Source organism: Hirundo rustica, chromosome 4 (assembly GCF_015227805.2).
Source record: "Hirundo rustica isolate bHirRus1 chromosome 4, bHirRus1.pri.v3, whole genome shotgun sequence".
NCBI lineage: Eukaryota > Metazoa > Chordata > Aves > Passeriformes > Hirundinidae > Hirundo > Hirundo rustica.
Window position 1 is genome coordinate 67,830,865 of NC_053453.1, and position 243,793 is coordinate 68,074,657.

The following is a 243,793-nucleotide window of genomic DNA, read 5'->3' on the forward strand; positions in this document are numbered from 1 at the left end:
GCCAGAGGCAAGTGGCACATGTTGCAACTAGAAAAAATCTGGTTTTTGATTGGGAAAAATTCTTCCCTGTGTGGTGGTGCAGCAGAGCTACAAGAGCCTAGGGAAGATGAGGGATAGCCACGCTTGGAAAACATGTCCAAGCTTGACTGGATAAGGCCTTGTGGGATCTCATCTAGCTTTGGAATTAGCCCTGCTGTGAGCAAGGGGTTGGACTATGGACTTCCAGAGGTGCTTCACCACCTGAATTATTCAGTCAAAACAGTGTTAAAGTCTCAAAGTTCACGCAGGCTGTTCCAACTCCTCCAGCGCCATTTTCCACCCCGTGTTGCTGCTCCAGGTGTTGTTTGGTCAGTGTGTGCATCTTGTGATACCATGAGGAAAAGAAAACTTGCCTAGTCCCCCTGGCTACTCCTGACTAAAAGGTTGTTTTTCCTAAACAGTAAACTGGGAAATTAAAAAAACAGCTCAATTTTGTACATTTCCTTATCACCCCCCACCCCCTGTTTCCCTCACCCCAAATCTCTTGAACACTCTTTTCAGTCAGCCTCAAGTTTCCTAAAAGGACGTTCTACCCTGAGCTAATATCATGCCTGTGAAAAGTTCAGGCTGATTATTTTTCCTCTAGAGAGGGAGTCAAAATTGGGCTTATAATGGAGGTCTTGTTTCAAACAACGATGAAAGAATTTAGCATTTCTGACATCAGTGGGGTGGCACAGGCGTGGAGTCGCATGCGAGCGGGTGGGGGGAGCTGGGCTCCTCTCTGCTCCACTGGTTTTGTGAAGGACTCTTTCACCGGTGGAGGTTTATCCAAACCCACCTAAACACATGTACATATTTATTTACTGAAGCAAACCAGGCTACAAATAGGACCAAAAGCCGCATTTAAATGTCCCTACAAGCAGCCCTCCATGCCAAAATCTTTCTTCAGCCCTGCTTAAGAAAAAGCCTGGGAGAGTTTATTTTCCTCAGGCTTTACAACTCATTGTTTTCCACAAAAGCACCCCTCTGCTTTTCCAAGAGTAGGGATCATTCTGTGGCTAGAGCATATGACTAGGACTTGGGGTTTTCTTCCCAGCTGTTGCACAGACTTCTTGTGTGTCCTTGAGTAAATCTGATTAATCTTGCTGCACATCTGTAAAATGGATGCACTGCTCTTTCTCCTCATTCACAGAAGCGGCTGCGAGCCTTTTAGACCTCTACAAGTCGACTGAAATAGAAATGGAAATAAACAGGCATGAAATTTTGTGTACAAGTGCTTATCGAGGAAACAGTGGATTTCTTTTATGTCTTTGACCGAGCTTATTAATTCTGTACAAGGCTGGGTGCAACATTTGTGTCTAGAAAGCTTATGAGCTGTTCCTTCCAAACCAAGGGAGATGTTTCTTCGAGTCAGCTTTATTTTTAAAAAAAAAAAGAAAATGAGAACACTAAAGGTTAGTTTTTTAAATGAAGAAGAGAAATGCTCATTTTGTCAGTATTATGTATTATTTTTAAAGGGGGAAGTAGATCTTCCCAGGCAGCTATAACCACAGGCTTTATGGGGAAAGCAATGCCATTGTGGCTGAGTGCAGGCACACTGAGGGCTGGGAAGTGACTGCAGACAGGAACATCCAGTTCCATCCCTGCATGCTGGTTCAGTGGGCAGACAGGCAGGATTTTCTCATGAGGTGGTGGAGTCCCCACCCCTGGAGGTGTCCAGGAAATGTCAGGACATGGCACTCAGTGTTCTGGGCCGGGTGTCAAGGCGGTGAAAGAGGCCAAACGTTGGAGCTGCTGATCTCGGAGGTCTTTTCCGACCCTAATGGTCCTGTGATTTGTTTTATCCTCAGGGTCAGTGTGCAGCCCTGTAACTCATCATCCATGTCTGAACCCTGCTGTGAGGAGAGACAATTGCCACCTTCCTGTGGTTGTCTGTCACACTCACCATCCCTGTCCCTTGAGTACTTCACAAATATTGACAGAAATATCTCCAGGAAAAGGCATCCACCACCACAGGCATTTTCTGCCTCAGAGCTGAAGTTTCAAAGGTGTCTCCAGACATGTGGTATCCTTTTAGAGTTAAACCTGGCTTGAATTGGAAGGAGCTACATATGTAGAAAAAGCCATATAGGATCAGTATATTCAACCCTCTGCGCTTTAAAGAGTGTAAAAACAACAATTCATTACGGGCCAGAGTTTTTCAACTTCCTGGTCAACTTCTGTGCCTCACTTCCAGCTGTTTATAATGTGGTACCTCAGAGGGAATTGGTTTTCTGTGAGCTGAATATTCACAGCTGAAACCAAATTTTTCTGACAATGGGGCTCCTTTCAATTAATTCAAGATTAGGTTTTGAAAACAGTATGCAGAATTTGACTGAAATATCAATAAAGATTTAAAATTCTGCAATCCTAATTTTCAATTTGTTTTCCCTTCGAATTCTTTAATAATAATTTCATCAGGTGTCATGTGGCTGAAAACATTATTAAAAAATGGGAACAGCTCCACAGAATCATGAGATTTTTTTAAAAAAAGCTTTTAAAATTAATTTTTGAGAACTATAAACCACTTACAAAACTGCAAGTCTTAATTTTTTCATATTTGTGCCAGTAAATTTGCATTAATTTTGTCAAACTGATCTGCACCCTGTACTTTAAAACAAGAAATATTGCCAGTGCCAAAAGTTCAGGTTGCAAGTATTTACGGGAGTGGCTGAAAAATGAGATTTAGGAAGTAGTTCAAGTTGTGTTCACATTTTTCAGTTTTCATTCATCTCCTGTTACATTTCTAAGCTTTCTCATCAACAGCAAGCACAGATGATTCACTAAAAGAATATGAGTAAGTACTTCTCCAGGAGCTGGAAATTTAAACAGAAGAGTATCATGGAGTCATGATAAATCCCATGCATTGGCAAAATTAATTCACTGCAATGTGTACCTGTCTGTTTTTAAAAAATTAACTCGGTACTGCACAGAGATGATCCTGCTCCTGCTGACAGTGATTACAGCATTGTGCAGGAGCAAGATGGGAACGTGGAGAAAGGCATGGAGCTGTGTCAGGGGAGGGTCAGGGTGGATATCTGGAAAAGGTTCTTCCCCCAGAGGATGCTGGGGCACTGCCCAGGCTCCCCAGGGAATGGTCACAGCCCCAAGGCTGCCACAGCTCCAGGAGAGTTTGGACAAAATTCTCAGGGATGCACAGGGTGGGATTGTCGGGGTGCCTGTGCAGGGCCAGGAGGACTTGATGATCCTTGTAGGTATTTTCCAACCCAGGCTATTCTGTTATTCTATGATTTCAGGTATGGTTTTCTGACAAAAATCCCAGTTGAAATGTGTGTGTCATGGGTTGGATTCTGATTCCAGACTCAGGAGGTGATTTGTGTGCTTTGCATTCCACAGGCTTCTTGTGTGAGCCTGGGCTGTCAGCCCTCTCAGGTGGTACCTTCCTTCCTGTTTTGCCTATGGTGACAGCCACCTCTGGTCTCACAGCAGGTTTTGAGGATCATGGCAGCTCCTTTCTGAGCCATTCCTAGCTTTTTAATGTCCTCAGGAAGAGCCCAAACAGTAGCACCATGTACTCCTGTCACACTGCCACTGGTGCTGTCAGACCCTGCCAATGCCAGGCATTGCTGATGTGTGAGCCCAGATGCACAAAGCTCGCCACAGCAGCACATCCTCCACCCAGGTGGAGCCCCAGGGAGCCCGTTTGGGTGCTCTAACACTCCTAGGGCCTTTTTCCAGCATCAGAGGCTGAAACATTTTAGACTTCTCCTCATTTTGACAGCCAGCAATGGCCAGGCCTGGAATCTGTTCGTTTCTTTATCAAGCAAGCTAGTAAACGGTGCTGCACTGCTAAATCTGTCTTACTCGGTATCTTATGATTATATCAGCCTGTCTTAACCCAGCCAAGTTTATTTACATGAAATAATGGAATGAGTTTTGCAAATTCCCCCCCCTCCTTTTTTTTTTTTTTATATTTTAAGTGACTGTCTAGCCAAGTTCATTTCCTCTCCTGTCTGAGCTCCTCTCTGAAATATATTATCCCACTTATTAGAAGCCAATAGCGCTGTGCTTTGCTTTTCTTCTACCCTCTCAGAAGAAGGAGCATGCAAGGGATGCTTGGATTAAGTGAGTGGGGCACCCCAGAGCTGGGATTCCTTCTGAATGAGCTCACATCCTCTCTCCGTATGATAAGAGGAATGCCGTTTGCATCCCGGAGCTTGCTGCATAAACACACACACACACTCGGATGGGGGAGCATTTAGCCTTAGCAGAAGCCGGGATATCCAAAAGGTCTCAGGGACCGGGGATTCATCTGCCAGCCTTCTGCCGGGACAGAGCGCGGCCACTTCTTGGTGGCCATGGTCCCTCATTCCCGGTGAAATCCATCCCTCCCGGGAGGGGGAGGGCAGGGGGGGAGAGGAGATGACAGATCCCTGTTTGCATTCCTCACAGGGAGCAGCTGCAATTGTCTTACTACAGTATGTCAACATGAAATTATGACAAATCAGGCCGGGATGGACGGGCAGATGAAAACAATAAGGAGGGAAGCAAAGCAGAGGGAAGCTGGAAAGAATGAACGACACCTAAAACTCAAGAGGCCTTTACCATCCTGCTGGGGAGTACCTTTGGAAGTGTAATAGGACTGAAAAAGTCTGTGGGTGTGCCTGAGCATATGCCGAATTTTCAGGTTTGTTTAAATCTGCCTCTAAAATGCTGCCTTTTTTTTTTTTTTTTTTTTTTTTTTTTTAACATTCCATAGGAGGAGCCTTTCAAAAATTAACCTGAGAGCAGCTGGAAAAGGTTAGTCTGACACCTCCTCCTGTGAATGGGACACAGTAAGCATCCCCACAGTGCCCGCTTAGCACCCAACACTCTTACACGCTGTGATGCCAGGCTTTGACCTTGGCAGAGGTAAGGAAACCTCTCTGGCCTCCAGTTATACAGTTCCCTTTTATTTCTTTACTTTTTCATTTAAACTAGTGCTGTTTGGTAGCAAAGGGAGAACTACCAAGAGCAAAGCTTCAGCTTCCTGTCTCCTTTCTATCTAATGGAAGCCCTTGAAATGGGATGCAATGAATGTTTCCTTTATTAAAAACTGAGCCTTCTCCAACCCACACAGTTTCACAACATTTGATAGAATGCACATTTTTCCAGTTTCTTTTTTCTTTTTTTTTAACAATGTCCAACAATTAAAAATAAATCACTGAAGGGGCCATATTCAACATTAATGTAACTGGGAGCAGTTCCCTCTGGTCCCAATTGCATTTACTTTCACCAGAGCTGAATCTGCCAGCTTGTGGACATCTCATTTAGGTGATTAGATTTAGATTTAGATTTAGATTTAGATTTAGATTTAGATTTAGATTTAGATTTAGATTTAGATTTAGGATTGTCACCAGTGTCTGCTGAGAGTGGCTTATAAAATTCCTCAAGTTTGTGGATCTATCAATTTAGTGTTGTGCTGCAAAAGAAAGAAGGGAAAAGGCAGTGAACACAGGATGGATTTTCCCCTAAAAGATGGCTTTCTTTCCCTCCATCCAGGTTGTGCTGCCTCTCTGCCTGTTGCAGCTGGCTGGCACCTCTGAGGAGGCTGCCACGTCACACCTTGCTGGAGTCGGGGAGAATGTGGTGGGTTTGCTCTGGAGGGTGGAGGGTGCATGAAAATATTTTCTGTGGTTTCAGTTTGCATGTCTGCATGGAAAAGTCTAGGGAAATGTAATAGGTATGAATCCAGGAGGATCCACAGAAGTATGTGAGGACTGATTTCAAGGAGACGAATGAAAACCCCCAAAACCTTGTCAGAGGAACATATATTCCCAATAAGCTTTCAAAATCTGCAATAATTTTTTTTCTCTTAAATTCCACAGGAGTTTTCCATAGGTTTGGTTCAAACCTCCCCTTTCCTAAGCTCTAAGCCTTACATTTAAATGAACTGAGAAACCTTTGCTCTGTACTCACTCATTGCATCTCTCATCACTTTTCGAAAGTGGTACTTTTCTAAGTGCTCTGAAACCCTTTTGTGCTTGCACTGCTCTTCTGAGACAGTGGGAAGTCCCCAGGCTTTGAGTCTGAGTGAAAGAGCTGCCTTTCCCCTTGTAATCATAAGAACTTCAAGTAATGTGATGAATATATCCTGCAAGATCACATCCTTCCGGCTGGGTTTGCTCCCATCAGGAACAGTGTCCTGAAGTAACTGTTCTGCAGATCCACGGCATCCATCTTCTCCTGGAGATCAGCACAGGAAGCACAGGGAGCTGCTGGAGCCAGGCCAGAGCAGGGACACCAAGGGCAGCACAGGGATGGAGCAGCTCTGCTGGGAGGAAAGGCTGAGGGAATTGGGATGGTTCAGCCTGGAGAGGAGAAGGCTTTGGGGTGACTTCACTGTGGCCTTGCAGTGCCTGAAGGGAGCCCACAGGAAAGATGGAGAGAGACTCTTGGCAAGGGCCTGGAGTGCCAGGACAAGGGGCAATGGCTTCACACTGACAGAGAGCAGGTTTAGATTGGATATAAGGAAGAGATTGTTCCCTGTGAGGGTGGTGAGGCCCTGGCACAGGTTTTCCAGAGCAGCTGTGGCTGCCCCATCCTTAGAAGTGTCCAAAGCCAGGTTGGATGGGCTCTGAGCAACCTGGGAGAGTGGAAGGTGTCCCTGCCCGTGGCAGGGGGTTGGAATGAGATGATCTTTTAAAGTCCCTTCCAACCCAGGCCTTCCTATGATTCTTTCTCCCTGGCCTGAATGAGACAGAAGCAGAAATGTGTGCTGGGAAGTTCAGCTGAAACACTGGAAGAGTTGCAAGCCCTGAAAGGCAGGAGCTATGAAGTGATCACATACAGCCTATCTAGAAAGCACTTTACAAAAAAGGATCCAGGTTCAACATCACGTTTAAAAGGTCAAGTCTCCTTAGTCTGACCTCATGTCCTGTCTGCTTGGCTATCACAAGGCACCAAAATCCGAAGTTTTTTTGCACGTCGCCTCCCTAAACTGTTCCCGTATTTTACCATGATGATTTAACGTAAAAATACACAAGAGTAAAGACATACCCCTTACCCTGCCTTGTACCCTAATTCTTGAACTTTTTCCCCCCGTATGCTCTTGTTCCAGGATTGGGAATCTCCTTTGGTCAGTGGGGCTCAGCACCAGCAGGCAGAGCCATGGTACTTTTGCCACGAATTTGTTCTGCACATGAGTGATGAATCCGGTGCTCCAAGGTGGTGTAGGAAAGGAACAAGTGCACTGTGCATGAGAGGCAGTCACAGGGCAGAGCCTTTGTGTGCCCACCTGAACCCCCCGTTGGTGCTGAATGAGGCAAATGGGTGCTCACAAAGAATAGAGAACAAGCAGAATTGAAATCTCAAACCCAACCTCCAAAGTACACCCTTGGCACAGTCCCGTGACGCCGAGTGTGGATCCATCAGTGGAATCACCCCCTCCTGGCAGTTGGGAACTGAAGCACAGAAGCACTGAGTGACTTATCAGTCACAGGAAACCTTGAGTACCCAGGAGCTCTCCCTTTTATAGAAGTCTCTGTCTGGTGCTTTACCATAAAACCAAGGCTCTTCTCAGAACAGCTTTCCCAGGGCCTACCACTATGTGTTGCTGCTTTTACTGTAACAGAGTTGGTTTAAAAATGACAATTTAAAAATAATGACGTTTTTCTCCTGAAAGTGTGACAGCAGCAGAGGGGAAGCCCTGCACATGTGTAGGTGAAGAAATGAGAATGTGCAATCAGAGAATAGGTGTTTATTCTCCCACACTTTCTGTTTTGCTTAACAGTCCTAACCCCCCTTTACTTGCAAGCACTGAGTGCATCAGTGCCTTTTACTTTCAGTTTGAATCACAAGTAATTTCAATCTGATTACGATCTCACAAGGCACCTACCCACTGCATTCCACACCTTTATGAGCAAATTCCTAGTTCCTAACGATCCCAGAATCATAGAATATACTGAATTGGAAGGTACCTACAAGGATCATCAGGCCCAGCTCTTGGCCCTGCACAGCACCAACTCCAAGAATTATCCAGTGCCTAAGAGTGCTCCTGGAGCTGTGGCAGCCTTGGGGCTGTGACCATTCCCTGGGGAGCCTGTTCAGTGCTCAGCACCCTCTGGAGGAAGAACTATTTCCTGATATCCACCCTGACCCTCCCCTGACACAGCTCCAGCCGTTCCCTGGGTCCTGTCCCTGGTCACACAGAGCAGAGCTCAGTACCCACCCCTCCTCTTCCCCTGGTGAGGAAGTTGTAGCTTCATGCCAGCTTCAATGAGACACAGCCCCAGTCTTCTCTTTTTATTCCTCGCTCTGTCCCCATAACTAACTCTGACTTTTTGTTCCAGTCTTTATCTTGTCTGGTTGACTCCTGCTGCCTCTTTCTTGGTCTCCTGACCACTGCTCTCTGTTTCTTTCCATGCTGCAGTGGCAGCCAGACCTCTGAGCTGCCCCGGGAAACAGCCCTCGGTTTTCCTTGGCACTGCTCAGGTTGGTCAGCAGAGGAAGCCCTGGGGAAAGCTGGGGTTTGTTCCTGTTTCCCTGGTGAGACTTGAGGAGGACCTTCTGTTCTCTTTGTGTCCCAGGTTCCTGGTGAGGCCTTTGAGGATTTGAATTTGGACTCTGAAGTGTCACATCAGAAATCACCACAGAGATACTTTTTTTTCCAGGCATGGTCGAGACAATCTTCCTTTTCACCTCTTTGTTCTTATAATCAACTAAACTGTTTTTTGCTAATGTCTAGGGAAAACCCAAACCAATACTTTAACATCAGAATATTCTTTTTTGCTATGGATAAAGGTCTTGCACAGGTAACACATCAACCTAGTAATGTGGGAAAGTGATAATTCACTGAAAGCAAGGTCTTATCTGCTGGGAGCACTTAACAAGAAGTCACTTTTCTGACTGCAGAGAAAGTGTGTATCTTCTGTCTGCCCCCAGATGCTCAGAGCACTTTTAATGCCGTATTTCCACAGAGTAAGATCTCTTCTGGTCACCTGTGGCAGCCTCCTGTCCCCATCATGAGGGGACAGTGCCAGCATGCATCCAGGAGGGCTGAAAGAAGAAGTCAATTGTACAATTACAGATTTGAGAAGATCAATATCTTCTATTTGGAATGTTTTTAATCTTTAATTCTTTCCAAGCTCTAAAAGCTTGATCAGGAACAATGACATAATTTCTTCCAGTTCTTATTGTCCCTGTGGCCACCTGACTATTTGCTCTTTCTTGCTTGCAGCTGCATCTCTCCTACTTCTGTGGAGGAAACAGCTGCTGCTTCTCTTTTCTTGGGCCAGGATGCTGATACTTTGTGTCTCATTTGGTACACCCTGAAATCAGTTTGTTTGACACTCTAAGGAGGGTCTATCACCTTTGACAAGAGCAGAGCTGAGCCTTCCTTCCTTCCTTCCTTCCTTCCTTCCTTCCTTCCTTCCTTCCTTCCTTCCTTCCTTCCTTCCTTCCTTCCTTCCTTCCTTCCTTCCTTCCTTCCTTCCTCCCCAGCAAGCAATAGCATTCCTACTACAAAGAGCAATAAACATTAAAAAAAAAAAGAAAAAGAAAAAAAAAAAAAAAAAGGAGATGTGGAAGAAATGTGCTTCAGTAAAAGAAAAGCAGAAAAGCTTCTTGTTTTCCCAAAAAGTAGCAAAAATACCTCATTTCTTCAAAATCCTCCCATTTCTGCCACAGAGACTCTCAGTCCCTATGTGCACTGCAGGGCACACACCGAGAGTTTTGGGAGAAAGTTTTTTGTTTTGTTTTGTTTTTTTTCCTCTCTCATTCAACAGTGTTACATGATAGATTGGGTCAGCTCCTTTGGGTTTTCCATGGCCTTCTTTCTAATCATAAGTCCTTTGAGAAAAGTGGAAGAGGGGCCAGTCCCTTCTCAGAAGTTATGGGAAATGGAGACTGATTAAATCACAGGCTTTGCCCTGTCAGTAAAAATGTAAAAATGTCAAACATGAAAAAAACGTATTTCCATATTGGGTGATGTGTGGGGTTTTTTCTCAGCTATAATTGCTCTAGCAGTATAAGAAAGCAACACAAGGTTTAGATTAGTCAAGCACATTTTTGCACTGTGTATATAATAACAAAAACCCCAGACCTGCCAACCCACCCCCAGGCGCTGAATTTTTGGTAGACTTTATAGTAAAGTTCCTTCCACAGTCCTTAGGGGGTTCTTCAAGGGTGAACTGATGAAGACATGCCTCTGGTACCATTTGCATTTTTACATCTTGAGCTCCACTGCCATCTCCTCTGTCTGAAATTTGTTCCATTAATGCTCCACTCAGTGGGAGCAAGGACAGCTCCAGTTCTCCCTGCCCTGGAGTAGCCCAGCTCCTCTCTGTCGTGGCAGTATTTCTTGTTGGTGGAATGCCACAGCAACAACCTGAGCCCACTGCCCTCCCTGCCACACAACCCAGGTTACAGAGTGGAACCAATCCCAGTTGCCTTCATGCATGGCTTCTTTACTTCAGATCAGAGAAGGACCATGAACAGGCCATGGCAATGTCTCTTCTCCGCCTTTGTTCTTCAAAAAATCCAAAGTCAGTTCCTAAATGGTTGTTGAGGTGAGCTGATAACCCAGTGTGAGAAGTGGATGATGCCCCATCCTCGAGCAGGTAGTAAGAATTCAGCTCTGGCAGGAGAGCTTTCATTTTGGTGGCCATAGAAGATGGCCAAATCCCCAGTTTGGATGGGTTGTTTAGATTTTAGAGGGGGTAAAGATAGGAGAGATAAATCTTATTAAGTGTGAGTTGGAAGGTGTCAGACCTTGCCAGGGGTAAAGAGCTACTTCATAAGCATAAGGAGGGCAGATTCTGGAGCGGAAGGGGGGGTGAGGGTGGGCTGGGATGAAGAGGCTTCAACCAGCTAGAAGAGCATTTTCCATATGTCAGAGCAGAGGCTGCCAGCTTTGCTCCTGCTGAATGCTACCTTTCCCCATGATTAGTCCCATTGATTTTCTCAGCTCTGCTCACAGGGAGCTAGACCAGACCTCGCGCTCCAGCCCCAGGAAAGGAGCCACCCACTGCTGAGCTACCGCTGGGACAGACCTGTCTCCTTGCTGCTCTGGGAAGGGAGCAAAGCGTGACGGGTCTGGAGCTGGCACAGCACATGCTTCTCGCTGCCAGATGCCTTGGGAAAGGAAATGAAGGATCCATCAAGTTCTCCCTTCTTCCCACTTGGGCTAAGGAAAGGGCATAGTCCGCACAGGGCTATTATTCCCCTGTGTGTGAGAAGCAAGACACGGGACACGTTATGGCCCCTTACTCCTTGCATTGGCATGCTGGCCGTGATCTGGCCCAAAGTGAGGTGCTACTCTGCATGAAAAAGGGGCAGTGCCTGGCTCTCAGTGGCCAGAAGGTTTTACATGGCCCAAAGCATGAGGTCAGTGCAAGCCCCTTGAAGAAAGGTGTAGTGACAATGCACCCAGTGCATTTACTGGTAAACACAAAAGCCATTTACAAGAATAGGGAAAAAAACCAAAAAAGAAAAAGAAAAAGGCATGTATTTATTCTCAGGGCAGAACGAGTGTATGTGCCATCAAGCACCCACTGAAAGGCAAAGGGTTGGTCTGCCACAATGCACCATTTGCTGGAAGTTTCAGCCCCTCTATGATATTATGGCTGGTGCCTCAGAGACTTTGCTTTGCCTACCAGTGTAATTGGCATGGCCTGGATACTTTTGATAGGGTTTTAGGTGCTCCCCAGCAAATCTGATTGATTCTGTGGGACCTGTGGGTGTGCAAAGCCCCCATATTCCTCACTGACCTGCCCCTCTGGCTTGCTTGTCATGCGATTTACGCTAACTAGCACTGTCCTTGTAACGCTAAGGTAAGAAGTGAAACCCCTTTCTTTCCCCCCTAATTGTTCCACTGATTTTACAGTTACCAAGCTGTAAAGCACCTCATCACTCTTGTTAATTCTTTCTTCCTTTTGAGCTGCCAGTTAGTAATCAATTATTACCCTTGTCATTCATGCTGCAGCACAGCAGCTGGTCACAAGAAGCCTCTGTTTCATTGGGCTGGAGCCAATCAAGTCTCTCCAGCTGTCCCTTGCTGCTCTGAATCATAATGTACAGTACTTGTTGCTTTACAACTTCCTTTACCAGACTGCTTTAAAAAAAATAAAAAAAAAAAAAAAGGGAAAAAAGAAAAAGAAAAAAAAAAAGTTTTTGCTCCCAGTTCTACCCTTGTGGCACATCTGGCTGCTGGAGTTTAAAATAAACTCCCCGGCGCTGTGTTTTTATGAGGGGTGGGGGAAATACCCTGCTAACGCTAGCACAACAGATATTTTTTGCCATATTCTCTGTTTTATGCAATGACTGCATTGATATAAAGACTGCTGATAGATCAAAGGTTTCACTGGTAAAACGATATGAAAGGCAGAGACATTAACATCCATCAAGGTCCTGTTAGGATTTGCAGAACAGGGGTTCTGGGCCTCCCAAGTGAAACCTAGCAGGAAGGTCTGCGAGCCTGCATAGCAAATGAAAAGAAAACAAGAGAGGGCACACAGAATATTGGAGGAGGTAGTGACCCACAAAATAGTAGCAATTCGAGCTGCAAGGCACCCTGATTGAATTGCAGTGGAGGCAAACACTCCCAGGCTTGCCGGTCTTGTTCCGAGGCGATGTGCTCTGAGCTATCAGCTGGGCTCTGAGTGGCAAACAACAGTACCACCAGCTTGCCTGGCTGTCTTTGTTCCAAGCTCCCACTGCTTGCTGTGGAGATAAGAAACCTTGTGAAAATAGCCAGGATGAGAAGTACCGGGGAGAAGCGGCTGGTTTTGGGGAATCGAGATTATCATCCTGTAACTCACCTTCCTCTCTGTGCAATTTAATCAAAAGGAAGAAACCTATTTCAGGAGTCTGCTGCTGATGTGGGAATTTTGATTGGCTTCAGCCAATAGTCACAAGAATAATAGTTTGGGACACATCTTTCCCAGTTATTTCTTGTCTTCCCTCATCTGTCCCAGTTTCATGGGAGCACTAAGCAACAAATAAGGCATGGTCTAGCCCCCACTAATTACCACCTGTTTTAAGATTTTGCCCCCCTGATGCTTAGAAGCACAATTAGTGTTAACTATGTGATGTACACCAGTGGCATTATGTAAAAGTGTGTAGGTATTATTGCTGCTGCAGCTGAAACAAATAAACTCCACTCTGCCAAACTGAGCACAAAAAGGGTTTTACAAGGGCACTGTGCAAATCATAGCAGCCAGTGAATGTTTGCTATGGGTTTGGTAAGAGTTTTCATGAAAACCGTGAGTTGTAGAGGGGTAAAAAGCAATTCAATGCAATCACCTGTATTCTATGTGACAACTCCTACTGCTTTGGCTTCGCAGCTCTTTGTGCCAAAGCGCCTGGGTGGTGACGGTGCCACAGTGCTCTTCATACAGACACAGGAGTCTTGGACAGGCCAGCATCATGGGATGCAGTGCTGTGCAGGTGTATCGCACTGAGATAAGAGAACACGGGTATCAGGTCAGGTGTAGATCCTAAGGAAACGTAAAACACAATCACAGAATCATTTGCTTTTGAAAAGATCTTCAGGATCATGGAGTCCAACTGTCTGATCACCACTGTGTCAACCAGACCTGAGCACTCAGTGCCACAGCCTGTCATGTCCTCAACACCTCCAGGGATAGTGACTCCACCACCTCCCTGGGCAGCCCCTTCCAAAGTTTAGCAACTCTCTTAGCAATTCTTTCTGATGTACAACCTGAACCTCCTCTGGTGCAGTTTGAGGCCATTTCCCCTTGTCCTGCTGCTGGAGTCCTAGGAGCAGAGCCTGGCCCCCACCTGGCTGGACCCTCCTGTCAGGAAGTTGTAGAGAGTGGAAGGTCTCCCCTAAACCTCCTTTTTTCTGCCCGAAACACCCCCAGCCCCCTCAGCTGCTCCACATATGACTAATTCTCTAGAAAAAGAGTAATTTCAGCCTCCCCTTCAGTTCTAGCAACTCTGCTCAGTGGAGTGAATGTCTCTGATGTGAAGATTGTACTGGCTGAGCACTGTGACAGGTAGGCTGCTTTGGGACCCCCAAGAGCCCCCCAGGCTGCTTTGATGATGTCCATATGGCCCAGCCCAGTGCTGTATAGAAGGCCCTTTTGAAAGACAGGGTGTTTTGTCATTGTGCACTTGCAGGGTGGGATTAGCTCTTGGTCAGGGGCCAGCAGCCGGGTGTGCTCTGCTGGTGTCATCCTGGTTTGCCATCAGTGCCCTGCTTGGACACGGAGTCTGCTGGGGTGTGGTGCTGTTCGACACACTCGCAGCTGTGACTGGCTCTTGAGGAAAAGACAAGCTCAGGAGTCCTCCACAAAAGAGCAAAAGTTTCCAGAGAAAGGGCATCTTTCAGAGAAAGTGGCCTTTTCCATGGGTATATTTGGGAATCTGATGCCATGTGATCCTGTAGGCACAGAGCTGACACAGATATGCCCTGACTGTTGACTCTGAGGTTTCCCAAGTTTTCTGGCTGCCCAGCACATTCTCTCTAATAGAATTAGTCCTTAAAACCAGAGAGGAGAAGCACGCGATGAGAAAAGAGGGACAGCTGTGTGGTTCTGGTGTTCCATATTGTCCTGGAAGAACTGCTGGTCAGATTCAGATCCCATAACCTCCATCACTGAGGACATGGCAAGTTTGCATGGAACGTTTGATTGATCTCTGTGCTGTAAAAAAGGAAGTATTTTGAAACAGACTAATCTTAAAAGTATATTTTTGAGTTATTCGAACTTTGAGGAATGAGAAAAAAGCATTTGCTTTTTATATGCTTCTCTAAATGACAAAAAGAAAACTCTTTTTAAAGGAAAAAAATAGCATATGTTCCAGTAGAGAAGGTGTTTGATCTTATTAAAACACTCCAAGACTCTTTTTTTTTTTTTTTTTTAATCCATCCCTTTGCATTGTATTTAATATTTTCCCATTGCAGAGTGCTTGTGTCCCTATACATTATTTAATGGTCACGTGAAATGAGCAGTCGTGGTGAATCCCATCTTGCTACACAGCATAAACTTTCACAGTGAAATGTGAAAAGTATTTAATAAAAATAATAGAATATGCATCTAAATATATCATAGGTACATTGGAATTATATGAACTAACGTTAGCATGCCAACTGGAATAAAAATACTGGGTGTTTCTTAGGTTGCAGACAGGAAGAGAATAAAAGGGTAAGGCACCTTTTACACTTCACCTCCTGCACAGATCTGGTGGAGAAAACGGTAAAATTTCTTTGTCTTCTCTGTCCCAAAAGATGAGCTTCAGGTCTAGTTCATTATCTTAATACTATGGGATCCACAGCAGACTAGGACCATTGGATCAGGCATTCTTTCCTCTTTGGAATATCTCTACCCCAAGCTACCTGGTACCAGCAAAGTCACAGCTGGAGGAAAAGCCTTCCAAGAGCCAAGGAAGAAGTTGATATGATTTGCAGAAAAATCTTATACAATTTCACTTTTCTCTGGAAATTCAAGTCAGGATTCAGCTCACCTACCGTCAAGTGTCCAGGTGAGACTAAACACTGGGGCTACGGACGCCTAAAGGAAATAGTGGGAATGACAGTGGTCTTGCCTGTCTTTGTGCATCTTCATGAGCTTGCTGTGTAGGCTTCCCTTGGAGCCACCAAAACACAGAATCACAGAGTGGTTTGGGTTGGAAAGGATTCTAAAGATCATCCCATTCCAATCCCCTGCCATGGGCAGGGTCACCAGTCAATGGACACAAACATGGACTCCTAGTTTGGGTGTTCTGATCTCTCTTAGATGTCCTTGCTCTGAAAGGAAAAACTGTCTCCATTGCTCAGCTCATCTGAAATTATGAATTTCTGTTTGGAGTTTAACGCTACAATGAATCTTGCTTTAGGATTTGTGACATCAGGTCACAAAGGCCAGTGTTGTGTCATCACACCTTGTTGGTTCAAGCTGTTGAGAGGTCAGTCCTGCACCAGCAGGGTTTATGCTGTGTAAGGTGTTGTGCATTGCTGCTGTCCAGCTTTGTGCTAGATCATGCACCTGTGATGGCTCCGCAACAATACTCAAGACAAGAAGCTTCTTAAAGCAGTGATCCCGTCAGAAATGGCAACAGTAAACCTGAGCTTGGGGTTTTATTGTTGTTTTTTGAAGCAACTCTGTGGTTCTAAAGTTACAGCTCAACTTTTGCTGTTCGTGTGGCACTTACTTTGCAAGTACCAGGTGCATCTGCCTTTAAAGAAAGACAGATTTTTGTGAGATTCCTGAATATAAACCCAGAGTTTTATTCTGTTCAGTGTGATTCCTATACCAATACCTTTTCCTTTCTTCAGCTAATACCCATACTATTTTTCTTCTAAATCTCAATTTCCAGGAATTTTGCCCTCCCCTCTCCTCAGGAATCAGAGGTTTGTGGTTAATAGCTTCCTGGATACACAGCCTGCCTTACACACTTTGCAATTAAAGAAAACACCCCACTGAAATACAAATCAAGTCTGATAAAACCACAAAGGAAAATACAGAATAGGGCTCTACCCAGATGTGAGATACTGGACTAATTTCTCATCTTCACTGGACTTTGTGCTGTGGAAATGAGAATGCTGGTGATCATGGGAAAAGTGCTACTGGCTTTTCTCGTCATAATAAGCTGGTCTTTTCAATATAGTCTGGTGGCTCATTCACTTTATAGCTACAGTTTTCTATTCAGTTTGATCAGCCACTTGGAATTCCCAAGTGTCAGCTGCACAGTTTCAAAACTGCTTTCCAAAGGATAATTATGCAGACCTATTTTTAGTTTCCTAAGTACCTGCTTTTAGAAGCAGAATTGTGGATTTAGGCACCCATCTTAGAAGTGTAGCCCGCAGCAATGCATTGCTACCCAGACTCCTGACTTGGGGGCTGAGCTAGGAGGATGACACTATGTTTGTCCTGTGTCAGTGTCTCTCCTTGGCTTGCCTACTGCCAAGGACTTTTACATAAACAAACGTCTCCACAAGAACTGGGATGAGGCAATATCAGCTCTCAAAGCAATGGTTGTAGTTTGGTGAGAAATTTACCCCACCGCCTTCAATCTTCCATCTTGCTTTGGGCTGTTTTCACCTCCAGGTTTACTGGGCAAGCCATACTTATTAGAAGCATTTTGGATTTACCAGATTCCCCTGTATTAGCTGCAAATGCCACCTACAAGGAACAGAGAGCAGCCCATTGCAGGAAACCCACATCTGGCTCTTGATTAGAGCTTTGGAGCATTTTGAAACTCCTAGAAAAAAGAGGATTCCAGTATCAGAGCATCCCTGACTCTGTTCATGACCTTAGTTGTCCTCTAGGATTTTCTCCAGACTGCAATGACCCATTTTCATGGGACCACTTTGCAGAATGAGCTCTCACTGAGATTTTCCTCAGCTGCAGAAATCTCCAGGTCATCCACCCAAGGTCATGTCATATCTTGAAGCTTATCTAGCACAGTTAAGCTTTAGGTCTGCTGAACACAAGTGAGGCTCTCTGAAGTTACTTAACACCTTTTCTGTACCCAACTCCATTCACTGGGGCATTTTTTCTCCCTCTTTATCCAGGCACCCACGACTGCCACTTCTGATATGTGGTTACTCAGTGAGATTTCTAGAGGAAAGCCTTCATTTCACTAGTCCTGGGAGCATCTTCACCTATAATGCTCCCTTTAGGGGTATCCCCATTTTTTGACTGGTCCCATTATAGAACCAGTAGCTGCCCAGGCAGCATTTGGTTTGACAGATATTTAAAATCACCTAGCACTGATGCCTAAAGAAGCAGCCCCACTCTTGCTCTGTGTCTGCTGGCCACTCTTTTCTCTGGTCTGGATTAATAGGGAAAGAAACTGACTTGAACACTTTAAAGAAAAATAGTATTTTTTTCAGTTCCCCAGGACATTTCACCTGACTGCAGAAAAACCCATGCTAGCAGAAGGGAGGAGTGGTACAGGAGATTAGACCTGCTGCTTTCAGTGTTGTCAGCCTGAAGGACTTGTAAAACTGCAACTTTAAGGAAAATATTTGAATAAGGTAATGCAAATTATTGGAAAATCATTATTGTAAAATACTGCAACTACTACTACTTTGCATCTCCTGGCTATCCTGACTTTCTGTATGCAGAGCTTTTTGTTGGGATAATTCCTTTGCTTTTCTGGACCACTAAGATATTTGTAGGTGTTGATCACATTGTTCTTAGCTGCAAGATTGGAGGCTGCACAGATTTGTGCTGTGAATAAGAGGAGTTTATTTTGTGCTCAATAATTTCTAGTGCAGATTTGAGGGGTTCCATACAAGAGTCTTGCAGCTGATGAATAACATAAGGACAAGTAAGATTTTCCTTTCCTTCCAGACTGGAAATCTCTTCTCTCTGCAAACGTGTCTTGATCTTTCAGCCAAATAGCTCTTATTATTAATAAAGACCATCAGAGATTTTAATCTAAACCCCAAACATATATCCTCATTAAGAAGAAATTCTTCCCTCTGAGGGTGGTGAGGCCCTGGCACAGGTTACCCGGAGAAGCTGTGGATGTCCCATCCATGGAAATGTCTAAGGCAGGCTTGGATGGGGCTCTGAGCGAGCTGGGATAGTGGAAAGTGTCCCTGCTCATGGCAGGGGGTGGGACCGGATGATCTTTAAGGTCCCTTCCAACCCCAGGCATTCAGTGATTCTGTGATTGGACCTCCACAGTGCTGTTATGTGCAGAGCCACCCCTTCCCCTGGGGGACATTTAAGTCAATTCAGAAAAGGTGTGAAAGTCTTGTCCTCCAAAACTGCAGCTGGCACTCAAGTGACACCTATAACTGGATTATATATTTTTATTTTGTTTACTTATTTTTCATCCTCTATTTGTTGGAAATTACAAGAGTTGAAGATGTGGTCAAAACGTCAATACAGTGGTGGTGCCCTTTCTGTCCTGGTGGAATTCCCAGGTTTCTGGTTCCCTACTGGAAGAGTTTGTAAATGGCACAAATTCTCACGTTGCCTGGTTATTTCAAATGTGGTGTTGCTTTGGAGTGTTTTTCCTATGGCATCCCCTAATTTGGACCCTGCAGAACCAGATGTTTCCTTTTATGTTGCTACCGATCACAGGAAAGAAAAAACCAAAACTAATGTGCAAAAAATTTGGCAAGTGACAGCTTGAGTGCAGAATTTTGTAATGCTGAGCCTGTGAGCCTCATACTCAACTAGTTCCAAAACAGGATGTTGCAGTGCATGTCTAATATCCCTTTTCTACCACACCCCAGAGCAATTTCTGTTGCTATCTGAGCTATGAATTGCATTAAAAAGCTGCAATCAAATCTCACAAAGAAAGATTATATCTACTCCAACAAGCAGCAGGCACAGGTTTCATCCATCTTGCTGGAATAGATGAACACAAAGGTGTTGCACTTTGAGACACTGCAGTGAGAACCCCCCTTGCCCCCCAGTGCCCTGACAGTTGTGTTACTACAGCGACAGAAACAATCATCCTGTTTGTTAGTCATATCCAAAACCCAGACTTGCAGAGCAGAGTTATCCTTTCCCATTGCTGCTGCCATCATCTAAATAGATCCAGGAAAAAAAAAATATATATATCAGGTCTTAATCTGCTCAGTCATATGGCAATCCACACCATCCTTGATTATCAGCTCCTCTTCCCCAGCAGTAAATATGCCGTAGTTCATTCCACAACAATCTCAGTTTCAGGATATGGTTATTAGCAAAGTTTTGAGGGGTTTATTAACATTGTCTCTTGAGATGTCACAATTTGTGTAGCTTGGGGAAAAGGACTTAAAAAAACCTCCGTAGTTTGCACTTTTTCTAACAACAGGCTGCTATTTATTATTGGCAAGAACAGAGCACGGGCTTTAGAATTTAAGCAAAAAAGACCTCTGGCAATGAGGAAATGAGCCTAGACATTTTTCATGAATGGGTTAGAGCTGCTTAACTCTGACTGGCTTGTTTTCTTTTCTTCCTATTCACATCACTCAAGTCCCACCTTCCTGCCTTAAAAGGCATCTCGTTCCCTGGCAGCAAGACAAGTATCTGTTTGATGTCAGCACCCTTTTATTTGCTTAAAAGCATCTTTTTTTCAAGGCAGTAAATTGAAAATGACTACCGCGTCGAGAACTAGCCAATTTCCAGCACTCTCTGCAGAACTGCTCTGCTTTCACATTTGAGAGTTATCATTAATTTTCTAATGAATAATGAGATCAGAGAGCTTGCATGCTGTATTATGTGTAGGAAAATGCTTATGTAAATCAGTATAGCTGTGGTAGCTTCCCAGGGGAACTTTAAAGCTTATCATATCATTAAATCTGATAACAATTCATTTTTTCTTAAATGTAATGCAAGAGGGGAAAAAAAAGTCTATTGACTGCCTGTTTGTAATAATATGTTTATAATATGAAAGAGAAAGGAAGGCTGCAAGATCATATATGAGAAAATGAAATGAGAAATTCCTTATTCTTTGCAAGCTGCACCCTGTGTGGAGGAAAAAAAAAGCACTCGCTGTATTTACATAGCTGAACCTTGTGAAGTATGTTGATTGTAATGAGAACATTGTCATCGTTCCATATGGATTTCACTTTTCCAGGCTCCCCACAACAGATCCCAAAGCTTTTCTAGCACTACACTTCCAGAGACCTTAGGGGCACCATCCTCATGTTCCCCTTCTTCTTCCTTCCCATGTGAATAGTGAGCTCAATGAAATTTTAACCTGTTTTTGGCAGTTTAGTGACAGGAGTGCTTATGAGTAATACTGTGGCTAAAGACATCAGGATACCATTTTTTCCAGCAGGACAGACAGCTGCTCCATGGATTCTAGTCACCATGTTTACCACCTAGAAAACTTTTAATTAGTCTTCCTGTTTCCTTCCTCCCCTGCTTTGTGCTGAATATAAACAGCATTTGATTTGCCAGGACTGTGCAAGCTGCAGCGTGTATTGTGGAAGCATCACCAGTGCCCCCACAAAGCCAAAAGTCTCAGTGTCCCTTTTATTTCCTTAGGATGAACTCAGACAGAAATATGCCTGTTCTCTTGCCCAGGTGTAGAGTGGGTTTAGATTGGATATGAGGAAGAAATTGTTCTCTGTGAGGGTGCTGAGGCCCTGACACAGGTTTCTCAGAGAATCTGTGGCCGCCCCATCCCTGGAAGTGTTCCAGGCCAGGTTGGAAGGGGCTTATAATAACCTGGGACAGTGGAAGGTGTGCCTGTCCGTGGCAGGGGGTCGGAACTGAATGAGCTTTTAAGGTCCCTTCCAAGCCCAGCCATTCTGTGATTCTATGATGAGTAAAGTTCCTGCATCTCCTCCCACCCCCTGTTCCAAAGGCCATGGCTGAGCCTTAGGAGGTGAGATATGTTCTTACCACTGTGTCCATGTGGGGTAAGCAGGCACGACTGACTGAATAATAACTAATAACATTTTGCTTTTTGGAGCTCTTTCCCCCCTGAGTCTTAAAGTATTTTGAAAAAAAACCCAAATTCCTGCTTCCTACTAATGCAAAGATGGATTAAGGAGAAGGTGTTCCCCATTAATCCAGCCTGATGTGACACATCCTTTTGCTTCACAAGGTAGTGGATTGTGACCTCCACCATCCGTCTGTGAGAAGTGAGTACCACTGAGACTTGGGGGAACACAGGTGTGCTGATAGGAAGCCAGGAGCTTCCTCTTTTTAACCCAGAACGTCCCCTCTGCCACGTTAAATATTAGCTACACGTCTTTCCACATTTGTCGGAAAGGGAGAAAAGAATGCATCTGTTCCTCAGGGATGATGAACTGAAATTGGCCCCGATTCAGGGGAAAAAAGTCTATTCAGCACAGCACTTAAACTGAGACATAAGTGCCAGCCTGAATAGGGACAGAGTTAAGCCTCTGTTTAAACGCTCTCCTGAGCGGGGGTCATTAGCACCAGCTCTCTCCCTGCGCAAAGCATTATTCCTCATGGAAGCAGCCAGCATTCAGATGGGCATCCAAACTTTGGGGGGGCTTGCTTTATCTCAACCATTTTCTGCGGCTCCTCGCAAGCCAGTTGGCTGCTGCACGCTTGGGGATCCGAAGAGAAGGCTCCCAGCAATGTGCCAGCAGAGCCATTCAAGCCTTGAGGCTGATTTGGAGGGCAGTGGCACGAGATGGGGATTCCATGTGAGGCAGGTGGGGACACCCTTGGAACTCCGGGAGTAATGAACTCCTTTTTCTGTTGGATACATGCTCAAATTCTTATCGAATGGCAATACTGAGAAGAACTGTGGAGCAACACAAGCATTCTGGCAGATTAAAAAATATATCTGATCTTCTGCGATCAGCAAAAATATTTGAATATTGCCTGTCAAAGTGTGAATAAAATTGATTTATCCATACAAACAGTTTTACCAAATATATGGATTAATTAAAGTAACTTTTCGAACACTTTTCCCCTCCCCAGTCGAAAATTTTTGATGCATTCTTCAGACATGGAGCCTTCCTGAGTTCAGCTATTGGAACACCACCTGGATCCTCAGGGATAAATTATCGCTGTAACTCACAGGTAGATTTTTTTTATTTTCCAATGTTCTTGGGAGGACTTGTTATGAGTTTGAAAAGTATTTTGGTTGTTGTTTTGTGCAGTCAAAGGCAAAATATACATAAGAACTGTTGGACTCAGCTGCCTCTGTCACACAAGGTGGCTGAAGGTTTGTAGTTATGTGACAGAAGGGCAGGAAGAACGAGCCTGCAAATGAAACATTTCTGAATTAAATTTAGATGTATGTTCTTTGTGCTAAAGCATTTGAATTAGGCAAAAGAAATACAGAATACACGAAGAAAATAAAGTGAAACATTTTCTTGATATTTGGATTTCAGCTATGTGTCAATTGCTATGGAATATAATACTCCATTGCTAGGAATTAAGGTCATCTTAATGGCCATTAAGGGGATTTCCCCTGGGGTCAGGGATGGCCACTTGTCAGGATAAGGTTTTACACATGGATTTGACAAAGGTATTCAAAGTAGTGACTGATATGTAATCAGTTTGCCTTCACATTGCAAATTAAAGTTTTCCAAGGACCTTGGGATAAGAGTTATTTTTACAGCAGTGAAAATAGGAAGAAAATTGAACCCTGCATTGCAAACACCTGTAATGTGGTATGACTGGACAACAGCTCTTCAAACCCTTCCCTCAGCCTCAGATTTCTGAATTTAACATTAAAGCTTACCTGAAGGTATCTGGTTCTGCTCTTAAGCTCATGTGGACCAGCCCCTTGATCTGGAAACAGTCCCACTACACATCACCCTGTGGAGAAAGGTGTTCCTCTTTGTTGGAAGTATATTCCTGGCTTCTGTGGTGATTCATCAGTGCCAGGAAACTGCATCCTCCATGAGCTTACAAGACTATTCAGTTTTGCAAGGTACAAAGCTCTGTCATAGGATTGTGAGAATGATTTTGTTTTGATGGCTGAAATGGGCCAATGCCGTAGAGTTATGATGTTGTTCTTTCTGACATACTCTTCTTATTTCAAGGAATCTCTACTTCTAAATCATGCTGCGTTCCCAAGAAATAGTCATGAGTTTCACCCAAGCATTTGAATTCACTAAAAATGTTACATCCTTGACATTCCACTTCAATGGTGTTATGAACCAGCTGATGTGTAAATGAAGGGTAGCTCTAATTGCTGGGAGATGATCAGAAAGGACTGGCATTTAACAAATGACAACAGTTTCAGTCAGCTTCCTGTGAGTCAATCTAACAGTGACATTCATTCATAAAGCTGGACAGTCACCCTCAGGGACAAGGCTGAGAAATCCTTGTGAGATCCCACCTACAGAGCTGCATCCAGCCCTGGGCCAGCACAGGAAGCACAGGGAGCTGCTGGAGCCAGGCCAGAGCAGGGACACCAAGGGCAGCACAGGGATGGAGCAGCTCTGCTGGGAGGAGAGGCTGAGGGAATTGGGATGGTTCAGCCAGGAGAGGAGAAGGCTTTGGGGTGACCTCACTGTGGCCTTGCAGTGCCTGAAGGGAGCCCACAGGAAAGATGGAGAGAGACTCTTGACAAGGGCCCGGAGTGACAGGACAAGGGGCAATGGCTTCACACTGACAGAGAGGAGGTTTAGATTGGATATGAGGAAGAAATTGTTCCCTGTGAGGGTGGTGAGGCCCTGGCACAGGTTTTCCAGAGCAGCTGTGGCTGCCCCATCCCTGGAAGGCCAGGCTGGCTGAGCTCTGAGCAAGCTGAGAGAGTGGAAGGTGTCCCTGTACATGGCAGTGGGGTTGGAACTGGATGAGCTTCCAACCCAAACCCTTCTTTGATTTTGTGATTCCATGATCTATGAATGTGGGCATGGCGTGAGAAGGTCTAATTTGGGCTCTGCGATTTGGGCATTTTTATAGGAAAGATGTGAAACTGTTTCTCCCATGTCCAGTGGGAATATTCCAGCAGCCCAGAGCTGAATCTCTGCCAGTCTTCCCGCTCCAAATTGCTCCTGCTGACCAATTCCCAACTATCTCCAGGCAGAGGGGGCCCCAGTCAGTGGGAATGGCAGGGGAGCAGGAGCACTGGAACAGAGGCAGCAGCCAGCTGTGCATGAGAGCGGGAGAGCAGTGAGCTGGAGAATTGGGATCAGAAGACCCTGAGAGGGAGTGGGGCCCTCCCTGCAGCTGGCAGGGCACCAGCCATAGCTGTAGCACAAGAACACAGGGCGCTAGCCTGCAGGCAAGACGCTGGGATGGAAGCATCCCAACAGGATATCTCTTTTATGGCTCTTGTATGGGCTGCCCACAGGGGCCAGGCTAGGAAGTGCTGCTTTGTTCCTTCTCTGAAACCACTGCAAACATTGTTCCCAGGGTAGTTGCAGAACTTTGTTCTGGCTTCTCTAGCACAGTTACTGGTGGTTGATTCATCGAAAGCTGCGAGTGCTGGTGCAAACCTGGTGAGAGCTGCAGTCTCTAAAGAGCTGCTGAGTCCCTTGGTGTGCCTCAGTTCCATGTATCTCCCCACATTAGCACACAGTGGCAAAGGGCTGCTATGCCCTAATGTGGGGAATGAATATCAGTGTGTATGAGAATGACAGAGGTTGCATGGACACTGCTTCCAGTTCCAAGGGTTTCCCAAATCCTGCGCTGCTCGAAGTTTGGGTTCTTATTTCCATTTTTAACTCTTTTGCAGTAGTAGTCTTCACTCGGTCTGTTTTCAAGCATTTCTCTGCAGCTGAAGGACAGAATATTACTATCATGGAATATGAAAGCTGCAATTCACACTGGTCTGCAACAATCAGGTAAAAGACCTTCAGATAAAAATTCAGTAAACACTACACTGATTTACAAGTATACGATGGGAAGGAACAGTATTTAATGTTTGGATATAAATCAAGGACCTCTACATACAGGTGTTACGTAGATTCCCTCCAGCAGGTATTCCTTCTTCTAGTCTTAAAGATTGATAGAAACCAAAGGCAGCTGACTTTTCAACTGAAGAGTATGGTCATTGCCCACGCTGTCTCCTTCTGGGATTTTCCAGGCTCAGTGGGCAGGATGTACCCCAGTTGTTTGCCTCTAACATCACATTTGGAGCAACACTCAAGCAGCTGTCTGGAGCTGGGAGTTAAGAGACACTGGGATGTTGGGATGGGGGCTAGGAATAAAAGTCTAATTTTCCCTGTGTGAAAAACACAGGAGTTATCTAATCCCAGCTCTGGCTGCCCCCACAGCAACTCCAGTAACACAAATAGATGTGGGGTATTGCATTACATCATCAGGACAAACCCTAATGGGTTTATTTATGGGCCAGGCAAAGCGAGATGGAGTGAGATTCTGATCTCTGCTTACCTGGTGTAAAGTGGGAGTAACTGCAGAGATAAACTGACATAACAAAGATTAGAGCCTGGCCTCTTTGTCTGCAGCTGGTTTTAGAAGCAGCTGGCTTTTAGAAATTATGGACGTCACATAAATCACTGTAACAAAGTGGCTCTGGACTCCAGCCTCCAGCAGCTTCTGACCATCTATCTCTGTAAAAGCCATGGTTCTCCATGCAGCTGGTTTGTGTCCAGAGGCTTTCAGCTGAGCAGAGTGGACAATCCTCCATCTCCCACAGCCTCAAGGAAGCAATGAGATTTGTGTAGCGCAGGCAATCAGAAGAAGGCAGCTCGTGAGATGCCATCTGAGCAGAGATGAGGCTCCAATAACGGAAGTCTGCTGAGCACAGGGCAGTCATATCATCTGCTGAGCTCTGGAGGGAGAAGGGTGTTGGACAGTAAGTGGCCCTGACAGCAAAGTAGATCTTCCAGTGAGATATGGCCTGGTACTGACTGCTGGTACAGCTCTCTGAATATAGCCAAGGCAGAGGAGGTAAAAACTTGTGAATAGATAAATCTCGCTGTCCCTAAATACCTTGAGAGGAGGAATGTTGAGTGTTTGTTGTTCTCTTATATTAAATGTGGCTTTCATTTTAAAAGGCTCTGATATTCTACATACAAAATAACCTGAGGCTGCACTGATTTTTGGGTGTGCTCATCCCATAATAATGATAGTGGGGTTGTGTCCTCTGTTTTTTGTGTTCCAGGGCTGTGGGGCAGTGCATTTCACTTAATAATGAGTTACCTGTCCAGGAAGAGTAAGATATGAAGGTATTTATATTGAGGTTACACTGAACAGAAGGCAATTTTTGTGCCCTGAAGCTGCTGTAAAGTTCAGCTCATCCAAGGGTAAATATAGGCTTCATTTTTAGTAGTATGTTTGAGGAGTAGCTTGACTAATAAGGGTTTGTGTATTTTTAATGTTAGAATTGCTAAAAGATGATGTCTACCTTGGGCCAGATAATTTTCAAACAATACAAATTGCTTTAGTCCCATTAGCAGCAGTTTGCACTGGCTAAAGATCTTACACCTTTACTGATCTTAAACTGCAGAAACTTCCACGTCGATGTTACTGAACTGCATGCAGCTTTCGCCTCCAAAATGCAAATTTTGTTGTCTTCTCCAGAGTCTCACACAGGACTATCGTCAGTGCAAACAATGTATTTAATGTGTCTTAATCAATGTTACAATTCCTGGTATCTGTTGTAACGTTTATACTTGGGAAGACCAAGTCTGAGTTACTCAAAGGACAGCTGAGACAATTCGGTTATGTTTAGTGGTACCAAAGTGGGCAAAAGGTCCTGCCAGCCAAAACCCCCCACCCCTAAAGCATGTTACAGGCAGCTGAGCAGACACAGCCTTATAAAGACAAGTTCATTACTTCAGTATTTATTGGTGTTCCTGTTTGGAAATGCCTCAGTTTGAGCCAGGGGAGGCCCAGGCTGGACATCAGGAAAATTTTCTTTCTGGAAAGGGTGGTAGGCATAGGAACAGGCTGCCCAGGGAGCTGATGGAGTCACAGTCCTTTGTGCAGAAAACATCTGGAAGTGGCACTCAAAGCCGTAGTTAATTGACAAGGTGGTGATCTGTCAAAGACTGGACTCCATCTCTGAGGTTGTTTCCAGCCTAAACGATTCTGTGATTCTGTGTGGCTCTGTGAAGGTGTCAGCATTTGCAGAAATAAAGGCCCAAGTTCTGCTTGTGTGAGTTTGTCAGCAGCCTGCGTTTCGTAGGTCGCAGAGAGGTTCTCTATCAGGATGGACTGAAAACAGACCTGCAAAGAAACTTGCTCCACCTTCCTGATTTGCAACTACATTTCACTGCACTTGTCTGTTGTTTTTGGAAGTGTCTTTTTCAAATATTGGGATATCCTGGGATCATTCTATTCATTAACCAGCTAGAACTGAGCAGGAGGGGGGTGGTTGCTCTGCCTAAAGCACAGTTGGGGCTTTTTGTCATGTAGGAGTACCTGGCAGCTTTGCAAAGGACAACAAATGATTCCTTCCTAATGTGAGAGCAGCAGGAGCCAGGCGTGCTGGTGGAAGGCAGGGCCGCTGCATCAGAGGGAAGAAGTTGCTGACACCCAAAGAAATTAAGAGGGTGTGATAGGAAAGAAAAATATTTTGAAAAATTTTGTTTGCAAGTGGGGGCTGAATAGCTCTGAGAAAACTGGGGCTTCAAACATTTTTCCTCTTTTCTAAGAAAATCATTTCCAAAGGGTGGAGCTATAAAATACCTTGATGTTATAGTTAATATTTCAGTAAAATATTGTTGTTAAGACAGAGGTCTCTGCACATGGAACCTCTCCTGACTCCCTATCCCTTGTGGAAGTTCTCTCACTTCTCCATTAAAGGGACCAAAATTTGGCCTAGAGTAGATTCCAGCCATAGCCTGAGCTTTTAAATGTTTCCAATTTCATGTGAGAGAGCTGCAATTATTCTTAGAGGGCCAGTGACCACAAAATTCCCTGTGGAGAGCAGGAAGAGCATGTGAAGGCTCCCCTGAAAGGGTTGTTTTGTGAAGTGTATGATGTCTGTTTGACATCACAGTTGCTCTCCTGGCTTTTCTGGCTGGTGCTGCTTTCCCCCTTCCTGAGAGACTGGGCACGGTGCTCAGGATGCTCCAATTGATGGGCAGAAAGCTCCCAGCAAGAAGGCACTAGGAGGGTCACTGTGTGGGAAAAGGGGCTCCTGTTTTGGAGAGGGATGTACGAGGGGCACGCCATGGCTCCCAAAGCAGGCTTCTGTGTTGAGCTTTCACTTCTGCAGTTTCAGCTCCCCCCAGATCCCTGCCTGCAAACAGCCTGGTGGGATGGGAAGCTCTGTAAGGCAGGAGATGTGTCCCACTATGCATCTGGCACCAGGAAACCCTTAGTTTCTAGGCATTGTTGTAAGGCAGGTAGTAACTAAGGGTTGATTATGTTTGAGAGCAGCAGCTTGGCAGACTGCAGAATGAAGTACAGATAAAGTGACCTTGTGATTTTGAAAGCGAGACCCATTATTTGTTTTGAAACATATTGCCTCGGTGACCCTGCAAGTTCCGCAGACGTGTCCTGTCTGGAAATGCCATAACAGGTTGTTCACTATATTTTCAACTGAGTTTTGTTGAAATAAGGAGTATCAATCAAAGGCCAGAAGGCCACATTCCTTTGGCGTTGTTGATTTCACTGGTATCTTTTGTCTGAAAGCCTGTGCTGACAGGGCATCAGGGGAGAACTCCTGGGGAGAGTGGGGATGAGTGAGGGCAGCCACATGGATCTGCATCCCTGTCAAACTTGTGTCAGCAGAGGTCAAGTTCTCAAGCTCCAGAGAGGACCCTCCAGCACCCAGGGATTAGTCAAGGGGAGAGCCAGACACCCTTCAGAGCACAGAATCAACATTATCTAGAGCGTGACAGGGACAAGTGGAATATAATACATGGGGGTGTGCAAGGGAGGTGCTGTTCACATCTCCAGAAAATGGCAGGGACACAACTCTCTCCCTGCCCGGAGTCCTCACCTTTTGTCACAGGAAATGTTCGAAATGAGATTTGTGTGTAGGGACAGTCAGACCGTGGTGCTGAGGTCAAGTGTATGTGTTGGTCTTGGCTCATTGCAGCTTTTTTTCAGGCTTAGGATTTGAGTTCACATGAAATACAGCTCACCTACATGTAGTGAGACAGAGCTGGGTGATTTTTCTTTGGTGGCAGATGGGAACTTTGGTGGCAAATGGGAACTTTGCTGAGAAGAATGCTGGTTTTATTGTCTAGAAACTGTTCACAAATTTGGTATTAATTGAAAAGTTGTTTGGATAAAAAATGTATCAAGGTATACTGACAAAACTGAAGGGAAAAAAAAAAAAAAAGTGTCCCTTTTTTATCTCTTAGCATCAAGGATGTGGGATAGACAAGTTTCATCCTCTCTTTTTCCTGAGGTGACATGATCTTACCTTTCCATCATGTTTGGGCTATTTTGGTTGGTGATGTTCACGGCCTCTCCTACGGGAGTCATCCAGTTCTTCATGGAATATTCAAATATTTACCAAGCAGGGGCAGGGACGGAGGGCTGGAAATGAGAAAAAGTGATGGCCAGTCTGGCCACAAGACACTTACCAAAGAGGAGCATCTGAGTCACAGGATCTAATCTCTTGCATAATTTTTCAGGCAAAGGAAACTCAGGTCAGCCAAAGGGGTTGAGAGCAGCTCTGATTTTTCCTCTCCTGCTGAAAGCACTGAGGTGGTGAAGTCACTTCACTGTCACGAGTCTCCTAAGGCAAAAGGAATGGTCTCCCAGAACTGGGAAAGAGGGGAATAACTACCTTCTCTCTGTGATCAGTGGTTTTCACTAATAATTTTATCTATTTTTGTCTTTGTTTTTGTTTTTGGTTTTGGGGGTTTTTTTGGGGGGGTGTGGTTGTTTTTTGTTAAGTTTGGTTTGGTTTGGTTTGGTTTGGTCTGGTTTGGTTTGGTTTGGCTTGGTTTGACTTGGTTTGGTTTGGTTTGGTTTGGCTTGGTTTGGTTTGGTTTGGCTTGGTTTGGTTTGGCTTGGTTTGCTTTGGTTTGGCTTGGTTTGGTTTGGTTTGGCTTGGTTTGGTTTGGTTTGGTTTGGTTTGGTTTGGTTGGGTTGGGTTGGGTTTGGTTTGGTTTGGTTTGGTTTGGTTTGGTTTGGTTTGGTTTGGTTTGGTTTGGTTTGGTTTGGCTTGGTTTGACTTGGTTTGGTTTGGTTTGGTTTGGCTTGGTTTGGTTTGGTTTGGCTTGGTTTGGTTTGAACTGAAGAGAGGACCTTCTGTTTAAAGCCTGGAACGCTTTATTTCAATGCAAGTTGAAATGTTTTTGTTGTAGTTTTGAAGTGAGAAAAAAGCAACTCCCTGTACTAAAATTGATCCACTTCTTGATTTGCTTGGGATTAATGGCAGAAACTTAAAGTCACCATTTGTCAAGAGGGTCACCTGACTTCCTCAGTCTGCAGACACCTGTGGAAGTGCTTCAGCTGAAATGGAAGTGGGTAGCTCAGGAAAAGAGGCACTGCCAGGAAAAAGTGGGATTTCATGGTTTCCTGGGAGGGGAGAAGAACAGCTCAAGAGCCCTGCTCAGTCTTGCCCTAGGGTCTGTCTTGCTGCAGTGGGCTCCATCCAGGACCTTAGAAACCATTAACCATTCCCAAGGTTTTGTCATAACTGGCATTTCCATTAAAGAATATGGGTTTAGAGTATTGGTAATCATGATTATTTTGTGTAAAATAAATCTTTAGTACTCTTATCACTCCTGAGTGGTGGAGGTGATGGCAAAGTCACCTGGAGGTATTAAAGGAATGACTGGATGTGGCACACAGTGCTCTGGTCTGGATGACAACGTGGGCATTGATCAAAGGCTGGACTTGCTGATCTTGGAGGTCTTTTCCAACCTAATTTTCACACTTCTGATTTTAAAATATTAACTGAGGGAGGGAGAATTTTAAAAAGTTCTTCCTCATATCCAGATGGAACTTCACGCACATCAGTTCCTGCCCATTCCTTTTGTCCTAGCGGTTGGCACCACCAAGAAAAGTCTGGATTTGAGGAACTGACAAAAGAATTTTTGCTTTTCATAACTGAAATGCATCCACACTCATGCACGATGTATTGGCTGAGGCTGGAAGCAGCAGCCCCAGCAGATCCCTGGAGTTGAGTTCCACAGGGCTAGAGGGACCCAGGCCAAGGATCAGACTGGCTGGGAAGAACACAGACACATGGCAGCCACTGCTGCTTGATGATTTATGGCCGTCTTCTGCTCAGTGGTGTCTGTGTGCACGCTCAGCCCGTGGCAGAAGTGAGGAAAACGAGGTTCTGTGAAACCTCAGAAGAGAGTGGCAGAACTTAAGGGCTTTTCAGCTCATGCTGGCTGGGCAGTAGGAGCATATGCACCTACCCAGCTAGCTTGGTTCAGCTGGGGTGCTTTAATCTGGTGTTGTTTGAGCCCTTCAGTCCCATCCTTGAATTATGTGAAGGAAGCAACAATGTGTAACAAGTGCTGGCAGTCATACTGGGTTTGTATGAACATCAAGGTTAGCATTTCCAAAGCATGCAGGTGACTTTTGAAACCAAATTCAATTTACAGTTAGACTTTGTGGCTCCAAAGTGCCTTCATTATTTTGGGAAATTAGATTTTGGGCCAAGATTAAAAAAAAAAAAAAAAAAATCAATCAGGATTGCTAACAATGGGACACAAGTTCCTGAGTTAATTGGGTAGCTTTGAAAGAATTACTCACTTATTTCCTTCTCTGAAGGAACTGAAAGAGTGACAAATCTGTTTTCCAGAGAAAAAGAGTTTCAATTGCAGGACACAGTTTAAGGTGCACATTATAAGCAAAGATGGGATAACACAGGTAGCTTTCAAGAGGATAACCAACAACACATGATTGAGAGGTAGTCTCCAGATCTGCCCTCCCTCCTTCATGTAGTGCTCTTAGGAAGTCAGGCATTGCCTGCGAGGTGGAGAAACCCCCTTCCAGAGGCACTGAACCCTTGAGCTGGGTTTCTGCTGGCCCTCTGCCCCTGCAGGTACTTTGTGCCACATGGGTGGGGCTGCAAGGTTTAAAAGTGCTCAGCTCCTCGGAGGTGGAAACAGCACATGTAGGGCACACGATAATCAAGACGATAATCTGGAAGGGTATTTACAAGGACCATAATGGAAACAGGTTTCCATGACCTCCTCCTCCTTTACTGCTGAGCCCTTGGCTTGACCAGGCTCAGCCTCCCACCGCTGCATCGCTGGGAACATCGTGCTCAGCCTGGCAGGGAGCCCGGGGCTTCCAGAGGAGGGGGAAGGTTTTGGCTACGGCTTGTAGTGGCAAATCAGCTGCAGAAGAGGGAGCCCATGTCTTCTCCAGCCTGGCACCTCCAGTTTCCTCTTTTCTCTCCAGTCATTTTCACACCTGCACAGGAGGAAACTGAGAAGGAGGGGGAAAAAATGGAGCGGGTTAAGGAACACGAGTGTGGACATCACTGCCTAGCCCAGACACCTCTCAGAGCCTCCCCACGGGGCCAGGCCCCTCGCCTCCAAAGGCCAGAGGCTGCAAGAGGAGGAAAGTTCCCTTTGGGCAACCACAAGAAGTACCAGCTGAAAGCCTTGTGACTGCCAACTGTACAGGTGCTTCTACTCCGGGCATGCTCCTCGCAGGGTGTCAGAATGACAGGAATGTTTCCTCTGCAGCACGCAGACGTGAGCTGGCTTGCATGGGACACGGTTCAGCAGGAGGCACCTCAAACACCCTGAACACCAAAACAAGCAACACTCAGGCAGAATCGCGCCGATTATGCCCTTCACATGCACACTTCATAACCATCACCCCTTTTACTTCCCACTCCAGTTCATCCCGACCAAAACAAAAGGCAAGGGAGATACCGTTAATGAGGTGCAGGGGATGGACGCTATCACGCTTTGCACATCTGTGATGAGCGGGTTTAGCAGAGCTCCCGGAGAAAACATAAGGGGTTGCATTGGCCAGCTTCAGAAAATGCCTGACCTTCCAAAAAAACCCAAAAGCGTTATTCCCTGTGAATACTATGGTATGTATTGCCCCTCCAGCCCGCACCAGGAAGGGATCTGTGGCAGGGATATACTTCAAGGAGACTGTGGTTTATATTACAGCTGCTAAGATAACCGTGAGCTTTCAAAAGGAATCCCAGCTAGCGCAGCTTGTTTTACAATACCAGACTCCAAGCGGGGGGAGTGGAAAGTAAGTTTGTTTTCCACGCTGCCCCTTTATCTTGATGTCAAATATATCCCCTGGGAAAGGAAAACATTTAAGCAGCAGATCCCATGGACACACACACACAAACACACACACACACACTCATGTGCCTTTCCCCCCATTGAGCCGCAGCCATGTCCGGAGCATGGCACTGTTCAGTGCGTGGGTGCTGCTGGACAGCTGGAGTTTTGGCAGGGAAAGCCCAGGAAAAAGGTGCTTCAGGTGTGATAATCAACAGTCACAGGCGCTGGTGCCAGCGTGTGATCTCTGGTCAAACCCTCAAGCCACCTGCTGCAGGTGGAGCTGCGATCTCTTTGAGAGCACCTCCGTGTGAGGGGATAATTACAACTGGACAGGAACCATTTATTTGTGTGGACAAAAGCATAATGAAATCCAGTCATAAAGCTCCACAGATAGCTCATGTTTGAAATAAGAGGCACATTTTTAACAAGGAGGGACAGGAACTGTCAGCATGGCTTCTCAGGGGAGCATTGAGGGGGGTCTTCATTGCCTCTTTGGAGTACTGTAAATGTTTTGATCTAAGTCAGAACTCTGGCCTTAATACTGACATTATTGCCTGGATTCTGAAGTCTTAGATGATCATAATGAAACTTCCCGGTCTGAAAATCTGTTACAAGGCACTGCTATGTGTAAGAAGTGTACGTGGATGCAAGCCCTTCCATTATTAGTATTATTGCTATTGCTATTGCTATTGTTTGTTATGGTTATTGTTATTCCTGGAGAGGGACTCTTCATCTAGAACTGTAATGACAGGACAAGGGAGAATGGCTTCAAGCAGAAATAGAATAGGTTAAGATAAGATATTAGAAAGAAATTCTTCCCTGTGGGGGTGGGAAGACACTGAAACAGGTTCTCCAGAGAAGCTGTGGCTGCCCCATTCCTGGCAGTGTCCAAGGCCAGGTTGGATGGGCTCTGAGCACCCTGGGATAGTGGAAGATGTTCCTGCCCATGGCAGGGGGTTGGAATGAGATTATTTTTAAGGTCCCTTCCAACCCAAACCATTCCATGATTCTATGATTATTCCCCAGCCTGACTGATGAAGATCTGTGTCTCCAGAGCTCTGGATAACAACTCTGCTGGTGGCCATGGTGTTTGCACCAGAAACATGGCACAAATGCAAAGCGAATGTCATACTTTGGGCTAAATTAGTAAAAAGACAACCACAGAATAAGAATAAATGTTGCAGCTGCAATGTGGAAGCCAAATTTGCTTACTGGCAAGTGAGGCAGGACTGAATCAGTGTTCCTAAAGCATATGAGGATGCTTGGGGACACACCTTCTCACCCACAAAAATAAATGAATAAACTGGGATTCTTCTTAAGACAGGATCAGAGAAGCAGCCAAGGTATTTATATAAACATGTACTCCTTTCCAGTGCTAGTTAGCTAGAAAATGATACCAAAATGAAATAGGGAGCTCACTGAACATACCCATGCTCCGGAGGAACAGCAAGTTCAAACCTATATTTGGGTTTCACAGAAGGCTGTTGTTTTGTTATGAGGTTCAAGCTCATTTCCACTGTGAAAATTCTTCACCCATGCTTTGTTCTACATTGATGTGTGACTCTGTTACCAGCCCCTGTGGCTTGGGGCCACCACTGCTCACACCACATCTTACTGCTGAGCCTCTGCAGCTGTCCTATTTTCTGAGTGCAAAGACTGAACCTAAGAAGTGGTTTCTCTCTTGTTTGACACATGCTTTACACTGGTGATGCTCCTTGCCTTTCTTACAGAGGAGGAAAATCTTGGCAACAGCTTGAGGAATTGGAAGGAATGTTCTTTTGAGAGTCCTAACTGCTTAAACTGCAGTAATTTCAATAGGCAGAGCCCTGGTGTCACTACAGGGAGCTGAAAGCTGTGCCACCAAGTGCGGTGTTTTCCAGCCCTTGCCTTTGTGTCTTCTGCATCCACCATGAAGTTTATGGTGTAGGCATTCTCCTCAGAGGAGGTCTCTTCTGGGAGACCTCCTAGCTTTCTCTTCCTTCACAGGAGCTTTCAGTGTGTGGCTGTCAGGGACTGTCACCTGAGGATGCAATTCCCAGCAACAAGGCTAAAAGCCTTGTGGTCATGATACAAGACCAGAAGATGCTATTGTGATCATCTCTGTGGTGTGCTGTAATATAACCCGTCAAAATAAACTGTGGAAAGGGTTTGATTGAAGGTAGCATGTTTCTAACAAAGTTATTTTATTTCCTTTCTATTTTCAATGGCATTGCCTATTTCAACTAGTTCCCTCTCTCCTCAGTTATTCATCCTCTCTTCTAGTGTGGACAGACTCACAACTCATACTACAGCATCAGTTTTCCTCCTCAGCCCCCTTGGGCACTCCTGAAATGCAACAAAACCCAAATCAACTCATTAGACTTCTCCCATGCTAAGTATTTTGCTATTTTTTGAAACATCTTCTGGAAATGGAACTGGTATCAGGGGAGTTTTTTACAGCCAAAGAGATTAAAATTACAACAAGGTAAATAAATCTCAACAGATTTCAGTGGGTTTTCTGTCTAGTCAAACCCATTCAATTTTCAGCAAAATTGAAGATTTGATCGATGGATTTTTATTATTTCTCTGGATAAGCACATGACAGACTAAAATCCAGAGACATCTCCTGCAACCTCTCGTCCTCTGATTTTGAAATGTCCCCTGGCTACTTGCCATCTGAAGTGCAGGGTGTCACTATGCTCCGTGTGTCAGCTGAGGTTTGGGATGACTGTGGCCAGCACCAGATGTTTCTTGCATGTTCACAAGTGCCAGGAGGTCTCTTTCCTGCCATTTACCAACAGTTTATATTCACAGGATACTCGTTCCTCCTCAGAGAACTCTGGCGTATTGTCCTGATGATACATTTTGAAAAGGAGTTCACTGTTGCTCTTTTGAACTTCCTCCTTCTTGTCCTTTGTTAATGGATTTCATTCCTCCCCAGAAGTTATTCATCCCTGAATGCCTGAATTAGCTGGAAAGGTTTTTTCTATAACCGGTGGTCACTGAGAATTTTTGTCAATGAGCATTAAGAGACATGAATGTATTGAGAAAGACATGAAAATCATCTCTGTGGGTAATATCATTTTATGTCTCTGATTTCATGTCTTTGATAGTTGGTCAAGCACTTTATACTGAAGAACTTTGCACCATTGTACTTGTGAAGGGATTTTCTTCCTTGGCCTAGCTAGTTAGTGCATTTTGTGTTTGGTTTTTTAAATACTTTAAGATTTTAGTAATTTTAACATCTAGTTGTTCATTCATATCTGCATCCCAGGACGCATCCTAAGATTTCAGAAAACCTCTTTTTCAACACACCTTAATTCTGACCTTAATACCTTTATTTTGAAACACAGTTGCTAAGTGAGAACTATATTTAAAAAACTTCTGTAACAGGATTTAAACATTTTATTCATGCATTAATGTAGGCAGCTTAAAAATTACAGTCTTATGATTTACTTTGGTGAAATATCTATCTGGAGTCACTGGTCTTGTGATTTATCTACTCTCACTATTTGTACTGGATTTAAAAGGGAGCGCCTCATTCTTAAACTAATTGCCTGTCATTTATTCCAGGGGAAATACTTTTATAAGGGGCTAAAGGCCAACTTTGCAAAGGCATGTAGGCACCTTAGGATGATGACAGGCACCAGGAAAGCACCGAGGCCGCTGAGGTGCTCCTGAAAAATTCTGTGTGTGTTTGGCTGTGCCTTAGGTGCCCACATACCTTCAACCTGTTCCTAAGACTTTTTCTCTCCAGAAGAGAGGTTTTCAGAGGAGCTGTGACACAGAGGATCCCAGAGAGAGGCATGGGGAACACATAAGCTGCTCTCCTTTCTCTCATCCCAGGCTGTGATTAAACTGAGCTGGGTGGAAAATGCTAGGAAGCCTCTGAAATGTCATTTGTAGGAAACACAACTTGAATCCTGGGCTTTAAATCATGTCGCAGCACAGCCACTGTGCTAAGAATTATTCTCTGAGGAGCTGGATGGTCTCACATCCATGTGGAACACACAGCACTGCAATGAGAGGTGCAGTGAACATCCAAGGCTTGCAGGCTGACCCCACCCCACCTGGAGACACTTCTCCTTGGAGGTTCCACGATGGTGCCAGAGGGTTACTCACTGCACCAGAGCTGGTGAACGGCTGTTTCTGACCCCACCAGTGGGATGTGACATTTGAGGTTCCCCACCAAGTGCAAAGTCACTGCTTGCAGCAAAATTCAAATGCTTGCTGGAGAGAACAAAGGGAAAATATGTTTGTATGCACATCCTGTCTCACTTGTTCCCTGCCTTCCTGCTCAGTCACATAGCACTGCTCTAAGCAAGGTTTCTTGTCCTGGTCATATTCCTCTTTGCTTTCTCTCTTGTTTCTGTGTGGATTCCTTTCTCTTCTTGCAAGGACTTCTTTCCTTGTTTCATCATATGTCCTCTTTGGGTCCTCCTTTCCTTCTTCTCCCTCGGTAATTAGCTTCAATCTGTGTGCTGCTGCTGTACAATGCCTTAACTTTCCTCACTTCATCCTTCATCCCATTTCTCATTTCTATGGTTTTCTTGTGTTCCTTCCCCTCTCCCCTCCCCAACTTTCCTCAGGTTCCTCCAGATTTTTAGCTTTTTTTTTTTTTTTTTTTCTTCTTACCCTCTGCCTCTCTTTAAAAATTTAATTGGCATGCTTTCTTCAAGCTGTCTTAGAAAGCCTTATTTTTTTTCTTCTCTCTTTTCAGCTTCTTTCCTGAATTGCAGTCACACCAGTTCTGCTTTCCTGACTGCAGAGTCACAGCAGCTGTGGTGCAGCAGAGCATCTGAAAAGAAAATGCTAATGGGGGTTTTTATAGTGTACAGTAAAAGGCTCTGATTAAAAAAAAAATACAAATGTACACCTCAATGCCACCTCTATCTCAGACTATTGCTTCTTGAGACTTTCCTTCTAGAGCAAGCAATATCAAAGCAGAATCCATGACTTCATGTGCCATCTCCCCGCCTGTCATAACCACAGGCAGAGCCAGATTAGTAATTTTCTTTAGAGGGAAGCAAAGAAGATGTATCTGTATTATGGCATCTCCCCTGTGCCTGATAACAAGATCATAAAGAGTGTGGAAGGCAGTTTTATGGATGTCCTTCCAATATGTCAAGTACTGATTGCATATAGAAGCATCTCTTTAGACATCTTCAGATCCAATTGGTTCTGCAAACATTTCTGCATGAGAGTTCCTTAAAATCGACATGGGAATTTGCTCCAGCCATATTAATGTCCCCCTCAGTTCAGCTTTCTGTGAGCATTCATAGTTTATTTATCACCAACAACCGGTCTGTACACATTTCAGCCTTGGATGGGTCAGTATTTCCACATATGGATACTGCAGTTCATGATCATCCACTCAGGACAAGGAACATGTCCTAGACTCAGCTGCGGCAAAGCAAATTACTTCCTCTAGAAAAGAGAAATCTGTTTAAAATAATGCAATATTACGTAAATTATGAAAAAAATCTCCTCATAGATTAATATTTTTGTAGAGTAGTGAGAATCTGATCACATGCTGGCAGAAATTCTGTAAGAGGTAAAATACATTAAAGTAAATGGTTTCTCACAAATCACTTACCCATAGAGCTACTTAAAAAGAGATCTTTGTAATCTAAGACAACCCTCAAGGCTTAGCCCATCATCTCCTCTGGTTTGATCCGTGTTAAAGAGGAGTCCTAGTGGGGTCTTCTAGGGCACCACAGATCTTCCATCTGCTGCCAGCCCTATCCCACCCCCATGTCTCTCATGCCCACTGTGATTTTAACCTGCTCTTCTCTCATGCTCGGTGCTCCCAGAGTTGAGGAGGATTTGGTGGGCTGTGACAAATGGAAAACTGGAGCCAAGCCCCAGAAACAGAAACAGAGAGTCAGAGTGACTGAACTGGCGGGACACGAACGATGGGAAGGGATCTGTGCTGGCCTGCTCCGTCCCATGGACTGAATACAGGAACACCACCTCCCTTTGTGCGCGGCTCTGGGAGGCCAAGGTGGAAAAGGCTCTAATGGAATTCCTGCAGGGACAGTTTTCACTGGCTCAGTGGGAGCTGTTTGCACACAGACGCCACGGAGTAAGCTGCTAGGTGTTTATTAACTCAGCCTGCGAGAGGAGGGGAAGGGCAGAGGGAAACTGCTAAGGGGAAAATGCCGGTTAAAAAGACAGACCACCACCCCCTGCTGTCCGCCGGAGCTCAGGGAGCTGGGGCCGAGCGAGGTCCTTGTAACCTGCCTGGTAAGTTTTAAAGGATGTTTTCCCTCTCTCTAACTGGCTGGTGCCTACGTGTGTTAGGAAACAGCAATTAAAATATTCATCCGAGGGCTTAACCCTTGCCCGTTTGTGTGTTTCACGCCCCGTTTAGTGGCAGGCCCCTTGCCGGGGCTCAGGGGCGGTGAGGGCGGCACTGTGGGGCCTTGCCGGACACCTCGCCCGCCCTGAGGGGCGGCCTTCCTCCGGCGCCACGCCGGGCAGCGAGCCTGTGGGACGAACGGAGCCCCCGGGCCGTCCTTTAGGCCGCTCCGTGTTCTTTGTCAGGGCCAAACAAGCTCCATATCATTACGCTGGCATTCGCTTGCCCAGTCTCATTATTAGGTGCGTTAGCTGTGGGAACTAAGTGCATGACAAAAAAAAAAAAAAAGTGGAATTGGCTCACACAAAAAAAAAGGCTTTCCCAGCCCAGGCTAACAACTTGTGCCTATTAACTAAAAACGATCATTAGAAAATTCCCTGCAGACTTAAAGCTTCAGCAGAAGCTCGTTTCACGTATGCACTTGCCTCGTTACATGAACACATAACCAGCCTTAAAGAAACATACCCTCCCACACTTGGATCGGGATTGGGAAGGGTTTCCAGGCAGGCACTGCACTGCCTCTAAAACAATCCTTTCTCTGCTTCTTCCAGCAATACTGCTTAAAAAATACTGTGCCGGTAGGAGGTAATAAATCTATAGCCTTAGAAGGGGAAGGATATTCTCGGACAACCATGTCAGGTTGGGGTGGTCACTGAAAAAAGGAAACAAGTGGTTGCATATGAAAGGAAAACAATTGTAAAGTGGTAAAACAATTAAATTACAAACAATTCCATGGGTGAAGGTATGGATCTTAACGTCTTTGAAATGGGTCTTAATGTCTCTACCAACTCAAGTTTGTTTCAGAACCCGGACAGTTTGACTCCTGAAGCAGTCAAATGGGGCCGCACAAGCCTGAGTTTCTGAGCTTTGGGGTAAAGTGGCAGGTTCAAGGTGGGATATGTGGCAGGAGGTTCAGAAAGGATGTACCTTCCTAGTGCCTCAGCCGGTGGGGAAAGGGAGAGGGCAACGTGCAGCCGGGAGTTCAGGATAAAAGGAGGCTGCGCCCACCGAAACCTCAAGAGAGAAAACCCCACGGGTGTGTGCCCCACTGGACTCTCTCCCTTTATTCAAATAAAGTTGCAGGACTGCTCTGTCTCCTTTATGGACACTGGCTTTTCATAGCGTGATTTTCCGTACACATGGAACTTTATTTTTTTATATTATAGTGACCTTTTATACAGGTCAAACCACAGGAAAAAATCATTGGACATCAGGTCTCCATGAATTGCATGAAGATAGTTCTCTATAAACAACAAACTATCTTTGTGGACATTCATGGAATCTTCCCCAGCAGCTTTACTGGAATTGCAACAAACCACGAGGCAACAGGTAGATCCATGGGGATCCCTAGGCTGCTCAGGAGCCATGGGGAATATCCTATTGGGTGGGAATGTAAGACATGTCAACTCAGATGTCCTAGTTACTCTGACTTTTGGTGGTCGTTGTGCTTTTGGCACTGGGAAAGCTGGTCCCTGGAACTTGTTGGTTGGCTGGCTTTTCTTGGATTTTTGTGGGTCCCACTTCCAGTGGTCCATGGCTTTCAAAGGCAAAAAATATTCCCCAGTTAAGCATAGAATCTGCTACTTAGTCAGCAGCTCAATTCACAGGCTTTTGATGAAAAGTTTCCTCCCAGAAGATGTTTTCTTTCTTAGTATTTTGTAATGCTAAGAAATTTTTTAGGTTGTATGATAGTCTTTCTAGGAAATGATGAATTTTCCAGTTTCTCATGTGAAGATAAGCAGGAAACATCTCTGGAGATTACAAGGGGCAATATTTTTCTGACAGCAAAAACAAATGCACAAGCCTTTCCACCCTTTATGAATGCACAGGGGTTCTCTTCTGGTTACCATGCATCAGAAGCAGGTCCCTAAATTCAGTTGATTTAAACCAGTGATAAATAGCCATGGCTTAGCTATTCCCTCTCCTGAGTGCCCACCACTGGTGTGATGGAGCAGGCAGCTATGGCTGGGAGTTGAATGATGCTCTCCATGGGAAGGTAATCTGGGAACCAGCAGGGTGGGCAGGGTGGTGTCTCACCAACCAGGGTCCGGCCCTGCAGCACCTGAATATGCAAGAATGTCACAGGACCTGAGTGCCAGTGAGCAGGAGCAGCCGTGTGGTCAGTGATGGCCAGGGATATTTGGAGAAATGAGGCAAGACCCTGGTGTGGATCAGTGAGGCGCGTGGCCAGGCACAGGCGCAGCTGCTTTGTAGCTCGTGCAAACACCAAGGCTGAGGGCCTTAAGGGTGGCTCCCAAGGGAAGAGAAGAGTCTCCCAGTGAGGCTCTTCCCAGCTCTTTCCCAGCAGTCAGATCCGAGGTCACACAGCTGCACCACAGCTGGGCTGGGGCACAGGCAGCTGAACCCCAGGGGTGTGCATTGGGGTCCAGCAGGCAGCTGGATGGGTGCAGAGGTGACACTGTTCTGCTGCTCCCACAGCCCTTCACTGGAAATGGTGGAACGGACACAAGGAACACACTCTGTCTCCCAGGCAGCTTCAGCAATGCTTCGCTTGCCCGTTGTTGGTCCTCTCGGGCCAAGGCTTTACGATGGAAGCAGCCACCCCTGTAGACGCTCTGGGCTGAGCAAGCCCTTGGCTTCCTGCGCTGGCATTCTTTCCTGGTGCTCCGTTTGCCCACCCAGGCTGCAAAAAATCTACCTCACAAGGATGCCCCATCCATATGGCAGCCTAAGGTCATGCTCGTGTGTGGCTGTGCAACCCAAATGTGGCGATGCCAAAAGCAGACTCTGTGATCTGCTTCCCTTTGGCTCATCCCTACCCCCTGAGGAGATCAATCATGGCATGCACCTGGAATAGATGCAGATTTAGGGAACTGCTTGACCAACAGGCTTGCATGGGTCTCAATCAAACACTTCAGCAGTTTTTGCTCTAATCCCGCTTCTCTTCAGTGCTCCTGAATGATGGCCACGATGCCAACAAGTGCAGTCTTAGCAGAAGGTTTATCTCCTACCATTTCCCCCTTGAGGGCACTTTTCTCCCAGATAAAAGTGTCTTTGGATCTGTCAGGCTGAAAGAAGAACTCCATAGTGCTCTGACTCCTCACGGAACAGATGGCGGGGAATGAGCAGCCCATTCAACACGTTAGAGGCTGGGATATTTAAGCAGCTCCTCTGCTGCTTCCATATGAGATATCAGATCACAAACTACACATTCTTGTCTCTCCCAGCAAAGCAGCAGAGCCAAACTCCTGCTCAGAGCAGTGCTCAGCTTTGAGAAAAGTTACTGAGCAAGTTTTTGAGCATTTTTGGGTTTCTCACTGTTCCTGGACTCCAGCATAGATGGGTGTTTGGTAGATTAAGGACCACACGGATTAATTTCAATCAACCTGATGAACAGAGTTGTCTGGCACTGACAAAACAAGATAACATCCAAAACTGACCAGAACTTAGGAGACCAAGTGACACAGACAGAACCCAATCAGACCTGCTTACCTGTCTCCTCCTTCTCCTCATGCTAGCAGCTTCCTACAAAAGAAATCTAATATTTTGAAAGAAAGTACCAGAAGCTAGGATATGTGTACCATAAGGCCTTTCTCAGATGCCAAAGCAAGCAACTTGTGGAGTTTTAAAAAAGGAAAAAAGTCTGCTAGAATAAACCTGCATTGCACTGTTCTTCGATTCTGATTGTTGCAAGAATCTTTTGGGTCTGCTGACATTAAAAATTATTATCTGTTAAGACATGTCGATTTCAGATGCTGACAGCTTTTCAAAGCCCTTTTTTTTTTTTTTTTCCTGAGAAAGATATTTTCCCATCTCAGTCTGGGAAAAAGTGAATTTCTAGAAGTTTCAGATCCCAAACATGTAATTTTGTAAGAAGTTTTTGCATAAAAGAAATTCCTTCATGAATGAAAAAAACAGGATGAACTGTTTTTGCTGTGGCAATAACAAAAACTAGCCATGACACAAAGTATTTCAGAATGCAGACATTTTCAGGTGTATTGCCTTCTTTTTACCAACCTTCTACTAGCACAGTGTAATACACACAAATCTTCCTGCGGGACTTGTTTTTGAGCACAGGATGATCTGAAGAGTCCTGCTGCCTGTCCTTGGCTATGTTTTGCCTTCTCAGCATCAGCGCCTGAGGAAAATGAAAGGTGTTCTTATTTTTGTCAAGTTCCACCAGTTCTAGCAGATCCCAGCCAGTAATTTGGGAGTTCCTCAGAATTTTACAACATCAAGTTCTTTATATGAGGAAGGTGAATGAAATCAGAGCCAGAGGAGTGAGTTTACATGGGTTTATTGTAGATGTTATAAAAAGCTTTAGGCATCCCTCCCTCTGAGCACTTGCTCATACATCAGGTACTCCCAAATCATGGGATGCCCTTGATGCCAAATCATTTTGGATGCTGCATTAATTTCAGGATACAAAAAGTTTGTGGAGTTTCTACACCAAACTGTTTTGACCATTTCTTTGGGTTTTTGGTTGTTTGGGGTTTTTCTGTATGAGCGAACTAGAAAATTAAATAACTGATTGCTTTTTTTTTTCCCCCCCAAAGAAAAATAATGTTTTCTGTATTATTCTGCATAATTACAGAAAATAGTCTGTAAGAATAATTTCTTGAGCTACCCCTCTTGTTCTGAGCTCAAGAGAGACCTGCTGACAGAGGCAGCTCTGTCAGATGGAGAAAGCTGCTTCCAGGATGTCATTAAAAAAACATGATTTGAGTGTTATATTCAGTAAGATTAACTGAGATAAAAGAAAGACTTTAATTGATGAACCTTCATTCAATTGACTTGCAAATGGTGATCATGGAACTTCATGAATTTTCAGCTTTTGTTGAATAATACTTTTCTCAGTGGCGTCAGTTTTTTCTTCGGTGTGGAACGGAATTCTTGTTTCCTGACTAGCCCTGGAAATTATCTCATTGACCTATTTAAAATTTATTTGTGCTACTGTTGTGATCCATACACATATCTCAGTGGTCAACAGAAATATTTTGCCGCAAATATTTGAACTTCCAGCCAATTTACTGGAAAAAATGTCATCGGAGCTAATGTCCCTGTTCCCTGAGGAATGTAAATTCTGCAGTTAGGTTTCTAAAGCAAATCACAAATGTTCATTCCAGCTGCTTCACGGAACTGTTCTGCAGGATTTGGGTAGAATTTACCCTGAAGCAGAAAACCTTTTCCATAAGAAGTTCACTGGGCTGTTTGCTGTGAAGAGCAAGGGTGAGCAGGATGGAGAAGTGGGACTGATGTGCTGGAAACAGTGAATAAGAATTTGCTGAAAAATTACCGCAATTTTCCTGGAGCCACAGCTATCATGGAATCACAGAATGGCTTTGGTTGGACGGGACCTTAAGGATCATCTAGTTCCCACCTTGCTCAGAGCCCCATCCAACCTGGCCTTGGACACTGCCGGGGATGGAGCAGCCACAGCTTCTCTGGGAATTGACTCTCAAATGCCAATTGCAATAGGTATTGATCAATAAATAAAAGTGACATTAATTGCTGTTAATATTAGTCTGACTAATATAATTACGCAGGTTCTGATTTTTTTTCTTTTCTGTCCTTTTGGGGTTTTTTTAATTGTTTTTCATGATGTGAGCCACTGACTTTGCCTCCAGTTCAAAACTTGATCTAATTCCAGGAATGCCTGAAAACATTCACTATATCTTTTCTGCTGGGAAAAAAAAAAAACCAAAAAACTCTCGACTTACTGTTAACTCTCTGCTCCAAAAATAAAATGTACAGTACGTAACAAATTTGGTCTGACAGCATTTTCCCAGCTGGAAGGATGGAACTTCTTAATTGGTGTATAAATAAATAGTGGTTTGATCCTGCTCTTAAATATGTATTAAAAAAAGAATTTGGCCTTGCCTCTAGTCTGCATAGGAACAGATCTTTCTTTCTAACAGAATCAGTAAAGGACTCATCAATGAGCCCAATTTAAAAGCTAAATCTAAAGTCTAAACACACTGAAATAAATTAAAGTCCTGCTGCTTCTGTTGAGGAAGGCGCATGAAGCTCTCTGTGTCTCTTGACATATGGTTTCCATACCACTTTAGTTCATAAACCAACATTTCTAATTATTTCAAAGTTTGACATGAGAACCTCTAGTGTTGTTGAACCATCAAATAAATAGCTGCTTAGCAAGAAGATGCTCCTATGAATTGAGGTTTACCTTGTGTTTTCAGAGTAAAGGAAGTGATAATTTAGATAGGCAGTTCACCCAGAATAATTGTGTAGTTTTCATTTTTGCTACCTGGCAATAAATTGAAACTAAATGCAGACACCAATCTGCAAATCCAGAAACTGGAATAGGGACGAGCACATTGGTCCAAACCCATGAAATGTGTTTATTTGCTCCTCAGGTGCAACATGAGGCACCCTGAGGCTCTGAAATACTCATTTCTAGTGCACCTGAACACTCCAGGTGCATTGTTTGGTTGAAGTTCCCTTGGCACTGGAGTTTTTACAGTAGGAGACATGCAGCAAACATCTACATCCTGAAGCTCCTCACCCCAGCTCGGGTCACCTCTGAGTCCAAACCAGAAGGATCCTCAGAAGCCTGGGAGCCTGACCTTTCTAGGATGTGTCTTCTTTTTCCTCATAGTCCAATAATTAATGATTCATCTCAAGAAAGGAGAAGTTCTATTTGGGGAAAAGTGAGAGAAATCCAAAACACATCTCCTAGCTCATGAAAAAGGACAGCCCCACCAAAACCAGCCAGTAAACCTCTTGTTTCCTGGCCCCCTCTGTGTGCAGCACACAGACCAGAGGCTTTGAAAAGCTCTCCCTGCCAGAATATGAGATAAACGTGTCATTAGGGAACTCCCTTTTTCTGTTTCTGGGGTGCTGGCACACCTTTGATTAAAATATTTAAGTTTAAAGCACAATGCACCCGTCTGGGCGTGTAATATTTGTACGGAGCTTAAGATGGTCCTGCCGTAACACTTCTGTCTCCCCCATTGTGCAAAGCTGGACCAAAATCTCATGAGAATGAGCTTACTCATGAGATATCTGCTAATTCTGGCTTCTAGTTATGCTGTAAATAGTATGAGAACTGCCTTTCTAGCAGTTTTAGGGAATTTGGCTCCCAGCCATTGCTAGAAAAGCCCAAGCTGTGACCTAAGTGAAAAGCAAGGGGGAAATAAAAATGCTCCAGATTTCCAGAAAGCTCTTTATTAGTGCCAAAGCTTGTCTTCTCCTCTGCGTTCTTCCACTCAGGTTTGCAAGGACATGATTTTGTGAGGTCAGGGACCTTGCAAAAGGTACAGTGCTCTGTAATTAGATACTTTGATGGCTGGATACAGCTGTTCTGTGGAGTTTTTGAGGAATAGAAAGCTATGCCAAAAGCTGCATGGCAAACTCAGGACTGTGTCTACAGCTCTTGAGCAACGGAGACTCCTGATGCCATTGCTTCTTTCTCCTCTGCCTCCTTCAGAGGTGCTGGGACGGTGCTCTTTTCCCTACCCTGTGAGTACTCTGGCCTGTCAGTCTCGTGCCCTGGCTCCCAGGTCTCATTTTCACTGCTGGGTCCAGAAACCCATGGCTCTGCCTCATAGCAAAGCCCTTGGGCAGTTCTGTGTGCAAAGAGTGTCTCAAAAAGAGGCTGGGCCTTGGCAGACAGGTGGCTTTTTTAGTTTCAAGAAAACCTCTGTGCAAATAATCCAGGTACCCCAGAAAGCGATCTCTGCTTTCAAAACTAAAGGCAAAAGTCATGTGCTCTACAGGCCTAAACTTGAGTACTGAATTCTATCTCATATGCAAATTATTCTTAGCCCTGGTATCAAAAGTACTAGTGAGCATGTACTTACAAACACTCATTAGCTTTAATTACACTGAGTACACTTGGGAAGGGGGCTTGGGTTACCTGACTTAGTGCACTACTAAAAGTTTCTAAGGTTGACAGTGTCACACAGAAATTATTGCAGGTATCAGAGATGAAACGTGGCATCATAGAAACTTAGAATATTCTGAGTTTGAATATTCTGAGGGACACACCAAGATCATCCAGTCCAACTCCTGGCCCTGTAGGGACAGCCCAACAATCCCACCCTGTGCATCACTGAGTGCTGTCCAAACATTCCTGGAGCTGTGACAGCCTTGGGGCTGTGACCATTCCCTGGGGAGCCTGGGCAGTGCCCAGCACCCTCTGGGGAAGAACTTTTTCCTGATATTCACCCTGACACAGCTCCAGCCGTTCCCTCAGGTCCTGTCCCTGGTCACACAGAGCAGAGCTCAGGGCCTGCCCCTCCTCTTCCCCTCATGAGGAAGTTGCAGAACTGCTGTGAGCTCTGACCTCAGTCTGCTCTTCTCCAGCTGAACAGCACATATAACACAGCCTTGTTTGCAGTATTAATAGCCAAGTGATTGTGTTTTCATAATGACTCTATGGTCACTTCCAAATATTTTTCAACAGATATTGAAAGCACAACAGGTGATTTAAAATAGCCAGGAAGATATTGGTCCCTTCAGTAATTAATTAAGATAGCAGTGATTAGCACAGAAAACATCTTGTTGAAAGCCTTCATCACACTGAAAAGATAGTTGGTTCTCTGGGAAACCTGTGCCAGGGCCTCCCCACCCTCACAGAGAACAATTTTTTTCCTCATATCCCATCTAAACCATCTCTCTGTCAGTGTGAAGCCATTGCCCCTTGTCCTGTCACTCCAGGCCCTTGTCAAGAGTCTCTCTCCATCTTTCCTGTGGGCTCCCTTCAGGCTCTGCAAGGCCACAGTGAGGTCACCCCAAAGCCTTCTCCTCTCCAGGCTGAACCATCCCAATTCCCTCAGCCTTTCCTCCCAGCAGAGCTGCTCCATCCCTGTGCTGCCCTTGGTGTCCCTGCTCTGGCCTGGCTCCAGCAGCTCCCTGTGCTTCCTGTGCTGGCCCAGGGCTGGATGCAGCCCTGCAGGGGGGTCTCAGCAGAGCGGGGCAGAGGGGCAGAATGCCTTCCCTCACCCTGGTTCTATAACTGTATCTGATTCAAACATCATTTATTAGTTTGGGGCATTTGCTCCTGCTGGTTTGAAAATTAATTTGTTCCCAATTCTAGGATAAAACCATGTCAACTGTCATTTGTAATTTACTGTTTGTGAGTGTGAATATTTTGCCCCCTTCCACCTGATACAATATCCAAAACCCCAGCTCTTTTGCCTGGTTAAGTGCCTAATTGTCAGTATTTTCAATGGGGTTTAGATGCCTGTGCCCTTTGGGACTGATTCAGTCATCTTCTAAAATTTGGTAATGAAATAAATATTCTGATTGGCCTCATGCAATGGTGAGGGTCTGAGCACATGGGACTTGAGACTGGTTGTACAGGAGCCTTTGTAAAACAAGGACTTTCAACTGCATTTATAGGGAACACCTGTGGAAACCTCTGAGTACATAACACACAACCTCCAAACAATTTTCCAGTGGCTTGTGTTAAGGAATGTTATGTACTGATATTTCTCACTGTATTTACTTTTCAAGTTCTTCATGTTGTAGCAAGTAGCATACACACACACACTCACAAGGTCTTTGCAAACATCTGTGGGGACACCAAATATCCAAATTGTAGCCACAACAAATTCTTTATAAAGAGCCAAGAAGATGAAACCGTTTTTCATAAAACCTTTGTTAAATGGGGAAAATATCAGCAGTCACTGAAGCCCTTTTAGTCAGCATGTATCCCCAGAAGGGCTGCATCATATGAAGAGTTTCAGTGCCCACCAGGACATCCTCTAGAGGACCAGAAGCTCCTCCTCCTTCTTTGCAGACTCTTGTGAGCAAAAAGTGTGGCAAAATTGAGTAATGTGTAGTTATTTGCACGGGCAGCCATCAGACATCAGCTGCATTCAGGAATGTTTATGAATTCCATTGCTGCAGTATCTCCTAGCATCCCCCAGCAGTTTTATGCATTGCTTCTTCCTTAAGCTCCATGTAACAGGGATCTATCCATCCCATCTTCCAGGTCCAGCTCCTGAGCACGGCTGGGACAGTTCATAATGCCAATGCTCTGCAAGAGCATAAAGGGGCAGAGGGACATCTAGTGGGATGTCATCTCTACTCTCTTTGCAGGCCACCAGAAATCTCACAGGGTTCACCTCACCTGTGATGCATTTTCAGGGCAGCACCCAGATCCTTCACTTTACGAGGCTGCAGGGGCTGGACTGTGATTCAGGCTGTGGATCTTGTGTTTATACTTTCTGAAGATTCACAGCCTGGTGTGAGTAAAGGCAAAAGCAGTGACTAATCTGATTTCGTCAGAGAGCTCACCTTGACAGACTTTCAGCAGCAGTGAGGCTGAAGGCATTTTGAAGGTTATCTTCATAAAAAAAGGACTGGCAACTTACACTGGAAAAACCAAAAGTGTGATTAGCAACTTCTTTCTTGACACTGCTGATGGCCGAGTGATTACAATGCATTTTATTGCCCTTTTCAGCTGGTGTAGAACAAGAGTTTCATCCACTGAAGGCAAAAGGCTATGGAGATTTACATTAGCCAGGGGTCTGTGACTAAACTGTTGTGTCCATGCATCCAGTTTGCAAGCTCTTCCTTCCCTGTAACTATCCTCAAGCTGTTTGTGCCAAAAGAGCAGGATTTCTCGCTGGCCAGCATATGAACCCCTTCTAGTCACTGAACTTGTCTTTGAGGCATCATGGAAACTGGCTTTTTAGGGAAGCAATATTTGAACCAGAGGAGACACCAGCCAGGTTGAAGGTACAGCATGGTTCTGAAAGCCCAGGAAATGTTCACCATCCTACAGGGACCATCATTTGTTTACATGGCAGAAGGACACCAAGGATGGGCAAGGTGTGTGTGTATGTTATGGAATCACAGAATCATGGAATTGGGTTGGAAGTGATCTTAGGGATCAGGCAATTCCAACCCCCTGCCATGGCCAGGGACACCTTCCACTATCCCAGCCTGCTCAGAGCCCCACCCAGCCTGGCCTTGGACACTTCCAGGGATGGGGCAGCTGCAGCTCCTCCAGGCAGCTTGGGCCAGGGCCTCCCCACCATCACAGGAAAGAATTTCTTCCCAATATCCCATCTAAACCTATTCTCTGTCAGTTTAAATCCATTACACCTTGTCCTGTCACTTCATGCCCACGCAAGAAGTCTCTTCCCACCTTTCTTGCAGAATCCCTTGCCATGTGGCAACAAAATGACATAAAAATTTCCAGTGCCCTGTTCAGTTCTGAATGAACAGCTCTTGCACAGCAATGGGGCAATGGATGTTTCTGGATGCTCCTCATGCAGAGACACAGAAGGGGATTGGAAGATGCTCTGCCCTGCTTTTGCCCTGACCCTGCTGCCCCTTCTTAAATGACTGAAGAACCTGACAAGACACAGGGTAACCAAACAAATAAATGCTTGCAGGATTAGCTCTTTACTTTCTCCGGGCGTCATTATTGGAACTTACACTTTCCACCAGAATCTGTTTCATCAGTATTTGCACATATGATGTTTGGTGTGGTCAGAGATGATGTAGAATCCAGAGGTAGGGTGAAGTATTTCTGCATATTCCTTATAGAGGAATATTAAAAGTGGCCTGCAAAAAAACTGAGCATCCTTTGCTTTGCATCGTGCTTAGTCAAAGACCTGACCAAAAAATGCTAAAATTTAGATGTATTTTCCTTTCAGTCGGATTATCCTTTGAAACTGTGAGCAAACCCTGCCTGACAACACAAAGGAATTTTCCCATGGATCAGCTAAAGCTGACTCACATGAAAGACTTGCCCAAAGTGGTCATGCCCTCTGAGCAAATACCACAGGCATGAGGATCTCTGCTCTTGGCCTAACAGCACTGTTAGGATTCCAGGGACCCAGCCTCAGAAGGCAGCTTTTATTGGAGGAGGAGAGGTCTCCTACCTGTGACCCAGCCAATCTGCTCTGCTAATTATCTCTGTTGCTAACTTGCAGTAGAGGTGAATGTTTTGCTCTGTCACTGCACCATTGCGAGAAATTTCCTGCCTGGCCCCCAAAGTTCACCAAATAGCACTGGCTGTTTGCTTAAGCAGGTACAGCACGCAGCAAAAGGCACTGCTGTGACTCAAAGGAAGAAAGAAATAAAATCATCTGATCATGAAAGCTTTCAGCACCAGGTTTAAGTGCTGGAGTGAAAACCTAACGGAAGCTGTGCACCCTTCTAAGATAAATATTTCCTCTGCTGGAGTTGCTGAGTCTATCACTGATCAACAACCAGGAAGGCTTTGCTTACTCATCCCAGCCACGTGTTTCTGGAGTGGTTTTCTGCTCTTTTAATATTACCAAGGAGTGCATCCTCTAGCTGCTCTGGCTTGTTATAAAGGCAAGTGCATGCTGAGCGAAGTAGCAGAACAGCCCACAAAGCACTGATGGAAATAGAGACAGAATTTTGTACCACTCAGAGAGATGCAGAGAGTTAAAGCTTCAGGCCAACGTGTTGCTGAAATTTTAAATCTAAAAGGATTTTGAACTAACCTTTGCATTTTCTCCCTGAACTTTTTGTTTACTCTCTGCTCTTTTGCTCAGTGAAAGGGAAGCAGGCAAAACAACGTCACTTGCTGCTTCCAACTGGCTTCCGCTTTGTTTCTAATGCTCTTCTGAAATAGTTCTGTTGTACAACTCATAGTGTTTCAAGAAGATATTTTATTAATTGGGTACCTGTCCCTCACTTTCCATTTTCTTACCACTGGTTGCCTTCAAATAATATTTGGGCTTAAGTTGTCATTTTCCCTTTGTATTTAATCTGGTCCATTTCTGTGTTTGAATTTGGGTTTTCAGTAAGCTCAAATGTGATCTATGCCGAAAGAGAGGCAAAGTATCTTCTCACATTCCTAAAATATGTGGCACTGGGATTACAATCTCAAAATTATGTGGCAGCTTCTTTAAAACAGGAAAACTCCAGTGGGTTTCACTCGGCTGTATGTAAAAGCCAATAGTACACTTGGTGGTAGTCCCTGTGTTATTTGTTTGAAATTATGTTCCATTTCATACTCTCTCCACATTCTCTGTTTCAAATATCCAGCAGATTTTTGTATTGACAAATGTGTGACTTTTACAGGAAGCTGTTGTGGAGAAAACCTGTGTTTCTTCTGTATGGGCTGAACATAGTTGTAGCTTCTGATCCTGGGGAGGGCTGCTTGAATTTGGGATTATCCTATTAGATGGATGCTTCTTATAAAGCTCCCAGCAGCCAGATAGCATATCTGTGTTACTACCACACAGTTCCAGAGCCAACATTCCCCTCAGAATGAAGGAGATGAATCCTGAGTGTCATTATTTGTTTTGAGTGTGCAGTGGGCTTAGGTTGTAGCTGAGCTTCCACAGTGGCTGCAGCTAATCTGAACCAGGGCTGCCTTACCCCTTCTCACTCCTTTCCTGTAACCCACATGGTAAATCCATCCTGCTAAACCTGCAGCAAACCCTTCTAAAAAAGCAATCAAAGAGTTTTCTGTCATCTTAGCAAGATGTTCTGTGTGGTTTCTTGTTGTTCCAGAAGCAACTACTGATGGGAGGTGGCCAGATAACAGAAACTGTACCAGAGAACTGTGACAGGGTTTGAATAGGGGAGCACTGTTTCTTGGAAACTGCTGGAAACCCTCATCTGCCTTTCCTTTGGGCTGAAACTGTGAGTGTCCTGTTGCCCTCCTCTGCACCTCCTCTTTGTTTTCCCCTTGTTGTGATTTATTGGGTTGGGTTTTGTGGCTGCTTCTTGGCTGAGTGCAGCTAAGGTATGTAAATTGCTTTTTAACAGCTAATATGCACCCACACTCCTGAAAAGAAAAGGAAAAAAAAGGCAAAATAATATTGTCAGCAGTGAGTTATAGGAGATCAAGAAAGCATCCAGAGGTGAAAGTCAGTGGCTGGCTGGTCAAGTCTTGCATACTGTCCCAGCTGTGTTCAGAATAATTTGAGTGGAGAGCAAGTTTGGTAGCTTCACATTGGGATTTTAAAGGAAAGGACTGCCTCTGTGGCTGCAGTACATGCTATGTAAACTGGACTTCTCTGAACCAAGCATATTTTCTTTTTATAGAAATTTCAAACCCTAAATACAGTGCTTCATCCTCCAGCGACGTCTTACTACTTGTCCTGACTTGGTCCACTTTAAATAAAGGACAATGACCACAGCTCTGCTGAGACCCCCCTGCAGGGCTGCATCCAGCCCTGGGCCAGCACAGGAAGCACAGGGAGCTGCTGGAGCCAGGCCAGAGCAGGGACACCAAGGGCAGCACAGGGATGGAGCAGCTCTGCTGGGAGGAAAGGCTGAGGGAATTGGGATGGTTCAGCCTGGAGAGGAGAAGGCTTTGGGGTGACCTCACTGTGGCTTTTCAGTGCCTGAAGGAGCCCACAGGAAAGATGGAGAGACTCTTGACAAGGGCCTGGAGTGACAGGACAAGGGGCAATGGCTCCAAAGTGACAGAGAGGAGGTTTAGATTGGATATGAGGAAAAAAATTGTTCTCTTTGAGGGTGGTGAGGTCCTGGCACAGGTTTCCCAGAGAAGCTGTGGCTGCCCCATCCCTAGCAGTGTCCAAGGCCAGGCTGGATGGGGCTCTGAGCACCTGGGATAGTGGAAGGTGTCCCTGCCCATGGCAGGGGGTTGGAATGAGATGATCTTTAAGGTTCCTTTCAACCTATGCCATTCCATTATTTTGTACTATCTACAACCTTCTGGAAAGGCACAGCTAGTGGGGTCAAATTTATTCTTGTTTTCAGAGATTTTCTTATGGCTTTTCTACACCTTGTGACTCTTGATGGAGAATGAAAGTTGCCCAGGGCTAGGACTGCATCCTCCAGCATGTCTATGAAGGCCCCAGGGTGTTTTTACAGTTGCTAAGATATTACAAATAAACACAGTGAGGGAGACCCACCTTGCCATTCAGACTGTGAGCTGCAGAAAGCCACCAACCTCCCCAAAGCTCTTCTGGTAAAGGAATGCCAAATCAAAAGCAAACAAATATGGATAATCGTTCTGCTGGCTAAGATATGTTACCAAAATACCAAAAATTGTCAAACCTCATACCGAGGTGATTCATCCAGGCACCCAAAAAGCACTTACAAGAAACCACCTGACTAATCATGCTGGAACTCAGGGACAGTCCTGTGCAGTCAACACATGTAATTAACATTTCACAAAAACCAACCCTTGTGCTCTCAAGGTAAATAATATCTGCTGTGCTAATGCTATTATTGAGCTAATGCTATAAATTGTTTGGAATAACAAACTTCTCCTTCTTGGGCTCCTTTTCCTACTCATGTATTCTTTGCCAAACACCTGGCAAAATAGTTACACAAGCAACAAAAAGCCCCAAGCAGCAGAAACCAGAAAGTAGAAGGCCCAAATTGCCCCCTGCCCATGCTGATTTTTGTGTGATAGCATTTCATGTGAGGGGGCATCAGCCATGCTATACACACAAAGGCAAAAGCAGACCCTGCCTTTTGAGCTGAAATGTAGTGATATAACCGAGATTAGTGGGTTGGGAATCTGAGCAGGGGAGGCTGATGAGCCTCCATGGAGCTGTAAGTGATGTCCCTGGAAGGGAGGTGAAAGGCTGTGACCCCATCCCTCATGGTGAGGAAGTGCTTCTCCTGTGAGCTGAAATACGGCTTTGAAAGCGCCAAGATGCTCCCACTTTGGTGGGGAGAAAATCAGGTCTAAATTTGAATGTGTTTGATGATACTCTAAGACACATAAAGCTACGAGGTAATTATTACAGGAAACTCCTATTTCAGTTGTTTTAGCAAAATTTCAGCACCTCAGTACATTTGAAGGCTTGGAACAAAGCAACTGGGTTTCAACTTTCACAGTTTACCTAACATGGCATTGATGGTGAACCGTATGGTGATGCAAAGGACAGAGCTATATTTGTTTAAGGAACCTTCAGGCCGAATTTCCAGCTTTGTGAGTGCTGAGAGAGAGGAAAGAGGGAAGTTCAGAGGAAAACAAATGCTTCCTGAACTTTGAGTTTCTTTGCTTTTATGTATCACCAGATTGTTCTGTGATGTGACCAGCCGTCCTTTATAAACTTTGCTTTATCTCTGTGACATTTTGCGTCTAGGAAATGATTAAGCTGTCATATTTGGGGACTGAAAAGAGCAAAGGGCTGCAAGAGTTTGTTCTACCTGTCAAGTTACCCAGTTACAGCTGAGTCTCTTTGCAGACGTGCATTTCTACTGGCCTACACACACACACACCATGAGCTGGCCCTCTCCCGCTCCTCATGCTGTGGGAGCTGTAGATATCCAAAAAATGTATATAAATCTATATGGATGAAAAATGTGCCACCTGATGAGGAGGCTTGTGGGACTCAGCAAAGCTCCCTATTACTTATTAGCTAGCTAGTGGTCTGGCCTGCCTGTCCCTGTCCTTGGCAATAAAGCGAAGATGAAAGGTAGCCGCTGACTTGGAGCCTTGCCTGAAAGTACAGTAGCTATCTCAGCCCTCGCCTTATCAAAGGCTGGGACAGCAATAACCGTGCTGAGGGAGCAGCAAGGACGTGGTAGGCTGGGCTGACAAACAGTTACACCTCGTGGGCAAACAGCAGTTCCACATCCCTGCGGGCACCCAAACAGAACAGGCAGCTGAGGAGGGGCTGCAGCAGATGGCGCCCAACCATGGTTCCAGCCCCTTCTCCAGGACAGGCTGAGCAGGGCAGTGCCTCTCCAGCCAGGGCACCAAGGGCTACCTGAAGGCTCCTAGGCAGAGTGTGTGCCTCAATCCACCAGAAGAAGCTCAGCTGTCACCAACCCAGCTCTGCCAGACTGGGAAAATCATTCTGAGACCAAGAGTCTCACTGATCAGTCCTCACTCAGGCTGAAAGTGAATGGCAGTGAGGACAGTCCTCTTTATGGGTGTTAAAACAGTAATCTCTAGTGGTGACAGAAAGTTGGGACTTGGGAACCGGCACATTTGTGTTTTAGCAGAGGTGACCATTTCAAACTTCAAGCTTCCTCAAGCACAATGTTGAAGCCATAGGGTTTCTAGATGATTCTGGTGGAGAACTCCCACACACAGAATTGACTTGAGTCAATAACTTGGACAAAGAAACAGTGCCTCTCTTGAGAAGAAACAGAGGTATTGAATCACTGCATCTTTTGTTGGCTGCATGAAATGGGGTTTTTCCAGCTCACCAAATTTGTCCATACATGTCTCCAAAGAACTGGGGCTACACGTACCTTACAAATTGTCTTACTCAATACAGCAAATGTGGCTTCAGATTGTGCTCTGTCATGGAATTACTCAGTGAAGGCCAGAAAGACACTCTTATTTTGGGTAGGTAAGTCAACCAAATCCTTGGACTCGGGAGTGCAGTGTTAGTGCTGAAGTTCCTCTCCACAGATCCAGTTTTCAGTTAGAGGAAGGAAGAGATCCACAAAGAAGATGCTGAAGACGCAACATACAAACCAGAAGATATTGAACTGGCAATAGTAGCATGAAAATATATTTGCCCTCGTCACAAGGACTTCATTGGGAGAGGATACAAAATCCCACACGGTCCTAAATACCAAGTTTTGTGGCAAACTTACCTTTCCACAGCAAAGTGACAATGTGCTGGATAAATGTACGTAGGAAGGGCATGGAAATGCTGGAGCAAGTCCAGAGAAGGCCACAAAATTGATAAATGGACTGGAGCACCCTTCCTGTGGAGATAGGCTTGGAGACTAGGGGCTGTTCGGCTTGGAGAGGAGAAGGTTGTATGGAGACCTCAGAGCACCTTCTGGTATCTGAAGGAACTATAGGGAAGTGGGAGAGGGACTTTTCATCAGGAACTGCAGTGACAGGACAAGGGGGAATGGATTTGAACTGACAGAGGGGAGGTTTAGTTTGGATATTGGGAAGAATTTGTTCCCTGTGAGGGTGGTGAGTTCCTGGCACAGGTTGCCCAGAGCAGCTGTGGCTGCCCCATCCCTAGAAGTGTCCAAGGCCACGTTGGATAGGGCTTGGAGCAACCTGGGATAGTGGCAGGTGTCCCTGCCCATAGCAGGGAGCTGGAATGAGATGATCTTTAAGGTCCCTTCCAACTCATACTGTTCTGTGATTCTATGCCAAAAGTAGCTTGACAAGTTTTAAGGAACTTTTAATGCATTAATTGAATATAAAATTCCTGGTGAGCAATTTTCCAAGTCTGTGAGTGAAGCTTGAGGTAGCAAAAACTGGGGGTAGCAGATTGCAAGAGGCCTCTAAAAAACAAACAAACTAAAAACCCACAAACAAAAACAAATGAACAAACAAAAACCAACAAAAAACCCACCCCGAACCAAAACCTTTAATGCATTTTCTAAATGTGTTTCAGTCTCACCTAATACAGCCTATCTGTATTACACAGCTGATATTTCTGGCAGCCTTAAGAGTTGCTGGATCCAGGCTCCACAGCATTATGTAATTTGCTTCACTTTAATCCTGATAAGAAAATTCTTGGAAGTCACTTAAAAACAGTAACTATGGTGCTGATGTGTTTCATTTTGCTGCAATGAAGCAGAGTCCTGAAGGCAGCCAACATGATGGGAGAGATGGTGCCCAGTGAGAGATCCTTCCCATGTGTTTTCACATTCCTTAGGGTAGACTAAGTTTTGAAAACTTAAGCTTGGAGCCTTCTTTTTACTCATATCTGTCATGCTAGTGGTCAGAATTAATATTAAAGATCAAAGTTTCAAATCACATGTTTAAACTGAAAAAGTCATATACCTGCTGAGATTTTTTTCCCTAGGTTAAAAAAAGCTAAATAAGCCACTTTCTGTTGTGTTTTTAGTGTGAGTTCAGTTGTTCCATTTGTCTTAATTTCCTTTGATACTGCTAACTCATTTCATCTTTCAAAAATTATCACCTTGTGATAGTTGTAACTTTTAGGACCTACTTCTTTTTGACAATTTTGAACATTTTGATAAGCTTTCTCCAAACCTTTGCAGCCACTCCTTGAACACCTTCACTGAAATCCTTTTTGCAGCTCCTCTACTCTGGATTCATCGCTATTGGACTGAGTGACCTGAGCTGCGTGCAGCATGCAAGAGTGCCTGCTATGGAAAAATACGATCTCTTATTTACAACCAGTGGCATATCAGTTTAATATAAATAATCTCTAAAGGCATGGCCACAGACTCCACACTGAATTAATGCATCATTTAGTGCAGCAAATGGAGAAAGGATAGGAGCAATACAAGCTGGGCCCAAGCCAGCCTCATCTCCTGTGGGTAAAATTAAAACAGAGGTGCTTGACTGTGCTTCCCATGGATCAATGGCAAGTGTTTTTCTATTTCTGAAAACAGTTTTGCCCCTAGTGAACACCTTAAAACAAACTAAATGAAAAACCTCTCCAAGATTTTCTTTTCCCTCTCTTCAGCAGCAGAAAGATTGAGAGCCCTCTCGTGGGAGGGGCAGGAGCTGCTGGTTAAAACTGAGAGCAGAGCCCAGCCACCAGTCCCTCATCGTGACTGAGACGGATAATTAGTCAGGTAACAATTCCCCTGTTGAAAAGCCTGTGAGGCTGGGATCAAACCAACTCAGCACTGCAGGCAACTGTCATGAGATAAAAAGATAAGATGAATGAGTTTGTATTGCACTTGGAATGCACTGAGCCCAATATAGATGTAAAATATTATTACTAAATGCGCTGAGGGCTCTATTGTAAGGAGACTTCCTGCAAAAGCAACTCAATGGATAAACTCCAGAGACCTGGACGGATCACAGAGATAAATCACGTCAGGAAAGCAGTACTGGTTCCTGGGCTGCACCCTGCTCTCCTGTAACAATGTCCCCTGGGCAAGGTTTATACCTGTGTGCCGTGGCCATAGCAACACCAGTGATGACAAATACAAGAGCTCCCTTGTGCCAGGTCGGTGAAGCTTGGAGAAGCAGTCTCTGGGTTTCCATCGTAGCAGGGTGCCACGCTGTGATCTTCTGGCAGTGCCAGAGAGCTCTGGGATGAGAGAGATGCTGGACCCATCAGGACTCCAAACATTCAGCCGCACAGCAGAAGGAGATACATATGTCACCAAAACATTCCAGAGCCCTTTGGTGGCTTATTTCTTGCGTGGTGCCCTCCTGCCCCTTGGAGGCCTCCTTCCTCTGGTCACCAAGGTGCAGCAGGTGCTGGAGCAGATCCATGGATCCAGGATCCAACCTGCTCCGAGGCTGAACACCCACTCATGGGCAGTGTGCTACGCCCAGCACTTTGCTGGCTGAGTTGCTGTGTGTACAAACTTTCCCAGGATCATCCGGACAGCTTTTCTCATCGCCTCAAGCACAAAGCTTGTAAGTGGGAACAGCGCCACTAGGACAAATTTCTGCTCGGGTGACTTACTCACGTCTAGCGCTGCAGTTGTCTGTTCTGACAGAGCCACTACAGGTTCTCTCCCAAAGCAAGTTTAGCTGATGATTCAGACATGTAAAGGCAGAAGCAAAAGGATTATTTACGGATGATGCTGGGATCAATCACAAATCCAAAGCGCAATTCAGAATTCAGCCTTGTTAAGGAATGAGTCCAGAGCAGGGACACTAAGAGAATCAGAGGGATGGAGCAGGTGTGCTGGGAGGAAAGGCTGAGAGAACTGGGATTGTTCAGCCTCAGGGTGACCCAGCTGTGGCTTCCCCGAAGGAAACCTACTGGAAAGATGGAGAGAGACGCTTGACAAGGGCCTGGAATGGCAGGACAAGGGGGGAATGGTTTTCACGCTGAGAAAGAGGAGGTTTAGATTGGATATTAGGAAGAAATTGTTCCCTGTCAAGGTGGAGAAGCCCTGGCACAGGTTGCCCAGAGAAGGTGTGGCTGCCCCATGCCTGGAAGTGTTCAGGGCTGGGTTGGACAGGGCTTGGAGCAAGCTGGAATAGTGGCAGGTGTCCCTGCCCATGGCAGGGGGTTGGAACTGGATGATCTTTTACGGTCCCTTCCAACCCAGCCCATTTCATGATGCTATAATTCTTTTACATTGTGCTTTTAGAGTTCGCTTTCTTTCACATCATGAGAAGTTCTCACCAGAATATCTGACACCTCATACTTCTCTTCTGAGATGCAGAGTCAAAAAGAAAGGCTGGCTGGCAGCTACCATAAAGTCACTGGGGTGGTTTCTTAATGCCAGGCAGGCTCCTTTGTAACCCTTTGACACATCCTGTTGCTGTGGTGCTGCAAATGAGTACCAGGCTAATTGAGAACACAGGCCTAAAAATAGATGTGTCTGGGAAGTGATGATTTTCCCACAGAAACATCAGGTTTTCATAAAAAAACTCTAAAAACATGGAAGTTTTAAGTATAATGCAGAAAGTTTTTGGGTTACCAAGCTTAGGTTTTATGTTCTTCTTTTTGACCAACACTGAAGATTTTTGCTGGGATTTCTTTTTAACAAGAAAAATATTGGTTCCCCAAAGAAAACCACAGCTACTGGCAAAATAATTTTTAAAATTCATTAAGATGTTAGGCTCAGTTTACTTTTTCCCCTGTTAATCTGCTTTCCTCCTTCTTTCATTTTTCTGTTTTCTGCCTTTTCCTTGTCATGTGCAGTCCACCAATGGTAACCAGTCCTACTTGGGGAAACCAGTGCTTTCATCTTCATCAGTTCTTCCCTCACTGGTTTTTCTCTTCATCCTTATTTGTTACTGTTCTTTTTCTGTCCGTTTATCTTTATGAGAATTTATCTTTCCTTTATCTTTTCCATATCTTATTCATCCCCTCCCTTTTTTGTCCAGCAGTTAGATATCTCTAATAATCTTTGTTCCTTCCTGCTTCCATCTTAAATTCTTTCTGGCACCTTTAATACCTGTGCTTTCATTTCTTTGTTTTCTCTCTGGTTATTAATGTATGTGGGCAGTCTTTCCCACCTGTATCTCTGAATAGCACACACGCCATAAGGCTTTAAAAAAATTAGCAGTTCTTAATCACAATACTACAAGAGCTCAAAAAGTAAATATTATTCTATTAATTTTATATGTGGGAAAAACTAAAGGCAGAAATATTGATTAATTCTTCAATAGATCTGATGTTTCTTTCATCCTATTCTGTGGTCAGGACTTCTGCAGGCTTCAACCCTACTTTATTCTTCATCTTCCATCACTTGAAACTTGTCCCATAAACTTTTTCATGTGGAGATCACCAGGCAGCAGCAGCAGCAGAAGCATTTGGCCTGAGGGGAGCTGGGTAAGAAAGCACCACTTGGAGCATCTGAGATCACTGCTCATGGCTATGCAGTGAGAAATACGGAAAAAAATAGTTGTGAAGATCAAGGAAACTTCATTTCATAGAACTGCAGATTCACAGGATGGGTCAGGTTGGAAGGTACCACAGAGGGTCATTTGGTCCCACATCCCTGCTCCAGCAGGGCCATCCCAAAGCACAGGGCACGGGATTGTGTCCAGATGATTCTGGAATATCCCCAGTGAGGAGACTCCACACCCTCTCTGGTCTCTGTTCAGTCCTTGGTCACTGCCCAGAGAAGTTCTGCCTCCTGTCCAGGTGGAACCTCCTGGGCTCAGCTCCTGCCCGTTCCTCTGGTGCCATTGCTGGGCCCCCCGGAGCAGAGCCTGGGCCCTGCTCTGAGCCCTCCCTGCTCACAGGGACACCCAGGGATGAGGGCCCCTCTCAGCTGGGGCTCCTCTCCAGGCTGGACAGCCCCAGCTCCCTCAGCCTTTCCCTGTCACAGCTGCTCCAGGCCCTGAATCATCTCTGCAGCCTCCGCTGGCCCCGCTCCAGGAGCTCCCTGTCCCTCCTGTGCTGAGGAGCCCAGAGCTGGACACAGCTCTCCAGATGTGCCTCCCAGGGCTGGGCACAGGGGCAGGATCACTCCCTGAGCTGCTGGCACTGCTCTTCCCAGTGCACCCCAGGATCCCTTTGGCCTTCCTGTCCCCCAGGCACTGCTGGCTCATGGAGAGCCTGTTGTCCACCAGGTCCTTCTCAGCAGAGCTGCTGGCCAGGAGGTCACCCCCATGCTGTGCTGGTGCATGGGGCTATTCTTTCCCATGGGCAGAAGGCTGCATTTGCCCTTGCTGAACTTCAGATACAGTCCTTGGAGACATGGAAAGACACAGGTTATACAGGTTCAAATATGCATGTCACCGTACCTGCAGAAAACTTCATAAATGGCAGGATGAGCTGGGCTGCTGGGACAATAAGCAGTCTGCCCCTGAGAGGAGAATAAAAGAATGGGTTAACTGACACAGAACATTTTCATTTGGATTGCTGAATGGTTGGAAACTGAGTTTCAGATTCACTGACCTGGGTGTTTTTCACATGAGTTTGCATTTCTGAGTGAAAGCTGACATAATGGTAGCAGGGCTGTGAGAAGAGAGGAGAAACTTGCCCCTGCTCCAGGGTGGGAAGAGTTAGCACTTGAAGACTTCAAATTACTTACATGTGCACGGTGTGTGTCAGTGGAGGATTTTTTAAATCATAAAATTAAAGTATGTGTTTAGGTCCAGTCTGTTGGGGCTTGCAAGTACAACAGATCTAGGAAGTTCTGTTTCTGCAGATGAGAGAAATCGGGTAGAACTTGGAATGCACTTCCAAGCAAAGTTTACTAACTTTGAGAGGCCTCTGCGATTCTATTTTGTGTTAGGAACATGTGTTAATTATAGATCTTCTATTTCTAGTGCAAGCTCCCTTCTCAGCACCCCAAAATGAGTTCAGTATAGTTTCTAGGAAAAGAGATAGACTAAGCACAGTCCAGATCAAGCATTGCATGGGTTTTGTGCTTTTTCTCATCTTTTCTGGGAAGCTCAGACATTTCCAGAAGAGGTGGGTGGGAGACAGTAACATTCTTCAGGCTGTTCAGTCCCGAACTTGCAGGGCATGAGCTTGGGCTCAGCAATCTGTCCAAAGCACCTGGGCCATGTTTGTGGAGGCCCCAGAGAGCAGAGTGAACATCCAGAGTGAGCTCTCCTTGAGGTGAGCACGGTGTCCATCCCATAAATCCCACAGCAGATCCCCTAAACACGGTTCTCCTGGGGGTCATCTGGACATGTTGGCTCTGCCATGGCTTTGTTCTGTGCCACCCATCCTGCTTGGGGCTCAGCCATGTCAGCTCCCATCTGCTGCACAGGTTTGGGCTTGAGTGGATCACCAGGAGAAGGAGGCAGAGCTGGAAGAGGCTGGGCTGGTGACTCAGTGGCAGAATTCTTCCCTCTGAGTCAGGGCTGAGTCAAGGGGTGCTAAGGGGGACTGTACTGCCCCGGCTGCTGGGTTTGGGACACAACTGAGAACCCAAACTCCCAACCACTGATCTCTTCAGGAACATCCGTGGTCCTTCCTCAGCAGCAGTGGCATTTACCCACTATCTTGACCACATTCCAGTGCGAGAAATGTATTTCACTCACCTCCAGCTCCCTCTGTTACCCCAGTGAAACACTTCATTCTTCACTACTGCAGCACAATGCATCAGTAAGGATATGCAGTATTTCATGTGGCCTTTTGGCTTTAACATTGGTCAAAATGGCATGCACACACATTGCAAAACTTTTTTTTTCTCCATATGCCTCTTTTATGCATATCAAGGGATATCCTGTTCATCCTGCTTACAAATGCACAGTGCTTCCACAGCTGTTGATCAAGAATCTGCATAGGTAAAGAGGGCATCATATGTCTCACAGCCTAGTTTATCTCAGGGCAGATAATACAAGGGGGTTGCTATTGATTTAATAATGCAAAGTTCTTTTACACCATCAGTTCTCAGTGAAGTGCGAGTATTAGTGTCACTGAGGCAACAACCTTCAGCACAGATGGCTTCTCCTGGTCTCAGAAGGTCCAAACTCTTCACCATGTCCTCTCGCTATTCCATCCACAGCAACGGTGATTTTTGAAGGCAAGCAACTCTGCAAAGTTTGTGCTTGAGCTCACTTTGGAGTCACAGAATATCCATAACTGGAAGGGACTCCCAAGGATCGTTCAGTCCAGCTCTTGGCCCTGTAGGGACAGCCCAACAATCCCACCCTGTGCATCCCTGAGTGCTGTCCAAACTCTCCTGGACCTCTGGCAGCCTTGGGGCTGTGACCATTCCCTGGGGAGCCTGGGCAGTGCTCAGCACCCTCTGGGGAAGAACCTTTTCCTGATATTCACCCTGACACAGCTCCAGCCGTTCCCTCAGGTCCTGTCCCTGGTCACACAGAGCAGAGCTCAGTACCCGCCCCTCCTCTTCCCCTGTGAGGAAGCTGCAGAACTGCTGTGAGCTCTGACCTCAGTCTGCTCTTCTCCAGCTGAACAGACCAAGTGCCCTCAGCTGCTCCTTGAGTGGCTTCACCTCCAGACCCTTCAGCACCTTTGTAGCCCTCTCTTGGACACTCTCTAATAACTCTATATTTTTCTTATATTGAAGTGCCCCAAACGGCCCCAGGACTTGTTTTGTCCCCACTTTGCTCACTTGCCATGGCTGACATGCCTCAGTTCATGCTTCCCAGCGATGGAGGCTGTGTGCTAGCATTGAGACACACATGCTGTCCAATACTTGCTTTGTTTGATATGTGATGACAGCTCTTTATAGGTGTCTGAGAAAAACAAATGAATGAAGAAGCAGTTCCTGGTGTCCTCTGCCAGCTGTTGACAATTCCAAATAATTTGCTTTTCCTGAAAGAGACCTGATGCCTCTTGTGGATGATGTGGCGTGTAGGTGTTGTGTCAATCAGTAAAAATTAAAAGTTGCTGAAGGGCAGGAACAGCAGCTGTGAGATTTCTTACTGCTTTTCATTCACAGGGAAATGGTATCAGACTCTGCTTAGTGGGTTGTGTGATTTACTGTCACATTTATCTCACACGCTTCAGCAAGGACTTGCACAAGCAGATTGATTTTAGACCCCAGCTTTTAAAGGTGGAAGACAAATGGTTCATTCATGAAAATTTACTTTTCAAACCTTGTTTAGCATCTAAGCTTTTTCCAGAGAAGCTGGTATGGACCCCTTTACATGCAGGAAGCATTGTACACCAACCATGGGCTGTGCCAGGTGCCTCTACAGAAATGGCTCTTGGAAAACACCTCTGGTGCTAAGTGAGCAAGGAGAGAGCAAAGGGACATTGCCCAACTTCAGCGTTCCTGGGTCAGACACATCAGCAATGCCCTTGTGCCTGAAAACAACCAAACAGATATAATTAGGTATTACTAGGATAAAGCAAAGGAAAGAAAAAAGAGATAGAATTTATTTTTTGTTTGAAATCTCTTTACCATGACATTTGATTAAATTGTTTCTATTGAAATTGTTCATTGGCAGGAGAAGCTGTTTTGGACAGAGCATATCTCACAGAAGAGTGGATTCACTGAGGAAGATCTTGCTGCAGAATGTTTAGACATTTCACTGGGAAGCAGAAATGCCTGTGACAAAAGGATAGATGTTAACCCAGTGCTACACACAAGGAAGCCTGGAGGTGACACTCCGATGTGTCTGGCATTGCCCTGCTGCTTTGTCTTTACAGTAAGTTCTCTAAAGCCTCCATGTGTCACCAGCCTAATGAGAATCCACAACCGGCACAGGGTGGAGGTCGGGCACATGAAGCACCCAGAATTACACTCTCATAATATGGCATATCCATTTTGTTTCATATTTAATTTATTGGGCAATGTAGCTGAGGTTTTGGCTTTCAGTCAAAAACAAGGATTTTCCCAAGGAGAGAAATTGGATGAGGAATCAAAGAAACTCCACCAAGTGACTAAAACACCTCCCAAGCACCATTTTCCACTATTCATATTTGGAAGAATTAAATGCGGTTTTAGTGCAAGGAATAACTGTACGCTAGCCCTAGGGTTATGAACTGGATAAGCTATTAGGAATTTTCCATTTCTGACTGACTGTGATCTCACATCAGTGTAACTCTGCTCACTTCAGTGGAATTACTTCAGAATTGCTCTGATGGGAAAGCAGAACGAGGTCCTGTGATTCTAGAACTATTTCTACTAAGCTGTTCGCATATGCCTGAGAGAAGCAGCTTTTAAGAAAGTATACTGGAATTTAGAGCCCGTTTTTCATCAGTTCAGTTAATCAGTTTACTTTGGTCTACTGATCACTTCTGCTGCTTTGCATGTGATTGTCCTTATAACGGAGGTCAGTTTTATAGGGAAGGAAAATGTGTCCCGATGGTATCATTAGAGGAAACAGACAAGTTGGGAAGTTGGGAACTTGCAAAGATTTTTCCTTTTCATCTTTCTGAAGACAAATTTTAACAGTAATTAAGGATTTATTATTCTATGTTATAGTTTATAGGAAACTACAGGTGGTTGTTGTAAGATCCTAAGATCTTGATTTCTTTTGCTTCCGTCAATAGGAAATTACTGCTGACCTGGCCAACAGGTCCTTGAAGGTTGGTAGAAATACCACAAGATCCTCATTTACAGCATCACACATAGTTCCCATCCCACTAGAATCATAGGAACATAGAATATCCTGAATTGGAAGGGACTCACAAGGACCATTGAGTCCAACCCCCTGAGAATGAGAATAGCAAAGTGCCAGTGCTTTATGGAGGAGCACCTTGAGTTCCCTGTCCTGGAACAGGATCACAAAATGCAGAGCTGTTCAACAGGGAAGTGGATTTCAGTGCTTACTTGGCTGCACTGTGAGTCCAAGGAGACTGGGCCAAAAGCGTTGGAAGGGATGAAGGTCCTTCACACCACCTCCATCCTGCGTGGAATATCCAGCATATACATGAATAGCAGGATAAATTCAGAAGGTGACCGAATAATTGAGGTTCACAGATATCTTTGAAGTCCAAAGCCCCACACAGAGCCAAGATAATTTCTGTCATAATAAATAAATAAATAAATAAATAAATAACATTAAAATAAAATAAAATAAAATAAAATAAAATAAAATAAAATAAAAATTAAAAAAATTCAGGGTCTTCTCTAGCTAAGTTCTGAACACCCCAATATTGATATGTATTGATATGTCTATTTCAAACTGATAGAGAGCAGGTTTAAATTGGATATGGGGAAGAAATTTCTCCCTGTGAGGGTGGTGAGGCCCTGGCACAGGTTGCCCAGAGAAGCTGTGGCTGCTCCATCCCTGGCAGTGTCCAAGGCCAGGCTGGATGGGCTCTGAGCAACCTGGGCTTGTGGAAGGTGTCCCTGCCCATGGCAGGGGGGTGGCAAATGTATGAGCTTTAAGGTCCCTTCCAATCCAGGCTATTCCGTGCTTCTCCAATATGCCTGTAGGCACAGGACCAGTCATCTACAATGCATCAAAATAGAGATGGGTTTGAGGGCTGGGATCAGATGTATTTCGGGGTTGGAGTAAGACTTCAAGTGGATTTAAGCTTCATGGATTTCAGAGAGGAATAGTTTAACCAACGTAATTCCATAGGGCTGAATGCAGCAGTTATCAATTTCCTCAGAGGAAAAAAAGTAGCTTCTGCAATCTTTTGATTAACTGAGCATAAAATGAGCCTTCCTCCCCTTACTGTTTTAATTAGATATGAATGAACCAGTTCAAACGACATAAAAATTTGACTTCTGACTCCTCTGCATGTAAATTAACCACTGGGCCACAGTTTTATTTTTTTCCCTGAGAAAACAAACTTTCCCAGAAGGGGGTGGGGGGTGTAATTTAGAAGTAATCCCACTGTGTCTTCCTCCATCCCAGAGCTTTCTTACACATGGCTGTTCAAATAACAGGAGGACTAAAGTCAGGTTAGATGGGGCTCTGAGCAACCTGGTCCAGGGGAAGGTGTCCCTGCCCATGGCAGGGGGTTGGAATGAGATATCTTTAAGGTTCCATTCCAAACCGGGCCATTCCATGATGTTGTGATTGAATAACCAGGAGCCGTGACCCTTAGCTGGTTGGTCAGCAAGTGCTGGCAGATGTCGATGCATGGGTGGTCGAGATTACAGCTGCAAAGGGAAGGTGAGCAAGTTTACAGGCGTGGGCTGTTTGCCAGCCTAGAGGCAATGCAGGGTGTTTTGGGGGGGTCGGTGTAGGGGAAAGCCGCGGCTCGGGCGGCTGCGGTAGCGCGGGCACCGCTGCCCTCTGCTGGGTACCGTCCCGCCGGGCGCCGCCTCCCGCAGCATCCTCACGAACGGCAGGAACCGGCACCCTCCCTGCTCCCTGAGCTCGGCCCCAGCCTCAACCAGCCGGGCACCGCTTTGTGTGCCTCCAGTCCAGGGGCAGAGCAGCGGAGGAACACCTCCTGCCGGGATGGAAGGGCTAATCCAGAGGGTTGAGCGTGAGCTTCCATCACAGCCGGTTCCAGTCAGCTGTGTCCCGCTGTTACCCCCGAGCACCCTCTGGGATGGCAACGCCCTTTTGCTTCTTCCTCATGGAGTGAAGAAGGCGTGGATGTGTGCATTTGCTGGGGAGGTGCAGTTGCACTGCAAGCTTTTCCATCCCATGGCTATCCTTCCCAGAACTCTGTCTCAGATGGAAGTGACCTGGGGCTTCTCAACAACAGCAGCTGAACGTGAGCCAGCTGTGCCCAGGTGGGCAAGAAGGCCCCTGGGCTGGGTCAGCCATGGTGTGGCCAGCAGTGACTGTCCCCCTGCCACGGGCACTGGTGAGGCCTCAAATCTCAAATCCTGTCTCCTGTTCTGGGCCCCTCATGACAGGGATATTGAGGGGCTGGAGGGTGTCCAGAGAAGGGAATGGAGGTGGGAAAAGGTCTGGAGAGTCAGTTATTATGAGCAGGAGCTGGAGGGGCTCAGCCTGAAGAAAAGGGGACTCAGGAGGACCTTCTGGCTCTGCACAACTCCCTGACAGCAGGGGGTGGCCAGGGGCGACTGGGCTCTGCTCCCAGGGAACAAAGGACAGGACAAGGGCAAATGGTTTCAAACTGTGCCAGGGGAGGTTCAGGCTGGATATCAGGAAAAGATTTCTTCACTGAGAGGGGTGTCAAGCGTTGGAACAGGCTGCCCAGGGAGGTGGTGGGGTCACCATCCCTGGAGGTGTTGAAGACTCAGAGCTCTGATCTGGTTGGCATGGTAGTGATTGGTCACAGGTTGTACTCAATGATCTTGGGAGATCTTTTCCAGCCTAGATGATTCTGTGATTCTGTGAACACCCTCTCTGTCTCGCTGCCTCTTGCAGTGAGAATAGGTACCCATGAAACCAGCCCCTCTGCATTTTTGCTGGCTATAGAAAACTCTGTGTGGACCTATTTCTCCTTTGACAAATTCCAAAGAAAGCCTCACCTGTGAGCTTTAAAATCATGCAAAATTCATAATCGAAGGACAGTTTTCAAAGCCTCAGCCTTTTAGGTAAACCTGTCCAAGCCTGTTCACTTAATTAATGAACAAAGATGCAGGAGATGCAGAGCCGTGAAATGAAATGTGAAAACTAAATTCAGCCTAGCTGGGGAGTCAAATATGTAGAGGGAACTGAAAGTTGCTGTGCAAGGGGTAGTTCTGAGAGTGTACAGGAGTCTGATAGAGATCAGAGTTGGACTGCTGTTGAAATTGGTTTCATCTGTATCTGTAAAGAGGTGTGTTGGGGATTAAAGAGTACTGAAAGGCTCTTTTGGTACAGAAAGGAAATAGAGGGGCAGATTGAGCTGAAACTCCTGCAAGAAATTGCTAGCTGACAGGAGTAAAAGGATCAAAATGTTGATATATATTGACATATGTACATGTACACATTGGTACATATTATACAACTGCACTGTGGTGGGGATAGACAGACAGTACAGAGGGAACTGGAAATACTGTTGAGCAAAAATAAGATTCTCAAATAAGATTCTCATGGGCAGGGACACCTTCCACTATCCCAGCTTGCTCAGAGCCCTATCCAAGCAGGCCTTGGACATTTCCACAGCTTCTCTGGAAAACCTGTGCCAGGGCCTCCCCACCCTCACAAGGGAACAATTTCTTCTTTATATCTAAACTAAACTAAACCTTCTTTGAATGAAGCCATTGCCCCTTGTCCTGTCACTCCAGATCCTTGTCAAGAGTCTCTCTCCATCTCTCCTGTGGGCTCCTTCTGGTACCGAAAGCCACAATGAGGTCACCCCAAAGCCTTCTCCTCTCCAGGCTGAACCATCCCAATCCTCTCAGCCTTTCCTCCCAGCAGAGCTGCTCCATCCCTCGTGTGGGTCTTTCATAGCCCCGAGGATGGCAGCCAGCTTATGCAGGGATCAGTTGCAGCCTTCAGAGGCATCTGAAGGCCTGCCCAGGTATTACAGCACAGCATTCACTAAAAAAAAATGTGGGATACTGCATCTCAGTTCATCCAGAGGGAAAGTAAGGCATGGAAAGGTTAGGTGACCTGCTTTGTGTTGCACAACCAGGAATGGAAATAGCTCTCAGATCTTTTAACAGCAGCCAGCCTAGGGAACCTCTGCTTGGATCTCAAGGGATTCCTTCTTCCTGGAAAGGCTTTTATTTCCAGTAAAAGCAGGGAGGCTGGGTGGGAACAACCCGAGGGATGCCTTGCATTGTTCACATGCTTGCAGCAGTGTGGAATGTGAAGGCTGAGGAGCAGGAGGCAGCAGTGCCTGGCCAGGAGAGCGGGAGCAGTTCAGGTGGCCCTGGCAGGGATTCACACAGCAAGCCAAGGGTGACTCAACAATCAGGGGGGACTCAGCCAGGCTGTGCTGGACCTTGCGGCCAACTGGTGGAGAGCAGTGCCATGTCCTAATGTCACCTCAGTGTGGCTGAGTATAGAGCAGACACGGCTGCTTAAATCTTCAATCTCCCCAAATTCATGGCAAAAATGAAATCAGGAAACCTGAAACTCAGCTCAGCAAACCAGTGACTTTTGTGCGTAGGGCAAGCCCTATATCAGCTGCATGTGAACTACAGTTTGGGGCTCAGCCACACTAAAGGCATGGGGGCAGAAAGGCTAATTAAGATGTTTAATTAAGGTTGTACTGGGTGAATACTGGGAACAAATATTAGGACATGTTTTCTGTGAGTTCAATGAGCAAAATTAAGTGTCCAAGAGATCCCTATCTGTCTTCAGTACTGTGGGTCTACAGTCATTTAACCCTATTCGGTGTCACTTTTCTTAACTACAAAATGAGAAAAATGAACCTCTTAGAAACTATTTTGAGTTGTGAAGGGTAAAACTAGGTGTGGGCCAAGGAAGTAAGCAGTGGAACTGTTAAGGAAGGGATCAGGAAATTCCTCCTAGCAGTGAGGTCTGAAAGTGTAGCTGGATCTCAAGGGAGACATGAACCCCACTTGGGTGAGTAAGGAGTGCATGGTCCTTTACTGTCCCCTTCCCGAGGGAGTGGGGCTTGTCTCTTCAATCTAAAGAAGCCTTTCCATCTCTAATTTCCCCTTCTTTTGTTTGAATAGGTTATCTGATATAATTACACAGCATTCAAGTGCAGGAGTGCAGGAAGAAGTGATAAAATCAAGAACAGCTTTAATGAGGCCAGAAAAGGAAGAAAAACTGGAGTCAACTCCGGGGAACTTCAAGGTCCTTTTGGTGCTATTCAAGCCAATAAATGGGAATACTGCTAAAACAGAAGAAGCTGGGTGGAGTCAGAAGCTTGATTTGGAACTAGCAGAACATTCAGTGGTTTCAGCAGGGAGCCTTCAAGTAAGATGGTGTCAGGAACGAACAGAGGAATTTGGGTAAGCAAACATCCAGCTGTGCACCTCTGCCTGCTGTAGAGTGATGTGTCTGTTGCAGGGGGAGGGACTGAGGGGAGAGACACAGAAAAGGAAGGATGGATGGCCACAGAGGAACGGCCACATCCACACAGAGGTCTGGCCAAGACTGATGCTGGCCAGGGAGGGTTGGGGTAGCTGAGGAACACACATTTGTACAGAAAGCATCAATTCGCTCCATTCACTTGTATTAACTTATCAGTTAAAATTAAACCTGATGCAAAGATGGGAAAGAAGGGGAATTTCATCTCCTATGAAGAGTGTATGTTAATATCCAGTTATTCCAGAGGAAGGTGAAGGATGCCATTGCCTGCTAGACAGAAATTTTGATTTACGCAGTAGTTCAAGGTCTCTGAACACAGCAATTCAATTTCCAACACAAGGTAATGCAATCAGGCCCACTTCAAGATACCCCCAAGCCTAATGGGAAAACAGCACAGCCAAACATGTTGTCACCACAACTCCTAAATTAATGGGGAGATAATTCATGTTCTCAGGTGTTCATGTGGGCAGGACTGGGGGGACACAGGGTGTCTAACACTGATGGATGTTCTTGCAGTCTATTTATGACATCATTTACTATAATTTACTAAGAGTATCTATGCGGTGTATCACAGCTGTATTCATAGCTGGGTGTTATTCTGACACAAATGGCTCCCCGAAGTCTAGATGCATTTCTCAGTCAGCTTTTAGGTGGTAATAAGGAAGCCTAGACCTTTCCTGCAGAGATAAATGCTGCAATTCCAATCTGGATGTTCCCATCGCTCTATTCCTGCCTCACACTTTTACTTGCCTTTACCAGGATAAGTAACAAGAGCAGCAGGTTAGGAGTCAGTACCAGCACCAGGACCTGAATTCTGGCTCCACAACTCCCTTCTTGAAGTGAAATCACTTCTTTGTTCCTTTCTATCTCCTTGGCTAAAACAGGAATAATTTTTGCATCAGGCTACAGAGCTTATGGTCCTTCCTGTATTTTTCCTCAGCTATTTTTATTATTCTAAATTATTGTTGCAGCTTAACCTCACAGGTGAGTTACTGTTATTTCCAGCCAGAATAAGCAAAAATAAGGAAAAAAGAAAATAAATATGTGTACCTTTTACTTCTGTAGAATATCAGGGCAAACATTTGTTTCAAAAACAAGGACAGTGTTTAATTTAGAGTGAGCACATGGACAGCAGAGTGCTGCCTAACTACCGTCAAAATAGGTGTTAAACAAAGATTTTCCTTGCCATTATTTTCCCTGTGACTAGAAAATAAGTAAAGGATAATATCCATGGAATAAACCCCAGTTATCACAGTTGTACAGTTTTCCTCTGTTCAGCAACTGCAATATTTTTGCTCAGATTTTTTTGTTGTTGTTGTTCCAATTAAAAATATTTGGAGTTTTTCTTCTATAAACCTAAGAAAGGTCTAACTAAACCACTGCCATTCCCTGCTATCCTACATAACTGGCTAGGTGTAAACTTCTTTATTAGCATTTGGTTCTGGAACTAACTTTGCAAAAAAAGCAGCCAAAGTTCTTGGAAATATTATCAAAGCTTAGGGAAAAAGGAAAGCATTTGGCTCACATCGCTGTTAGTGACAATAATCAATGCCCAGACAAGCAGAGCTTCAAAAAATATGTCAAGAACTCACTTTATATTTTAAACAGACCATGAAGACATTCAAATTCTTCATCTGGAAGAGAAAAAAGAGGAGGGGGAGATGGCGGGAGGGAGAGATTTCCTTCCACCAAGCAGCGAGAGATCACTTCACGCTTCCCTTTGGTAGGTTAGAGGGGAATTGTAAAGCCATCCCATGTGAACAGATGGAGGCAAAGGATCTCAGCTTTCACGGGAGCGGGTTAAAGATCCGACGCCTGGGACGGTGGGCGAGACAGGGCCCAGCAGCAGGGGCTTTCTGCCCCCTGACAGTCTGACGTCTCCAGGGCCCGCTGGGGTGGCAGCAATCCTTGGGGAGCACCTCGGCAGGTTCTCAGCAGCCCGGCACCAGCTAAGCTCCAGACTTGTATAGGCACTTCACATTTAGGAGCATGTCTAATCCAATCAGGGGCAGATTGGAAGCTATCCGTGTACCTCCCAGATAGCATATTCTTGTGGGCTTGAAAGCAACCCTCTCCTCCTCAGCCTTCCCCCCTGTCTCCCTATCAGTCTGTGCGAGCAGCAGCCTCCCCCCCTTGGGCACATGGAGCTAATCCTATTTACTCAGCCCATCAATTTAACAGCTTTAATATTCGGATGGGTTCGATGGATGCGGCTGAAAGGTTTGCAGCAGCCAGGGAGGGGGGAGAAGCTGTGGTGAGCAGTGGGAGGCAGCCTTCCCATGCTGCCCAAAGCAGAAAAAAGTCATTCAAAACCAGGAAGGCTGAGGCACGTCTTATGCCCACTCACACAAACACACAGAGCAGACAACATATGTGCAGCCCATGACACACCCCAGCAGTGTCACTTTGTCACGCCACAGCCCCAGGTTCTGCTGCCTCCTCATTTCTCTGCTCCCTCTCACAGAGTCGGTCCTGGGGTTGGCAGGAGTGCCGTGGTCCAGTGGGACTGAGCCTGTGTTAGCACGAGGTCTCTCTTAAACTGAAGGTGTGCATGGAAGGACAGACACAGGAACTAACACTGAAGGTGTCAAACACCCCCTAATGAGAGTGGTGACCCTGAGAGCCTCCTGCTCACATGCAGGCAGTTGTGGAGGAGCTCAGCCCTATTCCACTTTATGCTTAGCTGTTTCTCAGCTCTCTGTTTATAAATTCCTGAACTGAAATTCCACCCTTTATCTGTCCTGAGCATCCTTTAGCATCCTTCAGCTACACCTCCCATGCTCTGGCTATAGATTAGAGCAATCCTGAGGAGGCAAGTTTTTTTAGGAGGATTCAAGAATGCAATCAGTGCTCCCAGCCTCTTGTCATTGCTCCAAGTGATCGTGGACTTCAGAAAGAACCAGCACTCACCTCTGAAATCCCTGTGGCGTCTGTGTGCCCCTCCTCCAGCACTTGGGTCTTTACTAATCACTTTATTCCAAATGTGGAACTGCTCTTGGTTTGTGGTTTAACTCACGTGCATGAGTCACACCTGAATTCCTCTTCTCACTACCGAGGTTAAATAGAATTGGAGTAGCTGTTGCCTTTCAGAGTATTGCAGTCTTTGATGTGCAAAGGACATAGATCTGTCTGATATTCCGACCTGACACATTTTTTTACATTTAATCTGCTCTTTATTTATCTGTTTAGTTCTTGAACGAAATGTGGGTTTGGTTGTGGTGGGTTTTTTTGTTTGGTTTGTTTTTTGTTTTTTGGGGGGGGGGGGGTGGTTTTTTTTTTTTGTTTTATTTTCTTTTCTTTTTGTTTTTTGCTTTGAATTTTGTTTCGCTGCTTGTGCTAGAGACCATGTGTTCTAACAAAAATCAAGTTTTCCAGTGCCAGCAGGCAGCCAATTTGAGGGTTTTCTGTGAGTATCCAGACTTGGGCTCTGCCCCTAAGTCAGGCAGACACATTGCCATCATTCTGAATTAAGTCTGAAATGAAATAAAAAGAGGAAGAGCAGTGAATGTCTCCTTCAGTCATTCCTGTTCTCAAGACATAAAGGTACTCCTCTAAAAAAAATCTAAAAGTGTTTTGATCTAGTGGACAACACCCTTTTTCTCCAGGCTGAGAGCCCTTTGGGCAGTGACTTTACAATTTTAGAGGGATATTCCAATAGCACTACAGAGTAAGTCAGATGAAGTGAGGATCGTTTATTTGTCCAATTAGCACTGGGAGTTTATGGCAAAGGAGAGCACTCAGAGTGTGCACTTTCCAGCTGCTGGCATGCTGTGAGCCTGACACACCCCAAGGAATCCAGAAAAAATTCTTGAAGCATGAGAATAATTTTTCCCCTAGTTCTGCCTGCCCTTTTCCTCCAGGAGGGAATTCCCAAGTGCTGTTTAGGGCTACATCTTGATTTCCCCATTGCCTTTCTCAGCAATATATGTCATCCCTGGATTTTGATGGAAACACAGTGACTGTTGCAGCAGATCTATGTTCAGCCCAATATCCTGGGGTTTGGGTCAGGTTTTTTAATCTTACCTTCCTTATTTGTTTCTTGGCATTAATTGCTCGTACTGTCCTCCTGCTTGGTGCAGTAGGACCAAGTATTCTCTTGTTCTGAAAGCATGGGGATGGTTTTGGTAGAAGATTTCACCAGCGCAGCTTCAATTAATTGCTTCAGCCATGGTGATAATCAACCATCAGGGAGCAATTCACTGGGGAAAGGCTGAGAACCGCACTCAGAAGGTCTGAGGTGAGGAGGCAGAAGATCCAGACCTGGGGGAGAGTGATGCATCTAGCACAGCTGGATAGGAGAGGACAGATGGGACTGCATGGAAAGTGGGAGCAGGATTCAGGACTCAGGATATTCAGAATGAAGGCAATAGCAAGGATGTGGTTTCCTCAGCCAAGATAAAATGACTATCAGTTGGGAAGCCATTAAAAGTGATGGCACTCTCCTTCTTTCTTTGCACTGGCTGTTTGTGCCCACTGTGCTGTAACTGTGGGATCTCAGGCTGTGACAAGATCAGGGGAATGGGGGAGCTAAACTGGCTGAAAACAAATAATTTACTATCCCAGGGTTATCTGTCAATGGATTGGGTCCCAGATCTGACACCCGAACAGCTTTTCAAGCAAGGATGCTGGCACAGGGGAGGGGATGTCATCTGCCAGAGAGATGGGGAGATCCACATCATTTCCAGCACTCCCTCCTTGGAAGCATCAGGCCAAAACAGCTGATGGATCAGCACGAGGAGGCTGGCACCCACCCTGCTGCGGGTGCTTAAAGAGCTTTGCTTTGTAAACAAGCAAAACATACTTTAAAGACTGAGCAGGCCTGGGCAAAACTGAGTAGTCATTTCCCTCCCTCAAGTGGCTGCTCTTCAGAGACTGTGGGTTGCACAAGCCATGGAAGAGCCCACGAGGAGGTCACACAGGCAGCCTGGGCAGAAGGAGCTGCAAAAGGTGATCCACAGAGTCCAAGCTCCTCATTTCTGCTCTGAGTATTAACAGTCTGCACTCCCCAGCAGCTTCCCAACAGGGAGAAACACTAGTGCAAGCATGCATGTTCCTGACTGGATATAACTAAATTGGGCAGAGAAAAAAAGCAAAAAGGAAAAGGGATTTTTTTAAAAAAATAAATTAAAAAAAAAATCACCAGCTTTAAACAGAGTGATAGAAAGATACATCCTGGCAGGCAAGATTAGCGAGACAGATTAGCAAAGCAGAGAGATTTCATCAAAAAAGGGGAAACTCCTCAGAGTCTTATTCAGAGTCTTATTTTCCAAATACTGGCTATGTGGTTTTACTGGACGGATACCACAGGAAGTCGGCCAAATCCTCACCTGGAGAAATGGGAAAGCTCTGCTACCAATGGGGCTAAGGATTCATCCCAGCTGAGCCCCGGCCCGGTGTGCTGACGGCAAGAGACAGACTTTACTAGAGTGTTCTGCTGCTGCCACTTCTGTCTGAGCCCAGGGCCAGCCCCTGCGCAGGGAGGGGTCAGGGGGCCGTGGTCCTCTGGGGCCACACAAAGACTTCATCTGAAGTTCAACGCCAAGACATCTTCCCTAAACTGCATTCAGTCCCCCCTTGCCCTGATCAGCTGCCTTTTGTTAGACGGCTCTCCCTGGGAGGGGCACTGTCACACTGGTGGATCGCCCTCGCTTTTTCACAGAATGCCTTGTTTTTTTGCTCAGGAGCTTTGATGTGGAGAGGTAACGAGCAAATGTCCCACACACGCCCTGCCGCCCATCAGCTGCCGCTGCGCGTTTCAGCACCTTGTGGGGTTTCACCTCCTCCAACGGAGTTAATCCCTCTTCACTTCCATTTCCTTCCGCCCCGACTTCGCGCTCCTCCGTGAATTTAGTTGGAGCCAGATCACCCCCACCCCCTCGGGGCTCCCCTTCCCTGGAAGCAGGAACTGGAGTGACCCCGGCAAGCCCAAGAAGAGAGACAATCAGCGAGCCCCCGGCGGCCGCCGTGGTTCTGCTGTCGCTGTGCGCCAGCACAAGCAGCAAATTCCAAGAAGATGCGATCACCAGCAGCTCTGTGAAGACAGGAAAGTGGTTACAAATGCTCTCTGCCTCAAAGAGAGAGAGAAGAAACCACAGTCTGGCTGCAGCTGCACCTCGTGCTTTCTGATTAATCTGCTGTTTAGAAACATTCGCTGTGGTACCCGTGCATAGGTAGAGGTGAAAACAAACACACCGATGGATGGATGCAAAGGGACTGCTTCATCTCCGGCCAACACAAACAGAGCCTGCTTCCAGCGTGGATACAAAGTCCTCTCACAAAAGGGAACAGAGATAGAGGTTTCTTCCTCAGAGCTGTCTACACTGCACATTCAGGGAGAGAAAAATTTGCTAGGGCACGTGGCATGACCATCCACGTGTGGGATCTAGGGTTTTAAATGTTAAAGTCCTCAGTGCTTCAAATACAGCATCTTCTTTAAATACTGATGCTACTCAGCAGGCAAATATGTTTCATCATCATCACCCATCTTCCTCAGTGTTTTGGCCTAAATTGTCTCTCTTTTGATAACGTGCTGAATTTGCATCTGTTTGCTCAAAGAGGAGGGAGCAAATGTTCACAAGCAGTCCTATCATGATGGTAAATGGCAGAGTGAACAAAGTTAAAAGTTCTCTGAAATGTTTAGATATCAGTTCAATGGCCAGATTCTCCATACAGCCCAATGTCCATGTATGATTCAGCTGGAAATTATTGGGTCGGTTGAGGTGCAAAGAGATGTAAAAAGAAAATATTACTCATAAATCATAGAATGGTTTGGGTTGGAAGGAGCTTTAAAGATCATCTCATTCCAGCTCCCTGCCATGGGCAGGGATGCCTTCCACTATTCCAAGCTGCTCAAAGCCCCATCCAACCTGTCCTTGAACACTTATTAATACCTCCCTAGCCAGTTTGACCCAGTCTTCCATGCTGTTTTACCACCTGGAGCTATGTGTTCCCAGTACATCTCCATATCTCCCTGGTGAGTCCCTTGTTCCAGATGCTTTAGGGGAAGGCACATCCACGAGCTTCTCTCTCACACTCCATTGCTGCAAAGCTGATGGATCCTTTTCTGCCCCTGAAAAGGCCACCACAAAACACAGAATCTGGCCTCGATATTGATATCTTACATTCCTTATTTTCATTATCAAAAGGTTTTATTGAAGCCTTGAATTTGTCACAGTGGGTATCCTTTCAAAATCCGCCAAGTTTGCTGTAGAAAAAACAGATAACATTACCTTGGTATTTGCGGTATTCCTTGTGCTGCTCTTCCCACTTCAGCGGAAGACTGCTGAGGATGTTTAGGGAAAGGCTAAGATAAATGTTCCTCAATATCAAAATAAACAATAGAGGCTAATGTGCAGCTTGTATTTTTCATGCTCATATTGGATTCCAGTTTGAGATTAAAGGGAGCTGCCCCGGAGCTTTCAGGCTTTGGCTCCCAAGTCCAGAAGGATCAACGGGCAGAAATGAGGACATATTCATGACATGTGCACATGCAGATAAAAGTTTCCCTGCCTAAAGTCACTCTTTCGGCATGGAAGCATGTTGCCAACACTCAGCAAATACTAAATAATAGCAACAGTACAAGAATTCTTCCACAGGATAATTCACCAGCCACAAAAAAATACCATAACTATCCACCAGCCTCTGGTCTGGCAGGGTGAAAGGCAGAAGCTTAACTTACTGCACAAGAGGAAAAGAGAAACTCTCCAGGGCAGTCCTTTAGTGGTCCAAGAGGATCGTGGTTTTCCTGCTTTGAACTGCGTGCAAAGGAAAGAGTGAAGTCCAGAGCCAACCCACTGAGTATTCAGGCCTAGAATTTGAAAAGGCCAGATACTGAATCCTTGATGTTTAGTCCCTCATGCCAGGTTCTTGCTCCCACGCAAGCTGGCAGTGTCCAAGGCCAGGTGGGATGGGGCTCTGAGCAACTGGTCTAGTGGAAGGTGTCCCTGCCCATGGCTGGAGGTTGGAAAGAGATGATTTTTGAGGTCCCTTCCAACCCAAACCACTCTGTGATTCAATTTGTTGCATCAGGAGATGCTGAGTTTAATATAGCATCCTAGCAAAAACCACTTGGGGTGTGGCAGTCTAGGAGAACAAGATTAAGGCAAATGATAGGTATTTCAAGCCAAAATTCACCATTTCATAAGTGAACAGATGAAACATAAAATGCTCTTTGTCCTTTCAAACATATAACATGACCTGCTCTATGGCCCAGTCCTGTAACTCCCACAGGATGCAATTTGATTCCTCAATTATCCTGCTCCGATTGAAAGGGCTTCTAAGAAGCACCTGATGCGAGACACTCTTGGTACAATCTGGAGCAAAAACAAAGAAGAAAGAGCTGCACAATTCTGGAGGCAGTGGTGCAAAACACAGCCATGCAAAACAGATTCTCATTTGATCTCTTTCTCAGAAGGCATTATCTCAGAGACATCTTGGTATGTTAAGGCACTGCCTCGATGGCTTGTTTCTCCTGCAGTGCCTGAAAGACCGAGTTGCTGGAGCCTTCTTTCAGGCATGTTTCCTTCTGCTGTCAAATCTAAGTACTGGGGTTCAGTTTCAGCTGTTGCCACTGCAATGTCACCTGTGGTCCTGCAGAAAAAGCAGGAGACAACAGTGGTGGTGGTGGTGCCTCAGCTCCACAGGACCAAACACTGCCTGGTTTCTCCTCTCACTTACATGGAAATACTATGTAAGTATTGCTATGTAATACTCTGCTTTCAACAGAGTAGCCCTGTCAGCTCCAAGTCGGGTCTGTTGACCTTGCTGTGTCTGTCTTCTGCTGCTGTTGTTGCTGAGGTTACAGGATGGAGCAATGATGACCCCTATCTGTGACTTCCTCTGTTATGGTGGACCTTTGAAATGTACCTAAGGCAAGTTTTGACATGGGAAAACCTGTTGTCTCCTAAGAAACTCCAGATAGATTTAGCTGCTGAAATCACTTTAAAAATCCTTTTGCTCTTTCCCTGTGATTGTCAGGAAAATCTCCACAATACCATTGGACATGGACACTTGAAGCCCCCCATGAAATGTCAGTTCAGACCAGTGTTCCTTTGGTGGTAGCTTCTTACAGAGGCACCTAGCCTTTATTTTTCATCCCAGGCCCACTGACAGTGCATGAAAAAACCATTCCTGAACTCCCAGGTTTTCTGCTGAGACTGAGCACAGGCCTGAAGACAAAGCCCTAGGCATGCATGTTGCAGTTCTAGGTATTCTGGGTGAAAAACTCTTCCCTGGTGAGGTTGATGAGTAGGAGGATTCTGACACAACAGTTCTTGTAGGGTTTTACCTCTAAACAAATCCAAGGGAAACAGGTACAAAACCAGACTTGCTGAACTGGCACAGCCATGTGTCTAAAAGTGGGGAAGTGACACATCCTGATTGTCCAAGCCACGGAAATGGGATAAAGGGAGGGCAGGGGATTTAATATTTTCCTAGATGAGGTTGAGTCTGTCCCCTTTCTCGCCGGGCAGATTAGTTTGACGACTTTTTTCTTTTTTTTTTTTTTTTTTAACTGCTGGACCACAGTGTTACAGATAATCACAGCGTAAACAACATTCTTTTAGTGCAGCTTTTGTCTCTTTTCTGTAGAATGGAAAGTCTTGTGAAATCAGCCTCTGTCATGCCAGGCACTGAAGAAAACACGTGTTGAAAAAAGTGCCTGTTCCCAGGCTTTCAGACTAAATAACACCATACCAAAGGTGAGGGGGAAGCAGAAGCCTGGACAAGGGATTTGATGGAGTTCCTGCAGCAAGTCCATGCCCAGGGAGGAACTGACTCCAAACACCTTGCTTGTAGCAATCAGGGTGAAGCTGCTTCCCAGCCCACCTTGCACTGAGCCCGTTATGATATTCCTCCTCTTGCTACAGCACAAACCTGGTGACAGGTGACCAGACATGAGAAAATTATGGCTTCATAAATAATATGATCCAATTTCTATTTGCTGGCTGTCTGATCTCTTTTGCTTATTCAAGATTTCCGGCATTCAGGACAACCTAAGAAGAACTGCACATGCTTATTTTGATTCACTTCTGAAGTCCTGGGTGTGTTTATCCTTAACCATAATTCTTTCCCCAGCCTTGCTCTTACTTCCAGCCCTGACCTTATCGTAGGCTGTCAGAATAGTAGTTTAAAAACAAAGGTGCAGCCATTTTTCTTTTCTTTTTAATGCAGCTTGACAGGGTTAAAATGCAGAACACAGACCTTCCAATTCTCACAAAGTGCTCTGATTGCCTTGTTTGCTTTGCACTGTTTTATGCTAAAATCCATAGAGCCATTCTAATTTCAGAGGAAAAAAGGGAGCTGCCTTCCATTCCACAGCAGGAAGGGAAAAAGCACAGGTAGGCTGATATTTTTTACCAGAAGTATTTGTGTGGTTGAAGATTTTTTTACGAGAAATATTTATGCTAAAAAGTCCTTTTAGGATTTTGTGCCACTGGAGTTCTTTCGCTTACAAAGCTGAAGCTGATGCTGGGGTTCCTGTGTTGTTATTCTCAAGGATGTAATGAGGACGAGCAAAAGGAGTTTGAAGGTGACTCAGATGCCATTTTCTGTACTGTATTTATCTAGTGCCAGTCACAGACTTCATGCTCTGCTGGCTGCCTGAGGACTAGGAAGAAAACAGTCTTCACAGTTCCTATGATTTATCACCCACACTGTAAAGTTTAATTTCACTTTTGAAGTACCGGCACTGCCCTGGCTGAAAAAAAAAAAGGAGGCTGGACAAGCATGCTTATGCTTGTAGTGGTATTGGAAAATTTCTCAAGTACCTGTGGGCAGGTGTGGCTCACATACTTGGGTTAAACCAATCTCCAGATCTAGGGTCAGGAAGGAATTTTGCCCTAGGTCACATTGGCAGGGACGATTGTGTTGTTTTTGTTTCCCTTGCTTTGCAATGTGGGTTGTGGTTGGCTTCCTAGATTATCTACTGCCATCTTAAGAAATGCTAATGACCCAGGCTTTAGGTCCACAGGTGGAATTGTAGATCCAGCCCTGCAGGTCTCAGGCCTGCCTCAGAGAGTGACTGCAGCCACTTTGGGCCCCTGGACAGAGACTTCTGTACAGCAGAAGGCATCCTCAGGCCTCTCAGCATCCTTCAGATTGCCCTGTGGTCTCAAGCATCTCCATCTAATAGGATCCCTGTAAGTGTGCAATTTGGAATTCTGGGCAGGCTGGAACTCTCTCTTGGTTCTTTCCCTGTGGTGCAGCAGCTTTTCAGATTATTTTGGGTGATGGAGCACCTTGTGATGAGGACTGGGATAGGGACGCTCCCTGGAACTTGTCAGCCTGCAGGATGCTTTTGATTGCGATGCCCTGGAGTTGTGGATGTGGGTGACCTGTCCTGGGTGACACAGCACTTGGTGTGTCATTTGGTTTTCTGTGTTGCTGGAGTGGGGCATTGTTGGTACAGTTCTCTTTTTTTTTAGTGGAATTGAAAATACTAGAAGGTTTACATTTAACAATTACTGTTCCCATACCACTTTTTTGGGATGACTGGAATCAGATTAAGGGCATGGTTGCACGATCCAAGAAAGCCAGAATATGACAGCATCACTTTGGAGAGATGGCAGACTCATAGGCAGACACTCGTCCCTTTTAATGAAAGCACTTTGGCCATAATTGCACTGTTAATTCATTTCAGATATGTTGCTGCATCTGAATTTCCCCGCTAACCAGGGATTAAAACAAGAAGTTGCTTGGGGAGTGGCTTGTGTGATGTTGGTATTAATAGGATGAAAACAACCAGAAAGTTAGGGGCATTCTTCTGAGGTAGTGAAAACCCTTAATGAGGCCCTTAATTATGCAATAACTTCTTTGCAAGCGAACACATGCCTATTATCATTGTTATTGTGCTGATAGTTGATATCCCACTGACATGAACAATTTAGAGAATTCCAAGTATTATGCAGCACTCCTGCCAGCTCGGAATAGGCTGACACAGCTACAGCTACCTATTTAAGAAGATTAGCCTGATTTTATTTGCATAAGAATTTAAAGCGACAAAACCACTTGCCACACCCAGGAAACGATCATTAAAAATTAATTACTGCACATGCTTTTATTAGCTGTGTGGTTAACTTCTGAGTGCTACAGTCAATGCCAAATCCAAAGTGAGATGCCCTGGAATATCTTTCCCTAGGTTTTCCAGGTTCTTAGAACCATAGAATATGCTGAGTTGGAAGGGACTCATCAGGACCATCGAGTCCAAGAATCACATCATGTGCCTTCCTTGGATGTGCAGAAAAAAATGTTTCATTACCCAGTCTGGGAGGGAAAAAAAAAAAAAAAAAAAAAAAAGCACCTCGAGTACAATGTACGTAATTATTCTTAAGTGGGCATCCCCTAGGAATGACGACAAGCAAATCTTTGCATGCCTTCTGTTACCTGTACACAATTCCAGCAGTTCTGCATGTCTGTGTTGGCCATTACTCTGAGACATCAGGCTAAAGAAGCCGTAAAACATGGGCTTCACTCTCAGTTGAGGTTCCCCCGGTCCAGAGAGGAGTCCTCCAGGAAAGGCAAGGTATTTTATGCGGCACCTTCTGCCGAACGGAGGAGGTTGCAGAGGAGAATCCATCCCAGCAGCTCAAGCTTCAACAAGTAAGTGGAAGAGGAGAAGGAGCAAAACCCGATGCAAAAGAGAACACAGAAAACTTGCCTTTTCAAAAGCCTCAGCCAGGGGCTGTTGCTATTTTTTGTTGCTGGAGCAGCAGCCAGGTGCCGAGTGCGGCGCTTGGGGATGCGGGGAGCGGGATCCGCTCCGGCACCGCGGCCCGCGCGCGGCCCCTGCCGGCACCGCCTGCGCCCGGAGCCCGCTGGAAGGGGTCGGGAAATCTCGGAACCGAGGTACGGCCGGGCTGGGAAGAGACCTTAGACATCCAGTTTTAACCCCTTTGACGTGGGCAAGGATAGCCTCCACTATCCCAGGTTGCTCAGAGCCCCATCCAGCCTGGCCTTGGACATTTCCAGGGATGGGGCAGCCACAGCTTCTCTGGGCAACCTGTGCCAGGGCCTCAGCACCCTCACAGGAAGAATTTCTTGCTAATATCCAACCTAAACACACTCTCTGTCAGTTTGAAGCCATTCCCCTTTGTCCTGTCACTCCAGGCCTTTCTGGATAAACAGTAGTAGTGACAATCCCTTTCTAAATTGCCTGTATGGCATTTCCGTGGCTGTGTCAGAGGAACCAGGCTGAAAAGCACCTACAAATGAAATTGTACCCAAAGCAGCCCCTGATCACAGTGATGGCTCTGTCTGGCCCTATGTCTGAAATGCATCTTTGAGGTGAATTGTACCTCGGGAGTTTCCAGCCTTTCCCAGCCAGGAACTGCACACCAAAATCTCTGTGTGCCTGAAAACATCACAGCAAACCACACCTTGGAGAGCCAGGGAAGAGGTGTCCTGGAGCACAATCAGACACAAAGATACGGAAGGGATGCCTGAGGGTTCCTGTTCCATCAGGGATTGAGGCAAGTCTGGCTGGGCCTGTGACTTGTTCCCAGGGTGACCTATCCTTCCTTGCCTCTTCCCAGAGCAAGGGCTTCAGATTGTTCAGCTGTCCCTGTGCAGTCACATCCTTGCTGCTGGTCATGCTGTGAAGCCACGTGCTTGCAGGACTTGTGAACCAAAGGTTGCTTTTAGTTTGTGATCCCAGGCAGTGGCAGGGACTGGCTGTACACCAGGTACATCACCAACCTGCCCATGCATTCAGCATCTCTTCTCGACACTCCCATGGCACTTAGGGGACCTAAAAGTAATCAAGTATCTGACCTGAACTGGTATCCAGGAGAGCAGAGCACCAGCATTTGTCCAAATTCTTCAAAAACCTGTGTCTGAATGTTCAGGGAAAGTAAAACTGCTATTGTACAGAGAGAGCTTCCATCCCAAGCCCAGGAATTGGCAGGTTCATGCTAGGAACATTTGTATTTCTGTTTCCATGTCTATACCTCTTGTGTGTGGCTAAATGTTTATTTCCAAGATTGACAAATTTGTCATTTATGTGGAATCTAAATTCACTTCCTTGTCAGCTTGAATGTGTCAGTCTAGGGAATGCGAATGGGAAGACTCCAAAGTGGTAGGAAGAGTGACACTGGAAGACCATGGTGTCCTTTTATCACTGAAGCCCTCAGTGCTCTTCTTGTTAGTGGTGTGGCACAGGATTCAACATTCAGGAATTTAGGGCTCCATACTTGTCTTGCCAGAACATTCTGCCATGAATTTAAGGAAATCACTTAACATGGAATCTTGTTCTCACAACAGCTCATGGGAGTCTTGCCATGGAATTCAATCCTTTAATAAAGAAAAATGTAAAATGTCTCCTGTTTGACAGCAGAGAGGAAGCACTTTGGGGCAGGATTGTCTCTTGCTTTGATAGTTGGTGGACCTTTATTCCATCATGGAATAAGAATAAAAGCTATATAATTGAATGATAGAGAGAATTTAAGGCTCTGATTATGGGAAAAGAAAAAAATGTTTACCTTTGCAAAGACAACTGGCACACACCTTACAAGCTCTTCACAGACCATGAGCCAGAAGAGAGAAACAGAACTGCAGAGCCCTGCGACCAAGGAGCCAGATTGGTGGCAGATAGGGCAGACTGATTTAATGTTGCACAGAGGTCAAAACAGAAACTTTAGCATCAAAGAAAGGAGGAGTGCTGCGAAAGCACAGTGCTCAGAAGCAGCACTTACGAGAGGTATCATATAAACTTAACCCTGCTGTCATTATTCCTGTTGGAAAGAAAGGAGGTGAAGGCCATGACCTGTGAAGCAGAGGTCAGATGTTACAGACCATCAGACAAAGGAAGTGACAATGGGGAAAGGTTCTTCTCTGAAGCGCTACCAGATGGTGGCTAATCTCAGTCAGGGGAGAAGGCATAGCCACCAAATCTACACCGGCTCCCTGAACCTGACACTCGGGCATTATCAAGGGAAAAGACTGTTCTTCCAACTGTTACAAGACAGACTATATAGTGCAACTCATTCAGCTAATCACAGTGCTGTGCTGATTTGGGACAGAATTTTCCAGGATCAGACATACAACATTTGTATTTGCTTGTTAATTTTTTCTCCACAAAAGCTGGAATATGAAATACTCTGAAAATTTCTACCTTGGTGGAAATTTTTCCTCCTGCCCCTCTGATTGTTTGTGAAAATATCTTTGTCTTCTCATGTAGAAGAAAGCATAGTTAGATGATATGAACTGGCAGAGCTCTGGGATCTGTACTGGGGTCTGTCCTAGAGACTTCTTTTAAGATACAAATGGTCAAAACGTTGTCTTTGCATTCAGTTGCAAAACTGCTCACAGATTTACTAAAGAGTTTCTGCTAGCTGAGCTCCAGTATTTCCACATCTGACCTGGGGACAATGGAAACAACAAATGGAGATAGAGGTGAGCTCTGGAGTCCCAAAGAGGCATCGACTCGAGGCAGTAGGGCACAGACCCGAGAATGGAAACCTAAATGCTTCTTGTGGAATTCATCACTACATGGGTTGCATTTAATCTTGTCTGAGTAGCTTATGTTTTTACCATGCTTCTGTTTCTCTGCCTGGGCCAGAAGGAATAGAGGCCCCATTGTTGTGAGCAGCTGCCCTGAGAGCCGCGTGCAGAATGCAGAGCTGGGACGTTGCTGTGCCCAGAGAGAGCCTCGCATGACAATGACAGCCACTGGGTTTAGGTCCCTTCCAGCCATTTCTCTATAGACAGGAATAGTGGCAGTGTGCTCCTGTTGTCTCTGTTCTGGATACCTCAGTGGTGTGGTTTGAGTCCCTCCATCTGGCAGAGCGATCCAGAGGTCTGCAAAAATAATCCAGCCAGCAGAAAACAATTAAGGACCTTCATGAAATTCAGTGTGTGCTTAGGTGCTGAGCTGGGTCTTTCATTGCTGCTATGGTCAGACCTCCCCAGCATTATGTAGGTAAGCAGTATCACACACATTTTTTTTTTTCTCCCACAAAGAAAAGCAGTGAGAGCATCATACTTTACATGCCTGTCACTCCTTACCTTAATATCTGGTATTAACCTGATTTTACAGCAGATGTAACCAAGGTCCTCACTTCTTCTGGGCTGCTTGGAAATAGGGTGCAAAGGAACACACTTCTTCAAATGATCCACTGTGCAATGCCTGTGTCTTGGTGTCTACCAGGAGCAGCATCCTGTACGCTGCCACATGGGAAATGCATTTCTGAACCATGTAAGTGAGAGCTGCAACACAGTTCAGGGAGGTGCAGCCAGGAGGTAACAAAACCCTCCTGAGCCAACTGTGGTAGACCCCCAAGTGATCCTGCCATATCCTGGGAGATGTCTTCCCAACCATTTTCTGGGCATCACAGCCACCCTGTCATCATGCAAGGATAGGAATACAGCAGAAAATACAGGTTTAACCCATGGTACGGGCTATAAAACTGCTCTGAACTCATGCTGCTTTTGCTGTTGATACCTTTTAGAGGTTCTTCTTCATCTTTTGAGTTGACATATCAGTATTTTCCTGTGCTAAATGTGCACAGCTGGCCATGACAGGAAACATAATAAACTCTGCTTTTGAAGAGCCTTGTTCTCTCTGTTGACAAACTTGAAATGCCCTTCAAAATTTGAGTCTCTTGAAGCTGGGGCATCTTTCTGATTCCTTCTAGGTGTCTTATTATTGTGTGAGATGGACTCTGCAAGGTAAGCAATCTTTTAAATGAGAATAGGCTGTTTTCCCCTCATACTGGCAGCTGTTTATTAGAACATGGCCGGTAAGTGCTGTTATAATAGAGCTCCAGCAACAGGACAGAGTTGGCTGGAACTCAGAGCTTCAGGGAAAACTTTCAGCACAATTTCAGATTTTGTTTGACAACAGAATAGGAGATTTTGACTGAAATATTTCCGAAAATAGCAAAACCCTCACCCACTCAGACAGCTGAATGTGAAACCTCAAATTTTGATGGGGAGAAAAAAAATTATGACATTTTCCTTCCAGATTTGGATCAGTCCCAACAAAAAACTTCACTTTTTATAGAAACCTAAGAGTCATAATAAGAATGAAGCAGCACACAGATCAGAAATATAAAATAAAAGAGACTAACAAAAGTATCAGACACACACAAGGCAGAAAGTTGAAAAGAGCAGAGAAGAAAATGAGATTAAGGGGGAAGGTATAGCTTATATGTGGAAAAATGAGACCAGAGTAGAGATGGAGGCACTGATGTGAGCGGCCATGGGGCAGGGAAGAAATGCTCCCACCCCAGCCATGGAGAGCTGCAGTCATGAGCAAGGCAAGGAGTATAAGGCATGGATTCTGGAGCAAGTCTAGGAGAGGGAGACCAAGCTGATCAGAGGGATGGAGCAGCTCTGCTGTAAGGAAAGGCTGAGAGAACTGGTATTGCTCAGCCTGGAGAGGAGAAGGCTTTGGGGTGACCTCATTGTGACCTTGCAGTGCCTGAAGGGAGCCCACAGGAAAGATGGAGAGAGACTCTTGACAAGGGCCTGGAGTGACAGGACAAGGGGCAATGGCTTCACACTGACAGAGAGATGGTTTAGATTGGGTATTAGGAAAAGATTCTTCCCTGTGAGGGTGCTGAGGCCCTGGCACAGGCTGCCCAGAGAAGCTGTGGCTGCCCCATCCCTGGAAGTGTCTAAGACCAGGTTGGATGGGGCTCTGAGGAAGGTGGGATAGTGGAAGGTGTCCCTGCTCATGGCAGGGGTGGGATGAGATGATCTTCAAAGATCCCTTCCAAACCGAACCATTCTATGATTCTACTGTTCGATGATTCCACAATTTTGTGACGGCACTCTTCACCCACCAGGCCCGAGGCCTTGGGAGGTGCTAACTGGGAGCAGCAGCCATCCACTGGAGAGGCAGCAGACGTTTTGGAAGAAACCAGCGATTCCTTTGACCAAAGGAGCTGGCTGAGACCTACAAGCCAGAGGTTTTCTGGCTTCCTTTGGTGTCACTGACCCAGCTCTTGCTTCGCTGACTGCAAAACGGAGACAACAAATATCATCCCCCTGTTGTTTATCTGCTGAACCCCTTTGGAAGCGGTTCACGCTTTGCCCTGGGTTTTGCTCCCTGTCTCTCCACGCTCTGTGCCGGGGATCCCGGGGTCACAGCCGCAGGACAAAACAGCGGCAACAACAATAACTGCGCGGTCCTGGCACAGGAGGGGGGACGATTGTTTTCAGCCTTCGCAGCCCACAACTGTTGGTACAAATGACAGATACAATCAGGCCTTGGGGTTTTCCTTACATTTTTATGTCTGGGGAAGGGTGTCAGCCGCTGTTCTCAGCCACTCTGGCGAACTGAAGCTAAAGATTTGGGCAGGTGGGGGAGAGAGGGAGAGAAATGCATTGAATTGCCATCGAAAGAAACATGCATAATTCCTAGAAATGCTTTGTGTCAGCTTCAAAGATCCTACTGGGAATGCAGCTTATTCTCTGGCCAACACGTTTTCTTTGCAAAAGGCACAAGCGGTGTGCTTTGGCTGGTTTTTTTCAGTCTCCAGCAGCAGTCAGTACCTATGTTTTCTTCGACTGACATGCCTGTAAGTTCAATCAGCTGAAATGTTTTATGTGCAATAAGATAAGGGATGGGGCAAGTTCACATGGCACTCTAAGAGGACCTTGAGACAAGCTGTAGTCTCACTGATGTAACTGGGGGTTCTGTTTCAGATTTGTGCTGATCTGAAAAGGATGGAGCAGGAAAAAAGGAAATACTTAACCCTTCTGGTAGAAAACACCATGGAAAGCAGAGAAAGTAATGTAACATTCCTCTAAAGCCCCGTTGCAGAATTGTGGTTAATTGTGAATAAAGTTCTTATCCTCTCACTGCCTTTACAAGAGTATCTAAATGGTACCTCTGAAGTTTTAATGGTGTTGGACTCGACAAAAACCAAACAAATGAACCTCTGCAATAGTTAAGCACTGTTACTTAATAGAGCTTTAAATACTAACCAGCTCATAGTGTAAAAGTATCAACTTAAAACGCTTTTTTTTTTTTTTTTCCCTATGGTTAAGTCTAAGGTTTAACCTCAACCAGTGATTTTTTTTTCCTTTTGCCTAAGCCTTGATGTGTTTATGGCACACTGCTTGTGGTGACAATTCTGCTTTCAGTAGCAGTGTCTCTGCTTCAAAGTCTGTCATCTCCTTCCACTGAACTCAGCAGTTCTCTGAGCAAAATTCTGTGGATTAAAAAAAGATAAAATAAGAATGTTTTAAAAACAGCCCAACCCCAATATATTTCTGTAATTATTAAAACTTTTTAAAATAATGTATCTTTCTTGTTTTACCCTGCCATTATATGCACCAATGTCATCGCTGCACGGCTTCTGTGAACTAGACATATCACAAAGTCTAAAGCCTTTATCCACTTTCTCTGTGATGAACACTCAGTGCCTTGTTTTGGAATTTTGTTTAATTTCTTTCATTGAGGGAAGTGCTGGCACCATCTGCTGGGACTTTTGTCACTGCAACGGCTAAATACAGAATCAGAGACTCACAAAATGGGTTGGCTTGGAAGGGACTTTAAAAGACCATCTCATTCCATCCCCTGCCATGGGCAGAGACACCTTCCACTATCCAGGGTGCTCCAAACCCCATCCAACCTGGCCTTGGACAATTCCAGGGATGGGGCAGCCACAGCTTCTCTGGGCAACCTGTGCCAGGACCTCAGCACCCTCACAGGGAAGAATCTTTTCCTAATACCCAATCTAAACCATCTCTCTGTCAGTGTGAAGCCATTGCCCCTTGTCCTGTCACTCCAGGCCCTTGTCAAGAGTCTCTCTCCATCTTTCCTGTGGGCTCCCTTCAGGTACTGGAATTCCGCAGTAAGGTGACTCTCGAGCCTTCTCCTCTCCAGGCTGAACAATCCCAATTCCCTCAGCCTTTCTTCCTGTGTAAGGATCTCAGTCCTTGCATCTATAATTGTACCAAATATCCCCAGTTTGACTCACATGGCTACTTATTTTGTTATTGTTTTTACTTTTTTCACACCTGTGCTAGATTTAGATTGCGTTCACCAGAATCAGCAATTCCCTGCAGTCCTGGGTCCTGCCTGGCTTTGGGGAGGTAACTACGAAGTCTTCTGTGCAGTTTGATGGTGAGACTGAGGTTATTAATGAAGGTGATAAGACAAGGTTTTAAACTGAGAGGAGGTAAATTCAGACTAGATATAAGGAAGACAATTTTTTATGGTGAGGGTAGTGAAACACTAGAACAGGTTGAACAGAGAGGTGATGGATGCCCATCCCTGGAAATATTTAAGGGCAGGTCAGAGGAGGCTCTGAGGTCTGTTGAAGATGTCCCTGTTCACTGCAAGGGGATTGGACTAGATGACCTTTGGAGGACCCTTTCAACCCAAACAATCCTATGGCTCTGTGATTGTGTGATTCTATCGACTCGAGTCCTATTGTCCAGGCACTGTAGAAGTGGATTTTATTTGTGAAGGAGGCCACTGAGTTTAAATGGAGAAGACTGAGATGAAGAACAACCTCAAAGAAAGACTGAAGCACTTCCTTAATTTGTGTAAGATTCAGGAAACAGGGATCAATCTATGACAATATAACCAAACTCTTTTTCTATAGATCTCAGAGCAAGATTTTAACAAGATGAGAACCACAGGAACAGGGATTCAAATTGGAAAATATGTTTTTATAACATTTTCAGCTTAAATATAACCTTGTAGCTGGAAATTATTGTGGTCAATAAATCTGGGAAATACTATAGAAATTAGATTCACAAGACTGTTGGCAATGTAAAACTAGGAGAAGGTATAAAGTACCATTTACGTTTGTGTCATATCCCTCATAATTTAAAACTAGTTATTAAAAATGCATACAAGAATATGCATATTAAATATGTATACAATATATAGTATGCATAATACATTTCTGTATTACATATATAGTATATTTGTATATACTATATATGCATAATATAATCAAATCGTCAAAGCTTGAACTCCCAAACATCATAAAATGAGCATTTCTTAGTAATTTAAAAATTTTACTAGCTATTTTACTCTGTATTTTATGTCTTGTCATAAATTAAGAGTTGTTTAAACCCTTAGGATAGGTGATTCACACAGTAAACCTTAAATATATGTAAACCTGTTGTATTTTGAAGACAACTTCCCATTTGAATATCCAGCTTCATCAAGGAGAGAGAGATTTCTTTTTTTAGTATGGATCAAAAATGAAATTACCCAACTTCAGGGTTCAAAAACAGTTTTTAAGATGGTACTGTGGAAATATCACAACAAGATCAATTGAATGAGCGTCACTCTGGGATGACAAAGTCACTGACCTCTGATTGCACATGTCATCTAAACCAGATAAGCAGAAACTTTCTACTGGAAATTACAGTGTTGCAAGTCTCTCTGATGCCCTGTTCTGAGCTGAGCACTGGTGATGGCCAATCCCTGCAGAGAACTGCAATTTTGGGGCATTTTCAGGAACTCCTTAAAGGAGGTATAACAGTGGCGTGGTAGAACAAGTTATGTGAGGTCTTGTTTGTGAGCTGAATTTCATCTCCGGTATAAACATGCAGCCCCATTTGGAGAACCTGCAACTGGACAATTCCCAGTCAAGCTTTGCTTTCTTGTTGATATTGTTGGTTTTTCAACTGTTGGTTTGGCAGATTTTAAAGCACAAAAAAAACTTGATAACAGCTGATGTAACTTGGCATTAATAATTTGAAGCAGGTGCCAGACCTACCTGCACGATGAATGAGTTGCCCTGTGGGGGGCAATGGTGGCAGCACCTGCCAGTTTTTAGGAGAACAGTCTGGCATTCCATTTGCAGGCCCATTTCTTCAGTTCAGTCTGAGGCACTGCTCAGTGCTCCATCCAGCCTCATCCCCAATGGACTGTGGAGCACATTGTCCTGAGGAATCCGAGGGCTCTGGGCAGATGGAGTGGTGATGTCATCCGACTTTTCCATTTCTACTTCCTATGAACATTTGCTTTATTCTTACATGCCAGCTCTTTCTCGCCGTGGTTTAGACTAGAAACTTTTTTTTTTTTTTTTCTGGGTGTAGAGAAGGAATCACTTCTTTTTGATTTCAGACAAGATCTGGCAAGTGAGCTCTTGTTGCTAGTCAAAGAAAAAGCCTTAAAAAAATTAACACAGAATCTGTGTTTAGCAAAGTGATTTGCATAAGCTGTACACTTGGTTCTTAGAGTTGGAACAGTTCTAACCTATGACAAATTCCTCTGTCTGGGCTGTCTTCCAAAATAATTTTCATCTACCCTGGCAAAAGAACTGAAGTCTGCGTTCTGCACTAATTAAAGGCCTTCAGGAGAAGGGCCCCAGTTGAAATGCTGACACACTTTGTACACGCTTTATTTGCGAAAGGGGATACTGAGCCCATTTGATGGCGCCTCCTGCTCCGTCAGGCCGTGCAAAATTTTAAGTGGGGAGACAAAATGGGCACAGTTATGTCTTGTTAATGTTCCGAGTTACTAAAACACTGCAGTTTTCTCCGTTAAAAAGCATGATATGGAGATTTTTTGATCTCTGAATAACAGTAATAAGCAGTAAAAAGGCTAAAACCCATGGCAGTTCCTTAGTGAATATGAACTGACACTCCCAATTTTTATGAAGTACTGTGGCTTAATGCAGCTGAGTCTCTGTCTCCCTAACATCTTCATTTTGAGAACAGCAGAATATACACCCAACATCCCTTTTACATAAAACTGGGAACTGCTGAAAAGGGAAGGCAGGGAGAACAGCTGTCCCAATAACTCTGTGGGGTTCTTCCAGCAAGACTGCCACTCCACTAGGGATGCTTTCCATGCTAGATCCGTGACAGGCTTCTCAGCTTTTTAATATTCCCAAAGCAGTCAACGGAAATCAGAGTCCTTGACTGAGGAAGGCACCCAGAAAGTCTTTTTTTCTGAAGTTGTTGTCCTGAGTATTCACCACCTGTTTTCCAACACATGTGCTTGGGCTGAAGGGAGATTTTAACTGCTCTGGATGTTAACTACTTTATCCAAGTGCCCAGCAGGAGGCAAGGAAAGAAACTCCTCCTCTGTGGGGAGTCTCACCTAGCTGGAAGTGTGCTCTGAAAACATGGATTAGACTCAACTCTGCAGCTGAACTACACGGAGAACTCCTGCGGGGACTAACAGAGCTTAACCAGGGTTCAATGCACTCTCCCTGGCCACCGAGAGGAGGGAAGAACATCTATCCAGCAGCAGATGTTCGCATGCTTAGTGACCTGTGGGAAAGCACTTGGAAGAGGCAAGGGCACTTAGGCAGCTGCATGGTGTTTGTGGAATTTAAGGAATCCCAGCCCATGTCCTAGGCTTTTCTCCTTGCTCTTTTGCAATGAGTGAAAAGAAAAAAAAGGAGGAGTGACGCAGCCGGAGAGTTCCCCAGCTAGCCCCTCACTCTGGCCAGCACCAGGAGTGGCCACCCCCAAACCACAAGTGGTCTGAGAGGCGCAGAGCAGAGCTGCTCCTGCTCTCTACGGCCCTTGATGGAGTGGCACCTAAGACTGGGACAAAGAACAGGGAAGGGTTCTTCATATGGTTCCCAAGGCAGTTTATCACCCAGAGAGGGTCAGAGACGAAGAATCAAAAGCAGTGCTTTGCACAGTCTTTTAAATGGGGGAGGTAAAAGGGGTGGGTACAATTCTTCAGCCAATAGGGACGGTAAAAGGGACTTACCCAAGAGGAGGGACGTACATAACTACAACCAATAGGGGAAAGCAAGGGGAGGATACAGCTTGAGAGGACCAATAGGGCATCGAGGAACATGGAAACTTCTAGACCTGAAGGTGGGGTCGACTGTGGATTGACAACATTAGGAGGCAGGATCAGGGAGAAGTTTTAGGCAGGGTGTTGGAACATCAAGGACTGACAGAGAACTTTCCAGAATAAAGGGCAGGGATTAGGGAGGATTGACATCTAGATAGGCAGGTTCAAGGCCTGATGGACAACAGGGAGAGAGAGGAGAAACTTGGAATAAACCAACACTTGGGGAAAAACTGGAGCAAACCATCCAAAGGTAACAGAGAACACACAATAAGAAAAAACACCACCACAGAGGAGCAGGAGGGTTGCTCCCTCAGATATTCTTTCAGCATTCCTCAGGTTTCACCTTGCTTGTCTGCTGCAGCCCTCACTAAACAATTTTATTGTAAAGCAGCAATGCAGTGATTCCATAGCCTCTGAGACACATTCAGGGTTGTTGCTAGCAAATCAACTCATGAACATAATCAACATTCTTTATGAATCCTCATCCTTTCCTTAGGAGGATGAATTTCTAGCCTGTTTTCTGTGAACCTTAAATGTAAAGCTTCCACAAGTGCAAAAGCTTCAGTATTTTGCTGCCTTCTTGGGCACAGGGGACAATCCTGTCTTGTTTTTGTCCCTAAAAGTATTGACTGTGTTAGACACTGGGCACGTGCTTTTGAAAGAAAAGGGCCATGAATGCTTACATGTCCCTGTATTATCGGCCACATGCTCCATCCCTGGGAGACAAACGGGCCACTGAAATGCCGCTGGCCTGGACGTCCCACACACCAAGCAGATGCAAGCAGAATGCCATAGGGAAATAAGAAACACATTGTATGGGATTTAAAAGGCTTACAGCTATGGAATATCCCTCTGAAAGCCTAATGAACATCCCCAGAACACAGACAATCAAAGTACCAAATGCGCCCTGCATCAGGATACAAAACCACGGAACTGGAGATAATCTCAGAAGAGACCCACAAAATAAATCTACTGACAGCAGCACCTATAAATCATGCAACTCTGGCACTCGGCTTGTCAAAATGGCTCCCAGCTCAGGATTTGCTGTGGAGAGGAGGCTGTCCCCACAGATTTTTCCTTAATTTTATGCCTTCTGTTTACCTCTCAGGTGAGCTTGTGTCCTGGGGTTGGGGTTTGTCTTTGTTTTGCTTTTAGATGCTAATATGGCCCAGACTGACTGACAAAGTTAATGACTAGAAAATCAGATTTCTTACCACAAGGCTGGGGAAAAAAAAAATACAACCACTTGTTCAAGTTGAAAATACAGGCTTTTTTTAACCTGGTGACTGTTGGAGTGATTGGGATATTTGGATATAGTGAGGAGAATATCTAGGAAAAAGGAAGGGGGAAAGGGGAAAATCTCTCAGGATTAATCTTCAGGGGGTATTTTTTTGCTTGTACCTCCCTATTTATGGCACGTAGGAGTTCTTGGAAGTACATTTGCAGAGCTTCCACCAAAAGCTGAGCTGGCAAAGGTGACAAATGTGTCAAGGGCAAGGTGACAGTGGTTAACAAGATCCCTCCTTCTCAAAAAACACAGCTCTGAAACAATTCCTTCTAGAACTGTGTTAATTCCTGGCTTTTCCCAGCTGCTGTAACAAGTGGAGGAATAGCTGGTGTCGAACCTTTGTTGTGACGTGAGAAGCAGCATTAAGCAGGCCAGGCTCAGTGGCTTTCTGTCCACAAGACTAATTGTAACAGGAGCTTAGAATGTCTACTCCGTGGTTGAACCCAGTGTATGTAAATCGCCTTGGTTGTGTTACTCCTGCTTATCCCTGTGTCCCGTGCCTTGCACGGAGGAGCTCTGACACACCCTAATAAGCAGAAACTATTCCAACTCTGCTTCTCCATAGACTGCTGAAAGCTTGTAAGACTTTGGAGCACTCACAGCATAACATTTTTGTATGCAAATCCTGGAGGGTGTCTCAACTTTGGGGACAAAACTCTGGGAAAACAACACCATAAAAACAGCACAAAACCACCGACATTCCCCAGGTTGGTCCTGCATGGACAGATGATCAAGACTGCCAAGAACAAATTATGCACTTTCACAAACAAAAGAGGAAGCATGATGACAGACAGACAGAGACTAGGCTGAGACTCAGAAAACCAGGCTGAGAGACTTCAGCACTGACTCCTGTTTGCCACTGAACTGCTGCAGGACCTGGGAAACTCAAATGGCTTCTGTTTTCTTGCCTACTCATAGTATAAGCTCCATGAAAAGAAATATGGGTGAAAGAATGTGAAGGAGCAGAAAAGACAGGGGGAAAGAATGGCCTGGGGGGGGGAAGGAAAACAAACAAACAAACAAACAAAAAAACCCCACAAAACTGAGAAAAGGGAGTTAACAAATAGCAGAAGAGCACAGACAGAACATGGTCATTCCAAAATCAGCCGATGCCTGCTGTTCCCCACTGTCCAGAGAGAGATTTAAAAGAGGTTTAAACAGAGAAAGAGGTGAGCAGGGAAACCATCCTGCCTTTCACCAGCCCCCTGCTAACCTCGGTTCCCAGTTCATGAACTCCTAAAAAACATTCAGTAATCTGAACCTGTAAAACAATTGGTTTAAGGCAGTGGGAACTCTCCTTAAGGACCCAACACAACCATATCCCCAGCACACCACTCTGCCAGCATTTATTAGTCCTCCAGAGGTCACCTTTGGCCTGTGCTAATGTAATCCTGCTAAACCCTTCTGGCTGTCTGGGGCCTGGCTGTCTTCAGCAACTCACCAGTGTGAAATATTTACGGATTAAAATAAAATTAAAATGCAATTTTCAGGCATTTTGAGAGGAAGTCTTTAGTCCTACTTGTGGCTAAGCAATAGACTCTAGAAGGTTGCGAGTAACAGCTGAGAGGCTCAGAATAATGTGATAGAAGGTGAAGTCCATGGAGAGGCTCGAGCTAATGCATTTTCAAGTCAATGGAAAGATTTCTCTGTTTCTCTGAGTGTTGAATTGGTCTGTGAGGGACTGGATGAGATCCAATTGAGGCCCATAGTTACCAGAGGTTGCTACCAACCAATGACTATTCGGAGGATCACATTAAGCAAAAAGATGGTTGCAGTAACATATTTAGTGACCAATGTCTGCAGACACAAAATATTTTTCATTCCTCACAGTGGTCTGGGGTCAGAAGACCAGGGAGGAAAAGGCATGAAGGCAATAATAATGAATTTACCAGTCCACACCTGCTCCCACCAAGGGGTCTGGAGGAACAGTAGGACGTAAACCCCATTCTGTTTCCCAAAAGATCCGGGGAGCTGCAGGCTGGAGTCGCTGTGCTGGTCAGGCTGACTGCCTTTACCAGCGCTGAACTGCTGCTTTAAAATAAAAATCCAAGAACTGACCTGTAACTACCACACTGCCAAACATAACTGAGATTTCTCAGAATCTGCTCTCACTGTGAGCTTTGTGTAAAATGTTTCCCAAGATGTCTTTGTGTGGCTATTAGTTATTGCAGTTGATGTGCTGTGAAAGATTTTAAATGGCAAGTCAGAGTGTTTCCTTGAGAACTTTTCTGTTATGGACAGCTCTGAAGTTAAACTGGGAAAACAACAACAATAACAAAAAGCAATAATGAGACTGTAAAGGAATGGGAAATATTCCTGGTTTCCACTCTCACTGATAATTAGTCAGAAACAGACTTTAGGTTCAACCTGAAGGAAGACACTGGAATGGAAACTGCTTAAAACAAAGGATCAAAGGGATTCTTCAGCCATTTTAAATCTTTCAGGACAAAGCTAAACTAAACACTGTAACACTTTTTCAGAATAAATTGTCTAGGAAATAATGGAATTTTTTAATTTTGGAGAATTCTGAGCAAAGACCAGGCTAATGCTTGCTAGGAACAATTTAGGTGGTGGTGACGCTATGGTGGAGCAGGGAAATAGACCAGGAGATCTCTTCAGGTCTCCTGTAAATTTATCTTCTTGGATTCTGTGCCTACAAACAGGAGCGTTAGCCAAGAACATGCTAAACTTGGGAAGGTGTACAGAAATGTTTTAAATCCATTTATATACAAACCAAAGTTTAAGAAAATATACGTATGAGATGAAGAACTGCAAATGAAAGATGACAGAGAAATAACACGCAGGCATTTGAAATGTGGGCTGAAAATAAAACAGGATTCAGCCTGGAAAATACATACTAACATACTTGGGGAAATATAATCCTAAATAATATCCTCAGTGGGAAAGCAAAACCTGGAAATCATTTATTTTACAAAGGAATCTCTGGGCTGATTGAGGACAGTGAATCAGATAGATGTGGTTTAAGCACCACTATAACAGCTGGAGCTCAGCTGGGACTCCCAAATTCAGGTTTGCTGCTGCTGCAACCTGAGGCACACAAATAAATCCCCCAGCACTCACTATAGGAATCTACCAGCTGATTTATACCTTGACTGAAAATGTGAGTCTCTGAAGCTTCAGCTGGAGACCATCAGCTGTGCCCGGAGACACAGCCTGATGACACTCAGGCTGAACACTGTTCCCAGCGGAGCAAGGCAGCAGGCACCCTTCCACCCTTCCCAATTTACATGTAGTTACGCAGTCTGAGCAAGCTCTTGACTCCCTGACATCAGTAAAGATTAAAGTTCCTCTTGCTGGCTTCTAGGGACACAGAATTGTACCAATACTGGATATCCAAAATTTTTGGGAGTAGTTGGAAGAAAACACTAGACAAGTAAGTGGAAAAGAATTCAAGTGATGAGATAAATCACGGAAAGCAGCATGAAAAACTGGCAAAAAAACCACCCACCACACACACAGATATTGACAATAACTCTTGCAAATTATTAGACATAGTCTATTTTACCTGCCTTGGCTACTAATTCTGTTCTGTACCTGTCTGTTCAAAGGGAAATCCAAAGCCATTGAGGAAAATTCCTTCACAATAAGAGCAATCAATTCCAAGGCCCTTGAAAGGAACCTTAAAATCCGGCTAGACAGAGATGACAGAAATCCTACACCCCACTTTTTGACCCAGTTACAGCACTTTTTTACCCAATTACAGAGAAAAACAACAATCTAATTTCAGAGACTTATTTCCACAGAGTCTAGGAGCAATAATTTTGGTGTCAATGTTTTCTTTAACACAGTTTTCCATTCTGTCAGTGGCACACTCAGCAGCTCCTGCCATAAGCACAAGTCCAAGCAGCTGATGGCAGTGAAGGGAAAATCTGTGTTTGCTCCGTGGGAGATCTCTGGACTCCCACAGTAAATGTTCACACTTTAGTGCAGGAGTTCAATGTCCATTACCAGATATTAAAATAAGCTTGGTTCCCTCTGCCTCCAGTACTCACTTTGTGGTTGCTGTGTTCTTTCCTAACCATTCCAGCTGGATGTTCCTGTGGACTCCTGACTGCTCTTACCTGTCCATGTGGAGCACTACGGTGTCAGGTCTGTCATGGAGCCCTTTAGGGTGCAGAGGGTCAGTTTGTTTACTGAACTCAAGAGTCACAGGATCATAGAATAGCCTGGGTCGGAAGGGACCTAAAAACCATCTTGTGCCATGGGCAGGGACACCTTCCACTCTCCCAGGTTGCTCAGAGCCCATCCAGCCTGGCCTTGGACAGTGCCAGGGATGGGGCAGCCACAGCTGCTCTGGGCAGCCTGTGCCAGGGCCTCACCAATATGGTCAGAGGGATGGAGCAGCTCTGCTGGGAGGAAAGGCTGAGGGGATTGGGATGGTTCAGCCTGGAGAGGAGAAGGCTTTGGGGTGACCTCACTGTGGCCTTGCAGTGCCTGAAGGGAGCCCACAGGAAAGATGGAGAGAGACTCTTGACAAGGGCCTGGAGTGACAGGACAAGGGGCAATGGCTTCACACTGACAGAGAGCAGGGTTAGGTTGGGTATTAGGAAAAGATTCTTCCCTGTGAGGGTCATTCAAAACTGAATGCTGATAGAAACATGCTCAAACAGGGGCAAATACACATTCAATAGGCTGTAAGGAACAGAAAGGTGTGAGCTGTCAATCACTGGCCTTCTTTGTAACCTTAATGTTTATCTCCTGGCTGTGCCAGTATTCATAAAACAACACAGATGACTGGTCAGTGCCAGCTGCAAAGATATAAATCTTGATGAAGGGGAACAATTATTTACTGATATTTACCTCTGATATTTTAATTATGCTTTCTAGTAGATTTCTAAATGAATTCCCTTCTTGCTTTGATATTTAAAGATCTCTTGCACAAGCAGACAGCATTTTATATGTCTATTCATATGAAATCTTCTAGCCTGTAGGTATATTTCTTCATTCAGAAAGATCACATCCTGTAGAGCATATGTCTTACGAATTCATTGTTTCAGTATTTCTGGTAAAGTAGTTTCTTGGACTAGATTTTCTGTTCAAGGAGCAATCTTTGTGATTCTATGAGTCTATGAGTTGGGTACTTGGAACCCATAGCAAATCAACAGCATGGGTAAAAATGTTAATGAACAACTCATAATATTTATAACGTGAATACTTCTTTGTTATATGAAACTGCTGTTAGAATGTTTCAAAAACATTTCTGAATGTAAACATCTTTATTAATGCAATGAACATTAAAAGCAAATATATTTGTTACCTTTAAAATTAGACCCAGTGGAATTTTTGGGATACACCATATAAAATAATTTTCCATCACCTTTGAGCTGAGCTAAAGTAATGTATTTTTCTGTACATCTTTATTCCTGTTAGGGTGGATATTAGGAAAAGGGCACTGGAACAGGCTTCCCAGTGAAACGGTCACAACCCCAAGGCCATGAGAGCTCAAGGAGTGTTTGGACTTTACATGTGATCACAGAGTCCTTTTATTTACAAAAGTATTGAATACCCAAAACACAAATTCATATTCATAACCCTGGTACATCCCATTCCCCGCTTCTATGGTAATTAGCTAAAAAAGCCATTAAGTGTGCGTAGTTTCTTCTTTGAAATGGGTCGGTGGTCCTTTTCATGGGGAGGGGTCCCCAAAATGAGGAAGTAAAGAAGTCTTCCTCAATCTGACCTTTCTACCTTTTCAATGCAAATGTGATAAATGAACCCTTGGTATTACTCCCGTTTCCTGTCTTCGTGACTGTTCAATGGGTTTCTGGGCAGAGGAAGCCTACAATTGTCTTATGTTCCTAAAAGCCATTTATCAATTTCTGTATTCATTATAAACACAGCTAACCAAACATAAAGTTGACAAGTAACCCGTTATTCTAATACAGAAGAGTGATCCCAAACCCAGGTTCTCTTAGTTAATTACTAACCTTTAATTTCAGCAAAGCCTCCCTATCTACTTGAGTTAATTTCAGCAAAGCTTATCTCTAACTAAAATCTTAACCCCTCTAAAATCCTTAATTCTCTGAAGTTTATGTCTCACAGTGAGAAGGAAGAGGGCAGGCAGGAGGAGGACAGGCAGGTGGGTAAGCAGGAAGCCCAGGAGCAGGAGGAGGGCAGCGGGCATCCTGAACCCTGCTCTGCTGACTTCAGCATCCTTTCACAACGTTTGAGTAACACAAACAAACTTTGGAAGTTGTTACATGGAAGATCTTCTCTTATGCTCGAGTAAAGAAAGCAAGGTATTAGGCAGGCGTACTGAAACGCTTTCTAAAAATTCGTTTTCTCGGTCCATTTGTCACGTTGGATTAAGAACTAAAAGGGAATTAATTGATAGCTGACCAGTTTGGAGCTTTCTTGGAGGGACCTTTACAAGCTGTGTTTGAACACTAGAGGGCAACAACAGTTTGTGAAATAGAATGGACGAGTTATGAGGATTTGTGGGGATTTAAAAAGGTTTTAATTAGTTCGGTTTTTAACTTCCCAAACTGCAGCTATTTCATTGTGAAAAAGTTTTAAAGGAAAGTTTTTTGGTTTTGGAAGGATCTGGGTGGATATATCTGGGTGTGTTATATACACACATGTAGTGTTTTCACGTTCACTAAATTCCGGTCTTAGTACTCACTCTTTTTCTGTGGGAGAGAGACTAGGAGAAAAACAAAGCAGGCTCAACCTTAAAAATGAACAAATAGTTATATTAACATACACTAAAAGACTGGAAAAAGAAAGTTGGGAAAAAAAACTAAAACAAAACAGAATGAAACTCTAAAACCACTCTTCCCTCCCCTTACAAACTGTTAACTTTCCTACAAAACAACATAAAGAGATAAAACTTGTAATTTTCAGTCAGTTTTACTATCTGATAACAGTCTTTCATCAATTTTTTAGGGGAAGAGTCTCTCTTAGAGTCATGGATCCCACGGATAACCTAGAACAGTTCTCTTGTAGGTTTTTTAACTGTCACACAAACAGCTGCCTGGAGAAACCTGCCTTTGTGACCCCTCCCATTAGCAGGTTCCCAAGCTGCTTATGGGTCATGGGTCTTAGATTTTTGTATATTGGGGTGTCACCTTTTAAAGATGAATAACTCTAAAGCAAAGAATTTTTTATCTCAAGGTACAGAGATATCTTCTCACTTCTTCACTGGCGCAGAGGGCTTCTTATTTCTATCTCTGTTTAAGCATCTTATAGGATTAATATCACTTAGTCTATCACAAACACCTTTGCTCAATTCCACACACAAATCTAAACAATCATCTCTCCAAATGCATATTTTTCCCATGATTTAAAGGAATAACTAAATATAGAGTTCATTTCAATGGGCTCAAATTAGAATGGAACAACTAACTCTTTAACCCTCTGTCCTAATAGTTTTTTCACTCTCGCTCTACTGACTTCATGCTGTTTCTTCTTTATGTTCACCCTGTCCTTTCTTACTGTCTCAGAGAAGGGCCAAGCTCTGGAAGCTTCATGTTGCCAGGAAAGGGTTAAATCTGCTCAGAGTCTTTGTCTCTCTGTAGCTCTGGTGTTAGATGTTCAAGGCAATTCTGGTGAGGGAGGAAGAACTCACACAGAAACATCAGAGATTGGAGCACTCAGGCAGTCCGGAATCACAAAAAAAACCAGGCAGGATCATAAATGCCTTCTCAGCCCACCCCTCGGTGTAAATGGGGGTGGCCTCAGCCCAGATGGTGCCCATAGCTCTTACCAGGGGCCCAGCAGAGATCTCTCCCTGCTCCAGGCAAGTTTAGAGAAAGTAGTTGTCGTAAAGCAGCAATTTCTCCTTCCCCCCACCCTGGGAGCCGATGGAATCCGGCCAGGCCTCAGGCCAGCTCCCCCCAAAAATGGGGAGCAGCAGGCTCAGCTCGATGTTACCTGTCTCTCTCTGGCCAAAGGAAAGAAGGAAAATGCCCACCTGCAGGGGTTTTATATGGTACTTCCCAAAGTCGTAGCCAACAGTTTTCAGTGGTCCGAACAGATGCCAGTATTCCAACAAACCCTCTGATAGGTCCCTGTCCTTTCTAAAGCAATTCCCAGGTCCTGACCCGGAGAATCATTCTACATTCCTCTATAACTAAAAAAACCCGAACTGTACTAACCCATGCTTCCTTCTCTGCCGTGACGTTTGCTGTTGATCATGCCACCTGACACCAACGCTGAAATCTCGCCTTTCGTTCCAAAACCAGGCTTAGACTGAGTGTACACAAAATTTGAGTCACGTGAACTGGAAGCTGTGTGGCAGTAGATGCTCCCACTTCCTCTCCCTGTTGAAGGGTCAGGAGAACATAAAATCATAGAGTTGTTTTGGTTGGGAAAAAACTCAAATATCAAGACCACTGTTACTAAGCAGCTGTGCTTATTACCAGCCACATGAAGGGGACACTAGAAGTGAAGAGGGTGTGCTCTGAGGGCGCTCACATTTGCAGTGTGTAGTTTTAAGGATACCTGGGATGTATGCAGAAGAAGAACTTTAAAGATATGTATATAACCATAAACTATATTTAGATAAGGAAAATTAAATTATGCCACATGTAATACATTTTTTTCCTGTTTGTACCTAAAACCATTTGGATGCAAAGCTCTGTTACTTAAGTATTCCTTTAAAGTTACAAATAGGGTAAATAGGATTGCTAGGCAATCGTGTAACACTGGCATTTGGTGCAAATAGCCTGAAAACACCCACGTGCTGCACAGGTACTGAATTTATTAGGTGTACTTCAATTTCGCTAATCTCGTCACAGTACAGATTAAGCTCATGAAATGCTTTTTCTCCTTAAATATAAGACCTTCTTAGCTTAACTTGGATTTAAATGTTTACTCTCAGGATTTAGTAATAAATCAAAAATGACAGACTTTATAGTTCAGCGCAGACCGAGCATTCCTTCTCACCAACAAACCCATCTCCTGTCTCCTGCTTTCCCATTAGAGCCCCAAAAGGGAATCCATCCTCTTCCGAGACTTCTGTATCTACTGTTCCATTTCTGAGTTCTCCTCTCAAAAGTGAGAGATGCTCCTCAAAATTTTATTCCCTCTCCCAGTCAGACATCAGCATACATCCCATTGATCAAGTAATCCAGCCTGGTGTAATGCCTCTTCTGAAGAGATTCGTGTATTTTCTTCACTGTCAGCACAATAACTAGCAACAAGAATATCACCCCAAAAAACAAAGCTGCTACAAGGCTGCTTTTTTCCCCCAGCTGAAAGACACTTTTCCCTCTCAGAACACTTCCTGACAGGGAGCTTTCTGAGTCAGATGGGTCATAACCCTGAAGGTCGTTTTGGGAAGATGCGGGGGAATCGCTGGGCTGAACGAAACCTGGAAAAGAGGAGGTCACATGGCTGGCATCACTGGAGAAGACAACTGTTGGCTCAGGAGCCATGGCTGGAGTCCTTAGCCCTGACGGGGCGGCAGCAGATCCGGAATTTGTGGTCACCTGCTTGGTTGTAGAAGTAGAAGCAGAATTCGCGGGCTTGGACAGAAGAACAGGAGTAACAGCGATGCCGGTGGCAGGGACACCAGGTGTAGCTGCAGCAGGCAGAGAGGCAGCTGCCCTGGGGAGGGTTGTGTTTGGTTTAGCAGCCCCAGGACGCAGAGGGGCTGTAAGAGGCTCCAGCTGGGCAGGACTTGTCAGCAGAGGAGCAAGAGGAGCACTGCTGGTGTCAGGAGCGCCTGCCTGAACAGCGGTGGGGAATGGAGCAGCGGGGTTTCCAGCTGGAACAGCAGAAGGCATGTTTGGGGGCAGAGTAACTACCTCCTGCCTTGAGATGGGCTCTAAGCTCTCAGACTGTTTTGCTCTTTGAGACTCAGGAAAAACCGTATGAAGTTCCATGTTGTCCAAATGTTGGCCTATGTGGTTCAGGAGTTGGGACGCCTGATGAAAGATGGATCGCTGCACGCTGGCAGTGTGATTCTCAGGGATATCCTGGCTGTGAGAAAGAAAGGTTCCAGCATCTGAAGGCAAGGAATACTCATTTGAAGAGAAGTTCTCAGTTTTGATGGATTCATCCTCTGAGCCACGGATGTCTGGAAACAGAAATACTGGTATTTAATTATTAAATCTATTTTTGACTAACGTAGGCATACTCTATTTGTATTTCTTAGAAACATTTATGTGAGGGGGCTCTGAGAGATAATGACTAATGAAACTTCCTTTCTTTAAAACATGCACAGTGACATTTAAATTCTATGTCATAAAAGCTGTCAGCCTCAAGCCTAGTCACGTAACAGAGTTCTGTGCAGAAATACCGTACAAATAATAATCCTAAAAGCTACCTGATTTTACAGTATTTCTCCCATAGTATTTACCTGATTTACAAGTATTACAGAAAGTATTTGGCTAAGCATGAGCTCTTGGAAAGATGGGCTAATTTTCAATTCATATTATATATATAAAAAAATTTATATTTATAAAAATATAGAAATACATATAATATATTCACAATAACCATTCTGTTGCACAGAACATTCAAAAGGGAACAGGCTCTCAAGTAGTTCTCTCACTCATCTCTTTTTAATATTGAAACAAAAAAGATTTGTTAACTGCACTGGAATTGAAATGGATAACCAAAGAAATATCTTTTCCCCCTTTTAGCTTGGTTTCCCATATAACCACATACAGCTTCTCATATTGAAAGAACAAAGTTTGAAACATTTGTTGCTACCGACATTGCTCAGGTGCTACCTTTGAAAACTTACGGGGAACATTAAACAAGCTAGCACAATCTTTCCACAATTAAATGTTCACAGAAGATCAAGTCTCCAAAACGAAAAAGAAGCGTTAAATGCAATCGAGTTGTTCACTCAGTGTGCAGAACAAAAGCACAAGCATGACTGCATTTCTTGTTTCTTTGTTTGAAACCCCAATGTTCTTGTAGAGGAGAAAGAGCTGGAGGGAAGTGTAATTATAGTAATAATTTTACAGAAATGCAGTTTCATTTGTTGCGCATTGCTTTTGTGCGATTCCTGTGTGATTGTGCTTGCACAAAAATACCTGGTAACATTACACGAGTAATTTTCTGTACACCATACAAGATCCTCTTGGAAAAGTTCTCTTTTTCAGCAAAACTTTGGTCTCTCAAGCAGCCACAGAGAAACCACCTTGGCAGGACAGTGTAATTATCAGTTTCTTATCTGCGCTGTTCAAACGGGTCTGGTGCAAATCAATGTCCATCAACAAGTGTTAAAAATACCACAGCACAGGCCAGAGAGCAAGAAATTCCTGAGTGTGCAGCCCACCTGCCATAAAGCTCTGAGTTTAGAAAGTTTGCTTCTGCACTTCAGGTTCCCTAACCGAAAGCAGAAGATAATGATTATTTATTATTACTGCCAATTATTCATCAGTGTAGCACGGGTCCTTTAAACACACTGCTGGCTACAAGGGCATGGTATTTCCATTGGTTTCGTGATACTTTTCAGCATTATGTACAGGAAATTTTCCTTCTTGACTACATCTAGATGGATGCAGCTTCTTTTTGTCTTAAGCAAGGACAAATTATGAGGATTTCTGAATCTAATGTGAAGGGATAATATAAGGGTTGGGACATTATTCTAGGTAGGAAGCTGGGCCCACAAAGGAGTTCATCACACAGGATGCCCATCCATGCTCCAGAACAAAAAAGAGCAATATTTTCAAATCATAATGCTTGCCTTAGAACACTTCACTAAAAAGACGACCCCCAAACAGTTCCTGGTCACTACTGAAAGTTCACAGGTGCAAAAGGCATCTGTTGGCTCTCACTGTTATTTACCTGTAGTTATCCTGTAGCTCACAAGTCCCATTGCAGGTTTCATTGGACAAGCCTCAGTGCTAGGACAGTAAAACAAGTAGCAGTTTGGATGTGAACTTGCCCTTGCAGCATAAAAAATAATCAAATTACACTTCTTATCTCCTGCAAAAGAAAGTAAATGCCTGTTTCAGCAACAAGAACTTTTATAGCAGTATGGTAATGAGATCTAGTTCGTTAATTTTTGCTCATGTGAGTAAGAGGAAAACTACTAACACATAACCTTCCTACAGGAAAAACAACCAAGGACTGCAGAAGAATGGCCCGGGGCCAAAATATGAAAGGTCACACCTTCCTTTTCCTGTACAAATAAAGTGGGGGAAATTATGAGTCTAATCTCTCATCCTCCCCTCACCCATACCACACTGGCACCACTTCATACAATAACTTCTCGCTTACAAATCCCAATAAATCTGAAAAGCTCCTCGATATACTCATGGGGAAGAAAATTATTTAGGCATTCTTCCTTATTACATCCCAGGAATCGCTTGGCTAGTTGCTGCTTCAGGGGTGTCACCTTCAGCACGGTCATTTCTACTGCTCTACCTCCTACTGCTCCAAGAACTTCACTCAAACCAGCCGTCTCAGAGGAAGGTGAGCATTCTTGTTCTTGGCTGGAATTAAATACAGCGCAAAATGCCAGCTACTTTTAGTGCACCTAGTAAACACAGCTTACGCCCCTTCGGGGTTCGGGATTTGGGAGGTTTTAACACCTGAAACTAACGCTGTTTCTGTGATGCAACTATTTCCCTGCACACCGCGGGGTCTTGCGTTAAGACCCAACATCGACTGGCAAAAGAAGGCAGCAGCCGCAAGCTGGAACCAAGCGCAGCCTGAACGCGAGGGTGAATCCCGTGCTGAATGCGGAGAACACCAGGAGCAGAGCACGCCGCGAGCCCGAACTCCAGCACTGCTCTCCCAGGCAGCGGCGGAGGAGGAGGCCGAGGTTACCTGCGAGCCGCTGCCCCGAGCAGCAGGCGCGGACACACGCACCCGCGCTGGGGACGCGCAGCGGCTCCGCGCCGCGGACGCCGCGGGGCAGGGACAACTTTATGTCCACGATGGAATTCTCCACCTTCTCCGAGGAACACTCCTGGCTCAGCGCCGGCCCGGCCGTCACGCAGGTGACCACCAGCAGGAGAAGCGGGCAGCGGCTGCCCCCGCGGGACATGGTGACCCGGAGCGGTGCCCGCGGGGCCGCTCCGGCACGGCCGGGGATCGCGGCCGGCGGCAGCGGGGAGAACCGCGCCGAGGGACCCCCGCTGCTCCCGGGGCGGGCACGCCTTCCTGCGGCACCTTCGGGCTATCCCCGCCCGCAGAGCGGGGTCCGGAAGGCAGCGGCGGAGCCCGGCCGGGCTCGGGAGCGCGGCTCCGGGGAACCGCGGCTATCCCGGCACGTCCGGGAGGAAGGACCGTGGGAGGCGGGCCCGGGACGCCTGCTGCCCTCCTCCTGCCTCCTGCCTGCCCTCCTCCTGCGCCTGGGCTTCCTGCTTACCCACCTACCTACCTACCTGCCTGCTGCCCTCCTCCTGCTCCTGGGCTTCCTGCTTACCCACCTACCTGTCCTCCTCCTCCTGCTCCTGGGCTTCCTGCTTACCCACCTACCTGTCCTCCTCCTCCTGCTCCTGGGCTTCCTGCTTACCCACCTGCCTGTCCTCCTCCTCCTGCCTGCCCTCTCCCTTCCTTCTCACTGTGAGACATAAACTTCAGAGAATTAAGGATTTTAGAGGGGTTGAGATTTTAGTTAAGAGATAAGCTTTGCTGAAATTAACTCAAGTAGATAGGGAGGCTTTGCTGAAATTAAAGGTTAGTAATTAACTAAGAGAACCTGGGTTTGGGATCACTCTTCTGTATTAGAATAACGGGTTACTTGTCAACTTTATGTTTGGTTAGCTGTGTTTATAATGAATACAGAAATTGATAAATGGCTTTTAGGAACATAAGACAATTGTAGGCTTCCTCTGCCCAGAAACCCATTGAACAGTCACGAAGACAGGAAACAGGAGTCCTACCAAGGGTTCATTTATCGCATTTGCATTGAAAAGGTAGAAAGGTCAGATCGAGGAAGACTTCTTTATTTCCTCATTTTGGGGACCCCTCCCCATGAAAAGGACCACCGACCCATTTCAAAGAAGAAACTACGCACGCTTAATGGCTTTTTAGCTAATTACCATAGAAGCGGGGAATGGGATGTATTCATAACCAGGGTTATGAATATGAATTTGTGTTTTGGGTATTCAATGCTTTTGTAAATAAAAGGACTCTGTGATCACATGTAAACTGCGGTGTGTATTTGGGAGCTATTCCGCACACTGCCCGGCAGTAATAAACACACACTCTCTAACTCTAAACTGTTAGAGAGTTTTTGTCCGTCACAGCTGGGTATCGATACTAGATCAGTACCCATATTTTCTTTAATAAGTCAACTGCCCGCCCTTCTCCTGTGCCCTTCCTGCCTTTTTTCCTGCCTGCCATCCTTCTCCCTTGCTTCCCCCCTTCCTGCCCTCCTCCTCCTGCCTGCCCAGTGGGGCTGCGAGGGTATTCCTGCTCCCCCAGCCCCTCGCCAGCCCCAAGGGCTCTTCCTGAGCATCAGACACAAAGGCAAAACCACCTAGCGAAAAGCTCTTGGTGGTCAGGCTGATACGGCTTTACTCACAGTCAGACTTTTCCTCCATCTGAGATCTGCTTTTGGAAGCTGCAATGAAAGCAATGAAAGCATGTCCTGGACTAAATGGACATGGACATAATTCCGTGTCTGTGTAAAAGACTGCCTGTTACCTGAGTAATCCTGTTCAAATCACAGCAAAGCATAAGATGTTTGTGGAATGGGAGCAGTACAGAAAAGCCTGTCTACTGGGACCCTGGCTGGTGTCCTGGCCATTCTCCCCTCAGCTGTCTCAGTGCAATTGCTTGCTTGAGTAATGTTTTTGCTTGGACATTTTTCATTTCCTCTTTTAATTTTTTTTTCCTTACTATTTTGGGGTAGTGTTTAGGACTAAAAGTAGACCAAAGGAGTACAAAGAATAAAAGGATCATAAGACAGATGCCTTCTTTTTCAGGAAAGAGACCTTTTATTTCATTCCCTGTAAATGAAATCCATTTTCTTTTTAGAGATGTGCATTACCTGAAGAGATCCCAAAGGGCAGGTTAGTCTATATATTGCTAGATGCCAAGGCATGGGTGGCTGTCTTGTTCTTCATGCCCAGTCAGTCCCCTTTGTCAATACTGCTGGGTGTTGGCTTTTATTGGGACATGAGTATTTGTAAGAGACTCAGCCATGTGGCCATCTTGGGGCAAATAATAATGTTTGTTTGTGATCCTCGCAGTCTTGGTGGAACGCTTTCTTCTGAAATTTTCTCCTGCGCTTGTTTAAGAAAATGTTCCTTTCTAGACCAGCTTCTGTCTTTTGGTAAACTCTTTTGGTAAACTGGTGACATTATTTTCACTGTTAAAAGAAAAAGTCCTAAGAGAATGTGAACATTAAGGTGTTGCCCACTAACTGCATCACACAGCAAATGAACGGGGGGAATGAACACTAAAAGCAAACACAGATATTACCCCTGCTATGAATTAGACAAAGTTGGAGCTGCCACCTGCCTTTGCCTTCGTAGAGGTGGTGGAAGAAGCCGAGCAGAAAGAAACTGAAAAATAAGGCCGGGGTGGTCAGAACTGGAGGGTGGGAAACTGGATTTTCACCTGAACTGTTGGGATGGTGACTGTGAGAATGTGCACAGAGGCTGCTGTGGTCAGACAGGCACAGACAGGGCTGATGTGATCTGTGACAGAAGCAGGGCAGAAGAGATACTGGGGATAACACAGTTACTGGGGATAACGACTGCCCCGCTCCAGCCCCCATGGCAAATTTCTGCTCTTCCTGACTCTTCCTGGCCGGGCAGGCACTCAGTCTCCCTAATTGGTCAGGCTGTTGAGGTGCAGAGAGGCCAAGGTCCATCAAAAGCTACACAGAAACCACATCTACAGGGCTAGGAGAGAGCCAGCCTTGCCCAGCAGCTGCTGTGCTCCCTTACCACTGCAGTGGGAAGAAAGAGGCTGAGAGAGGGAGAATGGTGGGACACCGTTAGCTCTTAGATGTGGTGCTAGGTCACTAAAGGTGTTTTCTGTAGAGCATCTCTGCCCTACATGGTGAAACGCCCAGGCACAGAGAAGATGAACCTCTCTTGTAACTGTTCTAATACGCAGTGCAGCACACAGCCTACAGCTAGCAGCAGGTTCTGTTGGATTGGGATTGCCCTCCCATAGCCTGGATCTCAGCAGCAGCGCTGAGGTGCAGTCCTCACGAGACAGGAGCATCATTCTTGTGTGAGATTAAATCTAGGTGGCAATCAGCAAAGGCAGCCAAGAGAAACGGCGCTGATTTTGGTGCAGAGCTTTGGATGATGTTGGGCTTTGTGTGTGAGCAGAGAACTGGCTTGTTCAGAAACCAGCATGGACCAGTGCTGTTCTTACCTACAGACAATTCTTCTGTCACAGACAACTGCATGATGTCTTCGCTGATCTGTCAAATATGAAAGCTGTCCAGGTGAGATCTGGAAAGATAAGCTGGGTTTCTGACCGACAGACACCTCACTTTACAATTATAAAAGCCACACCAAACTTCCAGAAAGCAGAAATCTTCTCCACATTTCCTGGGAAATGTGAGGACTTTCTCCCCTGAGCAGGGACACTGCTTTGCTGTTACTTTCCTGGAGGCTAAATAAAGGAATCTGTGAATGTTATTGACCTTTCAGTGGGAAGTTACATTTGACTCCTAATACTGTTTCTTTTGCTTCCTTTAACCTTGATATCGTGCACTGTTTTCTGTTATGCTGTAATCTACCCCTAGTTGTTTTTAGTTTTGTACTGTGCAGTAAGTAATTCTGATTAAAATCTTTTGTCTATCACTTGTCTAATAAGTAATTCATTTTTATAAATAGACCTGATCTGCCATCACCAGAACTTGCAGGCCACAGTGAGTCCTTACATTTAAACTGTTGCCAAAATCTGAGCTAGGGCAGAGCTTTTCCCAAGTTCCCACCCCTCCTATGGCACTCTTCTTATGAGAGAGATGCTCCAGACCCACATCATCCTTGTGGCCTCCACGAGACCCCCCTCCTCACCAAAAACTGGGCAATGAGCTTTCTTACCCAGTTCAGGTTAGGTTATAAAGCTGACATTAGTTAATTCAGCAGAGAGGTACGGGGGTATTGCCTCACCAAACACATCAATCAGTTACCAGAATTACTGACTGTGTACACATTTTGGTAAACAAAGGAATTAGTGTTCATTGGTTTCCAGTTACATAGTTCTCTTATTAATTAGCAGTCTATCTTCTGTTGGTTAACAATTTGCTCGCTTTTCACGTTAATTAGTCCACATGCTCCCTTTGTCTCCTCTTTGGGCTTGTCAAGGAGTTTCTTGGGTCAGTGGCCTGTGGATCAGTGGTTGGAGATCCCCCCCTAGCAGAATTACCTTTTCCCACTTGGAGCTGATTTCAGCACAAATTCCTGAGCATCCCAGGGAGGGGATCACCCTTGGGAGTGAAACTTTTACTTTTTCCAGCCAACCTGTTTAAAACACATCATCAACCCAAATGTTTCCTTGTCCCACCCCGACAATCAGCAAAACCAGGTCAGTTTTGAAACAAATTGAATTTTATTCTTTGCAAAGATTCGCAAGCCACGAGATTTGTCCGAAAAGCTGTCCCAAAAGGCAGAGAGAAGGAAGAGTTAAAGCAGAGACGGGGCTCCCCCTGGAGCAGCTGAGAGAGCAATTAAAGGTGACAAAGAGAGGAAAAAATGACCCGCACCACATCCAAGAAGAGCACTAAAAACCCACAAAGGTTCTTTAACACAACCACCTCTTCTTGGGTTGAAATGTAAGTGCATCTGTGTAAACAATAAGCTCCGTTCCATGAGAATTCCTAGGAGAAAAACGTAAACAAACCGAATCTTAGCGCATACACCCAAATCACCTTCGGAAGCAAAAAAAACCAAAAATGAACTGGTAAGAAAAGTCCCAGCCCCGAGGTGTTGCACACGAGACCTGTGAAAACTGCATCAAAAGAGTGATGTGAATAAAGCCTCGGCTTTTCCCGCATGAAGAAAGCGGAGTCTCGGCCGACTTCTTACAAGAGTCGAGGGCCGAGCCCGCGGCGAGAAAGGAGGCGAGAGACGGAACGCACAAAGCCGGGAAGAGCCCGCAGCGCCAGGGAATTCAAGCGGTGAATCCACAGAGCAGCGAAAGGCTGCGGCTCCGGCGGCCGCGGGACGGCACAAAATGCACAAAGAGACAAGCGGGAGACGAGCGGGGAGCGCCCGGGGACAGAAACAAGCGGAGAAACAAGCGGAGAAACAAGCGGAGCTCCCGAGAATGCGCCGCCCGGGGGTAGGGAGCACGAACGGTAAAATGCATCGCGGCCACGGAGACGGGGGCACACACGGGAAGAGCCGCGCCCAGGAAGATGAAGATGCCCGCCGCACGGTATGAATTTGTGCGCCGCGCCCCGGAGCGTATACGCACGAAAAGTCCCCAGGCGGGGCCGCGGGGTCACGCCCAGCCTTTCGGCTTGCAAACGCGGTAAAATCCGCGCCATCTCCGCGGGCCCGTTCCCGCTGCCCAGAGAGCGGCCCCGGAGCCGCCGCCGGCCCGAGCCGTGCGGGGAGCCGAGCACACAGCCCGCGGACGGAACCCGTGCGCTCTGCAAGTGCTTCCGGCGGAACCCCGGGACCCGGGCGGCGCCGGGAGTTTTCTCCTGCAGGAAGCGCGGAGCCCCGGCCCGTTGGCAGCTCCGCTCGGGAGGTGCGAGCTCTGAGGGCGGCGGGGAGCGGAGCGCGTTTCCCCCTCACGGCTCCGATGCCGCTCCCTGCGCGGGCTCTGCCGGGCCGGGCCCTGCATCGGCGGGAGCCACGAGCGCTTTGTGCCTTTTTCACCTTCTCTCTGTTTGTTTTCGGCGTTCTCGCCCCCTTTAGAGGGCCTTTAGAGGCGTTGCTGTGTTGCTTTTCCCCCTCCGCTTCTCTCCCGCGGGTGTTCGGGGGCAGGCGCGGCTCCCACCGCCCGCGCAGTGCGGATGAAGGATCTCATCCCCGCGGCTGGGAGCACAACGCGGCGGCGTTTGTTTCTCCCTTTCCCCCGCAGCAGCTGCAGGATGGCAGCGCCCGGAGCTCTCTTTCTCTTTCCCCTCGCTCTCCTTCGCTCTCCTTTTCCCCTGCGGGCGGCACAGCCCTCCCCCGCTACAGCGCGGAGTGGGTTCTGACTACCTCTGTTTAATGAAACTTTACGCATTGTGTCTGAATGCCCTGAAAACGTCTTGATATAGGGGGCTTTTTTTAAGCGAAATTTGTTTTCTGGCTGAATTCTACTTTTAGAGATGAGAAGCCCTCTGTGCCAGTGAAGAAGTGAGAAGATATCTCTGTACCTTGAGATAAAAAAATCCTTTGCTGTAGAGTTATTCATCTTTAAAAGGTGACACCCCAATATACAAAAGTTCTAAACCCCATGACCCATAAGCAGCTTAGGAACCTGCTAATGGGAGGGGTCACAAAGGCAGGTTTCTCCGGGCAGCTGTTTGTGTGACAGTTAAAAAACCTACAAGAGAAGTGTTCTAGGTTATCCGTGGGATCCATGACTCTAAGAGAGACTCTTCCCCTAAAAAATTGATGAAAGACTGTTATCAGATAGTAAAACTGACTGAAAATTACAAGTTTTATCTCTTTATGTTGTTTTGTAGGAAAGTTAACAGTTTGTAAAGGGAGGGAAGAGTGGTTTTAGAGTTTCATTCTGTTTTGTTTTAGTTTTTTTCCCAACTTTCCATTCTTTTAGTGTATGTTAATATAACTATTTGTTCATTTTTAAGGTTGAGCCTGCTTTTTCTCCTAGTCTCTCTCCCACAGAAAAAAGTAAGTACTAAGACCAGAATTTAGTGAACATGAGGCCACTACAGTGCCTCGTGAATGCAAGGAAGCAATTCTGTTACAAAATATGAAATTTGACTCACATCCAAGAGATTCTTAGATCTGTCAAGCTTAGTGTGGAGGGAGGCAGGCGTGATCCAAAACATGGCCTCAAGGCAAGTTTTCTGAAAGCTCTAAATAACTAAATGCAGAAAATTCTCTGAAAATTCCATTATTCAGAGATCAAAGAGAAGTCAGTGTTGCTTGTGTCAAGAACTTGAATTCTTACTATATGGAGGCTGCAAATTGCTTTGTATGAATAAGACCAGCTGGTCTGCTACACTGTTTAAATCTGACAATGGTTATAAGACAACCAGTCTGGATAATCTTTTAAAAGTGAACAAAATTACAGAAGGAATATACCTAAAATTTATCAGCTTGTTTGCTGACTATGTTTTGTTTAAGCTCTTTTTATTTTCTGTTCTTGAGGGGTTTTTTTGTTGTTTGTTTTTGTTGCTGTTGTTTATTTGTTTGTTTGGGGGGGGTTTGGTTTTTTAATAGCTATTTTCAGAGGTTTCTGGTCAAGAAACATAGCAAGGAAGAACATTTTTGGGAAATGAGTTTACGCAATGATAAGTCCTAGGCCCAGCTGTAAAAATGCAGATGCAGATCTGAGGTTGACCATCATTTTCTCTCATAAGAAACTTCATGAGAAGCTTTCTATGTTGTTGGTGCCATCACAGCACCTTAATGCAGGAGAAGTGCTGAGAAAACCCCTGACTGCTCACTGTGTGTTTCTGCTGCAATAAATAATTCGTTGGAGGGAAAGGTGGTTGGTGTTAATTGATAAGGTACAGTAGAGTAGCAAAATATTCAAGAGAAATCAGCAGAGCACAGGTCATGTATTCAGCTGGAGAGGGGCATTTCACGAGGTATGTAGTGATAGGACAAAGGGGAATAGCTTTAAACTAAAAGAGAGTAGGTTTAGATAGAAATTGAGTAGAAATTGAGAAGAAATTGTTCCCTGTGAGGGTGGTGAGGCCCTGGCACAGGGTGCCCAGAGAAGCTGTGGCTGCCCCATCCCTGGCAGTGTCCCCGGTTGGATGGGCTCTGAGCAAGCTGGCATAGTGGAAGTGTTGCTGCCCATGGCCGAGGGTTGGGATGAGCTGATCCTTACCCTTCCATCCCAAACCCCTGTGGGATTATTCAGTGTGCCCGTGTCACTGGGAGCTGCCCTCCAGCCCCATCAGCAGGGCATGGCCAGCACGGTGAATGGCAGAGGTGAAGCTTTGGGGAGCCCAAGCACCATGGCTGGTCCTGTGAGGATGCGGACTTCAGTGGCCTTTCACGACATTCGAGTAACACAAACAAACTTTGGAAGTTGTTACATGGAAGATCTTCTCTTATGCTTGAGTAAAGAAAGCAAGGTATTAGGCAGGCGTACTGAAACACTTTCTAAAAATTCATTTTCTCGGTCCATTTGTCACGTTGGATTAAGAACTAAAGGGGAATTAATTGATAGCTGACCAGTTTGGAGCTTTCTTGGAGGGACCTTTACAAGCTGTGTTTGAACACTAGAGGGCAACAACAGTTTATGAAATAGAATGGACGAGTTATGAGGATTTGTGGTGATTTTAAAAGGTTTTAATTAATTTGGTTTTTTAACTTCCCAAACTGCAGCTATTTCATTGTGAAAATGTTTTAAAGCAAAGTTTTTTGGTTTTGGAAAGATCTGGGTGGAGGATTATATACACACATTTTTAAAACTTTTTACTGTATCATAGAATGTAGAAGACAACAAACCTAAGCATATTCTCTATTTTAATAACATTGAATCAAGTTGCATTATTAGTCATGTACTGGCATTTGCAGTTAACAGAGAAGGAGAGAGATTTCCCATCATCATTCTTGTGACTATGATGCCTTATTACACTCATTTTTGGAGCTTATTTATCTGCCTGGATAATGCTCTTGTATTATGAATCAAAAAGGAGGGAGACAAAGTAACTAATAAACCCATCCAATTTGTTATGCTTTCCAACGCTGAAACTTCTGTGCACTTCCATTTTTCCACTGACAATCTCCTGTGGTGCTGTGCACCACACATGGAACTGGGTCATAAATCACCACGCTGTGATGACAAGCCTCACATTGGGTTGGCTCTTTCTGAAGGTAACCAGTTTTCTGGTATGGCAGGAGGCCAAGAGCTGATTGACTTTTGTCACCTGGAGAGCGTCATAAATTCTGTAGCTGCTTGTTCTCATGTTGTTGCTTTATAGTGCTGAGCAAACATAAGGTGTGTAAATATAGACTGTCGTGAACAAAGCTGTCTTGTGGTATTGAAACAGTAAAGCAAATAGCCCAAATTTTAGAACCACTGCAAACAATCATAAATAAATCATAGATCTATTTGAGATGGATGAGAAGGGTGCAAAGTCCCTACCACAAAGGGCTGCAAACTCAGCACGGTGTGTTCTCTGCAAGTAGTGCTTCAGTTCATGTTAACTCCTGTAGGAGTAGGAAATGCTTATACTCAGGATTATTTCAAGTAAATTACTAACCAGCTAACAAAACTCAACAAATAAACAAAGAAATAAAACCACAAAAAAAAAAATTACATGAGAAGGCAGTTTCAAAACAGAATCTTGTTTTCCTGCCTCCTGTAAAACCATCTTAGTGGATTTGAATCCGATGACATGCCTTGATCCTACCATCCCACACTCGGTGCTGATAAAAACGTGGAGTTTAAAGTGCCGGTGCTGCAGTCAGCAGTTCCCACGCAGTATCCCACCATACACAGAGCTGTATTTTGTAGACTTTTTTTTTCTGTCATCCTCCTGAAAGGGGCCTAGACAGCTGTGCTCTCCCTGGGCATTACTCTCATCCTCTGACACAGGTAATATCATTGATAGTCGTGGGATAGCTGCAGCCCCTCATCCTTGAAGTCCTGCACATCCCTTGAGGAGTGTACATGCTGTTCCCAGATGCTTTCCCAGTGTTTTGATAGGTATGTCCTCTGTAAGGCTAAGATACATTGAACATTCTTCTTCCTCTTCAGAAAGCCTACACTCAATCTTGCAGTCTAAATTTGCCTTTTTTCCTTTAGGTCTCTACACTTCTTGAGGATGTCAAAGCACAAAGCATAAAACTGCTGCTCTTTGTCACCTTTGTGCTTGGTATTAAAAACAATGTGTAAAAGTATTTTTAAGTTTCAGTACAACTACACAGGATCACTGTTTCCTGTATATTGGCTCACTTAATTAAAGAAAAAAAAAAAGTCTGAGGGTCACGCATTAACTTCTCTTCTGTTTTTCTCTTACTCCTCTCCTTCCATCCTATAAAATGTCATTTTCTTAAGTGGCAAGAGTTTAAATATGCCATGTTCAAGCTGTTCTGATGCCTTTTCTTTTGGGTTCAGTTTGTTTTAATAGAAAATTCACAAAGAAAATCGAAAATTCCATCATACCAATAACAGCCAGGAGTAGTAATCAGATAATTTGTGCACTCTGTGTTTTCTCAAAGAAATTTAACAAGCTGTTAACATCCAGAACAACTGGCTAAACCATAAGGAATGTCTTGACACCTTTGCTGATTTGAACAGTCACTCTGAAGACCGCAAAGGTGTTTCATCACAATGCTGTGATGGTAAAGATGGTTATATGAGGTAAAATAATTCCTTATAAGATGCTTTGGTACCAGCTACCTCAGAGTAGCAGCTGAATTCTGGCTGAAAGTTACCAGGAACATCACCAGGGTTTCTCTGTGCTTCCACTGGCACTGAAGAAAGGATGTGATGAGTGGAGCTTAGACTTTGACACTGTGATTTTAGCAACAATTCTCTTCAGCACTTAGATGGAAAATTTGCACAAAATTTAAACATATGTTCTTGTGCTGTGAAGGTGGTGGAAACCCCCTCACTATGACACAGGTCTTCTATAGGCTTGCCTGCTGATTAATTAGCTTCTGAGCAAATTTTTCTGTTTGCTTTTATGAAAGAGCTTCTTTTCTCTACCCCCAAACCCAAGTTCCACCAACATTACTGAAATACTTGTGTGTAAGTATTTGGATCCTACAAGCAAGCGGTTTTTTGATCCTCCGAGTAAGGAGCCAGATTAGTTTGGGTCCTCTGAGTAGACTGTGAATGAGATGATCTCTTTACTACAGAGGTCATGTGTTACGTGTCTTTGTCAGTGCAGTTCCCATTGCTGTCGGTGGGAGGTCGTCAGCACATATTTATGAGTCAAGTCCTCCCACTCAGAGGCTCATTAATTGTTCAAAACAATTGCCTTAGAGGGTGACAGAACATCTCAGCCCAGAGGTAACATTTCTGAAAGGATCTGCAGAACAATTTCCTGGCAGCTTCTGGTTATTTAACTATGACAATATTGTCCTTCTTTGGTTCCAGGGCATGAAATAAGGAGTTCAAATGTTTCTCCACCATGTGATAACTCAGGCAGTACTTCAGGAAAGACTCCAGATTTGGCACACTCTGTATGCTGCCTCTACGGAGTGATCTGCTTTAGAAAGGGCAAAAAATAATTTGCTTGTGAGATGGTTTTAAACCCATGAGAACAGCTCACTCCACTGCTAAACAAGGTACACGTGTGACTTTCCTACACTGACAAAGCATAAAGCAAGGGTAGACCCCATTGAAGTGAACATTGTAAAGGATGGTAGAGTTTGGAAAGTGAAAACCTGAATGCTGAAGTGTATCCACATGCTACATCTAGCAGAGCAACTTTTCCAGAAATGTGCTGGACACTCCATCTTAGGGGTGAGTTGAAGGGTAGTTAGGTGCTGGGATGTTTTTGCAGCATCCAAAAATGGGTGTCCCTGGTGATGGTAATGAAAATGTTTTCAGGAGCATTGACAATAGCAAAAACAGCAATCAAAGAAGTGTCTGTGTGCTGCAAGCAGGTACAGTACAGGTCCCTTCCTCTTGGCTGGAGCATCCTGACTTTCTAAAGCTCCTGAATTTCTAAACCATCAGGCATTTGGAACATAGAAGAAAGTTATCCTGGGCAGCAAACAGAGTAAAAGTGGGAAGATACAGCAAGTCACCATACAAAAGAGATGCATGGAATTTATGAGAGACTAGCTTTCCAATATAACATGAATGAATTTATTTTTGCTTCTGTTCATGTGCTAATGAGACATTAACCAGAGTTTATCAATGCATGGCAAAATTCAGTTTCAGAAAAAAACATAGTAATAAAAAGTTACATGTTTAAAACTTCCAAATCTAGCTTTTCAATGCCACCAGTGCCTGCTCTTAGGGCAGTGGGGGCCGTGCTGGCTGTGGGGGCTGTGATGACTATGGGGGCTGTGAATGGTGTTAGGGCTATAGGACTGTGAATGCTATGGGGCTGTAAGGGCTGTGGGGGCTATGAGGGCTGTGGAGTTTGTGAGTGGTGTGGTATTTGTGAGAGCTGTGGTTCTGCTGGTTTTTAATCAGCTCCTTTTCCTTCCTTCTTACTTTTTGTTGTTGTTTTTAATGGCTTGGGTGGGGGGGGTTGGGTTTTATTTTTCCTCTACTTGGCATTCTTTCATCTCTTCTATAGCCTCTCTTCTCTTACTTTTTCTTTGCTTTTCATTTTCCTGCAGGGAGCCTGCAGATCTTTCTGCCCAACAGTGGGCTTACAGGGCTAAAAGTCAGCATCAGTTGTAATCAGCTCTTGGTTTAACCAAAGCTGACGTGTTTTACCCTCTTTTCTTGGAGAGGCTTTTTAGTTCTCCCATGTAGTGCCAAGGAGTGTGCTCTAGTCTCTGGGGTGCACGGGGTGAAAGCAAGAAGTGCCAGAAATGTCAGTCAGAACTTCAACAAGGCCCAGTGTCTGCAAACATTTTTGTCTCCTGTCTTTAAGTGGTTTGGGTCTGTTCTTCCCATTGTTTTGGGTTTTTTACTATGGTGACCGGAGCACCATTTCCTATATTGAATGTTTCACTGCTACAGTGTACCTTAGGTCACACGTATCCTAGCTGTTTCCTCCTGTTAAAGTGCCAGGATTCTTAAACCACAAATGAAGACAGGACTCTAAATCATAGTTCCTTTCAACACTGAGAGCTTTGGTTATCTTGAAAGGAAAAAAAGTGTTTTGGGAAAATAGCACTTTAAATGTATTATTCAAAAGAAAAGATTTCTTAATATGCTGAGATTAAACAGGGATTTTGCTCGGTGTAAGCCCTTTTCAAATTGTTGTAAAGGTATTAGATTTTTCACAATTGCAATAAGGAAAAAATTAGTAGAAGTTGCATTAACTGCAAAGCTCTGACACTGAAAAAAGCACTGGAAAGAGCTTTATGAGTCAGGGCTATTTAGACACAATTCTCTGTCTTTTTATGAAAAGATCCGTGTGACCAAATACTGTCTTTGTGGGTTTGACTGGGGAGAGAGTAGAAAGAGGAAGGATGAGGAATGGATTGGGTAGCCTCACTCTAATCACTGTTTCTTCTTGAGAGGGGAAAATATAATCTAATTATTCAAAATGAAATATTATAATCTTTCAATAACATCTTCATAGCAGCCACTACTTTTTTAATAAATATATTTGGGGACTGGGTCTCACTTTCTCTGAGTTTTCCTTTGTCGCTTATCTACATGTAGTTGCCAGCTGTATTGGAATAGTCTTTATTGAAATCTACACTGCAAGGAAATTATTCAAAGAACTAATGGAAAGGCAGTGAATGACACTTCAGCCCTACATAATTGCCTCTTCCATCCCCTCATCATGTGAAGAATGAGTTACAGGCCATAAGCCACAGAAACCTTTATATATGCAGCCAGTGCAAGCTTAAGGACCTACATGCATCCCTGCTGTAACAGGTAATGCCTTGTGATTAGTTGATTTAAAGTTTTTTTTTTTTTTTAAAAAAGGTAAGAATTTTGTTCCTTGAAGTTTACTCATGTAATATTGATCTCTAGGGCATTCACAATAACTTTTATGATACTGAAATAAACTGGATATAATCTTTCATGCTGTTTTTTCAGACCTCAAAACATTTCCTGCTGTGAAATATAAAATTTGTCAAACCTAGTATGAGTAATAGCTCTGAATTGTCAAGAGGCATCCCTCTTCCTCTGAGAAACCCTGGCTAATGAAAATGTTACCAAGAATGTGCCTTTATCTCTGTTTTTAATAATTAATTTATTCATCAATAAAGAGGGTAACGAAAACTTGGGGTTTCCTTGAAATAAGAAATTGTTCCAACATCTTGCATTTGTGTGGCCTTACCTTACAGATCACGCAGAAGGGGAGCACTTCATAAAACATCACAGACATTAAACCTAGATATTAACCATTAGAGGGCAATCTTTCCTTCTCTGAGGAACTTAACCTGCTTTTCTAGCCTATTTTGAGAACTTGACTACTCAAGCTCATAAAAACAACACCCCTGAAGAGACACCAGGCTGATGCTCCACACCCATATTCTCGAGGTGCTCAATGTCTTTGCTGAACTGCAGACTAATTTGTACATGAACATAAAAACAAAGATATCAACACCAACACAGATATAATATGAACATGGCTATAAATATGAAATACAAATAGGAAGTATAAATATGACTCCTCTTCACAAAGTCTGAATGAAGAAGGATGGGTCTCTCTGCTTGCCATAGACTGCACTCTGTGGTAGAGTATTTAAGCCCAGAAAATAGCAGCTGCAGGTGGCAAATGAGCTCTTCTCTACACACACACACACGGTGTGTCTCAACATGAGACACACAGATAAAGATTGAAAATCCTGATAGGAAAGATTGCTAATTATTGTGACACAGTGACTTACCTTTCTTGGCCATAGGCATAAATTCTAGTCACTAATCCCCGTGACTAAGAGAGTGCAAGAAAATGTACAAGGCTTTACCAGTAACTAATTTTTAAACTTCAAAGGCTGCAGTGCAAAGCAGAATTGTTAAATATTATGCATATTGCAAAACGCTGAAGGGGTTTGAAAGCGGGTTGAAAAGGAAATATTCTTAAATTGTTGTTGCTTAAAAGGCACGCACGTTATGGTTAATAGAGCCCAGATGCTGACTGGTTTTGAAAAGCTGAGCAAGCTAAAACAAAATAGTGTATTGGTGTCTGTCAGCCTGAAATGTGAGCTCTTTTAAAAGGATGTTTTCACTGTATCAACATAGCATTAAAGCACTTTACAAATTTTAGAACGGCAACTTTCTCAAATGACATTTTTATAATATGGCTTTGAAATGTAGCCACGGCTAAATATTCGTAAGGAAAGTCTTGGACTTACCCTGTGGTCTGGTGGGCAGTGCCAAATTAAAATCAGAATCCTGCATGGTTCACACTCAAAAACATGACCGCTGAAGAAGAGTATCCTCAGGCAGTGCTGTTTTCAACTCCCTGGGAGATAGGAGAGGAGAAAAGAGGTAGTAGATAGACAGCCTGACCTCGAATGCACCAGCAGCAGGAGTCCAAACGCTCCTCCAAAGTCATAAAGAAAATGCCCAAGCCTTCTAGGTCATCTTATTTCATATTTCCCTGTGGGGATATTGCTGGATTTCTGTTAGACTAGCTTGCCTGTATGGGCTGCTGAACTCAAGCCCCTTCTCCTCTGTGAAGTTTTTGTTGTAAGGATTTTTTTTCTTTTTTTTTTTTTTTTAGCCACAAAGAAATGCAGTTCTCATCCAGGCAGCCTCTTCTGGTACAGAAGATGGGAGAGAAAGGATGGGCATGGTGGGGAGGGGAGAGTTGGGGGGAATAATAAAATAGTATTGAAATGCAAGGAGAAAAAGCAACTCCATATGTGATAGAAAAGGGGATTTGATGAGCTATTTCATGGGAAAATTGCCCCAGAATTAGTGGAAATACTAATTTTTGCTGTGATTTGACTGTGGTGATAGTAATGGCAAAAACAAGTCATATTTGATGCCTGGAGAAAATCGCTGGACTAGAGAGATGACTCTCTGTTCAAGGAAATCTGCTTGTAAGGCACCTATATCCTGGGAAAAAGGTGCAGTTCATATGGTACGGGAGGAAAAGTGAGGGGAAAAATACGGATGCTAGTGATTGAACTTCAAGAAGGAAAACATAATCAGTGAGGGTGGTGATTCTGCTCTCATGAGACCCCACCTGGAGTCCTGCATCCTGCTCTGGGGCCCCCACACAGGAGGGCTGGGGACCTGCTGGATCCAGAGGCGAGCACAGGGCTGGAGCAGCTCTGCCACAAAGACAGGCTGAGAGATTTGGGGTGGTTCAGCCTGGAGAAGAGTGCCTGAAGGGGGCTGACAGATGGAGAGGGGCTCTTCACAAGGGCATTGGTGATAGGACAAGGGAGAATGGCTTCCAACTAAAAGAGGGCAAATATTAGGAAAAAATGCTTTATATTCTATGATCTGGTCCTCTATTCTTTGAAGGAGGAATGGTGCACTCTTGGAATAGGATAAACTGTGTCAGGCATTTCTATTACAATTTTTAGAACTGGCCTTGTTTTGAGGAAGAGTTGGATGAAATATTTTGCTTTATAAACTGCATGACCTAAGCAACGTGGCAGGATGATGACGATGATGTCACAAGTCAGGGTGTCCCATTTTATTCTGTGAAATCGTTTTAACAGGTATCATTGGATGGCAACATTACATCCCATTTCCCAAGCTCTTGTGCTGCAGACTTTTCTGCTGGGGGCATGAGGACTTGAGCTTGAGTTTCAGTATGAAACCCTGGCCCTTTTGAAATCAGTGAGAACTTTGCCATTGCCTTCAGAGGGACCAGCATTTCAGCACACTACGCCCATTAATTCTTGTTGAAACGTTCAGTGAGAAAGCTAATTATGATACTGGCTTCTGTGATGTGGGCAGCCACAAACTCATTTGCTGGGCATCCTTTTGCTTTTTAGGGACTTTGGTTCTGGTTCTAACAGCTTTTGCTCATTAGGGACTTTGGTTCTGGTTCTACAGAAGATCCCATTGACTCCACTCGAAGTCGGGGCACAGTTCAAAAGCAGAGTGACTTTGGCAGTTGCTGCTGGTTTCATCAGCTCCAGCTGCTGTCCCTTGCTGTCCTGGGGGCTGACACAACTGCCTGTGAAGCTGGGCCACCAACTAAACCAGGGAACTTACTCAAGTTTTAAAATAATCCCATGAAAGCTCTTGTGTCATTGAGCCACCATCCAAGCTCAGAGGTAAGGGTAAAGCTGTCCAGGTTTCTCAGCCTCAGCCGGATTTGAGCCAGCAAACAAAGGTTTGTCTTTCTAAAGGAATGAAAATAACTATGACCAACAAGGGGAGCTTCTTACGAAAATAAAAGGGACATTCCCTCTCCACTTACTTTGACTTTAAACTCAAATAAAGGAACATAATCATCTCAGAGAAATCATGTGTGTTGGAGGCTTTTTTGTGTGTGCTAATCTCGCCTCCTATTTTACTTTGTAAAAGCTTCTGCTATAGAGTTAATTCTACATGTATGAATTGCAAGTAAAGCTGACAAACATTTTGGAGATAGGCTTGGTCTTGAATCCTAAGCACTGATGGGGAAAAGGGTTCAAAAAAGGCCATTTTTTGCAGGGGGTAGTGATCAATGGCTCGGAGTCCTGATGTACCTCAGGAGCCCATATTGGTTCTTTAAATATCTTCATTAACAACGGATGAAGGGATCGAGTGCACCCTCAGCAGGTTTGCAGATGACACCAAGCTGAGGGTGCAGTGACACAGCTGAAGGATGGGCCAATCCAGAGGGACCTGGACAAGCCCCAGAAGTGGCCCATGGAAAGTGGGGTCCCAGCACAACCTGTTGGAATGAGTCCAGAGACAGACAAGAAGATGGTTGAAGGGATGGAGCATCTCTGCTGTGAGGAAAAGCTGGCAGAACTGGGATTGTTCAGCCTGGAAGCGAGAAGGCTTCAGGGTGGCTGTCCTGCTTCCACTCAGGAGGGTTAATTTTTGTGGTAGCCAGGAGAGGTCATGGCAAGGATGTGGAGGTTGTTCTATACACCTTCTGTCAGTGCTGGGGGTGAGGGGAAGAATCTCTTCTGAGGAGAAGGGGTTCCTTCCAGCTGAGGAACCCAGTTGGATAGAGAAGTGGGGAGGCCCAGGTTCTGTCTGTTGTTGGGGTTCCCACAGTGAGCAATAATGTTTCTTTTTTGTACTCCCTGTCTTTGCTATAGTGCTGTTAATGCTGTTTTCTAATCTCATCGCTGTTTACAGTGAATTGTTCTTATCCCAGCCCATGATCTTTGCCTTTTTTGTGCCTCCAATTCTCCTCTCCATCCCACTGCGAAGGGGATGGGGGGGTCTGGGGGAGTGAGTGACATCACATGATTTGGAGAGTCTTGGTGGGAGCACTAAACTGGGGAGCACCATCCCTAAACCATGACAGCGAGGTGATTGGGGCCTTCCAGGGAGGAAGCCTACAGGGAGCCTACAAGGAAAAGGAGAGGGACTATTTACAAGAACATGTAGTGATAGGACAAGAGGGAATGGCTTCAAACTGAAACAGGGCAGGTCTAGGTCAAATATCAGGGAAAAACTCTTCCCTGTGAGAGTGGTGAGGTCCTGGCACAGGTTGCCCAGGGAAGCTGTGGCTGCCCCATCCCTGGAAGTGTCCAAGGCCAGGTTGGACTTGGACTTGAGAGCGACCTGGGATAGTGAAAGGTGTTCCTGCCCATAGCAGAGGGTTTGAACTAGATGTTCTTTAAGGCCCCTTCCAATCCAAACCATTCTGTGATTCTATGATTTTATGATACTTGGGCTGGAATAGACAGAGGAGGATTCTGGGCAGGCTGTGGAAAGGCTGAGGGGGGTGAAGCCAATAACCATTAAGTGGCTCAGAGGAAATCCAAGCAGGGAAGAGTTTGGATTATAGAAAAATGGCAAAATGCAGCAGTGTGAGAGCATATACGTGTTCAAAAAAGTTCAAAATAAAACCAGTCAGCTTGGACAGCAGGGAAGATGTCTTTAAGAGTCAGAGCAACCAGGCAGGGGATCAGGCTCCCAAGGGAGACAGTCAAGACACCAGAGTGTTTCCAGCAGAAACAGATAAGATGTGAGAGGGAATGGCATGTGGAGAAAGGTGTTTTTGTCATCCAGGGGTGCAGGCTTGAGGCTTTCCTCAGCTGTGCACTGTATGGTTAAGATGCAAGGAATTCATTACAGATCTGCCATACTTCTCAAGAGGTTAATGACAGTCTGTGCAACACTACAGGGACGGGAAAAGTATAAGGAAACACTGTGAGGGGAAAAAAAACCCCAAATCAACCAAAATCTCATTTTCCTTTTTGATTCCAATTAAACAGTGAAAATAAGTATAAAAGTGCGCTCCTTCTGCCCACTCCTGCAAAACCTACTGGTGACAAACAAGGGTTGGGTGCGGGTTCTCTCTTCTCCAGGGTACATTTTTATATGGCAAGTGTTCCCATCCATTGTCCACGTGGATCTTGCTCGAGCTTGCTGATCCTCCCAACTGACAGCACAGTAACAGAGGAGACTACTTCACCCACCAGACAGTCAAGGACAAAATTTTGTAACATAGACCTGGCCTCAGGCTGATATTGCTGTTGAGCTGAGTTGTTTACATTTTCAAAATCTATTTTTGCAGTGTTGAAGGTTGGAAATATTTTTCATTAAAACAAAACCAAACCAAACCTCTGCTTTCTTCTATTTTTAACATTTTTCTGCTGTAAAAGCTGAGAGTCTGATAATATCACACGACACCAGGAGCCCTTCAGAGTCAGCCTACAATGCCCAGGCCTTTAATCTGGCCCAGATGTTATCTCCTCCTGTAATAACAAGAAAAGCTATGAAAATATATGTTGAACAGATATGAAGGTAAAAGTTAAACGTTTCGGTGAGTTTCTAATAATCCTGAAAATAATACCGATCTTGGAATGTAAGTACCTCAAATGTTGCTCTTGAGTTGTTCTGCTTCGTATCATTATTCTACTCACCAGCTGTCACGTTCTGTGAGGGAGGGAGAACGTGATGTAGACGTCTAGACTTGATGAAAACGTTTAGATGCGCTGAAATCATGAAGTAGGTTTTCTCATCTAGAGGAAATACAAGAAAGCTGCATTTGACGTTGTTTATTAGGAACAAAGAAAGAAGGTAAGGAGGGAAGTTGTTGTTTCTTTTTTTTTTTTTTTTAAAATTGAGGGTGTATTACCAAATCTTAACTTTTTACGTTAGAAAGAAAATTGTATGTTTAATTGAATGCAAGAGGGGGAAAGACTCTGTTTAAACGCAGCAGACTGGCCGCTCATATTATTGATAACACTGCTCCAAGCAGCACAACCCCAGCCCACCACACTTAGTTTAGCAAGGGGGACAACAACGCAGAGCACCCGCAAAAAAAAAAAGAAAAAAAGCGCTGGGAATTAAATCACGCATCATTACATCAGCCGGGCAGCAATTCCTGCTGATAAGGGACGCCGGCTCGCTCTGCTCTGGGAAAAGGCCGGGATTTATTGCCCTTCACTCCGCACCCCGGGGGAACGGGCCGTGACTTCATTTTGCCTGCCGCCCGGGCCCGGGCAGGGCTCCGGCCTTACCGCCCGAGCCGGGAGCAGCAGCGGGATCGCCAGCGGAGCCTTTGTGCCGCCGCTCGGACGCCGCCACAGCTCTGTGGCAGAAAGTAGTCCCGTCCTCACGGGCCAGGGCTGAACCGCATCGCAGGCGGCGGAGGGGGCGAGGGGAGGCGAAGTAGTCCCGCTGGAATGCGGCCGCCCCCCTCCTCGGCCCGTGCCTGTGCTCGGGGGGTGCCGTAACCGCGCTCACCTCCCTCCCTCAGGGAGCCCTCCCCGGGCCGCGCTCCCCGCCGGGGCTCCGCCGGCCGCCGGGGCTGTGCGCGATCCCGCCCGCGAGAGGGGAGCTGCGCGCCCCCGCCCCTCCGCTCCGGCCCTCCCCGAAGGGAGCGGTGCCGAGGGGCGGGCGCTGCGCCGGGAGCCGGCCGGGCACGCCGCGGGAGGAGGAGGAGAAGAAGGAAGAGGAGGAGGAGAAGGAGGAGGACTGTATCCCTGCGCCTGTGCGCGCCCGGCGGAGGGGTGGATGGGGGAAGGACCGCGGCGGTCGCGGTGAGGCGGCGGCGGCGGCAGCAGCGGCCGGCATGGAGGGCAGCGCCCGCTCCCGCGGCGGCACGCCGGGGCCGGTGGCCTGCTAGGGACCGGCGAGGGGGGATCTCCGCGGCCGCCCTTCCCCGCCTCCCGCTCCCCCCCTTCCCCGCCGCCTCCCCCGCCCGCCTGGAAGCATGAACTGGCAGCGGAGGTGCTGCTCCCCGCCGCCGCCTCCCCGCCGGTGAGAGCGAGGAGGGAGGGAAGATGGGGGCCGTCCTGCGCAGCCTACTCGCCTGCAGTTTTTGTTCCCTGATGCGAGGTGAGCGGGGCGGGCGGCGGCGGGAGGGGCAGGGGGAAAGTTGCCGGGTTGGTGGCGAGGGGCCATGTTTGGGCGTGCGGGAGGGGAGCGGCGAGGCCTGGCTGCCGGCGGGGCGCGGGGCCCGGCGCGGGGGCAGCGCTCTCCCTCCCTCGCTCCCGGCTCCCGAGCAACTTCCCGAACCGCGCCGGGAGCAGCCCGCCCTGCCAGCGGCCGCCGGCCGCGTCCCGAGCCGCCCCATTGTTGTTCTCAAGTTTTGTTTTTTTTTTTTCTTTTTCTTTTCTTTTCTTTTTTTTAAGGATCTCCCTTAACTATCGCACCCTCCCCGCCCCCCGTGTCTCTCCGCACCCCCAGCAGTCCGTGGGCGCCAGCGGCTCAGGGGCAGAGCTCGGCCCCGCCGGTGTCACGCTGGTCCCGCTGTGCCCATCCCCGGCTGGTCCCGTTCTCCCCCCGCGGTTCCATCCTGCGGGGTGCGGGGGGAGCGCGGAGCCCCGCGGGCTCGGCGTGCGGGAGCGGGGAGTGCCCGGGCACCGGGGAATGCCCGGGCACCGCGGCTGCACCGGCCCTGTCCTCGCAGGCAAGGGAGCGAGCGAGGGGAGCAGTGGAGGCTCAGCTCTCAGCTGGGCTGGCGCTGCGCTGGGACTTGAGGGAAGTTTGTGTTTCTCTGGTGAACCACCACGGGTGTTCATGCAGCTTTAAAGGAGCAGTCGAGTGCCTTACGAGGGGATGTTACTTGAAGTAGCTGAGAATTTTGATTCTACTTCCCGACTCCAACAACATTTCTTGTCTTGCAGGGCACAATCTGAAAGAAAACAGTTTTGGGGTTTGTTTGTTTGTTTTGGTTTGGTTTTTTATGCTGTAAGCTTAACTACAGTAACTATTATCTGTGTTCAGTCTTTCTGGGAAGAAATCGCCTGTGGTGCTTGCATACATAATTTTTCTGTTTACTCGATTTTGACTTTTTTCATACTAGATGGGCAAGAGATTGATTGCTAACAGTTAATCAACCACATTTTGATTTAGGGAGTTCATCCCCATTAGCGTGTTTTGATGAAAGTTAGTCTGAAGGTGTTGTAGGTTGAAGTAACTGCTCAGTCTCCAGTTGCTCCGTAATCTGGAAAACAAAGATTTTCATCTCATCCATGGCCTTTTTTTTTTTTTTTTTTTTTTTTTCCCTGTGCATCTGTTTGCCATATTGTATCCTGTTTGCAGAGATACAAATATACTTATTTAAATGGCTTGTGTAACTTTTCATTCTTACGTTGTGGCAGTTAAACCCCAAATTTTAAAGTTAAGTTGGCTCTGGGGTATAGGGAGAAACTGTTTCCTGATGAGTTTATTTTAATAAGTAACAATCATACTCATTCTTAATATACCATGTGTTTGGCTTTAATTTGATGTTCAGTCTAGTTCAAATGACAGCACATAAATAGTTGTATGTGATGTCACATAATATTGCTACAGTAATTTCTGTGAATCGGTATCAACACAGTGATGCGCTTTTGCAAATTTTTGTATACTTCATGCTTAATGGGATACTTTGAAGAAGCATTCAGTTTGTAAATCATATGGCTGTCATTTCTTTTCCCATCTCTCACCTCTGTCTGTTGCCAAGGTCGTTTGTATCCGAACAGCATTTCTGTTTCTTCTGTGTTCGTGGTGCCCTGCTGTTTGATTGCCTACCTGGAGTTGTAATCCTCCGTTTGTGACACAACAGTAATTTTCCTACTGGCTAATTGTTACTTTAGATAGAGATAAACAGCAGGAACAGCTGAACCGTGAAGAAACAAAAATCAAATTTTAATGCATACATCCTCCCTAATAAACAGCATCTGTGCGAGTAGAGTAGGTTCGAGTAAGATGTGTTGAGTTCAGAAGAGGTGTCAGCAGTTCCTTAATGAGGCAGAGGCAGTGCCAGCATGAGTATGAATAAGCTTATACATGAAAGTGGCGTTGTAGTTAGGAAGTTCACTGTTTGGTTTGTGAATTCAGTGCTGTGGAGGATGCCAGGCTGACAGTGCTGGAGACAGAAACTCAGCAAGTGTGGTAGTGTGTGTTTGTAGATTGCAGCATCCTCTCTGCTTCCAGAGCCAGCCTCCCGTTCTCCTAGGACCAAGGTGCACGACAACCGAACTATTACTGTGAAGAAACTGTGGTAGACGTGGTTACCAGTCTGGAAGGGAATAAAATCAGTACCCTGGAAATGCATGAGGACTTGAAAAAGTATGAGGCTGTTACAGGCTAGAAATGGATGCACAGGCAAGGCACCTGACTCAGAAATCATCCAAGGACCACAATAAACCTGATGCTACTGATGTTGTCAGGGCAAGTGTTTGAATTTCTAAGAGACAGAAGCTTTGTCATCTTGACAGCTTTTTGTGGAGGTTCTGTGGTTTGGGCTTGGGGGTTTTTTTAAATGTTATAGCTGCTGAAAGAAAGATGTTGCTGCTCTCTGTCCTCTCCTCTTGGCCAATGGCTTGATTTGGGAGTTCAGGCTTCCACCTCTCTGACCAACAGTGCTTCTTGAAGACACTCTCTTTGGGTATTCCAGAGGAGTGGAGTTAGAGCTGCTCCCTGGCAGCTTTGAGGTGTTCTTCAGGACAGCTGTGAAACCAATCAGAGAGATAATTGTTAGATAACTGACAGCTGCAAAGAGGCAAAAGCAGTGTCATCGCATCTGTCAGGGTGCTGCAGATAACTCTGAAACTGAGGTTTCAACTTTTAAAAAGTGAGGAAAAGATTTCTTCCTCCACCAGTGTTCATGGCTTGCTTTCTTCCTGAGGTAGCTCTCCAGTCACCTTGTAATTGCTGTTTTGCTTTGGCTTTAAACCCTGATCATGTGCATAAAGCTCTTGCTTGAATAGAAATCTTATAGAGGATATTTGTGCAAACCTACTGAATGTTACAGACCTCTGTGTTTAGGGTCAGATAGTAAAGAAATGAAAATGCCTTTTTGGTAATGAGTATTTTAAAACTATGCTTCCCTAGAGCTCAGAAGAGAGTTTGTTTGAATCCATTACTATTGTTGTAATGTTGTTACTGTTTCAATTGATTTTTAATCTGTTGTTTCTGTTTTCATAAACAGATCCTTGCTCTTTTGTGGTTGGTTTTTTTTTAAGGCAGACCTATTTGCATGTTGTTTAGAAGAGTTTAATGTTCGAAACTTTGCTAAGCTGTGGTGTGTTTGAAACTTTGGTGGTGTGTGCACATATTTTTCTACCAGAAGTCAGAGAAGGGGATAAGGAATAGATTTTTACTCCTGAAGCACTCAGGTTGGAGACCAAGTGTGGCGTTTCCAGGTAGAGTGATGTTTTTGCATTCAGGTGAAAGGTCTCTTCACGTAGAGACTGCACAAAACTGACAATAAGGCTTGGAAATTTTTTTTTTTTTTTAATAATCATGGTCTATTTCTGCACCCAAGCTTGAATCAACCATTTTTTAGTCATGTTTCTTCGTTGTGTGATTCTTCAGAAGTCAGTGTGCCCTTGTCTGCCATTTTCATCTTTCATCTTCTCATAGAACAGTCTAAAATTAGTGTGATCTAAGTTGTTCCAAAATCCACTATTAATTTTATAGTTCTTTCAATTGCATTTCTGTGACACAGTTCAGTTGTCATCAGATTGCTTTAAAACTGAAAAATAAGGATTTAAAAAGCTTGATGGCAATTTTTACTATGTCTTGGAGGAAAGGTAAAGTATCATTTTTGACAAGATATAGGGAAATTCTGAAGATATAGGGGAGTTCTGGTCAGAGGTATATGCAGGTAAAGGACTTCTTGTATCCTCAGCTTGAATTACATGAAGATATTCAGGTGGAAAGCTTTGTTCTTGTTTCTCAGCAATACTGGTTAGAGGGGCATGAACTGTATTTGTGTTTCCTTTTTCCCTAAAGAGCTGCTTCAATCTGCATTCCCGGAGTTCTAGGTAAGGAATTTGGCTACGAGCTGTAGAATATATAGAAGTGGTTTGTTTTGTTTCTGGTTTGGTTTTTTTTTTTTTTTTTTAATGTTTGGGCATATAGGAACCTTTTAGGCTCTGTCTTTGGGACCTGAAGATATTTGATTCCTTTGGACATCTGTAATCCACCTTTATGATGATGTCGCATTTCAAAAATGCCAGCTTCAAAGACATCTGCTGCAGTGCATATAACACGGGATTTACTTTTTAGTTTAAACCAACTAGAGTGAAGTTATTTTTTCTTCCCTCTGAGGGAGTGGGCTAGGGCAGGAGAAGAGGGAGAAACAGGGCTCAGTTTCTGATCTGTCACCATTCCTCTCCTCTGGCAGCCAGCCTGCAGATTTGAAATACTATATTCTTTGTCCCCAACACATTTAACCTCATTCATTTCCTAAGAAATGCTAAATACATGGGTTGCTTTGCTGGTGATACCTTCAACAGTTCCTTGTACTGTGGGGAGGAGTCCATGTTTCTGTTGCGTGGCTCCAGAAACGCAGTTGGAGCTAAAGCTCTGTTGCACGCTCCTGCTGCTGGCTGAGCTGCTGGCTCTGCTGTGGCTGGGAGAGCGCCCAGCTCCTGCTCCAGTTCTCCTGCTGGGAGCCCTCGTGTTTCACCCTCACCTGAGAGCTTTGGGGAGAATTTAGGTTGGTGAGGGATCCCCCTCAGGTGGACCTGTACCAGTGAGAGGTGTAAGTTGCTTAGAGAGACGTGGAGGGGGATGCAGCTGCCCTGCAGGCTTCAGGGATGCTCTGCTCATGTTCATGTTGGCACTCCCCACTTCAGGCTGAGCCCTGGAGTTTTAAATGCTGTGGCTCACCGAGGGTGACTCTTGGTCTGGGATGAGCCAGCAGCCTGTGCTTCCACTTCTTCTGTGCTGAGCACTTTGCAGTGGTGACTCTTCCCATTATTGCTGTTCAGTGACTGAGGTACATGCTGTCCTAACAGCCTTTAGTTTTCCAGCTTACAGGCAGGTGTGGCTTTAGAGTATGTGCCACTTGCAGAGTTACAGGATACACAGTGCTCCAAACAAAGAGACTGTCATTCTTTGCGGGAATTGTCCAAGGCTTGAAAGGGGAAAGCTTTGGACCTTTCAGGGATTATACATAAATGCTGGGCATTGATACCCTAAATATTAATCAACCTTTTCCAATTTATATGTTTGCCAGGCAGGCTGACACAGACAGCCTTCATTAAACTCTCCAGATATCCTTGCAATTTATAAATATTTGTCAGGACATTCACAATGTGATAGGCTTGCTATTTGCTCCACATGGACAAACTCACTCAGAACACAGTGCTTGCATGTGCAAATAGAAATGATCTTGTTGTCATTTCTGATATGTTCTCTGGTGAAATAGCCATGAAAATATGGTGGGTTTTTTGTCTCATTACTATCTTGCTACAGACCTTTCTATTTCTATGTAGTTGGCACAGTTCCCCACCAGTTTTGAAATGGAGTCAAACATCCCAGTCTATGAATAGAACACTGCTAATACCTTTGTCTGTAATACCTTATTCTTAATAGGTTTTTAAGAAATTAACCAAAGTCTAGGTTAAAAGAAGCGATGCTTTAGTTAGTAAAACTTTGTTTCCTTTGCAAAATGTTAGAAGCTACTTGGAGAAAGAAGCATGTCAGTTTAAAAGATGGAATGCCTTTTGAGCTTCAGTATTTATACGGAGAGAACAATAAGGAAATGTTTTTAATATAAGCAGACATGGAAAATGGCAACATTCATACAGATTTTTTTAGTATCTTGTTACAGGATCACATTACCTAAATAGAATTACTCCCTTGTGATATAATCAATGCGGCAATAATGGGATTATAGTTTTAATTCTGTTTATGAGGGCCATGTGTGAGTTCTTGATGTCAGATTTGAAAAGTAATCATATTTGAGACAGAAAATTTTAAGCAACTAGCTATATAATTTTGCTTAATCAAAAATTGTTTTTTCTTCTCTATGGTACCTTGATATTTTCCCCCTTATTCTTCCCCTCTCTGCCCAATCTGCTCTCAGAGGAAAAATATAGTTTGCAAGTAGTATGCTGAGGTTTTTTAACTATTTGTTCCCCTAGAAGTCCTTAATAATGAAGGTTCTCCTCTGTCCATTGTCAGAGAGTTCAACCTTCTGGAAAGTAGCTGAAATGTTTGCTGGGATTCTGGAAGTTAAGGATTTGTGGAAAGAAACAGAAATTTAAGGTGTCATAGAATTTCAGTCTTTGTCCTCTTAGTTGTTCTGTCAAAGCAGGGAATAGAACTCTGCTTATACTCATAGTATTAGCGTTAATTAAAATATTAACGCTTTGGAAACCCAAGAGTCCTCTTGTCCACACACAGAGAAAGAATATTAAGAATAATAGAGGAGTAGGAATTTGTAGACCTTGTAGTGAGTCTTACTACGTCCATTTAGAAAGTGCAGTGATGTTCTTATAACTCTGTTTATGGGTTTATTTGTTTTTCTTTTGGATTTCCAGAAATGAGCCCCATTCAGTATGAAAAAGACAAAATTGTTCACCTTTTCCAAGGGATCCTGCATATATGTGTGTGTGTGTGTGTTGTTTCATGGGGTGGTTTGTTTGTATTTTTTTCCTATGTGTCAATACATTTAATGTAAGCCTGTTGAACATTTGACATTAATATTGCTGGGATATTAAAAGTATGAGAGTTAGGAGTATGCTAGAATAGTTTTTTTTCACAAAATAAAATGTAACTGTCTAATACTTCTCAAAATTATTGAAGTAGGTGCACATCTTTCCTTACCCATTAAAAACATTCCCTAACTGTTCAGCTGAACTGAGGCCTTTTGTGCTAAATTCTATGTTCCTGCTTTACAGCAACTCCCTGATAGTGTTTAAAAAATCTAAACTAACAAAAACCCCCAGCCTCAAAACCGAATAAATAAGCTGTTTCGACTGATTTGGTTTTTACCTGGTTAGACAAACTGAAACACTTCAAGAAATATTTTTTGAGCATCTTTTAGACTGTTGCACAACCTTGGATAAATTGTTGGAAAAGTCATCTGAGAGTAGTTCACTGCCTGTGAACTTCCTGTCAGTGTGGAGAAAGGCCTTGTTTGTTGGAAGCGTGCTGCTGTTGAGGGTGTGAATTCTTTGATCCATGCTAACAGCATTTGGGGTGAGACCCTTTGGCTTGGGCTGTTCCCATGTGCTTGGGTTACGCTCCAGCGAAGGAGGTGAGTGACTGAGAGTAACACTCCCAGGCCATTCCTGACTGGATGTGCACCCTCAGATGTGAGCTGTTTGGGCTGGAACACATCATGAGCTGCAATTGCTCCGGAGCAGCAACAAACCTTGGGGCATTCCTGCCTCGGCTTGCCAGGGTGTATAAATTGTGTCTTGAGGCCTTTAGCCTTCCTAGAGTTTGGGAAATGGGCTCCTGCTGTCGCAGCAGCGCAGTGTTGTGTCTCAGTGCTCTCCTTCAGTGGATGGACTCAGCTTCAACAGCTTCCTGAGGAGCATGATGGAGGTTTTTGGTTTTATTCTCACTGTCAGAAGCACTGTAGGAAAAGGTGATGCCGGAAGGAGTGAAGGGCCGTGTTTTGTTTCAGTGTGTTCCTTGTCATAACAGTGCTTAGCTTAGACTGCAGAATACCATCCCTCTTCAGATGTGGGACTCTGGTAGAGCCAAACAAGACTTCTTTTCTGCAGGAGCAGAGGTGCTTGCTAACTAACATTTTCACTAATCAGTCTGTGTCGATTTAAACATGGGTGTTGCCAGTAGAACTGGGGAAGTATTGCCAGTGTACGTGGAACTGGTATGACTTCATCTGTGTGTTATTCTGACAACTGTTTGAGAGGCTGGAAGAGTGCTGAAGGAAGATGATGAGGACACCTGAGAAAATGAGCTGTATAATGCTGAAGCTCTGCAGACATTAACGTGAATCCCTGAAGTACGTGGTTGCACATCCCTGAGGAGCCTTCCTGCTATCCATAGCCTGCAGCTGGCCCTGGAAAGTGCCAGGTCACCTTTCTATTGCTGCTGCTCTGTAAGCAGCAGGGTCCTGGCAGAAGCTGGTAGTGTTTTATGGCAATGCTGCTGCAAGCTGATGCCTGACCAGGGAGCATCAGCTCTCTGCTCATCCTGTTGTCAGCCAGGTAGATGCAGAATATAAAGTTAGAAAAATGTCAGAGCTAAGGTGCTGTGTTCTACCCCCATGAGAGTGCAATCAAAAGAGCTTCAGAGCAGAGGAGTCCATGTTACAGAAAGGTGGACAAGAGACCTGTGTGAGTGTGCTGCCTGGCACTGAGAAGAGCCACGCTCTGCTAATCCTGCCCCTGTTGCCAGCAGGATGATTTGGCAGGTGATGCCTGCTATTCAGAAAGTGTTTTGCCTGTCATAGGCTGGAACTTCATGGTGTGCTTCAGTCATGAGTGCTTTTGCTCTAATCTAGCAGGTCTGTTGGCTTTTTATGCTTGGACCTGGTGTTTCTTTGGTGAAGTCCTGTTCTTTTTTTTTTTTTTTTTTCCCCTCCTCTCAGGTAATTTTTCACTTGTGCTTAGTAGGCCAAAGGATAACTTACTGCCTTTGTACCAGCTAGTCCTGCAGGATGTCTTGGTCTCTACAGCTAGTATCTGGCCAAAGGCCTGAAAACAGTGAAGTTTAGTGCGGAATCCAAGTGCTGTTGTTTGCCCAGCTTGGTGTCTTTGCTGTTGCACTGATACGGCTACTCACCTTCTTCACTGACCTGCTGCTCCTGTGACCTTTTGAGTTACCACCTGAACAGCCCCTGCATGGCTTTAGCCTGAAGAATATGCTTTAGGTTAGCTGAAAAGAGGAGAAAATGTCCTTTCTGCCAAGTTTGGGCTGCCTCATGCTAAATTCCTGGTTGCCTGCTGTGTCCTGCAAGTATATTTGTGAGAATAAGGAGGTTCAGAGAGAAGAGTGCTCTCTGTTCACAGTGAAAGAAGAATGGTGGGCACTAGTAAGTCAGCTCATTATTTTTATTTTTTAAAATATATGGAATTGTGTATTGCATGGAAAAAATTGGGGAGGTGCTGTGACAGAGAACTTGGTGCAAAATCCTGGCCTGTTGCTTGCTGTGCTTAAAATTCTTATGTATTTCCTGGTGATTTTATTGTTTGCTTGAGAATATAAACCATCTCTATATAAGTTTCTTGCGGCTGGCTCCCTGCTATTTGGAAAAATTTATGTTAATTTTCAAATTGTCTCCTTATTTGATACAAGTCTCCCGGGCTTTATTCCCAATGCTACCTCAATCTTTTCATTCTTGCTTCTCGAAACTGAGCAGCAAAACTCAAACATTTGCAGAAAATAAATAGACAGAATTTCTTAGAAGTATGAGCAGTGATGAAGAATTCTGAAACCCAGGGAGTGAAGGGACAGTCCTCATAACTGACTGATCCAGAATCCTTGTACCAGTCCAGAAACCTTTCCATACATTCTTGTGTTGGTTCTCTGTAGGACATCTTGGGGTTGATTATTGTATTGCATACAAGGAGTTTTGTGTATTGAATGGTTTTAGGGAGGTTGCAATTAATGTTCTTTGCTGGTTATCTATGTCGATTTCTCTGCTTTTCCTTCTCTCATGAGCTGAATGTGGGTGCGTGTCATTCTATCAAGGCATTTGGAGTCTTTGCTTACTGTGCCTCATCCAGGTCAGCATGTATTTGTTTGGTACATCCCATCACCGTGTCTCCTCTTTGCTCCAGTCCTCGTGTTTGCTGTCATGATAGCAGTGTGCTTGGCAGTATCAATTCACCTGAAATGCTCCGAGTTCTTCAGCAAGACTTTTCAAAGATGGGAGTATTCCCTTCCCAGCTCAACGACATGATCTTCCAGCGTGACAAGCTGTAGGGTTTCTTACCTGTGACTTCTGTGTGGATATCTCTTTCTGCAATGTCAGCAGTTGCTCGGTGGTTTCCACACTGTGATTCTGTGGCAGATTGCCACAATTTATCTGTGGTCACCTCTGCTCTGATCCTGTTCCTTAACTGGAGGTTCATGAGGAACTGGTTCAACTAATTCATCAAAGCTGATGCAGTCTTTCCTTTCCCAGCTGTGCTAGGGCTTATATTGGTTGGATTTTTTGTCTGAACTGATTCTGGATGATGGCTGGCTAAAAATTGCTTTTTGGCAGGTGGTGGGGAGAGCTCAGTAGCCTTCTGCTGGTTTAGTTAGCTCCCTGCATTGTCTTGCTATGGCGTGGGACAAGTTCTTGAACCAACACAAAGGAGGGGTTAGGAACCAACAGCTGAAAGTGAAGCTAGGGAGAAAGGAGATAGCTGCAGTCACATCTTGAGGAGATCCAGCAGGCTGCCAGTGGAGGGGAGAGAGCTGCTCCCCCTTCCAGCTCCTCGCTGCTCACCTCGTGTCAGCTTTGGAGTTTGCTGGACAATTTCTTGAGTTGATTCAATGTGCTAACCCAGTCAAACCTTTTACTGATGTAGTGATTTGAATGAGCTTGGGGAGGGGCCCTTAACTGTGGGAGGGGGTAGAACAGCACTGCTGGGGCCTCAGACAGAAATAAGAAAAGGATTTGAGGGAAATGAGACTGTGCTAATTGCTTTAGCCAGGCTAAACTCCATGTCAGTGAAAGAGAATGAGCGTGTTGAAGGTAACACTGCCCTTGCCTCATGGTACCCGGAGCTGTCCTGGATCACTGAAGGTAGAAAGGAGAATGTGGAAATTTGTGGAAAAGGCCACTGGACTAGTTAAAGAAAAGCGTGACAAATTCTGACAGCTTAAAATTGTTACTAAAACACCAAAAAGATTCTTTTTAGCTGGTAAAATGCTTGTTTTATATTGATTTGTCACTTTACATCCTGTGGGCAGCAGCATTTTCATGCCTGTAACAGATGCCCATAAGTCAGATGTACAAAGCAAGACTTGAGTAAACAAGTGTAAGGGAAAGCAGTCTGGGGGATTAGCAACTTTCAGTAAGAGAGACAGGAGTTGCAGCCAAGAGAAATACGTGGTGTAAGAACTGAAGTTTGGCGGTGGGAAGAAGGATGCTGGAAGAATTCTGGTTGTAAAAGTAAGGCAAAAAAGACAGTGTCTGGACTTCAATACTGCATGTGGTAAACTTGGAAAAGGTCTTGGGTGAACATTGGAGTTAAGAAACAGTTACAGGCTCAGTGACCACTACTACCAGAAGTTTCATACCATGTAGATTATTTTTGTTGCTGTTGAAATATGTTAAACTTGAGTTTTTGTAACTTTTGTGTTCTTCAAGGAACAGTTTTTTGCTGCCAGTGGGGGGAAAAAAAATCCTTTAGTTTATAACTATGCTTAGTTTTTACTCTATTGGGTACTTAAATTAGAAGAATTACCTTCATGAAGACCTCTCAGGTCATAGAGGACATGTTAATATTCATTACTGTTTCTGTTTTTGATTTCCAGGATAGGTGTTTTATCTTTCAAGAGTATGTTCTTCTCTTCAGTGTGTTGTAGTTCATTGCAGTTACACTATATTTTATTATTATGTCTATATAAAGATAAATAAAACACATGTAAAGAGTTCGGCTTCTTAAAAAAAAATTCTGAGTTGTATCTTTTTGCCCTATTATAACTTAAACTTTCAAATAGTTGCCCAGCTTTGAAAGGTGATGCTCTTGGACTTCTTCCCAGGTTATTAGTACAGTTCATAACTTCATTATTCAAGAAAGCCATCTCTTCAGTGTCCTGTGCTTTCAAAGTTGGGACAGGGTGGGATCTTCTGGCACAGTTTTCTCTTGGCACTGCTGCCTGAGTGAAGCAAATGCAGAGTTGATACTCGGTGCTAAGGCTGCCAACTTCAGTAACTGGGTTTTGTAGCACATCGAAGCCGTCGTGTTTTCTGGGAAGGGCTGGAGGCGGTGGGGAGCAAACCTGGTTTTTATTATTTCGGTGATGCAGGCTTCATTCCCGAATGTCGCAACAAATTGGAAAGCTCGACGTGCTCGTCTGCCAGCCCTTTGGAATGTGTTACAAGTTGTGGCTTTGAATCAATCTGCATGGAGCTACGCATCCTAAGTGTAGCTGTGTTTCTCCTGAGCTGTCATTCAGCTAAGCTGTCTCGTTGATGCACGAGTGTTTGTCTGCAGTCCCTGCTCAGCCAGTCTGAGCTCCAGCAGGGAGTGAGTAACCTCTGCAGCGGGGCTGTGTGAGCCTCAGCAGTGCCTTCAGGCCTGCCTCATTACCTGGGGTTCCAGTTCAGCGCATGCTGTGTGCATGGGTGCTCCGTGTTGCACATAGTAATGGAGCTTGTACTCACTGGTGCGTGGATTTACTTTTTTCCGAATGCTGGGCACGCTGTCTTACCAGAGAAAGCTGTGCCAGCTGGCTGCACACTCTCCTGTGTGCACTGAGCTGGCTGTTAACTAGATTTTTCAGGTTACAGTTGTAGGCGGGCTTTAAAAAGTAAAGGGTTTTATTGTATTACAATTTTTTACACTTTGCAGTTTATTGAATGCTTTCTTTTTGAAATGTGTGGTCTTCATAAGCAATCTGCTCTTCAAGAAAATGTACTGTAATTAATTTAAATCTCAGGAGGTGGGAAGTTATGCCAGAAAGGGAAGGAGATAGCAAAGGCAAGTAATAATAAATTCTTAATATAAAGATTCTCCATCTAATCTTAAAAGTCTACCCCTTCTCCATGAGAAGATAATCTCTAAATTTGAATTTTTTTTTTCCACAATTAAAAATTGCTTTCTGGAGAAGGGAATACAAATACAAATTTGGTATTGTTAAAACCAAGGAAGTTTCACCCCTCCCTTGTTCTATCTAAAGTTCATAATAAATCAAGTTAAATTCAGTGTTTCTAAATTTAGGATGACAGTCTAAGCAATTCAGTTTTCTTAAAAACCAACGAAACTCCCACCACCCCAAAACATATGCAGAACTCATTTAATTGCAGGTAGATGAAGGAACTTCCGTAGTTCTTTCAGCTTCTCCCAATTCAGATGTGACAGTGTCTTTGGGAAATTGTTTTGTGATAGGATAATGAGGGGAGTAGTCCGATCTTGGAAACCAAGCTTTTGGATTTACTGAAGTCTGTTAGTATTTCTAATTTCAGTGGGAGTTTACAGGGAACTGTTCCTCTCCTGGCAATGTGGCCCTTGACATTACTGAGCCATGCACATCCTTGGCTCTGTAAATTTTGACCTTTTGGTTAGGACACCCATCCTGCTGCAAATTTGAAGTGCCCACCTATGCTGAGGAATAAATCTGCAAGATCCCTGTGGTAGAAGAGTATTTATGGATCTAAATGCCTCTGTAGAGCTCTGATGCTACTGTTTCTGAATAAATGCAGGGAAAGGTAGAAATGTTTTCTGATAGTGACACCCTTTAAAATCTACTGTCTGCCTTATACAAGTGTACTATTTTTCTGAACCTTTTGTTGAAGTAGGAATGAGGCTGGAGTTTTCATAATGCTATATATAGCTTGTGGTTAAGGGCAATTAAGCAGGCATATTACATTTAAGAAGCTGTCTTTTTTATGGTTGCTGCTTTACATTAGTCATCTCAGCTGTTGTTATGAAAAATATACAGACACTGCAAACTGACAGAGTAAGCAAATAAAGTATATAAAATGAAGGCTTTGTGTTAGAGGACTAACAGGAGTGGTTTGAGTTTGAAAGAACTGTGTTGTCCATTCCTGTAGATTTATTTTTCTCCCTACCTCCTCATTCACCTTCACCACTCTAAACAAACATTTGCCTCATGCTGTGCAATGAATTTTGTATTTTTATGTACTAAATGTAAAATGTCTGCGATACATAATTTCAGAGAGCATTGACATGGCAGTGATAGCTTGATGTAGATTATGCTTCTTTAGAGGTGGGGTGTATATTATTAAATTCTGTCAAGAAAAATAATCCTTACTCAGGTGAGCCAGTACTGAGTGCTTAGAAAACTGCTTTACTCTCGTCTTTCTGATCCTTTTCTACAGAGCTGTGTCATTTGGGCACTTCAAACCTCCATTTTCTTTGTTCTCTCCCTCCTTCTTTAATGTTATTTTAATAACGCACAACCCAGAATAGCGAGCTGCCCATTACCAATTCTTGTAACCAAGTCGAAAAGCTTCGAGTCGGTGCTTTTTTAGTCGAACTTCAAAACGTCTCCCCGGTATTTCTTATTTTTGCAAAGATACTCTTAAATCAGTAGCTCCTGTTGGCCTGGTCCGGGCGACATTAACCCGTCTGTGTGTCCCCGTTTCTGTCCTGTGCGCAGCCGCCCCGCTGCTGCTGTACGCGAACCGCCGGGACCTGCGGCTGGTGGACGCCGCCCACGGCAAGGAGAACGCCACGGTGATCGTGGGGGGCCTGGAGGACGCGGCCGCCGTGGACTTCGTGTTCCTCAAGGGCTTGATTTACTGGAGCGATGTGAGCGAGGAAGCCATCAAACGGACGGAGTTCAATCAATCCGGGAGCGTACAGAACGTGGTCGTTTCTGGACTTCTGTCGCCCGACGGGCTGGCCTGCGACTGGCTGGGGGAGAAGTTGTACTGGACGGATTCGGAAACAAATCGCATCGAGGTTTCTAACTTAGATGGGTCGCTGAGGAAAGTTTTGTTTTGGCAAGAGTTGGATCAACCCAGAGCGATCGCCTTAGATCCTGCGAGAGGGTAAGTCTTTTTTTTAAAATAATTACAAAACCGGGGATTTGTACTGTTTCTCGTTTGTGGAATGATTTCAAGTGCTGTTGTCTAAGTTATCCTAAGCCATTTTGCGTCATTTGTTTCGGTCGGTGTGATTTGCAGGCTTCTGAAATTCTGTTCATATTGGTTTGTGGACAATCAGGAATCATCAGACTTTAAAAAACCATACTAGAAACTTAGTTTGACTGCAGTGCAGAAGATTAGCAGAAATGGAGATGTTCTAACCTAAAACCTAATACAATCTGCTTTCCTCCAAAGGCTGTGTCAGCTGTCTGTGGACAGACTGGCTTGTGCCTCTCTGAAGTGTCATGAAATGAAGTTTTTTGGAGCTTTATTCATTGTTGATATCCATGCTTTATTGAAGCATCTGAAGGAATGGGAGAAGTTAACGTACTGTATTAATAACGACTTGAGATGTGATTTGAAGCTGAAAATTTTCAAGACATGCTCCTTTCCCCACCCTTGGGGGAACTCCTGTGTTAAAAAATCCTGTGTTTTTTGTCTCAGCTCCTTCTGGAGCTGATGTTGTTTTCTCAGCTCCCATTTGAGTCCCTGCATATGGCTCCCTTTGCTCTGTTCTTGAGACAAAGCAGCGTTTGCCAACAATGGAAATGCAGTGGAGTTTTGGTGATGTTACATAAATGGCTGACTTCACTTTATTCTAAAGGCAGTCATCAGTGACAAATTGTTTGGGAGAACCAAAGTGGAATACTAATGGAATATCCTTGATGCTGTGCAACTTCCTGAAAATATTTTATATCTGTAGTATAGAACTTGTTTTTGTGATATCTTTTTTTCCTTGAACAAGCAAGGAAGTTAATATATTGTGCTGCTATTTCACATATGTTTTTCAGCTGACTCTTTTTTGGGGTGGGGGGAGAAATTAGTGCCTTGTTTCTCTGGAAAGATGAGGGTTGTGTCTCGCTGCTTTCCAGTTCTTTGCGTTATAATTTTTGTTTGGCTTTTTTCCTCCAAAAGAAGAAAATCTCTGCAAAACACTGCTTCTCTCACGAACTTCACAGAAATACTGTATCTTGAATATTTTCTTCTACAGTTTCAATAGTCCTTTGACAATTTATAAACAGAAAATATGTTTATATTCCAGTACCTTTATTTCAAGCTTTGGAAATAACAAAAGTATGGATGTACACTTTTCCCGTGTATTTGCAGCTTGTAAATTGGAGGCAATGAAAGTGTTAGTTTTATTTTATTAGATTCTAAAATCCTTTAATAGTGTAAAGAAAGTGTAATGTTCTTGTCTTTTCTACCCACCATCCCAAGAGTGAGAGAAAAAGGAAGGAAGCACACATTTAAAGTGGCTTTGATTTGGTTTGTAACCAGAGAGAAGGAGATTCTTGTTGGTCAGGAGTAAAACTCTGTTGGGAAGGCAGCTGGTCTTTTTCTAGTGTTTGTATTTTCTGAATTCTTTTCTGTATTTTTTGTTATATGCTCAGCAATGCCAGCTCATTGTTTGCATACTCTTTACTCTTTCTTAATACTTTACACCAAGAGGGAGAAAGGAGAAAAATGAAATAGGTCAAAAGTAAAGCAAACCTGTAACTTTTTCCATACTGATGATCTGCTAAAACAGTAGGAGTACTCCTGAAAATGTGCTGAAATTTAGAACAAAACAACTCAAGCAAAAAAAAAAAAAAAAAAAAGGCAAACACCAAACTCTTTTCCTCAACCCAAACAAAACCCCTCTAACCAAAAAAAAAAAACCAAAACAAAAACCCAAAACAAAACACAAAACCAAATATCAACACCAACCTCCAAAAACTGTAATTTAAGGACAAAATATTTTCTTTCTTTCGTATTTTTGAATAGGTCACTTTCTCAGTTATGTGAAGGGTATGTTTTAGGAAGGTAATACAGCAGTATATCCACTTTCTGGTTTATCATATTGCAGTTGCGAAAATTACAATTCTCATATGCAGTTTTATAAAGAAAACCTTTTGGCTTTTAATAAATTTGGTTACATTTCAGAACAGCCTCAAAAGCTTGAAATATAGGTGGAAGAGTGACATGAGCACAGAGATGTAAATTTAAAAAGATAAATAATTCCCCAAACTGTTCTTATATGAATGCTTCTTTCACTAGCATTTACATATTTTTTAGCCATGTAATTGTCTTTTGGTTTCAAGGTGTTGCCTGGCAAATATTGGTAGGAGTAAGCCATAAAAAATTCTAAGAGCAGTTAATAAAATCTGAAACCTGGAAAAGCAAACCCCTTCACATTTTCCTGCAGTCTAATCCACTGCCTAGTATGCTCAGATGACATTTGTTTCAGAAACATTTTCTAAACTTGCAGTTCATGAAAATAAATATTTTAGCAGCAAAACCTATGCTAAGGTCATCTTTTCCAATAAGTTCAGCTTTTCACTAAAGTTAAATTGTGAAAAATAGTTTATCTGAAGTAGTATGCATCAAGTGTTTCATGAAAAAGCTGATTTAGTCTTTTTTGGGGTTGGATGTGTATTTATTAAATGTACCTGTCGTGCTGAAAACATGAAAATGCCTACATGGAAATGAAATGTTAACAGTATCAACTAGCAGAGATATATAGTGATGAATAATGCTTTCCCTTGGAAGTGTCCCACATAGTGAAATTTAGTGAAATTTAAATGTTTCACCGGTGCTCTGCTCTTTCTCACAATTGCTGCTGTAGAATAATCCAGGCTTGTGGAGGGCACTGCTTGGAGCTGCTGTGATGCTTTGGAGGAATATCATTGGGCTCTTTCAGAGCACGTTACAGAAACAGTTGAGGCATTAAAGAGTAAGTGGTTTGGGCAGCTTTTACTTCACTGTCAAAACCGTCAGGTGATTGTGTGTGAGGTTAAACGTGTAACTAAGTTACTGGAGTAAAGTTAGACTTGGTTCCCATGTCTGTTATCAGTAACAAGAAATGCAATGGATTTACTAATGGAAAATATTTCTTATTTGGTAACTGAGGCACAGCAGCCAAGTCTGGTGGGTTTTTTGTTGGTGTTTTTTTGTATTTTTTTATTATTATTATTTATTTACTGTAGGAAGGCATTAAAACCTGAAACATCTTTCTTCTTCTTACTGGCCATATCCCATGTACATTCTGAGGTTTGAGCTCCTCATTGCTCATGTTCATACACTACGACTTGTTTCACTTGTTTCCATACTCAATAAAATACTGGGTGTGTAGCAGGAGAGAGAAGGGCCCTGAGATGAAGGTGAGGGGAAGGGAGTGTGTGTTCAGCCTTCTTGTGAAGTGAACTGGCCAGTTCCAGGAAGGCTCCTTGGTCCTATCCATCCTTTCTGGAACTGTTTACTCCTGACTGGTGTTAAACACGAGACCCTTTTTAATAAGATCTGCAGCTGTGGATAACTCCTGACTTTTTGCCAGGAGAAGACCAGGTGTTAGATCACCAAGGGCAGAAGAGCACTCTACTTAAGAACAACTTACATGAAAGTTGAGCAAGTAGAAAAGAGGTTTTTCTACTTCAGCACTCAAAGTGAAAAAAAACCCAAACATACCCAGATTCATGAGCAAGCACTGCTTTAAAGTGCGGTATTGTATATTTGTAGTGTTGTTTTCTTGTTGTGTTTGGGATTTTTGTTGTTGGGGGTTGGTATGTTTGTTTATTTTTGGTTTTTAATTTGTGCAGCTTTTTGTCCTTACGGTAAAGACTTCATTATCATAGTTTCAATTCCCCAAAAATTACCCTGTAGACAACTGGATCAGCTTTCTTTATAAGGAGCACTATCAGAATGAGCTGGCTTTTCTCACTTCTACGTGTATTGTTCACCACAAAGGGAATTTTAAGTGCCTCCTAGAAGTGGTGACTAATTGCTTGCTTTTCAGGACATGTTTTAAATCAAGTGACTATATAGAGTTACCTTAATTGTTAAGGTCTTGTAAAACTTTTGGGTTGTAAAGGGTTTTGGTTAATGAATGGAATTAGAGTACAAAGAGCTACAACACTTTTTACGGCAGCTGAAGTTGATTTCTGCATGAAGTACTTTGAATGTTGGGGAAGATCTTCAGGTTTAATGGGTCCCCCTCCCCCAGGAGACTTGCATTTCTTTTCATGCAAAATTTTGCAGGGAGCACATATTTTCTTTCTGGACCTACTTCTTTTGGTTTTTTTGAAAGTTGAAAACTGGTGTCTGAGCACGTCAAGCACAAAAGCAACTGTAGTACAGACCTTACATCTGCACATTGTAACAAAAGATTTGGGGCAAGTGGTAGTACTTTTGCTGAGTAGTAGATGTTATACAGCAGAATAATAAAAGGGAAATGGACAGTTCTAATAACAGTTACAGTACCTCTGATTTTGGGAAAAAAAAATTAAAATAAAAAAAATCAGAATTTCTCAGTAAATTCACTTGTACAGTATAATTTTGTTTTCAGGCAAGTTATCATTACATAAAACGGCACTTTGGATGTAAATAGCCAAAGTAATGCAAACAACTGCAGGCTTTGCTTCATATCTTGCTTGATGCCGCCTCTCCCTTGAGCAGATCATTTCTGACAGGAAATCTTTCCGCTGCTACTCTGCTGACAGCAGTGTTTCACAGGTGACAGATCAGTGCACTCAGCTGATCGTTTGCTGTATAACCTGGCCTGTGTACTGAGGAGGTAATTTTGAGGTTTTACAGGTGACATGTAGGCAAGTGATACGAAATCTGCAGACTCCTTTGATTATGGCACAGAGATTTATAAGGTGTATTTCATCTTTCTTCACCTAAGGAGGCTCTGTTGATCAGATGATGTTGATGACTGCAAATACATCCCTAAATTCGGGTAATAGCTAGGATAATAAAACAAACCACAAGGTACTTTTTCATTACTTAAAGATTGCAACAGTATTGCAGATGTTGTCCTGATGAAACTGCAGCAGGAGTGGCTTACCTTGCCTCTTAGGGCTGCATATAACTCTGGGAAGATCTGAAATGCAGCTCTGTCACTCGTAGCTGGGTGATCCTTGCACGGGCACTGCTGGTTGACCCAAATCTCCAGGCATGGCATTTCAAAGCAGAGAAGGTTGCCTAGGCCAGGATTATACTGCGTGATTCAAAACCCAGCAGGGTGCAGCTCTTCATCCTGCAAGAGCCTGGCACAGCATCTGGAATGTCCTTGCCATCTCCTGCCCCAGAACTGCTTGAGTATGAGCTGTTTGGGGTCTTTGTGGCTACTGGGATCAAAGTCAGATGCTATTCATTTACTGTAATAGCCTTGAATTTGAACTCTAGGACGCTGTTGGTTTTTCTTTAGTTTTTTTGTTGTGTTTGTTTGTTTGTTTGGTTTTTTTTTGTTTGTTTGTTTTTTTTTTTTCCTTAGTTTTAATCTCATTGACAGAAAAAACTTGGCAAAGTTTGTTTGAGATTGGTCATGTATGGTCCACATGGATGCTAGTTTCTATGCTAGGGTATTTCCATGTTGGATAGATGCAGAAATTGTAAAGGTGTCGTTTTATTGCACAGCTCAAACTGTTGGCTTCTCTCTCATCTCCTTTCTCATCATGTGAAGGAGGAGGAGGTGAAGGAAGGTAACCAGAAACCCACATATTTAAAACACTGAGGACTTGGAGAGGTGACCTCTCTTGTAAATCTGGCTGTGCTGGTTTTAGATGTTACTGCCACTGTCTGCCTATCCTCACCCTGCTGCCAGAGGTTGCCAGAAACTCAGAGGAACATGCTTGCTGTATATTTTCTTTATTTTGCAGTTGTTTTACCTAGTTTTTTTCTTTGTGGGAGGAGATGGAAGAGTTTTGGCTTGCTAGAAATCAAGCTAGAGTGCACAGAATTGATTAGTGCAGAACAAACACTTTTCTTACAGACTCATCTAACAAAGTTGTAGACACTTTTAGCTGTAGGCAAGTTTGAAAACTGTCACACATCCCCACCTCCTTCATTCAGTTCTTGGGCTAGAAAACAAGGCTATGGAGAGGATCACTCGAGAGCTGCGCTTTCCCTCCTGCAAACCCTCCTAAGAATGTCAGTAGCATATTGCAGCACTGTAGGGTTTGTCAGAACACTTCAGTTCTGTGGCTTTTTTTTCACTTTATCTTCAGTTTCAGACTTGTTTGGCCGAGACATGTAAATATGATATGCAAAATGATGGTCTGTTGACAATTTAGGGTAACTTTCAAGGGTATGACTTGTCCTGTCCTTTAACAGGTCAGTGCTGCAGTGGTAAGGGTGACAGGAATTAGTTTCATTTCATGCAACTTGCTGTAAAGTATCCATGTATCAAAGTGTACTCCAGATTTGCATGCAGTGTTTGTTTAATAACTTAGAACTAAGTATTTAAAGTGAGGTAATAATTTCTGCTCTGCATGAATAACATCTGGTGATGAGTCTTTGGGCAGGCTTCTGTATCTGCATTTTCACTCCCTGCAATTATAATTTAGCATCCAAGTCTAGACTACGAAGACCTGTTGTATTTAAAAAAAGAAAAATCATGAATTTAAGCTTGTTATGCATTATGTTAATTAAAAAATATTTTTTCACACACTTTTAAAAATAAAAATAGTCCTAAGATAACTTTTAATAACTTAACAGGAACTCAAAGGGACCATATTAATTTACTGCAGAGAGTTATAATCTAATTAGTTGTTAATTCTATGTTCTTACTTGAGAAGTCCAAAGTAGCCTTGCTTATTAAGGAAGCAGAGAGGCTTTAAAGGAAAGTCCATGCAGCTTCTGGAGAAGGGGCCAGAGTGAAAAAAAAAAAAAAAAAAAAGAAATTAAAAGGCAAAAACCCCCTACAAATAATCTTTCTTTGCCCTAAATGTGACTTAGATAACTTGGCAGTTTTTGTCAGGAAATCATAGCTTCAGAATTCATGACAGCTTTTAAGACTCATAGCAGGGAGCTTGTGATTGCTCACTTAAACCATTGCAGCTGACTGAATTTAATAATCGCGAGGAATTACTTTTATAATTAATCTTGGAGAAGGGTTTTGTTTATAATCTCTTTACTATCTCAAGGCAGGATATTGCAGAGGGGATTTTTTTCAGAAATTATGATGAGCCTTTGCAGACTGTGTGAACGCAGATCTGCACCAGAAGACAAAATGAGCCTTTAGTGGTTACAGCTCATTGCGGTGTGGTTTAAACTTACTTTCTGAATCCTCCAACCATCTCCTTGCCTTTCTTCATGAGCTCCAGTGCCACAAACACACTTTCTGCCATAAGATGAAATTCCACTCCCAGTTCTTGCTGTGGTGTATCAGCCAACACACCTGTACACCTGATGGGCATTTGTATCTGTGCAGCCCCAGCCCGGGTCACGGTGGGTCCGAGGAGTGTGGTGGTGTCTGGCCGTGTCATGGGATGCACAGATGGAAGAAATCTTACATTTCCTTCAGTTAAAATCAAAACAGGGCTGGTTGGTTGTGGATTGGGTGTGTCTTCCATCTGTGTTTTGGGGAGTTACTGAAATGTGTTCGTTTCAGAGTGTGAAGTTTGGTCCAAACTTCAGAACAAGGGTTCTGAAAGTGGAGCAGAAAGTTGCCTTTGTTCCTCTGCAGGACATTGTAATCTGATTTATGTTTTTGACCAAAAAAGTTTGGTTTATGCCCTATTTCTTGAAGAAAGCTGATAAATTCCTTTGCTAGCATGATTTGAAGCAGACTGATAATATTATTTAAGTAAACTATGGGTTAAGTTTATTTAAAAAAATGAAACTCGGAGGACTCAGCTGTATGAAATTTCAGCATGATTAACAAAGAAAAAAGGTTGTAGAAGAACCGTCTTTATTTGGCTACATTCCTGGAAAAAAAATAAGACTATCCCTGTGGAGAATGAATGTGTTTGAGTTCTGACATCTCTGTAGAATGGTCAGATAAAATGTCACAGGATCATTTATTGTACGGAGGACATTGAGCAAATGCAGCTTTTACAGTGCAGCCAGTGGGAAAGGAGGACATACCAGGGACAAATGTTGAGGTGACCTAATAAAACACCTAAATAAGCATTTTGAGAATTTGTGCAGTGACCCACGGGACACGGGAGCAGATTAGAGTTGGTTCACACTACAGAGTGCCAGGGTTGTTAGTTGAGCCTGTATCTGAACCAGTACTATTTTACCATTTTAGAATATATATATATATGTCCTGAAAATTGGCTGAGCAAAGCAAAAGTTACTGCTTTGGATTTCTGCTTGACATTTGGAGAAAGAAATTATTCCTTTTGACTGTTGTGTAATTCTAGCCTAAGTTGTTAGGCTGTTTCTTTCGAAGTGGATTCCTCCTTGCAGGTTGTTTTAAAACATCTGGCCCAGTTGTGGATCATCTGTAATGAGGGAAAGCCATAGGAAAAACCCGAGCCTTGTAAGTGGGAGCAGAGTCACTTCAGATGGGCCAGCAATGTTGTCCCATGGTATTGCTCTAGTTTTTAAACTGTACTTTAAATGCATATGTGTGGGTGAGAATGTATATGTAATATGTGTTTGTGGTGTCTGTGTCTAGCTAATTGTATCTCATACTTGAAACAGTCTAATTGTGTTGTACCTTACAACCTAAAATCCGCACAAACTGACAGAACATCTCCTTCCCACCCCCTGAAAAAACCCCAGCCAAAAAAGCGAACGCATACAGCAAACCTCAAGGGCCCATAAATATGGAACCCGTTTTTTGCCTCTTGAACCGATAAATAAGTATAAAAAATAGTAACACATTTTCTGGACCTTAATGGTTTAATTAGAATCCTTCTAATGCCACTCTCCTAAAAAAAAAAAAAAGTCAGCACTCTGGGCCTCTCTTCCACCCTCCTCCACCGCCTCCTTTCTTTCCCCAGGGTTGTTTAACACGTACTTTACATTTTCATTTCTCATTTTCATTTCTCATGGGAACCGTGTTGTTTCTCTCTTTTACATCTTAATTTCATGTTTCGGCATAAAGTATTAGTTGTATTAAGTTTTCTCTGTCACTTCAAGCAAGAAGTAGTAAAGATAGGAAATTATGCAGCTAAGAGCACTGTTAAGTCTAAGAGCTTTTTTCTAAATAAATCTGTGTTCAGTGTGAAGCTTATTTTTCTTAGTCAAAGGATAAGTATGATCTCAGCTCTAGCCCATTGTTTAAAAAATCCCTTAAAATTCAAGAAAACTGTCTTGCAAATTAAGCTTGTATGATTCTTTTGCTGTGTATTGTAGCAAAGCATATAAATGTCTTTAATTCTTGAGTAGAAGTAGATTCTTTTACTATAAACAAGATGTTTGTCATAGAGTAAAACTGTGCCTTACATCATGATCTAACCTCCAGGTTAAATTCTCCCAAACTTACTCTTGTACTAAAAGATACTATTTTGATATTTCTATGATTTTTCAGCATGCATTTTTCTTAAATATGCTAAAAAATTAATTTGTTTCTGTGAAGTACATGTTTACATCTGGTTATAAGCCTGGTTAGTCTGGCATAAAAATGAAGCGGGGGAGGGAAATTATTCAAGAGGAATATACGGTTTATAAAGTAGTGGAACTGTAAGAAACACCTTGGAAGAACTTTCAGATTCATAAAACAAAACCTGCCTATTCCTTACTGTAAACACTTGAAATGTGATGGAGCTTGAGCAGTTGTTAACAGAGCAGAGGTGCCTGGTTTTATTGTCCCTGCTTATGTTGCTAAACTGGTGCTTCACCTGATCATGAGATGTCACACAAAATGCTCTGTTAGCTGTATAACAAGTACAGGTTGTGCTGTCATTTTACCCTGCCTTCCAGATTAAACAATTTGTTGTTTTATTGCAATAGGATGACAGGCTGTTTTAATCACTATTTTATAATGTTCTTCCTGTGACCAGCAGTGGTAGCTGGGGGTTCTGACTGAGCATTCCTGTTGCCTTCTCTCTACACACGGGTAAAGGCAGAAGGATTGCTGGATGTGGTGTCCAAGGCAGCTCTCAGTGCTGAGCTGGCAGGCCTAGGATGGCTTGGCTAACTAGTCAATACTGTAACCAGAGATTTGTTTTAGTAGAGGTCTGATTGCTGCTCATAACCACTAAGAGCTTTAGCATTAAATAAATTATATAGTCCTAATCAACATTTTATAACTGCAAACCGAATTTGGATTTAAATGATGGATACTATGAAAGTACAGTGTGTTCTTGAGGTTTGACAGAAATTTGTTACTTAACTTGAGAAGAATTTTCTCCTTGCATAAAAAAAAAGTTCTATTTAAAGAAATGAGACTTGGAAAATGGAGTCCTTAATATAAATATATTTGTTTCAATGTAGTTAAGAATAGTGATGTTTCACCAGCTTGTATAACCAGAGCATTTTGCCCGCTATTTAAGCAGACAAAAGGCAGCCTCATTGATAACCGTGGAATATAAACAGGTTCTCCTTGCTCCTAGTCACGAGTTTCCCTGTCTGGGGCAGGTTCTCATTCAACTGTGACCCTATTGTCACAAGTCCTGTCTTCTCTATCCCACTTCAGAGTAAAATGGTCACACACAGATAGTTAACTTATGAAAGTTAAAAAAGGAAAATCCAGAATATGGAGGATTTCTATGCACCAGCAGTTTTAAATGTCCAGCAGGACACACCTGAAAGAGAGCCAAGCAGTGGCTGGAAGAAAGGCTCGGTAATTTTTGTGTTTTGATAGGCTATATGGTCATCCATAAAGAGATAAAGTCTTCCCTTTTTCTCCAGTAAGAATAGGATTCCAGATGCCAAAGGGCCACCTGTACAACAGGGTGGGAGGTTGTAGATTTTTGAGGTCTGGATCCTGTTAAAGTTTTTTGTCACTCCTGCTTGAAAAGCCTGGGCCTCTGCAAACAACTGCTGAGTATTTTCTGGGGAGTTCACCACTACAGTGTTAGCAGTACATACACCAAATGATCGATGAATAAGAAGTGCCTGAAATGTGTTACACAAGCCAATCCATTAAAAACAGAATGTAGCTGCAGAACAACTTTATTTGGGTGTAGGTGTTTCAGAGTCTACAAAGCCTTTGGACTTTATCTGGAGGCCTTCACAAGCACGCTTGTTGCTGCTTGTTTTACCTCACACTTCGTGGTCCTGGAGCTAAGGGATTGGAACAGCTTTGTTTGGAAAAGATGGAGGAGAGGGAAACTCCTTAAGATAGTCTAAAAGTAAGTTTATGAAGATCAGAAGTAAAAATGTGTCATATTGGAAAGTGCTGCCTGGCAGCTCTTTATAGACCAGCACAAGTCCTATATATAAGGTAAGAAAAGACAAAACAAAAGACAGTGGCCCTGAACAATTAAACAGGCTTGATGAGAACACTCCTGAAATCAAGTGGAAAGTCATCTATGGGAGTCACTTGATGCATAAACCTTGCCTTGAGTATTGCCTGTCTAATCTTAAACTCATAAATGACATGAGGCATGTCATTGGAATAATTCTTCTCTTGCTGATTTCTAGGACTAGATTTGATTGGGGATTGTCATTCCTAAATTTAAAATACCTGCTTAACTAGGAAGAAGAAGTGTTTGGTACCAGTGAAAGAATCTGCAGAGCCAGTTATCTATAGACTAAATTTATGAAGTAATTATACTTAAAAAAAACCAAACAAGTGCAAATGGGAAAGTCTGTAGTATTTTGAAAATAGGGTTACTCAGTGAAGTTACTGCATTAAAAAAACCCCCAACTAATTAGATGCAAATATGTGGGTTTTGAGGTGGAGGAAGATGAGACTTTTTTAGAAAACATATTTATCAAGATAATCTAATTGCGCCATTCTTCTTTCCTTCTCTCCCTTCCATTTGCCCCCACCACGTACACCATCCACTTTTCTGACTTTCAAGGTATGCTTTACCTTGGGTAAATTTGGGAGGGAATGTGTGTAATGTAAGCATTAAGCATATCCTTTAGGGTGGTGGCTTTTGAGTGCTTTTCTTTCTCAAGTTTTGCTCCCCAAAGTATATTTAAGATGCTCCTTAGAACCTGTCCTGTGAACTGCCTGGTTTTTCAGGCTGGCTGGTTGTGGTAGACCATGCAGCTTGGACAGATATACTCACAGTATTAATTGGTATTTTGCCATAGCAGTGTTGGACACGCTGTTTAGGTAGAGAACCCTGGTTTTGCACAAAGAGTTTGTGGCATTCCGGTGTCCAGATTTAAATGACTGTTTTTGTAGTGCAGGACCCTAGATACCATATAAAACTTATTCTCAGGAACTGCTGAATGTGAACTTCAAGGGTTTTCCCCTTGAGATGATAAAGGATATAATTAAGCTTAATCTGTGTATTTTTTCTGTTGAATAAAGACAGACCAAAATCCCATTTAAAACAGTGTAAATGATGACCACTCTCCCCTATGTGTGTGCCAAAATTGGTTAATGAAGTAGAGTTTAGCTGAGAATTTGAAAAATGCCCAAGCTATGCAGTGAGAAACAAGTATATAGTTAATTTTATGCTTGAATCTTTTAAAAATTCATTTTAGCAAAAGAAATGGCTGCCTTTTTCTTTTGCTCATGTATCTTCCTGGCAAATGTATGGTTCTGGTGAACCATGAAACTTGCCATTTTCATGATGTTGTGTTGCTTCTAGGTAGGTTTCCTTTGGTGTGAGCATGGTCAAGAAGTTCACATGAATGTAAGACAAAGCTTGTCAAACGTATGTTGAGTGAATGCTTGACTAATGTTGTTATGGTGGAAAAGTTCTGTGTCCTTTTTTTAGAAACAATAAGAAAAATCTATGGGAACAATTAGCCTTTTTATGTCTGACTTTGAAGATATTACATGACTTGTTTCTTCATTTTAGCCTGTCCCTCTGGAATTACAAAGTCACTGGCATCTATTTTCTCAATATTGTTGAGAGCTGTGTACTAATCTTCACAGAGATAGTTTGGTGGTTTTTTTGTGTCTCTGACTGTGAAGTTTTTAGGATGTAAAAAAATAAAACAGAGTTTAATGCTCCAAAGTCATAATGGGATAAGATTGATATTGATTTATGGATTGATATATGCAGAGAGTCAACAAAAACTCCTAAGTAAACCATGTACATAAACCTTTTGACCTTAAATAGTTTTATTTCACCTAGAATTACCCTGTTTTACATACCTGAAGACAACACCATTTCGATGTAGTTGTGTTTCCACGCCTGATGAGAAATCATGTAAGTTAAGAAAGTGCTAATTTAGACCATGGTGCAGTCTCCACCTAGACATTTGTAGACTGAGTTATGCAATTCACATGTCCTGTTTTATAGTTAATTTGGTTACAACACCTTATTCAGTGTTTCAGCAATAGGAACTGTTGACAGGAATGGCCGTGCCCAATTTTATTTCACAGTGTCTTATTCTTCCTTGACTTTTTTTGTGGATAGATTTGTTACCCTCTTTAGGATTCAAGGTGCTTTAAGTTGTTTTCAAAAACTGAAATTCCTTGTGCTCAGCTGGTGATTTTGGAAGCAGTAGTGGGCATGGGCAGCATTCTGGTTTGGGACACAGTTGCCCTTCAGCGAGGTATAACTGCAGTTTAGTAGTGGAGGAGTTCAATTGGTTCTTTCAAAATTCAGTTTTATTTTAGTCCTGGTCTCTTTTTCACAAGTTTGACTGATTTTTAGTTTGTGTCTATCACCATGTTAACAAGTGGGAACGTATGAAAGTGGAGTGGGAAGATAAGAGGTTTTACCTTAAATAAAAATAACCAGTAGTGAAGACAATGTGACCTGATAAAGTGTTTTTTCCAAACGCACCTGAGCACCAAGCCATGTTTTGTCTCCTTTCTACCACTTCTTTGCAACCAAAGTGTTTTACTGATATTCCTCTTGTGGGAAGTAGGGTTGCTTTCATATGTCATAAGAGGAAGCAACCCTTTTTTTTGTTTTGTTTTCCTCAGTCATTTTTTAAGAGTTCCCTCTGCTCTTTCAGCCTTTACTGTGCATTGTAGTGTTTTGTCTGTGACATTCTTGACATGTTCCAGAGTGCATTGGATGAATTTGTTTAGAGAAGCAGTTATTTTATTTATCTCTTTGGAAGCACAATAATGGGCAAAACATGTCAGCAAAAGCGAGCTGAATGATCCCACAGACAAACTGTGGTTGCTGCAAGAAGAAAAGTACCATTTGATTGAATTGGTATTTTGATGCTAACACTGTGTATTTTCAGTAATAAAATCTGTGACCATTGCCAAGGTGATGGTGAGTGGGGGTGAACATACTGTACTTGGAGTGCTGTTCACAGAGACTTAGGCAGGCACTTTTTTTTTTATGTGTAGGTTCTTTTTGGCATAGAAATACTTAACTGTGTGATTTGTGGAATGTTTGTGTGAGTAATGTGTGCACCAACACCTGGAAATGGTGGCTGCTGGGCTGGAACCAGGCTCCACTTGGAGGCATCTGTTGTCACATGCACTTGGTTCTGAGTTGGTGGGTAGTGGTTTTATATCAGTGCTAGCTTAAAAATCACAACACAGCACCAAGCCTTAAACAGACAATTGCTTAAGGGAGCATTTAATTGATGGTTTGTCACCCAAAAGGGCACAGGCTGTGAGTTTTTCGTGTTATAAAGGTCTAAATGTAACCTGGGAAATGAAGAAGCCTAGCAACTGAATATTTTAGTTGAGGGTGAGATGCTATTTAAAAGTTAAAAGTTGTCAAACCACTTGCATAGAGAAATAGATGATGTCTCAAAGGAAGGTTTCTGCGTGTAACTCTTGGTCTAATGAATGCTCAGCTCCAGAGATTAGCAGCAGAGTGGGCCATGATATAAAGGATCAGGCATCCAGACAGCATAATCATTCTGGAAATGCCAACAGCTGGTTTGCACAAGTAAGTCAGTGTGTGGAAATTTATTTCATTGCATCATTCGAGCTTCAGAACTTAATTCTTTAGATAAGGCATGTTTAGGTACAGACTATATGCCATGAAATAGCAATAGTTACTAGCATGTAACTTTACAAAAACATCACATATTTAGTGATGCAATATTTGTGAAAAGACAGGAGTTTTAGTAGTGATGCAGTCTGCCTTATCAGTGTAGTTGAGTGGAATGAGTGATTTGTGTATCTCTGGGCAGATACTCTGTACTACAACATTTTTCAAGGGGTGGATAAATGAGGATTTTGTTTCTGGTTCCTCTTTGTGTGGGGTATTGTGGTTTTGGTGTTTGTTTTGATGACAAATCCTGAGCAAATCACTGTTTCTGGCTTAACTTTCTTTTTCAAGACATTTGATGTTATTTAGCTGGTTTGTGGGCACAACACAGTTCTCTGCTTTTCTTTTTCCTGTCTCCCACTCCTGCAGATTCCTACTGGAAGAGGTACTAAAATTCTCTCTGCCTGAATGGGATAGGCCTGGGCCAAAGCTGTGCCAGCCTTTTGTGATTGTTTTAAAATGTGTGGAGCAGCAGCCGTGCTGTTATATATTCCTTCTAACAGCACTGCTTGTCAAACAGTTTAGATGAATTAGAAAGGCAAAATTAAAACGTGTTTCAAAATGTAGAATTAGTATAAACACTTTTGGGAATACTTTGGGTGATTCTGAGATGGACTCTAGGAATGTTTGTGATAAAAGCATTCTTTGCCATTGCTGTGTCCGAGTGTAAAAACATGGTGCTAATGTGCTGCAGAAATGTATATAAAGAAACAGAGGTGCTGTCCTGTCTTCTTAATTTGAAGAGATAAATCATATAAACTGCATTAAAAGGTGAAGTAAGAGCTAATACTTCCATTAAAGGATTTTCAGTTAATTGAAGTTGGTGTAGAATTATCTGACCATTTATTTTAGTTGAAATGTTGGTTCATCAAAATTGACGTTTTTTTGGTGGAAACATTTGTTTTGACAGCTTTCCATAGGTCTGACATCCTGGGTCACATGGTTGGAGCCTTGAGTTTCCTGTTATGTTGCAGTCATTCCACAGTAGGTAGCTGGTAAGGTGGCTGAGGGTTTTCAGCTGTGGCAGCAGTGTGATCTTCCTGTTCTTAGGTGTTCCTATCCACAGAGATATTTCTGTTTTAAATGTTAGTGTCACATGCTGTTCCACTGCAGTGATAACTAAGCAAGGCTGGGATGACAGTGAAAGGCCTACTTTTAAAAACCATGCTGCCCTTTCCACATCCCCAGTCCTGATTCCTTTGTCAGCCCTTCCTCATTCTGTCTCTGTGGTTTGTCCTACACTGTGTATTGCCTAGCTGGAAGGTAGGATCAAGGCTTGTCAGGCTCACCAGAATTTTAATATCTGTCTTGTAGAGCCTAGAAGGCAAGAGGGTGATAAAAATACAGGTTTGAGGTATTCTTTCATGAGACAGAAACAGAGCAGCTTAAGAGAGATGGAGCCTCTTCCACTTGTCAGAAGTTTTAGCTTCCTGTGCTTATTGACCTGTATATTTCCATTGTATAATCTGGTTGACATACAGGAGTGCTATTTACCTGTTTGCTGTTCTCATAGGCAATCATTTTTTTAATAGGTACTAAGCTGTCTTATCAGTTTTCTAATTTTTGCCCACTGGTGGTTTTTCTCTAAGATTATTACAGACTTTATGACACTTTTCAAGTTATATGGCATCCCTATTTAAAGGTTTTCTGATTTTCTTGCTGACTTAGCGAAGTCCACACTATGAAATGCAGAAACATCCTTCTTTATTACTTGTCAAAAGCAATGTCATTAAATTGCAACAGCAGCCTTCTAATTCACCCTGTGATTTGTTCATCTTTTGTCTCAGCAGTAAGCAGCTTACTTTGTGAAAGTTGTATTGTCTTTAAATATATGAGCAGATGCAAAGGAGGAAATATACAGAGTTATTAACAGACCCTTTTTATCATTTGGTAGATGTTCCATCAGCTTCTAGCATAGGATGCATTCTTCTACAGGTGCTATTGGGAGAACAGAAAAATAGCATCATTGTAGTGCCAAAATAAATAGCTCATGGTCCTCATGTACCACTCCAGTGTTTTCAGAAAAGCTGTTCATGAAATGTTTGAGCTGTTTAGTGGTGTGGGGATTGAATACTACTGTGGTGGGGTGGCACAGTTAGCGACAGGTTATTCTGCAAGCTAATACCTGTTTTCTCAGATAATTCTGTCTTGAATGTGCACAGCTCAAAAACAGTCTGGGCACAGATTAGTGCTTCCCATGGAGGGTTGAACCAAAGAGCAGCAAGCCATTCCCATGAGAGGAGCTACAAGAGCTAATGTTGCTCTGTCCAAGAAATTTCATCAAGAACTATGCTGGCTGTCTAGCCAGCATGTATTTCATTCATGGATATCTAGAGCCTCTTGCTACCTCTGCCTATGTGATTAAAAGCCAAAAGTTGTTAGCTGGTGATCGATGACAATTTTCACTCCTGTCCTTGAGTCACATGCGAGAGTGCAAAGGGAAAGGGCTGCTGCACGACTTTGTGGTACTCTTAATTAGCTCCTCTGAGGTTACAGATTTATCCATCTGAGGTTTGTGCAGCTGAGAAAAGTGGTGTTCACAGCTTTTCACATTGAGTGTATGAGATTGGGTTTTGTTAAACTAACATCGAGCACATGCGTACAAAGACCTGATGGGTCTAGGAGCTGACAGTAGCCTGAAAACAGGATAAAAGCACCATTAGTAGCTAATATGTGATGCATGTGTGAATACTGCAGGTATCTGTGTCACTCCCAATTTGACCTTTGCAATTTGTTGCTCAGTTTTGCCCATTCTTCATCTCCCAGTGGCCTCCCAGTTTCGTGGCATACTGCATGTTTGTAACAGAGCACCCACATGGGACAGACCCTGCTCCAAGTGCTGCACCTGCTGGACATGCTTCATTCAATGCCTTTGTTTTCATTAAACTTAGAGGAATCTAGCTTGATGTGCCTCTCTCTAGATGATCTTCATTCCGTTGTTCACAGAGAAAGTTGCTATGGGCTTTTTCTGTTTGTTTTTAGAGGTTTTGCCCATTAGTCAGGATGAGTCAACATCCAGTTCATTGCAGGGGATGAGCAACAGAAAAATCAATACAAAGATCTCTGGTACTGTGCTTTCTTGTAGCAGTCTATGTGTGTAAACTTTATTTAAATAATGATCTAGGAAAAGTTTGCTTGGGTTTTGTGTTGAAAAAAAACCCCTATTCTCTGCTTTGACCGAGGTTTCATATGTCTCTAGAAGGAGCTACCTACAGAGGAGATGATGGCCCCACTTAAATGTACAAGTTGGTGACTTCACTTAGTCCAGGTATAACTGCCTCAGTGACATCAGTTTGGATTGGTGACTCTTTGCCTTTGAAAAGAATGAAAACCCCCACACACAGTAACCTCTCATTAGGATATAATGAGACATCTGACATTCAACAAGAGCAAATGGAGGTCCTGCACCTGGGCAGGAGCAACTCTGAGCATTTGTACAGGCAGGGGGCTGATCTGCTGGAGAGCAGCTCTATGGGGAAGGACCTGGGGGTCCTGGTGGACAACGAGCTGTCCCTGAGCTAGGGGGACAAGAAGGCCAATGGAACCCTGGGGTGCACTGGGAAGAGCAGTGCCAGCAGCTCAGGGAGTGATCCTGCCCCTCTGCCCAGCCCTGGGAGGCACATCTGGAGAGCTGTGTCCAGCTCTGGGCTCCTCAGCACAGGAGGGACAGGGAGCTCCTGGAGCGGGGCCAGCGGAGGCTGCAGAGATGATTCAGGGCCTGGAGCAGCTGTGACAGGGAAAGGCTGAGGGAGCTGGGGCTGTCCAGCCTGGAGAGGAGCCCCATCTGAGAGGGGCCCTCATCCCTGGGTGTCCCTGTGAGCAGGGAGGGCTCAGAGCAGGGCCCAGGCTCTGCTCCGGGGGGCCCAGCAATGGCACCAGAGGAACGGGCAGGAGCTGAGCCCAGGAGGTTCCACCTGGACAGGAGGCTGAACTTCTCTGGGCGGTGACTGAGCCCTGAACAGAGACCAGAGAGGGTGTGGAATCTCCCCATCCCCCTTTTAATAGGAGTCCTTATGGTTGTTATGCGCTCATGTCTGAATTTGCATTGGAAAATCTTCTTTTAGGCATCACAGCCCAGCGTAGAGGAGCACTGAAAAGCTCTGAGTAGAGATTTTTACACCAAAAATCTTAAGGGGATAATAAAGTCATCAGTATGTACAACCCTGTAATTTTATGTATTACTTGGAATTTCAACTTCTTAGTTTCCCTGAGTAAAGAGCATGGTATTGAAAACTATCCTAGAAAAGGTCTTGTTTGCAGAATGAATTCTTGCTGCACTGGAAAAGCCCTTTCTCAAGCAAGTAATTATGTCAGCTCGCTTAATTGATCCTGTAGAAATGAGTCAATTAGACTTGAGGTGGGAAAAGTACCTTGATAACCCCCCCACCCCCTTTCTTCAAATGTCTGAGTTGTGACTTAGGGATTGGAATTGTTACTGCTATGGGAAGGGAGTTGATTGGAAGCAGCTTTTAGGAGGTATCTACTGCTGTTGGTAAGTCAGTTTTCTTTCCTCATGCTGTGGAAAAGCTGCAGTACCTGTTTTCTTGGATTTTGAATTAGTAAAGTTAAGCTAAATATGCATTTGTTTCCACTATCAAGTAACAGTGTCTATCTTTCTGGTCCAGCCACCCATTTTATACAATTGGTGTGACTCTATCCAGCTCTCAGTGCAGGTGTTGAGGGAAGTTCCCTGTTGGACCATCCAGGACCACTCTGGCAGTCGCTCTTGCACCCCCTGAGCTGGGACCAAACCTCCTTCCAGCTGCACAGCCCACGCTCACCCAGGCACACCAACCACGTTTCCCATGGCAGAGTGTCATGTGTCGACCCTTAAAATAATTTTATCTTGGTGCAATAGCTAAATAACAAAATAACAGCTGGAGCTGGGTGCCTCTGAGGCTCTGGACAAAGGAAATCCTGGCCTGTTACACCCTCACAGTGTAAGAGCAGGAAAGTCTGGGGGCTGTCACTCCTATCTGGTCACATGGCTGTGTCACAGGTCTCTGTGCCATTTGTTATCTAAGGGATTGTTCCTCTGCCTCCTCTGTGGCAAACCCTGCAAAACCAACTTATCCTGGCAGCTCACAGCAGTCCACGGAACAGAAGAGGAGCAAGATCATAAAGAGTTAAGTTTCTTTTGAATAAATAACCCATCTGTATTTCTCACACACTTGGGGGGAATTCTTATTGTTGCCAACTTTTGTATATTACTAGAATTACCCTATTTGAATTGCTTCATATAATTAATTTTCCAAACATATTTTTGTCCTCAGTAGTAATCCTAAGCTCCGGGTTGTTTGTTGATTTGTTTGGGTTTTTGAGTTTTTTTGGTTCAGTTGCAGTACTGGAGATCCATTTTATTACAGTTCAGAGAAGAGAAGAGTAGTTAAAGAGTAATTGTCAATAAAGCAGATTAAAGCCTTTGGTAAAATTGGATAACAACCGTGAAGGGATTACTGTTCATGACTTACAACAAAGGAAAGTATTATCTGAAGCAGACCATGGAATGGACAGACTAAAAGGGGACCTGATATGAAAGGAGGAAATTAAATGTAGAGCACAAGACAATTTTTTTGGAAGTGTATGCGGTCAGTTTTCAGAAATTGTTGTACTTGGGATTTGATTTGATCACTGGTGGGCAAACTCGGCTCCTGAGGAGAAGAACATCCATACACATGCACATATCATGTGGGATTTTATTTACATTTTTCTGCAAGCACTGACTGATGCAAAACTTGGAGAAGCTGGGCTCTATGAGCATGTTACACATTTCCATGAAAGGTTTAAGCTTAAAGGAAAACCCAAAACCCAGATGGATTATAACCATACTTCGCATTGGGACAGAAATAACTTACAGCAAAATCTGTAAGTTGTATGTGGCTTGGTCACAGATCTCAAGCTTTCTACAGTCGTGCTCAGTGCTGCCACTGAAGCTGTCTTTTGGGCCCAATCCTTTTCACCCTGACTGCAAGAATTTTGGAGTACAAGTACTTTGTCCTCTTCAATAAAACAATACTAATGCTGTCCTGCTTCCAAGAGAGTGAATCCTGGTTGCTTGGTGAACTCGGATTGATGTAAATAGCTGTAGCATTTGTTCAGTCAGCTTGAGAAACAGCTAAGTTATGGTAGAGAGGAACAGTGTTACACGGAGTGCTAAAACATCTGCTTTTGGGTGTAACAGGGATATCATGCGGATGGGGGGAGGGCAATAATAAATAAAGTGTGGTTTGCAGGATGAGAAATTTGATAATTTGTGTCCCTCCAGCCAGTCATCCACTAATGCAGTTGTGTAGTGGGAAAAGGGCTGCACCTCACCATTGTTTATCAGTGGTTAGGAAGGTGTAGTGTGGCAGCTGACACCAACACCTCTCCCGCTGCATTCCCAGCCGTGGGTGCATCCAGCTGTGCTTCGGAGAACAGTTAATCTTGCTGAGCATAAAGATTCCAGGTCAGAATGTGACCCAAGTTTACATATTGGGAAATGCAATTTCTCTGTGAATTAAATTACTGATCATTAAATTGGCATTTCTTCTGCTTAGCTCTTGCTTGCTGTTGAAGTGTAGTTGTTCTGAGGGTTCTATCAAGATGTTTTTAACACAGGATCATCAGCACCACCAACTTTTCACAGAATCACAGAAGGTATTCTGAGTTGGAGAGATGCACAAGGATCATCGAGTCCAGCCCCTGGCCCTGCACAGACACCCCTCAATCCCACCCCCTGCATCCCTGACAGCAGTGTCCAAACTCTCCCGGAGCTGTGACAGCCTTGGGGCCGTGCCCATTCCCTGGGGAGCCTGTTCAGAGCCCGACACCCTCTGGGGGAAGAACCTTTCCCTGATATCCAGTCTGACCTTCCTGTGCCACAGCTCCAGCCATTCCCTCTGTCCAGGGTCTGTCCCTGGTCCCAGAGGGCAGAGCTCGGTGCCTGCCCCTCCTCTTCCCCTCAGGAGAAGCCGTGGCTGCCGTGTCTCCCCTCAGTCTCCTCCAGCTGGACACACCAAGTGTCCTCAGCTGCTCCTCACACGGCTTCTCCTCAAGGCCCCTCACCATCCTCGTGCCCTCCTTTGGACACTCTCTAATAGATTCACGTCTGTCTGATATTGTGGCAAACAAAACTTCCCACAATATTCCAGGTGAGGCTGCCCCAGCCCAGAGCAGGGCGGGACAGCCCCTCCCTGGCCCGGCCGGGGGTGCTGGGCCCGGTGTCCCCAGGACAGGGCTGTCCCTGCTGGCTCCAGGACACTGCTGGCTCGTGTCCAGCTGGCCACTGCCCAGGAGCCCAGGTCCCTTCCCTGGCGCTGCTTTCCAGCCTCTCATTCCCGGTCTGTCCGTGCAGCCAGGGCTGCCCCAGCCCAGGCGCAGAACCCTGCAGAATCCTGTCCCTTGTGGAACTTGAGATGGTCGGTGACTGTCCAGCCCTTTAATCTGTCCAGGTGTCTCTGCAGTTCCTTTCTGAATGTGTTAGATTCCCATTAAATGAAGCAGTAAGTTTCACCGTCGAGTAAAATGAAAACTGAAAAAAAAAAGAATTTGCGACAAGGGCTATCTACATACAAACAGAAATGCCTTTTCCTGGATTCTGTTGGCTTAAATCCTGAGTAATGTAGGAAGGTGGCTGTTCCTCTTCCTACATACAAACAGAAATGCCTTTTCCTGGATTCTGTTGGCTTAAATCCTGCGTAATGTAGGAAGGTGGCTGTTCCTCTTCCACTTTGATGGTGACCAGTAGTGGTGGTGTCTCCAAAGGGCTGTTAAAAGGGTAAATTACAGTGAATTTATATTATTCTTACAAAATGAATTACCCATCATTGTGCTCTATACCCACAAAATTGCTAAAACCACAAATGTAACGGGCACTAGTTTTTCTTTTGAACAAGCTGTAGCTTGGTGGGTGTCTTTTTTTTTTTTTTTTTTCCCTTTAAAAGTTTAAAGCATACAGGACCTGTAAGAAGCACAGTAAAAGAGGCACTGTTAGAGCTCCCCTCTTACAGCCTATTCAAACAGGCTCAGAGCCTGGTCTCCTTCTGTGCTCCTCAATTTCTGCAAGCACATTTCTCCCACTGGTTCAGGGCTGTAAGAAATTTTCCCCCACCTGTGCATATTGGATTTTGCTGTGCTTCAGTTTAATTTTCCCAGCTCTTGATTTTCTCTGTGCCTTTTGTTCTGCATTTTTTTTAAACAGGTGAACTGCAATGAATGAAAACAGACATTACATGAGATTAAGTCACATGTTTAAAGTTGCCATTTTTTATTCCTACATGGAAAACTTGGGAGCATTTTATAGCTGAATGAGAGGGACTGCTAGCTTTCTAATATAACACAGTTGTATGCTAGAAAGGTTTTCATACCTAACAGTGAGTCTTTAAAGTACTGAAGTGTAAATTCACAATATATTTAGATATAGAAAAGATGTTTATTTTGTTTTGAGATGTCTATTCATTTTTATCATATTCCCATGTTTATTATACTTGTATTAACATATAATTTGCTTTATATGTAGTTAGTGTTTTGTTTAATGTGACAGCTTTGCAAGTTAAATGCAAAGAACAATTACAACGTTTTGTTAAAACAGGTGAAGGAGTTTTTCTATAAAATTACTCAAGTTACTATTTTCTGCAGAAAATGCTTTAATTTAGATAGATTTTGTTTAGTTTGCATGGTTTGAAAACAAGATAATTGATTTGACCTAGGTGGGTTTCTGTGTTACCATCACTGTTTTGGGGTTTTCTGCACATCTCTGCATTTTTTTCCTCCTGTTGTATTGTCATCAACACATTTTTTTCACCTCTTTGGAGGGATTTGGAGTGGCGTAACAGCAGAGGCAGGTAGCCAAGGTAGCTAGCAATAGGTTTAGGGAGAGAAGCTTTTGGGCCATTCTGCATCAACTTTTCTTTTTGATGCAGGAGAGAGGTGGAAAAAGTGTCAGCCTTGAGTGGCAAAAGCAACTACAGACAGAAGGATCACTTTTATAGGGCAAGAAAGAAACATGATTTAAATACATAAAATATCGCTGGGATCTTACTTCATGCTTCTGTCAGCATCGAAGTTGCACACAAAGAAGACTGGGAGGTTTTACTGATGTTGAAAATCTCTGATTTTATTTAAGATGGAAGATGGGCAATTTCTAGAGGCCACCTACACATGCAATAGTTCCACACACTGTTGTTAAATAAATTTAGACTTCTCCTCCTTAAGATTTTTAGTATATCATGTTCTAATTTCTGTAGTATCCGTTTCTCACTTGCCCTCCCAAGAAGCAGCTGAGTTTCAAAACTTGCTCTTCTATCTAATTAAATTGCTCAAAATGTAATCTTTTTTTTCTCCCTCAAGATGCTGTAAGGAAAACAGGAAAGAGCATTTCTCTGTTTGTAAGCATCCTGTATTTTTGTAAAAACCTTTTAACAGCATTTAGTATATATTTTTTTAAATTTTGTGAGCTGATGGCAAATTATCAGCACTTTTTTCCCTGCTGTGCAATTCAGGCTTGAGGTGAAAGGTTTAAACTAAGAGTTTTATACCTGAGTGACTGGAAACCTTGGATTTTTTCCCTTAGTGTAATATTTGGTGGGCATTTTTTGTGTGCCTTGTTAGAAGATGTCTTGTGAATGAGGACTGTACTAGAGTGAGGATTTGGAATTTTTTCCCACTTTTGGTGTATTATCTCTGTGCTGGAAGCAATTCGTGTGCAAGTGTATGGTTAATGGTGGCTCTGGCTCAAAGAGCAGGTGAGTGACCTGCAAAAGAAGCCTGTAGGGAGAAGAGCTAATGACCTGGGTTTAAAGCTTTATTAATTGATTTTTAACTTCAGAATTCCAGGTGCATAATAGCTGCTGTAGAATGCGTAGCCACTTTTTCCGTAAAAATTGAATCCAAGTACTTAATATTTGGCTGTTTACAGTAAGAATGGAAAAGTCAAAGCATTCTTACTTCCTTTATAGCAAAAGCTAACCTAGAAAAAGCTTGAGTGAAGTCTCAGACATCTCAGTTATTTTATGATAAAGTTTTCAGTATAAAAATGAGGTGTTGTTTGTTCCATCTGAGTACGAAGCCTTTGGCCAGTATTCAGACCGCATTTTCTGGACCTAAGTGCTCTGGGCAAACATAGTTACTTCTCAATAAAAGCCAAGCCTGCCTAGGTTTGTATCTCCAGAATTAGATCTCTAATCAAATCGTGTGTAATGTAACATTGTAATAACAATGTGTCCCTTTATTTCTATCCTTCTTACGCTCTGTAGAGAAGTATCTCCTCTTCCTCCCACCCCTTTTTTTTTGATGGTTTGTTTTGTAATGAATATCTTGTAGCTTTTGGTTAAAAACAAGGCCATATTTTATGTAATTTTGTGGTATGAAAAGATGAGTTGGTGTGTGCCACTTTCTTACAGGAGAATAAATGGTTTAGTGATTCTGGTGGATGAACAAAGTTGGTTTCTGTATCAACAAACTGATAAATCACGAGGACAGGAGCTGCACTGAAAATGCACTGAACCCCTAGATGACATGAATTAATTGAATTTTAAAAATGCCTAAGGAATGATGGTTACATGTAAGTAAGCCTGATTTACATACCAAACAATAGAATGAACACTATAAAAAAAGAATTAGCAGAGTGCTGAAATGTGATATGGAGGGTAAGATCCAGCATGGCTTGGCAGAACATTAAAGTTCTGTGGGGCTTCTTTGAGGAGTCAGGAATCAAGAACGTAAAAATCATCCTGTTGGTAGCAGAGTACTGAGAGAGGGGGTGAATAACAAGGGGCAATTTTACTGATGAAAGACTTGGAATGATAAGAAAGAAATCTCACAGAGGAAAAGTTGTAAAAGCATCTCATGGTACTGAAGACACTGTTACCCAATTTCAGTTGATGGTAGACAGGTCATATCTCTTGACAGGTTTTTTTTGGCTAATCTCCTCCTGTTCCTGGCTGTGCCATCCTGCCCTTCCATATTTTGGCACAGGTACACACTTGATATTACAGTGAACTACATCAGGGGATTGATGGGCCCCAACTTAGAGTAAAAACTTCCATTAAATCAGAGAATAAAGTTGAATGAGTGGGTCTTGGTTAACAGCTTTGCATTGTAAGCTGACTCTGCGTCAAGGATTGCTGGGATGGTTGTAACAGTAGATTCTGTTTGCTGGGTGTAGGTGATGTGCCTGTGGAGTACCTGGAATGGAGTTCATAACTCCAAACCCTGCGCAGCAATGGGGTATGCCTAAATTTTTGCTTCTGAGAAACAGCCCAGAATGCCAAAGGCAGATTTGTCTGTCTTGCCCTCTTTCACTGAACAAGACAACTGGCATAAACGACTGTGTTCTCTTGCCCTGGAGAAGTGTTTGTGTTTCTAGGGCTTTAAGATACAAATATAGGGAAATACCTTTCTGCCCTTTCTGCATTCAGGATAAATAGGGTGATATGGAGAATAATTCTCCCAGTTTTTTTACTGAAATATAAGAAACAAGTTTGGTTATGACTGAGCTGAAAAAGCAAGGAGTGAAAAATTGTTGTAGCAGTTGACTTATCTAGTTTCAACCCAAAGCTATTTGAAATCACAAAATTCTAAATCCTTATTTACAAACTAAGTATGTGCAGTGCAAATGTTTATATTTTTAGTGCAAGACCCTGTAAAGAAACAGATTTTTTTCATTGTACAAAGAAGATAAATTTTATCTGAGAAAGAGGAAGAACTGTGATCCCGCTGTTTTTCTTACTGCTTTCCCCCACTTGTAGTTTTAGTGTAGCTAATTATTCTTTTGTGCTAGCTTTCATAATTTTGGTCGGTTCACAGGTGCATAGAGATCTGCACTTTCCTGTAAGTTTTTAAAGAACTCTTTGGAAGGTGTGTTTGTGTAGGTGGGCTCCTCCTGGGCAGTGCCAGAGGCATTGCCAGAGCAGACCTCTGTGACTCCTCAGCCCTGCAGAATTACCCAGCACATGTTCCTGGCTCAGCTTCTTTCCTGGCCTCTTGAGAGATTCTGTCACAGTTGTTGGTTTGTGGTATTTTTGTTCATGTGTTTGTTTTTTTGGAAGTCTGTCAAAACTGCCAGCTGCTTTTCTTTCCTCTATTTTCATGTTATAGCTGAGGAACCAAGGTAGGTTGGAAGGCAAGGAATTTTCTTCTCTTACTTTGTCCATCTCCTGTTACAGTAATTATGTTTTAGTTTTCTGCTGGCTTACCTGCTCCCTGAACTTGGCAGGGTCTGGTGTATTGTATCTGGAGTGGTTCCTGTGCAAGGGGCTGGCTGGAGTCTTCCAAAGCACATTTGGATCTCACTTCTGTCTTGCAGTCAGCAGGGGCCTAGGGATGCTGTTAATTGGTAACAGAGAGGGGAAATTGTATCCCTCTCTTTTTTTTTTTTTTTAAACTGGGAAAATAGTTTCAAATACTGTTTTTCAAATGCTGCTGAGTTTTGACAAGCTGTATTTCCTGCTTGCTCTAGGAGAAACCAAAAAATGGCTTTTGTTTCCTAACTGTGGAAGGCACATCATTAGACTTTTTGTATCTGGAGATAGGTTAATTTACAAGTTCAAGGAGCAAGAGACCTTTCCACCTGCTCAAACAATTAAAATTCTGCCTTTGGGAGCATTCAGCAAAAAGATAGCTGCTTCTTGTTTTTTAATGAATAGCTTTCTCTTTTTCCCGGGGATCTGTGGCCAAGAGGACAACCGTATGCATGAGACTCTGCGGTGCATCAGTGTGTGTTTGGTTTGACAGCTAAGTCAAACCTTACTTCCTACAGACCCTCAGAAACGTCTGGGTGAAAATGAGAAACAATCTCTCATCTGTTTTGTTAGATTGCCCAGCATTTCCTTTAAACTGGAATACCTGAAAACTGAGGCCATGGTAACCAGCTTGAATACTGAGTTTTTCTTTTTGGTTATGAAATGAGAATATCATGTAGGTTTCTGCTACTACGTTGATTTCTTGTGAAAGACTTTCAATGGCTTTTCTAAAGCATTATTTTCAGGGTTTATGAACGCCATCTACAGAATCTCATTCTAGTTTTATACTTCGCTCTTGATACTGAGCTAGAGACAAAGCGTCACCTTTTGATCTCTTCATCACAGCTTTTCTTCATTCCAAAAGTGGAATGTTTGCATTTATCCCTTATTTTAGAAATTGATTCCAAGAAAAGGGAAGGTCTGGTGATGATTTTATTTTTCCTGCTAGATAAGGTCTGAATAGGAGAGTAAAACCAGCTCCAAAGTGGAAATCCTCACATTGCCATTCTGGTTACAGATGGGGTTTGCTTGATTAGTATCCTACCTGGCGTCCTAGGATAAATGCAGATATTTGCATTCAACTGCTATCACCAGGACAGCATCTTCATCTTGAGGGAACCAGTATAGAGTATACCGGGCAAAATATTTGTATGCCTTACAAAATATGTGTCCCAGTAGAGCTTTTCCTGGTGTGTATAGTAGACTTACACGTGGGATTTTACACGAGTTTCTCCCACTTGTCCGTCGAGTCTTTTAGCATCCCTGACAAGTGAGCTGCGGAGGCTGCAGTAATTTATCTGCAACGATGCAATGACCCCTGCTCCTGCACAGGCTCCTGCAGTGTGAGCAGTGGTGCCATATTGAGGTGTCCCCGTCACAGGTCACTGTGTTCCAGTCGCTGCACCCCTGTCTAGGTTTGGTGCTGATGGTCTGGGCTGTGAAATTCAATAGCTGAGATCCAAGCACCTGTGGAGTTGTGCTCATCCTCCACCCTCCCCGAGGTGGGGATGGAGGGTCAGGGTGGGGACCGTACCCACATGGCACCCACAGGCACAGCTGGGCCCACTGGTGCTTGCTTGTGAAGCATTTTCAGCACATCTGGGTCAGTCATTTAGTAGACACACTGGTGCCTTGCAGAAGAGTGAAATAAAAAAAGGCTTGGTTTTCAGAAATCTTTGTTTGGTTTTGTCCAGTGTACATAGCAATGCTTAAGGCAGGTGGTTCAGAGCCAGCTGTGCCTGCCTGAAATGGGAAACTGCAGCTCTCTTGGAACCCTTGGGCTTCTGAACCCAAAATAGGGGTAAAAAATAAAAGATTCAGTGTGTTAGGATGTTAACAGTTCCCTGCTTAATTCACACCCATTCTTCACGTAGCTGCTCTTAGAATGTGCAAGAGTGGTGTAGAGGCAGCCAAAAACCTGTAGATAGGATAATTTGCATAGAAAATGATGCTGACTGCATTGAATATTAACATAAGATATTGTTGTACAATATCTCTGAAAATTACATTCAACTAATACACTTATTTACAGAGACAAGCTATTGTAAAGAAGTACAGTTCTCAGCTAGCTAAGAACGTATTTTCTCTCACGTTTATCTTGATCGTATCCCCAAAGGTTATTTCTTCCTCTCTTTTATGAAGAATTATTTCCATATTTAATTTATATGTACATTTTTTGCTTTTCCTGAAGGACCAAAAACATTTTCTGACTTTTGCAATTAGTTGAGAAACTTACTAAAACCTTCCTGTCATACTTTTAGTCCTCTTATTTGAAAATCCATTTTCTGTGTCTTTCAATACTGCTGTGTGCTTCTGGATTGCAGTTCTCCCCCCTGTGTGAACTTGCCTCAGAAAGAGTCTCTGTCCAGCTACCTCAAAGGGTCACTTGATTCAAATGTCTTGTCGTAAACTCCTGAACATTTCCTCTCAAATCAAGAGCTATTTTCAATAACCAGACATACTTATTGTGCACAGTTTTCCTGAACTACTCCAGTGCCTTGTGTTTCACTTTGTATTCTTTGGTTAGGGGAGTGCTAATCCTGTGAGTGCTGGAGCAGGTTTGTGTTTCACAGGGTCCACTGCAGAGCTGCTGAGCTCCGCAGGGGCTGCTGCAAGCTCTGAAGTTTGGCAGCTCCCTGTAGAGCTCAGAAGTTCTTAGGGCCTTTACCAAGCGTAATTGCAGAGCTGGGGCCTTCACTGTGAAGGACCTCACCAAATAATTAGCTGTCCTAGTTAAGCCGCTGCTCTTGCCGCTGAATAGCATCCAGGAAAGGGAACGCTTGCGGATCGGAAAGTTGCAAAGCTGATGGGCGCTGGCAATAAATTTCTCTCCTTCTCTGCTTGCTGTCGGAAATCACTGCTGAATTACAGCATGTAATCTTGGCATTTGTGGTCTGTGAGCTTTTTTCCTCTGGATGGGGGATATTCTGCCATCAGAGTGCCTAGACTTTATGGGCTTTTTGGAAAAAAAAGCTCTGTTACTTAATATATTTGTTCATCGCGCAGGATGAACTGTGACATGCTGTTTCATCCTTTTTGTTTGGTTGGGCTTTTGTTTTGCTATGGCAAACCCTTCCATTTGAGGCAAATCAAAACTGTGAAGTTACAACTCTGCAGTGCATAGTGATTTCTGAGGCCTTTTAGGGGGAAGTTTTATTGCCTGGATTCACCTTATGCACCCAGAATGCAAGAACCAAAAAATGCTAGATTTAAAGAGGCATGGAAAACAGTTTGTAGGAAAAAACTATCAAAACTCTTTCTCTATTTGTTTGTAATTTTTAATGATGGATAAGCTTTAAGATAAACCGACATTCTGGGCCACAGTCAAACAAAACACAGGCTAATTTTTTTTTTTCTTAAGTCTAAGAACCATCCTCTCTTCTCTAAATGTATGTCAAACATTTGATGTTCATTAACTCTTTGGAGGGGGGCATCACTGTAATACTGAAAGTTACAAGCACATATATAAAGAAATACACTGTTGTTATTTTTTTCTTCTTCTTTTAGATTTTTATAACAGCTCACAACCATTTCCAGAGTCTGCTGGTAAAATTCAAATCTAGATTCCTGGATTTTAATTGTATTGCAAGGTGTAACTAGATTATTTAGCACAAGACATTATTATTCTCTTCATATTTTGCTCTATCCCATGGGCTTTGGTGGTGGCTATTTTTTTTTTTTTTAATTGAAATAACTAATGTATTTAAAGAGGATGGGGAAGAGGGAGAATGGCCCTCACTTTGTCTGCATGGCTGTCATCAGGTGGATCGTGGCTGGTTCCACAGGTTTTTCACGGAGACATTAAAACCCACAGGCTTTCAATCAAGGTGGAGGAAAGCAAACGTGGTAGTTGAAAAAAACCCCAAACTGCTGAAGAAAGTGTACAGAAGTCATTGGAACTGATTGGAAATACTCTACTGGAGCTTAAAGCCAGTTCTCTTTGTGTGTGTCTTCCTCTGACAAATGAAATAGGGCTGGTTTTGTGAAGTCTGGGAAGCCTTTTCTTTCTTACCAAACTACCCTTACCTGTTTTTGCTCGAGTAATTGCAGTGTGCATGAGAGAGGGAAGAATATGAGGCTGTACAGCAATTAATGAGCTGTTTCAGCCCCAAAAAAATCAGTCCAGCAGGCTGGTCAGAGCCTTGGAACCTATTAACCTTGATTTGGAAGTCTAGGACTTGACAGCTGGGGCAAAGCAGGGCTGTCTTAAAGAAGTTAAAAGTAAATCTCTCTTTTTCTCTCTTCTTTCTCACATGCTCACTGGTGAAATGCTGCCTGACTTTTTTTAGCATTTCTTTTTTCAAGTGTGATTTCTTATTGCATAGCTTGACGAGGTGCCTTGCTACTGTTCTCCCTGTCTGGAAATTATTTGGAGTTTGTCCTTCTTCCTGATAAAAAACCACATTATCCGAGGCACTTGTTTATCCTACAGAAACCTCCCATGTTCTTGCAGATAATTTTGTGCTCTGTGTTAAGATGAACGTGTTGCTCCATGAAGAATGACTCACTTGGGATCAAATAGGACAATATTTGTGTTAATCAGCTGCATTTCTGTCCACAGATATTTCTGCACATTAAAACAAACATGCTGTAGATACGAATTGAGGGGGAAGGTATGACGTGGAATTTCCCGACTCTTAAAAAAAAAAAAAAAAAAAAAAAAATCATATTTGCCAAGAATAACTTCATCTGCAAGTGTTTCTTAAATGTGTTGCACATTTGTTTTCCTTTAGAGGATGGGTGGCTAGGCCTCTTCACATGTGGGTACCATATACTGACCTGTTGTGGTTGTGTGATGCTCTGAGTTAGGTTAAAGGCTTCAGGTCTTTCCTAGTCTGGATTGTTTTGACTGAGCCAGGCTAAGGAGCACAGATACAAGCAGGTAATGCTGGCAGATGTCATGAGGTTATGAGAAGCAATTTAGGAAAGTAGTCTGTTCCAGCTGCAACAACAAAACAGAGCAAGCACCATGGACACACTTTGGCTGATGTGTTTGTATTCTGTGTGTCTTCAGTTTAGTTTACAAAAGTAAATCCATTTTCTACCACCTGCAGAAAAAGGACAAATGTTCTTAACCCCTGCTAGTCTCCTGCCAAGATAAAGGGGTTTTCCTTGTCTTAAATGCAACTGAGTAGCTTCCCTCTCCCCACTACTTGTTAAATAATGTTTAAAAATTGATATATGTTACATGTTTTAAAACTTGCTTGTCCAGTCTTAAAAGATCTTACAGAGTGTTTTTCTCAGTTTCTGGATGCAAACTGTACTTCTAAACGTGTTGACTTAGGTGTTTTTCTCAGAATTTCTCTGGAAATAAAAGGACATGAATTGATCTTCCATCAAAACCACTGCATCACATGCAGCTATGTCTGCTGTAAATCTGCACACCTTCTTCTGTGCCCCCCTAAATTCTGATATATGTTAGAGAAGCTGTTGTACTTTTATGACAATTTCTAATATCTGCTTTTGCTGTTTAATGGTGAATTTTGAGATGGTTTCAATATCTGTTGGATATCTCCAACTTTTTCACTTACCCAAGGAAAGAAAGAAACATAATGAAGTATAAGCTGATACAGTACTGTGGGTTTGTCTAAGTTGTTTTTCTTCGGCTTTTTGTGGAGTAACTTTGCTTTGTTTCACAGGGTATATGCCCCTAACCCAGCAGAGCAGAGCTCCACAGACATTGTCTCTGCAGAACAGAGCGTGCTTTTGTCTTTTCTGAGAGTTGTAGATATATACATGATTACTTTTTTTTTGTTGTAGATTTATACATGATTGCTTTTTTTTTTGTCTTTTCTCTTTTCAAATGATTGTAGGTTCATGTACTGGACAGACTGGGGAGAAGTGCCAAAGATAGAACGAGCTGGGATGGATGGTTCGAGCCGCTCCGTTATCGTTAACACGGACATATATTGGCCAAATGGACTGACGCTGGATTACGAGGAACAGAAACTCTATTGGGCAGATGCAAAACTGAATTTCATCCACAAATCCAATCTGGATGGAAGTCATAGGTAAGAAGTTTTTAGTTTATGTGTGTAATGTGGGGATTGTCTTAGAAGCTGGCTGCCTAAGCAATATTGAAATCTCTGTTGCACACCAGTGCTGTCAGAAACTTTTATCCTCCACCATCGTCACCTTTCCAGCACTGTGAAATGAAACGTGAGCTTCTCTTCAGGGTATCCCGTAACTCTCACAAAGACTCTTCTCAGAACCAGTTCCATTAAAAAATCCTCGAATCCTGTTCTTAATTGTGTAAGACTATATAGCAAAATTATCTCTTTTCAGTCAGGTCTTCTGTGCAGTGTTGCTGTGGGATTCAGAAATGCAGAAGATATATGATGATCCATTTTCTCATATTATTAGTATTTCAGTTTCATGAATCCTAGGGGCTGGGAAATTAGTGGAAAACAGTCCTTACAGGAGAGCTACGTTAAAATGACTCTTTTCCTTGAATAGATTTATAGCAATTAAGTTATTATTTTTCACGTCACGGCTACTTCTTAATTAAGGGTATAACTGGTACTTTGTGTATATGCATTTATCTCACATGTATTGGGTGATGACTCTTCATTAGATGAGCTTTGACAAGTACTGCTTGCTCACACAAATCACAATTATCTTGTGCCCATGGTGTCATATGGAGATGATTTTTCGTGGAGTTGTTCTTTGTGAATTTTTGTGATGTTTCTGCTAGTTTAGCTGGGCATGAAATATCCTTTCTTATGCTCCTTGTGTTGGCCTGTTAGGGACTTGCCCACCTTTCACCACAAATATTAATTTGACATAAAGAAATGAATTCTGTTGATATGATCATTGTTTTGTGTGGACTGGCAAGTAGGACCACAGGCAACATGCCTGAAACATGTCCACTGTCTTCCTTTGATATTTATTTTGAACTGCACAGTGTCTTTGTAATGCTGATTTCAAAGGTTACATCGCTTTCCTCTCAAGTTCTGCCTTTTAAGCAATCACAGACTCATGCAGTATGTTTGTAATGGTGTTTGTTCATGGAAAGTACCTGGAGTTAGATGCAGTTTTAAATTTTTGGCTTTGGATATGACTAGCTCAGTTAACTCAAAACTGTGGATATCTATTTTGAAGTAGTCCTTCATTTGCTGTTTGTTTCACAAGAAAGAAAACTTAGTACCAAAAAGAGAAATATTTAAAAGAGATTCTTTCAAAAAAGAAGACTGTCACATAAGTTTTCAAGTAATGGAGAGAAAAGGATAGAAATTATCATACGCAGTAGCAATTTGAGTATTTTTTATTTTATCTGGTGTTTCCAGCCTTTCTTATTCCAGAGCTACTTCACTGTTTCCTGCTGGCACGTCTGCTTTTTTGCTCTTGTTTTGCTACTGACTTTGCAGTTTCTCTCTTGCTGGTGATCTGTTGCACAGTGGTGTAAATATACTTGGGTTTGGTATTCTGTTTTTATTTTCATGGTCTTTATTCCCTGTTCTGCCATTGGTTAACCTTAACCTGGGGCAGGAGGCTGTGGAGATGCTGAATATTCTTGGTGCAAGGGGCTGACCAGCCTTGTCTGTGTGCGGACAGCTGTGTCCAAAAGCTGCCTCATGGCACAGAAGTGAAGTCACCTGATTCCCAGTAGTTATCTCATTCCACAGTAAATTCTCTGGAATTAGTTAAGCCTGTAATAACGACCTGTATAGACAAGTAATTTAGATTTTTAGAGCTACTAATTCTTTCTTACACAGCCACACAAAAACCAAACCAGTCAAATGCTTTAGGTTGGGTTTATTTTTCAAAATGATACATTTCAGTATGAGGAAGATGTCGTGGCAGTATGCTAATATATTACTATTTGAGGGGCAGAAGGGGAAGTCATCCCTAGAAAGGAAAGCACATATGACTTCCCTTAAGCACTCAGAGGCACAAACCAATTCTGACAGCACCTGCTTTTCCCCAGGCACGTGAGAAGGTTCTGAAGATTCAAAAAACAGTCAACATCTGTATCCAGGCTTCTTTGTTTCATTTTTTTTATTCTTTGCACTTATATCATAAGGGGAAGGAAAAAAAAAAAAGAACTGCAGAAGTTAGGCTGTTCTACAGTGGGGTTTTATGGGATGGTATTTTTCTGCTGTGACCTCTTAGCCTCTGCTTGTATTAAGGAAAAAGATCTTCTGGGGCTATCCAAAGTGTTGGTCTTTTTTTTTTTTGGTAGATACTGTCTTTTGGTTATCTAACAAATTCAGCCTTTGCAATGTGATATTTTAAAGCTGTAATTCTTTATTTTATCTCTTAATTATTTTGTTCATCTTTTTCAGTAACTGATTCACTAATACCAGAAAAAATCCCACAGTTTCTAATTCTGGAGCCAAAGCAAAAACCCTTTAGATTTTCCTTTTCATTGGGGAAAAAAAATCACCCCACAGAACCACCCAAGACCCACAAAGCCTTTCGTCTTTTTTCCTAGCCATCTCCAACCCCTCAAAAAAAAAAATAGCTTTTTTAAAATTATTTTTTTATTTAGACCGTTCTTCTAAATTGCTGCTTTATATTTATACTTAGTTGCCTTGAGGTATTTAGTTTCTAAATTTCTCTTGATCAGAAGAAATTCTTTTATCCTTGCGAAGTATTACTAGTTTTTCTGATGCTTTACCTAATGTCAGCATGTCTGGGAAAATATGTGCTTCTGGAAGTTGGCACTACTGAAATGAAAAAAGGCAGGTGAGTTACTGAAAGACAATATCTTCATAAAGAATGGGTCTTCTAGATCTGGATAGTTTTGGCAACCTAGAAAAGGAGACAGATGAGTAAAGATTTGATCTGTCAAGTTTTTTAGTGTTGCGTGACAGGAGGTGGGAAAGAGTCTGTAGCAGGTAAGCAATTGCAAAAGCTTCATGTAAAATAGGATGGCCTAAGTTTTAACTCCTTTGGGAGAAATATTTGGTAGGAACTAGCTAAAAGAAAAATTCAAGCAGATCAGAGAAAACTGATTTTGTGGTTTGGAGGGTGAAAAAATACGGTGTAAATAGGAAAAAATTTAATTGGTGTCACTGACAGTATTAATGTATTGAAGTTCAGAAGTCAGAGATATAAAATTTGGAAGGAGTTGTCTCTGGAAATTTGTGATGTATTTCTAAATCTGTAAGAAATCCAAAACTTTTTTTTGTTCCTTTATTCCTGTAGTCTGAATATTAGCTCTCTACACCTGGCACTAGGCAAGAATTAAAACTTTTAAGATTTATATCTCAGGGAATTATTTTGATCTGAATCATGGAATATCCTGAGTTGGGAGGGACCCACAAGGATCATTGAGTGCAACCCCTGGCCCTGCACAGACACCCCTCAATCCCACCCCCTGCATCCCTGACAGCGTTGTCCAAACTCTCCCGCAGCTCTGGCAGCCTTGGGGCCGTGCCCATTCCCTGGGGAGCCTGTTCAGAGCCCGACACCCTCTGGGGGAAGAACCTGTCCCTGATATCCAGCCTGACCTTCCTGTGCCACAGCTCCAGCCGTTCCCTCTGTCCAGGGTCTGTCCCTGGTCCCAGAGGGCAGAGCTCGGTGCCTGCCCCTCCTCTTCCCCTCAGGAGAAGCCGTGGCTGCCGTGTCTCCCCTCAGTCTCCTCCAGCCGAACACACCAAGTGTCCTCAGCTGCTCCTCACACGGCTTCTCCTCAAGGCCCCTCGCCATCCTCGTGCCCTCCTTTGGACACTCTCTAATAGATTCACGTCTGTCTGATATTGTGGCAAACAAAACTTCCCACAATCTTCCCGGTGAGGCCGCCCCAGCCCAGAGCAGGGCGGGACAGCCCCTCCCTGGCCCGGCCGGGGATGCTGGGCCCGGTGTCCCCAGGACAGGGCTGTCCCTGCTGGCTCCAGGACACTGCTGGCTCGTGTCCAGCTGGCCACTGCCCAGGAGCCCAGGTCCCTTCCCTGGCGCTGCTTTCCAGCCTCTCATTCCTGGTCTGTCCGTGCAGCCAGGGCTGCCCCAGCCCAGGCGCATGGCGGACAGGAATCCTTCACTTGTTGTTTGCTGGGGTCTGGAAGGTGAAAGAGTACAATAGGCTGATGGGGAGAATATACAGCGAGAGAAACAAATTATAAGCCTTGATTATTGGGGTTTTGGAGGGGTTTTTGTCACCTCTTCCGATAGGACTGGAGTCACAGTGAGCCACTCAAACCAGTGTGCAGCCTGCCAGCTCTGGCTGTAGTACTCAGTTAAAAATGTGGGAGAGTCATAAATTCGTGAGAAAACCTCTCTAGCAACTTTTACAGGGATGATTATGGTTCATTACCTGCTAGCCCTGGGATTTAGTAGCCCTAGCTGCTCCGGTGTTGGGCTCATTAGAATAAAGACGAAGAGCAAAGAACTTGATGACTAATGCCCTTGATTTGCCAGTGAGAGAAAGGAACGAGCAGTTTTTCATGTCAGAATGCAATAATTAAAGAACGAAATTGATGCATAGAAGAGATGGTTTTGGTTTTTTGCAGCTCTTGCCCTGCTCTTATCAGAGGGAACAGTTGCTTTTTGTGGGACTAATTAAACAAAACTGAAATGCAGACAGCTCTCCTGTGAGTAGAGTCCCCAAGATAGGTTGGCCTGCTAAAGCAGTTCTTGAATTAATTTCCTCTTCCTTTACCCTGCAGCAGCAGTTCTAATTAATAAGTTAACACGTTACTGGCTGAAGGGAAATGCACTTACAAGGTCCCCCAGGAAGTGTTTGTGCTAATGAGATGGTTTTTGAGGCCACTGTAAGAAAACATACTTTCAGCAACTGTCAGGAAGCTGGGAAGCTCTTGCAAGACGTGAATGTCTTAAGTTTGCACTTGGGCATTGATTTTTCTAGTTTCTCTTTTCAAGCATCAGCTCATGTCTGCCTGCCAGATGATTAGTTGCAGATGTGTTGAAACATTGAAAATACTGTGTCCCTGCATTTAGAAGAGGGTTTTTTCCTTATTTGCCTTATAACATGTACAGTACGTGCCACTATGTACGAGGTATAAAATCTCATATTCTGTTTATATCTTTCTGTATATTTCTGGGAGATAAAATTGCTTAACTCCTTCAAGCAATGAAGAGGAACCAGTCAGTGGTGAGAAGCCTGTTTCAATACCTCACAGTACAGGCCAGTGCAGAAGCCAAATAATGCCCTAATTAAAACTGCTAGAGAATCCTGCATAAACAGAATAAATTAGATGATTTGGACATAGAGCTGGGGTGAATTTCTTGGTTCTTCCCCAAGGTGCTTCTGAAAAAAAAATGCTGGAAAAGTGGAGCTTCAAAACATCTGTTTGCCTGAAAAACAACCCACAGGATGACTTCATTCATTTCTCAGCCATGATTTGATTTCTGATTGGCTTTTTCAGACTTTCATTGCAGGTGGGATTCGAAATGTCATGGCTAGACCTGTTTGTTATGTTGTCTTTCTGGAAACACGTGGCAACTGTGGTTTATAAAGTGGCAAAAGACAAAAACACTTTTTGAAAAGAGTGATTTGAAAAGAGATATTATATCCCACAAATCATGTCTCTTGCTTACTTTCTCAAGTGATTAAAAGCAGGTTTGCCTTCTGATAGGAGAATTTGGACAATGGTAAAAAGCAGCTTAGCTTCTGAGTTTGCTTTTCAAATGTTTTTGTTAGGTTGGCAGGAGAGAAAATTCTGTGGGCTGAGGGAACCAGAGCTCCCTGCCCTCCTTGTGGCATCCTTTGTGTGGTGTTTTATGGGTGTATCTTAGTCTTTGATCCTGCTTCATGCTCTGAGTGCTTTGGCCACTTGCTAACATTTCCACTTGTCACAAGCTGAAGATGTGTAATTCCTGCAATTTTGTTAATACTCAAACCACTAACCATTCTGTAAATGGAAAAAAAAAAAGATTTTGTTTAAAATATTTTGCTTTGTGCAAATCTCTTATATGCTTTGTTTAATATGATGAGCACTAAAAGCAGATTTTTTTTTTCCCTTTCTGATAGGCTGGGAGATAGTAATAGGTATGGAATCCTCCACAGGGACACTGGAGAAATGGAGTGAAACATAAATGTCAAAAATGCTTGCACCCTGCCCTGGAGACTGAGCACAGGCAGCCTCAGGGGTCACCTGAGAGGAGTTTTGCCACTGTGGAGCTGGAATGTTAATGGTTTAGAGACATCCAGGCCAGAACATCTAAAGCACCCCAGGTTTTCTGCAGGTGTTCTGGTCAGCTCTTGAGACTAGAAAACTGTAATGCAGCAAGAATAAAAGGCATTTGGTCCATGGGAAGAGTTTACTTGTTTGCTTTTATGGAGAAATGCTGTTATGCTTGGATATAAAACATCTGTTAATATTCTAGGAGGGAAAATAGTAGTCCTTATGGTATTTTAGATTTGAATTATCTTGATTATTGGTGGCTTTCTTTTGGTGATCTGAATTATTAAATTTCATAGCTGTAATGTAGGTTCGAATGCTAGTATTAGTTGAAAAAGGAATAAAGGCAGACTGAGGAAATCCTGGTTATAATAAAAGATACGAATTTAATGGGTTTTTGGTAATTTTCCTGATAATTTTTATTTCAAGTGGGTTTAGTCTTTGCCTGAAAAGCATATTATAGAGAAGCAAGAGCTTTTTTGTCATTGCTAATATAAAACTGGATAGACTATCTATAAAGTTTCATGTATCTATTCTATTTCAGAGTTGGGTGGTCTCTTTTGTAATTCCTGTTTTAACTTGTTTATTGTTTGTTTCCTTTATCTTCACAAAGTGTTTCACGGGACTCTTTAACAGAATAAGAATAGAACAAAGGTGAATCTATTTAAATTGGATCTATATTTTTTCCAGACAGTAGAAAACTCTACCATAGCAAGTATATATTGTAATGGCATAGATTACTGTGATGATAAATAGTTGTGTTTGGGAAATCATGACATTCAACACAGAATGAATTTAATTTCTGTGGAAACCACTTGTTTTTTCTCTCCCTGTTTCTCTTCTCACCTTCCTTCTCTGCTGTCCCTTTATGTATTTCCTTCCCAGCCAACTCAACAGAGGTGGTGGCCTTTTAAATATCCATCACCCTCCAGATTTTTAAGGTAAATTAGTGTGATTATATGCCTGGTGCAGGGAAGATTATTAAAGTTAGTGTGTGCTTAGTACCATCTAATGCAGAGCCGATTTGCATCTTGCTGAAGCCCTGGAGATGTCTCCTGAATGAATAACATTATTCCTTATTCCCAGCTCTCACTTTGCCATTGTCTCTGGCATCTCTGTCTGAACGAGACTAATGAAACGAGTGCAGCAGTCTGAAGGAACCAAGGAGCTTGGTGAAGGATATAATAGGGTGAAATGCCTTTTGCTGTCATGTCACTTGTCCCAGTGAAGCCTGGCCTGATGGTGTAGCTGCCACCAAGGAGCTGTCACATCCCCTCAGCCCAGCTGCACCTGCAGCACTGTGCCTGGAACCCAGACCAGGGCCAGGGATGTGGAGACCTCTGCTCCCCGACCCTGTATGGGTGCTTGTGAACCACCCTGGAGGTGGGAAGCGCCTGCTCTCACCACTCTGTGCAGCAGCTGGGTACTACAGGTGACACTCTGGTCACTTCATCCACCTGGGTGTATTTAATAAATAATTGGTCAAGGCAGAAGTCAGGACCCCTCATCTCGCTTCCCAAAATCAGAGCTCTGTAGTTCCTAGCTGAAGCATAGCTGCTCAATCAGAAGGTCATTTTTTGCTCCCTCTCTTCTTCCTTTTCCTGTTTTCTAATAGCTGGGCTCTCCAGCGCCTTCCTCCTGCTCCTCATTAGGGTGTGGAGACTCACTGAGCTCAATTCAAGCCACTGCTTCTATGCTGGCACACATCATGTGGCTGCTGTTCAGCAGGGCTGCAAGCGTGGCCTGTGGAGGATGTTCCAAGAGGGGAAAAAGCCCTGCTGGTTTTGCTGGTTGGAAGTGAGCTATCACCTTGTAGTGGCTTGGCTGGAAACAAAGATTACAGAGTGCATGTTACTGGTAATACTGATCTTAATGAGATGCAAGAAATACACACTTTGTGTTTGGGCCCAAAGCCATCTTCATGCATTGCAACCTTATATCTGCTGAGAAAAATAATATGAGTTGAGGAGTGATTGCTTCAAGGCTGTGAGTGACAGCACAGTCAAATGAAAGGCTCCTGAATCTCTCCAGATAAGGGCTGGTTTAAATAAGGGTCATAGTTCACCTGGTGCATTGTCATATGAATAGATGGTTGTCTGAAAGTTAGGCATGTCTAAGAGCAGCTATTGTACTCAAAGATTTATTCCCACTACTGGTGGGTACAAATCACATGTAAAATTCCTCTCTGTTGTTCCTTTTTTGGTTTTTGTTTTAAAGTAAGATAGTCAGAATTCTTCATAAAAATGTGGCTTCTCTTGTTGTGGGAATTGCTGTCTTCAGTTCAGGTTTGGTTATAGTAAGAGTTTTGGACTTTCATTGTGCTGTTTTCATACACAAAATGTTGTATGTGTCATTTGTCAGATGTCACACAATGTCATACATAAAGAGTTAGTCTCCAAGCCTGCTCTAAACTAAAATTCAAAGCTGAAGATATTTAGGGTTTGGGGGTAGGGTTGGTTAAAATGTTTGCAGATTTAGCATGCCTTTATACTTGGTATGGTACCAGAATGTGTTGTGTCATTCTGGCTTCACTGTTTGGCTGGCAGGTTTCAGCTTTAAATTATATTACAATGGTCTTTTGTAAGATGCTTAGTTGGTGCATTTAATTAGAAGCAAATATATACTTGACTCCAGACAGAGATAAGAAAGAAAAGATAGTATGTCCTACTTTTGAGTGCAAAATACCAAGAAATAGAAGATTTCATTTGGTGTAGAATCGGAACACTAGAGTGACAAGCAAGGGAATCTATATATTTTTCTCATAAGTAGGAGGGGAAAAAAAAAAAAAAAAAAAGAAGCTTTAAAGATAATGCATCTTTTTCCAAAAGCTAAGGTGAAAGAACAGTAATGACTATAGTCTCTTTGTACTGAGAGTCATTGGCAGAAGGCACCTTCAAGCTTCTTGCTTTAATGCACTCTTCTGTTATATTTTAATGGCAAATATTTGGAAAATAAGAGTATTTTTGTCATCTGTTAAACCCCTTCGGTTAGCCTTTTTTTCCAGAAGTGATTCCCGTGGTGTGGGGGTGTTTTCTCAGTGAATGTATGGATAATTACTGTCTTCTCTGCAAGGAGAAAATTGGGAGGCTAGCATTCATAGTGGGCTTTATTCTGAAGGGGTAGCAGGGCTGTGTGTCAATCCCTTATGCTCCCAATTCAGGAAAGGGATGGTGATCCCAGTGCTCAGAAGGACCTTGCCTACGTGGGAACACACTTCACTTAGGCAGTTAAGAAGAAAGGAGGTGGGAAGAAGCACTCATGTAAATGGTACTTGTGTGGTCCTGCTTTGAGCAGGTTCTTGGTCCAAATGACCTCTGTAGCCCTCTGCATCTTAAATTTTTCTGTGATTCTGAATAAAATAAAAATAAGAATTGAGCTACTTAATTCCAGTTCTGAGGATCTTAGGTACAGAGAATTAGTTTCTGCATCACAAGAACCTGGAAAAACTGTCTTCAGTGCTGTTTGTGCTGCATATTTGTGATGGCTAATGAGCATGTCTTTGTATATATACACATAAAATATATGGGTATACTCTTTAATTTTGTTTGTGAACCTGGAGAGTGGCAGTGATCCAGTTTGCTCAGAAATTATACCATTTCCACGGTAGAAAATCGCTAGAACTCTGTTTAACGGCACTGCTTCTAGTAAAAACAATAGCTTAATTGTAATAATGAAACTAACTTCAAGGATTTCTTTATAGTGAAAAACTACTTTATTTTGATGGTTCAAAAGACCAAAACAGGAAGAGGTGGCTGGACAGCTAATTGACCAGTTTGTTTCAGTCTGAAATCTGTTGAGGCTGGAATTGGTGGATGTGGTATATCAGCAGGTAGCAGTCAGACTTGCATAAAATCAGCTGGCGTTTCCCCATTTCATGTGGTGGCAGAGAGCCCTACAGGGATGGATGTTCAAGAGATAAGAAGTACCAACAGATCTAAGGGTTTCAGTTAGCATCTCTTGGCCTTCTCAGCATCAGCAGGCAGCCTGAAAATAGTATTCCTGTGTTGTTCTTTCATATCACTCCCCAAAGTGAGGGCGGTATATTTGCTTCCCAAAACTAAATAAATACAAAGTTCTGATCAACGGTACCCAAACTTCTTTTCACAGGGGCTGCGTTCAGGCAAAGCTGTTGCATGAATTGTGTTTGAGCATTCATTTTCTCCCTGTGCTCTATTAGGCAGGCAGTGGTTAAAGGCTCCCTTCCACATCCCTTTGCTTTGACACTGTTTGGGGACACGTTGTACTGGACTGACTGGAACACGCATTCGATCTTGGCCTGCAGCAAGTACTCCGGGGAGAACCTGCGTGAAATACATTCCAACATCTTCTCTCCCATGGATATCCATGCCTTCAGCCAGAAGAGGCAGCCAAATGGTAAGCTGTCTCGCTGTCTTGTTTTAATTGCAAGCTGGAACTGATTTGCAAAAATCTTTAATTAGTCTTTCTCTATGGTGCTGGGTGGCTTCACCCACGTCATGATGCAATTTTTCCAGTGCAGAGAATAACTAAAGACCCAAAGGGAAACCAGATACTCTCGACATTTTTTACAGGGATTTTTAAGTGCAAGAAAACCTCCCATCTCTTACTTTTTGTCTGCCTGACACATTTATGCTGTTGTCGTATTTTTCTGTTTCCTGTACCGTAACTTCAGGCAACACAATATTTTTATTTTTTGAAGTGGTAGTTCCTGAGTGGAAAGTAGTGTTTATTTGGCAGCTGGTATTAAGCAGCACTAGCTCTGTGTAGTAACCACTGTCTTAACCATTGTGTTAATTTACTGTGTTTGCATTTTGTTTTTATCTATGCGTTCAGCACCAGTATGCTGAAGAGTTTGTAAAAATGAGAAGAGTGGAGCTGAAACAAAGTTCTTTTTTAGAGCTAAGTGCTACTTTCCCGAGAAGGGAAACGTTCAACATCCTTGCATTTTGGTACCATAAATACCCCACTACTCAGCACTTGGAAGTAATTTTTACTTGTTCTGTGTTTATAATTTCCTCCTTTAATCTGTGTTGCTGCCACTGATTCTACCACTCGAATGCCTTATGTGTCTTAACACATGATATGAGGTCACTGGTTATCAGAAGCATTAATCTGTGTGATTTATGTTTAACAGCTACAAACCCATGTGGAATTAATAATGGTGGCTGCTCCCACTTGTGTTTGATGTCTCCTACCAAGCCCTCTTATCAGTGTGCATGTCCCACTGGTGTGAAACTTCTCGAGAATGGAAAGACCTGCAAAGATGGTAGGCTTTGTTTTTCAACAATCCTTTAGGTTAAGCACAAAGTAGCTTTTGGAGGGAAAGGAATTCTTCCAGCCGCACTCTATGAATGATGCACATTAAGGGTGGCAAATCCTGAAACTATGTATGCTTTTGCAGTACAGATAAAAGTGATTGTATAATGCCCTCTGTATTTTAAAAAGGAAACATTCTCCTGACCAAAGGGCAGGTTACCTCCAGTTACAAAGGTCAAGTTGCAGTTCTCTCTCTGTCACTAACTCCCTGCAAGTTTTGGGGGCCTCTGTTGTTCCCTTTTCTTAGAGAAAAAGATACCTACCTCCTCTGTTGTCTCTAAAATACTTCTGACATTATTGACCATTAAGTGTTTGGCTAATAAGATTGTACAATAACCCCTTTTTAATTATTTTTTAAAGTCTGATGTCCGTTTATTATACACACATACGGCTGACATCTCTCTCTGAAAGTAACGCCATGTTTTTAGAGGTGCTGAAAGCCCTAAAAACTCAAGACATGATTAAGACTTAAACCTGCAAGTGCTGACCCCAAACTGCTTTTAGTTGCTCATTGTGGGCTAATCTACGTGATTTTAAATTGTTGTATTTTGTAAGTGTAGGTCTTGTGTTGTTGTGCTGTGGTTGCTGTAGTACACTAACAGGCTCAAAATTAACACTGGGAGATAATTAGCTGGATCATAAATAACCATCTTTTATGCAGATCATCTCTCTAGGACAGAAGTAAATAGAGGAAGAAACGACATAGTAGAGCTTGGTGTAAATAAGCTAAATAAAATTTATACAGAAATAATTTTTTTAATTGGAGTTTTATATTTTAAAAATTATTCCAAGCTTGTCAGCTATGTTCAGAGTTTTCTTTAATTTCATGCTATTTCATGCTCTCTGCTGATTATTTTTGTGTGTCTCTGTGAACCTTGTTAAAATAAATTGCTGCTTTTATGTGAAAAACAGCTCCCAATTTAGCCTGGCAGGATTGTTTATAAGAATTTCCCAATACACAAACAAGATGTTTTTCTTCCATTTCCCTTGGTCTAAGGAGAAGCTTTAATAATACTGCTCTGGGTTGGTTGTACGTAGTCAGAATGTGACATGAATCCATGTGGTTTTTCAAAAATACTTGATATGCACAGATAATCTCCAGTGCATCGAAGTAAATTACCGAGGGTAAGAACAGGAATGGTATTAAAATCCACCCCAGAACCTTATTAAAAGGATTTCTCATGCAGAGATATTCAGAATCATCAGTTCACTTTTTTCAGCCATTTCTTATGCTTATAACTGTTGCTCTTTTCTGCCACTCCCTGAACATGAGAAGCTGAATTTTATGTTCCTAGTCAGCCGTAGCTTGTTTTTGGTTTGCAGAATATAAGCCCCTGCTGTATTAGAAATATTGTTAACCAAGTTGCTGCAGTATGTTGTCCAGTTGTATGGAAAAAACTGTACATGAGCATTTCTCTTATGCTTGTCAATATCATGTTGCATTTTAAACCACCTTTCTGCTGCTGTGTCTTTTGGGAACAGTTTGCCTCTGCCTTTTCAGGAAAAAAAAAGGGTGGGAAGAGGGCAGAAAACTGAGACTGTTTATTTAGCTTGGTCTTAGAAAGGAGACAGCACATAACCCAGATGAAACAATCTACTCAAATTATTCATCAGGTCCATTGGTTTTGTGCAGCTTTGATCCTGTGCAGGGCTAATTTCTGACATACTCGTGCAGGAAGTTCAGCATTTAGAGCTGAGCATGCCCCAAAATAGTGATTTTTTTTTTTTTTTTTCCCCACTCCTCTTTCCCTGAGGAGGTGCAGATCCCTAAGTAGGCTTAGGGCTTTTGTGAGTGACCTACAACTCTCCAGAGCTCTTCAAGGCACAGATTCCCTGGAATTTTCTTCCTGTAGTGGCAATTGCTGATTTGGGGGAGAGAGGAGAGCATGAACAGTGCCAGAGTAGCCACAGACCAGAGTTCAAGATGTAAATCCCGACTTGTCTGTTTGGGGACTTCCTTTCTTAGGCTCCTTGAGGACCCCTGGGAAGTAAATTTGTTTTCTCATTTTCAGGTGTGCAGGGTGGGGGATTGATTCTAGTTTTCTGGGCTGTTCTTTTTTTTTTTTTTCCCCATTGTACTTGACTGTTCTCTTTATCTGCTGTGAAAGTAGAGCTGAACCCTGAGAACTGAACATTTTTCTCTCGGATAGTTTCAGTATAAAGCTGCAGTGCTGATTAAATCTTCGTTTGCAATTAAAATGCATACGTGACCGTGGAAGAGACTGGTGACCGAGAAGTGAAGAAAGGTGAAAAATCAGGCTGAGTTTCCCTTCTTTGAGATGGTTTTGTCTTCTAGCAGTAGACTAAAAATCAGACTGGTTCCTTAACTGAGTTGTTTCGTGGTGAAATGAGCCTCTTTGAGGAGAGAGCTTCATTTCGTGCTGCTCTGTGGACAACACTGGTTGTGCTGGAAAGATTTTGATGGGTGAATTTTGAGTGTTTGTGGTGTTTGCAGTGCTTTGGCATTGACAGATGATCCTGGCAGCCAAAGGTGAGGCTGGCTGACCCTCCCTGAGCAGTTTCCATGACAACCTAGCATTTTTGAATAATCTTGGTTTATAGGAAATCTTTTCCTCCCTTGCCTTTCTCCCAGTGCTAGTTTCTCCATTTTTGTAGGGATTTTTTTTATCATACCTTAGAGGAGTTTTACTGTTTCTTGTAAGATCTGTGAATACAATAACAGACACGCATTCCAATTTTGAAAGATTTCTCCACAGTGTTTCAGGAAAGGGCTTACAATAAAACTACCTATTTTTCTAAACCCTGATAATATAAATCATAACAGTGAAGCATACTGAGATGTGGGCTTGTAGCAAGGCTTTAGCTCCCCCATTGCCTGGTGAAAGTTTGTAAATCCCTGTCACTCGAGCAAAAGAGAGGCAAAGTAAGTTATTTCATGGCCAGATATTCCTCTATCAGTAACACGTGAAGCAGAAAGTCCTTTCTGACCACCCAGGCAGGACTCTGGTCTTCTGCCAGAGAGCTTTTACTGCCTTGTGTCATATTCTTGGTAATGTATTGTTCTTCTGCAGAACATACTGGAACTTCTCTTTCTCAGTATTGTGTGTGCTGCTGTTCTGAGTTTGGCAGTTCTACATTCAAATGATCTTTTGATAGTTGTAAGAGAAACCTGAATTTTCTGATATAAATGAGTTTGTCATTGGAGTTACATGTTTACTAGTGCTTGAGGATCCCTCTGTCCACGTGCTCAGCTCCTGTCTTTGCCTGTAAGGAGTTTTCCTTGTGTCCTGCAGTTGCTCCTGCCAGTAATGAAATGTGGTTTGAACTGAGGAAACCAGTGGTGACTTCAGCTGAGCGAGGAGGTGTGAATTGCCTCACAGAGAAAAAGCAGTGCTTCACAAGGAAAAAGCAGTGCTTCACACTTCCATTTCAGCCTTGCTTTGGCCATTCTGTTCTCTTCCAGGAAAAGTCTTTATTTTGCCCATGGATACTCACATCCTATTTCCCTGGTAGGGCTGGAGGTAGGAAGCAGAATTTTGCACTTCCTTTTTCAATTTAGGGCTGTTCACTGCCTAATTTGTTTTGTCAGGAATAGCCAGGATCCTGATTTGACAGCACAGATCAGGCTGTTCATTTCACACCTTCATTCTTTAATTTCTTTTAAAGGAAAGAAGAAATACATGCTTAATTTCAGATGCCTGTTCTTTTGCCTTTGTAGTTTTGAGGTTGAGCTTACATGAAAAACTCTTGTTTGTATTGTCGTATCAGGGACTCTTTCACAACAGTGACACAAAAACTGGGGAAAAACATTTAGGAATTAAATGTTTTGGTCAAATGTGAAGTAATTCTGCTTGGGGTGTATTAATAATCATGATTTCTCAGATACAGGGAATGCATTACACATCTTAGGTCTAGCACTTCTTTTGTATGCATTCCTGAGCATGTATCTGTGTAGCTCAGCAACCACTGATGGTTTTAAAGTTCAATAACTTACAAATGACTGAGGCCTGTATATCGTTGAGAAGATGTAATTAATTGTAAAGGTTAGAAGGGCATTGCACTTAAAGCTGTGCCGTTGCGTGTATATTCACGCTTGCTCTGCTTCCCCCTTTCTTCCCCTTCCCTTGACTTCAGCTAGCACACAGATTTAAATTATTTAGAATTTTAATAGTGAATTTTTGAGGCAAGTATTAGTTCCAGTACTAATGTAATGCACCGTCCGTGAGCTTGTAATCCCAGCTTTCAAAGTGCTTAATAAAAGTAGGCTAAAGCTCTCAAAACGCAGAGTCTGGAGTAAGGCTTATATGTCCATATTTAGACAAGTTAGGGACTTGGCTTTCAAAAAAACGCTAACTATCTTGAATATCCTGTGACTTGAGGCACTGCTAAAAAGAATCTTGGGCTTAGTCCACAAGTTGAATAGTTTAGAAACAGAGGGAAAACCACCTCAGGTCTGCGTATGTGTGCGAGGTCGGAGTTCTGGCTGCAGCCTCCATGTGCCTTTTGAAAGCATCTAAGCCAGCTGAGCTTTGAGGTGTTTTATATGTTTGTGACTTGTTCCAGTTCTCCTAACAAGTGGTAATAAATTTTTAAAAAGCCAAAAAGAAAGTTGTGCTTGCATGCAGCCTTCGTTGTCTTTTTGGGTTTTTTTTTTTTTTTTTTTTGAAATACAATTCTGTACTCGTGGGTATTCTTCCCTTTGTGCTCATGGTTTGGAGGCTTGATTTTTCTTAGAGAGGCAAGGCAAGAGGTCTGGAGATCCTGCTTTTTGCTTCGTAACTGGTCTTTGGAGTAGAAGTGAAGAAAATGGATTGATTTTGTCATGTCCTGGCACCCTTTAGTACCTTGAGCATCTTCTGAGTGGTGATCAGTGCCTAGCCAGGTAAACTTCGAGCAGCTGGTATTTGCCACACTTTTGAGACCACCTGGGGTTCTTTTCCCTGGCTCTTATCAAGGCCGTAATGGGATCAGTCTATAAATACGCCCAGCTCTTGCATTTGTTATTTCTGCTATTGTCAGGACAAGCCTGAAGATATTCACAGTGATCTTTCCCCCGACTTGCCTGGAGGTGTGGTGCTTCTCTGCTGCACTGGTTTCTTCTTCCTGAGAGGAATGGCTGCTGATCTAACTAAGCAGCTGAGGTGTTGGTTTGCAAATGTTTGGGTAATAGCTCTGAAGTAAGCTTTAAACTTTTTACTGCCCGGTTTGGAGGGCTGAGAGCTGGTGTTTGATGGAGGGATTGGAATGCTGGCCAAGCCCCCAGATAAGGACCGTGAAATTCTTAGCTCAGGGTTCTAGAGTACAACACAGGTTAGCTGAAAGCCAGTCATTTCCCAGTGCTGAATTAAAGCTTAAACACAGTGGGTTGTTTGACGAAACAACAGTGTTGCAGGCTGAAAGCAGGACACTGAAGCTGTTGAAATGAGTCGTCTTTGGGAAGAATTGAAAGGTCAATTGGTCAATTTTAAGGGTGAGCTCGAGCAAGGGCATGGTTATACTGAGCTGAGTCTTTCTGGAGACCTGGCATTGGTTCTTTGCAATGTCTACTTGAGCCAGGACACATAAATTGTTTTTAAATTATGCCTTACACTTCTTCTGTAGATTGTAGACAATGTATGTGTTTCGAATTCTGAGGTTAGGGCATTTGCTCAACCTTAGAGTTTACTTGATAATGCAAAAAAAGGTATCATTGTTTGGGGTTTTTAATATGTTTGTCATTATTATGTTTAAAAGGCAGGTTGGATAAATGACTGTGAAGTGAAGTGTGAAGTTGGTAAGAAAGTGAAGTAGGGGTGAAGTGAAGTATGACTGTGAAGTTGGTAAGAAAATGAAGTAGGGGTTTCTTTCTTGTTTGAACCTAAGTTGTAGGGATGAGGTATGTACTAAAGACTTTCTATGAACATAACCCTCGAATCTTGATGCTGAATTTTTTGTGGTACTTAGTAGACACAAATACAGATGTACATAAAGACTGCTGTGTCAAGATTAATTGCTTCTGTAATTATAAAAAACCCTTTCTAATAGGCCTTTTTTCCAATGGCTATGTCACATGCTTTACAGTATTTTGAAGGATATATAGACAAGTAATTACAGGTTCCCCCCTCCTGATTAATTAATACATGAGAGCTACTCGCTAGAAGAACAGCTGAGTAGTGTGTACATTTATTTCTGAACACGAGGTGTTTTAGGGCAGAGGATCCCAAAGTTGATCTTAGTCCATTCTGGACTACCAGAAACACCTGCAATAATATCCTCAACTTCAATTGTTGAAAGGTGCTGTTTCTTGCAGCACTGTGAAGGTGTCTTAGAGGTTTTTAATGGCACTGTCAATACATTAAACTTGCTGTAAATGAAGCACTGCTTTGCTTTGGCATCTTTCCAAGGTTTGGCATGCAGCGAGGTTTCAGCTAGCACCGACATCAATTACTGTCTTTTTTAAAAAACAGATTTGGCATCAGACGCCAGAATTCTTCTTTCATCACCAACTTACTTAGCTCAGTTGCAGCTCTTTCAGTCTTCTAGCTCTTACTTATACCTCTTACACATCGAAATCGAGACACGGACACAATGTGGCTTGACGATTGCTCATTTTCACTGCATGTTCATGCACTCGTTTTCCTAAGCCTTCCCTACCCTTCCCCTCATCCCCCATCAATCCCTGCCAAAGCCTGTCCTCTCACTCTTTGAGGAGAGCCATTGCACCACACTTTCCCTGCAATTATGCATGCATTTTTCACCTTAGCTCAGGCTTCCCTCAGGCCTAAGCTGCTCTTATCTCTCCAAGACTCCAAAATGATAAGCCAGTTTAATTGGAATGGGGTGTGGTGACTGTTTATCCTTCATTACCTTGAAAACTGGCGACATAGAATGGAAAATTAAATGAAAATGAATTAGATTAGACAAGAAGTGCAACTGTCATTGATAGTACCATTAAACATGCTGTGTTGCCTATGTGAAAACATCTTCTGCAGTGCAAGCTGATCTTCGTTATTTGTTGTGATTCTGACTTTTGACCCAAAAGCCAGCAAGGCTTTTGTGTGCTTTGGCTCAAAATTACTTTATAAGACACTGTTATTCATCCTCATGTCTTCAATAAGCTTGTTCTGAACAAATGTGGGGGAAGGTGACAGCCCTCCTGCTTTGCATGGCAATTGCACAGTGGTCTGTTCCCAAATCTTATTCCTCCAATAAGAGTTTGTCAAAAGAGGTTTACTCGTGGTGTTCTATGTTACATTTTTTCCATTTATCAGGCATTACTGAAACATACAGCTTGCTTGTCATGGTCATCCTCTCACCACCAGCAGCAAACAGTCAATGAATTATCTGCATAATTGATTTCTGGTCTAGGAGGTTTCAGGCCATCTGTTGATTTGCATAAAATAGCAGCATAGTTGCTACATATCTGTTCCAGTAATTTGGAGGGAATAATATGGATCGAGAACATGTGCCACGTGATGCATTCTTGGAAAGGAAAGGACCACTGAATTTTCTCTGTAAACACATCTGACTTGTTCTGCAGAAGAATAAGCAGAGACATTGTGAGCAACTTCACACCTGAAGCCTTGGAGTGGAATTCTCTGCTGGTACCCAGCAGTTTGGTTAGGTCCTGTGAAATCAAGGTAGCCAGACCATATATTGTTGGAAAAGAGACTCGGCTTCTCTATTTCCAGGCTTCTCGCACGGCGTTTGCAAGGTGCTTGTCCTGTTCCTGCAGGTGCCACTGCGCTGCTGCTCCTGGCCCGCCGCACGGACCTGAGGCGCATTTCCTTGGACACCCCCGATTTCACGGACATCGTGCTGCCGCTGGAGGACATCCGCCACGCCATCGCCATCGACTTCGATCCTCTGGAGGGCTACATCTACTGGACGGACGACGAAGTGAGGGCCATCCGCCGCGCCTTCCTCGACGGCTCGGGCGGCCAGTTCGTGGTCACCGCGCAGATCGCGCACCCCGACGGCATCGCCGTGGACTGGGTGGCCCGCAACCTCTACTGGACCGACACCGGCACGGACCGCATCGAAGTCACCAGGCTGAACGGGACCATGAGGAAAATCTTGATATCCGAAGACCTGGAAGAGCCCAGAGCTATTGTGCTGGATCCCATGGTCGGGTGAGGAGATGTTTGTGAGCGCTTTCTAAAATATTAGTCGTGCGAAGGAGATGACCTCTGTCTGCTTCTCTGCAGATAATGGGATGCAGTGATAAACTTCTGAGCTTTCCAGGTGAAAATACTGGGATTCTCTGAAAGTTAGGGCTCCGAGGCACAAACACTGCTGCTCTATTTTGACCACCTGGGTAGTCACCTTATTTGTCTATGTTTTATTGTTTTTAAAAATGTTTTTGTGGACTGTGTGAATCAGCTTGTTTATTCTAGCTAAAAGCACTGGTTTTATTGTCTCGCTGAGCAGACTGATGCAGGAATTTTGTGTGTTTACATGCCAATTCTTTCTGAATGGTTTGGGCATCCATACCTAGGTGAGGAAATATTTTTGGTTTAGAAATGGAACTTTCTGCGTGCTCTGTGGTTTCGGGGAAGAGTAGCACAGAAGAAGCTATGAGAATATTGGAGGTTTGGATTAATAACGTTTTGTTTCCTTTGCAGTTATATGTACTGGACTGACTGGGGAGAAATCCCGAAGATTGAGAGGGCAGCATTGGATGGCTCAGACAGAATTGTGCTGGTGAACACCTCGCTCGGCTGGCCAAATGGCTTGGCACTGGATTATGCAGAAAGCAAAATATACTGGGGAGATGCCAAGACAGACAAAATAGAGGTTTGTAATTGCACCTGCATTTTTGATTCCATGAAGTTATAGAATGTAATTTTGCTTTTCTAAGTGTCCAAATACAGCCAGAGAGGATGATGGGATGGTGGTTGAGTTGTGCTTTAAGAAACAACTCTGTTCGCCTCAGCTTTTGGGCAAGTTCTTTTTTTTACACATTGTTTTGTGTAAAATAGAAATTATATCCATGTAGTAGAGCTATCTTTGTAAGAATGTGTGATAAGGACTCGTTAAATAAGTCAATTCTTAGGTCATCAGGGGAAAAAGCTTTTTACTGGGATTAATGTGTGTAGTTTAAAAAAATATCCTTCATTCTTTGCATTGCTCAGTTTACAGCCTAGTAAAACATATTTTAAAGAAATAAATCTTATTTCACATATAAATTATTTGTACTTCCAGAAATCCTTTGTACTTTACATCTCTTTTGTTATAGCAGAGTTTCAGCAAGAACACAGATTTTCCTTTTTTCTGACATGTCCAGTTGAAACTTCTAACTTTTTTAAAAAAAGGCACTTTTCTTCTCTCCCACATTGAAAGTCTTGCATTTATTTTGTTGTGTAACAGTTATGAAACAAATTTGACATTTACTATCCGTCAGACTTTGAGAAAATGGTATTGTTTAGCGTTTTATCAGTTTGCTGTCCAAAAGCTTTTGTTGAAAGCAGAAGACCTGACTGCTACCTGGGGCACAAGTCTGCCTGTGCTATATCCTGGTAGATTTGCTTTTCTTTGATGAATTATGGCTTTCCTTGTTGCTTCCTAACCGTTGCAAATAACTTCTAGCATGTACCATATTAGGCACAATCGCATCTTTTCTGGACTTAGAAAGTTGTTTTTACTTATTTATAACTTTAAATAAGTCAAGGTGAAGTCACAGTCATGTGCTGGAAGGTCACATAACTGTTTGTTCTCCTTTAGAGCCAAAGTAACTCCAGTCCTGCAAGGTGAGTTGCTTTGAAGCGCTCCTTGAGAGAGCCTCAGGGAGCAGAGTTTTCTTTGTCCTGAAAACAAGATTTATAGTCTGTAATTCACCTAATATTACACCAGTTCTGAGAAAAGAGGAGAAAATAGTCTTAGCGATGTGTAGAGATTTATTTATAACAGATGGAGCACTTCAGCCCTGATACTGTCTTGGCCTTGAATGTATTTTGCAAAAGGAAAATTAGGCATTCTTCACCCTCATGTTTGCCAGAACACTGAGATTCCTTATTCATTAATAACAACTCTGTTCGGTGCTGGATCAGTTTGTGGCAGAAATTTTCATCTAGATCAGGCATGAGCTCACTGCTGCAATTCTGTCAAACTGGCTAGAACACATCATAGACTGTTTATGCCAATGTTACAGTGTCTGTGGAAGGACAGAAGATATCTGATTTGGCACCAAAGTTTTTGGGACAATTTCCATTTCATTGTTCTTAAATCAGTGTGAGCCAGCAAAATGAGTTTGTTCCAGGTTGTCATGTAACATCTATGCAGGGCATCAGAAAAGATTTATCACCCTAAGATTTCAAAATTACTACTTATTTTTTCCTATGAGTCTCCAAGTGTTAGAGTTACGATATTACTGCTGCTGCTTTTTATAAAAAGTTAACATTTGTTAACTCTTATCAGCTTGCAGTAAATCTTGAAACAGTCTAGCTAAAACCTTTAAACCAACAGAGAAGTTCTCGCACAGTTCTTCTTCAGTGCTTTTGGATTTTAGTTTTGTTTGAGGACGTGGATTTGTATTTTTTGATTCCTGATGGTGTTCATTTAGACATATGACATAGATCTATAAAATTTTGTGTGAGGTGACCAACGCTTCCTACACAGACACCTTTTTTGACAGAAGATGTTGTAGTCCTTGTAACTAATGTGAGATGGTGGGTGCAGAACAAACAAAAGCAGATGTGGTAAGTTGTGGAAATGGTTGTAAATGTTAAAAGCTTACATGTGTTACTAGGAAGTCTGGGGTGAGTTTGTGGAAGGGAATTCCACTGCAGTTTGGTGGCAAATAGAATTGCCTCTGAACTACAGATCACCGAACTGTAAATTGCTGTACAAGGAAGGAGTCTTCTTTAAAAGTTTCTGTATGCATTTCCTTTGTTATGCAGTTCTGTACCTGTTGATTATTCTGTGAGAAAGGATACTGGGATGGGTAGATCTTTGGATGGAACCCATACTCTTCTCCTGTGCTGAGGCCATTGTGTCATGTTCTTCCTTAGGTGCCCTGTTGCTGCTTGCTAACTGCACTTCCGAGGGGCAAACTGGGCTTGAAAATCAGTGACCCCGGCAGTGATCAGCACACACGTTCAGCGTGGCTTCTGCAATTAGTAAAGCATGGGAGGGCTCTCTAGGATGAAGTGAGGGTGTCCATCCAAGAGAATGGTTCCGTCTAAAGTGGATTTTTTTAATCCACATCTGTCTTGATTAAGGAATGGTGCTCCCCAATTTAGTGGTCCAACCGAGGCTCTCCAAACCACGCACCTCTCACTTCTCCCAACAGGGTGGAGAGGAGAATTGGAGGAACAAAAGGCAAAGATCACTGGTTGAGATAAGAATAATTTACTGAAAGCAGCAATGAGATAAGAAAACTAACAGCAGCAGCACAATAGTAATAAGAGAAAGAAATTATTCACTCAGAATATCTCTGACAATAGACAATACTGGATGGCTCCCTCTCCCCCTGCCATGTTTCCTCAACTGGAAGGAATCCTTTCTCCCTGGAAGAGAGTCCCTTTTCCCCAGTCCCAGCAATGACTTGAGGTGGTACAGAATAACCTCCAGGTCTTGGCCATGCCCCCTCCCAACTACTGCAAAAATTAATCCTGTCCTGGCCAGAACCAGGACATTTCCTACCCCTTATTTTATACCATGTACAACATGCCAGGTCCTACTTCTTCCATCAATACACACACAAGTACAGCTCTCACTTCTGTAGTCAATGGCCATCCCCCCAAGACGTCTGTTGAATTAATTTAGTTCATGGCTTTGGGTTCTATGTGTCCTAAGCGTCTTCCAGGGCAGAAGGAATGGTGTGATGTTGGCTGGTTGCAAATTCCACCAGGAGCTCATGATTGGTGTACATGGAGCAGTCCATCCTCATTGTCCATGGGACTTACGGCATGCAGTGGCAGTGTCATTCAGCAACCAGTATTATACAGCTCAACATCACACACTGTTCTCACCCAAAAAACAAATCCCCCTGAGGTACCCGTTGTGTTTCCCCATGCCTCTGCATCACCCACCAAGTGCACCCCAGTCCTTGAGCAAAACCAATCCCACGGATGGGTTTGCTTTTGCTCGAGGCAGAACTGATCCAAACTGTTTTCCCTAACACATTCCTCTTAGGCACCACAAGGACTTCATCCCCTTCTACAGTATGTGGAGGTTTTGATTGGGCAGGGCCAGCTGGACTGGTAGAGCCTCTGGTGTTAACTAACCAGGTGGCCTGTGCTAAATGTAGATTTCCTATCTTAATCTACAATAGCTAAAATATTATTAATGTTTCAAGTTTGGTCGCACTGCTACTCTCCAGTGGCAACCAGGAATCCTGAGGGGATTTGCTGCACTTTCTATGCCCTCACCATCCATTTTTTTATATCTGTGTAATAGAATGTTCTTTGGCCTCCAGTAAATGTTTTAAATTTACATTTGAAGAAAGGACACTGGTGTAGGTGCAACAAAGAAAGGTGTTTGTGACAGGATCTGAAGATGAAACTTGGAATTGGACATGAAGGTATCAGAATAAATGCCTGGTCCCTGCTTTGCTTTGTTTGTGTATAGTTGAAAAGGTGGGGGTAGAAGCAGAAGAAACACATTTGTGTCTTGCCTCTATTGCCTTTAAGTAGTTTTTCATACATGATTTTACATACTTTGTGCTTTTTTTCATTTTTTTCGCCTTTGCATGTGGGATTCCCCAGAACAGTTACTTAATTGCAGTGCTGCCAAACCGAATGTCGTTCTTGCAAGCCATGTTTCTGGTTTGTTTGTGCTACGTATGAGCTTTCATTATTTATTTTTTACCCACTGATGCATGCTATGCTGTTCTGGAGCCCCCAGACGATAATAAAGCATCAGCAGGGGTTAATGGAGACTGGTAGGGGGTACAGCAGGGAGCTTTTGTTCCCATTTTATCTGGCAGCCTGCAGCAGGCAGAAGCAGGCTGTGGCTCAACAGCTTCGTCATTTATCTCGGTCAGGTTTCACTGCTGATAAACTTCTATTGAAATGGATGGCTGCTATTGTGCTTACCAGTGGGGAAGATTTCTCATTGACTTGCTACAGGTTTAAAGCGTTTTCCTGCCGTGCTAGGAGGTTAAAAATGTATGATCTGCTCTGTTGAATTGGTCTTGTGTTTTCCTGCTCTAGCGAGTATTTCCGTTCTTGGCACGTACGCTACCTGTCTTAAGGCATAGGTCGGATTTTTAAATGGTCAGCGAAGCTGGTATTGATAAAGCAATGATGAATGGCTTCATGCATGTGTGGCTCTGTGTGTGTTATGGGGAAGTCGTGATGATATGGCTGATTTCTCATAGTTTTTCAATCTCTGCTTCATTTTTCTTTATTCATCCTCTCCTCTCCTCTTCTCCATTCTCAGAGCCGGAGATGACAGCCACTAACACCTACTAGTGGTGAGTGTAGAGAAAGGCTCTGCCTGCTGCTCAGACCCAACCATTATCTGGTGATTTTTGAGTGCAGCTCTAACTTTGGAAGTGTTTGTGCATTCCCAAATCTATTAGCCGTGCCTGGCATTACTGTCTCTAATCCTGATGATTAATATGGAAAGTATTGCATCCTGCTGTTTTTCAGCTTAAGTACACACAAGTGTTCAGAACTCAGCCTTGCTGAACAACAGAAAACAGAGGCTGCTAAGGCTTTTTAGAGCACAGAAATCTTGAACACAGAGGACATTTTTGTCTTTGACCTAGGAGCTAATAGTCTGGCATCTAGAGAATGCTCTAATTCATATTCTAATCCTGAAATTGCAGGGCTATATTTTCCTCTGATGACAACTCCCTCAATTTTACTGCCACCCTAATAAGGAAATTTTGTTTTCTAAGTATACACCATTTATTTTCTGACTGAGAATTTGTCTCATACAGTAGTCTTTGTGCTCTGAAAGGCTGATGACTTCCAAGCCTGGTTACTGATCCTACCCCTTCCAGCCTACTTGAAGCACAGGTTTGAAAATTGAGAAGCAGAATCCATTATATTCCTAGCTCTTGAGCCCAGCTGCTTTTGTGTGCTTGCATTAAACTTTTGCAGGTATGAGAAGTAAGGTCGTTGAAACAAATTCCTGAAGTTGCTTTGCTGTTTACTTTTGCTTTGGATAGTTGTGGCACTTGGGAATTTCATTCAACAAAAAACAAATATGTGCTGTAGAGAGTAGGACAGATCCCTGTACTCCATCCTAGTTTCAGAAATTTAAAGCTTACTTTGGGTATTTCCAGCTATTTCTTAACACCTACTAAGCCTGTATTAAGAAAAAATAGAGATTTTTGAAATTAGTAGTAGAGTAAGGATTTATTAAAAACAAAACAGTATTAGTTTATACTCGGTATAATTTTCATTTGAGAGATTTCTTTTGAACTTAAAACTTAAAACATCCGTGCTAGTTTCAAATCGGGAGCATTGAAAGTTAACTTTTTATTACTTTTGATAAATTGAGACTACTTAAAACAAAATTCAGATATGAAAAGTAGGATTATTGAGACCTTACATTACAAGCCACTTGTGCTGAGGGGTTCTCCAAGAAGTCCTAAGGGATCTGCTGTCCTGAGGCTGTCATGCTTTGTGGGACAGAGAGGTTCCTAGCAAAGAGGCTGCCGAGGGAAGCCTTTGGGGAGATGGAGCCAGAACTCCTGCCCAAGAGTAACCTGACTCTCTCATCTGAGTACCAAACGTGGTATTTTTCTAAGTGAAATTACTGCCCTGAAAATTATGTGGAGTAGACTTTGGCATTCAGTTTTCAAATGGTTCTTGTGTCACAGATCTCCAGTTCATCCTGAAATCCATAGTGGGTTTCATCTCGTGAGATGCAGATACAGCTCATTTTAGTTCCCTTATGTTGCCTTTATAAAAATGTTGGAAATCAGCACTTCCACACTGTAAATGTTTAGAATAGATTAGATGAGTCCTACTCTTAAAAGCACCCCTTTCTTTCTGTTACCTTGAGGGAGAGCCTGGAATGGCCATGTCAGAGGCGCAGAAAGTTGTGCTGACTGCTCACGTTGGGAATTCAGAGATGTTTCTTACAAGCTTTGCTAAAAGATGGGCAGTTCTGGTGTGCTGCTGATAGCTCTGGAAGCCTCGTGGAGCTGATTGGAGTGTAACTGTTGGATCTACCTCCTTATATATCTACATAAGATACATCTTCTTATATATCGTCATTCTTATGGATCTGCATTCTCATTCATATGTCTTACGTGCTTCCCACATGTTTCAGGCTGGAGTTAGGAAATTGTATTTGGGTTTAGGCAGGTGTCTCACCTAGAAAGCAACAAGCCTCTACTAGCAGCCAGTATCGGTTACCTAAGGCAAAACACCGAAATCCCTCAGACACAGCCAGAGCCATCAGCTCACCTGAGTCTGACATACTTAAAATATTTCATTGCCAAGCTGGGGAGCAACGTGAAGAAATACTGAGAGATACTGAGCTGTCATCTGAGTTTCTGATTCAGCTGAGTACTGTCAGTCCACTATTATCCCTTACTCTGCAAAATTCTGCCTTTGTTTTTTTTTTCCCCTTTTCACAAGCTGAGTTGCCTTACTGTACAAAACCTTGTACTGATCTTGGACCTGGGCTTCTTTGGAAGTATTCACCTGACCTCCAGTTGCTCTCAATAATGATTTGGCTTTCTTCACACAGGCTTCTTACTTTACTGTGAGATTTTGTAGTCTTAACCTGAACATCTTTTCTGGCACCATGATCTTGTTGGGTGGCAAAGAGTCTTTGCAAAAAGGTGGAAAACCAAGCTCTTGGACATGCAAGACCCTTGAATCAACTTGAAAGCTTACTGCCACCAAAGGTGAAAAGTATCTCCTAAGTGGCTGAGTGTCTCACTGCACTGTTCCCTGAACCACTTGGAGTTGGTAGAACAGTAGAAAACTTTCCACATTTTTTCCCTCTGTTAAAAAAACATTTATAGTCGCTTATGAAGGAGTCTGGAAAACACCAGGTTATGCGGAGAACAAATGAAAAATAAGTTTCTGGGGCAAGGCACTGAAAGAAAGAACCTTGGGAAAGAAGAGCACAGAGGTTTTTGCCCATATGCAAGAGCATCAGGGGTTGTTATGTCAAGATTAATCTTGTAAAACTGTTCCCCCAGATCCCCTGTGAGGTTTCAGGTTGGTCTTGGCTAGTCCGGTTTACATTCTGCAAAGTGTTGTGTGTAGCTGCCCACAGCTCTTAGTTGCTAAATAGTAAGTTGCAAAATGCAGTCATTAGTTTCCTCTGTTGCCCCCACAGCCTATGCCCAGGTAACAGAACACTCCCTGACTGCTGCCACTCCACCCTATGGATTACATACCAAAATTAATCTCTGTAGAGATTAATTCAAAGTGTTTTTAAGTATTAATGTGTAAAGCATTTTTAGTCACCTGTTTTACCACTGAATCTTTTCAGAGGAGTTTCGGGGTTTTTTTCCCCCATGAAAATCTCTCTTCTCATCTTATTTATCATTTGGCTCATTTTTTTAGGCCTTAGCCTCTTCTTTACAAATGCAGGGGTTTTTTTATGTTGCATGAGATTGCCTAGGAGATGTCACATGTGATTGTCACAATGGTTCTAAAATCTTCTCCTTGCCTGCTTGTCACTTTACCTGACTTGAGCCATTTCATTAGAAACTGAACCACTTGTTTCTAAAATGAAATTCCATCACAGAGAAAACATTTCTGCTGTTGGCATTGATCAGTGAGCTAAGAAAGCTGTCCTATTGTGAAAGAAATTAGCTTATAGCAGTGTGTGTAGCCTGATAGAAAGGGTATTTATGAAGTTAATCTCTAGACTGTTTGTACATATTTATCTTCATGGCAGTCCTATTAGGAATATTATCCATGCTCAGAAAAAAAAAAAATTTTGAATTCTTTGGCAAAATTGTTAGAGTTCTAAAGGAAACTGAGGGTGCTGAGGAGCTGTTAAATTAGGAATTGTTAATGGCTATTATAAAACAATTAACAGTAAGAAATCATGGGCTTGGCTAGAGGCATTTGGTTTCTGAAGCAAATCCAAAGGGTTCCAGGGATCCCTTCTGCTGATTCCTCAGGATTTTACTGCAATGAAGAGAGGACCTCCCATTTCATTCCATAATGTTTCAAATTGAGGGGAAATGCTGTTAACAGTAAGTAAATGACACTGACAGGATAATTTCTTCAAACTAAGGTGAAAGTTTCAGTTGTTCACTTAAAGAGAGTACAGATCAAGACTTTTTTTAGAGGGAAGACTAATAAAACTGGAAATTTAGACAAGATATCTCTTTGTTTCTCTCTTAGAGTAGCATTTTTGTAGTAAATACATGTGTTAATTGTATGATATTGCTGCAGCCATAACAGTAAAATCATTCCAGTTTTATGTTGCTTAGAGAAGTTGAAAGTATATTGTTCTTAAACCCAGTCTGAAAAAATGCGAATACAATGATTAGAAGGCATTCCAGCTATCTTTTAGAGTTACTTTTGAGAGAGATGCTGCCCAAGTTTCCTTTCTTTAACCAAATAAATGTAATGAATGTCTTGCTGGTTTTCACTTTCCTTGTAAAGTAAGATTCATGCACTTTTAGGTAGACAATGAGCAGTCATATCCCTGATTAACATTGCCATGAGCTGAGCTATTATTTGTTACATCAAACTGCACGTGGAGGTATTGACCTCTGGATAATCAGGGCTGAAGTAACTGAGCCTCGAGTGTGAGTATTGCTAAATTATTTGAGGTATAACACAAGCCTTGCTCAATATGTAATGTTGGAATATCTGGGATATTTGTATTGAATTCAGTATTTCAGGGTGTTCTACAGCAATGCTTCCTTGCAATCGCCTTAAGCAGATCAGTGTTAATGATCATGAGAAATTCCCCTTTATATCTCATTGTTTTAAGTTGTATCTATTCCTGTGCTGCATTAGCATGACCCATGTTGAAATTGTGAAGGGGGTAATGCTTCCCAATATTTTCTGCTGCTTTTAAACTATTGAGAGATACCCAAGTTGTCATTGGAATGAGTTGTCATTGGAATGAGTTCAGAATTTAAGATTTTCTCAGGAAGAGTTCACTTTTTTTTTGGGGGGTGACATTTCCATCACGGAAGCTTATGCCAAATGTCGGGGGGTTGTGCATACTGTAAGGTAAACCAGAACTATATATCCAGAGTATATTTCAACATGTTCCATGGAAACAACAAGCTAGTGTGTTGTGCACTTGTGGGACACATGACAAAGCATTGCCATGGGGTCAGAAGGCTTTCTAATTCCTTATCCTTCCAGAAGAAAGATGAATGCTGCAATTGCATCCTTCCCGTGACTTGCTGGGGGAAGATGCTTTCCAGCTGTGGTGCCTGATGAAATTTTTGTGGGGTTGGTTGGGGCAGTGATGGCAGTAGTACCTGAGCAGAGCAGTTGAGGTCCTGCATATTAAGTGAGGTCTTCTGGCCTCTCTGAGGATCAGTAAGTTGGTGCTGGTAAAGATGCTGGAGTTCAGGAATCAGTAGTGGCTAAGGTATCTGTCATTTGTCCAAAACCAGGATGTTGATTTTAAAAATCAGGGCTTAGGTCCAAGTATCTGAAATGAGAGGAGCTTACAGACAGATTTTACTGGGAGAGTTGTTTGTTTTAGGGGTGATGGATTTTTGTTTTACTGTTGCGTGTCCGTGAAAGAAATAATGTTCTGGCAACATCTCATAGTGTAGCTGGGGACTTAGAGTCCATCACAGAGGCCTATTCCGTGCTCATAAATAAGATATTTTTGAAGGTAGCGTTATCAGGTGTTTATAAATTTTCATTGATTGTTGACTTCCTCTGCTCCTGTCAGCCAAAGAAAGAGCTTAGCATACATGGTATTTAACCTGCTCCCTGATCATTTACAACTATATCCAAAAGAGAAGCTGGGGATCTACAGGCCCATTATTCCAGTCCCTGGAAAGAGTTCTCCTGGAAAGCTGCAAGCCCAAGGAAGCTGGTGATTGGGACAAGCCAATGCAGGGGCAAACACTGGGGGCAAATTGTACCAGTGTGCTGCTGTACGGGGAGGGCACACAGGATCCTGGGCTGCATCCGTGGGGACACTGATCATCCCGCTCGGGGATTGTCAGGCCATACCCAGCTGTGTCTAGCTCTGGTCCCCAGAATTCAACAGAGATGCTGGGAGCGTGGACAGCACCTAAAGGAATGATGAGAACCAGCCCTGTGAGGAAAGGCAGGAGGGGTTTGCTCTTTTCTCCATGGAGAAGAGAAGGCTCACATTTTTCCAGTACTCAGGGACCAGGGAGGCTCTCCCAACACATGGAGAGGACAAGGGCAACTGGTACAAGGTGCATTGAGGGAGGTTTCATTTTAATATGAGAAAGAAATACCTTACTGAGGCGTGTAGTGGAGGCCCTCTCCTTACTAAAAGTTTTCAGAGGTAACTGGACAGGATGCTGCATAACCTCATCTAGGCTTCTTTCCCACAAAAAAAGAAATGGACCAAATGATCTCTCAGGGATTCTTCCAGCCTGGGCTGGTCTGTGACTCTGTGGTTCTATACTGAAGATTCAACCATGCTTATGAGTTAAGATGAGAGGTAATGGTCTGCACTCTGTCACCTTCACCTCACTCTTGACACCTTGGAGGACTGGGCTCTTAGTTTGGTGTTGATCTCAGTGTAGGCCAGCAGGGACAGACACTTTTCTCCTCAGGGCTGTACACATACACCAGTGCTCATGAACATCTGCTCAGTCTCTGCTGCCCCTGGTGCACTGCACCTCAGAGGGCTGCTGTCTGCACAGTTCTGCCAGGGTCCCTGCACAAGCTCCACGCAGAGCTGAGCAAGATTTTCATAAATGAGATAGATTTAATGATGAAACTCCAGGCTTAAAGCAGCAAAGTGACAAGTTTAAAGTACCGTGCATTCAAATCCCAGATTATCAAAAAGGTAAGTTCACTGCATTAGCCTATTTATCACAGTGATTACTGGTACTTAGAAGTGAATTGAATTCAAGGTACCTAATAACAAGAAAGACCCCTAGAATGTCACTGTGCATTCCAGCCTGTAACTTTAAATTAGAAATAGTGCTTCAAAGTTGTTATTTTATTGTTCCTACTGATCACTAAGTACAGCATTTTAAAATGTGACTACATTTTCTGCAGTAATTCACTCACTTTGAATAAGCTGTATGTTCATGAGGCTAGAGGTTTGCATTCATTATTGTTTTAGGACAAACAAAGCTCTTATTCTCCAAGCAGGATATCTGGTATTTTTTCTGAGGCCATTTAATTTTTGCAGTTTTAAACTTTTTTTTTTTTTTTCCTCATGGAACTACTCGCTCTTTCAGTAAAGGTGGTGGTTGTGGTTACACCACATCTGTTTCCTGTTGTAGCCTATATTCTCAGTGTGATTTGCAGTATTCAGAATGGCCTCAGAATGTGAAACTCACACCACATTGTGGTTGAAAGCAGCATAAACCTCTGGAGACACTGCCTCATAGCAGCTGAAGGTGGGTTTCCTGTGGGATACGGGCTTCACTGGGAGGAGCTGATCCACGTGGAGCTGGGGAAGGGGAAAGAATCCAGAAAGGAGCATGGCCTGGGACTTGGTTGTTGTCTGAGTTTGAGTATGTGAAAAGATGGTGCTGAAATCCCTTGAAACTGGTGGATAAGTGATCGTTCCTTTTTGCTTTATTCTTCGTACGTACCACCTCTCCATCTCTTGCCACTTCCCTTCTGCCTTGCACCAGACTGTTTGATTCTGTAGCTAATGGATGTAATTCTATTGAAATCACCTAACATGCAGCCAAAGTCAGTTCAGACAACATGGTGCCATGGGGGGGAAAAAATCTATATATCTCTATATTTTTATATATATATATGTGGTGGTAGTGGGTAGATGTTTCTATTAGGCAGCATAGTGCAGATGTGCTCAGGTAAAATTGACGTGGGAGCAGAGTGGCAGGTATGTGCAAGTACTTTCAGAAAGGTGCATGTTTTGTCTAGGAGATGTAAAGCTGTCTTTCAAAATAGCCTTTATGTGTCAAACCAAAAAAAAAAAGAAAATTAAAAGCAGATACTTAAGCCTTAAGTCCTCCCTTCTCTTTTCCTGACTCTTTTCAGTGTAGGAGGAGGCTTATTTGAACAGCTCTTAAAGTTTGCCAAAGAAAGTTCCTCTCAATCCATACATCTTCCAACTAATTTTTTTGCCAGTTGTTAAGCAGTCCCTAAAATAGAGGATTTTCTTTCTTTTACAAATACAAGGCAAAAAAAAAAGTAATTTCTAAAAATGCTACTTGGTGGTGGTGATGTTTTATTTGCTTATTACTGCGTGGTTTTAGTTGGTTCACTTTTCAACATCCTTCCATTTGGTGTGTCTTCTTGGTCTGCTCAGCAAGCACTAATTGCCATGTATTAATTAGTTGCAAACAAATGGCTTATCTCTGTAGTTCAAGGGGAAGGGGGAAAGAAGTCATCACAGTCAAGTCATCTATTTTTCAGATACATGTTCATTAGTGCATTTGTAGAAGCATGCTGTATACTCTGCTGGACCGGTAAGCTAATTCCAGAAAGTAATTGTGACCTTTCTTCAAAAGCAAATATGAAGCTTATTCCTACAATCCAGCAAATGTACAGAGCCCCTTTGATTTTTCTGTAGGAAACGTGCACATAAAGATTCAATTCCAATTTTAATATACTGAGAGTAAGTGCCAAAATGTTGGGAAGTTTGACAAGGCAGAGTTTTAAAGAGAGATTTAGTTATTGTGAAGGTTATAGCAATTCCTTTAAGGGAATTTATAAATATTTTCTTGATGTGTACATGATACTGAGTCCTGGGACAGGTGTGTGTTTCTGTTCTGTTTCTCTATTCCCTTCCTCTCTTCCCATGTGTGCCTGGGTAGGAGTTGCTCCAAACTAGCCTTCACATTTCTCATGATGTGGGAAGCTATTCTGGCCAGCAGCTATCATCAGTCTAGTCTGAGGTACTAAACCAGTTGATCCTGAAGGTTGTCATTGCCTAAGTCTTTGGGTTCGAGCCATGGGAAGGATGGGAAGCCATATAGATTTGTTTGTGGCTATCTTAATTCCATAAGTGAGAGAGATTAGAAAACAGTGGATTAATAAATCACTCCTTTTCCAGTCATGTACTTAGAACACACTTGGGTGGTGGGAAGGATGCTTTAATGTTTCAGGGATTAGTATGCTACCTTGGATTTGTGAATCGCGTTGTTTCAGAAAGTATTTATATTGTATTAAGGTGGGTTGGAGGTTTTTTCTGGTCTTGTAAGGGTGGTATACATACTGTAAACTTAAGCTATGACCTTGAAACAAGTAGATATATTTCAGAAGGATGTTTTTTTTCTGAAAAATTGTAGCACTGAGCCATTTTTAAGCTTCTCTTAAAACACAGGACTTTTCACTCCTGTCAGTATGGTACATTTTATAATAATACTTGACATTCATAAGACACTTGATCACTTGAACATGCATACATATGTTTAATTAATCCTTTCAGTGCCTCAGTGAGGAAGTGAGGTATTACTCCTTTTTAGCAGTAGAGAAAAATGACACAGTAAATTCAAGTGTCTTGATCAAAGGCATGCAATTATTTACAGACTACTACTGTTCCTTGTAGTAAAAAAATTACTGTACTTAATTTTGAAGAGTGTAAAACTGTTTCCTTATTCAGACTGGGGAATATAAATATATTCTGTAGATCTTCTTCACGGATTGCCTCCCAGTATTTTTGTGGTGTCTTCTCTTAATGCTCTGTAACATGGGCAGAGCTCACTTGGGAGGGACTCTGGACTAGAAATGCTGAGCCAGAACTCCTTGGCCATTATAAATTTGTCTTCATTTGCGTAAAACACAGTGACTCCTCTTTAAAATTAAACCAAAACTCATGTCAGAAACGAGAGAGTCATAACAGGAGTAACTATTATTACATAATGGTAATTCCTAAAGCAAAAGTAACGAGTGTTGTGTCATAATTTCACATTACAATCTGGTTACGAGCCTAACCTTCTAAAAGAGGCTTTTAGTGAAAGTACCTGTTAATAAACAGTCTCTTCTTTTTTATTGGGGCGCTGTGTAACATTGATAGCATTATAATGGATAGGAGATTATTTTTTAATTTGAAGTCTGAGCATGGAGCAGCTAGTTTGTTAATCTGCCAAATGGTGGCAGGTTTATTCTATGTACCTAAAAAGTTTGTGTATATTCATAGGTCATGAATGCTGATGGAACTGGTAGGAGAGTGCTGGTGGAGGACAAGCTGCCTCATATATTTGGATTCACTCTGTTGGGAGACTACATTTACTGGACAGACTGGCAAAGGCGCAGCATTGAGCGTGTGCACAAGTGCACGGCAGAGAGAGAGATCATCATCGATCAGCTGCCCGACCTGATGGGCCTGAAAGCCACCAACGTCCACCAGATCACCGGTGAGTGCTCTGCTGATCAGGCAAAGGAGAATGAGAGAGAAAATGTCAGCAGTTCTGGACTGCAGAGTTCTAGGGCTGGGCAGAATCCAGTCCTGTGGCATGGTAACTGCCGGCTGCAGCTTGATGAGGTGGGTTAGGTCTTTTGTGAGGAGCTTCAGTTCTGTAACTTTGAAGGATATCAAGCTGAACATGTGCTCCAAGTATGCAATAGCTAAGAATGAGCCAGTTTTAGTCTGTTCAGTAGTTTTCACGTTAATACTAGAAAATTATCTTTAAAAATATCCAGAAGTACTTCCTGCCCTGTAGTGTTTGTGATGTGAAAAAGCAGCATCTAGCTTGAAATTGCCTATCCTAGGCTATCCAAGCACTGGTAGCCGTGTAATTGTAGCATCACAGAACTCAACACAGTGCCTGAGTATCCTGCTGTGTGGATAAGGCTTGCAGTTTCTTGCTGTCATGTCTGGATTGTACATGTCTGGAGTCAAATGTAGTTGAGAGGTATCTTTGTGTGGCTGATGCCCCAAGGTACGTGTGTTTGAATACAGCCTTCTTTCCAACTGTTTGGCCAATTGAACTCCTTAGTGCCCAGCCTCTCTTAGTTCAGTTTCCAGCATGTGCAGGTACATGAGTGAGTACTGCAAGGAGCTGCCTCACTTGCATCCTGGGGAGAAGAGACCATTGAATGGAGGTGAAAATAGCTCTGCAAGTTTTTTAACCCGCAGGAATGCAAGGGGGTATGTAGCTGGACCAGTGTACTGTAAAAGGCAGCGGAACATATACTTACCGTGCATTCAGTGCTTGTGCTGTGAATTGGGATCATCAGTAGCTGTAGAAGCCCAGATCCCTTTCCCTAATGCTGGGTTTGTTTCTTGGCATAAGGAAAACTTGCTTTCCAGCCGAGCAGAGTAAGGCCTGTCTTAAAGGATTGCAAGAAATGAATGAAAAATAATTTGATCAGAGCATACAAGGGAAAAAACCACACGTTTGCTTGGAGGACTCACAGCGTGGCTGATGCATGTGAGGCCTAGCTTCACCTTCCACCTGCAGTCAGTTTGCAATGGTCGCTTTTCCTCTCTCTGCTCGCTTAGGTACAAACCCCTGCGCAGAGGACAACGGCGGCTGCAGCCACCTGTGCCTGTACCGACCGCAAGGGCTGCGCTGCGCCTGCCCCATCGGCCTGGAGCTCATCAGCGACATGAAGACCTGCATCGTGCCAGAAGCTTTCCTGCTCTTTTCCAGGAGAGCAGACATCAGGCGCATCTCTCTAGAAACCAACAATAACAACGTCGCTATTCCGCTCACCGGCGTCAAGGAAGCTTCCGCTCTGGATTTTGATGTGACGGACAATCGCATTTACTGGACTGACATTTCACTGAAGGTAGAGATTTAGTCCATGTTTAGTCTGTTAGCTGCTATGAGCTTCTTGAGATATTTAAAGGAGTAGGTTGATTAATGGGGTTTACAAAATTCAAGGGATATGTTAAAGAGTTTAGGTTTTAATGACATTTTCTGCAGCTGACTTGAGGCCTGTGCCAACAATAACTTACGGACTTTTTCGACTGAAGAATCATATTTGTTAAAAACACGGAGTTGAAATGAGTCTACAAGAGGTGACTTGGCTGAACTCCCTAAGCATGGTATTCTTTTGAGCTGTGTGAGTGATACAGGTTAAGACTGAGAGATAAACTTCCTTGCTGTGTGCTGTCATAAACTGGCCTAACTAGCAGGTTGTGTTCAAACTGGGGAGTAAACCAGAATCAGGGATTTGTTAACTTCTGGTTGGTTGTGAGTATGAGGAGTGTGTGCAGATAGGAATATTGAAGACACAGAAGGGTAGCCAACGTTTGCCAAGAGTTCTGTATTATTCTAACATTAGTCCTTTACTTTCAGGCTTATCAGGAAATACCTAAACTCTAATATATTATTAAAATGGAATTCTGGCTGTTATCTGTTATCACAGACTGATAAAGTCAAAAAAGTCTTTTGAATGAAAGTCCAAGAAGAGATCGTGTTTAGTGAAATTAAATTTAGCCATCAGTACTGAAGCTGCTGAGCTCATCAGTCGTTTGGTTGATTTCTTCTATTTGCAATTCTGTCCTGCACTTTTTCATTAGGCCGCTTTAAATAGTGTTCCATGCTATAACGTTGATGCTTTTGTATGGTCCTGGGAGAGCCAAAATATTTTCCCCTCGAAGTTGGCAGTGAGTTATTAAGGTCACTTTGTCATGTAGATGCTTAATTCAACCAGAGTAGTTATCCCATTTATTTCCCCAGCGAAATGCTATTGTAATTGACACAGAATGCATTCACAGAGCGCAGTAAATCATTACTTCTGAATAGCAGCATTGTTTGCTTTGCAAATAAGTAGCATATTGTAAGATCCTCTTTCCTGTGAGATGTCTAAAATCTGAAAGCGTTTAAAATTCAACAAAGAAAACAAGCAGCCCAGTGACAGCCTGGTAAGATTTCTAATTTGCCTGTGTATCTTTGTATCCCCGCAGACCATCAGCAGAGCGTTTATGAACGGCAGCGCGCTGGAACACGTCGTGGAGTTCGGCTTGGATTATCCCGAGGGCATGGCTGTGGACTGGCTGGGGAAGAACCTGTACTGGGCTGACACGGGCACCAACCGGATCGAGGTGTCCAAGCTGGACGGGCAGCACCGCCAGGTGCTCGTGTGGAAAGATCTCGACAGTCCCCGGGCACTGGCACTGGACCCTGCCGAGGGGTAATAACTTGCTGATTGAATTCCGTGTTTATGACCAGTGAAAAACAACATTGCGATGCCTCCTCTAGGGCATGGTAGTTAAGCGCCGCCTGTAAACCCTGAGAGAACTGAGCTGGGGAGCACAACCTGGTAATTTAGGGAAATAACACTCTTAATGTCCTGAATAATCATTAAAAAGACTTAAAAAAAAAAAAAAAAAATCAGAGCAGTGCCTTAGAAAGGGATTTATATTTAGTTTTTTAATTAGCCACAGAATCAAAGTGGTTTTATGCTTATGGAATTCATTAATCAGAAAAGGACTATAACATTGAAAGGAATATGTTTATTGCTTTAAAAACTAGGATTCTTTTTATCGCAAGTTAGGGTCCAATAAAGGTATTAAATGATTTCATTTGAAGGTGGGAGAGTGATGTTTATAGTCTGAGCACAAGGAAGGTGTTTGTTCCTTCAGATAAGGAAACCTTTTAGTTTGTATGGACAAGGGAAGAGGAACAGAGAAGGAGCGGAAACAATAACTTTCACCTGTGCCCCCAAATGAAAGATTTTCTGAGAAGAAACTTCTCAGTTGGATTGAAGTGTAGTAACAGAAGTAGGGCAATAAACAGGGAGAGGGGGGAAGGAATGGGGCAAGTCAAGCTAACTATTCAGCTTCTGAAATAGCTCTTCTACCATGAAACGCTCACTTGGCAATAACTAATTACTGCAAAGCCTTTTTGAGGTCATACCAATAATACATTATTTTTCAAATGAGGGAGCTTCATTTACAAGGGTTATGACATTATCACAGTTCCCAGTCACGCTGTGAGAGCTACAGCAGTGCAAAGAACTTGAAACACATTCCTTCTGCTTTATTTCAACAAGGTGGTGGCAATGGTCACCTCCAGTGGGAGCCTCGATTGGATTCAGCCCTGATGTGCCACGGCTTGCCTGGATGAGAATTCAGCATCACATTCTCAGATCCATTTACTCATTTTTAACAAAAGGCTGCGATGGATGATTCTAGTTTTACACTGGAAGTAGTTTTTTCCCAAGGATTATCATCATTTGTCTCTACCACAGATCAGAAGAAAAAATTACTTGGGTCAGAATGCCCATTTTTCCTTACAGCAATCGTACAGCTGTATACTTACATAAGTATGCATACGGTATAGCTGTACTTTAAATGCAAGTTTTCAAGGCATTGCTGCCATGGTGGCAATTCTAACACTTTGCTCTGTGCTGTATCCAACTTGAAAAAATTATGCACAAAGTACTTGCAAAATTTCTAAGAAAAAATTGCAAGTATTCCTTGTGTCTAAAGAATTTCTCCCCCTTGATCATCAGTTTCTGAAGCCACCTTTCCTATTGTGCAGTTGGTTGGAATTGAAAGATTTCCCAGGGGTTTGTTACTAGAGTTATTATAACCCGAAGGTGTAAATACTGGATAGCTGCCTCTCACTTTTATTTACAATGGTATCAGCTTAATATTTTGGAAGAAGTGACTAACTAGCCATCAAATATATAATATACAAACACACATCCTGCTCTACTGTGCAGTGCCTAAAGAAAATGTAAATGTGTGCAAGTCTGTCCTTCCAAATAAGGCAGAAGCTGGCATGTGAGTATTTAATAATTGTATTTTTGCTCCATTGGGAATGCCATACAGTTCTGTGTGTCTTGGCTGAGATGTAAGACACTTGTTACGTGCCTGGTTGACTTAGTCGTGTGGACATGAGCAGTGGCACCTCTTAACAAAAGACACCTGCAGATCTGTCTTAATGTGTTCCTTCATTTGGGAGACAACTGACTAGAAACAGAAGATAAGTGCTCTGGAAAAACACCCTGCTAAATAACCAGCTAGAAATGAAAGTGCCAACAGCCAGCCTCTGCCTCTTACATGACACGCATGGATTAGTTACTAGCAAAGTGCCGTCACACAGAACCTGCTGGTGAAAATCCAGGTCCAGGTGGGAAAAAATAACATTGGAAGCATTTTGAGGAAACTTGACTCACTTTCTTGCCTGTACTTTGGGGAAAAAAACCCCACTTAGCACAATGGGTCTTAATAAATGCTTGAATTTAAAGCTCTCCTTTTCCTCTTACACTTTCTAAGGATTTTCGTTTTGTTTTTCCTCTTGAGTTCTCTTGGACTGAACGCAATTATTTTTCTTTCTTCTGTTCTTTTGATCAGGTTCATGTACTGGACTGAGTGGGGCGGCAAACCAAAGATTGACAGAGCTGCTATGGATGGCAGTGAGAGGACCACGCTGGTCCCAAACGTGGGCCGTGCCAACGGCCTGACCATTGACTACGCCAAGAGGCGCCTGTACTGGACCGACCTGGACACCAACCTGATAGAATCCTCCAACATGTTAGGTGAGCCTCAGAGCGCTGGGCACCATCCTGAAGGCAATGCTGCTTTTTGTGCCAAATTGTGGCTTAAATAATGCAGAGATATACACATCATAAGACAAAAATAAACGTTTCCAACCTCGCACGCCTGTCATGTTTGCTTCTGTAATTCGTGTTTATGTAGCGCTGTGGTTGGCGAGGCCTCGATTTTCTGGTAGGTGATTGGGTTGCTCAGAAAGTTAAAATTACACAAGGTACGTATTTCCAGTTATATGTAGGGCAAAGATGTCAGCTTGCACTGTTTTGGAGGGTCTTGTTTTGCTACTCTCAAGAGCACTAGAAAATACATAACAAAGCCAACGAGAAGATAACAACAGCTTATTCAACATGTAATTTAATACAGTTTGGGTTTATATCTTTGTTAGTATCCTCAGGCATTTTCCACCCCTGTATTCTGCATGTTAAGGAGCTTTTCCTGGCTGGTGCTTATCAGCAGGAGAGTTCTCTTGTGCTGGGGTCTGTGATCATTTTATAAACTGGTAATTGCAGCTAAATGGAGGGAAAATATTTTATTTTTTCACTATCCCAGAGTACTGTGTGGAGGACTTAGACCCTCTCAGATTTGCACAGCACCTTGTTTTAACGTCTCAGCACCCACAGGAGTGAACTGCCTTGTATGTTCTTGCTTCATAATCTCCCGTTCATTTTGTGTGACTACACAGCGTGAGGTGCCACGGTAATGAAGCAGTTGATAAAACACGGTTGAAATAATTTCCCCCTGCCGTGTCCTGCTCCTTAAAATCTCTTAATATTTCCATGGTGTACACAATTAGCTGTTTCCCGTCCTGACTTTCTGGCTTCTCCTTCCTGTTGTGACATTCCACAGACAGGTTAGTTTAGCCTTGTATATTTAATTTTTCTCATAATGCAATGTGGTACTTCATTAAGCTCGTGATAATTTTCTTTTTATAAACAGTGGGAAAAGTGCGGTGCTCTTTTTGTCCCAGATCCCCCTGCCTAAGTCCCTAACCCTCTAGAACAACCAAAAGAATGCCCTAGACTCCAACACGGTGCAAGAGATACTCAACTGGAAATACAATGTCGGGATCCTGCGTGAAATTGAGAGGCATCCTGTCAGTTTTGGGAAGGAGGGAAAGGACAGAATATTTCTGAGAACCCTGAACATTTTTGAAATTGAAACTTTTTCTTCACTAAACTGCATTTTTTTCCGTGGATGGCAAGCAGGATTAGCACGTTTCTGTGACAGGCTCTGAGACTCCTTTTGACTGCTGTACATTACTTCGTAATTTACTCTTATCGTGATGAAATACAAACTTTAAAGTGATTGCGTCGTGTGATAAACGCCAATCACTTGTTTTAAAATTTTAAAAGTTTAATAGTAAATAAGATGGTTATAAAAATAGAATTAGAGTAAAAAAATTGAATCGTTTTAGAGTTAGGACAATACAAGACAATAAAAACAAAGTTACAGACGTCTGGGTGCCTCTCCCGAGCCACGAGCTCTGAAGAAGGACCCCTGTTAACAAAGGATTATCTCTTAAAAGCAATCGCCTGTTGAATATTCATACAATTCATATATAATGCATAAATTCCATTCTAACTAAGAATTGTCTCTGGTTAGTATCACTTTTTTCCTTTAATCTCTATGGCGTCCACCAGGCTGAGAGAAGCAGGAGGAGCTGGTCTCTTCTGATAAGAAAGTAGTAAATTCTTTCTTCTTTGAAAGATTTACCTTTTCCTGTGGTTGGTACATAAAAACTACATTTTAACTACAAAACTACATTTACCATACTATCAAAATATTAATACCACATTAACAATTAGCACAACATAACACATATAGTAAATATCTTGCGTAGAGCCATATAATATGCACTTTTCACACGTGGTAACCTTTCTGGGCGGGGGACGCGTTCAGCGGTGCCCATTTAACTCTGCTTTTCCCCTCCCTTCTTTTTGGACACAGGCCTTGACCGTGAGACCATAGCTGACGATTTGCCTCACCCCTTTGGCCTGACCCAGTACCAGGATTACATTTACTGGACAGACTGGAGCCGGCGCAGCATCGAGCGGGCCAACAAGACCAGCGGGCAGAACCGAACCATCATCCAGGGCCACCTGGATTACGTCATGGACATCCTGGTCTTCCACTCCTCCAGGCAGGCAGGCTGGAACGAGTGTGCCTCCAGCAACGGGCACTGCTCTCACCTGTGCCTGGCGGTCCCCGTGGGAGGGTTTGTCTGCGGCTGCCCAGCTCACTACTCCCTGAACTCCGACAACAGGACCTGCAGCGGTAAGCCGGAAGGAACGGGAAGGGAAATGCAGGAGCGCTTGTGTTCAGTAACCAATGGCAGAGTTGTGCTTGGAGGAAAGGGTAGTTTTACGGTTTTCCAGCAGGAAAATCTTCCTGGGTTTTAAGACGACTACGTAGGTTGTTGAAAGCAAAAAAAAAAAAAAAAAAAAAGAAAATAGTCTTGCAGCATACCTGTATCTCAATTAAATAAGAATGGCTGTTAGTGAACTTTTCCAGTGGCTTGGCTACATCTCTGTAAACGTGAAAGCTAAAAATGTTTTGGTTCTGTCTGTTAGACCCTCTTCAAGTGCTTACTTGCTTGTTTATTTATCTGCTTATGTACTTCTAGTCTTGCCTGGCGTAAAGGATATACTTTATAAAGTATATATAAAGGTGAGATATATATATATATATATATGCTTTATATATATATATAAAGGTGATATTTCAGTCTGGATTCTAGACTTTGTGCATCTTTTATGGGGTCAATATTTCATTGTGTTTGCTGGCTGATGAGACGCTGAGGTGGGCCACTCAGACCTCTACAAGTGTTTTTCCTCAGTGAGGATGGGCTGGGCTCCGTGGCTCCCCCAGCAGTCTGGTTCCTGATCTCAGTGCAGCCAAGTCCCATTTCTTTTTATTGTTGTGCAGAATGCAAACCGTAAGGCCCCTCAGGCCGTGTGTAATTAGTTTCTAACCAAATAATTTATCCATCTCTCAATAACTGGCTGCCAGTGAAGCTCTCATAATTTTGGCAGCAGCTCTGGATGGCTGATTTCCACTGGTGTCATTCACATTAGTCAGTGGGTGAAGAGATCCCTGGTACAGAGAGACAGATTGTATCTCATCCACATTATGCATGAGTGGAGACATCCAACTGTTGTCTGGGCAGATTGTTCCACAAATGCCACCTCATGGCGTTTTTTGAAGACAAGGCTTTTCAAAAAACTGTGCTTTTCTACTCCCCATGTGTTCTGTACTTCTCTCCTTTTTTATTACAGTGGCCCCTTGCATGACAGCTGGATTCTTGCACCCTGGTACTCTCACGTGTTAGTGAAAGTTAGAGGCATGGCTGGCACCTCTCTGAGAGGGACTGTGATCTTCCAGGTGTAGGAATTTGACTTCTAGTGGAAAAAAAGTAGCAGAATGATCAAAGGTCATGTTTTTCTTGTGAAAATGCTCCTGGAAACAGAGCAAGGAGCAAAATATAGGAAATACATTGCAAGCAAATAGAACCATTTCCCCATGGTACAGTTCAGGGCTCTTCATGTGGTATTAGGAGTTTTCCTCTGCCTTATTCAAACCTGGGAACTTTCCAGCTTCTCATTTGTAGGTAACTGGAGATTTAGGCTTCTCTGCGTATAATTTAATTTATCCTTTTTTTGGACACTATAATTGAAGCATGAATTGTTTTAACTTTCTTTTGCCTGTATTACTTGCTTATGTACCTCCTGAACATTTGTAGTCCAAGCCCTGTCTCTTGGTCCTCCCTTCTGGAATACCCTGCTCATGCATGCATAGGTTCTTTTAATTATGCTCTGGTGAGATCTCTTCAGACCCAGCACGTGTCATGAAGTTGGAAGGCAGGGTTACACAGGAGACATATTCAATGCACTCCATTTGCCTGCTGCCAAAAACACAGTTAAAATATGTGACTGTTGGGAGGGAGAATGATGAAAACTGGAAAGGGATTTCTGAAATGGGTACTGTTTCAGAGATGTGGAGTCTCAAGGGGAGAAATTCTGCTGTTGCTTTTTATAATGAGCCATCAATTCAAAGTTGTAAGCCAGACAGGCTTGGAAAGTGAGAGAGGGTGTCTTTGGGGAAAAGTAGAAATAATTTTAGGTGCTTACATGTTTACCTGCATTGTTGTACCTTAAGTTTTTTCTCTTTCCATTTCTGTCATAACTTCTTGGTAAGAATTCTGATGTTTCTGAATCCATTATTTTGCTATACACGTTTATATAAACTTGTCTTATCTTTTTTTTTTTTTTTTTTTTTTTGTGCTCTCTTCCACAGTTTAGAGCTAAGTAGAAGGCAGCTCAAATTATTTAAGAAGTGCTTGGAGGGAAAATACAGGTTTTCCAGAAAGCAAAAATACCTTGCAATTAGGCCTGATTGTTATAGGATGTTAGGACAAAGCATTGGTTTCCAAGGAAACTCCTCCCTGCCTTTTTTTTTTCTTTCCCCCAGCAGTCAGAATAGCTGTTCAAAGCGTATGCTAAAATAACAAAGCAAGGTGATGATGTTCTCTAGGAGACTTTTGCTTCCTCCCCTTTCCCAGGTGCTGCATTACCTGTTTTACAGGCTGGTAAATGAATGCAGTGTCCCACTGATAATCTCTCTCCAGTCTTGGGCTGTAGAGAATTGATTGTACAAACTTCAGGGAGGCTTCAAGCTGCATTTCTGGCAATTGGCTCTTGTGCCATCTTGCACAGCAGTGGTTTCAGGTAGAGCATTACTGAAAAGAACCCTCTGAGAAAGGAAAATGCTTTCACTACCTTCTCTGATTTCTCACCCAGTTATGTAATAGAGGTAATTTTTTTCAGTGATGTATTAAATGCTTTGTGCCCTTACTGTAAGGTGCAGTTGGTAAACTACAGCTGTATGGGGTGTTGAAATTTTACCTTCTGCTCTTTGATGGTATTTCTAATTTCAAAGAGCAAACATTTGTCCAGGGAATTTTTGCTGGGCAGAATATCAGATTTCTTTTCTCATTGCAGGTTGTCATTCCCAGATAACCACCAAGAAATAGTAAAGATACATAGATTTGAGAAGAGCTAATACATTTTCTCCAGAAACACAGCCGTGCACACAGTTAAGAAATATTCCTGTGAATTAGTTATTCCATTCCAGTACAGGCAGAAGGAAGATTTGTGGGAACAGGACTGAACCACTGTCAATCTCTTTTCCCTGAAATGTCTAAATTAGGAACCAGTGCTGGTTTCTTCTCACCTTTCTCCGCAAGTAGAAGTGCACTTAGCAAAGGGTTCAGCTTCAAAATAGTGGAGCTGCATTTCCCTGAGACCCCTTTAGAAAGAAAATGGACAGTTCTTTGAGAGGCATAATTGACCATTCTTCTTAGAGGTGCTTTTGCCAGAAGTCTTCGCATTCACTAGTCCTGCCACTTAAAAAAAAATCTCATCTTTGCCTGTCACATCCATGTACAGCCATTTAGAGTAAAAAGAGGTAATCTGAAAGGTTTTTCTTACTCATCAGAAGTTGGGATTGTTATGGCATGATTTTTTTTTTTTTTTTTTTTTTGGCTGGTTTTGGCAAAGGAAGAGAGAAAAGGGGAATGAAATAAATGTCTGGTTATGGATTGTAATTGTCATTCTTAAACTTAAAAACGCCGAACGTTATTGCCACGTGTAACCCTTTCCAACCCCTTTTTTTTTTTTTTTTTTTTTTTTTGAACCCGTGCAGCTCCTACCACCTTCCTGTTGTTCAGCCAGAAGAACGCCATTAACCGCATGGTGATAGACGAGCAGCAGAGCCCGGACATCATCCTGCCCATCCACAGCCTCCGCAACGTCCGCGCCATCGATTACGACCCCCTGGAGAAGCAGCTGTACTGGATCGACTCACGGCAGAATGTCATCAGGAAGGCACAGGAGGATGGCAGCCAGGTATCCCGAGGGGGCTGGAGCTGCTGAACCCTTGGCATGCCTGGGCCAAACCATGGCTGGTTGTTTGGGGATAATTAGATGCGCAGACTTCCCCGTGGGTTAGTGTCCCTTGGCAAAAACAAGTGGCACCTGGAGTTTTCTGGAGTCCTCAGACAGTAAATCTGGGAGGTGCAGCAATAAATAGAACATGGGGAAACAAGGCCGGCTTGAGGATTGCTGTTGTTCCCAGCACGTTATTTGCTCAACGCTGTCTTTTGTCTGGAAGCTGTTTGAGGCCCTTATTTGAGCTAGGAAATGTGGAAGGGAAGGTTCTTGGGAGAAACGGGGCATTTGACAAAGGTGTGTGAGCAGAGTGCAGGGGTAGATCCTCTGAAACGAGGAGGCTGGAGCTGTGTGAGCACACACTCTGCTGTGTCTGGAGCCTCCCAGGTTCTGGAGCAGATAGGAGAAGAGCTGTTGTAAATCACCGGGGCATGGAGTTAATAGACTGAACGTGTAAAAGATGTATTTGACTGGAGAATGCAGAAAAAGTGCAGTAGGGTAGAAGGTAATACAGGCTTGCGGTGGTTCAGCCCTGGCTGGAGGCCAGACACCCACCCAAACCACGCTGTCACTTCCCTCTTCAGCTGGAAAGGGGAGACAAGGTACAGCAAAAAGCTCATGAGTTGGGATAAGGGGTTACAGTCTGTTCATCACACTTTGTTCTGCCACTGTTTCCTCCTCATGGAGAGGAGTCTTTTCCCTGCTCCAGCGTGGGGTCACTCCCACCAGAGATAGTCTTCCATGAACTTTTCCCTCCAGAATGTGTCCTTCCTACAGGCTGTGTTTCTTCATGAGCTGCTCCAGTGTGAGTCCCTCCCATGGGGCACAGTCCCTCAAGAACAGGCTGCTGCAGCCTGGGTCCCTCACAGAGTCACACATCCTACCAGGAAACCTGCTCCAGTGTGGGCTCTTTGCTCCATGGGGTTTCCCATGGGTCACAGCCTCCTTTGGGCATCCCCCTGCTCCAGCAAGGGCTCCTCCAGGGTCTGCAGTGGATCTCTGCACCCCTGTGCCCTCCATGGGCTGGAGGGGCACAGGGAAATCCTGGAGCAGCTCCTGCCCCTCCTTCCTCACTGCCCTTGGTATCTGCAGGGCTGTTCCTCTCGCATGTTCTCATTCCTCTCTTCTCTGACGGCAATTGCTTCTGCCCAATAACATTTTTTCCTCTTAAACATGTTATCCCAGCGTTACCACCATCCCTGATTGGCCCAGCCTTGGCTGGTGATGGGACCATCCTGGACTTGATGGCATTGGCTCTGCTGGGCAAGGGGGAAGCTTCCAGCACCTTCTCAGAGAACCCATCCCTATATATAGCCCAGCACCCCCACTACCAAAACCTGGCCATACAAACCCAATTTGCAGGTTTCGTGAGATTAACTGTGACCAGGGACTGCTTATTCGATTTTGCATTTTAAAATAGATTGAGAGACTAAGATGAGCAACACAACACGAGAGAGGCGCTACATTCTGTTGAATTTTAAGAGTGTGGTTTCTGGTAGTGGGTGTGGTGGTAGTTGGATCCTGCTGTATGCCCTTCAGCCTTAATTCTTAATTTAGCAATGCTTTTCATTTTGGAATATCAAAATAATACCCCAAACTAGTCAAAGTCACCATGTTTTTGCCAGCTTCAGCAGAATAAACAAATGGAAGACTTGTAGGCACACCATTTCACAGAGGTGACAAGCCAAATTAAGTTAGGCAAATTTTCTGGTGAAGTTTAATTTGGGGATGAGAGGGTAGAGGCTGCTCACTTCATAAGCATGTCTTCCAAAATGTTTATGTAGGCCATGCTTAGTGATTTATTAATTCTCTTCAGAATTTTAGAAAAGTCCATGAAAGATGTTGGTGAGGTTCTTTCTAAAGGTAATAATAATTAAAAAAGAAGAAGAAGGCATGCCAACTCTAGAAGTCTAGACCAGTAGAAGGCAAGGCACTTGAACTAGTGAGGTGTTAGCTGGAAATGCTCTGAAGTCAGGGTTGTACACTAGCTGATGTCCATCCCATCTTTGGCAGAGCTGCCTTCCATTTATTAACAACCCTCCTGTCCTCCAACTGACATGGCAGCAGTGGTGGAGAAGAATGAGGCAAGCATTTCAAGTGCTCTTTGGCCTCACTTTGCCTGTGTTTTTCTCTGCTCAGCTGCAGCTTTGGGAATTGCTGGTGGACAATAGACTGTTAAATGTGCTGGCTTTGGGTCTATCCACACTGAACTCTTGAGTTGTCAAAAAAGTAGAGGAAACACAGAAGCTGACCCTGGACCTTGAAGAGACAATTTGAACTTACTGGTCAAACTTGCAAAGTTTTACAAGCTGCAGTCAGCTTGTGTGATTGCCATTACAGCAAACCAGCAGGACAAAGGTGTTGGTGTGGCAACGGAACCTGGGTCTCTCCTTATTTATGCTAATATTTTGGCTGTCTCCTTTTTCTGAGTAGTTAATAGCAAATATTCCCATTAGACTAAGATTAAATGTTCTCCTGTGTGTTGTTTCTCTTTCCTTTGCAGAGCCTCACTGTTGTGACAAGCCCGGTTCCCAATCAGAACCTGGATATGCAGCCCTACGACCTGAGCATTGACATCTACAGCCGCTACATCTACTGGACCTGTGAGGCCACCAACGTCATCAACGTGACTCGCCTGGACGGGAGACCCATGGGAGTGGTGCTCAAGGGGGATCAGGATCGGCCCAGAGCCATCGTGGTGAACCCAGAGAAAGGGTATGTGGGGAAAATCAGGCCCAGGGTTTTGAGAATCACGTTGTTTTCTTGCTGCAGCTTGTTTTCTGTTTGTCAGAGTGAAAAACATCTTTGACATTTGTTAAGACGTCTCGGATTTATAGCAAAAATGTGGAAAGATCAAATAAACCTTTTTTTTTTTTTTTTTTTTCCCTGTTCCAGATACATGTATTTCACCAACCTCCAGGAGAGATCTCCTAAAATTGAGAGAGCAGCATTGGATGGAACCGAGCGAGAAGTCCTTTTTTTCAGTGGCTTGAGCAAGCCCATCGCCTTAGCTATTGACAGCCAGCTGGGCAAGTTGTTCTGGGCTGACTCAGATCTGCGCAGAATTGAGAGCAGTGACCTTTCAGGTAGAGTAGCACCTTAATTCGGTGATTCATTTGTGTGGTGTGGGTGTGGGGGAACGCAGAGAAAAGTGTCATCTTTTCCTTCCTACTATAAACAGTCTGAAGTGTGATTCTAATCACTCCCTGAATTCCCAGCCGGGGAATGTGCATGACTCATGCAGCGTGTCTTTACAGTTTCATGACTCCGTGATTTGCATTATTAATTGCTACACATGCTATTTACTTGGGTTCCTCACTGCAAAACCTTCGTGTGGCTTCCCAAAGTTAGTTGAGGAATAAATAGGAGCAGTTTTGGAAAGAGGAGAGAAGGGGTTGTTTTTAAAGGCGTTGTTTTTGGTGCAATTGGTGTCAATCAGAGGAAAGTTCCCCGTTATGTGTAAAAGGTGTCCTGCAGAGTTGAAGCAGCAGGTGTCCAGGTTGCTTATGTACCTGTCATTTGGGGTGAAAAGATGTGAGGATAGAGAGGATCTAACATCTCTCTGTCCTCAGAAGATAAAAACCTCCCTCTTCCAGCTGTGGAATTCTCTCTGCCTGCTCCCCAGGTTTGGTTATGCTGCTTGTCGGACCTCCTCTATGAGTACATTCAGCCCACTTAACAATAACCTAACAACATTATACAGAAAAAGACAAATAAAGAATGGTGTTCTGTTGGCTTGGAAAGCTGCATTGGTTCAGGAAAGAGTCCAGCAAGTGGAGCAAGAGAAGAGGGGAAGAAATCACACAGTCCAATTGGGTGAGAAAGACAAATGTCTTTCATTTACTAGCCTAATCCAGCAAACTGCTGGATCAGCTCGGCTGCCTCATGTAGCATCAGTACTAATTTGTGATACAGATTGGGCTGGATGTTATTGCTGGAAGTGAGAGTTGAAAACATAACAGGAGTTGTGACAGCTTGCAGTAATGTTTGTGGTGATGTCTTCCACTTATGACATGGTACCTTCATTCAAAGTAGCAGCATGTAACCCCGTTGACACCACTCGGATTTTCAGCCTTTTGTTAAGTTCCTGGAATAAGCTTTTGGTTTGGAAAACATTCTGTTTTTCCTAGATGGTTGGAATTAAAGCTCAGAAAGACAGTAATTTTTTTTCAGTGGTGTGTCACTGAAAGATTCAGGGTCACTACTGAAATGTGATATCCTGATTGTTTGCTGTTTTAAAATGCAAGACACAACCTGAGTTAGTGAATTATTAAAGAACGAAAAACCAAATGCTGTGGTGTTTCTCTGTGCGTTCCAAGCTGTCCCAGATCCAGGGTTTGCATGAGTGGAGTAACAGGCAGGAGAATATTACATGAGCTTTATTTCTCTCTTTGTCTGTTATCTGCCTGAAATTAGGACACCAGGCAAGGAGATGGGTCTAAATTCTAGTTCAGCCTAGGTTTAATGATTCTACTTATTTTTTTTTTCCCTTAAAGATGTGGCTGTTGGATCACCAATGATGTGTAGTAAAAGCTCACCATCTTTCAAAGAGCACGAAGGAAAACCGTTCCAAAACTTCCCTTGCTTTTTGGCATTTGCACCACAAATAGATTGCTATAATCACCACGATAAATTGCTGACTGCTGAGATGCATTCCTGTGCTTAGGAATGCTGATTAATAAAGCTCTTTTGACCAGCAGAGTAATTTTTCTGCATGCTAGCTTCTTAAAAACATTCAGTCTCTTGCTCTGTCAGTTCTGTCGATGCCAGTACCCATAAAGACAAGGACAGCCAGGATGCCTTTTATGTGATGTAGTCCTTCTTTTCCTCCCTGTCCTTCAGGCATGCAGTTAGGACTTGGTTATTCTGCCCAAATGGGAGAGCCTATTGAAGTTAACCAGATTCTTCACATGATTAAGGGGTTGTTTATGAAAAGATGACTGGAATTAGCTCCCTACCATGGAAAATATTTGGAAATTAGTTCTTCTATTCCAGAATAATTAGTGTGATTTGGAAATAATTCTAATGATTCAGGAATTAAGTAATTTTCATTTGGAAATAGAATGAGCTATGGGTGTGTCCTGATTTTTGTATTTATTCGGTTGGTTTTAAGTCTTTCTGTAAAAGGTATTGCTGGAAAGGGGATGGTGATGCCAGGAGACAAAGCTCCTCTAAATCACGTCTCCCTTTCATCTGCCATTCCCAATAAAGGAGACTAGCACCCTGATGAGTCAGCTCCGGGTTTCATTGTTGGTTTATGGAAGGGATTTTAGTGGCTCAGTTTACCAGAAATAGTGAGTTACACTCGGTCACAAATATTAAAAAGAAAGATTAAGACATTAAGGGAGTGAAAATGTTAAGCTTTGGAGCTTTAGGAACATCTGCAAAAGGCCATGCTGATTGACATGGGCATGGCAGAGCAGGGCATGTACAGACTCCATTTGGGTAAGTCGAGGTCTTAGCTTTTGTATTCCTTCCTGTCTTCTTTGCATTTTGCCCTATTCTCAGCTTAACTTTATTTCTCAAGATGCAGGTTTCTGTTTCTTACCTTTTCCCGACAGAATTAGTCATGTTATTGGGGTTTAATAGATGGTTGCAGTTATTTAGGTTGACTTACATCACTCAGTCTATTAATTTCTACATCAGTCTGGGTATAACCTCCCTCAGAATTCATCAACATCTTTTCTTAATCAGATCATTGCTGGTGCTGCTCCAAATTGGTGGTGAGAGCCCAGCCTAGCTGATTTGAATTCCCATGTTTTCCTTCAGGTTTTAATACTTGGTAAATGTTTGGAAGGTTACTTAACTTCTGAGCTCTCTGTGCATTTAGTGAAAAGGAGATAAATACATTTTTTGTAGCTGAATGTCTTTCTAAGTCATCATCATTCACATAGTGTTGATTAAATTCTTGACAAAAAAACCCCCAAAAAAACTCTTCTTGCTACTAAACAAAGCAGAGAGGGATAGAACTTTGAGTCAAAGTATAAAATTGTGGAGTGCACGTGTCTTCTGTCCTGTTAGGTTATCTTGTGTGGTAAGGTTGAGATGTGGTAGATTTTTTTCCCCTGGGATTCAGTTTTTCCAGTATATTTTTAAGGAACAAAAATATAAAAACTTACTGGAAATCATTCTGTGGATGAACAATGTAAAGCTATTGTTTGCTGTAGTAAAAGTGAAAAATAAGGACGGCAGTGAGCTCAGATATCAGAAATACCAGGATTTAGAGGTAAATTTTCAAGCTTTAGCTTGACTTGTGTGAGCCTGTTTCAGCTTCTCAAAATTGAAGCAGATTCTGTGTGCTTCTCAAGTAATTTTGTGCTCAGAATCTGATCAACTCACTGAATATTTGATTGTTAATGACCACCTCATCGTATGAAATAAAGGAAGTATGGATTAAGCCTCCCTCCTGAGCCCTCAGGTTTTGACTAACATTTCTCTTCAGTGTTGTTACAAAGCCTTCACTGTCTTCAGACAGACTTTAGTGATACCTTTAGAACAACTGTTGGCTGTGTTCTGTTTGTGTGGAGAGTTAACCATGAAATGTGACAGTCGCTCTTGACTGTATTTAATGCCAGAAAGTCTGGCATAAAAATCAACAACCACTCTTCAGAGGTGTAAGGCCTCTTGTCTGCTCCTGGTGATTGCTGAAGGAACTGGGGAAAGTAAGTCTTTGCTAGGAAGAAAGGAGCATTCCAAATTTAGCACTAACAGCTGAGTGAACGTAACGTAGCTGAAAGAAAAGAACACGAGGAAGTCAGAAGTGTTAATCTCATAATTCATGTGAGAAGTCCTAATTACCCTGCTTTCACTTGGATTTTATCTTGTATGGGTTAGCTGAAGCCAGTAATCCATCTTCTTATTCCCTGTTGTATGGCAAGACAAAGCAATTAATCTCTCCAAAAAGGGAAAGAAGAATGAAAAGAATACTGATTTCCATCATATTAATGAGAGACTGGAAAGGCTCACGAGAGATGAGACCCCCCAACTCCAAGTGCTCTTTAAATACACTAGATATTTTTTGAGCAAAGAACTCTCTTCTCGGTGAAAGCAGAAAAAAAAAGTTTGATCATCTGTCTGCAAAATGCATTAGTCTCACATCAGAATTGCCTGGGTTTTTGTAGCAGGCTTACCCAGTAGCACAAAAGCAGTGAAAAATACCGGTGTGAGTAGTGTAGGAGATGTTTCTGATAGTTTTTCAGTTTTTCCTAGTTGAAGCAAAGCTCTCTCTCCCTTCTGCAGGTGCTAACCGGATCGTTTTGGAGGACTCCAATATCTTGCAGCCCGTGGGGCTAACAGTGTTTGAGAACTGGCTCTACTGGATCGACAGGCAGCAGCAGATGATTGAGAAGATTGACATGACGGGCCGAGAAGGACGTACAAAGGTCCAGGCTCGTATTGCGCAGCTCAGTGACATCCACGCTGTGAAGGAGCTCAACCTGCAGGAATACAGTGAGTGCAATCCCTGCCTGCAGGTGCGAACAGCGCCCGAGGGACTGGCGCCAAGAGACGCGAGCCTGTTGTGCCTCCCTGCTGATCAGCATCAGTGCAGGTGGAAGGGGCCAGAACCTGGTATCGGTGCTCTTGGCTTGTTTCCTTCAGGCACTTGGCAACAGACTGGAAATCTATCACAACCCCAGCATCGTGTTTTCTTGCTGATGACAACTTGATCGGTAGTCCCATTCCAGGCACCTGGCATTTGAGTGTCTCTAGGCACAGTGGAAACATCCTGTTATCCCTAACAGAGAACTTTCTGGATTGTGCTAGTGCATATTGAGTGTTCACTGTTTAGGCAAGCACAGCTCTCAGGGCCTGTCACTAGCTGTCAGTGTTTCAGTGGGCTGCCTGCCTTGAAGGCAAAGTGAACAATTTTTGGTGGTGGTGTTTGGTACTGCGAGTGAATTGACAGAAGAGCAATGTTGCATTGCACAAAGGAAGTCTCTATTAAATAGCAATTTGTGTCGATCGTGGCTGAGCTTTTTGAAGGTTTCTGCTCACCAGGCCTTTCCACACACACACACTTGAAGTGGTGGGAGGTGGATGGTTAAAGCAGTGCAGATGCTGTTATCCTGGAGGAAATAGGCCTGGTTAGTAGGCTGTGGTGCATGCCTTGGAGAAATATGTAGAAAAATGTCTGGGGATGTTTAATTAAAACATCAGTGCAGACTACTACTAGTTTTGTGTGCTATTAATCTCAGTAAATCTGTCAGGAGTTCTAAGAGAAGTTATGTTGTCCTTATTAAACATTAAAATGAAGAGACATATTTATCTAGAGCATGTTAATTTGAGTTTCGGAGACAGCGTGGAAGCTTCAGAATTCATAAATTAGAAAAGTTTATTTTTTAATGGTCTTTGGTAGAGAAAAAATGAAGTATGGAATCCAAGATATCTTTTTGTATTTCTAACGTACTATTTGCTGCAGAGAACTACTGCTACCTTACACAGGAAGCAAAATGCTTTGAGTACTGTATAAATTCTTAGAGTAGTTTCAGATCATGGAGAATTACCAAGCTAGTTATAATTACAGATGTGATTAAAGGAAGGAATACACACAACAAAACGCAACATCAACAGAGATTTTTCATTAATCCTCTCCCCAGGGGCTAGGGGGTAACGAAGAAATGACTGAAAGGTCATAAAATAAGTGGGGATTTCTTATCAGTCCCTGTCTTTCTTATTTCCAAAATCCTAGGACAGCATCCTTGCTCTCAAGATAACGGTGGCTGCTCCCACATTTGCATTGTGAAGGGGGACGGCACCACGCGCTGCTCTTGCCCCGTGCACCTGGTGCTGCTGCAGGATGAGCTGTCCTGTGGAGGTGAGTCCTTCCCAAGTTCTGGGTCACTGGGCTCTTAGCTTCAGCCTTGGGGAGGGTCTCCATCTTCAGGGATGGCTTCTGAGCCAAAGGAATGTGACAGTGCGCCAGGTGCTGTTACACACCTGTACAGACTCACCTCTTTCCCTCCACCCTCCAGCTAAATCTGCAAGTGTTGAGAAGGAGAAAGGGAAGAGGGAAAAAAAAAAAAATCCCTAACTGTTGATTAAGGATTTCTGTTCACTCTTTCTACTTAAGACTCACGCTTCAGACTCAACTTCAGTTGAATTATTTCAACTTGATTTTCTAATTGTATTATTTTGATTACTTTTTGCTGTCACTCCCCATGTTCTGCCTTTTCAGTCAATGGTAGATTCTCACATTCTGGCACACTGCCCATTCTGTGCTGTTTTGCTCTTCTCTCTTGTCCTCCCCAAGCTCACCCCTGTGCGTGTCTTTCTGAACTGCAGTCCCAGAAGGGCAAGTTGCCTCCTTCCATGGTGATATGGCCACTGTAGCCCACGCCCTGGTGTCTCCAGGGGTGGGGCTGGAATGGGGGAGAGGACAGGCACTTTGGTGCTTGGGTCTCTTTGTGCCACCGGACTGAATGGATTTATTATGCAATCATCTCGCCATCGAGGCGACGTGTGGTCTCACAATGGAACAAGAGCTAACATAATCCAGATATTTTCTCAGAGCGAGTTTAATACCAGGCCAAAAAGCCGAGGGAGGAAAGGGGGATTAAAAAAAGGGAAAAAAAATCTACAGTTACTTACTGCCCGAGATTAACAGTTAATGTAGTAAATGTTAAATAACAGCTAACAGATGTGTCGAGGTAGTGGAACTTGACTAGATGGAGCAGTTTTTTTGTTTTAAAAGAATTTTGACTGAATAGAGCTGTCGAGGGCACATAACTAGACACTGAGTCACAGTGCATCCATCTGCAGCAAATTACATCGTTTTAACATCTTCTATACAATGACTGTCAAACATGAAAAAGAGAGTAAGCCATTGGCTGTGTATGCAGTGGTGTTGCAGGAAGGGGGGAGTCGAAGAGTGCAGTGACTTGGATTTGAAGTCTTACGAAGGGAAAGGTGTGAGAGCCTGAAGAGGGAAGGGAAGAAAAGAATCGTTTTGAGCGTGCGTGTTTCTCTGTTCCTCTTGTTCTTCATCTGTCGAGCCCCCGTTGATGGCAGCCTGCCTCAGTCACACTGTGGCCTCGAGGTGTGCAAAAGCGGCTGTGGAAGTGACCTTACAATGTGGCACATTGCCCGCCGGCTGCTTTGACATAGGAAAGCAGCCGAGCCCTTGTCCTTACCACTCCCGATCTGCTTGCTGTTTGCTCACCTGGATTTTTAACTTCTGTTTGTTTGCTTGATTTTCAAAGAGCCACCAACATGCTCCCCTCAGCAGTTCACCTGTTTCACAGGTGAGATTGACTGCATCCCGGTGGCGTGGCGCTGCGACGGGTTCACGGAGTGCGAGGACCACAGCGACGAGAAGAACTGCCCCGTGTGCTCTGACAGCCAGTTCCAGTGCGAGAGCGGGCAGTGCATCGACGGCGCCCTGCGCTGCAACGGGGAAGCCAATTGCCAGGACAACTCGGACGAGAAGAACTGCGAAGGTACGGAGGACGCGAGTGGCGCGCAAATGTACCTGCCACAGGGACAAGCTGGGAGAAGCACCAGCCTTATTGCTGAGCAGGAGTTGGAAAGGTCCGAGGTTCTGCCAGTTTTTAAACTGGTCTGTTAAACAGAAGTTGTTTCGTAACTCCGTGCTTTTGTTTCTTTACCTATGAAGCGGAAATTAAGAGCGGCCTCCGTCGGAGTGGCTTAAATGCTGTTTGTGAACAGTACTATCAAAAATGGCATGATTTTGAGCTCTAAAAACTTAATGTCTGGGAGTGAACTACAAAGTGGAGCAAAGCCTTGTCGTAGCTTTTTGTGTGCCTTGTACCGAGGAAAGGTTTTGGGATTGTTTATTTTACAATACCTGAACAAAATGAGCTTTTCTGAATAAGCGAGAGTGAGAGACAGAGGAGATTTCTGGAGACCTCTTCTTCCCATAGAGCACAGCAGAAGAGAGTATTTAAGCCATATTTACAGGGGCAAGTGCTGTTGCCAGCACAATGAGAATTAAGTTCATTTGGGAAAGGACAGGTTTTGCTGGTGGAATCTGAACTGCCCCACCACTACACAACATGAAATGTGAGCAAACTCATCCTTTCTTTATTGCAGATGTAGTGAAGAGCTGTAGGAACAACTCGTAAGCTTGAAAGGATGCTTCTTCTTTATATCCTTTCAATGCATCTTCCTTCTTTGTGGAGACTGTTGAAATGTCTTTAAATCAAGGCTAAATTTCTTGCCAGAAGAGGTGCTCCAGCTCAAACAAAAACACAGAGCTGAAATTCCTGTGTGCTGAAAGGTGATCGTTAGCCAGCTGAGATGCTGACATCTGAAAATGTGTTGTGCAAGTTAACCTCCCAGTTGTTGTCCAGCGGCTGGAGATGTCAGACTTGGGGCTGTTTATCACCTTCAAAGGCGTCCTGTTGCTGAGAGCATTCAAGTTGATTACAAATCAGAAAAGCCTTTAGTTTAACTTCTTAATTCAGCTGAAGACAAAAAGGGATTTCTGGATTTATGAGAAACAGGAGGCAGGAATATGTGGAAACAGCAGCAGCCAGCACCTTGCCTGCAGCACCATTTATTTTTTTCCGTGTACTGGCAAAGCTTCAGTTTTATATTCTGCCCTTCGTTTCAGTTTAAAAATAGGATATCAAGTCAATATATTGTCTCGTGATTGAGCAGTTTTCTGGTTTACAGGAAGAGCACAAGGACATGAAGAAGGACATTTATCTTCCTTAAACAATTTTAGTGTCATGTTCTGGCAGATTTATTTTTCGTAACTTAATTCTGCTCTGTTATATTACGGTAAATGCTTAGGGTTGGAGATTCTTATAGCAATATTGCAATAACCATGTCCTGGGATAAGTGCCTGTCTTCTCAATGGCCTCTGAGTTATTTTAGATGAGGGTCACTTCATCTTGTAGTGTTCTTACTGTAAGCAGGCAGTAAAGCCCAGGTACCAGCGTGCTCTATCCTCGACAGAACCTTGAGTCACTTGCTCTGCGTGGTTCACGTGAGAGACTTCGTGTGCCACTGGCTGCTTCCAGAAATGAAGCTTGCAGCGCTCCAAGCTCTCCCAAGACGCTCCTGATTGTATGCTTTGGTGTCTTTATTTCTTAATGATTTTCAAGAGAAGTTTCTGATGCTGACTGTTGGTGTGGGGGTTCTTTGCAGTGCTGTGTTTAACGGATCAGTTCCGCTGTGCCAGTGGGCAGTGCATTGGGAAAAGCAAGAAGTGTGATCACAACCTGGACTGCAGTGACAGCTCTGATGAGCAAGGATGCTGTAAGTGTACTGCCTGAGACTGGAGACGTGGTTGCAGCATCCACAATTTGTTTCTCACCTTTCCTACGAGCTTGATTTTATTCTGCCAAGCAGACTGAATTAGTTGTTTCAGAATTAATGCTTCTCTTCATAACTGCTGTCATGCAATTAATGCACAATGCGGTGGAGTAGGAATAACAAAAATAATTAGCATTCTGAACAAGTAGTTTCTGATGCAGAGAATGCCAGTTATTTTTCTTCTTGCCTTTTTAAAATTTTAAAAGAAGTAGAAGGTTTATTTTACTATAACGTTAATATGCCGAGTTGTTGCAATGTTAAAAGAGTATCTATTAGCATGAGGCATTCATATATTACTCCTCTGCTTCATGGTTTTCTCCTCCAGAGAATTAATAGCAGGTGCTTTTAGAATCAGAGGAGCAGTCTGTTTATAAAGTAAACCTTCTAAAATGTCTTTTTTTTAATCTTGAAAGGATGTATTACGAGCTTGATTTCTGATTTGTAGCATGTGATAGCCCCTACCCTGAAATCTCCAGGGCTCTGCAAGAAAAGCAATGCCTTTAAAATTCCAACTCAAAAGTTCACTTTCACTGTTAGTGTCTTAAAAGAAATTGTAAATAGGGACATCTCATCTTGTGTTAGAGATCCAAGTATCACAGCTGGCACACAGATAATTTGAAAATGCAAAGCCAGAGTTGGACCCTTGATCTTATGAAGGAGTATTAAAGAGATGTTCTGTCATGCTACCAAGTTACTAGTGACATTATCACAGGCTTGTGTGGTTCCCTTTATTAGAATTTATCTGTTCTCCAGTTTTGTAACAGAGGATGGGAAACTGGCCCACCCAGAATAAGATGGCAGTTGTCACCATCCCTCGTTCACTCAGATCAGAAGTCTGTTTGCTTATCTCTGTAGAAGGTGACAAGCTGGTTCAAGTGTGGGTTTGGTGTTCAGGGAGAAGAAAATGTGTTGAGGAAAAAACTTTCAGTAATGCATAAGATGTAAAACACTGACTAGAACAGGAAAACACTTTAAAGTCTGCCTTTCTTGTCAAATTCATGAGCACAGGCAGGGGGTTGTCAGTTACTCCCAGAAATGTCACTGCCTAGAATTGGTCTTCTCATTTTGACTGCTGAATAATTGTTTTGGGTACAGATTCCTCATAAGTTGGCACCTCTCAGGCTGATGCTCAGCTGTATCTGTAACCATCAGGGTGGGGCAGATGTGGTGTAGTTTAATAAACAGCAGCAAACCCAAAATTTATCACCGCTGAACACTCAAGGTGATGCTCCATAAGAGATTATTACACTGCTGAGAAAAGGGAGTGCCAGGCTGTGACACTGAGGGATAACCAACATGAAAAGCAGTTGTCATCTTCAATGACAAGAAAAGCACCAGGGTCCCCTGCACAGTGTCATCTGGAGACGTGGCTGCAGGTCTTGCTCGAGTTGAAAGGAGAGCTCTGCTTGTCAGCCTGAAGCAAGAGCAGGGCCTGGTTCAACGCACCCCCTGCACATGCATGTGCTGCTCATTTCCTGTTATTTTTATCCAAAGAACCTCATGGCACGTTTGGAGGTCATCTTGGAGGCTGCAGGCAGCCCTTATGGACACTCAGAGTCTGAACAGACCTGTCCTAGGGCCTGCTTGTTCCTCCCATATATTAATTCGAAAGTTGTTGTCTGCCTAGAGAAGAGGAGGAAAGTGGAAAGATGCAAGAAAAACTGAAGTTGGTCTAAACTTACACGGTCTTGATTTTCCTTTTCCCTTCTAGACACAACGGAGGAACCTGCACCACAGCCCAACAACACCATAGGCTCCATCATTGGTGTGATCCTGACGGTCTTTGTGGTGGGAGCAATGTACTTCATCTGCCAGAGGGTGCTGTGCCCACGCATGAAGGGCGATGGGGAAACCATGACCAACGACTACGTGGTGCACGGGCCGGCCTCGGTGCCTCTGGGCTACGTGCCCCACCCAAGCTCTCTGTCGGGGTCTCTCCCTGGTAAGTAAAGGGGGTCACCACCCTTGTCTTTGGCACCCCACAGCTGTGCTGGGGGATACTGTGCCTCTGTGTACGGGAAATGTCTGCTCCAGATGCAGTTCTTGGGTGCTGTGGGAAGCCAGGAAGCCAAGGCTTGTTGCCATCCTTCTTTACAATAATGAACTGCATTTTACCCGTGCCTTTCACGAGCATTTAGGTACTTAGCGGAACCTGAGCTCAAATAAATGCACACACTGTGTATTTCCTTCTTTTGTTACTAAAGAATCCCCTTTTTGGACTATTGTAGCAAAGAGGTGAAGTTACACAGAGTTGTTTTCATGGGATTTTAAACATTATGTAATCGCTCTTGGTAGGTTTGCAGACTAAGCTGGTGTGCTTGTGAGACTTCTTGCCAAGTGTGTAATGACCAGCAATAACTTTGGTCTCAGCTTATTTCATTTAATTTTCCAGCACCAGTCAAGCACGTGATGCTACTGCTGTTTAAAAAGTAAAACTTAACCACAGCATTGCACTCCATCTATAGGCATTGCTTCTGTATATATTGATTAAATATGTACTGTAAATATGTACTGCTTTTAGATCCAGCAGCCTCCTCTCAGAGCATAATTTGGTTTTAATACCAAGGTAATTAATTCTGGGTTTGCAAGTTGTGCTTATACTGCTGTTGTCCTCCAGATTATGTTTTTAAGCTTCTTCTAGTCTGTGAATTGAGGAAGAATTGAATGCTGACATACACCTCTGTTCTGCAGGTATGTCTCGAGGTAAATCTGTCATCAGCTCCCTCAGCATCATGGGAGGGAGCAGTGGCCCACCCTATGACAGGGCCCACGTTACAGGAGCTTCCTCCAGCAGTTCTTCAAGTACCAAAGGCACTTACTTTCCTCCAGTAAGTCATTCCATTATTCATAAACCTTTAATGACTTTCAGGGAGGTGACAGTGTCTTTCTAAAGGTTAATCAATCGACAGATTAATGTTTTGATTTAGAATTCTGGCCTAATAAACTTGTTTGGATATGGAGTAAGTGATTTTGAAAGGGGAGAAGATTGTCTTTTTCCAAAATGGTCTAGAAATTTTCACTTAATTTAAAAAAGTTGTGAGAGAGCTCAGTGCCAGGAAAAAAGACGTAAGATTGAATGTCAGGGGAGATGAAAAAAATCCCTGTAGACGTTGAGCAGCTCTGGCAGAGAGATCTCCTTTCATTATACTCTGCCATGTGCCTCTGAAGGTAAAACTAAGGTTGATTCTGTACAGACCTTTCAAGGAATTAAAATGAAGCTTTGTGTCATGTGTCTTACAAGTGACAGGTAAATAAGTAAACAAGTGTTTTGCAGCTCCGTAACATCCCTCCATCACAAATGGGTGGTGTGCTGCACTAACTGCCGTGTAACAGTTGGTGCCAGCCCTAGAGGGTTCCCTGTCTCTTCACTTGTGGCATCTGTGCTTTGGATATTTTTGTGGAGCTCACCAAACCACTGTCGAGTGTCAGAGTCCCATGCTTGGTGACTGCAGGCTGGAATCTTCAATTATTTGCTTTCAGTGCTGAGAGTCAACTGATCAGGCTTTAAATCAGCTTTAAATTAATCCAAATACATGGAGCAAGAACATTCCTGCTTAGGGAAGCCCTGGCCAGCATGCTGCAAGTATTCTAAGCAGAGCAGTACAGCTTGCAGGAGCAGAGATCTGCCAGTCTGCCTGGGGCAGTGGTGTCCCTAGTGACAACCTAGGATTGAACAGCTGGCTGCAGATTTACTGTTCAGCACTGGCTATGTCAAAATAGCCACAGCAGTCAGCGTATTTGGAGAAGAGCTTCGTAGTAGCCAATAGGAATGGCAACAAATGGCATTTTCAGGCTCTGCCTAATAATAAACAGGGGAAAAGTCCTGTTTGTTGGGAGGGCTATGCATGCAGTTCTTTACTTAAGGTTCCTGTGAGACAGTACTAAAAGATCATAAAGTGGCGTTTTCTCGAGTTTCCTTTGTGTCTTTCCTTTTTAAAAGTGGCTTTTTTCCTTTCTTAATCCTTAGATTTTGAACCCACCACCATCACCAGCTACTGAGCGTTCACACTATACCATGGAATTTGGTTATTCTTCAAACAGCCCATCCACTCACAGATCCTACAGGTAATTACTATTACAATAGCTTCTGTCAGGATCAAAGCAGCTAGTGTAGAAAATGCAGAATAAAGGCAGCCTCTGCTCCATAAGAATTACAATCAAAGGCCCTAATTCTGCAAGCACTAAACTGGTGCTTCAATGGGCTCACGTGCATCGTGTCCCTGCTGCCTGTGTAGGAGTGCAGCACTGTTTGAGGTAAATCAGACACTAAGTGGGTAGTGATACATCCCTGGGGTACATTCCTTAGGGGGAATGACAGCACTCCTCACAAAACTAGCTACATGCCAAAAGAAACACAGTACCATGAGTACTTTGAGCCAAAAAGAACTTACCCTGGAGTGAATCCTGCCTTCTTTTAGGCTTCTGCCATAAATAATTTGTTATGCAATTATCAGAAATTATAAGCAAATACCCCGTGGAGGAAAAGTTGGGAATATAAAGGCTAATAAGTCAGAAGTAACATTAATATTGTTGTCTAGATAAAGCACAGAATTTCTAGTTTGACGCATTAAGGGTTAATATCTGGAAAAGATTGCTAACCTTTTGCTTTATTTTCTCTTGACTAGTATTTATGGGCATGCATTTTATCTCTGTTTGACTGCATTCTTCTTACCTTCCCTGTAAGAATGCTGGAGTTAGTTACGATTTTATAACGAGTTACCAAAAACAGAGGAACAGACCCCTGCTACCCAAGGGTGTAAAGGTTCCCCTCCCAAATCACCAGTAGATGTGGTCAGTGAGAAGAGAGTGCTGTGTTTGTCTGAAAGCTGTGCCTCCCTAGCACAGAGCTTTTGGGGGCTTTGGATAATGAGGTCTCTAGGGCTGAGCACACATCTCTTCTCCATTAGCAGAAAATATAGCCTCTGTTGTGCAGAAGGTCAGACCAGATGTTTGTAATGATCCCTTGCAGCCATATGAAAAATCTTTTAAAATTATGTAATTTTCTAATGAAAGAACCCCAAATTCAGGCACCAGCAGGAGTCATCCACTGGTTAGCAGATGTGACTTTTAGTATTATAAATGATATTAGGGATGTAGCATAGGGTTCAATATTTTCCAAATGCTCCCTCACCCAGAAATGAACACTGGTCTTGCTGCTTCTGATCTTACTTCTTTACTAATATTCTGACTTACAGGGGAGCTGCATCCCCTTGTGTCCCCAGCCACTGTGGTGCTGGGAGTTGCAGCTACCATGCATTTCTCTTTCTAATTTGCTTCCTTGAGACTGTCTTGGGCTCATTTTAAAAGATGTTTTGTGGTAGCAGGCTTTGAGAATTTCATCCCAGTCACTTCTCTAAGGAATGCTTCTCCTGAGTGCTGTGAGTGCATCAGGTAATTTTCAGTCCTCCTGTCTGGCCTTGGAAGTTAGTATCCAGAAATTGCCTAATGGAAACAGAGTTATCTTCTCCATAATGGCAGCACAGGCACATGCACACCCGTGCCCTTCCTGCCCCACTGTCTTAGGAGCAACTTTTTCTACCTCAATTAAGTCCTTAGGGAGCCTGTTGTGAGAGAGACTGTTCTCAGGCACTGCTCCTTTCTGTGGCACAACAAAAAGCTCTTAGAGGTGCTCCTTGCATCTCTGAGCGGGCAGTGCCAGGGGCACTGGAAACATCTGGAGACTGAGGCACTTAACACTTAAACCTGGGTTTTCCAGTGATCATGGAATCACAGAATGCTGTGAGTGGGAAGGAACTTTAGCCCATCCTGTCATGTGCAGGGACATCTGCCACTAGTCCAGGTTACTCCACACCCTGTCCAGGCTGGCCTGGAACACTTCCAGGGATGAGGCACCCACAACGTTACGGATTAATGGAACCCGAACACGGTAATGGGATACTTACACCAAACACAGCACACTATCCAGTTCCAGCAGTTTCCAGCACAAAATGAATTCTCTAGGAGCAAAGCAGCACATCAGAAATTTACGTGAGAGGCTGCTTAGTGCTAAAATTAAGTAGTTTTACGAGTTAGATTATTAACAAAGAAATTGGCATCCCTTTCACCTGTCGCCGTGACGCGCCCAACTCTGTAGCGCTTCTGCACGGAAGCTTGGAGAGGAGATGCTGCGCACCGCCGCAGAGCAGCGCTTTCTCTTTCCACCTTGCCTTAATCCCCCCCCTTGAAAAAAAGCACAAACGAGCCTTTCCCCCCCCAATCCATCTGCCCTCCCCAGCTACCGGCCCTACAGCTACCGGCACTTCGCGCCGCCCACCACGCCCTGCAGCACGGACGTGTGCGACAGCGACTACGCGCCCAGCCGCCGCGTCCCCGCGGCCGCCAAGGGCTACACCAGCGACCTCAACTACGACTCGGAGCCGGTGCCGCCGCCGCCCACGCCGCGCAGCCAGTACCTGTCGGCCGAGGAGAACTGCGAGAGCTGCCCGCCGTCCCCTTACACCGAGCGCAGCTACTCCCACCACCTGTACCCACCGCCGCCGTCCCCCTGCACCGACTCCTCCTGAGGGGCAGCCCCCCGCCCCGCGCCCGCCGCTCGGCGCTGTAAATACGGAAGGTTCCGCTGGGGACGGGGGGGAGGGAGCCGAGCATGGGGGAGGAGGAGGAGCGCTGAAGATAGTTGTACAGAAGAATTTAAAAGGAGAGGGAGGGGGGAAAAAAAAAAAAAAAAAAAAAAGGATATTTATATATTTTCTTAAACAGCAGCTGCTGCTTGTGCCATAAGAAGAAGAATTTTTGTATAAAAAGGACCCAGGCGTTTGTACAAAAAGTTTTTATTTTTGCAAGTGGAACACAAATACATGCCTTAATCC

At 43.6% G+C, this 243,793-nt stretch overlaps 2 protein-coding genes and 1 long non-coding RNA gene across 10 annotated transcripts in view; 2 read left to right on the forward strand and 1 right to left on the reverse strand.

Annotated features, from left to right (window-relative positions):
* The window catches only part of LOC120752234 (uncharacterized), a 15,655-nt gene extending 10,056 nt beyond the window's left edge, over positions 1-5,599 (forward strand). Inside the window, exons 3-4 of the long non-coding RNA XR_005700645.2 lie at positions 4,739-4,779; positions 5,521-5,599. This is a non-coding gene — a long non-coding RNA (uncharacterized LOC120752234). The remainder of the gene's footprint in view (positions 1-4,738; positions 4,780-5,520) is intronic.
* A 97,798-nt stretch (positions 5,600-103,397) lies between these two features.
* MANSC1 (MANSC domain containing 1) lies at positions 103,398-130,810 on the reverse strand. 6 transcript variants are annotated; one of them, XM_040061596.2, is made up of 5 exons: positions 130,719-130,810; positions 129,893-129,991; positions 125,246-125,355; positions 109,071-109,211; positions 103,398-107,346 (listed from the first exon to the last, which is right to left on the reverse strand). In XM_040061596.2, the coding sequence occupies exons 3-5, from the start codon at positions 125,289-125,291 to the stop codon at positions 106,361-106,363; spliced, it is 1,173 nt and encodes a 390-aa protein (XP_039917530.1). In that variant the 5' UTR covers positions 125,292-125,355; positions 129,893-129,991; positions 130,719-130,810; the 3' UTR covers positions 103,398-106,360. The 6 variants fall into 6 exon arrangements, with proteins under 6 accessions (XP_039917530.1, XP_039917532.1, XP_039917531.1 ...); XM_040061598.2 differs by having other exon boundaries at positions 129,893-130,011; positions 130,719-130,795; XM_040061597.2 differs by lacking the exon at positions 130,719-130,810 and adding an exon at positions 130,493-130,622.
* A 372-nt stretch (positions 130,811-131,182) lies between these two features.
* On the forward strand, positions 131,183-243,590 carry LRP6 (LDL receptor related protein 6). Of its 3 annotated transcripts, none has more exons than XM_040061588.2 (23): positions 131,183-131,312; positions 145,458-145,851; positions 178,735-178,932; positions 189,185-189,381; positions 190,121-190,252; positions 197,978-198,374; positions 198,867-199,038; positions 213,424-213,640; positions 214,729-215,018; positions 216,142-216,368; positions 218,539-218,723; positions 220,687-221,013; positions 224,440-224,642; positions 227,188-227,399; positions 227,580-227,770; positions 231,924-232,133; positions 233,374-233,499; positions 234,884-235,120; positions 236,796-236,906; positions 238,675-238,905; positions 239,655-239,791; positions 240,931-241,028; positions 243,199-243,590. In XM_040061588.2, the coding sequence occupies exons 1-23, from the start codon at positions 131,258-131,260 to the stop codon at positions 243,485-243,487; spliced, it is 4,836 nt and encodes a 1,611-aa protein (XP_039917522.1). In that variant the 5' UTR covers positions 131,183-131,257; the 3' UTR covers positions 243,488-243,590. The 3 variants fall into 3 exon arrangements, with proteins under 3 accessions (XP_039917522.1, XP_039917523.1, XP_039917525.1); XM_040061589.2 differs by having other exon boundaries at positions 234,926-235,120; XM_040061591.2 differs by lacking the exon at positions 234,884-235,120.
* Positions 243,591-243,793: the final 203 nt, after the last annotated feature.

Excerpts from the sequence above, each read along its gene's own strand:
- MANSC1 (XM_040061594.2), bottom strand. The coding sequence starts at position 110,277 with ATGTCCCGCGGGGGCAGCCGCTGCCCGCTTCTCCTGCTGGTGGTCACC. Across the intron at positions 109,212-110,057 it reads CTCGGGGCAGCGGCTCGCAG|GAGATAAGAAGTGTAATTTG; the intron begins GTAACCTCGGCC and ends TTTCTTTTGCAG. Across the intron at positions 107,347-109,070 it reads GAGCTACAGGATAACTACAG|ACATCCGTGGCTCAGAGGAT; the intron begins GTAAATAACAGT and ends TTCTGTTTCCAG.
- LRP6 (XM_040061588.2), top strand. The coding sequence starts at position 131,258 with ATGGGGGCCGTCCTGCGCAGCCTACTCGCCTGCAGTTTTTGTTCCCTG. Across the intron at positions 232,134-233,373 it reads GCTCAACCTGCAGGAATACA|GACAGCATCCTTGCTCTCAA; the intron begins GTGAGTGCAATC and ends CCAAAATCCTAG. Across the intron at positions 236,907-238,674 it reads CTCTGATGAGCAAGGATGCT|ACACAACGGAGGAACCTGCA; the intron begins GTAAGTGTACTG and ends TTTCCCTTCTAG.